Here is a 287,182-nt window from a genome sequence, read left to right as displayed (position 1 = left end):
ATGGCTGACAAAATGGTGGAAACCCCTAAATACCCACTCCAATCCTTGCAGACACGTTTCCTTCCATACATCCACAGATTCGCAGGGTTGGAAGGGACTTTGGGGTCACCTAGTCCAACTCTCTGAAATACAAGAAACCCAGTAGCTATCAACCCTATCATGCAAGTTTTCACCAAAAAGCCAGTAACACAATTTTGGTCAAATTAAATTTCTAATAAAGTCTCAGCGTTAATGGATCGTGTTCCCCGCATTAAACAGACCTATTTGCACCCCAGGCAAAGTAAATTGGGAGCTACATGCCTCCTTTATCTACAGGATATAGGGGTACAGATCTCTATTCCAAAATGTTTCACAAATGTGGGTTGTTATGATTTTGTGGGCCCCATCTGGTCATTAGTGGAACGTTCAGCCACCCTCTTATTTACGAGCGAAAATGGCCAGTCAGGATTCCTAAGCTTTCAATAACTTCTCAGTCAATTCAGCCTTATCTTGTGTGCCCCCACACACCCCTCTGGTCATTAGTGGAACGTTCAACCACCCTCTTATGTATGAGTGAAAATGGCCAGAGAGTTTCAAATATTTGCACCCCAGGCAAAGAAAATTGGGAGCTACATGCCTCCTTTATCTACAGAATATAGGGGTACCGATCTCTATTCCAAAATGTCTCACAAATGTGGGTTGTTATGATTTTGCGTGCCCCATCTGGTCATTAGTGGAACGTTCAGCCACCCTCTTATTTATGAGTGAAAATGGCCAGTCAGCATTCCTAAACTTTCAATAACTTCTCAGTCAATTCAGCCTTATCTTGTGAGCCCCCACACACCCCTCTGGTCATTAGTGGAACGTTCAGCCACCCTCTTATATATGAGTGAAAATGGCCAGAGAGTTTCAAATATTTGCACCCCAGGCAAAGAAAATTGGGAGCTACATGCCTCCTTTATCTACAGGATATAGGGCTACAGATCTCTATTCCAAAATGTTTCACAAATATGGGTTGTTATGATTTTGTGGGCCCCATCTGGTCATTAGTGGAACAATCAGCCACCCTCTTATTTACGAGTGAAAATGGCCAGTAAGGATTCCTAAGCTTTCAATAACTTCTCAGTCAATTCAGCCTTATCTTGTGTGCCCCCACACACCCCTCTGGTCATTAGTGGAACGTTCAGCCACCCTCTTATGTATGAGTGAAAATGGCCAGAGAGTTTCAAATATTTGCACCCCAGGCAAAGAAAATTGGGAGCTACATGCCTCCTTTATCTACAGAATATAGGGGTACCGATCTCTATTCCAAAATGTTTCACAAATGTGGGTTGCGTGCCCCATCTGGTCATTAGTGGAACGTTCAGCCACCCTCTTATTTATGAGTGAAAATGGCCAGTCAGCATTCCTAAGCTTTCAATAACTTCTCAGTCAATTCAGCCTTATCTTGTGTGCCCCCCCACACCCCTCTGGTCATTAGTGGAACGTTCAGCCACCCTCTTATGTATGAGTGAAAATGGCCAGAGAGTTTCAAATATTTCAGCCTTACCATTAGCAGACAAAGTTTTCTGCCCTTTATGTACAGGAAAAAATGGTCAAGGCTCATTCCTACTAATTATGAATTTGTAGGTGCTTAAACGTTTGCTGGACTTTACATGTTTGTAGTTTTGCTTACAAATGGCTGACAAAATGGTGGAAACCCCTAAATACCCACTCCAATCCTTGCAGACACGTTTCCTTCCATACATCCACAGATTCGCAGGGTTGGAAGGGACTTTGGGGTCACCTAGTCCAACTCTCCGAAATACAAGAAACCCAGTAGCTATCTACCCTATCATGCAAGTTTTCACCAAAAAGCCAGTAACACAATTTTGGTCAAATTAAATTTCTAATAAAGTCTGAGCGTTAATGGATCGTGTTCCCCGCATTAAACAGACCTATTTGCACCCCAGGCAAAGTAAATTGGGAGCTACATGCCTCCTTTATCTACAGGATATAGGGGTACAGATCTCTATTCCAAAATGTTTCACAAATGTGGGTTGTTATGATTTTGTGGGCCCCATCTGGTCATTAGTGGAACAATCAGCCACCCTCTTATTTACGAGTGAAAATGGCCAGTCAGGATTCCTAAGCTTTCAATAACTTCTCAGTCAATTCAGCCTTATCTTGTGAGCCCCCACACAACCCTCTGGTCATTAGTGGAACGTTCAGCCACCCTCTTATGTATGAGTGAAAATGGCCAGAGAGTTTCAAATATTTGCACCCCAGGCAAAGAAAATTGGGAGCCACATGCCTCCTTTATCTACAGAATATAGGGGTACCGATCTCTATTCCAAAATGTTTCACAAATGTGGGTTGTTATGATTTTGTGTGCCCCATCTGGTCATTAGTGGAACGTTCAGCCACCCTCTTATTTATGAGTGAAAATGGCCAGTCAGCATTCCTAAGCTTTCAATAACTTCTCAGTCAATTCAGCCTTATCTTGTGTGCCCCCCCACACCCCTCTGGTCATTAGTGGAACGTTCAGCCACCCTCTTATGTATGAGTGAAAATGGCCAGAGAGTTTCAAATATTTCAGCCTTACCATTAGCAGACAAAGTTTTCTGCCCTTTATGTACAGGAAAAAATGGTCAAGGCTCATTCCTACTAATTATGAATTTGTAGGTGCTTAAACGTTTGCTGGACTTTACATGTTTGTAGTTTTGCTTACAAATGGCTGACAAAATGGTGGAAACCCCTAAATACCCACTCCAATCCTTGCAGACACGTTTCCTTCCATACATCCACAGATTCGCAGGGTTGGAAGGGACTTTGGGGTCATCTAGGCCAACTCTCTGAAATACAAGAAACCCAGTAGCTATCTACCCTATCATGCAAGTTTTCACCAAAAAGCCAGTAACACAATTTTGGTCAAATTAAATTTCTAATAAAGTCTCAGCGTTAATGGATCGTGTTCCCCGCATTAAACAGACCTATTTGCACCCCAGACAAGGAAAATTGGGAGCTACATGCCTCCTTTATCTACAGGATATAGGGGTACAGATCTCTATTCCAAACTGTTTCACAAATGTGGGTTGTTATGATTTTGTGGGCCCCATCTGGTCATTAGTGGAACAATCAGCCACCCTCTTATTTATGAGTGAAAATGGCCAGTCAGGATTCCTAAGCTTTCAATAACTTCTCAGTCAATTCAGCCTTATCTTGTGAGCCCCACCACACCCCTCTGGTCATTAGTGGAACGTTCAGCCACCCTCTTATGTATGAGTGAAAATGGCCAGAGAGTTTCAAATATTTGCACCCCAGGCAAAGAAAATTGGGAGCTACATGCCTCCTTTATCTACAGGATATAGGGGTACCGATCTCTATTCCAAAATGTTTCACAAATGTGGGTTGTTATGATTTTGTGTGCCCCATCTGGTCATTAGTGGAACGTACAGCCACCCTCTTATTTATGAGTGAAAATGGCCAGTCAGGATTCCTAAGCTTTCAATAACTTCTCAGTCAATTCAGCCTTATCTTGTGAGCCCCACCATACCCCTCTGGTCATTAGTGGAACGTTCAGCCACCCTCTTATGTATGAGTGAAAATGGCCAGAGGGTTTCAAATATTTCCTCAATCATTTCAGCCTTACCATTAGCAGACAAAGTTTTCTGCCCTTTATGTACAGGAAAAAATGATCAAGGCTCATTCCTACTAATTATGAATTTGTAGGTGCTTAAACGTTTGCTGGACTTTACATGTTTGTAGTTTTGCTTACAAATGGCTGACAAAATGGTGGAAACCCCTAAATACCCACTCCAATCCTTGCAGACACGTTTCCTTCCATACATCCACAGATTCGCAGGGTTGGAAGGGACTTTGGGGTCACCTAGTCCAACTCTCCGAAATACAAGAAACCCAGTAGCTATCTACCGTATCATGCAAGTTTTCACCAAAAAGCCAGTAACACAATTTTGGTCAAATTAAATTTCTAATAAAGTCTCAGCGTTAATGGATCTTGTTCCCTGCATTAAACAGACCTATTTGCACCCCAGGCAAAGTAAATTGGGAGCTACATGCCTCCTTTATCTACAGGATATAGGGGTACAGATCTCTATTCCAAAATGTTTCACAAATGTGGGTTGTTATGATTTTGTGGGCCCCATCTGGTCATTAGTGGAACAATCAGCCACCCTCTTATTTACGAGTGAAAATGGCCAGTCAGGATTCCTAAGCTTTCAATAACTTCTCAGTCAATTCAGCCTTATCTTGTGTGCCCCCCCACACCCCTCTGGTCATTAGTGGAACGTTCAGCCACCCTCTTATGTATGAGTGAAAATGGCCAGAGAGTTTCAAATATTTGCACCCCAGGCAAAGAAAATTGGGAGCTACATGCCTCCTTTATCTACAGAGTATAGGGGTGCCGATCTCTATTCCAAAATGTTTCACAAATGTGGGTTGTTATGATTTTGCGTGCCCCATCTGGTCATTAGTCGAACGTACAGCCACCTTCTTATTTATGAGTGAAAATGGCCAGTCAGGATTCCTAAGCTTTCAATAACTTCTCAGTCAATTCAGCCTTATCTTGTGTGCCCCCACACACCCCTCTAGTCATTAGTGGAACGTTTAGCCACCCTCTTATGTATGAGTGAAAATGGCCAGAGAGTTTCAAATATTTCAGCCTTACCATTAGCAGACAAAGTTTTCTGCCCTTTATGTACAGGAAAAAATGGTCAAGGCTCATTCCTACTAATTATGAATTTGTATGTGCTTAAACGTTTGCTGGACTTTAGCATGTCTGAAGTTTTGCTTACAAATGGCTGACAAAATGGTGGAAACCCCTAAATACCCACTCCAATCCTTGCAGACACGTTTCCTTCCATACATCCACAGATTCGCAGGGTTGGAAGGGACTTTGGGGTCACCTAGTCCAACTCTCTGAAATACAAGAAACCCAGTAGCTATCTACCCTATCATGCAAGTTTTCACCAAAAAGCCAGTAACACAATTTTGGTCAAATTAAATTTCTAATAAAGTCTCAGCGTTAATGGATCGTGTTCCCCGCATTAAACAGACCTATTTGCACCCCAGACAAGGAAAATTGGGAGCTACATGCCTCCTTTATCTACAGGATATAGGGGTACAGATCTCTATTCCAAACTGTTTCACAAATGTGGGTTGTTATGATTTTGTGTGCCCCATCTGGTCATTAGTGGAACGTACAGCCACCCTCTTATTTATGAGTGAAAATGGCCAGTCAGGATTCCTAAGCTTTCAATAACTTCTCAGTCAATTCAGCCTTATCTTGTGAGCCCCCACACACCCCTCTGGTCATTAGTGGAACGTTCAACCACCCTCTTATGTATGAGTGAAAATGGCCAGAGAGTTTCAAATATTTGCACCCCAGGCAAAGAAAATTGGGAGCTACATGCCTCCTTTATCTACAGGATATAGGGGTACCGATCTCTATTCCAAAATGTTTCACAAATGTGGGTTGTTATGATTTTGCGTGCCCCATCTGGTCATTAGTGGAACGTACAGCCACCCTCTTATTTATGAGTGAAAATGGCCAGAGGGTTTCAAATATTTCCTCAATCATTTCAGCCTTACCATTAGCAGACAAAGTTTTCTGCCCTTTATGTACAGGAAAAAATGATCAAGGCTCATTCCTACTAATTATGAATTTGTAGGTGCTTAAACGTTTGCTGGACTTTACATGTTTGTAGTTTTGCTTACAAATGGCTGACAAAATGGTGGAAACCCCTAAATACCCACTCCAATCCTTGCAGACACGTTTCCTTCCATACATCCACAGATTCGCAGGGTTGGAAGGGACTTTGGGGTCACCTAGTCCAACTCTCTGAAATACAAGAAACCCAGTAGCTATCTACCCTATCATGCAAGTTTTCACCAAAAAGCCAGTAACACAATTTTGGTCAAATTAAATTTCTAATAAAGTCTCAGCGTTAATGGATCGTGTTCCCTGTATTAAACAGACCTATTTGCACCCCAGGCAAAGTAAATTGGGAGCTACATGCCTCCTTTATCTACAGGATATAGGGGTACCGATCTCTATTCCAAAATGTTTCACAAATGTGGGTTGTTATGATTTTGTGTGCCCCATCTGGTCATTAGTGGAACGTTCAGCCACCCTCTTATTTACGAGTGAAAATGGCCAGTCAGGATTCCTAAGCTTTCAATAACTTCTCAGTCAATTCAGCCTTATCTTGTGTGCCCCCCCACACCCCTCTGGTCATTAGTGGAACGTTCAGCCACCCTCTTATGTATGAGTGAAAATGGCCAGAGAGTTTCAAATATTTGCACCCCAGGCAAAGAAAATTGGGAGCTACATGCCTCCTTTATCTACAGGATATAGGGGTACCGATCTCTATTCCAAAATGTTTCACAAATGTGGGTTGTTATGATTTTGCGTGCCCCATCTGGTCATTAGTGGAACGTACAGCCACCCTCTTATTTATGAGTGAAAATGGCCAAAGGGTTTCAAATATTTCCTCAATCATTTCAGCCTTACCATTAGCAGACAAAGTTTTCTGCCCTTTATGTACAGGAAAAAATGATCAAGGCTCATTCCTACTAATTATGAATTTGTAGGTGCTTAAACGTTTGCTGGACTTTACATGTTTGTAGTTTTGCTTACAAATGGCTGACAAAATGGTGGAAACCCCTAAATACCCACTCCAATCCTTGCAGACACGTTTCCTTCCATACATCCACAGATTCGCAGGGTTGGAAGGGACTTTGGGGTCACCTAGTCCAACTCTCTGAAATACAAGAAACCCAGTAGCTATCTACCCTATCATGCAAGTTTTCACCAAAAAGCCAGTAACACAATTTTGGTCAAATTAAATTTCTAATAAAGTCTCAGCGTTAATGGATCTTGTTCCCCGCATTAAACAGACCTATTTGCACCCCAGGCAAAGTAAATTGGGAGCTACATGCCTCCTTTATCTACAGGATATAGGGGTACCGATCTCTATTCCAAAATGTTTCACAAATGTGGGTTGTTATGATTTTGTGGGCCCCATCTGGTCATTAGTGGAACGTTCAGCCACCCTCTTATTTATGAGTGAAAATGGCCAGTCAGGATTCCTAAGCTTTCAATAACTTCTCAGTCATTTCAGCCTTATCTTGTGAGCCCCACCACACCCCTCTGGTCATTAGTGGAACGTTCAGCCACCCTCTTATGTATGAGTGAAAATGGCCAGAGAGTTTCAAATATTTCAGCCTTACCATTAGCAGACAAAGTTTTCAGCCCTTTATGTACAGGGGAAAATGGTCAAGGCTCATTCCTACTAATTATGAATTTGTATGTGCTTAACCGTTTGCTGGACTTTAGCATGTTTGAAGTTTTGCTTACAAATGGCTGACAAAATGATGGAAACCCCTAAATACCCACTCCAATCCTTGCAGACACATTTCCTTCCATACATCCACAGATCCGCAGGGTTGGAAGAGACCCTGGGGTCACCTAGCAGGAAACCCAGCAGCTATCAACCCTATCATGCAAGTTTTCACCAAAAAGCCAGTAATACCATTTTGGTCAAATTAAATTTCTAATAAAGTCTCAGCATTAATGGATCGTGTTCCCCGCATTAAACAGACCTATTTGCACCCCAGACAAAGAAAATTGGGAGCTACATGCCTCCTTTATCTACAGGATAGAGGGGTACAGATCCCTATTCCAAAATGTTTCACAAATGTGGGTTGTTATGATTTTGTGTGCCCCATCTGGTCATTAGTGGAACGTTCAGCCACCCTCTTATTTACGAGTGAAAATGGCCAGTCAGGATTCCTAAGCTTTCAATAACTTCTCAGTCAATTCAGCCTTATCTTGTGTGCCCCCCCACACCCCTCTGGTCATTAGTGGAACGTTCAGCCACCCTCTTATGTATGAGTGAAAATGGCCAGAGAGTTTCAAATATTTGCACCCCAGGCAAAGTAAATTGGGAGCTACATGCCTCCTTTATCTACAGGATATAGGGGTACCGATCTCTATTCCAAAATGTTTCACAAATGTGGGTTGTTATGATTTTGCGTGCCCCATCTGGTCATTAGTGGAACGTACAGCCACCCTCTTATTTATGAGTGAAAATGGCCAGAGGGTTTCAAATATTTCCTCAATCATTTCAGCCTTACCATTAGCAGACAAAGTTTTCTGCCCTTTATGTACAGGAAAAAATGGTCAAGGCTCATTCCTACTAATTATGAATTTGTATGTGCTTAACCGTTTGCTGGACTTTAGCATGTCTGAAGTTTTGCTTACAAATGGCTGACAAAATGATGGAAACCCCTAAATACCCACTCCAATCCTTGCAGACACATTTCCTTCCATACATCCACAGATCCGCAGGGTTGGAAGAGACCCTGGGGTCACCTAGCAGGAAACCCAGCAGCTATCAACCCTATCATGCAAGTTTTCACCAAAAAGCCAGTAATACCATTTTGGTCAAATTAAATTTCTAATAAAGTCTCAGCATTAATGGATCGTGTTCCCCGCATTAAACAGACCTATTTGCACCCCAGACAAAGAAAATTGGGAGCTACATGCCTCCTTTATCTACAGGATAGAGGGGTACAGATCCCTATTCCAAAATGTTTCACAAATGTGGGTTGTTATGATTTTGTGTGCCCCATCTGGTCATTAGTGGAACGTTCAGCCACCCTCTTATTTACGAGTGAAAATGGCCAGTCAGGATTCCTAAGCTTTCAATAACTTCTCAGTCAATTCAGCCTTATCTTGTGTGCCCCCCCACACCCCTCTGGTCATTAGTGGAACGTTCAGCCACCCTCTTATGTATGAGTGAAAATGGCCAGAGAGTTTCAAATATTTGCACCCCAGGCAAAGAAAATTGGGAGCTACATGCCTCCTTTATCTACAGGATATAGGGGTACCGATCTCTATTCCAAAATGTTTCACAAATGTGGGTTGTTATGATTTTGCGTGCCCCATCTGGTCATTAGTGGAACGTACAGCCACCCTCTTATTTATGAGTGAAAATGGCCAGAGGGTTTCAAATATTTCCTCAATCATTTCAGCCTTATCTTGATTGAGGAAAATGATTTCCTCAATCATTTCAGCCTTATCAAGATACATAACAACCCACATTTGTGAAACATTTTGGAATAGAGATCTGTACCCCTATATCCTGTAGATAAAGGAGGCATGTAGCTCCCAATTTACTTTGCCTGGGGTGCAAATAGGTCTGTTTAATACAGGGAACACGATCCATTAACGCTGAGACTTTATTAGAAATTTAATTTGACCAAAATTGTGTTACTGGCCTTACCATTAGCAGACAAAGTTTTCTGCCCTTTATGTACAGGAAAAAATGATCAAGGCTCATTCCTACTAATTATGAATTTGTAGGTGCTTAAACGTTTGCTGGACTTTACATGTTTGTAGTTTTGCTTACAAATGGCTGACAAAATGGTGGAAACCCCTAAATACCCACTCCAATCCTTGCAGACACGTTTCCTTCCATACATCCACAGATTCGCAGGGTTGGAAGGGACTTTGGGGTCACCTAGTCCAACTCTCTGAAATACAAGAAACCCAGTAGCTATCTACCCTATGGTAGATAGGCCAAAGGGTTTCAAATATTTCCTCAATCATTTCAGCCTTACCATTAGCAGACAAAGTTTTCTGCCCTTTATGTACAGGAAAAAATGATCAAGGCTCATTCCTACTAATTATGAATTTGTAGGTGCTTAAACGTTTGCTGGACTTTACATGTTTGTAGTTTTGCTTACAAATGGCTGACAAAATGGTGGAAACCCCTAAATACCCACTCCAATCCTTGCAGACACATTTCCTTCCATACATCCACAGATCCGCAGGGTTGGAAGAGACCCTGGGGTCACCTAGCAGGAAACCCAGCAGCTATCAACCCTATCATGCAAGTTTTCACCAAAAAGCCAGTAATACCATTTTGGTCAAATTAAATTTCTAATAAAGTCTCAGCATTAATGGATCGTGTTCCCCGCATTAAACAGACCTATTTGCACCCCAGACAAAGAAAATTGGGAGCTACATGCCTCCTTTATCTACAGGATAGAGGGGTACAGATCCCTATTCCAAAATGTTTCACAAATGTGGGTTGTTATGATTTTGTGTGCCCCATCTGGTCATTAGTGGAACGTTCAGCCACCCTCCTATTTACGAGTGAAAATGGCCAGTCAGGATTCATAAGCTTTCAACTATTTTCGCAGTCAATTCAGCCTTATCTTGTGAGCCCCACCATACCCCTCTGGTCATTAGTGGAACGTTCAGCCACCCTCTTATGTATGAGTGAAAATGGCCAGAGAGTTTCAAATATTTCAGCCTTACCATTAGCAGACAAGGTTTTCTGCCCTTTATGTACAGGAAAATGTCGTCAAGGCTCATTCCTACTAATTATGAATTTGTATGTGCTTAAACGTTTGCTGGACTTTAGCATGTCTGAAGTTTTGCTTTCAAATGGCCGAAAATATGGTGAAAACCTCTAGAATCTAGATACTCACTCCAATGCCTCTACCAAGCCGCCTCTACCATTGCTATCAGTAGGTTCATCCTCCAAATTCCTTATTTGTTTTTTTCACACTGAAATCAGCAAGGCAACTGTTACAAGACAAAGGAAGCAGTCTGATGCATCAGATTTTAAAATGGCTATTCTAAATGTATTACCTTGGGAGGAGAAGTGCTTGTGAGGATCCAAACCATGTTTGGATCCTTCTGGATTTATACACATCTGAAGAAATAAAAACTCAACAATATTTTGGTGACCCTCTTCTGCAGTTCCCCGGTAACTACAATTAGGTATAATACTCTCACCCTTAGTTGGTTGCTTTTTGCTGCTGCTTCTTTTGGCTTTCTCAGTTAATTTCTCCTTTTTTTGCTTCCCCCAGAACCAATTCTTGATCCTAGTGGCTTCCAAATCGTTTCTTGTTCAATAGTTTTCGTGCCTTCATTCTGTTCTAACTTCACCAGTCTGAAGTGGCTCCTAGAATGCTTGTCAGTTGCCTTGATTCCCATCAGGGAAAAGGGTGGGGTATTAACAATAACAATAACAACAACAACAACAACAACAACAACAACAACAACAATAATAATAATAATAATAATAATGCCTCTTCCTAGCTTCATATGCCAAATGCCACCACTTTTAAGCCAGCTGCTCAAGAGGGTTTGTTATTCTATTCCTTGGAAGCCACATTATAAATAAAATGAAGTTCTGCCCATTAGCAAAGGAGCTTATCTATAGTCCCCAAGAAGGTATCACAAAATGGCTGCAAAGCATTTTTGTCAACAAGGCAACCTGAGATAACATAAAATTAAAAGGAACTATGTTGTCTTCTCCCCCTCTGCTTTGCTCTTTATCACATGCACAGCCTTCTTTCCCCCCTGGATACACCTACCCTTCTCATTTCTAAATCTTACCTGTTATGTACTGAAATTTGCGACTCTGAGTATATTTCATTACCTATGTTAAAATCTTCCCAATCTTGGTTTTTCTAACTTCTGGAGTGAAGTTCTGGAGCGAATGGTCGCAGACCAGATCCAAGTGTTCTTGGAAGAAGCTGATTTTCTGGATCCATTTCAATCAGGGTTTAGGTCTGGTTTTGGCACAGAAACTGTCTTGGTCACCCTGGGTGATGACCTGTCAAGAGAGAGACAAGGGAAACATGTCCCTGTTAATTCTTCTCGACCTCTCAGCGGCTTTCGATGCCATCGACCACAGTATCCTTCTGGAGCAACTCTCTGAACTAGGAGTAAGTGGCACCAATTTGCAGTGGTTCCAGTCCTACTTGGATGGTCGCTCCCGGAGGGTGTTACTTTTCAGCCCCGTGGAACCTCCAACAGGGGTTCCGCAGGGCTCAATTCTATCCCCAATGTTGTTTAACCCTGGGAGGTCGCCTGCTCTGGATGGGGTTACACCGCCCCTGAAGGAGTAGGTTTGTAGCTTGGGGGTACTTCTGGATCCTTTGCTGTTGCTTGAGGCTTAGATCACCTCAGTGGCCCAGAGTGCCTTCCATCAGCTTCGGCTGGTGGCCCAGCTACACCTCTATCTGGACAGGGATAGCCTAACTACTGTTGTCTATGCTCTGGTAACCTCAAGGTTAGATTACTGCAATGCGTTATGCATAGGGCTGCCTTTGAAGAAGGTTCAGAAACTTCAGCTGGTGCAGAATACAGTGGCCAGGTTGCTCACTGCAGCAAGACCGTTTGAGCATATTACATCAATCCTGGTCCAACTGCACTGGCTACCAGTTAGTTTCTGGGACCAATTCAAAGTGCTGGTGTTGACCTATAAAGCCTTAAACAGCTCAGGACCACAATACTTCAAGGAAAGCCTCCTCCCATATGAACCTACCCGGACCCTGAGATCATCTTCTGAGGCCCTTCTTTGTGTGTCTCACCCATGTGAGGTCCAGAGGGTGGCAACACAAGAAGGGGCCTTCTCTGCAGTGGCTCCCCACCTGTGGAATGCTCTCCCCAGTGAGGTTTGCCTGGCGCCTTCACTATATACTTTAGGCACCAGGCAAAAACGTCCCTTTTTAACAAGGCCTTTGCCTGACCTGATCTACATCCTATACCCTTTTTAAAATGCTGGCTCTTTTTTGGGAGTGGGGTTATTGGGTTGTTATTGTTTTGATTTTGTGTATTTGATATTTTATGTGAACAGCCCTGAGACCTTCGAGTATAGGGCGGTATAGAAAACAAACAAACAAACAACAACTTCGGCAACAGAAATCCCAGCCTTCTATTTTCTGTATTTATTCTTCAATCTGCTTGAAGCAGACTTCATATCCACCTACGGTCATTTCCTGTGCTCCTTTTCACATCCAAAGACTTGTTGGCTGAAAGGTAAATAAACTTGATTTCGCCCCTCACATTCTTTCATTTCTTAGTTTTCCCTTGTATCTCTTTTTAAAGTTGTAAATAATAATTTTTCTGTGCCTTACAATTCCTTTGTTTACTTAAAAAAAAATACTAGTTATAGTTTTGAAAAGAAATCTAACCTAAGCTGGTTTTAGTTTCCATTTTAAACCTATTCCCCCAGCCTCCCTCTCTGTTATGTACTAAGCTTGGATCCTAGAACAATAGGCAGGTAGGATCCTAGGATGCAACAACTGACTGGCCTGCAGTAGCAGCCCAATCAGGCTCCAGGAGGGAAACATAATCAACCAATCAGATGGGACTCATTGTGTAAATAATGTAAATAAGCCTGAGGTTTGAGGGGAAATTCATTTGCTGTTTTTCAAGCTGCAATAAAGAGCGTGAAATCACTACTTGACTCCGAGTATATTTCACCCTCCTAATCCCTTCACCTCCTTCACCTCTGACCAATGAGAGGCCTAAAACCAGTACTATAGCCAGGGACAGTCTCACTCACTAGAATCTGGCTCGCTCCTTCCACCACCTGTTGGTCATAAGGACACATAAAAAAGTCCTCAGCCCATTAATACAGTGGATACAAATGTGTATTAGTGCCCACCCCAGTCCCTAATAACAGGGGTGCTGGGGTACCAACTTGAATAAAATATTGGGGGGGGGCAGTAAGCACCACCCTCCATAATCAATCACATGACATGGCGCACCCCCCCATTTGAATGGCAATACCCATCAACTTTTTTTGGGGGGGGTCCCAGCCCCTTCAAATATTTTATTGGGGAGGGGGCTTAAGAGGAGTTAGCTCTTAAGTTGGGGTATATGTCGTTCCTGGATCAATGTCTTTGCTTGCTTTGCTATGCGTAGCACCTGCTGTGCCTTTGAATGGCATTTTGCCCATGTATCACACTGATCTGAGCATTAAAGATTTTGCTAGACACTGCAGCCTGAGTTCGAATTCTTCACTGAGTGGGAGACGGGAAACTCTCCTCCACTGTGTGCTTTTCTGGAGATTCTCCTGAGCCTCCCATTGCCAGTTTTTCTTTGGGGGGGCGGTGTCTATGCTCTTCCCTTTCCCAATAATAAGATGTTCTTATTCCTCCCATAATTTCTACCCAGTTGTAATTGAAAGTGGCACCATCAACAAGCATCTCTCAAGGGATCACAGGTAGAAAACTGTCTTTCTTGCTTTTATTTTTTAAAATCAAAATCAAAGACTTTTCAATTCCGAAATTAGAAATATTATTTAACACAATATAAAGAGGTGTTGATGTGCCAGGTATACGGAAACATTTTTTTGTATTGGATTAATAGCCAAACCCAGATAAAAGAAATTAATGGTTTCAATTCCTTTTGCCTTCTTAATCTCCTGAATCAAGATCAAAAAATGTTCACAGCAGTCCTGGTCAAAAGTTTGAGTTGTAGCGCTCCACCTATAGGAACATCGCCCGGCTGTGGGGCATGGAGGCCGCTCCCTGCAAGGCCCCTTCCACCTGGCCTAAGGGGCAGGGCCCACACTCACCAGCCCCACTGAAGAGGCTCCTCATGAGGCCGGAGGAACATCGCCCGGCTGTGGGGCATGAAGGCCGCTCCCTGCAAGGCCCCTTCCACCTGGCCTAGGGGGCAGGGCCCACACTCACCAGCCCCACTGAAGAGGCTCCTCATGAGGCCGGAGGAACATCGCCTGGCTGTGGGGCATGGAGGCCGCTCCCTGCAAGGCCCCTTCCACCTGGCCTAGGGGGCAGGGCCCACACTCACCAGCCCCACTGAAGAGGCTCCTCATGAGGCCAGAGGAACATCGCCCGGCTGTGGGGCATGGAGGCCACTCCCTGCAAGGCCCCTTCCGCCTGGCCTAAGGGGCAGGGCCCACACTCACCAGCCCCACTGAAGAGGCTCCTCATGAGGCCGGAGGAACATCGCCTGGCTGTGGGGCATGGAGGCCGCTCCCTGCAAGGCCCCTTCCACCTGGCCTAGGGGGCAGGGCCCACACTCACCAGCCCCACTGAAGAGGCTCCTCATGAGGCCGGAGGAACATCGCCTGGCTGTGGGGCATGGAGGCCGCTCCCTGCAAGGCCCTTTCCATCTGGCCTAGGGGATCAGGCCCAGACTCACCAGCCCTACTATGTTAAATATGTATTCTGTAGTTGACCTCTTTGTAATGTTCTATTCTGAAATCTTTAAGATAATATTTAAGTTTTATGTTATGTAGCTTTAACTATATCCTCTACATTTGACTTTCTTCAGACTGTCTTATTTATGTTTTATTGATTTAATATGCTGTAAACCACTTTGAGATTTTTCTTAAAAATATAAAGTCGTATAGAAATTTATAAAATAAACTTCTGCCCACTTCCAGTCTTGTGATTCTTGAAGAATTTCCGAAAAGTGTAACTAACCACTGACATAATATCTGCAAGTTCCTTCAGTACCCTAGGCCCTGAAGACTTGAATTAGTTTCAATGGGCTAAGGCTTCCTTTATCACCTCTTCACATATCTTGGGATGCAACTCTGTCCATTTATCACTTAATCTGTTTTTATGAGGTCAAGCACAGTTTCCATTGTGTGAGAAGACTGAAGCAATCCTGTCTGCTCCCTGTCACCTGCTAACACTTCTCTGTCCTTCACAGCGTGAACCTACCATTTCCTGAACACGGCAAAACACACACACAAAACACCCTCCTTTTGGTTATTTTGAACACTTCTAATAAGCCTTACACACATTTTGAGCTTTAGCCCTGATGATAATCTGTACAAGCTTTGGCTATTTATCTGAAATTGTCCTCAGTGATTTTCCCTTTCAGAACTCTTTGTTTCTGAAGCTCACGAGAATAAAATCATACCTCAGGTTACAGGTTGCGCATTTTCGGGTTGTGCACTGCAAGAAACCCGAAAGTACCAGAATGGGTTACTTCTGGGTTTCGGAGCATGCACAGAAGCGCCGAATCGTGACCCACACGTGTGCAGACGCGGCGCTGCGGGTTGCGAACGCTGCAGGTTGCGAACGTGCCTCCCGCACGGATCACATTTGCAACCCGAGCGTCCACTGTACAGTGGTACCTCAGGTTACATACGCTTCAGGTTACATACGCTTCAGGTTACAGACTCCGCTAACCCAGAAATAGTACCTCAGGTTAAGAACTTTGCTTCAGGATGAGAACAGAAATTGCACAGCAGCAGCACGGCAGCAGTGGGAGGCCCCATTAGCTAAAGTGGTACCTCAGGTTAAGAACAGCTTCAGGTGAAGAACGGACCTCCAGAATAAATTAAGTTCTTAACCTGAGGTATCACTGTAGTCATTTTGGGTCCAATGCCTAAAGCCAATACCGCACACGTTCTGTAACCAATGAAGTTGTGGCCTTTCTTAGACCATTAACCTAGAATGCTGGTATCCACGTGCCTTTATTCACCAAAGGAGGGGGTGGTGGGGCCTTGACATGCAATGAACATGATGAAATGTGCTTCCATGTCAAAAAGATTTACTCTGCACGAAGTAAAACTGGCCTGTCATGGAGAATATCCTAGCATCTTCCTTCCACTGGCATGCTAGATTTTAATTGCAATGATTTCTTTTTGCACCCAGGAGCATTTAATTATGCAAGCTTCCCTCCTGCCTTATGAATTGGTGCACCTGTTCAGTAAGATGTACCTTTCAACTCAAATGCCATACAGTGGTACCTCAGGTTACAGAAGCTTCAGGTTACAGAAGCTTCAGGTGATAGACTCCACTAACCCAGAAATAGTACCGCAGATTAAGAACTTTGCTTCAAGATGAGAACAGAAATTGCATGGCAGCAGCACGGCGGCAGTGGGAGGCCCCATTAGCTAAAGTGGTACCTCAGGTTAAGAACAGTTTCAGATTAAGAACGGACCTCTGGAACGAATTAAGTTCTTAACCCGAGGTACCACTGTAAATATGTTTGGGCTGAACATATTTGGGGTGTTTCTAGAGTGGTCTCCCTGCTCTAAAAATCTCCTAGAAAAATATAATTGTCCATCAATAGACAGTTCAGAATGAATCCCAGACTGTTTATATGGTTGTATCTACATAGATCCTCACTTTAGCCAAGACGCTTCTGTTCCACCCTAGAGATTAAACCTCTTGGGATCCTCCTCTGCTTCCTGATGTTAATCTGAAGGTTTAACAAATTTATTAAGACTCCTTCAAAGGGGAAATAGGGGCATATCAATTATTGCTCTGGAGTTGTGCTCTGGGGCAGGGAGAGGCAGTTCAGCAGGTTTGCAGCCCAAACTGGCTGTGGATGAGGGCACAGAGTCCCCATCCCACTGGCATGGCTGTGAGAAAGAAGTTGGAAGCTTTTGCTTCTGTTTCAGATTAAGCACAGCTTGCCATGTTGTTCAAACCAGACAAACTAGGCTATTTGAAACAGGCCAACATCAAGCCAGAGTTTACCAAGTTAGCTTGTTTCAACTAGCCATATAGGTAAAGGGACCCCTGGCCATTAGGTCCAGTCATAGCTGACTCTGGGGTTGCGGCGCTCATCTCGCTTTATTGGCCGAGGGAGCCAGCGTACAGCTTCTGGGTCATGTGGCCAGCATGACTAAGCCGCTTCTGGCAAACCAGAGCAGAGCACGGAAACGCCATTTACCTTCCCGCCGGAGCGGTACCTCTTTATCTACTTGCACTTTGACATGCTTTCGTAGTGCTAGGTTGGCAGGAGCAGGGACCGAGCAACGGGAGCTCACCCCGTCATTGCGGGGATTCGAACCGCTGACCTTCTAATCAGCGAGTCCTAGGCTCTGTGGTTTAACTCACACCGCCACCTGCGTCCCTCAACTAGCCATAGTTAGAGTTAATTATGCTGTGTTCACACGACAGGCGAAGCTGGAGGTAATCTGAAATGGGTGTTTATGATCTCTTATTTGTGGCTGCCTTGGAGAGGGGCATGGAAGAGGCCAGGGCTCAATGCTGCTCATTCTTGTTCTGTTAAGCCATCTGTAGCCCATGAAGGGAATGGAATGGCAGTGGCATCCTTTTGTTATTGGTGATGCACTCACTGGGATGAAGTGTGGCAAGGTGGCAGCAAGGCTCAGGGTGTGTGTGGCATGTATGCTTGCAGGACACCAAGACTATCAGGCTGCAGCTCTCCAATTTCTCTGTCTCTGTCCCAGTAAACTCAATGTTGCCACCAGGAGGGTGCCACTGCCGCCCCACCCTGTTCACATGCCACTGCTATGCTAAACCATGGTTTAGTGCTTTATCTGAACACACTCATTATGCCTATCTTTGCCCTATATCTAAAATGTACTAAGTGCTGAGGAACATATGTGCAGCAAATAAACATGAATTCATGTCTACTGCAGGAAGGTACTGTTTCTGTTGAAAGTCTCTCAACATATTTCTGTCCATGAACCAATACAGTTGGAGAGAAATAACAAGTCATTTTGGAGAGCTGAAAGCAGTTTGAAAGAGGATCACTGTTTATCGCAAACTTCCTCAACCTCGGCCCTCCAGATGTTTTGAGACTACAGTTCCCATCATCCCTGACCACTGGTCCTGCTAGCTAGGGATCATGGGAGTTGTAGGCCAAAAACATCTGGAGGGCCGAGGTTGAGGAAGCCTGGTTTATTGTGTACACTATCATAAGAATATACCCGCCAACATTTCTTCGATGAAAATAGGGACATCCTATTCAATAATAATAATTTTATTATTTATATGCACACACCATGTTACCTCTCAGCTGTTTAACTGTAATGGCAAATAGCTTATAATTGATCCATTCTCCATTGACTTAGGCCTGAAGTCTTCAAAGCCCTCCTGAGCTACCAGTTACCACCTCCTCTTGGGTCAGTGAATCAAATAATGCATTATGTGAAGTGTTACCAATGGAGGACTACAGGATCATATTAACAAAACTGCTTGTGGCTGGTTGTTAAAAGCAATGTAAACCATGGGTTGGCATTACATCTGAACCAGCTCCAAGAAAGCCAGGGGGAAGAGTGAAGGGATCTCCATCAACTGAGTTAAAAGATACTGGCAATATATGCAGAGAGATTAGATGGCATTTGTACCACACTTTCCAATGCATTATCCCAGTGCTTTTTTCTGGGTGTACGCAGGGGTATGCATACCCCTAAACATTTTGTGAATCTTTGTACTTTTGTCCATTTACTGTATTTATTTTCCCCAATTTGAACTATAAAATGGTGATTTTCTTGAGTCAAAATGAGACCACCCCTAAACATTTCTTAAGAAAAAAGGCACTGCATTCTCCCATCACTTCACTTATCGCCGAAAGTACAATCTTTTGGAGAAGGTTGTTACTCAAGACCTACCTTTCAACTACAATTGCACAGCCTGAATTTGCCAATACAGTGGTACCTTGGGATGTGAACAGGATCCGTTCCGGAGCCCCGTTCGCATCCCGAACAGAACGTAAGACGTGGCAGCGCGTCTGTGCGTGTGCTGGTTGCATTTCGCTGCTTCCGAGCATGCACATGCCAGTCCACTGTCCCTCAGACCTTGTGGGGGGGCCGGACTACAGTGGTACCTCTGGATGCGAACGGGATCCATTCCGGAGCCCCATTCGCATCCAGAAGCAAACGCAACCTGCATCCGCGGGTCGCAATTTGCCGCTTCCCCGCATGCGCATGACATCATTTTGACTGTCTGCGCATGCGTGAGCGGCGAAACCCGGAAGTAATGCACTCCGTTACTTCTGGGTCGGCGCATCGCGCAACCCGAAAATACTTATCCGGAAGCTACTTCAACCCGAGGTATATTTTTTTGGGGGGGATGAACGAATTCCTATGCCCCACAAATAAGCCAGAGATGCATTTTAAATAAAAGGACACATTCTACTCGTGTGAAAACACGCTGATTCCTGAGCTGGGCACGGGCCAGATTTAGAAGGCGATTGGACCGCATCTGGCCCCCAGGTCTTAGTTTGCCTACCTATGATCTGGACCATCACATCCAGTCCAGGAACAACCCCAGTGGAGCCCCCTCCGTGCAGCGTGGTCATTGAGCCTCCTGCCCACAGAGAGACTGTGGTCGAGGCATTCAGTGTCTCGCTGGCCCCAGGCACACGGCTGCCTCGGAGGCAGATCTGCAGTCGAGGTTCCGACTCAGGTTACTCATACCGCCAAAACTGCAGCGATTTGTCTTGGATACCCATGAACGCAAAGGTGTTGAAGAGCAGGTGGGACGCCTGGAGCCCCTCACCCCCCCCCTGCTTATGAAAACGCAACTGTGGAGGAGGTCTTTGAAAAAGAATTTCAGCCCCCCAGGCTATGAGAACAGTGCACCGTGGACACTTTTTCATCAGACTTCCTTCAGTGGTCATCTTGTTGCAATCCATATAAATTCAGTAAATAAATAAAATAAACAAACAGTGGATTTGTCCTGGGGAAAGCAGCAGGACAAATGGCAAAAGCCGCTCTCAAGACCCTCAATGAACTTTTGCGCTTTCACCTATAGGCTTACAGCAGAGCACTCTCTGTCTCATACAGACCTTTATCAAATTATATACAACAAAAAAAATTCAGATGGCCTTTCCTAATGTGGAAGCAATCTTGTGGCTATTTCTTAGCTTTATGGTCGCTAACTGCTTGGGAGAGAGGAGTTTTTCAAGACTCAAAAGAATTTAAAATGAATTAACAGCCACGATGTCTCAAGAGAGATCCGCACTGAGCATTCTGTACACTGAAAGTGACAAACTTAGACAAACAACTTTTGACGAAGTTTTGGATGATTTTGCTATGAGGAAGGCGAGAAAAAAATATTTATAGTCTTACTGTATTTGATGGTTGTAGTTTAAAATATGTATTTTAAAACTGACTGTTTAATGAGAACCTAAAGTAGAATCTAAAAGTGCCGCACTGTCAAGCAATCATGATCATATTATTTACACTTCTCAGGCAATATAATTTGTAAACTCAATGTTGTTTTTTTAAAATAATAACATTACAACTTCATTTTCCTAAAAAGTAATGCTGATTCCACAAAAGGTTTACAAAGGTCAGTTACTGCAGAAGTTTTTCAGTGTTAATTTTAACATTTATGCATTTATTTTTTTAAAATCACCATGGTATTTAACAATAACATCTTATGTCCTTTAGAGGAGAAAAAAGTAAATAGCAAAATTTTAAATACCTGTCATCATCCTTGGCTTCACTCAATTTTGTTTATAACACTCTTCCATTTTCTTCTAGTCGTGAGTGTGGGGGAGTGCAGTAGCCTAGGACCTCTCTCCATCTAGATCCAGCCCTGACTGAGGGAAGCGGAGTTGTGTATAAGCCACTCGGACAGCCTTTTCGGCTTAAGGGTGGGGTATAAATTCTGTAAACAAATAAGCTGCAAGTAAGGGGGGAAGAGCAGTACCTCTTCAGACTGCAGACCAGGTTGCAAGTCATATCTCCCCCGCCACAAACACACACACAGAGAGAAAATCAAGGTTGTCCTTGACATTTTGAGATGCAGGGGATTTAGCACAGGTAGGAACATTTGCTCATGTTATTCTTCACTTGGCATTGGGCGAGTGATTATCATGAGTGGATCTGTGTGCATTGCTGTTCTTAATTATGTTTAGAAATTGCCTCTTCTCTAAGGAGTTGAGAGTGCAGTATGTAGCTTCCTATCCATTTTATTCTCACAACGTGGGTGTGTGGCCAGCCCAAGAACACTCTGTAATCTTCATGGCTGAGTGGGGTCTTTTTTTCTTTTTAAAGGTTTTTATTAGGAATATCAACATAACATTTTATCAAAACACTTATCATCCTTAACTCCCCCCCCTATTTTTTCCCTCCTCCCTCTCCATAAAAAGAACCCACCCTCCCCTCCCCCCAGACTTCTCTCAGCTCCTCCCTCTGATTTTTTCAATACATATACTTCTCTGCATATTATAAAATTATAAAGATCCTTAATTTATCTATCTATGTGTTATTAAAAATAAATTTGTATATGTTTATTCAAAACCTGCCAAGGAGTCCAATTCATTTTGTTGTTTCTTTAAATACTTTGTAAAAGGTTCCCATTCTTCTTTAAAGTCACAGTTGTCCTTGTCACACAGTTTGTGTGTCAGTTTCGCCAGTTCCACATAATCCATCAGTTTCTCCTGACACAGTTCTTTAGTCAGGATTTCTTCATTCTTCCATCCTTGTGCTATTAAGATCTTGCCGCCATTGTTGCATACATGAAAATGTTCTTAAATTTCCTTGGCAGGTCTTTCCCTACAATCCCTAACAAAAATGCTTCAAGTTTTTAAACAAATGTTAATTGGAACATTTTCTTCAACTCATTATATATCATTTCCCAGAATTTTCTATTTTTTTTAATTTTAAAATGATATTTTATTGGATTTTAACAAAACAGAATTTTTTTTTTACAAAATCTTAAACAATAAATTCAACCCAAAAAACATAGAAAAAACATAGAGAAAAAAACAAAAAAGAAGAAAAAACAAGAAAATCAAAAATCTCTCTTTTCAATTTCTCACCATTTTTCCCTTTTTAACTTATTTTCCTGACTCCCTCCCACCTCCCTCTTTGTATTCCAATCAACGATATGTTCAGCAAATTCATACCTCTTATCTTACCCTTGATTATATATCCCCATATAATATCCTCATATTTTCATTTATAATCAAACCGTTCTTACCAATTCTTATTTCACCTTATTACTCAAACCACTTTTTTTTACAATAATTTCATTAATTTCATTAATTTTATCTTGTCCTCAAATCATTAAACTTTCAAAATTTTGACTAAATTTTGCTAAAGCCAATTACATCCTTTCCAACATCTTTTAATATTTCATTAGTATTGAACTAATTCCATAAATATAGGTTAATTACACAAGACATTTCTCATTCTAGGTTAGTCCGGTGCCCCTTTTCCTGGTTCACAGCAATGTCAGTCCATATATCATTATATCCTTATCAGTCAGGTGTCCTAATGTCCAAGGCTCTCAAATCATTTCCAAGCCCCTTCTGCGAATTTTCTTGTTCCTGTTTGTAGTTACATACATCCTTGGTCCCTGTTGAGTTCTTTCGCCTTTCCTTCTCTTTCTCCTTGGGGGTCCAATCACCGGGTGATTCCGTACAGTAACATTCTTCCTTTCCTTTTCTCCAATTGTCCAATTCCCCGGTGTTGCACTCCCCAGTGTTTAGTTTGTAATCCAAAAAGTAATTGTTCTGAAAAAATTCTTCCACTCGTTTCACAGTCCCACCAAAGATAAAAATTTTCTTAACTCCAAAGTTTGGCCAGTGTCTTCCAAATTCCATCCTCTGTGTCTTTTGAAATACATTCACAATCCCATCCATCTTTCTCTGACCTTGCAGTTGCCCTATTGAATCTGTCTCCTGCAAAGATTGTTGTACAGTTTCTGTAGCTGCATTTTCCATTGGCGCCTCTTTACTAACTTTAGCTGCTGTATTGTCCCTCTTTTGATTCATCAAAATCATTTTCTCTTCCAGCTGTCGCAGCCCATCATATATTTTGTTCAGAGCAGATAAGACTTCCTCTCTATTCATTTCTGTCAAGGTCAGGGAGCTGGTCCCACGGTCTAGTTTTCCCTGATACAATGTTCTCTTTATAACTGAAAAACAGACACACTGGCTGGTTTCCTCTAGGGGGTGTAGTTACTTTTTGGCATCCATCTTAAATTGTATCCAACAAGGAAAAATTCCTTTCGGTTTCCAGATACTTTATTTCCTTTCAATATAAAACAAACAGGCAGAAAGCGGCTTTGGAATTATTTTTCCCTTTTCCAGTTCTAAATATCAATTTTTCTATTTTCAAATTGTAAATATCACCGACCGTTTCTTTCCTGTCATTCCGTCCCCAGGTTAGGGACAGTGGAAACTTATTTTCTTAACTTTCTCTCTGCAGGCTTAAAAAGTCAAATTTTTCCCCCTTTCCTCCTGCTGTCAAGGGGGGTTTTGATGGTTAAAAGTGCAGGAACCTTCAGGCTATCTGTTTTCCCAGCTTTTAGCTTGTAAAATCTTTGCTTTGATCTTTATACAAAGGACGGGAGGTGGACTTCCTTTTTACACCTTCCCATTTCAGGTCAAATTCCAGGCTGTATTTTAATGCAAAATTTTCAATTGTCCTACTCACGGGTTGTTGTTTAGAATCTGAATTGTCATAGGAAGAAGGACAGCGCTCTCCGACAACAGCTGTGCAGCTTCGCTCCGCAGAGATAGCGATTGACTCTCAGCACCACACCAACCCCCGTCTCCCTCCGGAGCCCTTTATAGGGTTCCTTTGCCAAACGGGGGGGGGGGGCAAACGGTGCCCGCCGAGTCCCAGGTCCGCAGGCTTCTTCCGCCTGCGGTTTTTAAGGGGTCCCCGCTTCGCTGCAGCGGTAGGACCTGATTTCCGCGGAGCTGTCTCCCTCTGAGTTAGAGGGAATCCGCCATTGTCGGAGGCGCCGCCTCCAGGAAGTCTTTCCCAGAAATTTCTAATCTTACTGCAATCCCACCACATAGGATAAAAAGTCCCTTCTTTTTCCTTACATTTCCAAAACATGTTTGAACCAGTTTTGTACATTCTTTCTATCTGCACTGGTGTTATATACCATCTATACGTCATTTTCATATAGTTTTCTTTCAACAAAGAGCAATCTGTAAATTTTAAGTCGGTTTTCCACAAAGTTTCCCAGTCTTCAAACATTATATTATGACCTATATCTTGTGCCCATTTAATCATGACTCTTGATCTTTTGTTTCCCATTTTAGCAGAATACTATATGCACCTTTCAATAGCTTTACTTTCCCTTCTTCAACTTCCTTCTGAAATCTAGATGTGGTATAACTAAATCCTTTCTTTTGGTCTTCTTTATAGATCTCATGTAGTTGCCAATAGTGTAACCAACTGTGAAAATGGTCTTTTATTTCTTCATAATCTCTTAATTTCCATTTTCCTTCTTGATCCTTTAACAGGTCAACATATGTAAGCCTCTTTCCTTTCTTTCCAAGTGGTTTGAGCAGTAAAGATGGCTGAGCGGGATCTGATGAACCTGGATCTCCCCTCTTCTACTCAAATGCTCTGATCACTACACCCCACTGCTGTTACAGATTGCAGTGTCCCCATCATGCCAACTCTCTGAATAAATACCCCTGGGACTTGAAACAAAATGTTTCACTATGGAATGCTCTGTGTTCAGGATTCTGGGCTCACATACCACCCCCTGCCCACCCACTTGCTCTGGTCTCACTCCACCACCCACCTTATAATTTTCTTTTTCCTCCCTTAATGGTGTTATAGATTGAGAGAGGAGGAGACCCCCAAACCCTAAAAATTAATGAATGGTAGAATTTTGATTATTTGGGATGTGAAGGGAGCGATGCAAACTGCAGAGGAATTCCTGGGCTAGCCTATGCCAAATGACCTGACCAAGCTAAGGCCATTGAGAAACAGGTGAGAGTCACTGAGGGCTATTGGAAATGTAAGAGAACTGTGTTCCCCCCTTGCCCTTAGGTGTAAACAGAGATCGGGGAATGGAAGGTTGCCAGGGTGGGTAGACCTGAGGGGGCAGGAAAAGAGAGGTTTGGGCAAGGGTTCCTGGGAAGAAGAAGTGGGGGAGACTGGTATCCATCTTTGGGCAGGCTGGCTGAAGGCTGGCTGCACTGCTGTGGGGAACAAGCCCCTCTTGAAATGACTATGTGGTAAGGTCTGGACTCCCTCCAGGTGTAAATAGGTGAATAAACCACATTTCTCAAAAGTATGACAGTCCCTGACGTTTCTCGATCCTCCAAAGGAACACAGCCCCTGCGTGAGTGCCTGGAGCCCCATGGACTCTCGCCACCACTAAGCAGAGAGAGGGGGAGGCATCCAAATTTTGTAACGATATTTTTGGTACTTCTGCAAATCTTGGGATTTCCCCCAAGTCTGCTGATATCTCCCTCTTTTGTGCTGATGGTGCTGTTTCATCTGCAGATCCATCACCACTCCACAGCCTGAACCGCAGAAATAGTGGGAATGACAGCCTAACTTCCTGACTGGCTTCCATCAAGAGTGCCTGCTGCGGCTGCCTTCTTTTATTTTATCAGACATAAAACAAAACAAAACAAAAAAAAACCCCAAGCATTGCTAGGACATTAAAAGGGTTGGGGCATAGTGCCATGACACAAATGTGCACAACGGATGCCTGCGTAAATTCAGGAACCTTTTAGAAGGAAAGCCACACTGTGTCAGCAGAATAATAATAATAATAATAATAATAATAATAATCCTAGGGAAAAGGGAGGTAGAGATGGGAGATCTAGAGCCTGGTGCAGAAGACCCTGGAGCTGAGATTCCCTGGGCCCATGCCCTCACATCACTTCTGAGGTTTCCACATGGGATGACACTCCCAGCTTCCATTCACATTCCCACTGCCTGCAGCCTTGAACAAAACCAGCCAGTCATTCCAGCCCATCTTGACAGTGTATCAGCAGCAAAGGGAGATAAAGGGAAGCCGGAGGAGAAGGGAGCTGGATGTAGTTGTTTGCAAGGTGGGGTGGAGTCACTGCATCACCTCCTTATTAGGAGCAAGAATAATAGAACTGTAGAGTTAGAAGGGACTCAAAGGACCATCTAGTCCAACCCCTTGTAATGCAGGTTCCGTATAGGGATTGGACCTGCAACCTTGGCATTATCAGCACCACGCTCTAACCAACTGAGAAAGAGTGGGGAGGTTGGTGCAGTGCAGGTGCACTAGCAGAACTGGCTCTGCTGGTGTGTTTGCATTGCGTCAACCTCCCTGCTGCCTCGTCCTCCCGGTATGCAACAGGGATCTACCCTCCCAGGAAGCTGTGTCTCCAGTGGCTCCAACACTTCCTGCTGACCACTTCTAGAACTTCAATGTTGTTGGCAGAGTAGGTAAATTGCAGCTAGGAAGCCAAATCATATGCAATACTGACTCTTTAATTGAAATTAAAACAATATCCAAACACTTATTAAAATATTCAAAAGCCTATATACTTGCAGAAAAGCCTAAACTTGCAGAGGGGGAGTAGGTGGCACTGTGGTCTAAACCACTGAGCCTCTTGGACTTGCTGATCGAAAAGTTGGCGGTTTGAATCCAAGTGACAGGGTGAGCTCCCATTGCTCTGTCCCAGCTGCTGTCAACCTAGCAGTTCGAAAGCATGCCAGTACAAGTAGATAAATAGGTATCACTGTGATGGGAAAGTAAACAGTGTTTCTGTGCACTCTGGCTTCTGTCACGGCATTCCGTTCCGCCAGAAGCAGTTTAGTCATGCTGGCCACATGACACCAGCTCCCTTGGCTTGAAAGCAAGATGAGCGCCCCAACCCCATAGTCGCCTTTGACTGGACTGAACCGTCCAGGGGTCCTCTTACTTGCAGAACGTATAGCTAAAGAATAATATATGCAAAGTATTTACATTCACATGGGCTTAGCTTTTCTTAGTTGAAGATTATAGCTTCTTCCTTAAACATTCAAACAAACGGTGTCTTTCTCTCTTTCCAATACTTGCACTCAGCCTTCGGCACGTGACACAGCCAGGCCAGGCAGTTCCTTCTGAGAGGTTCCCACTTTCTCCTTCCAGCAGACTTCTCCTTACTGCTTCTTTGGGAGAACATCAACTTCTGTACTTATTTCTGTCACACACACTCACACAGAAACATCAGCACTCCTCTCCTCTATTGCGTTTAGAGGTAGTTATCCAACATTGTCTAGGGGGAATTTTACCTTTTAAAATATGGCAACCCTAACATTGTCTCTTCTTCAGTGTTCAAGGAGATGCAGCCATTACAGTCAAGTCACTCCCATGTGACCAAAATTAAACAATCACACTAGTTACTGGGGGACAATCCAGAATTAAACACACAGTAATACATTTAAGCATTCCCAATTTCAGTAAAGTAAATAACTATACTTTACAAATATGATACAGCTATTGTTACGCACCACCCCAACCTATAAGTGGTGGGAGAAACCAGGTTCCAGGTGCTCACTCAGGGTTCAGCTTCCTTGGAGTTAAGGGTGGTGTACTGTGTATTCAGGATAAGTGGCTTTATTTACACATATAGATATACTCTGAGCATAGGATGGAGGGGCTCACTGCATGAACACCCCAACAGATATTGCTCCTTCATTCATCACAATTTTGGATCCAGGCCAGAAGAGCACATCCTTCTGTCTCTAGCTCCTTGTCTGCCAGCCAAGTGTGGGAGAGAAAGCCCATGCATTTGTCCCATGGCACAAACCAACTTATTTGGTCATGCTGATGATGGCACTTGACTAGTCAGCCACAGTCAGTGCCTACAAGGGGCTGGTTCTTTCTTTCTTTCTTTCTTTCTTTCTTTCTTTCTTTCTTTCTTTCTTTCTTCTGCCTTTTTCCATGACAGGGACTGAAGATGGCTTACAGATAAAATAAAAACAGCTTTAAAAAGTTAAACATTAATAGAATTAAAACAATATATATTATCTATTAAAACATGCAGATCAGTACAATTAAAAAAAATCATAGCACCAGTCCTTTTATTGAAAGCCATCAGTTCCCAAAAGCCTGCTGGAACAAGTAGATCTTCACTTGCATGTGGAAGGATGGCAAGGAGGGAGCCAGTCTGGCTTCTCTAGGGAGGGAGTTCCAGAGTCTGGGAGCAGCCACCACTGAGAGGGTCCTCTCTCCCATCCCCACCAAGGGTCGCAGGACTGAGAGAAGGGCCTTGCCTAAAGATCTCAGACAGAATGTGGTCTTCCACTCCCACTGGAAGGGGCTCTGGGCATCATACAGACTGACACCAACCCACCCAAACTCACAACAGTATAATCTGCAGTGCAACTAAATATAAAACAAAGTAAAGTAACAATTTTTAAAAGAAGAGCCTGGCTGGCAGATTCAGACAGCCTTACTGCAGCCAGAACACTATGCCAGAATGACTATGTCACGCTGTGAGAATGATGTGAAACCCACAAGGCTGGCCACAAAACCACAGCAGAGAGTATGCTTGTGCTGAGCCCATCACCACTTCAAGCCTGCTTCCTCTTCACTCCGTGTCAGCAAGGCATGCTTGGATGGTCAGAGGGCATACAGCATGCGCTCAGGGCCATCTTTTAGTAGAGATCAGCAACTGAGGGTTGATATCTCTGTTTGATGCACATCTCTTTTTTTTTAAATAAATTTTTATTAGAGTTTTACAAAAGAGAAAAATAAAAATTCACAGAATAGAAAGCCATAGATAAAAATAAACATTACAAAAAAGAAAACACAAAAAATACACAAAGAAAAACAACAGCTAATTAAGTAAAACGAAGTTTGAAAAAAGAAATAAAACAAATCCATTTTTCCCAGTATCCTCAAATTCATGTGCTTATGTTCTTGACCTCCTCACACCTCCCCCCTTTTGTGTTCCCGTTTACATACTTAATTCAGCAAATTCTTGCCCTTTTTCAAATATTTTAACTTTATACCATAACATATTATACATCGATATTTTCAACCATTTATCAATACATTTTTTACATAATCTTATTAGCTTTTGTCGCTAATTACCACTTATTACCAATCCAAGCATAATTTTAACATTCATTAATTTTGTAGTATTTCTGAAGATAGTCTTTAAATTTCTTCCAGTCTTCTTCCACCAACTCTTCTCCCAGGTCTCGGATTCTGCCAGTCATTTCCGCCAATTCCATATAATCCATCAGCTTCATCTGCCACTCTTCCAGGGTGGGTAGCTCTTGTGTCTTCCAATACTTTGCGATGAGAATTCTTGCTGCTGTTGTTGCATACATAAAGAAAGTTCTGTCCTTCTTTGGCACCAATTGGCCGACCATGCCCAAGAGAAAGGCCTCTGGCTTCTTAAGGAATGTATATTTAAATATTTTTTTCATTTCGTTATAAATCATCTCCCAGAAAGCCTTAATCTTTGGGCACATCTCAAGGAGAATGCAAAGCAGAGAGAAAGAATTTTCAGTAGTGATGCCCCCTTTTGCTGATTGACAGTGGAATGGATCTCAGGAGGTTGTGGACTCTCCTTCCTTGGAAGTTTTTAAGCAGAGGTTGGATGGCCAACTAGTTGTTGTTGTTTAGTTGTGTCCAACTCTTTGTGACCCCATGGACCAGAGCACACCAGGCACTCCTGTCTTCCACTGCCCCCCACAGTTTGGTCAAACTTTGAGAACACTGTTCAACCATCTCGTCCTCTGTTGTCCCCTTCTCCCTGTGCCCTCAATCTTTCCCAACATCAGGGTCTTTTCCAGGAAGTCTTTTCTTCTCATGAGGTGGCCAAAGTATTGGAGCCTCAGCTTCAGGATCTGTCCTTCCAGTGAGCACTCAAAGCTGATTTCCTTAAGAATGGATAAGTCTGATCTTCTTGCAGTCCGTGGGACTCTCAAGAGTCTCCTCCAGCACCGTAATTCAGAAGCATCAATTATTTGGCAATCAGCCTTCTTTATGGTCCAGCTCTCACTTCCATACATCACTACTGGGAAAACTATAGCTTTAACTAGACGGACCTTTGTCAGCAAGGTGATGTCTCTACTTTTTAAGATGCTGTCTAGGTTTGTCATTGCTTTTCTCCCAAGAAGCAGGCGTCTTTTAATTTTGTGACTGCTGTCACCATCTGCAGTGATCATGGAGCCCAAGAAAGTAAAATCTCTCACTGCCTCCATTTCTTCCCCTTCTATGTGCCAGGAGGTGATGGGATGGGACCTGTGGCCATGATCTTAGTTTTTTTGATGTTGAGCTTCAGACCATATTTTGCGCTCTCCTCTTTCACCCTGAATTACAGGGGGTTGGACTAAGTGACCCTTGGGATCCCTTCTAGGTATAAGATTCTATGATTCTATGATGCAGCCTAGAATTAGAGACTGTGCCTGTGTGATGCTAATTTCTCCTCCGTCCTTTCAAGCCTCTTCTGGTTCTGGGGAACAAGGTGGGAGAGGAGCTTGTCACAGCAGGAAGGCGAGGCACTTGTGCCTCTTCAGCGGCCAGACTCATCTCTGCCTCTTGGCCTCTCTCCTCTCCTGCTTCAGCTTCTGCCTCTGATTCTGGACTGCTCTCTGCTACACACTCTCCCTTCTCACTAAACCCTGTTACCTCTTCTGCTTCCAACAACTCTTCCCATCTTTTCCTTCTGACCACTCATTGTCATTCCACCCCACTCCCATGGCTCTTCCCTGGGGGTTTCCACAGCTGGTTCCTCCCACCATTCCTCTGTTTCCATTCAGTCCCTGACAATGACAGGATTGACTCATGTTAAGCTTGTGTTCCACAAAGACCCCTAGATCCTTTTCACATGTCCTCCTAGCAAGCCGGGTGCCTCCCCATCTTAGATTTGTGCTGCTGGTTCTTCCTGCAGAATCTGGCATTTGTTTCTTTTGAAATTCATTTTGTTAAGTTTTTTATAATTGTTATTAAAGATTTCTTAGTTTACAAAAATAAGTGTGCTGTCTTTTCCCCCCAGCTTTTGTTTTCTACAGATCAGTTTCATTTGTTGTGAGACATTGATGCTGCATGCTGTATTACGTCGAGAAGAAAAGAGGGGGGAAGAGGGGGAGGGGTCAGGTTGTTATGCTTCTATTCTTCTACTGAGTGGGGGGGGGGGTTTGTGTCGGTGTCACGTGTGGGTTATTCATTTTGTTAGTTTCATCCAGGGAGGCTCACCTGGCGTCCCCTTTTACGAGAAAAACAGGAAGTTGCTTTCTGCGGAATCAGAGCAGCTGTGAGAAGAGAAGGGGTGGCAGTAGCAGAGCCCAAAGAGGCACCAGCTTTTGAGCTACATCTCAGAAAAAGGAACAGTGCTGATGAAGGCCATGGCCTTGGGAAGGATCTTGCTGGGCAGATAAAGAGGTTTGGAGGGGTGCTTTCGACTCAAGGCTCTCTATCCCTGTTAAAAGAAAAACAGTGATGCATATCAAGGACTTAGAATGCTCTGACGTGCTCCACAAAGGATCAGAATAAACAGTTTGTCTATTCAGTGCTCCAACACCAGACCGGCCCCCCAGACTGAAATATGGGTACCTCTGAAACCCTCAGTCTTTTTTTTGGGTGTGTGGAGGTTCATGGTGGCACAGTGCCACAGAGATGTTGGATAGCTGCTGGGGCATGACAGGAATTCCCGACTTCCTTTGGTCCAGGGCACAAACTGATCCATTGTTTTCGCATCAGAGCTGAAAGATCTGATGGAGTGGGGAGGAAATGTGAGCAGATTGGGCCCAGCCTGAAAGGAAGCCAGATGATTGGGCAACCAGCAGAGCAGAGCACTGGTCTGTCCAAGGGTCAAGAAGTCGGCAAGCAGCCTGAACCACCCCAGGGAAGGGCCAGCGATTCCAGGATTGGCCTTGTGTGTTGCTCTAGATGGAAATTCCCCCTTGCTCCACGAGGGAATATGTTTATTCAGGGGCAATGCCTTTCACCACTTAGCCTTCTGCCCTAGCTCCACAAAATTAATAGATGGGTGATTAAGAGCTCAACAACAACAAATCTTCATGAACTACCTGTTTTGACCAACAACTCCCCTCAACCCAATTCAAGCCTCCTTTGGTGTGATTTCTTTTTTTCTTTTTTTTTTTTTTATTAAATAGATTTTATTGGTTTTCATCAAATTATACATTTCATCTCGAATATAACAAATCATAACTGTTTTGGACTTCCTTCAGCGTCTCTGACAATCATCCATATTTTTACCTTTGATACACATTCCCTTTTCACGTATTGCCAATGTTCCTCCTTATTCCTAGTATTTCTAATAAACAATACTTATTTGTTTTTTACAGTGCCTCTTGGAAACCTGCTAGTGTTGTATTAATACCACATATATTTTTCAGATAATCCACAAATTTTTCCCAGTCCTCAATAAATTTTTGATCTTTACTATATCTAATTTTCCCAGTTAGTTTATCCAGTTCTGCATAGTCTGTCAGTTTTAGTCTCCATTCTTCTACTGTCGGTATCTCTTCTTGTTTCCACTTCTGGGCCAACACAATTCTGGCTGCCGTTACTGCGTATTGGAAAAGCTTGCAGTCCTTCCTTCTTATGTCCTTTCCTACTATCCCTAAAAGAAAAGCTTCAGGTTTCTTCACAAAAGTATATCTTAACATTTTTTTCAACTCATTATATATCAATTCCCAAAAGCTTCTCACTTTCTTACATTCCCACCATTGATGAAAGAACGTCCCTTCTTTTTCTTTGCATTTCCAACATTTGTTATCAACCTTATACATCTTTGCTAATTTTACAGGTGTCATATACCATCTATAAAACATTTTCATCACATTCTCTTTCAATAACGTACAAGCCGTAAATCTTATGTTCTCTTTCCACAATTTTTCCCATTCTTCGAATTGAATGTTGTGCCCTACATCCCTTGCCCACTGTATCATTACCGATTTAACCTCTTCATCTTTAGTATACCACTCCAACAATATCTTATACATTTTTGACAGAATTTTATACTCATTATTTATTATGTCTTTTTGGAAAATTGATTCTTTTTCAACATATCCTTTATCCTTCAAGTCTTTTTTAAATGTTTCATTTACTTGGAAATAGTGCAGCCAATCATTCATATACTCTTTAACTTGTTCATATGGCTTCAATTTCCATTTTCCTCCTTCACTTCCTTTGGTGTGATTTCAGCTTACGCTGCATCTGTATTGCAGTGGCTGTGCATAACAGCACTGCATAATTTTATGTTTTTCTCACTTTGGTTCTTTTAATATATTAATAATAATAATAATAATAATAATAATAATAATAATAATAATTGTACCCCGTTCATCTGGCTGGGTTTCCCCAGCCACTCTGGGCGGCTTTCAACAAAGATTAAAAATACATTAAAATGTCACACATTAAAAACTTCCCCGAACAAGGTTGTCTTCAGATGTTTTCTAAATGTCAGGTAGTTGTTTATCTCTTTCACACCTAATGGGAGGGCGTTCCACAAGGTGGGCACCACTACTAAGAAGGCCCTCTGCCTGGTTCCCTGTAGCTTTGCTTCTGGCAGTGAGGGAACCGCCAGAAGGCCCTCGGCGCTGGACCTCAGCTTCCGGGCAGAATGGTGGGGGTGGAGACGCTCCTTCAGGCATACTGGGCCGAGGCCATTGAGGGCTTTAAAGGTCAGCACCAACACTTTGAACTGTGCTCGGAAATGTACTGGGAGCCAATGTAGGTCTTTCAAGATTGGTGTTATGTGGTCTCAGCGGCCGCTCCCAGTCACCAGTCTAGCTGCTGCATTCTGGATTAGGTTTTTTTTGTTTTTTCCCCATTCTGGATTAATTGTAGTTTCCGGGTCACCTTCAAAGGTAGCCCCACATAGAGCGCATTGCAGTAGTCCAAGTGGGAGATAAGTAAAGCATGCACCACTCTGGCGAGACAGTCTACAGGGAGGTTGGGTCTCAGCCTGCGTACCAGATGGAGCTGATAAACAGCTGCCCTGGACACAGAATTGACCTGCGCCTCCATGGACAGCTTTGAGTTCAGAATGACTCCCAGGCTGTGCACCTGGTCCTTCAGGGGCACAATTACCCCATTCAGGACCCTCCACACCCGCTTGCTCCCTGTCCCCCAAGAACCATACTTCTGTCTTGTCAGGATTCAACCTCAATCCATTACTGCATCACTGTCCAGTACAACTGCTGCCTTCAGAGGCCAATGGCTCAGGGCTCTGGCTTTTGTGTGGCCAGCAGGGACAGCTAACATGTTGCCCTCCAGGTGTGATTGAACTGCAGTTCCCATCCGTGGTTGGCTACAGTAGGGGGATGACTCACACTCATTGCTCCTCCCACGTCTACCTCTGGCCACACCCACTTTTGCCTCTGGCCCTGCCCACCATGGATGACAGTTGCCCACAGAGAAATGCAGCGCTCAGGCTAAACAAATAACAAAAACAAAACAAAACAAAACACAACTCATTTTATTTAACCCATCAAAATGTCACAAATAGCTTTCGCCGTTCTCAGAAACTCTGGATCAAGGCTGGATGGTAAACAGGTTGGGAGATGGAAATAAGAGTTGCCTGATGGATTGATGAACCTGCCTTTTGAGGGTACAGCGCCTGTAAATTAAGCAAAGTGGGGGGGAAACCCGAGTTAAAATAGAAGCAGAAATTTACCAGGGTCAGCTCCCCCTATTCCGCCCCATCTCATCTGTTGAACCCCCACCTTTCCTGATAAAAGGCGGCTGTTTGGCTCCCTCTTGAGGCCTGCGCGCTGCACTGCAGGTTCCCCGGCGGGGCGGGGCTTTCCCTGGGACCCGCCCCGCCCCGCCCGCTCTCCCGCCTACAAAGCCCGGCGTGCCTCACGGCAGCGAGTCCCCGTATCCCGGAAGTGGCGTTGGTGGCGGCGGGACGAGTGGAACTGCAGAGAAATGGAGCGGCCGGGCGGAAGCGTTCCCGGAAACGTGCCGCTGCGCCCCTCGGACGGCGGCCGGCGGCAGCCAGAAGAGATCAGGGGCGCCGGCTCCGCCATGGCCAAGCAGTACGACGCGGTGGAGTGTCCCTACTGCGACGAGGTCTCCAAGTACGAGAAGCTGGCCAAGATCGGGCAAGGCACCTTCGGGTGAGGCTCTGCCAGGCGCCCGTCGCCCCCCTGCGGGGAGCCCCCCGCCCCGCCCTGCGCCCCCCACCTCCCCAGGGACCCCCCACCCCCAGCAGGGTCCCCCACGTCCGAAAAAGCTCCCCGATCCCTGCGCTACGGGCCCCACAGGCTCCCCCACTGCTCCAGCCCCATGGGCTCCTAGCACATGCTCCCAACAGACGTCCTTCAGGCAGGCTTCCCTGGGGGGCCGCCCCCTTTCCTCTCCCCTCGGCTCTCCCATTGCCTCGCGTTCATTCTGGCCTCCTGTATGGTTGGCTTCCTCTGTTCTTCCTGTTCTAGCCCCACCCCTCCTGATTAGTTGCCTCCCCAAGATGCCCTCCAGTCAAGCTCCCACCGCGGCGGCGCGAGGTGCCCCTTCCTTTCCCCCTTAAGCTCCTTGCTGCCCTCCCCAAAAGTCGTCTTCTTCGCTCGTGTCTCTTAAATAACCCCCTTGCTTCACACACTGAATTGCTTCCACTGCATCAGCTCCCTTCGCTGATTGCAGACAGCCTTTATTAATTACTGTTATGATATTATTTGTCCCTTGGAAAAGACCAAGGCATCATAGGTGGTTCAGATCCACCCCCGTTTTATCACCTTAATAACCCCAGGAAGTAAATTAGCTGGAGAGAAAGTCTTGCCTCTGGAAGCATTTTGCTATGCCTCCACTCTGATTAAGATCATAAAAAGAGGCAGAATGTGGCCTGAGGGGACCCAGGTTCAAATTGCATGAGAGAGGGACAACAACCATCTAATCCAGAGGTTTTCAACCTTTTTGAGTCCACAGCTCCCTTGACCAACTGCATTCTTTCTGCGGCACCCTTGTGGGGCTCAGGAGCCCAGTTATGTCCCCCCTTGCCTGCAGAGCGAGCAGCCCCTGAACCCTTTTCGAACACCCTCCCTTGTGGAGTGTTCCCTCAGCCTCCTCTCCTCTCCCCTCTCCTTGGGTGTCCTCTAGACAGCTGCTGCTGCTGCCCCATAGGGGTCTGGGAAGAGGATGCCCCCAGCCTTAGTGGCCCAACGGAGACTGGCCAAAGGTGAATGTGAGGCCAGCACCTTACCCTGGGAGGTAGCACCGGGCACTCGGCTCCCAGGCAGGCCTTGCATAAAGCAAGCACAAGAAAGGCCAGCCCAGCACCTACCTGCCTGCCTGGCCTCCCACTTGTCTGTCCATTTCCAAAAGCAAGGGCTAGTGGACTGGCAGGCTGGGCTCCTTCATCCACTTGCTTGCTTGCTTGCTTGCTTGCTTGCTTACTCCAAGGCCACCTCAGCTCCTGGCAACCAGCATCCCCTGGCAAGCCCCAGAGGCACCATTCCCCTGGGGAGCTTGTAGCCAGGGCTGCTACAACAGCTGCACAAGCCTTTGGGAGGCAGAGACATGAGAGGGCATAAGAGAAAGGAAGGAAGGAAAAAGGGATAGAGGACAGTGTTGCCCATGGCACCCCGACCATCATTAAAAGCACCCCAGGGTGCCATGGCACACTGGTTGAAAACCCCTGATCTAATCCATCTTTGAATCCATCTAAATTAGGTGCCACAGCATTTTCCTAGTGACAAGGAGTTCCAAAGCTGAGCTTTCCTCAGGCCAAATACATACATTTGTTCTGGGTGTGTTGCAGTTCACTCTCCCCATTTCAGGCAGAATTTGCTGAGCTTTTAAGTGCAGAAGGCCTTTTCTTTCATTGTTCTCTCTTCTCAGTTACCTGTCTCTTATAATTTTGTCTACCAGACTCCTTTCACACTCTGCATGCACCTTATTCCCACCCATACTCAGACTGCCAGTTTTTTAAATCTCCTTTCTCTACTTTTCCATTTCACTTGCTCCTAAAGCAGCTTGCCTCTGATATCCCCTTCCTTTCTGTTCCCCATTTGTTTATTAAATTAGATATTATTATTAAACTTTCATCTTGCTTTCTAAATTCTTTCAACACTAAATTCTTTACTTTGCATACAAGAAGTTGCTGATTTTCAGGCCTTTTTCCAAACGAAAAAGCTTCACCACAGCTAGTGGGTGGGACTGGTAAGTGAGGAGATAGGGGAGTGTCTGTACCACTGAGCCCCCCTAAAAGTTCAGCTGTGTGTCCTGGCCTGGCGTCTGAGAAACCCTGTGGAAAACTAGTTATATTTTAGACTAGAAGTGCCAGTCGAGGCAATGTTGGGACAGTACCTGCTTGATGGTGGTCTCCTATTCTTTTTTCCAGTTGCTCTCAAATAATATGTGCCAGCTTGCTTGGATTATTCATGTTGTTTTGTGTCCTTCTGCAAAACCTTCCATGTGCCTGACACAGGATACCATCTTAACACATCTGCCAGTTTCAAGTCTTTCCTTCCTTCCTTTTCTTATCAGCAGGATACTGTAGGATTCAACTTCCCTCCCACATGCACTTTTCTTACATCTAGCGCACATACTTTACAAAAAACAGAACAAAACTCGAGCACTTTTTGAATAGTGCCTGTTTGTTTCAAGGGTACCTCATCAAGTGGCAGCTCCACTCTGTGTACATGTCCCAAAAAAACCATTAATTGTGTGTATACCTTGGGTGAACAAGACCCAAGACTCTGCCACTTGTGTGGGCTTTTTTATTCTTAGGAGGGTAGCTGCACTTTCCCTGTTCGATTAGATGAGGACTGCACAGGAAGATAAAGAAGGTGCTGCTGGATTAGGCCTGAAGCTGAGCACGTGAAGATAGCACTGTTGTTCGTCTCCCAGCAACTGGTGTTCTGAGAGATGTTGCTCTGGAACCCAGGAGTTCCAGTCAGCATTTATCCAGCAAGAGTTAGTCAGGCGTCTCTGGGGAGTTTGCAGGTGGAAACACCTCCAGGTCCTTGGTGAATCTTAACACTTTCCATTTTCTCTACAGGGAGGTGTTCAAAGCAAAACATCGTCAAACAGGCAAAAAAGTTGCATTGAAGAAGGTGTTGATGGAGAATGAAAAAGAGGGGGTAAGTTTGTGCTGTATTGGGGGATGAGGGGGGCAGTGTGTAAGGGTGACTATGAGCATGGGAGGTAAAGTAGCTTTGAGGTGCATCTTTGGAACAGAATGTGGGTGCAAAATTGGGTGCAGCAACCTGGATCAGGGGGAGATGGGTCCATCTGTTGTAGTGTTGTGTTTCAAAGAGTGGTCAGGCAGATGCTTCCAGGAAGCCCTAATGCAACAAGTCAGTAGTCTTCCTTTATTATCCTTGTGTATGTTGCCTCTGAAAAGGAAAGTTTTGTTGTGGCTCTCAGGACTGATCCCACTTGAGAAACACACTCTGTATGAATTTGTGGCATCAATTTTTTTAAGGCCATCTAAGCCAATTGCTGTCTCACCATCTTGCAGCAGTGGATTTATTCTGCTGTACAGTGGTACCTCTGGATGCGAACGGGATCCATTCTGGAGCCCTGTTCGCATCCTGAGTAGAACGTAACACACGTGTGCGTGGGTTGCATTTTGCCACTTCCGCGCATGCACGTGACGACATTTTGAGCGTATGCGTGAGCGGTGAAACCCGGAAGTAACGTGTTCCATTACTTCCGGGTCACCGCGGAGCATAACTTGAAAACGCTCAACCTGAAGCATATTCAACCTGATGTATGACTGTGTCATAATTCCTTCTGTTTCTGGTGTTCATGCTGAGAGGAGTTGATGCTTGTGTTGCCCAAATGGCATGTGGAAGAGAGGGGTGAGTCTTGGCAGGAACCCTAAGGCTTGCAGAAGTAGAAACATTTTTTGACCAAAACCCCAAAGAGGAGGCCCCTCAATGGCTGGCAATTAGTTACTGGATAAAATTCAGAGTACTGGCATTGGGGTACAAAGTCCTATACAGCTTTGGACCAGGGTACCTAGAGGATCGCCTTATTCCTTGCATACCCAACTTAACATTGCAGATGCCATTCTGTAAGAAGGTCCATTCCACATAGTGTCAGAATGGAGTCTTTAGGTTGGTGGCACCTACCTGTTGAGACTTCCTCTTGTTTCATATCAGACAGGAACCTCCTCCGTAATCTTTTTGTAGCCTGCTAGAGACATTCATCTTTCAACAGGCCTTTTAAAATCTTTGTCCCAGTTGGCATCTGTCTTGAATATGAATTGATTTTATTTACATGGTGTTTTTTAAAACTTTTTAATATCATTAATTGTTTTAATATATGCAGTTGTTTTTCTATGTATGTGATTGTTTTATTACATTTTTGTACTATAAACTCCTTTGGAAGTCCTCAAGGGAAGAGATTCATAGATAAAAGTAAATAAAACGAGAAGAAACTTTGTCAACCATTGGGTTTTTATCTGAAAAGAAACAAGCCAGGTTTTCTAGTTTGCATGTCATGGTAAGTCAAAGCTTGTGGTCTGTTGCTCCTGGAAGGGCAGAGCAACATGTTACAAACTATAGGAATGTGAACCAGTGCACCTCTGGTATATAATAAGCTATGGTTTAGCATAGATCTCTAGCATTTATTAAAGTTTTCTAACTGACTGTCCGGGTTATTTTTTAGTTCCCCATCACAGCCCTACGGGAGATCAAAATCCTCCAACTACTCAAGCATGAAAATGTTGTGAATCTCATTGAGATCTGCAGGACCAAAGGTAAGAATTGTGGCTGCAAAAAAAGCAGTTTTTATGATTTGCAAGTTCTTATGAAAGCTGGAGATAATAATCGCAATCCAAGGCATTGAGAAATCACTATCCCACAACTCATATGATACGATTGATTGGTTAGATTTAGGCATATGCCATCCTTCCACACTAAAAAAAAAAAAAAAGTGTTCCAAGACTGCTTATATATATGAATGTAAAAACAGCAGCACTATAAAGATATGAATCAGGAGCAGGTCCTGGTGGTTTCTGCATGTGCTGTAGAGGGAAGTGAGGTGCAGATAGGGCTCATCAACCTGGCAATCCAGGAGAAGGAAAACTCTGATCTTAAGCCTGTGCTGCGTTGCAGGATATATTTGGGAGAAGAAAAGGCTCAGGAGCAAACCCTACACAAATTCAGAGTGGAATCCCTAAGGTGGTTGGATGGGGCCTATACGCCTCTTTCTGGCAGCTCCTGCAGCCAAGCTGGTGCCAAACGCATTGCTCTGCTTTCCTTTGGATCACATCAGAGGGGGTGGTGATGGTGGTATCTTGTCATCTGGGCAGCCCAGGACCTCCAAACACACTGCCCAGCATCTGGGCAGCAAAACGATAAATTAAAAGCATTTGCGGATGACTTAGTATTCACTTTAGAACAACTGAGCAAGAGCATACCAAAAGTGATAGACAGATTTGGAAAACTAGCTGCTTTCAAATTAAATAAAGGAAAAACCGAGATGATGGTTAAAAATACGGACAACCAAGCAAAAATGATCTAGGCAAACTCGGCCCTCCAGATGCTTTGGGACTACAACTCCCATGATCCCTAGCTAACAGGACCAGTGGGCAGGGATGATGGGAATTGTAGTCCCAGAACATCTGAAGGGCCCAGTTTGCCTATGCCTGATCTAGAAATCATAAGAATGGCAGAAAAATATATCAAGGTTTATCTGGCAGGGAAGGAAGCCCTGAATAAAACATAAAGTCATGATTGATATAAAAGAAAGAGGAGACTTCGCCCTACCAGATTTCCAAATCTACTTTGAGGCATCATATTTATGGTGGATAAAAGATTGGATATTGTTGGAAAATATCAGAGGTTGAAATTTGGAATGACATGATATACAATTTGGGTAGCATGCTTGCCTATGGTATGGAAAGACGTGTCTCCCCCCACCTCCCAATTTGTAGGCAGGGCGTACACTCTGAGCTGTTTAACCCTGTAAGCTCAGGTTCTCCTCACAGTATAAACTAGTAAATAACCTAGCAGGTCTTGAGTAAATCCAGCAGAATTGAAGCTAATAGAATTTAACAGAAGAAGAAATTCGAAGATTAAAAATACGCGATTTAATAGAAAAATAAAGAAACCAGGAAAAGGGTGGAAGGGAAGTCACCAAGTATTTAGTTGTATATCGAGATTGATATAAAAGTTGCTCAACTAGGAGGTGGAGGGTAGGGGATGTGGGATGTGTGTTTCTCCCCCCGCAAATAAATAATAAAATAACAAACTGCCCAGGCTTGCACCCTGGGGAGGTCACTTTGATGTTGCTAATGCAGCGGTTTGGCTTCACCCCTGGAGACACACTCCATTGTCTCTCAAGATGGATGCCAACACCAACAAGTCAATATGGTGCCTTCTAGAGGTTGCTGTGCTCAGTGTCCAAGGTAGCTCTGTGTGTAAATAAATCTGTATAAATTGCATGTGTTTTGGTCTTGAGTACTGGCATGCCCTAAGGGACATGGGTGGTGCTGTGGGTTAAACCACAGAGCCTAGGACTTGCCGATCAGAAGGTTGGCGGTTTGAATCCCACGACGGGGTGCGCTCCTGTTGCTCGGTCCCAGCTTCTGCCCACCTAGCAATTCGAAAGCACATCCAAGTGCAAGTAGATAAATAGGTACCGCTCCGGTGGGAAGGTAAACGGCGTTTCCGTGCGCTGCTCTGGTTCGCCAGAAGCGGCTTAGTCATGCTGGCCACATGACCCAGAAGCTGTACGCCAGCTCCCTCGGCCAATAAAGCGAGATGAGCGCCACAACCCCAGAGTCGTCCGCGACTGGACCTAATGGTCAGGGGTCCCTTTACCTTTTTTACTGGCATGCCCATCCCTCCCGATTGTTGGTGAGACTGGCAAGAGCTGATGTGCATTGTATTCCCAACAGCTTATGGGGCACCACATTGGCTACACCTGCCACCTGTGTGGGAGGTGGTTCTGTGAGAGAGGGCTGTGCAGAGTGGCAGCACGTGAGGGACAGAAGCAGTTCTCATTTGGGGAAGTGGGGAGGACAGACATTTTGCTTTGCATTTTTGGGTGGATCTGTGAGTACTAAATCTTTTCCTTCTATGTCAGATGGTTTTTGATGCTGTACCCTTGCTCCTTAACCAGCCTTGAGCCTTTGAAGGCAAGACTGTGATTGCAGCTGCTTCCTTTTAATTCCTACAGCCTCTCCGTACAACCGCTGCAAGGGCAGCATCTACCTGGTATTTGACTTCTGCGAGCATGACCTGGCTGGGCTCCTCAGCAATGCCCACGTCAAGTTTACACTTTCGGAGATCAAGAAAGTCATGCAAATGCTCCTGAACGGCCTGTACTACATCCATCGTAATAAGGTGAGGGGGGTTCTTCTCTGCTTGAGACTTTCCCCTACTCCTAAGCTTCTTGACCTGAAGGAAGTTGGGAACTGTAGCTTTGGAATTTTCTGCCTGCTTCTCAGAATGCACATTTTTATAAATCTTCTTTCTACACCTACCCAATTTTTTTTCCTTCTCCAGATCTTGCATCGGGACATGAAAGCAGCCAATGTGCTTATCACCCGCGATGGTGTTCTGAAGCTGGCCGACTTTGGCCTGGCTCGGGCCTTCAGCCTGGCAAAGAACAGCCAGCCCAATCGCTACACTAACAGGGTGGTGACTTTGTGGTATCGTCCTCCGGAGCTGCTTCTGGGTAGGCAATAATTTGGGATGGGGGGAGAATTGCCTGTTTGTGCTTTCCCCTTCAACCTCTTAAAGGAGCTTTTTTTTTTTTTTTGGTCCAAAAACCGCATTCCCTTGTGGGCAGCCTTCCAGGGGCTGCATTCTAGTGATGGGCAGGGACAGAGGTGGGTGCAGGTAGAGCAACAGATATGATTTTCAGTAGGATACATTCCAGTCACACAGCCACTGGAGGCATTTAAATATATATATGCACTCCCCATACATACTGGCAAGCAAGAGGCAATATCACATTTCAGTGGCACATTGTAGTTGGGCAAAAGCCCTTCAGGGGAGTCCATCACAGCAAGGCCTGTATGGGAATTGACCTGAAGAGAGGGAGCCTGCCCTGGGCAGAGTTCAAAGGGATGGAAAGAGAAAGGGCTGGAGGGTTTGATACCCCTGAGATCTTACGCATATAATAAAAAGGTACGGCTGTGGTCATGCAGCAGTTTGTTTGGCTGCCAGCGGGTAGCATTGCAGACTACAGCATGACTACGGACCTGCTGGGAGGGAGGAGGGAGCCGGGTTTAATAATAATAATAATAATAATAATAATAATAATAATTTTATTTATACCCCGCCAGAGCCAGGCTCAGGGCAGCTAACACCAGTAAAATCATAATGGGGGGGGGGAATACAGGTTAAAGTGCAATTTAAAATGCAGCCTCATTTTAAAAGTAGCCCATAGATCAAAACCATAAGGGGAGGAAAAACATAAGGGTCAGACTGAGTCCAAACCAAAGGCCAGGAGGAAGGGGTTTACAAGTTCCTTTCATAGGACATTACGTTTTTAAAAAGATAATCAACTTTACTCCTGCATTTAGCACTGTGTGCGTAAGGCCTGAAAAAAAAAAATAAAGATGAACATGCCTGTTTGCCGCCTTTCTCCTCAGCATGGAGGTCTTTACAACCACATGAAGCAGTAGTGCAGACAAGCACTTACTGTTTCTGGCAGAAGGGATCTAAATTGTGCTCGTTACTACTAGCCTCTTAATTGACTAGTGAAAGATTTGCCTTCTGCATAGGAAGCTGCCGTCTACTGAGAGACCAATGGCCCCACCTAGCCCAGAACTGGCAACCCTGACTGGCAGGCATCTCTCTAGGGCTTCAGGCAGGGCTCTGCTACTTGGAGATGCTGCCGGGGATAGAACCTGGGACCTTCTACATGCAAAGCAGGTGTCCTACCGCTGAGCTATAGCCTTTGTGCAAAGCAAGTCTGGGAAAGAGGATGCATCGCTCCATTCCTTCTCTGCTGGCCTTTTGCATTTCCATGCCTCTTCCCCCTCCTCTTGATCTTCTGCATGGAATTCCTCATCACAAAGCATGATTAGACAATCTGTAAAAAGAAAAGACTGTTATCTTGATTCTTTTAAAATTTGCATTGTAAATTGCTGAGATATTGTAAAGAGATAGCCTACTTGTGCTTTTTGTTTACCTGAGGAATCTGTGCCCCGCCTACTAACCAAAGTTCTTGGCACAGTTTAACAACCGTATTTAAAATGCAATACAATAGACAGTTTTCTAGGGCTTTAAAGATCCACACAATGGGTTGTTAATCCTACTTAGAGTAGACCCACTGGCTAACGTGGGCACCTTAATTGCAACCCTAGGATTTCCAGTTGAGACTGGAAGCAAATTGCTAATGTGTTTTTGAAGCCGTGTTGTCCAGCCCTGGTTTCTTTGAGATTAATTAATGAGTTTCCTTGTGTTTAGGGGAACGAGATTATGGACCACCCATCGATCTCTGGGGCGCAGGATGCATAATGGCAGAGATGTGGACCCGAAGCCCCATCATGCAGGGAAACACAGAACAGCACCAGCTCACTCTCATCAGCCAGCTTTGTGGATGCATCACCCCGGAGGTAGGTTCTCTAATCTTTCAGGTTAGAAAATGAGCCCCCACCCCAACCTGTGATGAAATCCTGCCCATCCATGATGGGATATTGCTTCCCACATGCTTGAGCAAGAGCTGGATTTAGTAGGTATGGCATTTGAATCTCTGGATCATATTTAAACTGCTGGCATGATCTTTGCTGTTTTTAGAAACATGGGAAGCGGCCTTATTTAGGGTCAGAGAATTGGTTCATCTACTTCACTGCACTGAGTCTCTCCAGCTGGTTATGCCCCTGTTGAGAAATGCTGGGGGGGTGGAGTGTGCATGGTGCCTTTTCCATGCAAAGCACAGCAGAGGCCCTCACATACTTCCCACGCTTTGATTATTTTAATTCTGAGATTAATACACTCTTTCCGTTTTTTAAAAAAGTTTTTCCTAGCCTAGGATAATTCATAGCATTTAGGGCTGCCTTCCTGGTCTCGCTTTTCTGCAAGAAGCTCCACAGAGGAAAGTGGAACTCACCTCTGAGAAAACCATGTTCACATTCTGCTACGGGATAAAACACTTTGCTGTACAGCACAGCAAAACAACATCCAAGCTAATTATGCTTTGTGTACAGTTTTTAAAATTAAATCCGAAGGAGGGTAAAATATAGAGGCCTAGGGAAGCGATACAGCATATCATGTGAACTTCTCTGGAGTGATCATGGTTAAGGTTTCATGACTGAGGGCCTCTTCTTGTGCTTTGCCATCTGCCTCCCCTTTGCTGCTGGGGCATTTGGAAGAGGGTCTGCAAAGAAGGTTTTAACTTCACAGGCAAGCTAATAATGGGGACGGGTCATCCTTGGGGACCAGGCATGTGACGTAGGCATCACGCCCTTGAATTGTGCTCAGAAGCTTGCCTTGTGACCAGTGTAGCTGTTCAAGCTAGGAGTGGGCAATGAGGTACCCTCCAGATGTGATGGACTTCCAGCTGTTATCAACCACAGCTGGTAATAAGGAATGGTGGTAATTATAGTCCTGGAGGGGGGGCAGCATCCTCAACACCCTGGGTTTTGGCACTAGCAAGGTGTGATTCCCATTTCCCTTTAGCAGTCCAGCAGCTTCTCTTGAAGACTGCAGTTTCTGAACAGTCTTCAAGGGAAGCCCCATGAATTGCTAGGACAGTAATCTTAAGTGATCACTTTCGGTGTTTCCGTCAGTTTCTTTACAACTAATAGGTTATACCCAATGTAGCACTAAGCTGAAGTCACTTTGTGGTACAAACTCACAGCTTGTGTTGGGGCCACATTGGGGGGGATTGTGTATAAAGCTGAAATCATGTATAGTCTGAACAACTGCTGTGCAACCATCCCTACTTTTTTGAAGACGGTGCACTTAGCAGGCCTTGTACCCCATGCAAGGTGGAGGGCTTAGTGGCTGTTTCTGCATCAGAAAAACCTGGCACAGAGAAAGCTCTCTGTCTGGCATCCAATTTGGTGGCCGTTGCTGCATCATGTGGGAACAAACCATAGTTTGGTTGTTCGAAGCAGTGCTTCCTTTTGCCTGGCCTGATGGGGCTTTTTGACACTTGGAAACTGAAATGGTTATCAGTCTCCTTCCTCTGGATTTAATGCTTGTCTGGTAACTCCTTAGGTGTGGCCAAATATGGATAAGTACGAACTGTATGAGAAGCTGGACCTGCCGAAAGGGCAGAAGCGCAAGGTGAAGGAGCGGCTCAAGGCGTACGTCAAAGACCCATATGCTCTGGATCTCATAGACAAGCTGCTGGTCCTGGATCCTGCCCAAAGGATAGATAGCGATGACGCCCTGAATCACGACTTCTTCTGGTCCGACCCTATGCCCTCTGATCTCAAGAACATGCTCTCCACCCATAACCAATCCATGTTTGAGTACCTGGCTCCTCCCAGGAGGAGGGGTGGACATATGCCACAGCAGCCTGCCAATCAGGGCAGGAATCCAGTGGCGACCAATCAGACAGAGTTCGACAGAGTGTTCTGATGGCTGTGGACCAAGGACAAGAATGGAGTACTGGTTTCCAATGGAATAACGAAAATGATTTGTTTCAGCTCTTTTTTTTTTTTTTTTTTTACTGTTGCAAAGCAAAACAAAACGAACAAAACAAAAACTGGTAGGAAGAGAACAAGACAGTTGCAGGTCTGTGTTTTAAGAGCTACAGGACTAGATTAAACACTGGAAAGGTGTGTAGAGTTCTGCCTAGCTGGGCTATCACAGACTGAACTGCAGCTTTTCTGTGCTTGTTGATTTCTAAAGTACTGAAACAATCTCGATGAACTTTTTTTTTTTTTTAAATTCATTGGTTCTATGAATTTGCACTGCTAGGAAAGTGTGTATCTGGTGTGCAGGAGGATGGAGCAGACTGGGTAGGGTCTTGTGTCCAAGAACGGCTGCTGACTTTGAATCATACCGTGGGGACTGTCCACTTCTGCCACACGTGTTGTGGCAGTGGGTTGGTTAGGGTGGCCAGGAAGGGAGCTGCAGATCTCCCAGGCTTTGGTAACAGAGGTAGCCTTCCCATGGTGGCAGAGAAGAACATGGACCCATCCTTGAGCCACTGTAGGATGGCCATCTAACCATTGTTGCTTAAATAGGGGTCCCCAGCTGTTGGACTACAAGTCCCATCATACCTAGCCACTGGTCCTGCTGTGGATGATGGGAGTCGTAGTCTAACAGGTGGTGAACCAAGTTTGAGAAACACTGGATTCTGATCTTTTTGCTGCACCGCTATGTAGCTCTGCCATGGATTTTGTAGGCTTCAAGCTTTTTTTTCATTATTATTTAAAAATCCCAACAGCAGGCAGTAAATGCTCACTTACTTGGACCTAACAAGGCAAGAGGTCTGATGACTTTCCACCCTGCGTATGGGTGGGATACTTATCTGTATTATACTTTTATCATGTTCTGGTCTTTTTCTAAATAGCTCAACTGTAATAAAAGGTATTTGCATATATATCTGGTACTGTGTAAGAGCTGCTTTATTTTTTAGATTGCAGAGTTAGCCAGCGGTGTGGTAGTTAAAAGTCTCAGATTAAGTGTGGAGAGAGTGGAGTACAAATTCTCCCTTTTGGACCTGTCTGTTTGTCTGTCTCTCTCTCATATGTCTGCACGCGCGCATACACACACACACATTCTCTTGGCCTACTTCACTTGCAGGGTGGATGTGAAGATAAAATGGAACAACTATGTATGTCATCTTGAACTCCTCTGAGGGAATGTGGGATAAAAGAAATCAATAATAAATAAATACCATTCTGATCAGGAGGTCTGGAATGAAGAGGGCTGATTGTCTTATCTTCTCCTCTTGGAAGTTACAACTGCGATCGTTCTGTCCAGCGGAACACCAAGGAGAGGGCATATTGGGGCAGGGAGGGGGCCTGCTGGGAAGGGATACACAACCTCCCCTCTGTATCACATCCACCCACCTGCCAGCCCTCAGATGATGGCTTTCAGACAGTCAGATCCTACTCCACACAGCTCTAAGGGAATTACAACTAGAATACTTTAAAAGGAGGACTTAACCCACTTTAACAGTATGGTTATATTGCTAGACTTTATTTGGTATTTTATTTCTGCCTTTGTTTCTACCTTTGGTTTTTGGGTGGAGATGAATACTGCCAGGTTACACTGCTGCACTAAAATATACTGGAAATCTGGTTTTATTCTGTGTGGCAACAAACGCCTCCTCACTAGTGAACCCAGCCAGATAGGAGGGGTATAAATAATAAAGTTGTTGTTGTTAATCTATATAAAAATGAACCACCATCGGCAGACAAATGCTTCTCATTTGCTTATTTTCTCTGTGGCTTGTACTTCTCCCTGAAACGTCAAATCATAAATTGGATGAGAACATGAAACTAGTTACCAGGGTATTTTCTTACACAGCTCTGACAGAATAGTGCCTCAACATTTTACTCAAAACCCTGCTGCTGTCATCTCCAGAGATGGAAAAAATGTGGCCACTAGATGGTCTAAATGGACTTTGGGTGGTAGGGTTAAAATGTGCAGAAACCATCCAAAGCCAATGGGAAATTTAAGGATTTCAAATAGGTTTGCGTTGCAAGGTTGAGCCAGGGTGGAGAGAAATGTGGGACAGTGCTCACCTTGTGCAGGGAAGGAAGACTGTCTTGGTATGTCAGAGGGTATCAGAACACAGCAGTAGAGAAGTGCAATGTAGTGTAGTGGTTAGAGCAGGCTTCCTCAACCTCGGCCCTCCAGATGTTTTTGGCCTACAACTCCCAGGATCCCTAGCTAGCAGGACCAGTGGTCAGGGATGATGGGAACTGGAGTCTCAAAACATCTGGAGGGCTGAGTTTGAGGAAGCCTGGGTTAGAGTGTTGGACAGGGATCAGGGTTCAAATCCCTGTTGACCAATCACTCACTCTCAGCCTGCTCCCCCTCAAAGGAACGAAAGCCTCGGAGAAAGGCAGCCTGGCCAATCACTCACTCTCAGCCTAAGCTTTCTCATAGGGTTGTTGTGAGGATAAAATGGGGAGCAGGAAAACTATGCTGCTTGAAAGAAAAGTGGTACACAAATGTAATTAATCAGTGCTTTTTCCTGGGGGGATGCAGGGGTATACATACCCCTAAATATTTTGTGAATCTAACGGCACAGTAAATTGTCAGTTCCGTTGCTACTCCCAATGGCAGCTTCGTTTCCTGTCACGGTGTTTCCTGAGTCTCAGATGGAAGCGAGCGTTTAATGTGTAAAGTAGGAGTTGGAATCCAGCATGGCGATTGGTTAGTTTCGTTGTTACCACATCCAATGGCAACTTCATTTCCTTTCTGGGTGATTTTTCTTGAGTCAAAGTTAGAGTACCCCTAAACATTTTTTAAAGAAAAAAAAAAGCACTGTAATTAATAAAATAAATAGATCAGGAACATGCCTGTTTACTGATGAGTACTGACTCAGTCATGCTCACCTCTTGGCCATTCAATGTGAGGGATTCAGATATGCCTTAAAAAATGTCAATAGCCCTATATGCTCTTATATTAAATGCTTGCTTGAAGCTTTCTATTTTTATTAGGTATTCTGTGGTTTTCCACATCTTGATTTTATTTTGTGAACCACCCTGAGACCCCTGAGTATAGGGTGGTATATAAATTCAATAAATAAATAAATAAATATAACAACAACAATTTTTTTGGAAATATATCTCAACCATTGAGTTCCAAAGGTTTTATGTCTGGGTCATATTGGTTAACAGTTTCCTGTAAGATGAAAAGGGGAAGTTGAACTAGACACTGAAACAGCCTGCGGTTTTTAACTACAGCGTTTTGAAGTCAGAAATAAAGGGTCATATCTCTCTCTCTCTCTCTCTCTCTCTCTCTCTCTCTCTCTCTCTCTCTCACACACACACACACACACACACACACACAATCTTAGTGGGTAATGTGAATTTCGCAGTAGATTCCTGCAGTTGTGATAGGAATTTTATGGTCTTAGATATATGATAATGTTCATAAGTGTACCAACCAAGCACATACAAAGATCAGCACAGGAAGGCCAACCTGGAACCATTTTGATTCCTAAACTGACCAAATGTTTTCTCTGCAAGGTCAAAGTGGGAAACCTCCCCATTGTCTCTTTCCTCACAAATCCTGTCTTAAGGGCACATTTAAGATATGAATAGGGTGTGAGCCTGCAACCTGGCCCAGGAACTAAGTATTTATCATTACAAAAGAATGGCCAGGCTCCCCAGGCAATCCAGTCAAGTAACCTGCCAGACAGGAGATAAACAACAATATTCTCTGTTTGGTCTCTGTTATTTTCTCCTACCAATAGGGAACCTATTGTAAGGACTCTATATGGATACCCCATAAGGGAAAAGGGCAATTTTTGTTTACAACACAGTGTTTGTGCTAGGGGGGAAACTTGGTTCCTGTGACCATGACTATCCAATCTAAGCATCACATTCATTCATCATTTATAAAATGCTTCATTTTTTTAAAATCTATTTAAGTGGTGTACAGCTAAAAACAACAACATCTATGGTTCTATGACTATGACAAAAAACAAAATCAAAACCAGTAAGATAGCAATACACACACACACACACACACACACACACATGAGGGAGATAAACTAAAAAATGAAAGCATATGAAAGTGATTAAAATAAAAGTTGAGCGGAGTCAAACCTGTAAAACAGGGTCCAAGCCTGAACAAAAAGGTTAAGTTTTCTCAAGAAATCTGAAGGGCATGATGGTTGCCGCTTCACATACAGCAGAAGGTAATCGCTTTCCGTAGCTCAGGGGAAACAGCAGAAAAATGCCTGTTTCCCAGGTCAATGCTCTATGATATTTTGCAGCACCACAAGTAAAATTCCCCAGGAGGATCAAAGTGAACTTACAGGTCTATACAGAGAGAGATGGTCTTTTTGGTAACCTGGACCCCAGTTGTTCAGGGTTTTGTACATAAACAACAGGACCTTGAAACACGGTCCTGTGCACAGTTCCCTCAGCACTGGTGTAATATGTACCTGTCCAGGTGATCCACTCAATAACCTGGCTGCAGTTTTTGGCTTTTGTGACCTTGTTAACGGAGAAATCTGAGGGCTCCCTTGGACAAAAAACAAGGACACCAGCCAGGAATACCAGAACAAAACAGCAGCCAGTAGGCTTGGTCTTTATTGAAGACTGTCGCAACAGGACTCCCACCTGCCACAAGGTGGAACAAGATGGAAGCCCCGAACAAAAGAGCCCCCAAACTTTTATTAGCTGCTAATCCCCATGTTACACCCTCCCAAACTACATCACTAATATATCATGGTTACATCATGAAAGGGGAAGTCTGGTGGTAGTAATCTGAGCATCCTGGACCCTGCCCCATGGTTCCCCTTGCCCTCCACCAAACACCCATCAAGTGTAACAAAAGAGATATTTACATTTCCCTGTTTCCCAGCCAAGTTAATCACACCCTTTTGTCTTCATCTGGGTTTGTTATTTCTGGAATGGCTACTTGTCTGGCACTCAGGTATCAGGATGCCAGGAATTATCACTCAGGCAGAGGGGCTGCTGAGTAGCTGAGCTCACATGTCTATATGAATTTCTGAAGTTTTCCCTGTGAGCCAGTACATAGATACATTTATCAGTGAATTCTTACATTTGGTATCGTGCAGCAAAGGCCTTTTGAATAGACAGGAAGAAACCGCGATGAAGTGTTTTGTGGGGACAAATCACAAAAGTCACAAAAGTGATTGTGCTGATTTTGGTAGTGAGCTGCATGTGCATGATATCTGCTGGAGGGGCAACCCCCCCAACCTACACATAAATTCCTGCAACAACCTGGACAGTCACAACAGTCCTGTAAGGTAGGTCAATGTTATTACTTAGTAGATGGGGGTGGGGCAGCTGAGAGAAGAGTGGCTTGCCTAGTGTGATAGGAATTTTGAGGTCTTAGATATATGGTAATGTTCATAAGCGTACCAACCAAGCATGTACATAGATCAGCACAGGAAGACCAACCTGGAACCATTTTGATTCCTAAACTGACCAAATGTTTTCTCTGCAAGGTCAAAGTGGGAAACCTCCCCATTGTCTCTTTCCTCACAAATCCTGTCTTAAGGGCACATTTAAGATATGAATAGGGTGTGAGCCTGTGACCTGGCCCAGGAACTAAGTATTTATCATTACAAAAGACTGGCCAGGCTCCCCAGGCAATCCAATCAAGTAAGCAGAGTATCCAATCAAGTAACCTGCCAGACAGGAGATAAACAACAATAGGAGAAAAAGAACATTCAAATTTCTGTTTTAAGACCGCCTTTTCTGTGATGTAGGTATGATATATCTGAGGGGTGGTCTTAGGTTACACGCCTTCTGTGATGTATGTATGATGTTTCTGGGGGTGGTCTTGATCTACAGGGTGGCAATTTCAAAAGTCTTTATAAGGCCTTGCAAGCCATTTTTCTGGGTTCCTCCTCTCTCCTGCAGGTGAGGGGAGCACCCTGTTGCAACGGATCAATAAAGGTCAAGCTTACTAGCCTCTTTGCTTCTCAATATTCTCTGGTTGGCCTCTCTTATTCTCTCCTACCAATAGGGAACCTATGTAAGGACTCTATATGGGCTCTTGGATACCCCATATGGGAAAAGGGCAATTTTTGTTTACCGTGTTACCGGAAAAATCTGAGGGCTCCCTTGGACAAAACAAAGACACCAACCGGGATAACTTGGAGCAAAACAGCAGCCTGTAGGCTTGGCCTTTATTGAACTGTTGCAACAGGGTGTTCCCCTCACTTGCAGAAGAGAGGAAAGACACAGAAAAATGGTGTGCAAGACCTTATAAAAACTTTTGAAATTCCCATCCTGTAGGTCAAGCCCACCCCCAGAAACATCATGCATACATTACAGAAAGGAGGGGTTGAGGGAGGAGTTGTGGTGGTAACCTGAGTGTCCTGTCACCTGGCTGGTTCCCTTCTCCTCCTCCCCATGAGTCATTTTCTGAAGACAAAAGGTAGTCGCAGTTTCCTGCCCCCTGAGGAAAGATCTGATCATTGTCCTTTGTTCCAGTCCATGCTGAATCCACTCCCATATGCAAGTTCTTTGTGATCTTGATTGTCTTCTGTCTAGGACCATCAGGGTTGGCATAGCAACTGGGCAGGGCTCCTGTGGATGTGCTGGGCTGGCCTGTATCAAACCTTCCCCATTTTGTAGTCCTTCCTTCATGGAGTAAAATAAAAGTGAAACAGTGCAAATCCGATGGTTGATTTTCTATGAATTTATAACAGACGTGTAGCGTATGTAGTGTGTGAGTGTGAGTGTGTGTGAAGTTTGTACAAACTGAATGATGGGGGGGGGGTTCCTGCTACAACCGCACTAGGTCTTCTCACAAGACTGTGGCTGAGGTGAGATGATCTGAATGGTGATTCTATGGCTTCTCTCAAAAGAGTCCTGGGAACTGCCGCTCACTAAGGGTGCTGGAAGTTGGAACTCTGGGAGGGGTATACAGCAGCTCTCAGAGTTCTTTAAATGCATGGTGCGGATGTGACTGACTGTCTTTGAAAAGCACATCTGAGTAGCATTGTAGTAGCACATGGCTCAAGCATATCTGAGTCATAGGCTAACCAAACAAACAAACCAACCCAGGGTGAGACTCTGTACCGAATGCAGCCTCCAGTGACCTCTGTTTAGTTGTAGTTTAACTAGTTTTGGGAACTGTTAGGCTGCCTGGCACGCGTTCTGCCACAGGGCAGAAGGAATGATCAGACCTTCCTTCTGGAGAGTCATAATGGAAAGAAGAAAGTTCAAAGAAACATACAAGGTAAATTTGCCTTCATCCTACCTAGGTGGAGGTCTGAACAATGTGAAATCTAATTTTAAGAAGCTTCACCAGTGTGAAATCTGCGCCTAGAGATTGTGGTCATAATAAATAGTTACTGGTGGGCTTTCTGACAAATGGCTCTTGCTCAGAAAGGTCTTCCTAATGCTTAGTCAGAATCTCCTTTCTTGCAATTTGAATCAGTTGGTTTGGGTCCTGCACTCTCGAGCAGCAAGAACGAGCTTGCCGTCTTCCATGTGACAGCTCTTCAGATATCTGGAGATGTTAGATATACAGTACTGTATCAGTGTAAACTGCAGAACCGGCTACCTCAGAATGTGGAGTGGACAGTTCTCCACCGGAGAGTGAGATTTTTGGGGGGTACAGTATTATTATTATTATTATTATTATTATTATTATTACATTTTATAATGTATATAAAACAGAGAGAACAATTATAACAACAGGCAAAAATTAAAAGATGAAAAACAATCAAATAGGCATGTAGATTGAGTTGTTGCACATGAGTTTAAAAAACAAAGCCCAAGAGAAGACTATCAACTTCTATCAGGTCATGAAGTCAAGTTTCAGATTTGCCAGGCTTTTGTGATGAAGCTTGTATTGAAAGTGGTGGTTCCAGTGTCTATGTCATAAAAGAATGCCAAATCGTCTAAAATGTGTCTGGAACTTCTAGTCCTTGTAAAAATTTCAAATTATGTCTGATTTTCTCCATTATAGCTACTTTCCAGAGCGAGCAGTACTAAGCATCCGGTGTAAGATTTTGGGCTGTTTTCCACTGAGTTGCAACCACTCATCATGCTGCCAAGATCATATATAAGACCAATTCTTTTGACAATATATCATCAAAAATATCTGGCAACATTAATTTTGGGCAGCGAACAATGCTTTAATTTCTGTCAAAATTAAATCCCAAAAATCTCACACCAACCGACATTCCTGTAAATGATAATATGCACCAATATTATCACCCTCCAAGAATTAGGTGATATAAAACATTTCTGACATTTGCAAAGGGGTATAATACCATTTGTGTAGTAATTTTAATGAGTTTTCTCTAAGGATTTTAAGGATCGCGATTCCCAAAATTTATTTCAGTCCCTGGGAATAATTTGTATGCCAATATCCAGCTCCCATATCTTTTTAAGGAGTTCCATAATTATACTGAGAAATGTGATGTACAATTTCAAAACCGATCTCTTCTTCCCCCAACCCCCATCATGCTTAAATAAATTTTCAAATTGTGTTACGGGTCTCAGTGGACCTTGTGTTTCTATATGTTCTTTTAGAACGAAACCGTGAATTTGATTGAAACAAATCCAGTTTGTGTTAAATGCTTAGCTGTCAACGTTTCCCTTTTTTTAAGGGAAATTCCCTTATTCCGAATAGGATTCCTCGCAAGAAAAGGGAACAGTTGACAGTCCCTTTCACGGAGAAACAGCCCTGCGCCCGTGCGCGCACCTCTCTGCAATTTCTTACCTCTACCTGTGACAGATAGGTAGCCGTGTTGGTCTGCCATAGTCAAAACAAAACAAAAATCTACCTGTGGTTTGATCTAAAGTGAGGGACGAGGGAGGGGGCGGGGCAAGAAAGGGAATCGCCCTTCCCAAAGATGGCCGCGTTGGTTCTACTGGTTGCTTCTGCGCAAAACGGCCTGGGGCCCCTCTACTACCACCCGCAAAGATGGCCGCTCCGGCTTCAGGCCCGCTTCCGCGCCTGCGCGCAGCCGGGACTGTTTCGCGGCGTGGTGCGGCCGCGGCTTACGATCGGCTTGGGGAAGTTGTGCTTGGGGGGGGGAGGCGCCTGCGATGGGCTCGCGCCGGGTCCGCGCTCTGCACCTGGCCTTCCTCCAGCAGCGGGTGCAGGCTCCCCGTCTGGGCGCCCGGAGGTGGCTCAGCGCCCGCCCGGCCCACGCGCCCAGGATGGAGTACCAGGTGAGGCAGCGCCGGGGCGCCGGAGACCCCCTCGCAAGCCCGGCGGGGGTTGCGTCAGCCGGAGGGCAGGCAGGGATCCTCTTCCCACTCTCGCACCTGCTGCAACTATTGGTCGGTGGGCTGGTTCCGTGAAGGGGGAGTGTAAGCGACCCCCCCAAAGGAACGGAAGCCTCGGAGAAAGGCAGTAAAACACACACATGCAATTCCCCCCCGACCCCGCTTTTGAAACGTGCGAAAGTTGAAGATATTAAACAAGCAAACAAAAAGAGCAGTTTTAAAATTCGCACCAGCATTTCTAAGCGTTCGGACAGCCACGAGTAAGCAGGAATGCACGCGCCAAAAAGATTGCGGCGTGGACGCCTGCTTGATCTGCTTCACTGTTTTGCATTGTTTTATATTTCGTTTCATTTCATTGGTGTGCGTGTGGTTAGTGATTTCTAACGTTGGCACCGAATTTTAATTCGATTTCTTTCCGTTGCGTTAGCTTTCTAGGCTGCAGTCCTGTTTTGTTTTGTTTTATTTTATTGGTGTGTTCATGGGGGGGGCGGGATTCTAGTGCTGGATATTAATTCGATTTCTTTACGTTAAGTTTTATAGGCTGTCGCCCTACCTTTTATTTTTCAAGTTCAGCCCTGGCGACTTGCAGACGCAAGGAATGAATTGCATTCCAAGCAGAATGTATTGCACATTGCGGGGGGGACGGGGACCCGACTTTATACTGTAGTTTCTTGTGTAGTAGATTCCGAGCCAGAAAGGGAAGGAACAAAACTATAGTGGCGAATCTACTACTATTACTACTACTACTACTACTACTACTACTACTACTACTACTGTTATTATTTTGAAATAGGTAGTTGTATTAGTTTTTCCACAGATAAAACTGTAACCGCAAACAAAAGAAAGCAAAATTGGAGTACACGTTTTTCAGTTAGAGGCAAATCACTTTTAAAACAAGGGAGGGAGATATAGCCAGGTGATCGGAAGACCTGGCTCTCTTGAGGCATGTGCTTCCACATGTTTTTGGACTCCAAATCCCATCATCCTTTGCTGCTGGCTTTTCTGGCAAGGCATGAAGGGAGTCCAGCAGCGCCTGGAGGGTTTGCACGTTCCCTGCTCTTAAGACCTCGGCAACAGATATCTGTGGTCCGGTTTTTTTAGGTGGCAATTCTAGGGACTGAACTTGGGGAGGGGGCTTTTGTATGCAAAGTGGTGTGCTCTTTTGTTGATCTGGCTGTCCCCACAACACAGCCTTCACTGACTGGTGCCCTCCAGATGTTTTGAACTGTTTCCATCAGCCCCTAGCAAGCACATTTTGGACTCAGGTGGCAGTAGTTGTGCTCTAAGGAAGCATTCCCTGTTCTCAGTGGTCGATTTTGTTGTGATTTTATGCTTCCCACACCACAATTGGCCCCACAGGGTTTTTTTTGTAGCCACTTAACTTGTTTCAGGTTAACATTCAATGCCTTTTTGTGTGTGTGTCCGCCCATCCATTTTAAACCCTGTATCCCAAAAGGCAGCCAGTCTGGTGTCCTCAATATGTTGTTAAACCACATCTTCCATCATTCCTGACCTTTTCCCAAGCTGACTGGGGCAGATGGGAGCCGGAGTCCATCAATATCTTGAGAGCCACTGATTAGCCACCCGTGTGTCAGTTGAATTTTTCAGGCATTGTCCACAGGGCTGGTCAATATTTGGCTTTCAACATCGCAATAAATCACTACCTAAACATTGCGATATTCCAATGTATCACAATGTCTGAAACAAGGATGGAAAGCAAACATGGTAATGTCTTGACAACTGCTACTACTGCTACTAAAGCAGATACATTTTTACTAACCTTTAATCATAGTGAATACAAATAATCTGGGAAAATATTCCCGGGGGGGGGGATTTAAATTTGATGCATAAATGAAAATAAACTCAATGATTTCATGCTTCAGCTAAACCATTAAATATTTCTGAAGAATATATTAATGTTCTATTCAGTTTTAAGGGCATTAAATTTAATAAACTAATGTTATTTACAAACATACAATTAAAAAATTATTTTCAACTAATTTAAGAGTTATTTAAGTACAGTGGTACCTCAGGTTACATACGCTTCAGGTTACAGACTCCGCTAACCCAGAAATACTGCTTCAGGTTAAGAACTTTGCTTCAGGATGAGAACAGAAATCGTGCCCCATTAGCTAAAGTGGTGCTTCAGGTTAAGAACAGTTTCAGGTTAAAAACGGACCTCCAGAATGAATTAAGTACTTAACCTGAGGTACCACTGTAATTTACATAGACCACAGCCCCACCCCCCACATCTCACATACCCCCTCCCCACCCCACCCCCACTTTTTCTTCCAAAACCACCACCTCACAAGCGGCTGCCTAAGCTTGGGTGGGTAGTTCTGGTGGGAGCAACTCTGCATCTTAGGCAAACATTCGCCATGCAACCTGGTTTGTTTGTTTTTTTTTAATATTTTATTAAGGGTTTTCTTGTTTTACAGTGTAAGTGTAATGCCTCGTATTTTTTTCTTCCATGTAACATTTATGCAACCTGGTTTGTGAAGCAGGAGCTGGCAGCAGATCTGTGGTTTTTTATTTGTTTTTAAGCCTAACCGGCTTCTCCACTCCCTTCACAAAGTTGTTGGAGGCAGGGTGGGAAGGTGGAATGAGGGTGAAAGGGATTTCCTAATCGATTTCATCAGAGCAGCTCAATGCAGACGATTCTTTACTGACGATTGCCAAGGGGAGAGGCGCGTTAATAGGGAGAGAAAGCCAGCTCTGACAAGGGGGCCACAGATGGGTGCATGCATTCTCACACACAGAGAGAGGAGGGAAGGGAAGAGGCTTAAACAACATAACCTACCAGCCTAGTGCCCCTAGCCTTGCTCTAAAACAAAAAATCACAGGGTCTGCTCTGAGGATACCATAGTTCCCAGTCATTCTGCCTTCATTTGTGAGCACCTGCTCTTGTGGTTTGCTGCCCCCTGCAGGAGAGAGCTAAGCCAGCAAAGCTATACAATTTGTGGGCAAAGTGACAATCAGCTTCACTGTTCCCCCCCACATGATTAGCAATATATCTCCAGGTCAAATGTTATGAAACAGCTATCATGATGTGGCCTTTTTTATTATTATTGGGTTTTATAAACAAGAATAATGTTATGCAAACAAGTATACCAAGTTTTCTCATGCCATTTGTATACAGCCATGCCTCATGTTACGTTTGCTTCATGATACGTTTTTTCAGGTTGCGTTCCGCGGTGACCCGGAAGTACCGGAAAGTGTTACTTCCGGGTTTCGCCACTCGTGCATGCACAGACGCGCAAAATGACGTCATGCGCAGAAGCGGCAAATCGCAACCTGCACGTGCACAGACGCACCACTGCAGGTTGCGTTCTATTCATGTTGCGAACGGGCCTCTGGAACAGATCCCATTCGCAACCAAAGGTACCACTGTATCACAAAAATAGCATGATAAATGTGGAAAAGTATCTACAACATATGTTTCATTATTAGTGGTCCGTGTGCAGGTTCTTGGTTCATGAATTGGCTTAAACCAGTGGTGGCCAACCTTGTCCCTCCAGCTGTTTTGGGACTACAATTCCCATCATCCCTGACCACTGGTCCTGTTAGCTAGAGACGATGGGAGTTGTAGTCCCAAAACAGCTGGAGGGGCAAATTTGGCCATCACTGGTTTAAACAATTAAGAAAGAAAGAAAGAAAGAAAGAAAGAAAGAAAGAGGAGAGGGGGGAATGGTGAGTGGGGTGGTGGGGTGGGGTCGGGTGGTTATGCTTCTATTCTTCTACTTAGTGGCGGGGTCAGCGTTACTTATATGGGCTCTCTTATTGTATTTCCTTGGTGGTGAGAGAGGGTGGACTTTAAATAATATATAGAAAAATTGTCCAGGCCTAATTGTCTTATCTCCCCACAGACAGAAACTACACACATCAGTAAGAGAGCATTGAGTAAAAATCTATACAGTGGTACCTCGGGTTACATACGCTTCAGGTTACATATGCTTCAGGTTACAGACTCCGCTAACCCTGAAATAGTACCTCGGGTTAAGAACTTTGCTTCAGGATGAGAACAGAAATCGTGCTCCGGCGGTGCAGCGGCAGCAGGAGGCCCCATTAGCTAAAGTGGTGCTTCAGGTTAAGAACAGTTTCAGGTTAAGAACGGACCTCCGGAACGAATTAAGTACTTAACCCGAGGTACCACTGTACTGATTTTTATTTTTATTTACTACATTTATATCCTACCTTTCCTGTCTGCTTCCGGGGAACTATTTTCTGCTTCTTTTTAACATTGAGTATTTTTCCAAATGTGCAGCCTTAAGCAGTATAGTCAGTGCATTGTCTCATGGCCCTGCATGTGAGTTGGGTGAGGTGGAGGAGAAGCGAGAAAGTGATGAATGTGGCCAGAACTAGAAGCAAAAGTGCTTTTAGCACATTGCCTGCTCCTGGCCTATTGCCACCCGAGGAATCTTTATCAACTTGCCTTTACAAGCATGTCACTCCCTGCTGGGATATTCATGGTAACTACTCAATAGAAGTTATATTGGCCCTACTCAATAGATATGTCGAACTAGGATACAGTGGTAGCTCGGGTTAAGTATTTAATTTGTTCGGGAGATCCGTTCTTAACCTGGAACTGTTCTTAACCTGAAGCACCACTTTAGCTAATGGGGCATCCCATAGCCTCCGTGCCACCGCTGCACGATTTCTGTTCTCATCCTGAAGCGGAGTCTGTAACCTGAAGCACTATTTCTGGGTTAGCAGAGTCTGTAACCTGAAGCGTATGTAACCTGAAGCGTATGTAACCCGAGGTACCAATATATAGGGACGCGGGTGGCGCTATGGTCTAAACCACTGAGCCTCTTGGGCTTGCTGATCTGAAGGTGGGCGGTTCAGATCCCTGCGACGGGGTGAGCTCCTGTTGCTCTGTCCCAGCTCCTGCCAACCTAGCAGTTTGAAAGTACACTAAAAAGTGCAAGTAGGTACTGCTCCGGCGGGAAGGTAAACAGTGTTTCCGTGCGCTCCTCTGGTTTTGGTGTTCTGTTGCGCCAGAAGCGGCTTAGTCATGCTGGCCACATGACCTGGAAAAACTGTCTGAAGACAAACGCCGGCTCCCTTGACCTGTAAAGCGAGATGAGTGTCGTTCGCGACTGGACTTAACTGTCAGGGGTCTGTTACCTATACCTTTTTAACTAGGGTATATCAATTTCAGTGTGTCTGCTGTCAAGAAAACTTAGTTGAGTGAAATCTAATGTTTTTAATTGTTTTTAGAAGTCTTAAAAAAGTCTTTAAAATTATTAATGCTCTGGTTGCCACCTGGGGCTCCTTCAGAAGGAGCAGGATAAAAATGGAATAAATAATAATAAATACATAATGTGTGCTTGGGGCCTGAGATCTTTGTGCCCATTTTACATAGCTGGCTGCGTTGCCTGATAAATTTCAAGTTTCACATAATTGGTTTTTGTTTTTGTTTTGTAAAGGACATGGGCGTGGAGGAACAGACTCTAAAAGAGCCATTATCAACCTGATACGATCTTGTGTACATTAAATGTCGTCATATAAGCTAAGTAAGAAAGAATAAGGTAGACAGGTTGTTTAGTTTGATGGTTCATTTTTAGTTGCATCCTCACCTGTGCATCAGTGCAAATGTAAATCAGTGTGTGTTATTCCGTGGGGCCTCTTAAACTTGACGCAGCAGCACCCTGGCCCTCAGCATGCCCTCATCTGAGGTGAAACTCAAAACCCAACGTCCGCTGTACTAAATCTAGCTGTTTCTTTATTAGGCCACGCCAGCTGATCATAACCTATAATTTGGAGGTGGGAGGAGAGATAAGAAGGAAAACAGGAGAACACTACACTAGTGACATGTTGTGAAGGAGCAGTTGGCTGCTGCTTGGTTGCGTAGGGCGTGCAGGGGGGGAGTAATAGCTTCCCCCAGAATTCAGGAAGTTTCCTTATCCTGAGTCGGACCACTGACAGTCTAGCCTAGTGGCTGGCAATGGCTCTCTGGAGTTTCAGGCAGGGACTGGCCGGGGCCTTACGCCTGGAAGCAGATGCTCCACCACTGAGCTATGGCCCTTCACTTAAAGAGAAAATAAAATTCCAGCCCTCTTGCTTCTGTATGGGTTGAAGCTGCCATATGCTGAGCCAGGGCATTTGTTCCATCTAGCTCAGCATAGTCTATACCAGCCTTTCTCAACCTGCGGGTCCCCAGATGTTGTTGAACTACAACTCCCATCACTCCTAGCTAGCAAGGCCAGAGCTCAGGGATGATGGGAGTTGTAGTCCAACAACATCTGGGGACCCACAGCTTGAGAAACGCTGGTCTACACCATGGGTAGGCAAACTAGGGTCCAGGGGCAGGATCCGGCCCAGTCGCCTTCTAAATCCGGCTCGCGGACAGTCCGGTAACCAGCGTGTTTTTACATGACTAGAATGTGTCCTTTTATTTAAAATGCATCTCTGGGTTATTTGTGGGGCATAGGAATTTGTTCATTTCCTCCCCAAAAATATAGTCTGGCCCCCCCACAAGGTCTGATGGACAGTGGACTGGCCCCCTGCTGAAAATGTTTGCTGAATCCTGGTCTACACTGACCAGCAGCTCTCCAGAGCTTAAGGCAAGGGATTTCCACAGCCCTACCTTGAGAGTCCAGTAATTGGACATGGGTCCTTTTGCCTGCAATGCCTTTCTACTGAGCGCACAGTCCGACCACTTTCAAGTGTAGCGCGGGAATAGCCTGATCTCCACCTCGCCTCGTGAGCTCAGCGTGCGTATAGTAATCCCACAGCCCTATGCCAGCAAGTACAGTATCTCACATACAAGGCAAATGAGGAAGTCGCTTATTATAGCAGTGGACAGCCTCGTTACCCACCAGCTTGTAGCAGAGATATGCAGCCTATTTTTGAGCATGCTACTATCCCTGTCCACTTAAATTGCTTTTCTGCAGAAAGTAGGCAAGAAACTTGTTTCCCTCCAAGGTAAAAGGTAAAGGACGGTTAAGTCCAGTCAAAGGCGACTATGGGGTTGTGGCGCTCATCTTCCTTTAAGGCTGAGGGAGCCGGCGTTTGTCCACAGACAGCTTTCCGGGTCATGTGGCCAGCAGGACTAAACCGCTACTGGCGCAACGGAACACCGAAACCAGAGCAGGGGCACAGTTACCCCATCAGGACCAGGGAGTCCTCCACACCAGCCCACCCTCTGTCCCCCCAAAACAGTACTTCTGTCTTGTCAGGATTCAACCTCAATCTGTTAGCTGCTATCAATCCGCCAACTGCCTCCAGACACACAGGACCTTCACCGCCTTCCCTGGTTCTGATTTAAAGGCGAGGTAGAGCTGGGTATCATCCACATACTGATGAACACCCAGCCCAAATCCCCTGATGATCTCTCCCAGCGTCTTCATGTAGATGTTAAAAAGCATGGGGGAGAGGACGAAACCTGAGGCACCCCACACAAGTGAGAGCCAAGGGGTCTGAACACTTATCCCCCAACACCATGTTCTGGACACAGCCCAGGAGGAAGGAGCGGAACCACTGCAAAACACTGCTCCCTGCCCCTGTAGATGGTCCAGAAGGATGTTATGGTTGATGGTATCAAAAGCTGCTGAGAGATCCAGCAGAACGAGGAAACAGCTTTCACCCTTGTCCCTAGCCCGCCGGAGATCATCGACCAGCGTGACCAAGGCAGTCTTATCTGGATCAAGCTTTGCTGGCTCTCTTCCAGTCCATTACCATTTAACTTTTAAGATGGCAAATTTAAGATGATCTTGGCATTCATGTGGGAGGAGGTAGTTCTCTGGGGAAACTGACCTCCCAGCTGTTGTCAGACTACAACTCCCAGCATCTTTAGCAATGCTGGCAGGGGCTGATGGGAGTTGGAGTTGGGGCTGATTTTCTACCCCTGGTGTACACCATTTTGACAGAAAAGGAAGCTGTACTATGAACATTTTAAGTCATTTTCAGGCGTATTAAAAGGACAGAATGAATAGCTAGCTGAGCTTTCCTTCTGGTCCACCTGGGGGCAGTTATTGAACACCACCTTCTTCATGGAGTTTGTTCACCATAATTTCTGAATCCCACTACAAATCTCAGCATCAGGCAAGCCATTCCCCCTCAGGATCTTGGCCCCAGGTGTAATAATAGTCCTGACCTACCTTACAGGGCTCTTTGTAAGAATTAATGTGGAAAAGCCTGTGAAGCACTTTTGAGGACTTTGGGAGGCAGCTGTGTAATACATAGCATATAATAACATGTAGCTACCTCCCAATGATAATCCTTACAAAAGCCCTGTAAGGTAATGTTTATTAAATGTTCAGCCATGTAAAGTGTCTCCAGGCAACTTACAAAACTTAAAAAAGCATAAAGCATAGCATAAAAGTATGTTTTTTTGGGGGGCCCATATATTACAATAAAAAGCATACAAAAATCTGCAAATCGTGCCCTGTAAAACAGAAGAAAAACTTGGGTAGCAAAACAGCTTGGATCCGTTTACTCATGAGATTTCCTTACCCCACCTGTGCCCACTTTGTACAGTGGAATTGGTATGGCTACAGGGGCCAAACAACACCCGTCTTTCAATCGCTTAGTGTGGCAGTGACAACACTGTGGAACTCCTGGCCTATTGAATTCAAGCAGGAGCGTTCACTGTACTCTTTTTTGTGCTTGCCAAGCCTACCTGGATGCTTAGAAAGTAGAAGTAATTTTAATCTGTTTTAGTATTTTAATTTCTGTATACTTTTTAAGGTTTGGTTGTGTTTTTTTCTTAATTTTACTTTTTTTTGTAAATGGCTTTGAGGGTTTGTTTGTTTTTTTGTACAATCAAGTGGTGTATAAATCTTATGAAATAAATACGTAATAAATTAAACACATCCTGCAAAAATCTTCACAACTCTTCCAAAGTGCCTTAGAGGGAAGATAAAAGTTTTGTCTTCGGTCAGGGTCTCCTCTCTGATGCTTCTCTTCATCATAGCTGTCAACGTTTCCCTTTTTTAAAGACAATGACAATAAATTTATCTTAATCTTAATCTTAAAGGGAAATTCCCTTATTCCGAATAGGATTCCTTGCAAGAAAAGGGAAAAGTTGACAGCTATGCTCTTGATTTCTTCTTCCTCCTCCCAGTCATAAGATTACTTAGCTGCCTTTTAAAATGTGTCTTCATTTTGTTCACATTAGCAGCTTTGCTAATAGCCACTGGGTTAGTATCTTTTTGCTGAGACCCCAGCTCCTTGCTCTTTGACTGCTCTGTGGCCTGAGTTCATTGATGGCTGTGTTGACAATGTGCCAGCTTCCCTCACTGCCCTTTCAGTTTGCTTGGTAGAGGCAGGAAGAGCCTGTACTTTTTTCTGTTTCTGGGGTGTTTTTTTTAATGTGCTTTCAGTTAACTAGTGCTTTACGCCCCTAGACATGTGATTGAGCTGTTGAGGAAGAGGCACATGTGTCATAAGCTACAGGAAGGTCATTATCTTGTTTGTTGGGGGGGGTAAACACTGACCACGTGCATGGAACTACTGGTGCGTTCAGAGGAGCAAGGAAGGCAGACTCCTCTCTCAAGAGGGATAGGGTGCGGATTCTCCAGCGGACCTGCCGCCTGTGGCAGAATTCAGACATGAAAAGGCAGAGGACCAGCCGGAAAGCAGGCGTTAAGAAAAGAGGTTCCTGTCCTCCTGTCCCCTGCTTTCTTGCAGCCACTGGAGTGCGCAGTGAGAATCTGGAACCGTGGACAGGGGCATCACAATTCGAGGTTTATTTTTGGAATGGGGCAGAGAGGAGATTGTTAGCATTGACCTGGAGTGGTTGATTTCTTGTTTTCCATAACAGAAGGCTGAAAAACAGGTCTTGCGTTCAGGCACTAGCCTGGTTGCAATAGCCAACAAGGAATTGTGTGCAGGCGAGTGAGTGGGTTGGTGGAGCAAAGGTGGGGTGCTCTGATACCCTTCTGGTGGGCTATAGCTCAGTGGGTAGGGCATGTGCTTTGCTTGTAGTAGGTTCAGTCCTTGGGATCATTAGGGAGGGCTGGGAACACCCTAGAGAGCATCTGCCAGGCAGCGTAGACAACTCTGAGGTAAATGAACCCTGTGGTCTCTGTACAAGTCAGTTCCCTCTGTTCCTGTGGAAGAAGGAGTAGTGCTTTTCCTTCCTCCTCAGCCAGACAGTCAACTGTCTTTGCAGGCTAGTAACTGCTGTGTGGTTATTTACAAGGCTGACCAAAAGGGGGGAAGCAATTAACCACTGCCTCATATGCCTTCTAGGATGCCATTCGGACTCTGAATACGCTCCAGACGAACGCCAGCTACCTGGAACAAGTGAAACGGGAGCGAGGAGACCCCCAGGCACAACTGGAAGCCATGAAAGGTTTTTTGGAACGAAGTGGATTGAAGGTGAGGAGGTTGGGAAGCTTGTGGGAGGCCCCTGGCCGTGATGCGATGCAGTCTTGATTTTTCTGGGGTTAGTGATGGGATGGGGGAGAGGGAGGGCTGTCTATTAGCAGCCATTCCTGCCTGCACTGATGAGGTGGGGCGGCGGGCGAGTACCAGAACAGCTAAACTGAAAGGTTCATTCACTTTTTCTCCGGCAGGTCGAAGACCTGGATCAACTGAACATCATTCACGTCACTGGGACGAAGGGCAAGGTGAAAGGGGTTGCAGGGGGGAAGCAATACCTGGAATAGCTCCAAAGGCCTTGACACATGGGGGAAATGTGGGGCAGTTTGCTGTGGGGAATTGAGAGTGCTCAGTTCCAGAGTGTTTGAATGACGTATGGCTTGGCGATGTATCAGTATTGTTCAAAACCAGTCTGAAGTCCACCTCGTGGTAATGGTTTCATAGTATTTGATGTGGTGATATATCGTGAATCACAATGCGTGCATGTGCTATGCAAAAATCACGATGTGGGAAAAACCGTGGGTTTGGTCATTGCTCCTCTCCTCATTCCTGCTGCCCCTCATCTCTCCTCTGCCTCCTGCAGCGAATCACAAGAGCAGGTGCTGAGGAAAGCAGCCTACCTGGGAACTTTCCTCATGAGCTTCTTGTTTTAAGTGCAGGCGCCAAGCTGGTAGGCGGTTGAGGGAGACACAGCTCCAAGCTTCTTGCTGGGAGTCCCTTTCCTTCCTCTGAGAGCCAGCATGGTGTAGTGGTTAAGAGCGGTAGTCTCGTAATCTGGTGAACCGGGTTCGCGTCTCCGCTCCTCCACCTGCAGCTGCTGGGTGACCTTGGGCCAGTCACACTTCTCTGAAGTCTCTCAGCCCCACTCACCTCACAGAGTGTTTGTTGTGGGGGAGGAAGGGAAAGGAGATGGTTAGCCGCTTTGAGACTCCTTCGGGTAGTGATAAAGTGGGATATCAAATCTAAATTATTCTTCCTCCTCCTCCTCTTCTTCTTCTTCTTCTTCTTCTTCTTCTTCTTCTTCTTCTTCTTCTTCCTTCTTTGGGCTGTCTCTGCCTGCCCCCAAGACCCTGACACCGGAGCCATACCGGGGTCCTCACAAGTGCAGCAAGCCCTTTCGGCCTCGCCTCCCCAGCCCCCCCCCCAGTTGTTGCCCAGCCCTGACATTTGAACTGCTGCAGCTGGGGCTCTCTTGGAAGCTGCTGCTAGTCCCGTGGAAAAATAAACTGGGTTATTTACTTCTGAGTTAAAGAAAATAAAAATAAACCTTGCCCTCTTTTTAAGCTTCTTTAACAACAACAACAACTGTTGTTGTTATTATTATTATAATAATATTTGTACCCCACTCATCTGAATGAGTTGCCCCAGCCCCTCTAGGTGGCTTCCAAGAAATATAAAAGCATAATCAAACATTAAAAAGCTTCCCTATACAGGACTGCCTTCAAATGTCTTGACATATGACAGGAGGGCGTTCCTAGGGAGGTCGCCATTACCGAGAAGGCCCTCTGCCTAGTTCCCTGTAACCTCACTTCTCACAGAGAAGGTTCTCAGAGCTATATCCAGTGTCCAGGCTAAGCAACAGGGATGGAAAAGCTCCTTCAAGTATACTGGGTTGAGGCCATTTAGGGCTTTACAGGTCAACACCAACACTTGTTGTGCTGAGATACGTACTGGGAGCCAGTGCAGATCCTCTGGAACCCGTGTTATATGGTCCCAGCGGCCGCTCCCAGTCACCAGTGTAGCTGCCACATTCTGGATTAGTTATAGTTTCCAAGTCATCTTCAAAGTTAGCTCCACATAGAGCATGTTGTGGTAGTCCAAGTCGGAGATAACCAGAACATGTACCACTCTGGCAAGACAGTGCACAGGAAGATAGGGTTGCAGCTGGTGTACCAAATGGAACTAGTAGACAACTGCCCTGGATACAAAATTGACCTGCATCTCCATGGACAGTTGTGCATCTAAAAAGACCCTCAGATTGTGCACCTGGTCCTTCAGAGGCATAGTTACCCCATTCATGACCAGGGCATTTCCCACACTGGCCCTCCTCCGTCCCCCAATACTTCTGTCTTGTCGGGATTCCACCTCATTATATTGACTGCCATCCATCGCCCAATTGTCTCCAGATACCCACACAGGATGTTCACTGCCTTCACTGGTTCTGATTTATATGAGAGGTAATAATAATAATAATAATAATAATAATAATAATAATAATAATTTTTATTTATACCCCGCCCTCCCCAGCCAAGGCCAGGCTCAGTGCGGCTAACAAGCAATAATAAAAACAAGCTGAATGAATACAACTTAAAAACAAGATTAAAATACAACAATTAAAATATTGAAACATTAAAATATTACAATGCAGCCTCATCACAGGAGGAGAAAGGAAAAAGAAAAAAGAAAGGGGGGGGAATCAAATTGGCTCCAAGCCAAAGGCCAGGCAAAACAACTCTGTCTTACAGGCCCTGCGGAAAGAAATCAGATCCTGCAGGGCCCTGGTCTCATGAGACAGAGCGTTCCACCAGGCCGGAGCCAGTGTTGAAAAGGCCCTGGCTCTGGTTGAAGCTAATCTAACTTCCTTAGGGCCCGGGACCACTAGGGTGTTGCTATTTATGGACCTTGAGGCTCTCTGTGGGGCATATCGGGAGAGGCGGTCCCGTAGGTACGAGGGTCCTAGGCCGTGAAGGGCTTTAAAGGTCAAAACCAGCACCTTAAATCTGACCCTGTACTCCACCGGGAGCCAGTGCAGCTGGAAAAGCACTGGGTGAATATGCTCCCATGGCAGAGACCCCGTGAAGAGCCTCGCTGCTACATTCTGCACCCGCTGGAGTTTCTGGGACAGCTTCAAGGGCAGCCCCGCGTAGAGCGAATTACAGTAGTCAAGCCTGGAGGTGACCGTTGCATGGATCACTGTGGCCAGGTCGGGGCGGGAAAGGTAAGGGACCAACTGCTTGATGCGGCGAAGGTGGAAAAATGTCGTCTTGGCTGTTGCTGTAACCTGCACCTCCATGGAAAGGGAGGCATCAAGGATTACACCCAAACTCTTAACAGAAGGCAATGGCACTAATTGGGCCCCTGCAAGAAAAGGGAGTTGGTCCCTCATCCCCATGCCATCCCAACCCAGCCATAGGACCTCTGTCTTCGAAGGATTTAGTTTCAATCGGCTGCCATGAAATAATAACAATAATAATAATAATTTATTATTTATACCCCGCCCATCTGGCTGGGCCTCCCCAGCCGCTCTGGGCGGCTTCCATAGAAACCAAAAATACAGTAAAATATCACACGTTAAAAACTTCCCTGAACAGGGCTGCCTTAAGATGTCTTCTGAATGTCAGGTAGTTGTTTATCGCTTTGACATCTGCTGGAAGGGCGTTCCACAGGGCGGGCGCCACTACCGAGAAGGCGCTCTGCCTGGTTCCCTGTAGCTTTGTTTCTCGCAATGAGGGAACCGCCAGAAGGCCCTCGGCGCTGGACCTCAGCGTCCGGGCAGAATGAAACCATCCAGCCACAGCTTCCAAGCATCTGGTCAGTGTGTCCGGGGCCGAGTCAGTGTGGCCATCCATCAGCAGATAGAGCTGAGTGTCATCAGCCTATTGGTGACAGCCCAGCCCCAACCCCCAGATTATCTCTGTCCACGGCTTCATATAAATACTAAGAAGCATGCAGGAGAGGACAGAGCCCTATGGCACCCCACAAGTGAATGCCCAGGAGTCCAAACATTGACCCCCAACACCACTTTATGGACACAACCCAAGAGGAAGGAGTGGAACTACTGCATAACAGTGCCCTCAGCTCCCAACCTGCCTAGATGGTCCAGAAGGATGCCATGGTCATTGGTATCAAAGCCGCTGAGAGATCCAGTGGAACGAGGAAACAGCTTTCACCCTTGTCCGTAGCCCGCCAGAGATCATCGACCAGCAGGACCAAGACGGTTTCCATTCTGTGATGGGGCCTGAATCCCGAATGGAAGGGATCCAAATGGTCCACATCCTCCAGACATACCTGGAGTTGTTCAGGGACCACACAATCATCTTGCCTAGGAATGAAAGATGGGATTGGGCAATAATTGGCTACAAATCACCTGAAAGAGTCTCCTAGTACTGTTTTCTGCAGATGCAGTAGAGGTGGTGAAGAAGGTCCTCTTCACCATCACTATCTCCACTTGGTAGGCTAGATATTGAGCTCTAACCTATGTTTGGTCCGATTTGGAATGTGTTTTTCTTCACTGGCCCTCTAGCCATCTCAATGATTGTTTCATTGCCTTCAGCTCCGGGGGAAACCACAGGGCCTTCCAGGCTCCATGCAATCAGAGGACACTTCAGAGCCAGACAGTTTGCATTCCAGTGTGCCACCAGGGAATCAACTAAAAGGCAATCAGCATGGGATAATACATCCCCTACCACTCTCTGGGAGCCATTTGGGTCCATTAAGTAACAGGGATGGACCATTTGAATTGGTCTCACCTCTCTGTGTAGGGGAAGGGTCGCGGAGAAGTCCAGTTGCACCAGGAAGTTCTCTGACCATGGCACTTCTTTTGTTCCACTGGAACTTAGTGTCAGATCACTCACGTCCACAGAGGTAAAAACACCTAATCTAAGGCATGTCCATGGCTATGAGTCAGGCCAAATTTATTCAGGAACATCCCCATGGAGGCTATGCTTTACACAAAGTCCTGAAAGGTTCCTTGTAAGGTTATGTCGGCATGGATGTTAAAATCCCCCAGGACAACCAAACTAGGTGTCTCCAGGAGAACATGTGTCATCACCCGAGGCAGCTCTGGCAGGGAATCCTTGGTGCAGCAGGGAGGTCGGTCCACAATAGGAATGCTGTTCTGCTCCTATTGCCTAAGTTCTAGAACATGCACTCAGAAAACTGGGTCTCTCTCCCTAATAGGACACCTGATAATAACTAATAACTTCCTAAAAATCACTGCCACCCCCCTTCCCACTCACATGCCCTGGGTTGCTGTGCATAAGAGAAACCTGGTAGACAAGCAGGAGCAAGAACATCTGCTTTGTCTAACCAAGTTTCTGTTATACATCCCAGGTCAACTCCTCCATCCATGTTCAAATTATGGATGGCAGTGGTCTTATGAATCTTTGACCTGGCATTGCACAGCAGTACCTTAAGGTCATGTGGGACACCCTTGTTGATACCTGCATCCTTCTGGTCAGGAGCAGACCTGGAGGCAATGACTAAACCTGCCTCCTTGGTAATGACATGGTCTGGCCCTTGAGCAACTTCTCCTCCTGCCCCGATCACTGAGATTGGGTATTCCAATGCATCTCCGCTGTGGAACCTTCCCCAGACATGTTGGCTAGGACCCACTCTTGGGACAGCCCTGTCCCTCTCCCCTTAAATAACTTTTATAATTTAACTAACATAAATGACTAAGTTAAAAATACAAATACAAACTAACATATGAGCATTTCACAATTACCCCCACCCCAAGAAATGCACCCCCCATTAAAACTATACATTAAAACAATTGAAACAATTAAAAACAGTTTAAAATATTTCACAGCCAATGGCTCCTTCCTCCCTTCTCCCCTTCTGTGTTTGTGTCTCCCTCGTGTCTATTAGGGAACATTTTTTCACCTTACCTTTGATATCTATGCTACTAATTACTTCTACAGCTTTAATTTTTTTGAAAATGTGCTAATTTACAAGTTACCTGTATTATAAAACAACAGCCGTAGCAATATGTTAAAGGGAAGTTAAATTTTGTAAGTTTTAGACCCCTAAGTAGTAGCAGTGCTAGGAGATTACCCAGTTTGTCTCTACAGAGCTCCATCCTTATTTCAGACATTGTTCTGTATTGGTATATCGCAATGTTTAGCTGTTGATATACCACGATCCTGAAACCAGACATCGCCCAGCCCTCATGCAGCCCTTTTCATTTCTGGCCTCTGTGTACGTCAGATGCTCATTTCAGTCTGTCGATCTCCACGCCGTTTCAAGTAGCAGAACCTTCTCTGTTATCTAGGAGAGTGCAATACAAGCCCTGCTTTTCCTGTAGATACTTAATGCTGTTTCCAGTCCACCATTCTCTTCTCATTTTTACATAGCGCTATGCTGTTTCAGCCACCTAAAAATCCTAACTGCACCTCTAGTGGTGGAGCCCCAGAATTGTACAAAAAGGTACAATGGAACTAGTGCGCTTTATTGTGGTTCTTCTAAAGATGGTTTCTGAGAAACGAAGGTGTCCTTCAGCTGTGGGCTTTTAGGGGCTTCTGTTTTCTTACCTCAGGAGAGCCATCCCTTATCTCACTTTAACCAACACCTGTCTCTCATGTGGAAGGGGTTTGTGAAGACGGAACAATCCTTACTCCCTGGACAGAAGCAGCGGGAGGGGAGCGGGGTGCATGCATTTCACTCTGCTATTTTGCTGCAAGTGTATTGCGTCTCCTAAGGACGGACGGAGGGCTCTGGGACCCTGCAGCTTCCTTCCCAAAGCCAGGCGCCTTGCTTAGCCGCAGTGCGGGATTTGGAGTAATCCACTTTCTCTGCATATGTTGCTGACGTAAGGTGGTGTGAAATTGAGACGCTCCAGTTGGGGGCGCCAAATACTGGCCTCCACAGGCGCCATTTTATGAAGATTACAAAGGCCCTTCCATTTTGTTTGGCCTTGGGAGGACCACACAAGGGCTCTGGGATGCTGTCAGAGCCCTGACACCACCTTCCCAAAGTCGGAAGTGGTGTTGAGGTGCTGCAAAATTGAGAAGATCCACTTGGGGGCGCCAAATATTGGCCTCCACAGGCGCCATTTTATGGAAGATTACAAAGGCCCTTCCATTTTGTTTGGACTTGGGAGGATGGCACAAGGGCTCTGGGATGCTGTCAGAGCCCTGACACCACCTTCCCAATGCCGGGGCACCAAATATTGGCCTCCACAGGACGCCATTTTATGGAAGATTACAAAGGCCCTACCATTTGGTTTGGCCTTGGGAGGACAGCGCAAGGGCTCTGGGATGCTGTCAGAGCCCTGGCACCACCTTCCCAAAGCCGGAGTGCCAAATATTGGCCTCCATAGGACGCCATTTTATGGAGGATTACAAAGGCCCTTCCATTTTGTTTGGCCTTGGGAGGACGACTCTAGGGCTCTGGGATGCTACCAGAGCCCTGGCACCGCCTCCCTCAAGCTGAAAGTGGTGCTGAGATGCCGCAAAATTGAGAAGATGCATAACTGTGAGGATCCACTTGGAGGCGCCAAATATTGGCCTCACAGGGTCAATTTTATGGAAAATTACAAAATCCCTTTTGTCTGGTTTTGGGAAGGCGTCACAAGGGCTCTTCACAGAGCCAGGCGGATTCGGCACTTTGGAACTTTTCCTATACAAGGGCTATACAGGAAAGCTTTTATGAAAGATTATTTTGTCTGTGTCTCCCTCATGTCTATGCCCCCCCCCCCTTGGTATGTTTCCCATTTTCTTCCCATTACGCTTGAACTCTCCTCAGTTCTCCCCTAGCCCTTCTGCTTTCTCACACATTTGTTCCTGAACCCTATGCTGCTTTATGGGCTTCCCCCGCTTCCCTTCTCTTCCCTCCCAACCACCCCCACTAGCGATTACACAGGGTTGGGGGGAGTGTTTTTTGTTTTTATTTTTCTTGTGTTTATGTTGTTGGTTTCCCCTGAATAGCTTCCCTTCATATTACAAAGCAAGCCTTTATTAAAAAGTAGGTTACCTCCTTGTTATAGAGTTCCATTCTTATTTCAGACATCGTGATACGTTGGTATATAACGATGTTTAGCTGGTTATATATCGCAATGTTGAAAACCAAACATCGCGCAGCCGTAGTCTGAAGAGCTGACTCAGCCTGGCTTTTCTGTGTGATTGGATGCAGACCTGGATTTATTCATTAGTGTGTATATACAAGGGGTAGCTAATGTGACACCACCGGATACTGCTAAAATACAACTCACCTCAGTCCCAACCAGCATGTCTAACCATCAACATCTGGAGGACACCATGTTGACTATCTCTGATATACATGGACACAAAACATGCTCTTTTAATCTAGACACGGTTTTTTAAGAAATGCCGTTCTTAAGCAAAACGTTCTAAACATTTTTAGTGCTTCTAGTTTTTCCAGTTGTGTTTATGGTTTATGGTTAGGGTGCCAAAAGGGCAGGATATAATATTGTTGCTATGTATTGTATTTCTTGCCAGCCCTTCACCAGAATCACATTATTATTATTATTATTATTATTATTATTATTATTATTATTATTTCCTGGGCTACCCATTGTTTGGTCCTGGGCAAAATCTTTATCTCTCTCAGTTCTCCAACTGTAAAATGGGAATAATATCCTTTTTCTTGTGAAGGAGGAACAAAAGGAAGAGTTCATGAATGGAAAAACACCAGATATGTCCTAGAAAGGTTGGGTGGTTAGAAAACATCTAGATGGTGCTTGATTTGCAGGCTTTAACCTGGCCAGATGGTTCACAGTTTTCTCACTCCCCCCTCCCCCCCCACAGTGTAAGTTAATGAGCAATTCTAAATGAACCCCCATTTGAATGAGTAGCTATGTACATGTATTACTTGGGCTCCTGTGTCAAATCACCTGAGTTGTCTTGGGCAGCAATTTTGTCCAGATTCCCCTTGCCAGACAGATGTGTCCCTGTCCCGATTTCTTTTTTAACCAGCCGCGTGTGGGTAGAACTTGAGCCTGCCTTCCTGCTAGAAGAAGGGACACCCTCCCTTCTTGCCTTTGTCCGCTTGGTAATTTCTTTCCCGCTTTTCTCCCACCTCAGGGTTCAGCATGTGCCTTCACAGAACGCATTCTTCGCAACTATGGCTTAAAGACTGGTTTCTACAGGTAGGTGCTGCTGAGTTGAGGGCTGGGCTGGCTAGGCGTCTCTTGGTTCACATTCCCACCATACATTAAAAGCACTATGATACCAGTTTTAAACAGCCATTGCTTCCACCCCACAAAAAAAGAATGCAGGGGACTGTAATTCGTCAAGGGTGATGAGAGTTGTAGAAATTAAGTGGTTTCCAGCTGTAATGCTTTAAGAATATGGAAAAAGGGTTATAAATAGGTAAAAACATAATTAAAATGATGTTGGATTGGAAATAAGTGATTAGCAACAAAGTTAATAAGAATATGCAAAAATGAATTGATAATGGATGAAAATACTGAGTTATAAAATGTTAAGTTACAGAGATAAGATAAATGAAAGAAGGTAAGGATTTGCTGATTTGATTATTTAAATGGGAATACAAGAAGGGGAGGTGAGAGGAAGTCAAAGAAACAAGCAAATGAGTTTTAAGTTATGAAAAATGGAATTGTTTTTAATTTTTCTTATTTTTTCTGTGTGTTTATTCCTATTTTTTTTGTTTCTTTTATTATGTGTTTTTGTATATTTGTTTTTGTAAAACCTTAATAAATATTTCTCAAAAAAAAAAAGAGAGAGTTGTTAGGAGGTCTCTATTCCCCCTCAAAGCTGCAATTCCAAGGATTCCCTGGGAAGAGGGGTTGATCATTAAACCACTCTGGGAATCATAGTTTTGTTAATTTTGTCAATTCTGTGACACAGGTCAATTCTGTGTCCAGGGCAGCTGTTTATCAGCTCCATCTGGTACGCAGGCTGAGACCCTACCTGCCCACTGTCTGTCTCACCAGAGTGGTGCATGCTCTGGTTATCTTTCGCTTGGACTACTGCAATGCGCTCTATGTGGGGCTACCTTTGAAGGTGACCCGGAAACTACAATTAGTCCAGAATGGGGCAGCTAGACTGGTGACTGGGAGCGGCTGCCAAGACCATATAACACCGGTCTTGAAAGACCTACACTGGCTCCCAGTATGTTTCCGAGCACAATTCAGAGTGTTGGTGCTGACCTTTAAAGCCCTAAACGGCCTCGGTCCAGTATACCTGAAGGAGCGTCTCCACCTCCATCGTTCTGCCCGGACACTGAGGTCCATCTCCAAGGGCCTTCTGGTGGTTCCCTCCATGCGAGAAGCAAAGCTACAGGGAACCAGGCAGAGGGCCTTCTCGGTAGTGGCACCCGCCCTGTGGAACGCCTTCCCACCAGATGTCAAAGAGAAAAAAACTACCAAACTTTTAGAAGAAATCTAAAGGCAGCCCTGTTTAGGGAAGCTTTTAATGTTTAATAGGTTATTGTATTTTAGTGTTTTGTTGGAAGCCGCCCAGAGTGGCTGGGGGGACCCAGCCAGATGAGCGGGGTATAAATAATATATTATTATTATTATTATTATCATAGTTTTGTTAAGGGAGCAGGTGTGACAGCATGTGCAGTGGCTGTGCTGAGACTGGGATGGGATAGGACAGTGCCAACCGGGGCGGAGGGGAGCTTTGGGGGTGGCAGCTGATATAGATGTGCATCCTTTCACACCCATTACCAACTTGTTGCTGCTTTGCATCCTGGCGTGTGACAGCACTGCTGCAGCCACAGGGGTGCCCCACCTCGGGCCTCAGCTGCCCTTCACCAATGTTTGTAGGAGAGACAATGCAGCAGGGCATGCAGTGATATCTAGGCTCTACTTGATGGGTTCACACAGAGTCTAGGGCTTAATCCTCTCTGTCTGTCTGTTTCTCTCCAAAGTTCTCCACATCTGGTTCAAGTACGCGAGAGGATCCGGATTAATGGGCAGCCCATCAGCAAGGAGCTGTTCAGCAAGTACTTCTGGCAGGTGTATAATCGGTTGGAGGAGAGCAAGGTGAGTGCAGCAGAATCTGTTCGCCACCAGTGTTGCAATGTGCGGGGCTCCTGTTCACTGTCCCTGATGGCCAGCAATGGCCTTTTCCAAGAATCTCCCATTCCATTACCAGACTGCCAAGTCGGTTATCATTCTCTGGCTGCTGATCATGCATAGTCTTTCTGGGCCTGTTTTGGGGTGGTTTCAAGAGAGTGTTGGGGGTTTCCTGTGGTACTGCTGCAAACCTTGGGGGTTCCCCAGGTCTGCTGATCCACTTTGTCTTGTGCATGGATGGTGGTGTTTAGGCTACATCATCAACGGCACTCACAGCATGAATGTTAGAAATAGAAGGAATGATAAGGCAAAATGATGGTTTTCCATTAGTAGATTTCTGCCTAGAGTTGTAATTTTGTGGGTTCAGAGCTGTCACTTTTGCCATTTTGTATATATTTTAAAAATTATCTTGGTTTATTTGTTTAAAACATTTCTCAGCCATTTCTCTTTTTAAAAAATCAAATAAAAGTATTCAAAAGTTAGCAAAATGTTGCTATAAAGTATTTCTGGAACTGTGTTGCATAAAGTTTGAGTGAGAAAATAATTCACATAATTCTGATGTGTGATTGTTTTTGCTGTAAAAGCAAAATAAAATAGAAAGCTTTAAATATTCTATTTAAATAAAATAGAAGCTTTTGTTGTATGCTTTGATAGATTTGTGGTTGGTGGTTTATATTGACATAGCTGTATGAAAATAAAAGACTACTGTCTGGGGAAAAAAATAATTCTAGCTTTGCTGTTGGACTAAGCACAGCAGTTTGAAAGTCACTTGCACTATGGAGCCCAGAGTGCACATCTCAAGGAAACCCAGTTTGGCTGATTAATGGTGAACAAAGAGAAGCTTTGTTTTGGGGTATAGATTGCTCATTGGTGAATTGCAGTCCTCCTAACCCACAGCTTGCTTTCTCCGAAGGTTTCTGAACACCCAGCCATGCCGGCCTACTTCCGGTTCCTCACCATCATGGCTTTCCATGTCTTCTTGCAGGAAAAGGTACTCCTTGCAGACTCATTCATTAATGTTGACCAGAGTGAGACTAGGCTTAGACTTTGGGTCTAAGCCACATTGACACCATACATTTAAAGTACCATGACTCTACTTTGAAGCAGCCATGGCTTCCCCCAAGGAATTATGGGAGCTGTAGTCCATTCAAGGTGAGAATTGTTAGGAGGCCTCTATTCCTCTCACAGAGCTGCAGTTGCCTGAGTAGTTTAAAAAATCAGTCCTTCTTCACAGGGAACTCTAGGAATTGTAGCTCCCATAATTCTTTGGAGGAAGCCATGTTTAAAGTAGTATCATAGTGCTTTAAATGCATGGTGTATAGATACATTCCAGTTATGTCATCTCGGCCTTTAAGGTGCTGGAGGAAGTGGTCGTGCTTTTGGTAGGCATGCAGAAGACCCCAGGTTAGTCTTCAGGTTGGGCTGAGAGAGAGCCCTGCCAGAAATCATGGAGAAGATTGCTGCCACTCAGTGTAGACAATACTGAAATAGGTGGGACCAATAGTCTGGCTTGGTATAAGGCAGCTTCCTATGTTCCTAAGGAGCTTGGTGGCATTGCTCGCATGTCCCTTTAAAGAAAAGGAGGTGATCAGACAGATTAGTGCAGGCTTCCTCAACCTTGGCCCCTCCAGATGTTTTTGGCCTACAACTCCCATGATCCCTAGCTAGTAGGACCAGTGGTCAGGGATGATGGGAGTTGTAGGCCAAAAACATCTGGAGGGCCGAGGTTGAGGAAGCCTGGATTAGTGGAAGATAGAAGCCTGTCAATGGTTCCTAGTCGTGGTAAATGGGATTTACAGCAAAATATTGCCATTCTTCCCTGTTCCTCTCAGAAGAGTACTTCTGCCTAGGGCTTGCACAGCCTGGAACAGGAGCCTTGTTTTTATGTTTTGTCACCACAAAAGAGGGCACAGATGCATACATATTAGCAGATGCAAATATATGAGTCAGTGCAATTTTAGAGATAATGGCTGTAATTTCAATGGAAAACTCACCTTAGTGTGGAAGACTGTGAATGTGTGATTGGTTGCTTACTCTGCTGTCCAGGTGCTAACTATAGATGAACAACTTCAAGGCCCCATCCTGTTCCACCTTTGTTATCAGATTTGACTGGACAACCTTCCAATAGATGACACTTTCAAACAGAGGACTGTCCTCTGTAGAGAAGGACATGTGGCCACCCTCCTTATAGTGTTGTTCAGGTCTATCCAGTTTTCAGAGCGAGAGAAGGATAAAGGATGCCCCTCCCCTTGAGATTCCATGCTGCACTTTATGGTGCAGGGGTAACCAATATGTCACCCTCCAGAAGTTGCTGGAGACCAACTCTCACTAGTCCCGGAAGGTGTCTTTAAGACCAACCTTCCCCCAGCTTGGAGGATTTCCATAACTCTTGAACCCCCATCAGCTCCAGCCAGCATGACCCAGTGGTCAGAGACAATGGAAGCTGTAGCCCAACTCCCCCTGGAGTGTGCCTGCTCTGTGTACATGCTCTGTGTACGTACTTTGCTGATACGCACCTTTCTTCTTCCCAGGTAGACCTAGCAGTCATGGAAGTTGGCATCGGTGGTGCATATGACTGCACCAATATTATCAGGTAGGGCATGTGTGCGCGGTTTGAAATGGCCGTCATCTTCTTGGTGGGAAGTGCTAGGAATGCCATCTCATAAAAAAAAGAACATTAAGCAGTTTCTTGCTTCCCTAATGAGTGGGCACAGTTCACCAAGCAGTTTCCCACTGCTGTGTGCGCTCCATTTCTTAATTTATATTATTATTATTATTATTATTATTATTATTATTATTATTATTATTATTTATTTCCTTTCGCACCTTTTCTCCAAGGGGCTAATGATGAATGCACATCGCCCTCCCACTCCACGTTATATCCTTATAACAACCTGGTGAGGTAGGTTAGGCAGAGAGACCATTCCTGGCTCAGGTCCACCCAACTGAGGTTCATGACTGAGTGGAGATACGGCCCCAGGTCTCTCAGTCTTTTGCCCACTGCATCACACTGGCTTTCAGCATATCAGCATGTAGTTGTCGTTATGTATAATTGCTTACAGTCTTAAGGGACGTGGTACAAAAGGCAAAACAAATGTGAAGGAAGAGAAAGACAGGCAAGTTCAGTCACCAGAGTGTGACAAGATTACATAACTTAAGATGGAGAATGACTGCTGATACTAGCAGTTTTGGGAAGGGAGGAACCAAATTGGACAGTTGGTCCCATGCTAGCTGGTACACCTTTCCTCTGGTGCAACTGGGAGAAAGGCAGGCAGTTCTAGAGCCGGGTCGCCTGCCCCACATAGCACAATAGCACCAACTTGCAGGAATTGTGGGCTAGCTTGCAGCAGTCCTATTCTCATTGTATGGGCCTATCATTGTGCAAGCTACCTCAGCAAGGCATGGCGAGTAAAGGGGAGGTGGAGCACCTCTGCGTTTGCTCAAAAGAGGTGTGTGTGTGTGCGCACTTGGACCCCATTGCCTTTCACTGAGACTTGTGGTTTGGATACAGTAGAGTCCCCAAGCCCAAGGAGAGGGGATGCCTTTCTCACACCTTCTCTTCCTTGTAGGAAGCCGGTTGTGTGTGGGGTTTCCTCTCTGGGTATCGACCACACCAGCATCTTGGGTGACACCATTGAGAAGATTGCCTGGCAGAAGGGAGGCATCTTCAAGGTAAGGCCTTAATGTCCTTAGGTGAGACGTCTTTATTACGCCAGGTGAAACATGGGCAGGAAATGGATGGGGAGGGGTCTGCTGCTGTTGGGTTGCTTTTATTTAGTGGGCCTATTTTTCCGTACAAGATTATTGGTTAGCTATTCCTTGTTTCAATGCTGTTGAAGTGTTCTATCGGAATGAGAATTGAGTGGATGGAGGGATGTAGTGATTGTAAGGAGAGTGATTGTATATGTGGGGTTGCGTGTTTATATTTATTTTGTGTAGTGTGAAAGGTTTTTTGTAATTTGGATTCATGCATATTTTGTAATTCAATTTTTAAAAAAATTATAAATTGTACTTATGCTGCATTGTTTGCACATATGTCCATTTCCCTTTTTCTTATTCTTTGAATCCTATGGAAATATTGTGTTTTTAATATTCGGTTGGGAGACACCCAGAGTGGCTGGGGAAACTCAGCCAGATGGGTGGGGTATAAATAGTAGTAGTAGTAGTAGTAGTAGTAGTAGTAGTATAAGTAGTAGTAGTAGTAATAATAATAATAATAATAATAATTGTGACTTATCTATCTATGTCTATCACCATGTCATCTCTCTCTCTCTCTCTCTCTCTCTCTCTCTCTCTCTGTCTGTCTCTCTCTATACACACACACACACACACACACACACACACACACAAACTGATGTTTCACATTTGAACTGTGCAATTGTTTCAGGCCACATTTACACCATTCACACCTCTTGAGTCTGAACCTTTGAATGCTTCCCCAGCCACTCACCCCCATTGGACTTGCTTTGCCCGCGGAGTGTTTTTTCCTGGCTGGAATATATCCCTAAACTCTCATAATTCCTTTTGCTTCTGTGGATAGATGGAGGATAGAGAGGGCTCTGCAAGTGTGTGCATAAGCTAGCTTGTTGTGCACCCCTGGTATGTGGCCCTCGGGAGGGCTGTCCAGAAGGAAAGGCGGCCCTTGAGCTGAAAAATGTTTCCTATCCCTGATGTAACAGAACCTGGCTTCCCATACACCCCAGCAGCCCACACAGAATGTATGTTGGCACCTCCTGCTCAGCTTTGGCGCACTGTGCAACTTGGTGGAATATGGTCAGGCTGCATTTGGGAGCAGAAACTGTGTGTGTCCCCTTTTCTAGTGATCTGAGGCTGCTGATTTATTCTTTCTCGGCTTGCTTTTCAGCCTGGAGTGCCGGCCTTCACTGTTCCTCAGCCAGAGCGGCCCTTAGATGTCCTGCGAGAGAGAGCTGAGAAGAGCTCAGTAAGAAATCCCACAAAACACACCCTTATGTCCTTAGAGCCTCCTTCTCACAACAAGAGTCCCTCCTGGGGTGTGAAACGTGTGTTGGGGCGGGGGGATATGGAAACCTAGTTCCATGAAGAAATGCCCAAGGGAGTGGACACCTTTAGCTCGGAGAAGAGAAAACTGAGGTAAACATGGAGGTGAGCCCTCTTCCTGCGCAGCTGCCTTCACCAGCCCTGGTTTCCTCCAGATGTTTTGGACCACAACACGCACCAGCCCAGCCAGCTTTAGCCCAAAACAACAAGGGAACCAGGTTAGTGAAGGCAGCTGTACATGAAGGACTGCCATGTTTGGAATAAGGAAAGATCTTGTCTCTGGTATCACCCAGGGGAGGATAGGTAGATTTCAGGTGAGCATCTAGAAGCTTAATGACAACACCACCAGTTCAGCAATGGGACAGTGCATGTTTGCAGCAGGGGCAACGCGAAGTTAGGGTTAAAAACCACTGGTTCATGTAGGGTGTTATCCACGTGGGCAGTCCAGTTTCCTACGTGACTGGTTGGGACGGCTGGCGTGGAGTGGATAACCGGAGGGTAGAAGCCTTTGTCTTCTGCAGCCCTGTTTAGGGAAGCTTTTCATGTTGAATAGACTATTGTATTTTAATATTCTGTTGGAAGCCGCCCAGAATGGCTGGGGAAACCCAGTCAGATGGGTGGGGTGTAAATAATAAATCATTATTATTATTATGCAGTGCCACCTGTACCTGTGCCCAGACCTGGATGCCTTCGAAGAGGATGGGAAGCCTCTTCCACTGGGATTGGCAGGTGACCACCAGCGCTCCAACGCTGCCTTGGCCCTCCAGCTCTCTCACATGTGGCTTGGACAGCAGGGGTATCTGGGTGAGTGGAAGGAGTCATTTTTCACTTTTTCGGGGCGGGGCGGAGCTGTGCCCCTCAGAACAACTTCCAATCCATAACTGGAACGCTCAGGTATAAGATGGAGTAGCCATGAGAATATGTCATGGTACAATGTTGGAAAAGTATACAACTCCACTGTCGTGTCTGAATTGACTCTGTACATAGCAGCAAAGCAAGGGTGGGGATCCACAGGCCTGGGAGCAGAATGTGGCCCTCCAGGCCTTCTGTCTGGCCCTCAGCACTCTTTCTGGGACACATCCCATCCCCAGCTACATGTCTTGCAAGCCCTACCTTGCAGCCTCTTTGAAAGATTACTCTTGCCATGCTGGAATGTGTTCTTGGACTCTGATAATGTCTCTCGCTTGCCTGCATGGAAGATAGAGAATTATTATTATTATTATTATTATTATTATTATTATTATTATTATTTATACCCCGCCCATCTGGCTGGGTTTCCCCAGCCACTTTGGGCAGCTTCCAACAACATATTAAAATACAATAACCTAATAAACATTAAAAGCTTCCCTAAAGAGGGCTGCCTTCAGATGTCTTCTAAAGGTCTGATAGTTGTTTTTCTCTTTGACATCTGGTGAGAGGGCACTCCACAGGGAAGGTGCCACTACTGAGAAGGCCCTCTGCCTGGTTCCCTGTAACTTGGCTTCTTGCAGCGAGGGAACCGCCAGAAGGCCCTCGACGCTGGACCTCAGTGTCCAGGCAGAATGATGGGGGTGGAGACGCTCCTTCAGGTATACTGGACCGAGGCCTGTGCTAAGTCTTTGTAGAAACCATCATGTTGTGTTGTTCTTGCTTGTAAAAGCAGTTGGTGGCTCTTGTTGCATTAGTCAATGGGCCAGAGAGTCCTTTATTTTGACTTGCTTGCTCCTACAGCTGTGAGGGTAGCTGATGGGTCTCAAGCCCTTAGTGAGTTAGGGACTTGTCTATCACCTGCATGCGAAGACAGGCCCTAGCAGATTGAGCGGATGGGTAGGTCCAACAGTCAAGAAGGCGGTTTCTGTACATGCTGTAGAGAGAAGTGAGATGGGGCTCATCAGCCTGGGAAGGTAGCCCATATAGGAAGAGGAAATCTCTGACCCTAAACTTCCACAGCCTTGCGGGACATCTTCAGGAGAAGAAAAGGCTAAGGAGTAAACCCTACACAAATTCAGAGTAGAGTCCATAAGATGGTTGGATGGCACCTTGTACACCTCCTTTTGGCAACACTCTGCAACCAAGTGGGGGCCATATGCTTCCCTTTCCTTTGGACCTTATCAGCGAGGCCGAGGGGGGTTATTGTCGTCTGGGCAGCCCAGGACCTCCATACGCACTGCCCAGGACTTGCTCCTACCGTCCCTGGGGCAATTGGAGCTGAGTGTTTTTTTCAGACAGGGAGGAAGCAAGTGAGCTTCTCCTTTTGGAGTGGTGGCCATTGGTTGGTCTTATTCTTCCTGGGAGCAAAGGGCACGTAGCCTCCCAGTGACCCCTGGTTACTAGAGATTGCAAGTGGAGAAAGCACTCTTGTGTTCTGGCTCATAGACTTCACATTGAAGCATCTGGTTGGCCACTGTGAGAACTGGGTGCTGGAGTAGATGGGTCTGTGGCCTGATCCAGCAACCAGGCTCCTCAGCTGTCCTTAGACACCAGAGTGTATGCTTCTCTTCTGGCCACTGGAGGCTGGGCAAGCAGGGCCACGCCCCACAACCTTAGTCTGCTCTCGGCCAGCACCTATCTGCTTGCCTCCCTACTCTCATTTTTGGCCAGGGGTTGGTGCTGACAGCAAGCCTCCTCCCCTTTAGTCTCAGTGTTGCACCTTGTAGAACGGAGCAGGAGGAGAATGGGGACAAACTAAGACTAGTTGGCTGTGGCGCCACCTGCTGTTTGTCTCCCTGCCTTCCACCCTACCAGCTCTAACAGACACCACCCATCACTGCTTCTGTTCTTCAGTGTCTGGGCATGCGGAAGATCACAGGCTCGATCCCTGTCATCTCCAGGTAAGGCTGGGAAATAATTCTCTGCTTGAAACCCTTGAGAGCCACTGTCAGTAAATGCTGACTACATACAGGGCAGGATGGGCAAGCGGTCTCACCCGAATAAGGCAGCCCCTTACACATAACTTACATAACTCAGTTACATAAGTCAGTTATGTGTAAGTTTGACTTATTATCTTGACATTGTTGTGTTTTAATTTTGAAATAAAAATAATTTTAAAAAATGCAGTTCACTTACAGCACAAAAAAATAGGCTGTATGAAATAATACTTTAGAATTCAGTCTTTTAAAAGCCATGTGGAGGGGGCTGGATCTGGGTCTTAAGCCCAGTTTGGTCCAGCAAGTAGAGACATCTGGCAATACATTAGCCTGCCTCCCCAGAGCACGTGGTCTTACATAAGTTGGTTATTGGGACTGGCACCATCTACGTGTGAGGATAGCTGGATGTGTAGGAAACTTAACTTTCCTTGGGGCTATAGTTGGGGCGAACTGATACCAGTCCACTTTGCAAGGTTGTTATAAAGGTAATGCCTTTAATTTTAAAGATTAAGGTCCTACCTTTTCTGTTTTAATCACAAACGCTTTAAAGTGGCTAAGTTTGATATGATGATGATGATAATAATAATAATAATAATAATAATAATAATAATAATAATAATAGTAATCATAACAATAATAATTTATTTATACCCCACCCATCTGGCTGGGTTTCCCCAGCCACTCTGGGTGGCTCCCAACAGAATATTAAAAGCATAATAAAATGTCAGACATTAAAAACTAGAGCATGCCCCACTCTAGTGAGACAGTCCACAGGCAGATAGGGTCTCAGCCTACGTACCAGATGGAGCTGGTAAACAGCTGCCCTGGACACAGAATTGACCTGCGCCTCCATGGACAGCTGTGAGTCCAGGATGACTCCCAGGCTGCGCACCTGGTCCTTCAGGGGCACAGATACCCCATTCAGGACCAGGGAGTCCTCCACACCAGCCCGCCTTCTGTCCCCCAAAACAGTACTTCTGTCTTGTCGGGATTCAACCTCAATCAGCTGCCATCCATCCGCCTCCGGACACTCACACAGGACCTTCACGGCCTTCCCTGGTTCTGATTTAAAAGAGAGGTAGAGTGCGAAAGTCTGGAGTTTTTGTAGAGTTCTGTGCCTCTCAAAGACCTCCTCCTCCTCCTTGCTGATTTTTAAAAATATCTTTTTAACAGTGGCTTAAATGGGGTTCAGGATATAAACTCTCCTTTATTAATTTAGTGGTAGCCTCATCTGCTGCCTTTGATTGCTGTTTTTGTCTTCCTCATTAGCGTGTTTGTGCTGAAGGCTTTGGGATAAAAAACGAATTTTTAAAAATTAGGATTGCAGCAAACACTTAAGTGTTCACTAACAGAGAAGAGGGTGGCTTTTTCTGTGTCTGGACAGATATTGGTGAGCTGAAGGCCCCCTGGTTGAGCTCAGAGCTGCCGGCAAAGAGATCTCCACCATTGGCCCCTGTCTTCAAGCCAGGAGAAGCCATGCTGCAAGGTGAGTTTCTCCTTCTCTCTTAGCTCCTGCAATGCTCTAAAAAAGGGGGGTCACAGGCCTTTCTCTTGGCTGTTTTCCCACACACTGCTGTTGCCTTTGACTTTAGGCAAGCGGTAGTTTGACCCAGTGTGAACATTTTGCTTTCGCATAAAGTAAACAACAGCGTAGACAAGTTAAGCCTCCTTGGCTTTCCTGTCAATTACCTCAAAGGAGGCAGCTCCCACGCAAATGGATCCGGAAGGCAAGGCATGATACGAAAAGAATGAATTCAAAAATATTTAATTGCTCAAGGCAAGGTCGCAGCAAGAATTATGGCTTACCTTTCCTCAGAACTTGAGGAAACCAACAATGCACGCTTTTGAGGTGGCGATTCCTATCTTGGTGTGCTCTGCTGCTGTTCAGTCAGTTCCCACATTAGACAAAGGAGGAAGAGTGCAGAGTACGTGCTTTCCCCAGTCTCCAGCATCCACAGTTAGCGCCACGGTGGCGAACTTGCAGCCCCTCCAGATGTTGTTGGATTCCCAACTCTCACCCAACCCAACCAGCATGTCCTGGTTGGGGCCTTGCTGTGTCTCCCAAGAAAAGGGCAGTTCCACCACTATGGACCAGCTTCTAAGAATACTTTCTGCATGCACTGGGTTGTCTTACTCAGAGTGGATCCATTGAAATGGATGAGCATTGCTACCTTGGTAACATTAATTTCAGTGGGTCTACTTTGAGAAGAATCTAGCTGCGTTACAGCTCAGTTGACTTTCCTTCTCTCTCCATGCCAATGAGTTAGCCTTGGAAGGGGGTCATCCGAAGGTCTTGCTGTTCCATTTTCAAAGCACTGTTCTTTAAGTAATCTTGTTTTATTTATAGTATTGAAATATGTGGGTTTTTTTGTATTTTGTATGTTTGTTTCTTTGTTGTAGGCTGCTGAGCATGATTTTTGTGTGTGGAAAAGTGGTATAGAAATAAAAGGAATGAACGAATAACTGTCTTGCGGAGCACTTTGAATGGGACTTTGTGGACACTGCAGATCATCTGCTTAGCGGTTCCTGCAAAACTCCTTTCAGCTGAACCAGGTTTTTTATGTGCCCCTTGACACTTGATGTCAACTATGCTGTTGGATGTAGGGGAACTGGGCATGGCTCAGCTGAAATGGACCAAACTGCTATTGCCCTTGACTTTTGGCAAGCGGTAGTTTGACCCAGTGTGAACATTTTGCTTTCCTATAAAGTAAACAAGAGTGTAGACACATTTAGCCTCCTTGACTTTCCTGTCAATTACCTCAAAGGAGGCAGCTCCCACGCAAATGGATCCGGAAGGCAAGGCATGATACGAAAAGAATGAATTCAAAAATATTTAATTGCTCAAGGCAAGGTCGCAGCAAGAATTATGGCTTACCTTTCCTCAGAACTTGAGGAAACCAACAATGCACGCTTTTGAGGTGGCGATTCCTATCTTGGTGTGCTCTGCTGCTGTTCAGTCAGTTCCCACATTAGACAAAGGAGGAAGAGTGCAGAGTACGTGCTTTTCCCAGTCTCCAGCATCCACAGTTAGCGCCACGGTGGCGAACTTGCAGCCCCTCCAGATGTTGTTGGATTCCCAACTCTCACCCAACCCAACCAGCATGTCCAATGCTCAGGGATGATGGCTGTTGTAGATCAACAACATCTGCAGGACCACAGGTTATCCACACACAGACACAGATGTTTGAAAGGATTTTGTATTTTGTGTGTGACTGGCTGGTTGACTTTTAAAGCTCATTTTCTGGTCCTAATGTTATGAAGGAAAACGTGTAAGAAACAACCACTACACTGCTTGATCCAGATTTTGCGCTCAAGGCATGGTGGCAGTAATATGCTAAAACAGGTCTGGCTTCAGGCATGAGGGTGTACAGGGCAAAATTCCCTCTAGTGAACCCTTTGCTACTTTAGTGGGTTTTGTCCAGCTGACCGAGGAGACAGTGCCCAAACGACTGGGTCCAGGAACCACTCTTTTAACTTTCCACAGCATTCCTCATGGAGCCTGGCTCCAAAGCTTTGTGGGAGATTAAGGCAACAGCTACTGGACCCACACACTGCCCCCTCCGAAGAAGATCGTCACTGGGCAGGCATCAGCATCGGGCTCACTTTCAGCACCTGGGGCCCTGGCAGCTGCCGCAGAGCGCTGTGTGCTGATGCCAGACCCGTGCTGAAATCAAAATCTGTGGCAGGGATTAAATCCACCATTCCACTTGCTGTATTCTGGGAACATCAGAAGCCAGTGAAACATTGTGCCTGCTTCCAGAAGTTGTCCTGGTTGGGGCCTTGCTGTGTCTCCCAAGAAAAGGGCAGTTCCACCACTATGGACCAGCTTCTAAGAATACTTTCTGCATGCATTGGGTTGTCCTACTCAGAGTGGACCCATTGAAACGGATGAGCATGACTAACATGGTAATGTTACAGTGGTACCTCGGGTTACATACGCTTCAGGTTAAAGACTCTGCTAACCCAGAAATAGTGCTTCAGGTTAAGAACTTTGCTTCAGGATAACAACAGAATTCGTGCTCTGGTGGCGCAGCAGCAGTAGGAGGCACCAATAGCTAAAGTGGTACTTCAGGTTAAGAACAGTTTCAGGTTAAGAACGGACCTCCGGAACGAATTAAGCACTTCACCCGAGGTACCACTGTAATTTCAGTAGGTCTACTCTGAGAATAACTTAGTTGGGTTACAGCCCAGTTGACTTTCCTTCTCTCTCCATGCCAAGGAGGTAGGCTTGGAAGGGGGTCATTTGCAGCACAGATCTGCTTTTGAAGACTCGCTAGCTCAGGCATAGGCAAATTCCGTCCCTCCAGATGTTTGGGACTACAATTCCCATCATCCCTGACCACTGGTCCTGTTAGCGAGGGATGATGGGAATTGTAGCCCCAAAACATCTGGAGGGACGGAATTTGCCTATGCCTGCACTAGCTGCTAGCTGCGCCTTCTCTTGGCTTGTCAAAAGGCTGGATTGTCATGAAATTAGGAGAGTGCAAGAAGAATGAATTGCTAATAGAAAAGGCCCTGTTAGCTGCGTAGGCTGCAGACTATGTTCACCTTATGATGCTATGGAAAAGAGCCTACATTGTGGTGGCCTTAGCCCAGGGAACTGGTAGCTGGGTTGTTATCTGCACCAGCCCTCATGGACCAAGTCTGGCAAGTGAGCAGAGCCCAAATCATTTGACCGCACAGTGACATCAGATGATCTCTCCCTCTTCCTCCGAAGGTCTTGTTGTTCCATTTTCAAAGCACTGTTCTTTAAGTAATCTTGTTTTATTTATAGTATTGAAATATGTGGGGGTTTTTGTGTTTTGTATGTTGCTTTGTTGTTACGATTTTTTTTTTTGTAGTGTTTGTTTCTTTGTTGTAGGCCGCTGAGCATGATTTTTGTGTGTGGAAAAGTGGTATAGAAATAAAAGGAATGAACGAATAACTGTCTTGTGGAGCACTTTGAATGGGTCTTTGTGGACACTGCAGATCATCTGCTTAGCGGTTCCTGCAAAACTTCTTTCAGCTGAACCAGGTTTTTTATGTGCCCCTTGACACTTGATGTCAACTATGCTGTTGGATGTAGGGGAACTGGGCATGGCTCAGCTGAAATGGACCAAACTGCTATTGCCCTTGACTTTTGGCAAGCGGTAGTTTGACCCAGTGTGAACATTTTGCTTTCCTATAAAGTAAACAACAGCGTAGACACGTTTAGCCTCCTTGGCTTTCCTGTCAATTACCTCAAAGGAGGCAGCTCCCACGCAAATGGATCCGGAAGGCAAGGCATGATACGAAAAGAATGAATTCAAAAATATTTAATTGCTCAAGGCAAGGACGCAGCAAGAATTATGGCTTACCTTTCCTCAGAACTTGAGGAAACCAACAATGCACGCTTTTGAGGTGGCGATTCCTATCTTGGTGTGCTCTGCTGCTGTTCAGTCAGTTCCCACATTAGACAAAGGAGGAAGAGTGCAGAGTACGTGCTTTTCCCAGTCTCCAGCATCCACAGTTAGCGCCACGGTGGCGAACTTGCAGCCCCTCCAGATGTTGTTGGATTCCCAACTCTCACCCGACCCAACCAGCATCTCCAATGCTCAGGGATGATGGCTGTTGTAGATCAACAACATCTGGAGGACCACAGGTTATCCACACACAGACACAGATGTTTGAAAGGATTTTGTATTTTGTGTGTGACTGGCTGGTTGACTTTTAAAGCTCATTTTCTGGTCCTAATGTTATGAAGGAAAACGTGTAAGAAACAACCACTACACTGCTTGATCCAGATTTTGCGCTCAAGGCATGGTGGCAGTAATATGCTAAAACAGGTCTGGCTTCAGGCATGAGGGTGTACAGGGCAAAATTCCCTCTAGTGAACCCTTTGCTACTTTAGTGGGTTTTGTCCAGCTGACCGAGGAGACAGTGCCCAAACGACTGGGTCCAGGAACCACTCTTTTAACTTTCCACAGCATTCCTCATGGAGCCTGGCTCCAAAGCTTTGTGGGAGATTAAGGCAACAGCTACTGGACCCATACACTGCCCCCTCCAAAGAAGATCGTCACTGGGCAGGCATCAGCATCGGGCTCACTTTCAGCACCTGGGGCCCTGTCAGCTGCCGCAGAGCGCTGTGTGCTGATGCCAGACCCGTGCTGAAATCAAAATTTGTGGCAGGGATTAAATCCACCATTCCACTTGCTGTATTCTGGGAACATCAGAAGCCAGTGAAACATTGTGCCTGCTTCCAGAAGTTGTCGTGGTTGGGGCCTTGCTGTGTCTCCCAAGAAAAGGGCAGTTCCACCACTATGGACCAGCTTCTAAGAATACTTTCTGCATGCATTGGGTTGTCCTACTCAGAGTGGATCCATTGAAATGGATGAGCATGGCTACCTTGGTAACGTTAATTTCAGTGGGTCTACTCTGAGAATAACTTAGTTGGGTTTCAGCCCAGTTGACTTCCCTTCTCTCTCCATGCCAAGGAGTTAGCCTTGGAAGGGGGTCATTTGCAGCACAGATCTGCTTTTGAAGACTTGCTAGCTCAGCCATAAGCAAACTCTGGCCCTCCAGATGTTTGGGATTACAATTCCCATCATCCCTGACCACTGGTCCTGTTAGCGAGGGATGATGGGAATTGTAGCCCCAAAACATCTGGAGGGACGGAATTTGCCTATGCCTGCACTAGCTGCTAGCTGCGCCTTCTCTTGGCTTGTCAAAAGGCTGGATTGTCATGAAATTAGGAGAGTGCAAGAAGAATGAATTGCTAATAGAAAAGGCCCTGTTAGCTGCGTAGTCTGCAGACTATGTTCACCTTATGATGCTATGGAAAAGAGCCTACATTGTGGTGGCCTTAGCCCAGGGAACTGGTAGCTGGGTTGTTATCTGCACCAGCCCTCGTGGACCAAGTCTGGCAAGTGAGCAGAGCCCAAATCATTTGACCGCACAGTGACATCAGATGATCTCTCCCTCTTCCTCCGAAGGTCTTGTTGTTCCATTTTCAAAGCACTGTTCTGTAAGCAATCTTGTTTTATTTATAGTATTGAAATATGTGGTTTTTTTGTATTTTGTATGTTGCTTTGTTGTTACGAATTTTTTTTTGTAGTGTTTGTTTCTTGGTTGTAGGCCGCTGAGCATAAATTTTGTGTGTGGAAAAGTGGTATAAAAAAAAGGAAATAAAAGGAATGAACGAATATCTGTCTTGCGGAGCACTTTGAATGGGACTTTGTGGACACTGCAGATCATCTGCTTAGCGGTTCCTGCAAAACTCCTTTCAGCTGCACCAGGTTTTTTATGTGCCCCTTGACACTTGATGTCAACTATGCTGTTGGGTGTAGGGGAACTGGGCATGGCTCAGCTGAAATGGACCAAACTGCTATTGCCCTTGACTTTGGCAAGCAGTAGTTTGACCCAGTGTGAACATTTTGCTTTCCTATAAAGTAAACAACAGTGTAGACGCATTTAGCCTCCTTGACTTTCCTGTCAATTACCTCAAAGGAGGCAGCTCCCACGCAAATGGATGTGGAAGGCAAGGCGTGATACGAAAAGAATGAATTCAAAAATATTTAATTGCTCAAGGCAAGGACGCAGCAAGAATTATGGCTTACCTTTCCTCAGAACTTGAGGAAACCAACAATGCATGCTTTTGAGGTGACGATTCCTATCTTGGTGTGCTCTGCTGCTGTTCAGTCAGTTCCCACATTAGACAAAGGAGGAAGAGTGCAGAGTACGTGCTTTTCCCAGTCTCCAGCATCCGCAGTTAGCGTCACGGTGGCGAACTTGCAGCCCCTCCAGATGTTGTTGGAATCCCAACTCTCACCCGACCCAACCAGCATGTCCAATGCTCAGGGATGATGGCTGTTGTAGATCAACAACATCTGAAGGACCACAGGTTATCCACACACAGACACAGATGTTTGAAAGGATTTTGTATTTTGTGTGTGACTGGCTGGTTGACTTTTAAAGCTCATTTTCTGGTCCTAATGTTATGAAGGAAAACGTGTAAGAAACAACCTCTACACTGCTTGGGCCAGAGGTTTGCACTCAAGGAATGGTGGCTGTAATATGCTAAAATAGGTCTACCTGTGAACCTTTGTTACTTTAGTGGTTTTTGTCCAGCTGACTGAGGATGCATAGTATTGAAATGTATTTTTTTGTATTTTGTATGTTGCTTTGTTGTTACGAAATTTTTTTTTGTAGTGTTTGTTTCTTTGTTGTAGGCCGCTGAGCATGATTTTTGTGTGTGGAAAAGTGGTATAGAAATAAAAGGAATGAACGAATAACTGTCTTGTGGAGCACTTTGAATGGGTCTTTGTGGACACTGCAGATCATCTGCTTAGCGGTTCCTGCAAAACTTCTTTCAGCTGAACCAGGTTTTTTATGTGCCCCTTGACACTTGATGTCAACTATGCTGTTGGATGTAGGGGAACTGGGCATGGCTCAGCTGAAATGGACCAAACTGCTATTGCCCTTGACTTTTGGCAAGCGGTAGTTTGACCCAGTGTGAACATTTTGCTTTCCTATAAAGTAAACAACAGCGTAGACGCGTTTAGCCTCCTTGGCTTTCCTGTCAATTACCTCAAAGGAGGCAGCTCCCACGCAAATGGATCCGGAAGGCAAGGCATGATACGAAAAGAATGAATTCAAAAATATTTAATTGCTCAAGGCAAGGACGCAGCAAGAATTATGGCTTACCTTTCCTCAGAACTTGAGGAAACCAACAATGCACGCTTTTGAGGTGGCGATTCCTATCTTGGTGTGCTCTGCTGCTGTTCAGTCAGTTCCCACATTAGACAAAGGAGGAAGAGTGCAGAGTACGTGCTTTTCCCAGTCTCCAGCATCCACAGTTAGCGCCACGGTGGCGAACTTGCAGCCCCTCCAGATGTTGTTGGATTCCCAACTCTCACCCGACCCAACCAGCATGTCCAATGCTCAGGGATGATGGCTGTTGTAGATCAACAACATCTGGAGGACCACAGGTTATCCACACACAGACACAGATGTTTGAAAGGATTTTGTATTTTGTGTGTGACTGGCTGGTTGACTTTTAAAGCTCATTTTCTGGTCCTAATGTTATGAAGGAAAACGTGTAAGAAACAACCACTACACTGCTTGATCCAGATTTTGCGCTCAAGGCATGGTGGCAGTAATATGCTAAAACAGGTCTGGCTTCAGGCATGAGGGTGTACAGGGCAAAATTCCCTCTAGTGAACCCTTTGCTACTTTAGTGGGTTTTGTCCAGCTGACCGAGGAGACAGTGCCCAAACGACTGGGTCCAGGAACCACTCTTTTAACTTTCCACAGCATTCCTCATGGAGCCTGGCTCCAAAGCTTTGTGGGAGATTAAGGCAACAGCTACTGGACCCATACACTGCCCCCTCCAAAGAAGATCGTCACTGGGCAGGCATCAGCATCGGGCTCACTTTCAGCACCTGGGGCCCTGTCAGCTGCCGCAGAGCGCTGTGTGCTGATGCCAGACCCGTGCTGAAATCAAAATTTGTGGCAGGGATTAAATCCACCATTCCACTTGCTGTATTCTGGGAACATCAGAAGCCAGTGAAACATTGTGCCTGCTTCCAGAAGTTGTCGTGGTTGGGGCCTTGCTGTGTCTCCCAAGAAAAGGGCAGTTCCACCACTATGGACCAGCTTCTAAGAATACTTTCTGCATGCATTGGGTTGTCCTACTCAGAGTGGATCCATTGAAATGGATGAGCATGGCTACCTTGGTAACGTTAATTTCAGTGGGTCTACTCTGAGAATAACTTAGTTGGGTTTCAGCCCAGTTGACTTCCCTTCTCTCTCCATGCCAAGGAGTTAGCCTTGGAAGGGGGTCATTTGCAGCACAGATCTGCTTTTGAAGACTTGCTAGCTCAGCCATAAGCAAACTCTGGCCCTCCAGATGTTTGGGATTACAATTCCCATCATCCCTGACCACTGGTCCTGTTAGCGAGGGATGATGGGAATTGTAGCCCCAAAACATCTGGAGGGACGGAATTTGCCTATGCCTGCACTAGCTGCTAGCTGCGCCTTCTCTTGGCTTGTCAAAAGGCTGGATTGTCATGAAATTAGGAGAGTGCAAGAAGAATGAATTGCTAATAGAAAAGGCCCTGTTAGCTGCGTAGTCTGCAGACTATGTTCACCTTATGATGCTATGGAAAAGAGCCTACATTGTGGTGGCCTTAGCCCAGGGAACTGGTAGCTGGGTTGTTATCTGCACCAGCCCTCGTGGACCAAGTCTGGCAAGTGAGCAGAGCCCAAATCATTTGACCGCACAGTGACATCAGATGATCTCTCCCTCTTCCTCCGAAGGTCTTGTTGTTCCATTTTCAAAGCACTGTTCTGTAAGCAATCTTGTTTTATTTATAGTATTGAAATATGTGGTTTTTTTGTATTTTGTATGTTGCTTTGTTGTTACGAATTTTTTTTTGTAGTGTTTGTTTCTTGGTTGTAGGCCGCTGAGCATAAATTTTGTGTGTGGAAAAGTGGTATAAAAAAAAGGAAATAAAAGGAATGAACGAATATCTGTCTTGCGGAGCACTTTGAATGGGACTTTGTGGACACTGCAGATCATCTGCTTAGCGGTTCCTGCAAAACTCCTTTCAGCTGCACCAGGTTTTTTATGTGCCCCTTGACACTTGATGTCAACTATGCTGTTGGGTGTAGGGGAACTGGGCATGGCTCAGCTGAAATGGACCAAACTGCTATTGCCCTTGACTTTGGCAAGCAGTAGTTTGACCCAGTGTGAACATTTTGCTTTCCTATAAAGTAAACAACAGTGTAGACGCATTTAGCCTCCTTGACTTTCCTGTCAATTACCTCAAAGGAGGCAGCTCCCACGCAAATGGATGTGGAAGGCAAGGCGTGATACGAAAAGAATGAATTCAAAAATATTTAATTGCTCAAGGCAAGGTCGCAGCCAGAATTATGGCTTGCCTTCCCTCAGAACTTGAGGAAACCAACAATGCATGCTTTTGAGGTGACGATTCCTATCTTGGTGTGCTCTGCTGCTGTTCAGTCAGTTCCCACATTAGACAAAGGAGGAAGAGTGCAGAGTACGTGCTTTTCCCAGTCTCCAGCATCCGCAGTTAGCGTCACGGTGGCGAACTTGCAGCCCCTCCAGATGTTGTTGGAATCCCAACTCTCACCCGACCCAACCAGCATGTCCAATGCTCAGGGATGATGGCTGTTGTAGATCAACAACATCTGAAGGACCACAGGTTATCCACACACAGACACAGATGTTTGAAAGGATTTTGTATTTTGTGTGTGACTGGCTGGTTGACTTTTAAAGCTCATTTTCTGGTCCTAATGTTATGAAGGAAAACGTGTAAGAAACAACCTCTACACTGCTTGGGCCAGAGGTTTGCACTCAAGGAATGGTGGCTGTAATATGCTAAAATAGGTCTACCTGTGAACCTTTGTTACTTTAGTGGTTTTTGTCCAGCTGACTGAGGATGCATAGTATTGAAATGTATTTTTTTGTATTTTGTATGTTGCTTTGTTGTTACGAAATTTTTTTTTGTAGTGTTTGTTTCTTTGTTGTAGGCCGCTGAGCATGATTTTTGTGTGTGGTATAGAGATAAAATGAATGAATGAATGACTGTCTTGCGCAGCACTTTGAATGGGACTTTGCAGGCACTGCCGGTCATCTGCTTAGCGGTTCCTGCAAAACTCCTTTCAGCTGGACCAGGTTTTTTATTTGCCCCACACTTAATGTCAAATATGCTGTTGGGTGTAGGGGAACTGGCCGTGGCTCAGCTGACATGGACCAGTCCAGGCTGAGGCGGCAAAGACTCCTCACCTTTGCTATGAAACAATTTCCTCTCAGGAGCTCATGCGCCACAAACTTTTTGGTGCTTCCAGCCTCTGTTGGAAACATCTATTCACTAGTACATTCCCAGACTATTAATGCCCTGATTTTTAGCACCCTGATTTCTGTGATTGTTAATAATTTACTAATGTTTTATGGGTGTGTGATATATACATTTTTTATTACTTAGTGTTTTGTTATTGCACTGGTAGCAAATGGCTTGGGGTCCTCTCTGGAGTGAAAGGCTGGGTTTTTTTACCGTATTTTTTGCTCTATAAGACTCACTTTTTGCCTCCTAAAACGTAAGGGGAAATGTTGTGTGCGTCTTATGGAGCAAATGCAGGCTACGCGGCTATCCCAAAAGCCAGAACAGCAAGAGGGATTGCTGCTTTCACTGCGCAGCGATCCCTCTTGCTGTTCTGGCTTCAGAATATTTTTTTCTTGTTTTCCTCCTCCAAAAACTAGGTGCGTCTTGTGGTCTGGTGCGTCTTATACATGTACTCCTTTCCTCGGGGGAAATGGGGAAGATGTGAACGTAGCAGCAGATAAAAATAAAGGCCTGTGTAGGTCTTGTTGTACAGGGCATTGTTCCTGCTTAGCCTCCACCTCTGTCTGTTTTGCTCTCCAGGGTTGCAGGAAGCCGTGTGGCTCGGTCGAAACCAGGTGCTGCACCACGGTCCCGTGACGTGGTACATCGATGGGGCCCACACCACCAGCAGTATACAGGCCTGTGTCCGCTGGTTTCGCAAAGCTGCCCTGAATGAGGAGAAGCCTGCAGAGTAAGCGAGGGTTTGGCTGGGGTCTCTTTCCATTCTGAGCCTCTACTGCTTAGAATAGCCTTATCCTGAATAAATTTGTCTGATCCTCTTTTAAACAAGTTGGTGGCCGTCCTTATAACTTGTGAGATCTTCTGGCCTTCTGAGTGTCTGTCTTCCACTGAGCTGGGGTGGTGGTGAATAGATAATGAGACCTGACTCTTTCCTTGCACTTGCAGCGGTTCTGAAGTCCGGGTGCTCCTCTTCAACGTGACAGGCGATCGTGATACTGCCGCTCTGCTTAAGCTGCTGCTGGTGAGTTTTCTTGTTTGCTTCCCTCCCCCTTAAAAAATAGGGGGGGGAAGTGCCTCACTCTGCTTTAACATGGCTTTCAGGACAACCATCAAACCATTACAAAAATAATAATAGTAATATTAAATGATTTGGAATAGAATTTAGAAACAAAGGTCAGCAGCCATTAAAGCAGCAGGGGAAAATGAAATTCATCAGCTTATGTGCAGAATAAATGTAAGAGCTCTGCTGACACTGTGAATGGTCTGGGAAATAATACGGCGCAGTATATGCTTCCCTGGTGGCAAAAGGACATAAAGTGTGCCCTCAGCCACGACTCCTTGAGGAAAACATTCCACAAATGGGGTTTCCTCAACCCGACCTACCCCTTTAGAGGCTCTGCTTTCTGGCCAATCAGTTAGATTTGAAAATGCCAATGCAGCCTTTGCCAAGCTGGTGCCCTTGAGATGTTTTGGGACTGATAGGAGTTGTAAATCAAGACTGGTGAAGGCTGCACCAGAGACGGGGCCATATAAGAGGTGTCCCCCTCATGTGTGGAACTTCCTCCTGAGGGTCATAGGGCTGGCCTCCATCATAACTGGCTTCCAAGTGTTTCAGCTGAAATGCTTCTATCATTATTTAAAGGTTAAGGACCCCTGACAGCTAAGTCCAGTCGCAGACGACTCTGGGGTTGCACGCTCATCTTGCTCTATAGGCTGAGGGAGCCAGCATTTGTCCGCAGACAGTTTTTCCAGGTCATGTGGCCAGCATGACTAATCTGCTTCTGGTGAAACCAGAGCAGCGCACAGAAACGCCATTTGCCTTCCCACCGGAGCGGTACCTAATTGATCTACTTCCACTTTGACGTGCTTTCGAACTGCTAGGTTGGCAGGAGCAGGGACCGAACAACGGGAGCTTACCCTGTCGTGGGGATTCGAACCGCCAACCTTCCAATTGGCAAGCCCAAAGCTCAGTGGTATACACCACAGCGCCACCCGCATCCCCCAATCATTATTTACACCCTTACATTTACAACCTTTCCTTCAGCTGGTGCAGGATTCAGCAGCCAGGTTGCTCACTTGGACAAGACGGTCTGAGCACATAGATCCTGGGCAAACTGCACTGGCTGTTGATTAGTTTCCAGGCCTAGTTCAAAAGTGCTGGTTTTTATCTATAAAGTTGTATGCGGCTCAGGACCCCAATACCTCAAGGACCACCTATCCTCATATGTGCCCCCTGTAGGCACATATGGAGGTCTTCTTGGAAGTTGGCAACATGAAAATGAGCCTTTTCAGTGGTGGCTCCCCATTTATGGAATGTTCTCCTATGGAGGCCTGCCTGGTGCCATTAGTACATATATTTAAGTGCCAGGCAAAAACATGCATCTTTCATCAGGCCTTTGGCGTTTACCGGTCTATGGCTTTTTTGCATGGGTGGGATCTTTTAAGGATTTTTTAAGATGCTGGTTTTAATGTATTTGGGTTTGGGTTTTTGCTTAAAATATGGTAAGTCACTTTGAGTTGCTGTGGCAAAAAAAAAAGAAAAAAGAAAGATAGTAAATAATAATAAATAAGTAGGAAAACCTTATTCCTGACATGCTGTGTTTCCATATGTAAAGGTTTGTTTGGGGTGGGGAACCTGTAGCCCTCCAGATGTTGTTGGAATGCAGCTTCACCATCTCTGACCATTGGCCATGCTAGCAGGAGCTGGTGGGGGTTTGCATTCAGCAACATCTGGAGGGCCACAGTTTCCCTATCCCTGCTTTGTATATACTGGGGTTCACTGAGACATAAGACATGCTGTGGTACAGTCCAAGCCAGACTCAACTTTTGCTTTCTCCCTCATAGGTGTGAATCAGTGCAGTGGCTGCTTTTATAATCTTTATTCCTCTTACATTTTCAGCCTTGCCAGTTTGACTATGCCGTTTTCTGCCCCAATTTCACCGAAGTGTCCACCGTGGGAAATGCAGGTCGGTCACAGGGCAGGGTTGGTAAATCGCTAATGAAATATGGCCACATGGAGTTGGGCTAGATCAGTTGTGGGGACCTTTGGCCCCTGCATTGCAGGGGGTTGGACTAGATGACCCTTGGCTCCCTTCCAACTCTATGATTCTAGATGTTGAGCTGCAGCTCCTATCACCCCTGGCCAGAAGCTGATGGGAGTTGTACTCCAGCGACATCTGGAGGGCCAAAGGTAGACCTTCTTTGTTCTGAATTCTGGCTATAATTATAATCTCTCTCCCACTCCTATTTAAATAACTGCAAATGCCCCTCATTGGTTTTCATTAGCTTAAGCGTGCAGGGTTTTAATGCTGTATTGATTTGGGAATCATACAATATGACTTTTGCTTTAATTTACTTATTTTTTAGTTGTTGCTTTGTTAACAGTGTTTTATAGATTGTAATTGTTTTGCCGATGGCTTGTTTATTATGGTATATGATTTACACTGTATTTGTGATGTTCTATTACATTCTAGCATGTTGTTATTATTTATTGTTTGTAAGCCACTTCGGGATTATAGAAATATAATCAGTCTGTCTAGGAAATCTAGGATGGGAAAAGTGACCTGTCTGAGAGAGAAATGGGTTACCTTGTTTTCTGCAGGGGTGTTGCTAAGCAGTGGGTCCTATCCTTACTGATCCGCAGGGCAGTCGTGGACCTTCGGCCTGTAGGCCAAATACTGCCCCTCAGCCCTCTGCATTTCGCCAGCCAGGCCACACCCACCTGCCTTAGACAGGCAGTGACATCCAGGTGTGGGGCAGGTAAAAGATGGGGCTGCGCTGAAAGGTTTCAGGTGCCACAGAACAACTTGTGGAGTGCTGTACCTTTGGCCGTGCAGAGTGTGCTATAGTGGCTAGAAATGCCAAAGGCTTTGAGACCAGGGTTCGAAACCCTACTCAGCCACGAAGCACATTAGGCCAGTTGCTATCTTTGAGCCTAACTTGCTGGCTGCTGAGAAGATAAAATTTAGGTGGGGGACCATTTGTGCTGCCCTAAACACACACACACACACACACACACACACACACACACACACACACGAGCCTTTAGAGCTGGCCATTTGTCTGTCTAGCCCATACTCTGTTTGGCAGCAGCTCTCCAGGGTCTTGGACAGAGACACCAGCTACTTGAACCTTCCATGCCAGGGTTGGCTGAACTTGAGACCTTGTGGCATGCAGTGCACATGCTGTGCCACTGAGCTATGGCCCTTGCCCATAAATAAGAGCTCACCTCAGTTTCTGTTGGGGGACGGGATCTCCAGGGCCAATGAAGCCCACCATGCCTCCTTGTTTGGCCTTTCCAAGGCTATTTCACCCAAGCTGTGCCCACCTGTCAAAGACCCTCACATCATATGGCGTCCAGTTCAGGAACAGGTGGAGGTGTAGCTTCCTACCGGAAGCAGGCGCAGCTGACCACTGGTGCTTGAAGAGCCCTGTGCAGGTGAAAGGTCACCAGGTCCCATTGCTAAGTCAGATGATTGACAGGCGAGTGGTTCCGCCCACCAGTCAGTGCTGGCCCATGTAGGGAAGGTGAGGTGAGGATTTATTTAGTTATTTATGCACCCCACCTTTTTCTCCAAGCAGCCCCAGGTGGCCTGCATGGTTACCCCCTTTCCATCTAAACAACAGCCCTGTGAGGTAGGTGAGGCTGAGAGGCAGTGACTGCCCCACAAGGTCGCACACAGTGAGCTTCACGGCCTAGTAGGGATGTGAACCCTAGTCTTTCACAGGTCCTAGTCCAGTACTCTAACCACTATACAGTGGTACCTTGGGTTAAGAACTTAATTCGTTCTGGAGGTCCGTTCTTAACCTGAAACTGTTCTTAACCTGAAGCACCACTTTAACTAAAGGGGCCTCCCGCTGCCGCCGCACTGTTCTCATCCTGAAGCAAAGTTCTTAACCTGAGGTACTATTTCTGGGTTAGCGGAGGCTGTAACTTGAAGCGTTTGTAACCTGAAGCGTCTAACCCAAGGTACTACTGTACTACTTTGGCCAACCATCCAAGGGAGGCTGCCCCGAAGCCGCGTTAGTGTGGGGCTGGGCGGGTGGGTGGCCCTGGCATCCATGTGACTCCACCTCCTCTTCTTCCTATTTTTTTCAAAATGGTTGTTGTGTTTGGCCTTACAGATCAGCAGAACTTCAATGTCACCTTGGAGAATGTCCTGACCCGTTGCCTGCAGAACCAGAGCCACTGGAACCGCCTGATGGAGGCGAAAGAGGGCACGGACCCCTGGCTGTCTGCCTCGCCAGAAGTGGAAGGGGTGGCTGGGTGGCTGAAGCAGGCCCCCCTGCACGGCCCCCAGCTCTTCTTCCCACCCTCAGCACGCCCACTCAACGCCAACTCCTTGGTCTTCCCTTGCATTTCCAAGGCCTTGCAGTGGATCACCCAAGGGAGGGACCCTCACTTCCAGCCTCCAGCATCCCGGGGGCTCCACCCTCACCCCGCAGCCAGCAGTGGGGCTGTCTTGCTCAAGGAAGCGGCCACCATCCAGGTCCTGGTGACGGGGAGCTTGCACCTGGTGGGTGGTGTCTTAAAGCTGCTCAACCCATCTCTTTCGGAGTAGAGGGTGCTGTTGGACACCCCTCTCTTGAGGCCTGGGTTTGCTGCCTACTTGAAATGTCATTGGGAACCTGGATCATGCCTTCACACTGATTTCACTGCAGCATGCAGATGGTGGGCTGCCTCCTGAGTCCATGGAACCTCTAATTCCTCCTTAAATTTTTTTTCCTGAGGGACATGGCTTGACACCTGAACAGTATGGAATCCTCCTGGTCAGACATGCTATGCAAAGAAGATGCCTCCTCCAGCAACATTCTGGATGCCAGAATTCTCTCCCACCCCACCCCAGCACTGAAGTTCTACAGGTGGGGGAAATGGCCACCAGCCCTCCACCCAGAGAAAGAGATTCCCCTGCCTTCTCCCCAATTTGGAAATCTTCCTCTCTTCCCTTACCCCCTGCTTGCTCCCTTGTGTGTGGCTGTTGCAGAAGAAGTCCCCACCCACTACGAAGCAGAGCTCACCCGCCTGCCCTCCAGCCACCACCCTGGACCAAGCACAGTGTGAGTTCTCACTGGTTTGCTGGCTCTTTGTTGTCATCTCTACTGGTCTGACCAAGTCAAATGCATGGCTGGTAGCCTTTGACTGATGACTCTTGCAATGTGCCTTTAGAAAAGAATCTTACTGCTAGCCTCTTTCCTTCACCACCTCATCATCTCTCCTTCTGGAGTACTGGGTATCAACTCAGCATTTTGGTACGGTTTTAAAACACTGTGTTGGTTTTTCCGGTTCTAAACAATTCCTCTTGAGCGAGGAACTCCTGACCTTGCCGTTGGCTTCTGAGAAAGCCATTCAGTGTCCCCTGGAGAGCAGGCTGTGAGGCCCAAGTGGTTGACTTGTGCGGAGTTAGGTGCATCTGCACATCACACCCCCAAATCCTGGTCCATACGGGAGGCTACCCTGACCCATGCAGTTGATGTTGGCAGTTAAGGGGCTGGGGATCATGAGATGGCCAGAAATGGCTTCCCAGAGGGTGTGCTGGATATACAAGTGCCTGTCTCTTTGGGTTGGAGTTGGAGGAGAGCAACCACTGTGCTCCTGTCTGTGTGCTGCCCAGTCACAAAGTGCAGAGCAATGACTGCCTGATGACTTGACGGAGCAACCTTTTTCTTCATCATCTTTTTAAAATAACGCCTCTTGGAGAGCAGGGCTAAGTGTTTGAAATGAGAGGTTTTATGCTGTGAACACTGCAAGCCATTTACTGTTGCTTGGTTTCAGAGGCACAGCTGCAGTCTTTGTACTTTCTCTGATTGCACTGGAAAGGGAGCAGGGTGGGGGCCTTTTGGCTCTCCTGGTGCTGGTTGGATTCCCAGCCTTCGTCAGCTCCACCCTGCATGCCCAGTAGGTCAGGGATGCTGGCATTTGTAGTCTTAGCAACATATGGAGGACCACTTTCCACCTGCCATCAAATTGCACACAGCGAACAAAAAAGGAAGGCCCCAGAATTTTTTTCTGGGGTGGGGTGGGGGTGGCACTGGAATCTATTGTGTGCAAAGCAGTTTCAGGGAGGGGGTCACTGCTTCATGCAGACTTTGACTTCAACAATAATAATATTTGATTTATATTTGAAAATCTTTGGGTTGTACCACCCTTGAATATTCAGTGATCTGCTTGTTGCCAAGTATCTCATTGTCAGAGAGAAGTTTGCCACCTTCTCCCTGGTGTCTTAGCTTTCCTTGCATGGGAATGCTTTCGATGGAGGCCTTTCAGTCAAGCCCCTCCTGCATTCCCAAGTCTTATGATCTGGCTGCAGGTCCCGTCCCTTGCTGGATGGATGGCTATGCACATCTGTTTGGAATCTGCTTGATTTTGACATCTGCCTGCAGGGTGAGAATAAATATGCCACTGGGGAACTCTTGGGGTGGTAGCAGAAGCAGAAGGGGGGAAACACAAAACAGACTCCTTAGGGTGGCAGTGGGGGCTCTTTCAAAATGGTTACTCTCTGCTTGTGATACGAAACAAACGAGTTATATTCAACATCAGTCCTACTTAAAGTAGACTTGTTGAAATGAATGGGCATAACTATCTGAGAAATTAGTAATTAGTAAACCACACCCCCTGGGAACTAGCAATAATCCTCCAGATTTTTGATGTTAACATTCATGCCTTGTCTCTGTGTCCCCACCCCTGCTCTTGTGGAGCCAAATATTCAGCAGAAAGCATCACCTGCTAGAGTTGCAGGAGCTGGGTATGAGATTTATTTATCCTGCTTTTTGTCCATGGTACTGCACCTCAGAGTTCTTAGAGCATTTTCCCCTGGTGGTTCTTGTTGTCCGGGATCCCCTCAGCCAATACAACGGGTCCAGTGCCATGAGCAGCAGGTTTGGGCATCTGTCCTGAGCAGCGTGATCTGCTCACTGCCCACATCCTTTGTTGCTTTACGACCAAGCAAGTCTCTTCCCTCCTTTTAGCTGTGTGCGTTCTAGAAAGACTCAAACTAGTTCTAACCGAAATTCAACCTTGTTCTGAATTCTTGCTGAAGGTGGTGGTCCAGTAATCTCTCGACCTTCATAGAGCACATTACAGATAGTGATCACCTGCTTTTTTAGTAATTGTACTGCTTCCCATACAAACACAGAGAGCTTTCCACCCCTCTTCCCCAACCCCACCTAAAGGAGAGGGAAACTTAAATGGATAGTTCTTAAGAAACACTTTTCTTTTAAAACTGGATTTTTTCCCCTGATTTCATTTTAAATCTTGTAACTGTTTTTCAAGATTCTTGACTTGTTTGTTCCTTTATAAAAACAAAAAAAAACCTGACTGTGTGTGTGTGTCTTGGAATAACAAAAGATGTTGTTTCTGCCAGACATATGTCGAGTCAGGAACAGGTGCTTTGAATAAAGAACTGACATACTAGAACTCTGCAGTTTGTGTCTATTTCTCTGCCCTTGGAGTACCGTGAGATCTGACAGGACAACGGAACTAAAGAGAGTGTCTCCACTCATCAGGTCACCAAAACCCAAGTCCAGAGCGTGCCCTGTACCATAAGCAGGGTCAGAAATTACTTGGGAAAGACCCATGATTGTCATGTCAGACATGAAGTCCTGAGCCACTCCTGACAGGGGAGCCTCATTGAATGTTAAAACCCACCCCCCAGCATAACAAGTCAGAGGGGCTCCAGCACTAACTTCCAGGCCACCCTGGCTAGCTCAGGAAAGGAAACTGTTGAGCAGTGGAGTGGGTGTTAGACCCAACAGGATTCTCTATTCTGTCCTGACCACCTGTCTTCAGATAAACTCTTGAACCCAGCAGGCTGTGGCAGAGGACACCTGGTCAGGGGGATGCAATCACGATAGACGATTGCAACTCCACCACTTTCCCCCCTCCAGATCTTGGCTACTGCTCTACAAAGAACCCTGTTGGGCAAAGCTGAGAGAGACATTAACGCCCCTGCTCTGTTTCATGCAGCCAGGTCTCTGTAATACAAGCCAGGTCAGCATGTTCCTCCAGGACCAAGTCCTGGGTAGCTGTTGTTCTGCCATTCGCTGACTTGGCCATGAACAGCCCAGGGAGATTCTTGCCAAGACTATCCAGGCTATTTGGATATGGGGACAGGCAGCCAGCACCCAGTTGTGGTGCCCCCTTAGATGATCATTCTCTCCCCCACCCCCATATATATTTCTGCCTTCTACAACTCTGGTGGCTCTGAAGGTTGTGTACATGTTAGGTAGGTTAAGGTGAGCATGTTTGTTTGGCCCCAAGCCATTCACCTGGATTTCCCAAGTTCAAGTCCACACAGCCTTCCTAGGGCTGTGCACTAGGTCTGGCCAAAGCCTGAATCCTGAACTGAATTGCACTGATTCCAGGGGAGGAGGTGGGATCCTGCCTTCACCTGAGTCCGGTGTAGAGAGCCCCATGTTGGCCTATGCAGAGCAATCCAGGGCTGTTGGGAGACAAGGTGTCGGGCGAGAAGAGCAATGGGCTGTTTGTTAGGGCTTTTGAACAGCCCTGCACTGAACTTTGGCTGCATGTGACTGTTCCCTTAAGGGACACATACACAGTCAAACTGAGCAGGATTGAACCCTCCTGTCACCAGCTGGTGAGCAGAAGATTCAATCTCTGGCTACAGGTGTCAGCTTCACTATTATGTTCTCCCTAGGATGCCCTGGGGAAGCAGCACTTAGCCAGCCTGAACCTACCCGCTCTCTGCTGTGCAGTTGGGGAAGGAGATGCAAGGAGACACCATTGCAAAGAGGTTTTGTGTTTAGAGTTTCACCCACTTTGCATGAGGAAAAGAAATAACACATGAACTTATAACCAACCCACAAGATATGCCACCATTATTAACTGTGCTGCTTCAGTTTATTAAAACTCGGCTGTGTTTCCTTCCACCACTTCCTGGACTGGAACAGCCAGCGGTTTTAAATGCACTTCAACTTGCAAAGCTTTGAATGGTCACTAGGTGTTGCTGTGATTCTTCTAGTGTGTATGAAAGCATGAGCATACACTTCAAACACCTGAAGGGCTGTCTGTGCAAAGACATGTTCTCAAATGACCACATCTGGATAATAACATCACCCCATTGGCTTCCAGAAAGGGGGCCTGTTTTACATCTGGAATTCCTGGTTGCAGGTGATTCTCTGCCTGAGACCCTGGAGATTGACTGCCAGTCAGAGGTAAAGATGTCTGAGAATAATTGAATCATAGAATTGGAGAGTTGGAAGGGATCTTGAGGGTCATCTAGCCCAACCCCCTGCAATGCAGGAATCTTTTTGCCCACTGTGGGCTTGAGCCCATAACCATGAGATCAAGACTCTCGGGCTCTACAGACTGAGCCATAGAAGTAGACGTTCCCAATGTTTACTTACTTGTCCCATATCCAGGATGGAAATCAAGCTTTTTTCTTTCTTTTAAAATATTTTTTATTAGTTTTTACAAGAACAAATTTAAAATAATGAGGAAAACACTTTTAACATACCCATATATGAGATTCTATGAATCTCGTGACTCCCCCCCCCCCCCCGTTCCCTGCATGAGTCTTTAAAATAATTTCCCTAAGACTACATATCATTACGTTCTCCACAGTTTTCATCTCTCTAAATTATGCATATATTTCGTTTCTTTACAAGTTATTTTTAAAGTCCAGCTACAATGGTTTTGTTTACAATGGTCTCCTAAGTTACGAATTTTCCGCATTCTCTTTTAAAATCTTTATCTTCTTGATTCCTGAGACATAAACGGAGACACGTCCCCCCCATTTGCATTATATTTCCTTTGCATTGAGACCAGTGGTGTGGAATAGTGGAATGAATTGTGTAAAATTCTGCCTCAGTGGACAGTTTTTGTTAGAAGTGTGGCAGAATGGAAACGGCGCTGCATGAATGGACATGGGCCAGAATGGAAGTCAGGGCCTTGTTGCATCCCTAGTCAGATAAATGTTATTTATATTACTTATGCATGTCCTACTTTTCCTCCAAGGAGTTCAGGGTATCACACAAGGTTCTCCTCCCCATTTAATCCTGTGAGGTACATTATTGTGATTAAGTGGAGAGAGTGTGTGTGAATGGTGGGGATCAAGGCCATCCAGTGAGCAATGAGATAGGAAACCTGGTCCAGGGGTGAAACTAGGCTTATTTCACCCAGGTGAAATGCCCAGTTTGGCACACACACAGAGGCTGGGAGTCTCAATGGCACCCCTCTGGAGGCTTCACCCGTAGCTATGGCTTTGCCTGGCCAGAGAATCCAGCTGTTTGATTACAATTTCCAGAACAGAATCCAGGCTCCTGGATCACCCTGGCTTAAGGGACACCCACTATGGAAGGCAGACAGAAATGTTCCTATTCTTTTTTGAACTTTTAATTAAACTAATAACATTAATTTGCTGAATATCCTCACTAGGAACCCAACTTCCGATCTGGCTGGCTAGACATTTTCAATCAATACATCCCCTCCACAGACACCTCTGCAGTGATGCTGGCATTAAAATATCCTGTTCCTCTTCAATAAAAGAGAAAAAGGGAGGCCAGATCGCGTCAAAGGTATCTTTTTGGAGATGCCCTTGATTACTCATCTATGGTATGTGAGGCGTTTTGATAGAGCAGCGCTCCAGATGTTAATAACCAAAACTTCTATTGGTATATTGGAGGTTTCCTTCTGTCGTTGGGCAACAACTAGTCTAGTTGCTGTGAACAGAAAGGAAATTAATTATTTAGCTTTAAGAGTAGAATTGGGGGTCAAGTCTAGTGATGATAAGGCAAGTGCCAAATTAGGAGGGATAGACTGTTTTGTGATTCTGGAGGTCAGATAAAAAACTTTTTTGCAAAATGCGTGGACCACGGTACACTCCACCAAACATGAAAATAGGAACCTCATTCTCCAGAGTCTTTCCAACATAATGGCGAGCTTAAAGAATTTATCTTTGCAAGGCATGTGGTGGTCCCATGTCACCAAAAGATAATTTTAAGGGAAATTTCCTAGAGGCGAGCTGTCTCACATGGAACGAGAAAACGCAGGCAACCCATTTTTAAAAGTATCATTGGTGGCATTGGTGGACTTGGAACACAGTATTGGCTCCATCACCACTGCTGCCTCTGCTAGATCAGCCTTTATTTAAACACGCAAATTTAACCAATTTGTAGATCTTGAAACAAATGTTTTCTATAGAATTAGAGGTCTGTTTGTAAAAGGTAAAGCAATTTTAATAGAGGACCTGGGACTCAGCTACATTAGTCAAAATACAGCATTATAAATCCGTTATGACACTGTGACACCAGATGGCGTTGTAGGGCTGAAATCGCAACTCAATTATATTTTCAATTGTAACTTTACAACTGTTTTTTGCAGAGCATTTTCAGAGAGTCTTTTATAGCTGTGTTGATCTAGCCATGGTGCCAAAGATGAAAGGCATAAAATAGTCCTGGTTCAAACTGGTTCCAACTATGCACTTTTGCAAAGTATCTGGAATGAAGGGCTTGAGACTATTGACACCTTTTGACTTGCTATGTAATAGACCTAGCCATGACACAAAAGGGGCAGTTTCAATGATATATGCTATGATATTAGACAGCTTTGTAGGAAACACAAAAGATATTTGGATGAGAAGGGAAACTGACATAGGAACTGAAAGCGAAGTGAAGTGAAAGAGCATGGAAATCTATACGGCGTAATCCATCTTTAGAAATGTTTCCATTTGAGGCTTACGCAAATTAATGGCACAGGTGCTCCGCAGATAAAGATGATCTGTGACAACTCAAATTCAACATGTAATATATATTTATACAATCACTGAGCTTACAAGTTTGTTCTACACAGAATTATTTACAGACCAAAACACAGATAGACCCCTTCATTGTTGGAATAACTGGCCTTGATGCTGCCTGGGTTGCTGAGGAAGGGGCTTCCTTTGACCACCCTGCAGAAGGTCTCACAATGTCTCTTGGGCTTGCCTTCTATGCTCTAAGCAGCTCTCCTCTGTGTATGTGGCCCAGGAGGCTTGCTAACAACAGAGCACATGACTGCAACAGAGCCCTTCCCTGCTGCCTGCAGGGCAAATCTGACCGTTCTGTTTTCTCTCTGTGCTCCCCCTCCCCTAACCCCACTCTGAAGCTCAGTTATCCACATTTCAACATGTCTGCATTTTTTAATATAAAAAAAGGCCACGAAAACCCCATCAGCATTTTAGTGTGAATTTCTTCAAATATACACATTTTTGCAAAACATTTTCCCCTAACTGAATATACTTCTGTAGGTTATTTTCCCTAGTACTGTATATGCTTTCTAGTGCACTTTCTACCCTAATGTATGCCTCTTTCTACAAATTACTGGGCTTGAGGACTGCATTTGGGGAAATGTGAATTTGGGGAGGGGGATATCGAGGTCAGGTTCCACTGGCTGATAAATTCCCACAGCTGAGTGGCAGAGCAACTGCTTTGCATGCAGAAAGACCCCGGCATCTCCAGGTAGGACTGGGGGAGATCCCTGCCTGAACCCCTGGAGAGCTGCTGCCTGTCATTTTAGACTGAGCTAGATTGTCCCTGGTCTGACCTGGTATACAGCAGCTTCCAATGTTCCTAGGACTGCAGCCTTGCAGCAACTGTTCATCCATAACTCTGCAGTTCAATTTGTGCAAAGTTCCTCCTACCCACAGCCTTCTTTCTGTGCTGGTGAAGCTAAACCTGTTTGATGTCCTCCCCACTCTGCACATCCCAATGAAGGTTGTGCCTGTTTGTCTAAATGTACTGGGCTGCTTTTCTTCCAATTTCTGACCTGTATTGGGTCAAGCACTCAGCTTAGCAAAATGTTACAGAAGTCTTTTCACAAATTGCCCCACATCTCAATATCATAAAACATATCCATAAGTGATTAGACACAGCATTATTTCCTTGTATACATGATTACAAAACATATTTTATGTATAATTATTTATATTTATATCTATATCTATATTTTGGAATAGAAAGGGTCCGGACTCCTTGCCCTTTGTTTTGGTAAAAGGCAGTGCTACCTCCCTCTCCCTTCTTGGTCCAAACTTCTTCTCTCCACCTACTTCCTCATCAGAAGATGGTGGGACAAATTTACTGGCTCTACTTGTCCCTCAGAAGGTTCTTATACTGAGTCTTGTGGATGTGTAAGACTCCCAGTTTTGCACTTGTATGCAATTTGAGATTATGGGCAGAGGTGGTAGTTTAAGCAACAATGGTAGCCCTCCCTGAAGCCTGTTCAGAAACTGGTTCCTGTCTTGCCTTTCCTTTTATTTTTGGAAGCTATTAAGAAGTGTCTCCACCCGGACCCCAAGTTGACGATGGGCCAACAGCTTCCTTGCCCAAATTTCTCAGCCCCTTAATCACAGGTATGGAACAAACAACCAGCTTCTAAAACCAAAGGCATGCTACATTCTGTTTATTGATCAACTTGCTCACACTGTATGGTTCTGGGTAGACACTGGTTCTCCTGGGATAGGCTTGCAACCTTGCAGCCAGAGGCTGGCTACTCTCGCGCCGCAGGAGGTACAGGCCAGATGTCTTTACTTGTGTGATTGCTCTGCTTCTCTTGGAGATCTTGATGGCTGTCCAAGGAGTTGGTTTAAAGTGCTGGCTGAAAATAGTCACCCCTGAGTATTAGGAGCTTTGGGATAGGGAGGGGGGAAACCATGAAACCTCTTTGCTTGTTTTCAGCTCTTTCCATAAAGGCTTTTCCTGTGCCTGACCCAGAGGAGTTCAACTTGTCCGCTGTTCTGACACTGCCCACAAGGAGGTGTCGAGAGTCAGTTGTGCCCAGTCCTTCGTTTGGGGGCCCGCTATGCCATGCTGCTGGTGGAACAGGGGGTGCTCTGAGTGCTGCCGATGCTGTGGTTGGTGCTGCTGCTCTCTGAGGCTGGGGGGTTTGCTGAGACCGGTTGCATCTTGGTCATCGGACCTGGAATTCAATCACCAAGTTGCGAAACATGTTAAGAGGGATGGGGTGTGAAAGGGATGCTCTACAGCTGGCCTGACTAGGGGTTGACAAGGGAACAGAAAACACATGGTGGCACTTCCTTATTTGGACCAGCCATCACCCTCGCAATGCAGAGATTAACCCCCCTTGTTGTCTAAGGCCTCCTTTTCCCAAGAAGGCGGGGAGATCTTGGCCCAGCTAATTGAAAAGGAAGACAAACATTTCATGATTTCTCTTGGCTCTTCTACAGAGATTAAGAAATCGTTCCGGGTTCCAACAAGATGTTACTGTACTTGGAGGAATGGTGGGAAAGGAGCTTAGGAATGTGAGAGAGCAAAGATAATAAAGACCAGCTGTTATTTGACATGGCTCATTGGTAGAGCATGTTTCGATTACAGAAGGCCCCAGGTACATAGCTGTCAACGTTTCCCTTTTAAAAAGGGAAATTCCCTTATAAAAAGGGAAATTCCCTTATTCCGAAAAGGATTCCTCGCAAGAAAAGAGAAAAGTTGACAGCTATGCCCAGGTATAATCCCTGGTATTTCAAGGAGGGCTGGAAATGCCCCGGGTCAGAAACCTAGGACAGCTGCTGTGTAGTGAATCAAACCAGTAGCTTAACTCTGCATAAGGCAGCTATATTTTTAATTAAACCAGACCTTTATTCTCAACAATGAGAACTGTAACCTTAATTTATTAAGGGAAGAGCTGTGGCTGAGTGGCTGAGAACCTGCTTTACAGGCAGAAAGTCTCAGACTCAGTCCCCTGGCATCTCCAGGTAAGGATGGGAATCTCCCCTGTCTAAAACCCTGGACAGCTGCTGCCTGTCAGTGCAGGCAACACTGATCTAGATGGATCTATGGCCTGACTGAGCATATGGCTCTCACCCCCTAATTTCAAATCATGCACGTACATACAAATTGTCTTTCTATGCTTTTGGCCACTTGCTTTTCACTTTAGGGAGCCTCCCACCTCAATCAAACCCCAAATACGGACCAGAAAGACTGGAGTGGCTTAGAGGTACCTGTACTTACGAGTGTGAGAGTAGATGTACCACAGCGTTGCAGTGAGCATGACTCCGATTAAAAAGGCACCGAAAGTTATTCCCAGCACAGTTCCGATCCCCAGGCCTTGATTTGTACAGGAGGAAAGCGACAATTAGGGCTTTGCCATTGCATGCATGCAGCAGCCTTATTTATTCATTTATTTCATGAAATTTATATCACCACTTGGTTGCAAAAAACCCCAAAGCGGTTCAGAAAAAGATAAAACCAGGAAATCAGGAAAAGTTTACGATACATTAAAACATAAAAAGAAGTTAAAATACTAAAACAGATTAAAACTCATGCCAGCATTTCTAAGCATCTGGGTAGCCTTGTCTAAAGAAAAATGTTTTTAGCAGGTGCCAAAAAGAGGACAATGAAAGCTCCTGCTTGATCTCAAGAGGCAGGGAGTTCCGTAGTATATGTGCTACCACGCTACACAATTGAGTTCTTACAAATGCTGAAAGGATATTGTGTGGCACTTGTAGTGGTGCCAATTCCACGGATCGAAACAGTCAGGTGGGCCAGAGTGGAGTTAAGGGTAGCCTTGCTCTTCCTCACCACTGTGTGTTAATTAAAAATGTTCTCCCTCCCAGCCATTATTATCTGCTGAGCTTGAAACAACAGAACATTAAGTATTGACCAGAATATTATTTTTTAAGGGGAAAAAATGTTTTAGTAATTCAACTATCCCACACAGGTGTGTTTTGCATTTCTTAATCTAGACTAATTCCACCCTGCCCTCCACTGATTCATTGTAGATTTTTATTGCCATTTCACCCATAATCATGTATTGTTCAATTTTGCTCACATTTGAGAACTTTGGCCCTAGGACATAACCAAATGCAAGGTGGCAAAAGATTTTAAAAAGTTACAGGTGAGACTATTTCTAGGCTGCTGCCATCTTGTGAGTGGGACTGAAACACAAACCAACAAATCCAGATTGTGCAATTAGTCCTGGACTTTTTGCCCAAGGAAAGCAATAGAAAAATGTGAGAAAACAATGGCTTGATAACTTCCCTGCAAACAGATGAGAATGTATGCTCAGCAAATTGTCGATGTCCTTTAACCTCCTGCAAACTTCATGTAATCAAATCAGGATGTACGTTCATTAAATATGTTGGAAGCAACCTGAATTGCAGATTTGCATAAAGAATGGCATAGCAGTGAAACAAATTTGCAGGGAAGGACAATTAGAAAGTTCCAGCAAGTTAAGAACCTAAGAAGAGTTTGGCTGCTGGATCAGGTCAAAGGGCCACCTAATCCAGCATTGTGTTTCCACAGTGGCCAACCAAATGCCTCTTGTGTTTCGCAGCACTTGGTATTCAAAGGAACACTGCCTCCGACTTTGGAAATGGAACATTTGCAACCATGGCAAATAGCCACTGAGTTTGCCAAGGCAAAATGTGAAATTCTCTCTTCTGAACAACTAGCCAAGAGGCAGTAGCCTTGCCCTCTTTTGCATATGGCCACCCTATGCTATGGTTTCCCCAGTAGTGATGTATGGAAGTGAGAGCTGGACCATAAAGAAGGCTGATCACCGAAGAATGGATGCTTTTGAATTCTGGTGCTGGAGGGGACTCTTGAGAGTCCCATGGACTGCAAGAAGATCCAACCTATCCATTCTTAGGGAAATCAGCCCTGAGCGCTCACTGAAGCTCCAATACTTTGGCCACCTCACGAGAAGAGAAGACTCCCTGGAAAAGACCCTGATGTTGGGAAAGATGGAGGGCACAAGGAGAAGGGGACGACAGAGGACGAGATGGCTGGACAGTGTTCTTGAAGCTACCAGCAGGAGTTTGACCAAACTGCAGGAGGTAATGGAAGACAGGAGTGCCTGGCATGCTCTGGTCCATGGGGTCACGTAGAGTCGGACACGACTAATCGACTAAACAACAACAATACCCTGTTTACTTTGCCATGAAATGGCCATCTCTGTAAATAACACTTCAGTAAAAGCAATATATTTCTATTTGCTCTGTGTGTGTGTGTGTGTGTGTGTGTGTGTGTGTGTGTAACTAGATGACTTGCTTCTTATAAATGGTTTTCAAAGGAGATGTATTTCGCCTTAAAAAATCTCATCTAAAGAGCTAGTCATCATTTGTTTTCAGGCTGCTTTGCCAGACCCCTTGGAAAGAGGTCTGGTAGGTGTTCAAGGTCCTGAAGAAATTATGACCTGGTTAAGCCAACGTTAAGCCATGGTTTATTTAGTGTGGTTTGATTTGAATCCATTCGAGTAGAGCAGACCAACCAAAGTTTGTTTCTTTGGAAACAAACCATGATGTGAAGCCATGGTATTATATGCATGGTATTATATCACTGCATAAATAGAATTACTGTTCTCTTCCTCTTCCCTACCCAATCTCCATCTACTTTAGTTGGATTTATCAGTGGCTTGCGAACCATGGCTAGGGTTGCCATATGTCTGGAATACCCGGAATACTGCAGTCAGAAGCAGTGTCTGGGTGGAAATCGGCAAAATGTGTGGGAAAATCTGGACATCTGGAAACCTATGCTGACAGTGGGTTTTTTTTGGCGATTTCCCTTAGAAATAGTTAGAAAAAGGTGAATTTCTTTGGTGATTTTGCCAAAAAAGTTCAACAACGTTGTGCCCCGATTTTCACTTTTTGAAATATGGCAATGCTAACCATGGCTTGCTGTTATGTCCAAACCAAAACCCTTGCTTAATCATGGTTGGACTACTTCATCCCAGATGCTTTCTAAGCTACAGATGCATGAGGCAAGAGTAGCTGGAAAACAAAGCAAGCTCATTTGTGAAACTATTGGTGCCTAGTCAAACAAACCATAGCTTAGAATTCATGTGTGAATGCTGCCTCCTCCACTGCCAGGCCAAGGCTCCTCTCCTGCCTCAAAAGCCAATCTGACACTCAAGGCTTCTAGATAAAGTTGTAAAAAAGCACATACACAAACAAAGCAAGAGACTCAGGGTCTAATGAAAGCATGGCAGACGTGTGTGATGTGCCGGGTGAGTCCCTACTGGGGCTGGGTTCGTGTCAAAAGCTTTTCCTTGCTTTGTTATTTTCCCGTCCTGAGGGAGACGTGCAAAACAGAGGCAGGAAGGAGAAGATTTAAGGTAGCAGGATGACCAGAATCCATCCATTTTTGGATGAGGCCAGTAATTCAATCAATTCTGCCTGACAAAGGACAGTAAGCAAGGAGGGACACACTTCACCCTGTCATGCAATCACTGGCAGAAATTACTTCCACAAGGCTTCAGTGGTGTCAGGGGCAGCAAGGCAGGAAAAGCAGGATGAGAGAGAGGCTGTCCTGAGAGAGTTTTGTGACAGAAACACTTGAGCATCTACATTCAAACTGAATACGCACAAGTTTTAACTGTCCAGTTACTTTGGAGAGCATAAATACATTGCCAGGGCTAGGGGGCCCCGGCAGCTTCAGACATGTTCCCTGAATGTTTAGCATATTTTCTTTCTTTGTTTTTCGGAAATCTGCAGCCTTTTCCCTTAGGGAGATATATGTAAAAACATACAGACAATATTCTGCTTGGTAACTTGGTAGAAATTAAACCTGTTTCGTGCCTTCTGCTGTTCTGGTCAAGGAATGCAAAAATTCTAGTTGATAGGGTTGCATCTACCTGGTTCCTTGAGATGACCTGTTTATCGATCATTCATCCTGATTTGCTTGAATAAAACTTATGGGGAGGGTAGTCTCTACATGGTTTTTTACTAAGCATTCATTTTGTTTGCATTGTATATATACATCTTCCTGTTAATCATTCATTCACCCTACGCTTATTAATTCATTTTCCCTTCACTTTTCTAACTGGAGAATATATGTGCTGTTGTTGTTTTTTAAAGTGCATTTGTTCTGCCAGGGTGACAGAGCACTTTAAACCACTTTAATTGGACAAACCTAAATTTCTATATGCAGTTGAAACCCCCTCCCCCCAAAAAACACTTGCAGTCTGAAAGTGACCATCAAAATGAACCTAAGATACGCCACTTTCACACCATGCATTTAAATAATTACGTCTTCCCTCAAAGAATTCTGGAAGCTGTTGTTTGTTAAAGATCCGCTCTCAGAGCTACAATTCCCAGAGAACTGTAACTCTGTGGTGGGAATAGGAGTCTCCTAACAAATATCATCATCCTTAACAAACTACACATCCCAGAATTATTTGGGTGAAGCTATGGGGCATGGGTGGCGCTGTGGTCTAAACCACAGAGCCTAGGGCTTGCTGATCAGAAGGTCAGCGGTTCGAATCCCTGTGATGGGGTGAGCTCCTGTTGCTCAGTCCCAGCTCCTGCCAACCTAGCAGTTCGAAAGCACGTCAAGTGCAAGTAGATAAATAGGTACCGCTCCGGCGGGAAGGTAAATGGTGATTCCGTGCGCTGCTCTGGTTCGCCAGAAGCGGCTTAGTCATGCTGGCCACATGACCCGGAAGCTTTACGCTGGCTCCCTCAGCCAATAAAGCAAGATGAGCACTGCAACCCCAGAGTCGGCCACGACTGGACCGAATGGTCAGGGGTCTCTCTACCTTTACCTATGACTTTTTAAAATGTTATGATGGTGTTATAAATGTGTGGTGTGAATGCTGCCTTAGACATGTCCATATAATGGATTATAGCCAAGCTTACTCCACTCTGATTCACTGAAGGCATTAGACCAAAGTTAGTCATGCCCTTTAATTCTTCAATGAATCTTCTCTTAGTATGCCTAATGTTGGATGCAAATCCTTACTCCCCTGCCCTTACGATGCAGTTTGCTATTGAAATATTACATGATACATACTAGTCTGTTTTAATCTAGATTTCCATCTCAACCTCAAGGTAGACTTAGGCTTCCCTACTACAACGTGGCATATAAATTAAGTTCCTAGGGCAGTACCAATTAGTCTGTGCTGCAAATACACTTGAAATGTTATGTGTGGATCATGTGCACCTCAGCATAGATATTGTAGAGCTAGTTTTGGGCCAGAAAGGGCAGCCCAAATGATCAAAGTGATGGAGACAACTCTCCTATGTGGTGAGGTTGTAACATTATTATTTTTGGGCGTGGGTGGTGGGTGGTTAGTTTAGAAAAAAGGTGAGTAAGGTGGGATGTGATAGAGGTATATAAAAATATGCATGGTGTACATAAGAAGCCTCCCACGAACCCACCCCATTCTATAACACCAGAACTGGGTAACATCCAATGAAGCCAAATTGCAGAAGATTCACAGCAGACAAAAGGAACTGAATTTGTTCCCACAAGAGGTAGTGACACCCACCCACGTGGACAGCTTTAAAGGAGACTAGACAAGCCCAGGGTGCCCCAAATGGCAAGCAGCGAGAGTGCTGTTGTGATCAGGTTCCATAGGCAGGCTTCCCAGAAGCACCTGGTGAGTCACTGGCTTGATCCAGTTGAGCTCTTGGTGTGTTAGTTGCTACTCTTGCTTGTGAAATCTTTCTTCTTCCCTCCTTGTCTCATGTGGGGGAAATGTCTGGACAATGAGAATGGAGGCAGCTCCCACTAATTTGGATCAGACGGCAGTGGGCTGGCCTCACTCTGTGCAAAGAGACTCCTTATCTCTTACATACCCTTATAGCTACATCCAGTTCCTTCACCCTCCTCTGCCTACCATGTGTCTTCTTTATCTGAAATTGCACAGACTTCTGGATCAAAAACTGTGTATTTTACATGTTGTGAGCAGGCAAGAGCCATCAAACTGTATCTTGAGGACAGGAAAGGGGGAGATAACATTCTTTGTCTTGTGCTGTCACTGGGATGCATCAAATAACTGATTCCCCAGTGCCATCAGCTGTGTGCATTCCTCTCCCTTATCATGTCCGTTTACGTTGGTTCCAACTCATATCCCAACTTCGCTTCCTCTTTCTGCGCCCCCTCTCCCTCTCCCCCCGCTGCCAGAATTTCACTTATACAAAGGTCATGGCACACACCTTCCGGAGCGTGCAGCCTAGTCGCCATCTGTGGCTCCTACCCAGCTGCTACCATGGAGACACAAGCACCACACGGCTGTAGCAGTGGCAGCAAGCCATAATTGTGCGGGGGGGGGGGGCAGAGTGACAGGAAATGCCTCCTAAAGTGCGGGGGGGCATAGGGAGTGAAGGGAAATGCTACGAATGAGGGAAGATAGGCGGCCAGCTTCTCAGAGGGAAATGGCAGGGACTTTGGCCAACTCTGCGCTCAAACTGACATGGCAAGCTAGGAATCTCTAGGAAAAAATCCAGGCTATGTGAGTTGCATTCAGCCAAGTCCTGCCCAGAGCAGACCCATGGAAATTAAGGAGCCCAAGTTATTCATTTCAGCGGGTCTGCTCTGAGCAGGAGCTTTCTTTCTGGTCACAGGATGTTTCGCAGCATAGTTTTGTTGAGAAACAAACTCCGCATGGTTCCCTTTGGTTTCTGAAAAAAATCAAGCATGCAGCACCTCAAAGCATTTATAGAGTAATTTCTATATAGGGGAAAATGTGTTCGTTGCTGGGAGGAGGCAGGAAATGGGCCTAGGGACTGTGCCTTTGAGAATGTGCAGAGTTAGGTTTCCCACCAACTTAAAGGTTGGCATTCTGGGATATGTATTCCCAGTGTTGTTTTTTTCTAAAAAATAAAATTGTTTAGGGGTACTCTCATTCCACCTGAGACTCAGGAAAAACCGTGACAGGAAATGAGGCTGCCATCGGGGGTAACAACGGAACTGACGATTCACCACGCTAGAGAAGAAACTATTAAAATTTTAGTTTCTTCTCCCGTTAGATTCACAAAATGTTTAGGGGTATGTGTACCCCTGCATCCCCCCCGAAAAAAACAAACCTGTGTATTCCATTCCATGCAGTTGCCACCAATGAATCAAGTACTGAGTAATGGTGTGATGATCACATGCAAGATCCCTTAACAGCAGGGATGGGGGATCTGTGCCCCACTCCCAGTGTTGTTGACTACACCTTCTGTCAGCACCAGCTAGCACAGCCAAAGGTCAAGGACAATGGGAGTTGTAGTCCAACAACATCTGATGGGCTACAGGTTCCACCTCCTTGTTGATGGACCCAAATGTTCTGTTAGACCAGGGGTAGCCAATGGGGTACCCTCCAGATGGTACTCCAGCTCCCATCAGCACCAGTCAGCATGGCTGATGGTCAGGGATGATGAGAATTGCAGTCCAAAATTTCTGAAGGTCACCACGTTGACTATCCTTATGTTAGATGGTTAACAGGTACTTTATAATGAGCTGTGAATCCTGCGTGTGAAGCATGGAGAAAGCACAAGGCACCATAAACAACGTAAACGTTGTACTCATAACATGCACAACTGTAGCCTGATGGTCCTGATCTGAGTCTATATAGCCTAGTTCCTTTTATATTAAATATAAGGGTCAATTAACTCACCGCGAGATAGAGAGGCAGGATTCTTGAGCATCACCTTTATGGAAGCATTATAGGAGCCATGCTAGAAGAGAAAAAGAATGGAAGTGAGGGAGAGCTTTAAAACGAGGCGAATATTTAGTTCATTTAACACACAGCTGTTCTGCTTTCCTTAGAGAACATTTCACGAGTAGGCCAAAGGGTTATCTCTAATTGCCTCTGTTAATCTAGCCAGTTCAATATACTCTAACAGTTTGTCTTGCCTTTCCCTTTTTGTTGGCACAATTCCTTTTTCCCAGTTTTTAGCAATTAGGATCCTTGCCGCTCCTGTGGCATAGAGGAATATTTTCTGATCTTTGTGGATATTTAAGTTATAATTAGAAAAATCTTAATAATTATTCATAAAGGAAACAGTTTATAAGAAGTAAATGAGGAGGCCAGATACAGGATAAAGGAAGTCTTTTATCTTGTTGTTTGTATTGTTGTATGTTATGCTTATTGTATGTTATGTTCGCATTTAATGAGGGCGGATTTCTGTTTTGGGGAGATGGGGGGTTTATGTTATGTTGCAAATAAAATTTAATAAATGAATAAATAAATAATAAGAATATTCACCTGGTTCTCCCGATCTGCTTGGCAAAAGAGTGTGGCCGACAAAGTTGAACGTTGTTGTTCTTCAGCCTTGTAGATGAAACTAAAGCGATTGGTCTTTGTGTTGGGGGAATTCAAGATCTCCACAGAATAACTTTTTGGCATGCCACTGCGGATCAGCATCTGTGGGGCTGCTTGGTCAGGGATTTGCAGGTAACAATCCTGGAGTCGAACTGAAGAGTTCCCATCAGCTGTCTGGAACGACACCTATTGAGAAGGCAGGTGGAGAAAAGGCAGAATGTGTTCAAACCTGGCCCTTGAATTGAGAATCTGGAACTGGGATTTACATGACTCAGCTGCTTTATTCTTCGTTCCCATACCTTCATTGCAGGAGTTGGGCCATATAGCTCAGGACTATGTAATTCCCCCTCCCCCACAAGGGTTTTTGATGACCCTATAAAGCAGCTCAGCTTTTGACTGCAAGTTTTTTTTACAGCTTTTTGAAACTTTATAAAGTGGACATTACTGGAATTCTGAGGCCAAGGGAGAAAGAATCTGCAGGAGCTGTAATTTAATGTCACAGTTATCTCAATCACATAGTCATCGTTACCACCTTCAATAATACTTGGAGAGATCAATCCTATCCATGTCTACTCAGAAGAAAGCCCAAAAGTGTTCAGGGTTGCCTTTAAATATTAAATTTATTCCCTATCCCAATGTACAGGATCAGCAGTACCTGGACGTAGGTGACTCTGTTAACTTCTACCACCGTGGTGGATGGTGAGCTGAAGTCAGGTGTCTGATAAAGATGGAGAACGAGCTTCTCTGGGAGATCACATTGAAATGGCACCTATGAGAGAAGATAAAGGGGCAACAGACAGGTCCCATATTAACACATCATTTTCTCTAATATCAAACTTGGATAGGGAAGCAAAATGGGGCCACCCCAAAACAAGGTTGTGCTTTCAACATACTTCAGGGGCTTTCTAAGTATGCAGAATATCACACACTGTAAATTTAAATTGTGAATGTTTGCATGCAATTCTATTTTTTAAGTGCATTAGGTTATGTATTTTGACATTTTATTGACAATGGGAAGGTTTTTATTGGCAATTGCAAGCAACTTTGATGGGAACAGACTTTGGTAATATGGTGCCCTAAGCAAGGACAAAATTTGCCCCCCATGCCTTATTTTCATGCCCTCCTCCCTCTCGCCTTCTGTTCTGCACATGCTCTCAAGTGCATTACATTATAGTGCTGGCAATTCAACCGCCCATCTAACCGGGGCCTGACTTTGAGTAAGTACCACTGTATAAATATATAGGGCCCACACTGTTCTAAATCTGGTGTTGACTTGTGGGGGGTGTTCCCCGTATGGTGGTGTATAAATTTTTAAGTAAACATTTTATGCTCCTCAAAATGGCCCATGAGCTTCCAGGACCTGCAAAATATTTGAGCCATAGAGATAAGAAACATGCCTATTTGTAAATAACCAAGAGATGTTTCCAATGCTTTTTCCTCACAGAGAAACAGACTCACAAGGAAAGGAAATATTTCAAAGGCTGTCTTTGGAGTATCCTTCTAGACTGGGAAAACGGCAGTACAAAACAACTGTTTACAACTAAGCCGGCCATGAATAAATTGCAAGCTTAGAATTTAAAAAACAATTATCATTTTTGTAAGAACAGTTCCACTGCCTGGTTAATTGGGAACCTGCTGTTAATCAATCAAAAGGTTTTGACTTAATCTAACCAATTAATTGACTAAAAGTTGCAGCCTTACTGAAATAGAAAACAATAACAGCACAATACAAAAGATGATGGTTTTCAGCAGGAATGTATTTCTTACCATAATTTTATCTGGATGCGAAGCCAGGGTCAGGACCAGCTGATGGGACAATGAAAAAGAAATTTTAAGTAAACTCTTAGTCCGTGGGTGCAGATGTTGTTGGGTAGCTTTGCTTTAGAGCTCATGGCAAGGAGGGAGGGGTGCTGCAGACTGACTGCAGAGACCTTGCTTGAGTTCATTACTCAGCAATGAAGTTCAGTTGGTGACACAGGAACACAGGATGCTGTAACGCAGTGGTAGAACATCTGCTTTGTATAACTTGGACAGCTGTTGGCCCATCTAGCTCAGTATTATCTACACTGAATAGCAGCAGCTGTCCAAGTTATAGCCCTTCAACATTTTGTGGGCCATGAAACTGGGGAAGGTTGGGAGTTCTTTGTAGGGGATGGGCATGCAAAGTTCATAGGTACCGTATTTTTTGCTCTATAAGGCACACAAGACCTTAAGACGCACCTAGTTTTTGGAGGAGGGAAACAAGAAAAAAAATATTCTGAATCTCAGAAGCCAGAACAACAAGAGGGATCACTGCGCAGCGAAAGCAGCGATCCCTCTTGCTGTTCTGGCTTTTGGGATAGCTGCATAGCCTGCATTCACTCCATAAGACGCACACACATTTCCCCTTACTTCTTAGGAGGGAAAAAGTGAGTCTTATAGAGCAAAAAATACGGTACTTATCCCAACTCCTTCCTACTGCCATTTGCTGAAATAGGGGAGGAAGAGAAAAATGGAGTGCCTTACAGCAGGCAGTGTTGTCAGACTCCAACTTATCAGCTCCAGCTGGCATGGCTGTAATCCAACATCAACACATTGACTACCCCTTGGTTAGAGTGCTGGTCTAGGGAGACCCCGGTTCAATTTTCCCCTTTATATATATTATTAGTCTCCATATAATCAAGAATCTTTACACCTGCCTTTCCTAACCTTGGGTCCCAAGATGTTGTTGGACAACAACTTTCATCAGCCCCAGCCAGTGTTGCCCAATGTTCAGGGCTGATGGGAATTGTACTCCAACAACAACTGGAGACCCAACGCTGAGAAAGGCTACTTTAGACAAAAGCATGATTAAGTTAAATAAATAAAATTTTAAAATGCAGCAGTGGTGCAAATCCACATGCTCACACAAGCATGTGTCTGAAAACCAACTATACACCTCGCTGGGGGAATCCCTCACTGTGTGACCTTGGGCTGGTCATTGTCTTTCAGCTTAATCTACCTCAAAGGGTAGTTGCTGGATAAAAGTGTATGTGTGCTGGCAGTGTACCCATGAAATATTTGGAGGAAGGGCAGGATCAAAAAATGTGGCAAGCAAACTGAACAGGAAGATGGTACCCAAAGACCATTAGAGAATCCTGCAAGCTTCTGTGCTGACCTGATTTTTGGCATGAATGCCCCCTTCTAAGTTGGTAGAGCAATCTTCTATGATGCTTTTTAGGACAAAATGAGTCATGTTGTCAGTTGCTCTGCAGGCAGGGTCCTCCAAAGTCATCTCAGTGATATCAAGCTGTGACTTCTGTGGGGTTAAAAAAACCCAGCAAATGTTATTTTGGCTAAGTGCACCTATGTACCTCCCTCATACACAAATTTGTCAGTTTCGTTTTCTCCTTGTTTCTCATTTTTCCAAGTCTTAAATTGAATTCTATCTCTTTTTCTTATGCTTTTATTAGACATAAACATAAATACAAACTAAACAAACATGAAAGTACATCAGTGACCCCGGGGAGGCAATACTAAATCTCATATGATATATTCAATTTTAATAAGATCGCAAAAACAAAACCATAAATGATGCATGAGAGGTGGGGAAAATAAAAAGTAAAAACAAAGTAACATTTGAAGTCAGAGCACAGATTTCCATAGATACTGCTGAAAATGAATTTGTTTGGACTAACGCATACTTTTTTGTGTATAATTTAGAAATAGCCAAAATAAATGTGATACCCAGTTTATAGATGTCTAAGGCTTTCAGAATGCATCCTCACTCAATGCAGTCAAAATCCTTATAAGTATCTAGGAAGAATATTACAAGTGGGCACCCTGCTTTCATAGCTGGAAAATAATATTAAAATGTCAGTATACAGGGTTGGAAATACTCCTTTTAGGAATAAATCCCATTTGATTGCAATGAATAATACTTGAAATCACCCCTCTCAACCAGGAGGCCAGGATATATGAAAAAAAATTATTCTGGTTAATTTAGGGTAATGGTCCATAGGATCTTACTTCTTTTAAAAATTAAAATTAAATTAAGTTCTCCTTATTTAAGCAGCAATCTGCAGTAAATCTACATGAAAACTCAGACTCAAATTTTTCCTAATAAAATTTCCACACAGTTTTTATTAATATAGCTGTTTTTGCAAGCATTATGTAAGAAACAACCTAATTCTTATACTAACATGTGAACCAAAACACAGCTATCCTTCAAAATTCACCAAAATTCTCCAAATTTTATGATGTAGTTCTCCAACCAACCAGGGTGTACGAATATGTATATATTAGAGGAAAGTGCCCATAAAAATGCATATATCAGTGAAAATAATCTACAAAAATGCATTATATTAAGGGAAATTGCTTATAAGTTTTGGAGGGGCACAACATGAGCAGAAAATCTCCTCACCTTCAAGAGCCACTTGGGCAATGCTACCTCAATGGCATTCTCTGTGCACTTCCATGGACGGCAAATTTGTATCATCCCTTCAACCACCTTCGACGGTTCTGAAATCTTGCTGTGTGGTGCTGTCGTCACCTCAGTTTTCTTTCCTTCTAAATTAACAACAACAATCTTTATTACGGTCTGGAGACCCAACAAATCGTTACAAAGCAATACACAATTCATACAGCCTACCTCCAGGTTAAACAAGCATTTTGTTCAGACTTAAAGATAGGGATCATTGGTTCTTGCAACCACCGATAAAAACTTTGCCACTGCTAACGTTCTAGCATTTGTCCGGTCTTCCAATAGGAACCAGACATAGTGAGCCTCTGATTTTCCCGGGAAAGGTACCAACAAGGGTAGTGTCAGTTCAGCCCTGGCTTGCTCATATTTTGCACAGTGCAACAAAATATGTTTTATGGAATAATGTCTTGAGCACACGAGCAATGTCTGTCCTGGTAGGGAACTCCTCTCAACCTGCCATCCAACACTGCAGAAGGAAAGACATTTAGTCTGGCTTTGGTGAAAAGTCTTCGATACTTTGGTACTTTCAGGTTTTTAATGTAAGATGTTAACTTAAAGACATGCCCATTCTAAATTAAGTGACAGTTATTTATTATATTTGGTCATCACTTTTTACAAAACACCTCAAAGCAAGTTATAAAATATTTAAACTTGCAAAACACTGCATCAATAATTTAAAACCCAGAATGCCACAGAGTGCTATGGATATTGAAAGTGCTCATCCATTAGCCACAAGCTAAAGGGTCCCCACACCTGAGCTAGGTGGATATATATATATATATATATATATATATATATATATATATATCCATCCATCACACCTTTCCTCCAAAAAATGTGGATTGGATTCCTCTGTTTCTGGGCCCTAATTCAAAGTGTTGGTTTTGAAGTACAAAGCCCTAAACAGCTTAGAACTGCAATACATCTCTAACCACCTCTCTCCATATGAACCAACCCAGACTCTGCAGTAATTATCTGAGGCCGTTCTTTGTGTGTCTACTCCACAAGAGGTCCAGAGGGTGGCAACATGAGAATGGGCCTTTTCTGCAGTGGCTCCCTGTTTTTGGGATGCTCTCCCCAGGGGGGCTCGACTAACACCTTCTCTACATATCTTTAGGAACCAGGCAAAAACATTCCTCTTCTCTCAGGCCACTGGCTAATTAAACAAACTGGGGGGGGGGAGGTATTGGTTTGTTTGATTTTTGTTCTTATTATGATACATATTTTATGTTTTCATTTTGTATTTTTATCCTGTAAACCACCCTGTGTCTTTGGATGAAGGCCAGCATATAATTGTAATCAATCAATCAATCATAATCTATAGTTCTATGTGAGGGGTGGCTTTTTTAAATGTGACCAAGGGAAATGTTGAGCGTGTCTAACTCAGGGACAGCCACCCTGTTGCCCTCCATGTGTGCTTGGACTGCAACTCCCATCATCCCAGACCATTGGCCATAGTGACTTGGGCTGATGGGAGTTGTAGTCCAGCAATATCTGGAACACACCACATTGACACCCCTGGTCTAACTCCTGCGATTCTAATCACATGAGGTAGTGAATGCCTGGATAGGGCTTTTGTTTCACAGGATGCTGATTGTTTTGCTACTTTGAGCTTTAAGGAAAGGAGGGGGGGAGGCCATAGTTCAGTGAGAGCATGCAGAGGTCCCAGGTTCAATATTCAAACAGGGCTGGGGGGAAACCCTGTCCCAAACCTAGAACTGCCACTGACAGTGAGTGTAAACAGTGACAGAGGTGGACCACTCTGTGTAAAGCAGCTTCCTATGTTCCTAAGGGACGCGGGTGGCGCTGTGGTCTAAACCACTGAGCCTTGGGCTTGCCAATCAGAAGGTTGGCGGTTCGAATCCCTACAATAGGGTGAGCTCCTGTTGCTCGGTCCCTGTTTCTGCCAACCTAGCAGTTCAAAAGCATGCCAAAAAGTGCAAGTAGAAAAATAGGTACCACTCCAGTGGGAAGGTAAACGGCGTTTCCATGCACTGCTCTGGTTTCACCAGAAGCAGCTTAGTCATGCTGGCCACATGACCCGGAAGAACTGTCTGTGGACAAATGCCGGCTCCCTCGGCCAATAAAGTGAGATGAGCGCTGTAACCCCAGAATCGTCTGAGACTGGACCCAATGGTCAGCGGTACTTTTACCTTTACCTTTATTTTCCTAAGGCGTGAGGATTTTTGAGGGAAGGCTTGTGAATCATAGAATCATAGAATTGTAGAGTTGGAAGGGGACCATGAGGGTCATCTAGTCCAACCCCCTGCAATGCAGGAATCTTTTGTCCATTGTGGGGCTTGAACCCACAACCGTGAGATTAAGAGTCTCATGTTCTCTATTAATGCTAGAGATGAATAGTATCCAGTAGTAGGACCTGGAACCCTCAGAAAATGATCCTGCAAGGTTTTTACTGCACTGGCTCTGTTCCAGCCAAGTGCCACCAACATGCTTAGGTCTGATGTAGCCAACTTGAAACTGGGCAAACTCACCACTACAATCCCTGACCAGCTCAAGCGTGATGCTTTTGGCCGCTGGGATTTCTGTGTAAGAAGCGATGAAGGCAAAGTCCTTGTCACGGGCTTCTTTGATCAAGCCTTCTTTGCTGTCTGGGAGGACAGTACCGTTAATTGGCTCCTTGGTTATTTTCTTAATGGAGTATTTTCCTGACACCTACAGGAGAAAAAGAAATGAAAGTTTAGCAAGGACCTTCTTCAGCATATGTTTCCATTCATGGTAGTACACATGGTTGCCCAACAGAAGAATTATCTCCAAGCGTGTTCAACTCAGAGTAAACTCACTGAAATGAACGGAGCTAAGTTAGCCATGCCCATTTTCTTCTTCTGGTTATTTATTCTTTAGCAAAATTTTGAAAACTTAACATAATCAAAATCAAATGTGTAGTCACATACAGAACTGCAGGGTGTTATCGGACTTCATGACATATTGTAAATCTCATTTTTAAAAAAATCTTCAAGGTAAGTTTAACAGATGGGAATATTGCAATACCAAGTTCTGACAAAATAGTCCTTTTGCAGTGATATAGCCCAAATCATTATGTATGCTTCCTGTACTTTCCCGTTGTTGCTTGGCTTGTAGTTCTTACAATAAAGTTGTACTAGTCCACAGTGAAAGTGTGTTTCTTTCAACTTAATATGCAAGCTTTTGAGTGAGTCTTTAATTTGAGAGCAACTAATCTAGGCCCTCTTAGATTAAAGAAGAGTACGTCTTCATTTTCCTCTGTGAATATATTCTGTGATGATAGCTGGGGAATTGTAACGGTTTTACCTATGATGTTGTTCCTCTCCTGAAAAACAGTGTCTAAGAATTTTGTTTCTTTACCACATGACTACCAATGTTGCTGGCGCTGTGGTCTAAACCACAGAGCCTAGGGCTTGCCGATCAGAAGGTCGCGGTTCAAATCCCTGTGACGGGGTGAGCTCCCATTGCTCGGTCCCTGCTCCTGCCAACCTAGCAGTTCGAAAGCACGTCAAAGTGCAAGTAGATAAATAGGTACCGCTCCAATGGGAAGGCAAACAGCGTTTCCGTGCACTGCTCTGGTTCACCAGAAGCAGCTTAGTCATGTTGACCACATGACCCAGAAGCTGTACGCCAGCTCCCTTGGCCAATAAAGTGAGATGAGCGCCGCAACCCCAGAGTCAGCCACAACTGGACCTTAATGTCAGGGGTCCCTTTACCTTTTTACCAATGCCCATTATTTTTAATGGATCTACTCTGAGTTGGACTAGCATGGGCTACAACCACAGCAAGGCCTGTCTGTCCATGAGGCGACCGCCTCAGGCAGCAGGGTCCACCAGGGCAGCATCTCTCAATGTTGACCTCCTTCCTTCCTTCCTTCCTTCCTTCCTTCCTTCCTTCCTTCCTTCCTTCCTTCCACCCTTGTTCCTGATATTGGTCTTCCTTGACCCCATTCTTCCCTGGTGGGGAGGGGAGATGCCATTTCGGGGTTTGCCTCAGGGGCTGAAAAGTGTTGGGCCAGCCCTAATCAGAGTTTGGTGTGCCTGGCAGATGTTTCACCCTTGCACCACTCTGTCTGCCTCTGAATACAAGTTCCTGCAGGGAGCAGGAGGCCTTCATGCCCTACTTGTGGACTCCCCATAGCCCTCTCATTGGCCACTGTGAGAAGCAGAATGGTCTTCTTATATGTAAGGCAGAGGTGAAAAATCTCAGGCCCAGCAGCTGAATGCCCCCCTTCATGCCCCTTTTGTCTGGCCTTCTGGATCAACACATCTAGCTTTGCGTTTATGAATAATAGTAAGCATGAAGTTCTAAGCCCATAATTTCAGCATCCAGAAGGCATTTCTCTCCCACTCTTACCATGAATTTCACATATTCAGGCATCTGATCAATGTTCCAAAACATCCTCTCATGGCTTTTAAGCACTAGTAGCGTGGTCAGCTCCTTAGCTGGTTTTCCATTACTGCATGTCACTTTGATGTTCAGATCCACAGCCTGTGTGCTGGAGAACAAACCCAAAGATAAATGATAAGGGCTCATTGTTGAGCAAGGTATTTCTTTTTAACAGCCCATGCAACACCTAGCAGATCCCACTTTGGTAGACCAGACTGGAATAGCATGTTAATCGCCAACATGACACCCGCCTTGCTAGTCAACCTGTGTTTGTCACCTGAATCGTGTAAGACATTAACATCAGAGGCAGGCTGGCTTTGGTCTTGTGTAGTCTGCTCTGTTGTCATTTTCAACAAGACTTCTCATGGTCCACTGGTGTGTTTTAAATTTACAAAGGCAAAGCAATACTCATGATCTCTAATGGTTCAACAGACATAGCTAATCTGTGTTCAGTGATCCTGAATACGCACCTTTTGCTTAAGACAGGACCATGATACGGCTTAGTCAAGGCCTCTTTACAAAAATTTCCACAACTGGTAGACACCAGAAATTGTCCATTAGTCTCCCAGTTGACCATGGATTAGAATATGAATAGACTTTTTTTCTTCCCTACCTTTACTAATGCTACCTCGCTATTAAGCTGATCTATCAAAACTGATTAAGGCCCACCTATAAGGCTGATTGCTCTTTCTTTCTTTTTCATTAAGGTTATCAACCTTACAGTATCTATTGAGGCAGATCTTCCTGTGTATCACTATGAATTCTGATCTAAAAGGTTAAGTTTCCTTCCCTTTATAATTGTTAAGGTTAATTTATCTGCTTCCTAATGTTGCAAAGATAGGGAACCTCAGGCTTGGGCTGGCTGGCCAACCTTTTGATCATTATCAAGACTTATGTACTTCTATTAAGGTGGGCGTGTCCTTATTTTTTCTACTGAGTTGAATATAATATTCCCCATATCTATCGGCTTATCTGTTCCCTCCAATTTTTCTTTTTTTTATATAAGATATTTATTAAGATTTTTTAAAGTATTACAATAAAAATGAAAAAAATAACAAAAATACAAAATAAAAATAGTTAAAAACACACAGATTTTCCATTGCTTATTTTCCTTTAGCTTGTTTCCCGGACCTCCTCATACCTCCCTTTTTTGTATTCCACTTCAAATTGTTGGTTCAGCAAATCCTTACCATTAGATTTTTACCTATTTATAACCCTTTTTTCATATTCTCTTAAAGCATTACAGCTGGAAACCACTTAATTTCTATCCAACATCATTCTAACATTCATTAATTTTACAATATTTCTGTAGATAGTCTTTGAATTTCTTCCAATCTTCTTCCACCCACTCTTCTCCCTGGTCTCGGATTCTGCCAGTCATTTCTGCCAATCCCATATAGTCCATCACCTTCGTCTGCCATTCTTCCAAAGTGGGTAGATCTTGTGTCTTCCAATACTTTGCAATGAGTATTCTTGCTGCTGTTGTAGCGTACATAAAAAAAGTTCTGTCCTTCTTTGGCACCAATTGGCCGACAATGCCGAGAAGAAAGGCCTCTGGTTTCTTCAGGAAGGTATATTTAAATACCTTTTTCATTTCATTATAGATCATTTCCCAGAAAGCCTTAATCCTTGGGCACGTCCACCAAAGGTGAATGTTCCCTCCAATTTTTCAAGTCTGTGCCTCCTTGCCAATATATATTAACACCAATCTTTCCTCTTTACAGTTTCTTTCTTTTTGGGGAGCGCCAGGAAGCACAAATGTTTATTGTGGTAAGTCTCTTAAATGGCTATACATTGTGGACCTGTACTATCAACTCAAGCCTTCTTTCTTACCCATTTTTGCAGCCTGATCATTGCCAAAAATGTCATAGGCCACACAAGAATATTGCAGGACAAAACTGGTGGAAATGTGAACATTATTATTTGCATAATTTACTCGCAAGTCAGAAGTTAGATCCATGCAACCAAATTACCCAGAGTCTGGAGGACTCTGCTGGAGCCACATGATGTGGGCTTCTCTTCCAGGGTGTACAGTGGAATCCAGACAGCTCTTGGTATTGTCAGAGTCAAACTCAGCCTCTAGGTACGGCTCAGCATCAAAATAGCTCTCAGGTACACATTCCTCAGAGGAGCTGGGCTCTGAAGGACACAAAAGAACAACTGTGGGAAACTTGCTCAGGCAGAAAGAGCAGGAGATGGCTGACGCTCAATAAGAGAAAAACACATCCAATGATTTGACTGTTTATGTATCATCAAAAAAGAGGAAATCATTCACTAAGAAAAAGAGGATACGGGTCTGCATAAAATTTGGATGTGCTGATTTAAATGCACTGATCGAATTTTAGAAAAATGACTATAAGAAGAAGCATAATACATCTCACTCTGGTGGAAAAGACTAATCAGGTGACTAGTGCGCCTACTCACTTTTCTGTTCAGGTGTTCACTCTGGAGAGGCAACTTCAGGACCACTCCTGTTTTCCCTTGGCCAGTGCTTCAAAGAGAAGAGCCCTTCAAATACAGGGCTGTCTTCTGATAGATTGTGATTTGCAAAGTGGACGTAAAGCCACCCATATATGGCCCATTTTTCATTCATTCAGTGTTTTTAGTCAAATCCAAATTCATGCAGATCTAATCAATTAATACATCAATTGAACTCAATTTAATTCATTAGTAAAAGGTAAAGGTAAAGGGACCCCTGACCATTAGGTCCAGTCGTGGACAACTCTGGGGTTGCGGCGCTCATCTCGCTCTATAGGCCGAGGGAGCCAGTGTTTGTCCGCAAACAGTTTTTCCGGGTCATGTGGCCAGCATGACTAAGCCGCTTCTGGCGAAACCAGAGCAGCGCACAGAAATGCCGTTTACCTTCCCGCCAGAGTGGTACCTATTTATCTACTTGCACTTTGACATGCTTTCGAACTGCTAGGTTGGCAAGAGCTGGGACAGAGAAATGGGAGCTCACCCCGTTGCGGGGATTCGAACTGCTGACCTTCTGATCGGCAAGTCCTAGGCTCTGTGGTTTAACCCACAGTGCCACCCGTCATTAATAACTGCATGCAAATGATTTGGATCAGGTGGGGTAAGGTCCCCTTAGCAAGGCATTGTGGCTCTACAGCATTCCTCACCAACCTGGTGTCTTCCAGATGTTTTGAACTATAACTCTCATTGGCCTCAGCCAGCAATTGATGGGAGTTGTAGTCCAACAACATGCGGAGGACCACAGGTTGGGGAAGGGTGCTCTATAGGGAGGACTCCTGCTACACTTTGACTTAAGAAACACCATCTTAACAGAACTGACCTCTGTTGACTTGAAAGTTAATCTTCTGAGGGTCTTCCAATTCTACAAAGGTGCTGACACCCCCATAATAAGTTTTGGCCCAATTTAGGATCTCTGCATTGGAGGAAGGCAAATCGGTTTTGTTGATTTCTTTGTTGAACCCCAAGACCCTGGGTTTATGCACATCCTGGAAAAGAAATGTACAGCAGAATAAAATCAGAGTGTTCCCCGTGCTATTTTTATAGAAAAGAGATGCTGGAGCTCACCATGAACACCTCCCTCATTTTCTTATAATAGCAATGGAGACCTGAGAGATGCTAGAACTGAGTTCCACGAAGTTCTGGCTGAAAAAGGGGCCCTAGTGTTTCCTCTTGGCAATGAGAGTTGCACTCTATAAATCCTCCATGTATTTCATGTCTGGATTCAAGCACAACATTGAGAGATAGTCCTTGGACAGCACTGGGTCTTGTAACTTTGGCCTCACTTTTCTATTATTAAAGGGGAGTTCCAGGTGGCCAGGAGACAGGGAGCTGGATCAGGTGATATATTGTCCAGTCACTCAGAGCAGTGGACAAATCAGTCATTTCTGGTTTCTTCTCAGTTTCTCCTTTTTTCCAGTCTTCATTTTTGCAAGCTATACCCCCTAATATAATGCATTTTAAATGTTATTTTCATGATTAAATGTATTTTTGTGCACACTTCCCATTAATAAATTCATGTTTGTACTCATTTTTTGGTTGGAAAGTTGCATCACAAAATTTGCAAAGGGGGAGTTTTGACGGGTAGGTACATGTTGGTTTGCACACTGTTTTGTGAACTATCAATTTGTTAGTTTGTATTAAAATGCAAACCAAACAAAATTCCTCCCCCATCCCTAACTGTTCCACTTACACAGGGAGGAACAGGAGTGAAAACCTATGGGTGCCTTCCTCCCAATCTCACCTGCAGCACCTACTTCGACATCATTGGATCTCCATGTGAGGACATCAAGCTCAAATAAGGGTAGCAAATTTAATAATTTAACCGCACACATTTTGCAAGTGATTGTGCACTCTGAACCCACGTGCATTGCACATGAGCCCTGTTTAAATATTCTTCACTTCCGGAAACACCAATTGTCTCTGTGTGGAGGTGTAATATTTAAATACAGCAGAGTAGGGCAACCGTTTTCAACCTGAGTGCTACATTCCCTTTTGGACAACCTCCTCGGACATGGGAGTGGTGGGGGGCACATAAGAGCACGAGAAGAGCCTGCTGGATCAGGCCAGTAGTCCATGTAGTCCAGCATTCTGTTCTTACTGTGGTCAACCAGATGCCTGTGGGAAACCCAAAAGCAGGGTCTAAACCAAATGGGATACAGAAGCATTGCTACCGCCAACTGTGGAGGCAGAGGATAGCCATTGTGGCTAGTAGCCACTGACAGCCTTTACGTGCATGAACTTGACTAATCCTCTTTTGAAGCCATCTGGTTTGGTGGCCATCAATGCTTCTGGTGGGAGGGAGTTCCATAGTCCTTTCTTTTATCTGTCCTGAATCTTCCAACATGCCTTCTTAGCTCAGGGACATCCCTGCTTTTTTATCAGTGAAAGACTGGAGGCTGTAATGCCATTACAGTGGGTGTTTGGTCACTGCTCCATGATGATGCCTGTAACATTTATTTTATTTATTTTTATTTATTAAATTTCTATACAGCCCTTCATCTGGGGATCACAGGGCAGTTTAAAATATGAAAACACAAAAATACATAAAATAATAACCCCAAAGTCCCACAGGCCTGTGAGAAGAGGAAATCTTTTGCCTAGCACCTAAAGATATGCAATGGATGCACCAGGCGAAGCTCCCTGGGAAGAGCATCCCACAATGGGGGGCCACCACAGAAAAGGCCTGTTCTCGTATTGCCACCCTCTGCATGCCTTGTGGGGGAGGCACACGAAGGAAGGCCTCAGGTGATAATCACTGGGTCTGGGTTGGCTCAAATCGGGAGAGGTGGTCTTTGAGGAATTGCGGTTCTAAGCTGTTTATGGGCATCCAAAAAGGAAACAGGAAACGATTTTTGGCACACCAATAACTGTGCAATTACTTCTGTCAGCTACAATTTTCAGAATTTATTTTTACACTTTCTATCCCCATGTAGGTTACGGAAAAGGAATGACACAAAGGCTCTCTGTGACCCCCCAGTCACCTTCTCAGCACAGAGAGGAAAGAACAAGTCAGAGAGGTCAGGCAGAAGCTGACAGCTAATCTCCCCCCACGATCAAAGGAATTTTATAACCTATTGTTGTCTGCCTTGAAAGCTGAAAAGAGTCAGGCGTCAAACAATCAATCCTGTGAGGTTGGCCAGGCTCAAAAGGAATTCTTTGAAGGGATAGCTGCACAACCAACATTAGAAAGAGCAACATATTTGGGAATTTCCATTTTATTTTACTTTTAAATCCCGTTTGTTAAGAATGATGAAAACATGGGATGGGGTTTGCATGGCTGACTTTGCCCTCCCTTGGTCGATATTAGTACAAATCATACTCAGAGGTGTAGCACGGGGGCGGGGGAGGCTGGGGGGCTGTCACCCTGAGCAGATTTTTTTGTGGGGTGCATTCCTCACAGTGCCCAGCCAGCCCCCAGGACTGCCAGGGTGTCATCAGCTGTTGCGTCCTTCTCACACCAGGACGCACTAAAACGCTGGTGCATTTTCACAGGGTCCCCCCCCCCCCAGTTGCCAATTACTGCCAATTACTGCAGAATGTGGGATGGGGATTACTGGATTTAAAATAGGAAAACTGAGAAACTGATCGAAACAATATAAAAAAATTCCTTCCAGTAGCACCTTAGAGACCAACTAAGTTTGTTATTGGTATCTGAAGAAGTGTGCATGCACACGAAAGCTCATACCAGTAACAAACTTAGTTGGTCTACAAGGTGCTACTGGAAGGAATTTTTTAATTTTGTTTTGACTACGGCAGACCAACACGGCTACCTACCTGTAACCAGATTGTCTACCCTTACTTACTAAGACTCCAAAAAGTGGGTTTCCCTTCTTTTCTTAAAAAGAAAAACCAACGCAACTCTTCTCAATCTTTCAGACTTTTCAAAAACCAGTATTTTGGAAGAGGTGGCTCAACAGGAAGCTAGTTTGGCATGTCCTTGGGATTTTCCAGGGGATGGTGGCTCATCCCCCCACCCAATTTGTCACAGACTAAAGATTCCCTTTTGCCAGCCAACAATGCAGGGGATGGAGAGAGAAAGGGTGACTAAGAGCTGCCGTGCACACCTCCATTCCCCTCCTGACCCCATACAGGGCACGGAATGGAACGTCCAAGAAGGCAGTCGGGGGGGGGGAGGGGGGCGGTCTGCCCTCCAGCTTGAACTAATGGTGCCGCACTGCATCTGATTGTGCCTCTCGCGCCACTGCCCTCCCCCATCCCGCCTCCATTGTCAGCCCTTTTTTATTATTAGACACAAATAGGAAAAGGGTTTTATTTTGCTAACAAAGCTCACAGGCTCGGCTGAGCTGGCTGGAGCCAAGCACCATCCCTGACCCTATGCCAAACAGCCAGAGGAAATGGGAGATTTTCCCCAGGTTATCTGCGTCACAGAGCCTCCCGGCAGAGAGTCCATGGGCAGAGGAAGTGGACCTGCGGGGGCCTTGCAAAGTCATGGGTTGCGACATGACAAAGGGGCACAAAATTTGGCATGGAGTGGAGAGGGAGAGGGAGGGGTTTCTCTCCCTCTCTCCTAAATACAGTACTGGAATCCTTCAAGGTCTTCCAATAATGCGAAAGTGTAGGATATCCAGGACATGTGCAAGGTAGTCCTTTTTCACACAGTGGCGGCGGACAGATAAGCTCTTGACATTTATTCACTCCCCCAAGGTGTCTTTATGGCCACCAACTTGGACGGCTCTAAAAATAGGATTAGACAAATCCATGGAGGATAAGGTAATCAAGGGTAACATTCACTCAGCCATGCCAGCATCTGGTACACAGTGTCTGATGCAGGAGCTAAGATGTAGCTGTTGTGCTTATGTCCTCCTTGGGACTTCCCACAGGGACGTGGCTGGCCACTATAGGAACGGAATACTCCACTAGATGGGCCTCTGGTCTGATCCAGCAGGGCTCTTCTTATGCTTCTGTGTGCTGAGACTGATCCTTGGTCTGTTCCAGTAATCTAACTGCCTGGTACCAGCATGAGGCCCATGCATCTAGGTGTTTGGTGCCTGTGGTAATGGGGTTAACGGCACATCCAGGATAGCGCTATGTAAACCTGCATGGGTTTTTTGAGATGCCTGCATGCACTACTCTGCATCCCAATGGCAGGAGCAGGCTGGCACATGCTGTGCAATGGGGAACACTTTTTGCAACCAGTGTTGAGCAGCCATCCTGATTCAGTGCCACTTACATTGCAGTCCCTTCCTGCTTCTATGCTTGCTTCCACACCCCTCTCCCAGAATACCTGAGCAGCCTGTGCAATTGTAAACCAATAATGACTCTTGCTTGCCTGGTATATGAGTGCGTATGTGTTTATATTTTATGGTACCTTGATAGGAGGTTCCTTCACCCACTCCTTTGGGTGAGCTAGGTTGAGGCTGTTGTGAATGGTGGGGTAGAAATACAATCAAGCAATCTGTCAGTCAATAGTCCTGTGACCCTATGGACTGATATACTCAGGAGCAAGCATCGTGCTCTAGCTCATCAATGGGGAACCAGTGGTCCGACAGATATTCTTGGATTCCCAACTCCCATAATCCCTGGCCAGCATATCCCATAAGCAGGGATAGTGGGAGTTGTGGTCAAAGTGCTTTTCTTTATTGCTCCTCTGGTTAAGAACAAATGGAGAGCCCTGCTGGATCAGAACAAAAACTTGTCTGGTTCAGCATCTTCTCCTCTCAGTTGGCTAACCTGATGCCGCAGTGAGAATCCCACGAGCAAGATATGAGCCATGATGACTATGCTTCCAGTTGTAGGCAGAAATGCTTCTGAATATCAATTGTTGGAGACCAGGGGGCATCTGGCTAGTTGCTGAGAGAACAGGAAGCTGGACTAGATGGGTCACTGACCTGATCCAGCACGTTAGCCTTACGTTCTTATGTTCATCATGACTAGTAGCCATTGGTGGCCTTAACCTCAGTGGATTCTTCTCACCAAGTTGGTGGCCATTGTCACATTGTGTAAGAGCAAATTCCATAGCCTGACTACGTGCCCCATGAAGACATGCCTCCTTTCATATGTCTCGAATTTCCCAATATCTAGCTTCACTGGATGACACCATTCAGTTCCCGTGTCCTGCTTCCCATTCCCCTTGAACTCTACTTTTGACAAGGATAATTTCTAAACTTGGAACTGGAATATGAAGTTTGCCACAGCTTTTGACTCCCCCAGTCCATTTGCTTCTCCTTCCTATTCCAGACTTTTCCAACCTGGTGGCTTCCAGATATTTTGGACTACAACCAACGGGATTGTAGTCTAAAACATCTGGAGGTGACTGAGTTGGAAAGGGCTGCCCTGGATGCTCATTTGTCTGTTGAGGAAACACTGCCCCCATCAAAAAGAGTAGTGTTGACATGACCACACATTATATTGCGATTCCGTTTGTACTGTGTTTTCCCCAGTACACACGTGTGCTCCTGCACATTGGCAAAGCTTCACTTGACAGAACCAGGTGCACAATCCCATTAATTTTGCTTTTTTCCAGCCTTTGCCACCCTGGTACCCTCGAGATGTTTTGGTCTATGGCTCCCACCACTCCCAGCTACCTGGAGAGTAAAGCAGGGCCAGGAGGGTCTATGTCTCCCTGGTGAGAGCAAAACTTGTGTAATATGCATTTTTGAAAAAGTACTTGTTACACCCACACTTAAAGGTTTCTGATGTACACTTAAAGCACCTGAAATGTAACTGCCCCCCCTGCAGCTGTGGAGAAGAAGACAGAAGGTCACAGACTCCTCTGGAGCCTCTCACAGCACATGAAGCCATGTACCCAGTTATTCCAGGTGGGTCAAGCTGCTGACTGCCAAGTCCCAGTCAAGAAGGAGGGAAAGATTGAAAGGGCAAAGCAATGGAAGAGCATCACCTCTCACTCTTTCCGTTCCAGCCTATCACCACACTTCTTGTACATTAGGCCCCAAAACACTTCAGGTCTCTCTGCCTGACCTCCAGGTCTCTCCCCAGGCCACCCCACTCACAGGCCTTGCTTCACCCCCTCCTTTCATGCTTGAAAATGGCTCCCCACCCTGATGTACATTATACAAGGTCTGCAGGATGTGGCTCAGCCCAGGTACTCACCGTGACGAAGGCAAGGCGGTGATCCCCTGAATTTACATTCAGAACGGCGTGCTTGTTGGAGTTCACCACAAAAACCACCTTCCGGCCTCCTTTTGCTGCTGACACATTGACGCTGAACTGAGTCAAGGGCATCTGGCAGAGAAATGGAAAGGGGGATCATCAGTCAAGTGTTTCAGGACAGGTGAAGAGATTCCTGCCCAAGCGGTAGTCTTTAGTGTTGCAGGCCCTGCCCTGTGGAACCAGCAAAGGCTCGGCAGGATCCCTCCCTTCTGCCAGACGTTTCTTGAAAACTTCTTTTATTAGACAAGCTTGTACAACATGATTTTCTTCTTCTTTTTATCCATCAATATTTTCTGATGTTTCAATTATGTTTTCAAGGATCATTGATTGATTTTATCCTTTTATATGTTGTTGTGCTCTGCCTCCCTGTATAGTTATGAAAGTGTGGGGTATAAATTTGTAAGATAAAATGTCAAGATGTGGGGTAGGTTTGGAGTGGCGAGAACCTCCAAGAGATATTGGACTGGGAGAAAGAGGCAGAGTGTGATGGCAGGGAGAGCCAATGTGGTGTAATGGCTAGAATGTTGGACTAGGACCTTTGGGAGACCAGGATTCAACTCCCCACTCAGTTTCTCATCTTAGCCTATCTCACAGTAAGGATGAACATACAAAAGGAGGAATGCAAATGAAATCAATAAATAGCTTTGAGAGGCATTGCTTCTCTATTTCTGGTCATTACTGTCCTAACTCCAGAAGAGACCCCCCTCTCTCTCCCAGCACATAGGGTTGCCAGGTCAGGAGCATCCTAGACTCTGCAATTTCAGGGCCCAGACCTGAGACATGGGGGCAGCCCCAGTTGATATGGTGGGGTGGGGCCCTAGAGGTGGAGGTTAATTGGGAGAGGGGAGTGAAGGAGGGCAGACACTCCAATCCTACAAGATTGCCTATGCTATAATACGTAGCCAGATCCTGCCAGTCGTCTTCGTCTCTTCCTCCTCCTCTTCACCATCACTCTCACACACCTGGAGATTCAGCCTTCCCCAAACCTGGACAGGTCCAGGCAAACCTGGAGACTTCAGGTCAGACCTGGAGGCCAGTGACCTCAGTGGCACATGTAGCCTTGAACTGATCTGCCTGGCCCACTGCTACCAAAGCAGTTCTCTCCGAAATTTGTAGGAGGCATGCAGTTGGCAGGAGCACAGCAAAAATCAAAACAAAAAACACGACCAGAGAGAGACCCAAGTGCTCTCTCTCTCTCAACACATTCAGCTCCATAGCAGTGGCATGAGCTAATGAATAAACACGGCTCTGTGGGGGCGGCCACAGGACCCCTTGAGTCTCCGCCGTCCTGCCTTGGCAGAGGCCCGCATCTATTTTTAGCCCCCTGCCCTTTTTCAGAAGCCATTGTTTTCTCTCCCCCCCAGAATGGCGGCAGGCTTTCTCCTGCCTGCTCGAGCACTGGGATCTGCTTATAGAAACCGGCTTCCAGTAATTCTTTTCGGGCTGGAGCCTGACCGCCCGCCCCGGCCTACCCTCCCCTGACGCTCGGTCGGGGCTGGGAGCCAGTTGTCTGGATGCCACAGTTGTGACATCAGGGGCCGGCTGCTACGCAACCACCCTCCCACCAACCCCTTTGTAAACACAGGAGGGGGATTTTTGCTCCCATCCTATTTACTGGCAGGATAGGGTGAATATCATTTCCTCCGCATCTAGGCCTCAGCCACTTCCGGGCCTGTCCGTCCATGTCGCCAGAGGCCGGTGGCCTGTTTAATGGCCGAGGGAAGAGAATGCAGGGAAATATGATATTGCATTCATTTATTGTTGCATTTGCGTCCCACGTTTTTTTCCTAGGAGCGTAAAATGAGCGGCACATGTGGTTCTTCTCCCCCTCCTCATTTAATGCCCACAATCAACCCTGTAGGGGTAGTTTAGGCTGAGAAAAACAATGGCTGGCCCAAGGTCACCCAGCGAACTTCGTGACCGAGGGGGGATTTGAACCTTGGTCTCTAGTCTGACACTCTTAACCACTACGCCACACTGGATGAAAATGGGTGCATGTATTTGCCTCAAGCCCCTTTCAGAAGTGACCTTCCATGCCTTCCTCCAGAATAGTAACACAAGCGGGGCCAGACACACCTCACGGGGAAAGGGTTCCACAAACAGGGAGCAGCCACCAAGAAGGCCCTATCACAGGTCAGTGCCAACATGGGTGCTGCCTCTTCAGCACTGTAAATGAATGCAGTGGAAATTTCCAGGAAATCCAAAGCAGCCCATGCAGTTCTCCCTCGTGCATGGACGGCACAGAGAAATTTTAACATGGGAGACTTTTCTGTCTCTTAAATGGCTGCAAGTTAAAAGAAAAGTGCTGCCATCCATGAAACAGCAAGCAAACCAGCACATGTGCTAAACTTTGTATGCACCTCATGCAACGTAGAGAAAGCATTTGCAGGAAAAGCACAGAGGACCTCGGGTTCTCACCAACCTGTTTCACTGCAGTTAATATAGGGGGTAAGCATCACACCCAGGCTTCAAACACAAAGTTTGAAGAGGAAACCAACAATCCTGTGTGCCCTTGCCTGTATCGAAGCAGATTTGTGTTTGTTTCTGTGTGAAATGCAGTGAGGGAGCTCAGAGGCCCAGCCCTTCACTTTCCACAAGTGGTACTGAAATCTCTGATGCCGACTACAAATATTGTAGCCGTCTTGTACAAAGTTTAGTTGCCACCCTAGCACTATAATAGCCCCTCAACCTCTTGTTCAGAGGCTTGGGGGTGTTAATGAATCACACTTAGCATCCCACAAGAGAGACGGTGTGCTGTAGTGGTTAGGGTGCTCGACTAAGACCCAGGAGACCAGGATTCAAATCATCTCTTGATCACAAAGCTCGCTGAGTGTCCTTCGGTCGGTCACTCATGTTCAGGCTATCCTACCTCACAAAGTTGTTGTGAGGATAAAATGGGGGGGGGGGCAGAATTATGTCTGCCACCTTGTGCTCCTTAGAGGAAAGGTAGAATATAAATGAATGAATGAATGAATGAATATTAAACTGAAACAAAAAGTCCTCATAAAAATGTGAGCACTTTAGTGTGGCTTTCTCCCGATATGCATGTTGTTATATATAACTCTTCCTGACATACCATTTTTGCAAGCAATTTCCTCTATTAACATCTATTTCCCTAGCAGTAATTGATGTCCAACCATCTTTTAAAGTCATCCAAATTGGAGGCCACCTCTATTTCTTGTGGGAGTGAATCCCCAAATTTCACTATGCACAGTGAGAATTTTTCTTCTTTGTTTTCTGTGCTGAATCTTCCAACATTCAGCTTCATTCAAGTTCTAGTATTCTGAGCGGGGGGGGGGAGGGGGAATGTTTCTCTATTCACTTTCTCCACATCATGCACAATATTTTGAGGGAGGAGGGAAAGACCCCTCCTGAGAGGATTTTAACTACCATCAGGACTCAAGACTCATTCACACCATGCATTTAAGGTGCTATGACAACACTTTAAACAGCCGTGGTTCCCACCTCCTAAGAATTCTGAGAGCTGTAATTTAAGGGATTTGAGGTGTTTTTGGAGGACACCCCCCCATCCTCATCACACCGCGACATTTCCAGAGTAAATTAACAACTGATGCCTCTTCACAAGGAGCTTTGGGAACTGCAGTCCTGTGAGAGGAATAGGGGGTCCTACTAACCACTCTCAGCACCTTAATGAACTACAGCTCCCAGAGTTCTTTGGGGGAAGCCAGCACAGTTTAAAGCAGGGGTCAGCAAAGTTTTTGTGACTTGGGTCAGTTCACGGTCCCGTGGTGGGCTGGAGTGCATGTGTGCATGCATGCGCAAATGCTATTTCCAGCGCGGAGGAGGCGTGCGCAGCTTACCATTGGCTGCAGGAGAGCTGACTGAGCAGGCAGCAGAGGTCCCTGAGTGGGCGGCGGGGGTCCATGGGCCGGTTAAACAACCCACAAGGGCCTCTTGTGGTTCCCGCCCCCTGGTTTAAAGTGGCATCCCAGTGCTTTAAATGTACGGTGTGAGGCAGGAGCTGATCTTGTCTCCTGGCCTGAGCAATTGTCATCAGCTCTGCTCCTAAATTTGTTGGGGGGGTTGGGGGGGGGAGAAAGCTGCTATTTATCAAGGGCAAGAGAGCCAGAACCACCACTGACATAGGCTGCAACTCTAAGAACTGTAACCTAAATAACTTGTGCTCAAGCTTGCATTTCACTCTTCCCAACCATTCTCTTTTTTCCTTATTTGCCATGCCTTTTTTGCAGTTTCATTAGAACCAGATTTTGTCAGCTGCTGCAGGATGGGGTATAAATACTGTAAACAAGTGAGTCAGTAAATGTTCAGAGAGGCACTTGTCCATCTTTGTGCCCCTCCCCCCCCCCCCCCGCGCCTAGTGTGTTCTGCCACCACACAGGTTGCTTTTCAGTTGACGGTTTTGAAGTCAAACGGAATCCTGCCTGTTTCTGGATCTGTTCATTCCAGATTTAAAAGGGGAACTGCCAGGGTTGGCTTGGGAAATCCGTGACTGCATCTGTTGTGTTTTCTGAAGCAGCTGTGGCCTGTTGGTGTGAAGGGCTCACACACACTCACAATACTTCCCTTTCCTCCCCAGAAGCTGCCTGTCTGGCAATTGCTAAAGGCCTGAGCAGCTGCAAAGAGAAATTTACAAGATTCCGGCTCTCTGAAAAATCTGTAAATTTCATTTTAACCACCAGCGCAGACCATTAACTGGAGATGGAGTAGGAGATCAGAAGGAACCCAGGAGGCAGAGGGTAATCTTGGGCAAGTCACTTTTTTTCAACCTAACCTCCCTAAACCGGGTCATTGTGAGGATCAACGGGCAAGTGGAATAACCACACATGCCACCTTGGAAGTAGGGTGCAATATACATGTAAACAGCGAATAAATATATCCAGTGTAAAGTTTAAGAACCTTGAAATTCCCCACCCACAATGAGCTCTTTTTTTTTTTTTAGCAAACAGAGCAGGTCAACCCAGACTTCCCTACCAGAGTGAGATGCATTTATTTCTATAAATGATATAAATGCTTTCTAAATGTGCATCCATGCATATATACAACATAGGCACATTTTATGCAAAACTGCATACTCTTTTGTCCTTTTTTGGGGGGGGGAAGGGACTGGGGCTGAAGTGGCTGTTCTGGGGGAGCTTGATTACAGAAAACAGTTCAATCTTATACATGTCTACATGAAGTAAATCCCGCTGAGCTTATTCCCACGTAAACTGGGATAGGGTTTCAATCAAACTGTATGACTTTTTAGTCAATTAATTACACCAGCAATAAATCTAGAGGTTGGATAGACAGATAGACAGAATACAATTGCTTTTATACATTAAAATGTTTAAATTGTTTTGTATACAAAATTGTTGTTACCGGTAATTGTTTTTAACACTTATGCTTTTGTTCTTAAATTGCTTCAAGATATTTTGTAGGAAGAATGTAAATAGAATGAAACAAAGAAAAATAAAGAATTCTGATGCTGTGACCGGTTTCAAGCATGGCTTGCCACAGAAAAGTAGCACGCAAACAAACAATTTTGATTGTGGTAATCCGTAACTCACAGGGTTGTGGTGACAGTAACATTGAAGATGGGGAAAAGAGCACGTCCCCCTCCCTCACCTGACCTCACTGCTATAATCAGTTTTCAAGAGGTTGAGAGATTTGGATGTAGACTAATAAAACTAACAGTGGTTGGGGAAACCCAGCCAGATGGACGGAGTATAAATAAAATTATAATTATAATTATTATTAATTCATTTGAAGCTTACTGAGGCAGCTTACATAAAAATTGCCACCGTAGTGGATTTCTGCACTGTGCTCTATGTGGCTTCCCTCACACTCGATCTGGAAGCTGCAGTTAGTGCAGAATGTTGCAGCACAGTTGCTGACGGGCGTGACGCCTTGTCAGCATATAACAGCTGTGCTCAAAGGTCTGCACTGATTGCCAATTTGCTACCAGGTCAAGTTCAAAGTGCTACTATTAGTACATATTAGTGCTACATTAGTACATTGGAACCAGCTTATCTGAGAGATCGCCTTACCCCACATGTGCCCACTTGACCACTTTAATAAGCAGAATTGGCACTACTACAGGTGCCACATAATTCCACATCTCTAGAAGCAGGAACTCTCCCAAGAAAGAAGGGGGCATTTGTATGCTGTATGAGCTGCTCACCTGTGAGATGCTGTACTTCAGGTTAAGAATGTGGACTTCCATGTTGGTGTCTCTGGGCCCACGGCCCACGCAACCGCTCGTAACCCTGCTAGTTGTGTAGAGCATTTTGACCTGTTGGTCATTCCTGACTGGTTGAAGGGTGCAGCCTGGGTCATCCACTGGGCCTAGGAAGGGAAGAAAAAAGAACCAGGGTCAATGTAATAAAGGGATCAGAAAGAAAACTGATTCAGCTAGCATTTTAATGAGAAATCACCTATTTCATTTTACATGAACCATTACATGAATGTAAAGTGCTCCCTCTCAAAATTCACTTCTGCAAATTTTGCAGTTCTCCAACCCTGTACAACATATGTATATTAGGGGAAAGAGGATATAATAATGCATATATGTGTGAAGATGACATAAAGAAATTGCCTTATAAAAAGGGAAATAGCTTGCTAAGATGTGTTTATCAAGAGAAATTAACACAAGAATGCTGACATATTTATGAGGATTTATTTTGTTGGTGTAGAAATGCAGAGACCTGAATCTAAACCAGAGAAAATAAGAAACTGAAACCTCATTAGTGTAATGTCAGGATAATCCAGTCCATGTTCGTTGTGTTCCAGTTTGCCATGGTCTAGAGAACTTCCAGTCCATGTTTTACAGCCAGCTGGAGAACACAAGAGACTAGACCTGGGGGAAGTTTGAAGAATTTCTAATGGGCTTCATATGTGTGTTACACTTTGCTCTCAATGAAGTGGTTTAGTCACCATCCTTCAAATGAAGACTACATCTTACAGTCAGTCGCTTGTATTTCCATCAGTGGAAGGAATGTTGATAATCATGCTCACCCTAGGCATTTAAGGTCCAAATATAGCACTGGAATAGCACAGGGAAGCAATAAAGGGAACATTTCTTCCGAGCATGTGCAAAGTAAGGAGTTGTAACAACTAAGTGCATTTTCATCCATACAAAATGAGTTTGTCATGTGAAAGTCAAAAATTCCCCTTCCACAACCAGAATGCTCTTCTGGGGGAAGGATTGTGTCCCAGTGATAGCGCATCTACCTTGCATGCAGAAGGCTCCAGGTTCAGCCCTAAGTATCTATCTCCAGGTAGGGTTGGGAGAGACCCCAGCCTGCAACCATGGAGAGCTGCTGCCAGTTAGTTTTCTCCAAATGGCCAATAGTGAGTGACAATGGGTGGTAGAGTCTGACAACATTTGCAGAGAAGCACATTAGCTACCCCTGTTGTAAATACTGAGCTCACCTGAAGACCAATGCTTTATAATGCTCTTAAACAATTGTTAGGGACGCAGGTGGCGCTGTGGGTGAAACCACAGAGCCTAGGACTTGCTGATCAGCAGGTTGGCAGTTCGAATCCCCACGACAGGGTGAGCTCCCGTTGCTCGGTCCCAGCTCCTGCCAACCTAGCAGTTCAAAAGCACATCAAAGTGCAAGTAGATAAATAGGTACCGCTCCAATGGGAAGGCAAACAGCGTTTCCGTGCACTGCTCTGGTTCACCAGAAGCAGCTTAGTCATGTTGACCACATGACCCAGAAGCTGTATGCCGTCTCCCTTGGCCAAAAAAGCGAGATGAGCGCCGCAACCCCAGAGTCGGCCACGACTGGACCTAATGGTCAGGGGTCCCTTTACCTAAAAAATTGTTGGTGGATTTGCTGCTTGATGAAGGAGTATTTATTTATTTCCCAAATGCTCTCCTTATATATTGGGTAATAAAGTAAATATTACAAAGTCACCATAAGTTCATGCTGTTCTGTCAGCTAAACATTGCAGCATGCCCCTAGGACTTTTCATTCCTGGGGGAAGCAAGGAATGTGGGGAAATTAGCAACATCTGCCTTTCTATCTGTTATTTCTATCCAAATAATAGCAGAGAGAAATTCACCTCAGCATCTCTCTGCTCGTCTCATAGAACACTGATTTGTAGTGGGCTGTATCTTTCTGCTTAAGTTTCTTTTTTTTAAATAAAAAATAGAAACTTCCCCTCAATTGTCACATGAGCTGAATGAAACCTAGCATGGGAGACTTCCTGCCCCAACTCACCCCTGCCTGAAATCACATGATGCCCCAGACAAACCATTGAAACAAGTGAGGAAGTTAACTTTCTCAAGGGAGGGCCCCATTCCACTAATTCTCAGACTGGGAAGGACTGGGGGAGGACTGTGGTGGGCTGAGAGGAGGAAATTGGAAAGCTCCTAAATTGCTTATTTGAGTTATTCCTCAGAAAACAGTTCTCTGGGAGTTTATCGAGATAATGGCAACAGAAGGTCATGGCTTCTGTTCAGTAGCCAAATGTGCTGCTGGAAAAAGAACCTTTACATTTCAGTGCTTAACTAGCAACTTGAATAGCTGGATGACATAGCTCAGTCGGTAGAGCATCAGACTCTTAATCTCAGGCTCCTGGGTTCCAGTCTCACATTGGACAAAAGATTCCTGAATTGGAGGGGGTTGGACTAGATGACTCTTATGGCCCCTTCCATCTCTACCATTCTATGATTCTATGCAGGGTTGCCATATTTCAATTGACTTGGACAAAGCACCAACTTTATAAAAATTTCCCCAGACGTCAATTCCACCTTTGAAATCCTGGTTATGTCTGGGAAAATCCAGACATATGGCAACCCTAACACAGATGGCTTTAAAAGAGGATTTAGACAAATTCATGGAGGAGAGGGCTACTGATGGCTACTAGCCACGTATGCTTTCCCCCCATTGTGAGAATAGGATGCTGGACTAGATGGGTCATTGGCTCAATTCAACAGGCTCTTCTGATTTTCCCATAGAGAACAGTGTGGTGGTTAGCATGTTGCACTAGGAACTGGGAGACCAGGTTTTCAATCCTCACTCAGCCATGAAGCTCACCAGGTGACCTAGGGCCAGTCACCAAACTGTCAGCCTACGCTACATCACAGGGTCACTGTGAGGATGAAATGAAGAAGGGACGGGCCATGTGTTCTACCTTGAGCTCCTTAGAGGCAATGTGGGATGTTGGCACTCCTCTATCTCAAGGAACAATGGAGTGCACCTTCAGGCGTGAAGTCAAACCACTGCGTTAGCAGCACCAAAGTGACCTCTCTGGGGCACAAGCCTGGGTAGTGCGTATGGAGGTCCTAGGTAAAGGTAAAGGTACCCCTGCCCGTTCGGGCCAGTCTTGACAGACTCTAGGGTTGTGCGCTCATCTCACTCTATAGGCCGGGAGCCAGCGCTGTCCGCAGACACTTCCGGGTCACATGGCCAGCGTGACAAGCTGCATCTGGCGAGCCAGCGCAGCACACGGAAACGCCGTTTACCTTCCCGCTGGTAAGCGGTCCCTATTTATCTACTTGCACCCGGGGGTGCTTTCAAACTGCTAGGTTGGCAGGCGCTGGGACCGAGCAACGGGAGCGCACCCCGCTGCGGGGATTCGAACCGCCGACCATGTGATCGGCAAGTCCTAGGCGCTGAGGTTTTACCCACAGCGCCACCCGCGTCCCTATGGAGGTCCTGGGCATGCATAAATAATAAAGCTCCCAGTGTGGTCCTCTGAAATTTACGTCAAGATGCCACCTCCCTCTCTTCTTTCAAATCCTTTCCTCAAACCCACTTTCTGCAGAAGAGCCTGGCTGTTTGATCAGACCAAAGGCATCTCTAGTTCAGCATCATTTTCTCAAAGTGATCTATGAGATGCCTCTGGAAAGCCTGCCAGCAGGGCACCAGCACAATGGCACTCTCACATTTGTGATGCCCATCTGCTGGGACTCAGAGGCACACCACCTTTGATATTGGTGACTAGCAGCCATTGATAGCCTTAACATCCACAAATGTGTCTTAATTCCCAAGTTGATTTGGCACAACCCTTCAGAACTCATCTCCTGCTAACAGGGGAGGGAAACAGTGGTCCTCCAGATGTCTGCTGGACTCCCATAATCATTGGTCATGCTAGTAAGGGCTGATGGGAGTTGGAGTCCAGCAATGTCTGGTCAGCCACAGGTTCCCCATCCCTGGTCTATGCTGACAGGTTGTGGCTCTCCACGCTTTCAGACCAGAGTCTCTGCTATCTATACCTGAAGATGCGAGGGACTGAACCTTCTGCATGCAAAGCAGATTCTCTACCACTGGGCTACAGCCTTTCCCCTGAATAAATACCATGCTTTAATAAATTTATGCTGGCAGGGGTTGATGAGCGCCAACAACATCTGAAGGGCCACAGGTTACCCACCCCACCCATACTAATCTTAATTACAAGTAACTGATCACATTGGAAGGGCATGAAGACTCTCTCGATTATAGCTTGGAATCTGGCAATTAGCAGAATGGCACGTTAATCCAAGAATGCATGCGGGCTAGAGAGAAGCATGAAGAGAGAGGTTTTCAAGAGAGGTTTGGTTGTGCAAATAATCTCTCTCTCTTTTTTATTCTAACCTCCATCCCACTCCCTTGTGTTCAGTTCTGGGTTGTCCCACCCTTGAAATGGGGGCCTGCCATCTTGTTATTATTCCCCAGTGCAATGTTTCACCACAAGGAAAATAAAATAGTTTTCCAAAGGCCGCTATCACACAGGTCACAAGCGCTTCCAGTTAGACTACTCCAGGGTCTGGGAACCTTTTCCTCAACCTGAGGGCCACATTCCAATCTGGGAAACCTTCTGAGGGCCATGTGCCAGTGTTGGGTGGGTCAAGAGGCAAAAGCAGGTGGAGGAACGAATGCTTATTTTATCTTCGTCACAAAAGTTCCTGCACACACTCACACACCCCTCTCTGTCCTCCATCCAGGCAAGCAAGCAAGCAAGCAAGCAAGCGGCATTACCAGATTTCGAGGGCAAAATTGCAAGATGGCAAAAATGCTCAGCCGTGAATGTATGCAGTTTTGTGCTTTTATATTCTAAACTGCCCTGGTATAGAAATGTAATTAATAGGTCAGTCATACCTCGGGCTGAAGTAGCTTTGGGATAAGTATTTTCGGGTTGCATTCTGTGGTGACCCAGAAGTAACGGAGCACGTTACTTCCGGGTTTTGCCACTCGTGCATGCGCAGATGGTCAAAATGACGTCACGCGCATGCGCAGAAGTGGCAAATCATGACCCGTGCACGTGCAGACGCGGGTTGCGTTCGCTTCTGGATGCAAATGGGGCTCAGGAACAGATCCCGTTCGCATCCAGAGGTACCACTGTATCAGTAATTAATAATAATAATAACAATAATAACAATAGTCCCCATTTCTGGACAATTGTGGCCTTCCCTAATATGGGGACGGATCTGCCTCTGGAAAACATGTGGGAATCTTAGCTGGCGCAATGGAGGTTCATCTAGCCATGCCATAGGAGCCAACTCCCTAGGGGCCGAGGTCACCTCGGGCCCCCCAATAAAATATTTGAGGTGTTTCCCCCAACGTTGATGGGCATTGCCATTCAAATGGTGTGTGCAAGCTGTATCTTGTGATCGATTATGCATATTTTATTCAAGTTGACACCTGTGAGCCCAGCTCAGAGCTCAGTGCAGACCTTGCAGCGCACGATTCTACAGCACCCTCCCTGGCAGCTGGCTGCCCAGCCTCTGCAAAGACATTTCACCGATAAAGCCTATTTAACAAGGTGTAAATGAACAATTGGGACGCGGGTAGCCCTGTGGGTTAAACCACAGAGCCTAGGACTTGCCGATCAGAAGGTCGGCGGTTCGAATCCCCGTGACGGGGTGAGCTCCCGTTGCTCGGTCCCTGCTCCTGCCAACCTAGCAGTTTGAAAGCACATCAAAAGTGCAAGTAGATAAATAGGTACCACTCCGGCAGGAAGGTAAACGGCATTTCCGGGCACTGCTCTGGTTCGCCAGAAGCGGCTTAGTAATGCTGGCCACATGACCCAGAAGCTGTACACCAGCTCCCTCGGCCAGTAAAGCGAGATGAGCGCTGCAACCCCAGAGTCGGCCACGACTGGACCTAACGGTCAGGGGTCGCTTTACCTTTAAATGAACAATGGAGTAAACAGATCTTTTCCATTCTGCACGGTTTAGATGCAGGCGCACCACTCACAATTCAATGTGTTCTCACAGAGTGTCAAATCCCAGTTTCCTGACCCCTCTTGATGGAGATGCATAATGCATACAAAATGCAGTGGGTGGGGTGGGGGGCAAATGACAACAAATGACACCTGACTCCTGAGAAGACAAATGCACACAGCGGGATGAAGGAGAAGCCAAGCCGGCACGGGACAGATTCCTGCGAGTCCCTTACTCTAAGGTCACGGCCCAGGCTGCTTCCATGACGCTGTGTCCTCTACCCCACCTATTGTCCCATATTTCCTCAGTGTACCAACCTAGGCCAACCCCACTGCCGGCAGCATCCAGAGGAAGACAAACAGTCGCTTATCTGGGCTCTACAGGCTGCGTCACCCTTCCCTTTTCTGGGTCCTGCACCGCACTGCCTGTCTAGGAAAATGCTGCCGGGACAAGGCCGCGAAGCCTCAAGGCTGAGCAGTGCGCCACGCAGACAAAAGCTTTATCTGTTTATGTTAATTCAGGGCCCGAGATCTCTGCTGGACCCACACACACAAAAGCAAAGAGATTAGATCAGCTCGGTGGCGGCAAACAGGAGAGCGGCACCAACCACTCACGTCTGAAGATTAACCAAAGCGGTCTGCCTTTGGCGTAAAAAAAGTTCCCACACAGGAGATGTGGCCTATTCATGCCAGTTTGGGAGGTACTAATGACTTGCGTGGCTCAGCAAAACAGGCAATCCGCGTGGGCCTTCATCAGAGAAGGCTTTCTGGCAGTGGGTTCATAGAATCATAGAATTGTAGCGTTGGAAGGGACCCCAAGGGTCATCCAGTCCAACCCCCTACAATGCAGGAATCTCAGCTTAAGCATCCATGACAGGCAGCCATCCAACCTCTGCTTAAAAACCTCCAAGGAAGGAGAGCCCACAACCCCCCAAAGGAGACCATTCCACTGTGGAACAACTCTTATTGTCAGAAAGTTTTTTCTGATGTTTAGTCGGAATCTCCTTTCTTATAATTTGAAGCCATTGGATCCAGTCCTATCCTCTAGAGCAAGGGTTGTCAACCTGGTCCCTATGGCCCACTAGTTGGAGTTTCAGGATTCTAGGTGGGCGGTAGGGGGTTCTACGGCACAAGCTGAATCCTCCTTCCATCAAGCACTGGTGGGCAGTAAGGAAATTTTACCATCAAGAAAGATGCATTAGTGGGTGGTAGGTATAAAAAGGTTGACTACCCCTGCTCTAAAGCAAGATAAAAACAAGCTTGCTCCATCTTCCTTGTGACCACGTGATATTTGAAGATGAAAGATCTCCTCTCAGTCTCCTCTTTTACAGGTTAAACATGCCCAGCTCCTTCACACGCTCCTCATATGGCTTGGTTTCCAGGCCCTTGATCATCTTGGTTGCCCTCCTCTGCACATGTTCCACCTTGTCAACATCCTTCTTAAATTGTGGTGCCCAGAACTGGACACAGTATTCAAGGTGTGGTCTGACCAAGGCAGAATAGAGTAGTACAGTGGTACCTCGGGTTACATATGCTTCAGGTTACATATGCTTCAGGTTACATACTCCGCTAACTCAGAAATAGTACCTCAGGTTAAGAGCTTTGCTTCAGGATGAGAACAGAAATGGTGCTCCAGCGGTGCAGCGGCAGCGGGAGGCCCCATTAGCTAAAGTGGTGCTTCAGGTTAAGGTTAAGCACGGACCTCGGGGACGAATTAAGTACTTAACCCGAGGTACCACTGTAGTACTATTACTTCTCTTGATCTGGACACTATACTTCTATTGACGCACAGCGTCAGCTTTTTTTTGCTGCTGCATCACACTGTTGACTCATGTTAAGCTTGTAGTCCACCAAGACCCCCAGATCCTTTTCACAGGTACTGCGAAAGTAAGCCAGGTGCCCCCCCCATCTTATTTTGTGCATCTGGTTCTTCCTGCCTAAGTGCAGAACCTTAAATTAATCCCCACTGAAATTCATTTTGTTGGTTCGGGCCCGGTTCTACAATCTGTTAAGGACATTTTGAATTCTGATTCTGTCTTTGGCAGCATTGGCTACCCCTCATCTGCAAATTTGATGAGCGTCCCCTCAATACCTGCTGCTTAACCCTCTGCTTTTATCCTGAGTGTGGTTTCTCTCTCCCCCCCCCCCCGTTTTAAAATTTATTTCCCAGGAGATCCACAAAAATACCGTATTTTTCGCACCATAGGACGCACCGGACAATAGGACGCACCTTGTTTTAGAGGGGGGAGAACAAGGGAAAAAAATTATTCCGCTCTCTGCCCAGTGCCCCTTCAGCGAAGTGGCAGGAGGCGCTGCGCAGAGAGTGGGAGAATTTTCCCCCTCTTGTTTTCCCGCTCTAAAACAAGGTGCCGTTTAAGGTGCGTTCAGGCGGCTACCTTGGAAGGTTCCTTTCGACCTGCGCTTTGGGGCTGGCGGGGGGAAGCCCACCACCAGCCCCAAAGAGCAGGTCAGGGAGCAGCGGAAAGGCGCAGCGGAGAGGCTGCTGCCATAGTCACGCGTCACTTCTCCAGCTGGGAGAGGGTCGCGGGGCTATGGCTTCTTTAGCCCCGCGCGCGCTCTCCCGGGTGGAGAGGTGACGCGCGCCTATGGAGGCTCCTGCCATGGGCGCGCGTCACCTCTCCAGCCGGGAGAGGGTCGCGGGGGGCTGCTTTAGCCCCGCGCGCGCTCTCCCGGGTGGAGAGGTGACGCGCGCCTATGGAGGTTCCTGCCATGGGCGCGCGTCACCTCTCCAGCCGGGAGAGGGTCGCGGGGGGCTGCTTTAGCCCCGCGCGCGCTCTCCCGGGTGGAGAGGTGACGCGCGCCTATGGAGGTTCCTGCCATGGGCGCGCGTCACCTCTCCAGCCGGGAGAGGGTCGCGGGGGGCTGCTTTAGCCCCGCGCGCGCTCTCCCGGGTGGAGAGGTGACGCGCGCCTATGGAGGCTCCTGCCATAGGCGCGCGTCACCTCTCCAGCCGGGAGAGGGTCGCGGGGGGCTGCTTTAGCCCCGCGCGCGCTCTCCCGGGTGGAGAGGTGACGCGCGCCTATGGAGGCTCCTGCCATAGGCGCGCGTCACCTCTCCAGCCGGGAGAGGATCGCAGGGCTATGGCGTCTTCGCTCCATAGGACGCACACACATTTCCCCTTCATTTTTGAAGGGGAAAAAGTGCGTCCTATAGAGCGAAAAATACGGTACTTTATGGAACCCTGCATTCCCATGTACACACCACAACATACAACATTATGCATCTATAAAACACATTCTTGTGAGCCCGAAGTTAGTATAAATTTTTGGAACTAGTCTTGGGTTTTCTGAGTGCGGTTTCTGAAGCATTGTTATTAAATGGTTAAATAAACACCTCCCAATTACATGCAGTTAAAAGCTCTGTCAAGTGCAAACTCATTTGCTGTTGACCAAGTTTGGTTTACTGTCCTAATGGTAAGGTAAAGGCAAAGGGACCCCTGACTGTTAGGTCCATTTGCGACGACTCTGGGGTTGCGGCACTCATCTCATTTTATTGGCCAAGGGAGCCGGCGTACAGCTTCCGGGTCATGTGGCCAGCATGACTAAGCCGCTTTTGGAGAACCAGAGCAGCTCACAGAAACGCCGTTTACCTTCCTGCCGGAGCGGTACATATTTATCTACTTGCACTTTGATGTGCTTTCAAACTGCTAGGTTGGCAGGAGCAGGGACTGAGCAACAGGAGCTCACCCCGTCGCGGGGATTCAAACCGCCGACCTTCTGATCGGCAAGTCCTAGGCTCTGTGGTTTAACCCACAGTGCCACCCGCATCCCTAATGGTAAGGTAGTTCAGATCTAAGGTCTCACAAGAGGACTCTGCAGCACAAGATCTGAGCATAACCAACTTTAGCATTGTGCTCAGCGAAAGCTGAAGGAGCCGTTGCCCAAATATGAATGTTTCTGTCCACGGTTTTGAGCTGATGAGAGTTGTACTCCAAAACTTCTGGAAGACACCAGGTTGGGGAAGGCTACATTAAAGAGTTTGATGTGAAGCAGGACCTGAGTGCATGAGCACTCTCTGTGTAATTCCCAGAATCTGGCAGTCAGAAAGAGGGCAGAGAGGGAAATGTGAGTGTGTGTAGGAACCAGTCTACTTCACAAAGGTAAAGTTCATGTTAGTTGCTTCACGCACTTTTATTTGTTTAAATTGTCTGCACTATGTGTTAAATGTAAGCCCCTGCCAATCACAGACATGTGGCCCCTGGAAAGCAGCCCACGAGGAATGCACCCCCTGGCTGAAAATTCCCTCACCCCTGCAGTTGATGCAAACAACATCTCGTCGGGAAGTTTCATTCCCAGTCTCCTTTTTAATGGTTTGGGATTCAGTTCCCACCCGCCCCTTGCCATTTTCTGTGGTTGCTTAACCCAATTCTGTAGATGTGTGTGTGTTGGGGTCTTTTTTATTATTCATAGGGAATAGAAATGGATGGGAACAAGCTGTGCCTCTCACTTTTCACAGTCCAGATCCCCTCCCAGTTTATCTTTGCTCTTGCACTACTTGGCTGATTTTTTCACCGCCTCAGCTTTCTAAACACTTCAAGAAGGAATCCCTGTGGTTTCCCCTTTGCTCCACTTCCTCCATTCTTCCCCCTCCTCCTTCAGAAAGTGAAGGAAAATCTGCAACTTTGCAATTTCTCTTCTCTCTCTCTTTTGCACCCCGGGTGCTTTCCCAGCCCCAAAACTTTAAACTACAGTATTTCCTGTGAGCAGAACCTCTTCTTCCCTTCCTCACCAGACAGCATGTGTGCTGGTGAAACCACAGCTTGGTTTCCAAAGAGTGAAAGGTCAGATAGCTGAGGGCAGGAGCAGGGAGTTTAAATCACTTTCTGGGGAGGATCACTATTCACTGGACAAGGCCTCATATGTGGGTTGGGAAAGAGTCCCAATTTTAATCTCTCCAGTTCAGCCACCCACGTGGGGGTGATCACTGGCTTATCTTAATGAGCTGTTTTAGGATTACTTGATTTGCATTCACTCCAGTTGTCCCCGTGTACCAGAGTGGGAAACCTTTCTTAGCCCGAGGGCCACACACCTTCCTGGGGGGCCACATACAAATACAGTGGCCTCTGGTTACGTACTTAATTCGTTCTGGAGGTCTGTTCTTAACCTGAAACTGTTCTTAACCTGAAGCACCACTTTAGCTAATGGGGCCTCCCGCTGCCGCCACTCCACCGCTGCATGATTTCTGTTCTCAGCCTGAAGCAAAGTTCTTAACCTGAGGTAATATTTCTGGGTTAGCGGAGTCTGTAACCTGAAGCGTATGTAACCTGAAGCGTCTGTAACCTGAGGTACCACTGTAGTGAGTGAGGCCTTGTTCAGTGAATAGTGATCATCCCCAGTAAGTAATTTAAACGCCCTGCTCCTGCCCTCAACTATCTGACCTTTCACTCTTTGGAAACCAAGCTGTGGTTTCACCAGCACACATGCTGCGTATTGTTTTGGGAAGTGTGAATTTACTAGACTTGGCTTTAAAAGTGAACTGGATTGACCTCCCAGAGGTGTAGCATGATGGGGGCCGGGGAAGCTGTCACCCAGGTACAGTTTTTTTTTGGGGGGGTGCAGGGTGTCATGAGCTGTTGTGTCCTTCACAGCTGCCCTCCAGGTGGAGGATGCCTGAGATGGACACAACAGCTCATGGCGCCCTGTGAGTGCCGCTCAAAGCGACTCTGGGCTCACAGGGCACCGTGACTATGCCCCTCAAAGCCAGCTGGCCAGTGACTATGCCCCTCAAAGGTTACTCCAGCAGCATGCCCCACCCCCACGGTGTGCCCCATGTGCCCTGGCACACACACACTCGCCCTGGGCACTGGCGGGGAACACTCTGTCACTGCCTTCTCCCCCATCCCAACTTGAGATTGAGTAGGGGTCCCCAAACCTTTTTCAAAGAGGGCCAGATTTGATGAAGTGAACATGTGTGAGGGCCAACCAAAGTTGCTGAGCTTTTTTTTTAGGATTTTACCCCAGGAGATATACTGCCACAGGGGCTGAATTCAATTGGCCGGTGGCCCAGATTAGGCCCCCGAAATGGACTTTGGGCATGTCTGGAGTATGGGGAAATTGACAGCTCCCGTTGTCCCCTGGAAGGCAGAAAGTGAGGGCTGGCTCGGCACAGACTGAAGTTGGCAAGCCAGCAACTCATTTGCCCAAAGTGTTCAGCCTCCATGGGATGGTTTTTAACTAGAGCTGATGGGAACATGCAAAATAGTTTTATATTAAGCCAGACTATTTGTCTTCCTTGCTCAGTATTACAAAAGAATTTCAGAAATAGACTGGAAAGACAAGTTGCTGAATTGCAATTTATTACCAAACTTAAAACCATGGAGAGATCTGGTCTGAATAGAGACATTGGATTCTTATACATGATAAAGCTGTTTTTAGCCATCTCACCCCTTGCTTTTTCCTGTAAGACCAATTGCAGTCGTTAACAGTCATCAACAGGTTTACCACACCTATCAGCCAATCACCCATTCCCACCCCCTTCTGAGTAATACCCCTCCCCACCCTTTCACTATATATAGTGGTACCTCGGGTTAAAAACTTAATTAGATCTGGAGGTCCGTTCTTAACTTGAAACTGCTCTTAACCTGAGGTACCACTTTAGCTAATGGGGCCTCCTGCTGCTGCCGCGCGATTTCTGTTCTCATCCTGAAGCAAAGTTCTTAACCTGAGGTACTATTTGTGGGTTAGCAAAGTCTGTAACCTGAAGCATCTGTAACCCGAGGTACCACTGTATAAGGGTCTGGTGATTTCTGTTTCAATGTATCTGAAGAAGGGTGCATGCACACGAACGCTCATACCAATAACTAACTTTGTTGGTCTCTAAGGTGCTACTGGAAGGAATTATTTAATTTTGTTTCGACTATGGCAGACCAACACGGCTACCTACCTGTAACTTGCTCAGTCTTGTTGACTGTAACTGGAAGCTGTCTCCAATGGCTCTGGCAATCTTTTAAATGAGAGATGCACGGGATTGAGCCTGCGGTGGTCTGCATACCCAGAACATGGTCTTCCATAATGACACTTCCCTATACATTTGAGCCCAGTGCCCCTCTTCCCTAGATTTCCTTGAGCAGCCAACCCTTGCTCTTTTCCAACAAGGGCTCTGATGCTTTCAAGTACTGTGTGATAAGCCAAAATTCAGGAAGTAAAGGTTTCTGCAGCATGCATCAATAAGGGCAGCTGACATGCAACCACTGGCGCCAGGTTGCCCCCAAGGTTGAAGGGGCCCGGTGTGTACATGTGATGTCACACACATGTCCAAACATTGCGCAGGCCGGTGCACCCTTCTGCTAGGCTTTGCCAGTCCCTGCAACACCAGGAGATGCTGTGCAGGCTGGTACAATCTCACTCTGGTGAGAGCCTGGCAGGCCATGGAATATTGAGGGAGGGAGCACTCTCCTTGAAAATTGGGGGGGGGACTCAGCCCCCTCCTTCCCAGAGGGTGCCCCTGCATGCAACATTTCTGCCTGTTGCAGAGGAGCCCCAGCAGGAGGGGGGAAATGAACTGAACTGAAGACCTTATGATGCACTAGATGCATAATTCTAATAATCTATGGACTCTGACTTTCATCATCTCTCACCATTTAATGGGATCTGACACCTGAAGCGCCACATGTTCCCCATTCTTCTGGCAGAAAGTATTGATTAATTCCTATGTCCATGTGGATACAATAATAGTATGCAGCTCATAAGTATAGTTCTAATCAAGCCAGTGGCCCATCTAATTTAACATCTTTTTCTCACAGTGGCCAGCAAGGTGCCCCACTGTAAGCAGGATCTGAGAGCAACAGCAGTTTTCCCCACAGCAAATAGTAATCATCATAGCTAGTAGCCATTGACAGCTGTACGCTCCAGGAAATGGTCTAATTTCTCATTTAGGCTGCTCTCATTTTAAAGTTTTAGGGTGCTTTCCAAGTGTGGCTATTTCTGTGCAGGAATCAATCAAATTTCAGCAAATTCAGTTTGTGAAATTATAGTTGTTTTGGGGGCCTTGCACAACAAGTTTACTGCCCCCGAAAAGGTTAGACCAATGTGATGGGGAAATGCACCTGAAAATATGTGGGTCGGGATGCATGGATCTGTCAGGTTTGATTCTGTCAGTGTTTCATCTTTAAATTCAGTTCGCCACATTTCTCCAGCAATTTGCAATTTTTATAAAGGCCTCATGAAAATTGGTCAGTATTTTAGTGCAGATTTCTTCTAATAAACATGTTAGTGTGCAGTTTTGACTGATGTACAATTTTTTTGCAATTTCCCCTAATAAAATACATTTTTGTATGCTTTTAAAAAAACAAAAACCTTTTTATGCGCACTTTCCCCTAATTTATACATTTTTGTAAACATTGTTTGGTTGGAGCGCCGCATTGTAAAATTAAGATAATTGAGAATTTCCATTCTCATCTTCTTTCAGAAACTGCAAATTGGGTGGATTCACTTTTAAATGTGAACTGAATCAAATTTATCCCCACTCCTTAGTGTGGGGTAACACACTGCTACCTAAACTCCCCACAAACAAATCCGGATGAGTGTTCAATAAAAGGATGCTTGGGAGCAGCACCTATGTGGTTGTCAGAATCCACAAAAGATTAACCAAGGTTTGGTTCCCTTAGCGGTATTGAAATTTCTTGAGTTGGTATATTATGTATTAGCTTATTGAAGTTTCTCTTTGCCGAATGATGCAGATAGCTCAGTCAGTAGAACATGAGACATTTAATCACAGGTCATGGGCTCAAGCCCCAAATGGGGCAAAAGGAGTCCTGCATTGCCGGGGTTGGACTAGATGACCAACGAAGAAGAGTCCACTCAGTGAAATTCATGACTGAGTGGGGATTTGAACTCTGGTCTCCCAAGCCCTAGTTCAACACTCCTGCCACTGTATCATACGGGAGATAGTGGGCTTTGAACCCAGGACTTCATGCATGAAAAGCAGGGGCTTATGCACCGAGCTGTGAGCCACAGAGTTTCCCATTTTGGTCTTATCAGTCCAAGCATCCAGCAATGCAATTCTTTGCAAGGACTGAAATAAGCACCCACTCTCCATGTGATTGACTTCCAAGCCATCACCTTTTAGGAGAGGGTTGCAAGTAACTGAGAAGGGTGGGAAACATCCCAAAACATCTTTTTTATGGGGTCTGAGAATTTATAGAGGCAGCTGTCCCCTTCTCCATAGCCCTGTTTCTTAACTACCAATATCCTACCTGGCTCAGTTCAGAATTTTGGCATATAAAGCTCTAAACAACTTGGAACCAAGTCACCCTGTATATCCCTGCCTGGCAACTGTTTTCCTCTGATGGACCACTTCTGAGAGCATCACATGGCGCACCAGAGACGCACACTTAGCATGCACACTTGGCATGCACTAGAGCCTGGGTTTTTAGTGTTGCAGCTCCAGCCCTCTAAATTACGTTACCAACTGAAATTTGGCAAGCACCATGTGTCTTAGAATTTAGGCCACTACTGAAAACATTTTTATTTTAAAAGGATCTCTGTAAAATATGATCCTGTTTTTAAATGGAATATAAATTGTACAATTGCAGAGACAGTCTTTTATTTGACAGTTTTATTGCTTTTAGTTGACTGGGCCTGTAACCTTTTGGTTTTTACTTATTGTATCCTGTTTTGATGACCTTTGGCTGTGAAGCAGATTATGAATTTGTAAACAATAAACAGAATAAACCATGCACCATGTACTGTCATGGAGACTTCTGAATGGGGCCAATTTCTAATGGCTCTCTGTATATCTACTAGGACTGAGAGGGATAAATTCAAATTTGTTTGCATTTTCATGAGAAACTACCTAATATGCACTTCTCCATCCAACATGCAAACCGAAACACAGTTATCTTTAGAACTTCACACTTCACACTTCACACTTCTCTGAATTCTGTGATGCAACCAAACACCATGTGCCAAAAAGAATATATTAAGGAAAGTGTGCATGCATGAAAAGTGTAGAAAAAACATACAAAACATGCCTTTTAACAGGAGAAACTGCTAGCATTAAAGTATGTCAAAACGGTATACAAGAGAGAGTTTATTGGGAGAAATTCACGTTAGAATTCTGGTGACCTTTTTAATTAAAACACAAAAACAAAACCAGAAATTACTACAGAAATATGGAGAACTAGATTTAAGATGGGAAGAATGCAAAACTAACAGACACCAAAACGGGCAGATTTGTCCGTTTCTGACCGGCACCCTCTTGCCCTTTGAGAGAAAAGGCTGCAAGTTCTGGGCACGCGCCCCCTTCTCCTAAGCTCCTCCTGGAAAGATTCCCTTCTTCTTTATTTTTCTAACTTTAAGCCAGACTTGGACCAAGCAGTCCTTCAGGCAGAGGGCTGCCCTCTGTGGAATAGGTCATATGGCCATTCTACCCCCCATCCCACCCTGCTTTACAGTTACCCGGCTGATAACTAAGGGAAAGGGATGTAGTTCAATGGCACACAGGAGTGGAACTGCTCATGTCTCCGGCCTGAAACAAAACACTGAGCTAAGTCAACCTATGTTTCAACTCGGTATGAAGAAGCTCCTTATTTTCCCTTTGGAGTCGTCCCCCCAAATCTCTCCCTAAATAATTATTTTCCCAGTTTTACGCAAACCAGCAAAGTTAAGGCAGCAGCCCAAGAACCAGTTGGTTTATGAAGTTGCGGCAGCAGATCTTCCCACCTGTCTCCCCCTCAGCACCGCCAAAGAGAGCCACTTACTCGCTCCTGCTGTCACAACGCTCCAGGTCAGAAGGAGGACCGCCAGACACCGCCCCGTCTCCATAGCGCCTGGACTCCTTGCTTCTTCTTCTCCTCTTCTCTCACACTCCTCTTACCCCGTGTCTAGGAGCAGGGGTGATGGAGGGGAGCTCTCCGCAGGGCTGTGGTACTTGGTGACGGGACACGGGAGAAGCAGGCGGCTCAGCTCTGCCCTTCTCCAATCCAGCCTTGGTCCTGGTTTCCAGGGGGTTCGGCAGAGGCAGCAGGGAAACGGGTTGGAATCGAGATGCCTTTGTCACAGAGACTCTCGCTGCGCCTCCTCGGAGCTCCCACTGCTTGAATGTTTGGAACTGGCTCGGCTCAGCCTTGATGACCAAGCGAGGCAGGAAATCGACTCCCTTTGGAGGGAGGCTTGCCAAGAACTCGTCTCTGCCAAAACAGCAAATAGGAAATGCTGCTGGCTCTCTCTCCCACCCACTCCCCCGCCTCCCTCTCTTTCTCTCTTTGAAGTTCTTCAAACGATGCGGGGGGTGGGGGGCGAAACACAGCAGCTGATCGCTCACTGACAGAGGGAGACCCTCGGATGTGGTCTCTCTCTCTCCCCCCTTCCCGCAGAGAAGCAGCGCAGAGTCTTCACCTTTTGGACTGCCTGGGGATCAAGACTTGACCTGGTTGTCGGGTGGCCACATTCACACCAGACATTCACAGCTCTTGGTCATTGCTTGCCCTAAGGAGCAGTGGGAGCTGCAGTTTGTTAAGGGTGCTGAGAATTGTGAGGAGATACCCCTCGCTGTTGTTGTTTAGTCGTGTCCGACTCTTCGTGACCCCCTGGACCAGAGCACGCCAGGCACTCCTGTCTTCCACTGTTTGGTCAAACTCATGCTGGTAGCTTCGAGAACGCTGTCCTACCATCTCCTCCTCTGTCGTCCCCTTCTCCTTGTGCCCTCCATCTTTCCCAGCATCAGGGTCTTTTCCAGGGACTCTTCTCATGAAGTGGCCGAAGTCTTGGAGCCTCAGCTTCAGGATCTGTCCTTCCAGTGAGCACTCAGGGCTGAGTTCCTTCAGAATGGAGAGGTTTGATCTTCTTGCAGTCCATGGAACAAATCCCAGAGTTCTCTGGAAAGAGAAATTGAGTGTTTAAAGCACTCCCAGAAGCCCTTGGGGGAGGCTGTGACTGTTAACGTGGTATCACAGCCCTTTAAATGTGTGGTGTGAATATGGCCTAAGCTTTGTTTGCAAGGTATCTGGAGCAAGGAATTAAATTAGGGCGAGAAGTCAGAAACAAGGAGACAGAAGCAGGCACATTGTTTTTCTGACCAGTAGGGTCTGACCCATTTGTGCAAACAGGGCACTGCCCTACCAACCTCATCCTACCCTCAGTCTGCCCCCACCTGCATGACCTCCTACTTAAAACCAGTGCATGGGGTGGCATTGCTGGTCGGCTCCCTCCTCCTTAGACTCAGGGTTGACCCTTGTACAATTCAGCAGGGAGAAGGGTTAAGCAGACATCTCAAGCGTCCCGAATTATCTGGGACATCCCAAATTGGCAGAAGATGCCCCTGCTTCTTCTCCCAATACCAAATGTCCCAATTTTGCTTCCCCCCGCCCCCCGCTGGTTGCACCAGAGTGAGGGAGCAAGATACAGGCATTTTTTCATTCTGCTGTGGCACAAGTACACAAAGAGGACCAAAAAACGGAAGCAAAACTTACTCTGACCTCGTCTTCCAGAAGTTCATCTGCGGTGGTGAGGAGGAGGCAGAAGCAGATCCAGTCTGTGCCACATCAGGAGACACAGCACAGGCCAGTGCAACCTTCCCCAGGCCACTTGGGTCTGAGCTGTGTCAGGAGTTTCAGTGTAGGCTGGGCCGGACTTCTGGCAAGCCGCACTGGGCCATGCTGCTTCTCCCAATAGGGCGCAGGCCCAGCACAACCTGCTGGAAGGTCAGCGCAACCTGCTCCGCTTCTCCCAAGGTCTTGGTGAAGGAGGACTACTGGAGAAAGGTAGGTGGGGTGGGGGAGGGTTGGTGACACGGAGGGGGCAGGGGATGGTCTCAGCTGGGGTGCCCCAAATTACCCTCCCAAAATGTTGGGGGGTATGGATTAGGGAGAAAGTCATTTAAAGCTGAACCTATCAAATCCACACATTCTGAAACAAAACTGAACTGCAAGGCAGCTATCATTCAAAATCTGCACTTCCTCAAATTTTGCAATCCAGTTCTCCAGTCAGGCGATGTGTACAAGATTGCATACACTAGGGGGGAAGTGCACGTAAAAATGCACAGGTTCTTGAAGGAAAGCGCTTTGCAAAAATGTGCATATTAGACAAAATTGCATGCAGAAATTCAGGCTAACATGCTGACAACTTTTCATGAGGATCTTTTCCCCCCAAAAGAAACATATAGAAAATTGCTAGAGAAATGTGGAGAAACAAATTCGAGGCTGATAAATATGAGAAAAGGAGGGAACTTATATTGGCAGGTCCACTCATCCCTAACAGGGAGGAGGATAGGGACAAAATTGGAATTAGTTGGCTCCTCCTGTCATTGGCCCTGGCTCTGGAACTGGATCCACTGGCCTCCCTGACTTCCCCACGGACTCCTCTCGTTCTTCTTCTCTTTCTTAGGAAAAAGGACAGCGAGGTGGACACCAAGGTAGACATAAAGTATTCGGAAACTTGTGGGAATGAGGGTGATTTTTTTTCACTGGAGATATGCTAGAAAGTCGGACTTTACCACTGGCAGCAGGGCTGATGGGTAAAGGTAAAGGTAAAGGGACCCCATACCATTAGGTCCAGTCGTGGCCGACTCTGGGGTTGCAGCGCTCATCTCGCTTTATTGGCCGAGGGAGCCGGCGTACAGCTTCCAGGTCATGTGGCCAGCATGACTAAGCCGCTTCTGGTGAACCAGAGCAGCGCACAGAAAGCCGTTTACCTTCCCGCTGGAGCAGTACCTATTTATCTACTTGCACTTTGACATGCTTTTGAACAGCTAGGTTGGCAGGAGCAGGGACTGAGCAGCGGGAGCTCACTCCGTCGCGGGGTTCAAACCGCCGATGGGCTGATGGGAGTAGGGATCAAATAACACATGGAGGGACAATGCTTCTCCATCCCTGTTGTAGGGTGAACAGATGCAAAGCAGAACAGCCTCCCCCGCCCCCATTCTTATAGGAGAGTGAATTTCAGGACGTGCAGTTTTGCAAATTCCATTTTCTGTGCAACTTTTAAAGTTATTAACCAACCGGGTGTACAACAACCAGAGCCTCTTTTGTATTGAGGCCTCTCTGTATGTTGTTTTGTTTGAATTCCTGAACCCCTCTAGTTTATTATTTGTGTCTAAGTGCTTGATGCTTCTTGACTCCTTTCCTGTCTCTGGGGCTCCACAAATATTTCAGGAGCATCTGACAGGCCTGTAAACCTGTGTATTACTCACAATGGCCTTTTGCCTTTGATCACGGGCCAGCCATTGATCTCAAGGGCCTCCGGCTTCTGCTGATGGCCGGGGTGCTAGTAGGTACTTGGAAAACTCAGGGCAGAACCCAGGATACTTATTTACCTCTGGGCAAATTAAGCTGGGTGCGATGGTTGGGGTCTCACCACCACTGAGCTTTCTAGCACTCACAGCCACCTTGGACACAGTTCATGCATGTGAGGTAGGGGTTTCTTCTTCTGATGCTGATGTTATCCTCATCAAAATGCCATCCTATTCTGTTCCACCCCCACATGGGATGGGGAAGAAATTTGATTTGGTTTACAATTAAAGGTGAGTCTACCTAATTCACACTTTCTGAAACAATACATTAACCAGAACACAGCCCCCACCCCCTTGAGATTCGCACTGGTCTGAATTTCGCAGTGCAGTTCTCCAGCCAAGTAACATGTAAAAAAATTGCATGGTCATGTAGGTCCCACTTCACAAGTGTTCGCTGTGCAAAAAATGCACTCATCCAAACATGAGAAATTAGTATTCAAACTGTATCTCACCCTATTCAGGCTTCAAGACGCCCCTGACATAGAGCTTGTGGTGGAAAGAGATGTCCATTAAATTTTCAATCTCTCACTGTTTTTCATTCCTCCAGGACCTGTGATTTTTTTTCTAAAGACCGCATATATATATATATATATATATATATATATATATATATATATGAGACATTTATTTAATCATTTGCAATTGTAATTCAATATGCATTTTTGTGCACATTCCCCTTTCCTGAGTCTCTAAAATACCTAGCAATGTCCCTGATGTCCCTGCCCATCAATGGAAACTAGGGGCCCGTGGGATCAAAACTTGGCCCAGGATTATAGAATCATAGAATTGTAGAGAGTGACGGGACCACGAGCGTCATCTAGTCCAGGGGTAGGTAACCTAAGGCCCATGGGCCACAAGCCGCTCATGGGGGTCGTTTAACTGAGAAAACCCGCTCAGCGAGTCCCCACGCGCTGCTCTAAACCTGCATGGCACGGGGACTCGCTTCTACAGTGCTGGAAATCATGTCTGTGCACTCTCAGATCCCGGAAATCACGTCTGCCCAGACACAGACGGTGGAAGTTGTGTCTGCGCAGACGCTGGAAATTGCGGGCGCATGCACAATCCAGCCCATGGAGGGATCTCCGCTGGAGGGAACCGGCCCAGGTGAAGCAAACCTTGCCGACCCCTGATTTAGTCCAACCCCCTGCAAAGCAGGAGTCTTTTCTGCACAGAGATTTGCAAGCAAATCCCTTCCCCTTCCACCCCACCCCCCGCCACTACAGTATCTGGCCAGAGTGATGCATGCCTTAGTTACATCTGGGTTACACTACTGCAATGCTCTCCATGTAGGGCTGCCTTTGAAAACTGTTTGGAAACTGCAGCTGGTACATAACGTTGCAGCCAGACTGCTGGCTGGGGCAGCTTACAAGGAGGATGTGATTCACCTGCTAAAACAACTTCACTGGCTACCAGTCCGTTTCCAGGCACAATTCAAAGTGCTGGGCTTGGACTACAGTGGTACCTCGGGTTAAGAACTCGTTCTGGAGGTCCTTTCTTAACCTGAAACTGTTCTTAACCTGAGGTACCACTTTAGGTAATGGGGCCTCCTGCTGCCGCCGCGCCGCCACTGCACAATTTCTGTTCTCAGCCTGGGGCAAAGTTCTGAACCTGAGGTACTATTTCTGGGTTAGCGGAATCTGTAACCTGAAGTATCTGTAACCTGAAGCGTCTGTAACCCAAGGCACCACTGTATATAGGCTCTTCAGATGAGCACCTTCTCTCAGGCCCATCCCATCAGCATAAGAGGCATGGTTGGTGGTTGGTGGCCAATGGCCAGGGATTATGGGAGTTGGAGTCCAGCAACATCTGGAGTGCCATAGGTTCCTAACACCCTCTCTTATGGCATAAGCTCATCAGATGCATGGTTCCAAACCAAACCACATTTACTGGAAACAGCAAACAGCATTCAGAGGTCTCTGTTGCTTCTGACACAACCATTGTGGCTAGAAAATCCTAGCAGGGGAGGGGAAATATTTTGGAGGCGAGTAAAAACAGCCACTTAAAATGCACTTGCCAGAACCAGCTCTTCACTTCTTTCCCCATCTCCCGTTGAGCTTGCTAAGATCGTGCTAAGAATTTCCTGGATACCCTGTTTTTGTTTTTCTTGGAGAGGTAAAAAACAGCCTCTCTAGGTGCTTGGAAGTTCCTGGACTCCCTTGATGGCAATCATGTTTTCAGGCACTGGCTCCTTTGAGCACCTTCTCTTTCCTCCTTGGCTCAGCCAGCTGGCAAGAGAGGGGGAAGGATATGCTGAAGAGGTCACTGAAGGGTGCAATCTGGCTGGAGGTGTTGGTGAGAGGAGCAAACCATTCCGTTTAAGCCAGTGGTTACCAATCTTTGTTTGGCCATGCCCCACCTAAGCATCTCTAAAATCCTGGTGCACACCCCACCCCGGAGCGCTACTCTCCCTGAATGCACCCAGTGAATTTTCTGTTTAGATAAACTCTCTATTGCCACCAGCTGACCGCCGTGTACATTCTGATTTTAATTTTTAAAATGTGTATGTCACAATATATATTTATATACTGTATATGAGGCCCCTAGAACCATAAGAAATGCAAATTCACTGTTAATAACTCATTCTCGAATTGCCCCTTGTGGGAACCACAAGTTTAAGCCCTGGTGTCAGTCGTGAAATTACATTACCCCACTTCCTCCCGAACCTCAGGGCATGGCCTGCAACCACCATCTCGCTTTCCTCCCTCTCCTCAGGTCAGAACACTGGGGGAAACTGCTATATTTATTAATCTGTTCACCGCTTAGCAGTTTTACTTACAACTAAATCGCACAATTTTTCTTTTGTTAAACATATTGGCTGGGAGCCCCAGAAGACCTGCTCCCCGCCCTCCTTGTTGGCCTTTCCCACCTGGCCTGGGAGGGTGGGACCCTGATTGACTCCAGCTGCAAAAGCTGAGGCTGATGAGCAGACTCTAAGACTGGGGTATTTTTAGGGGGGTTTATTGCTGCTGTTGATATTATTATTGTATCTTTGTTTTAAGATCTAATGATTTATGTGGAAATCAATCAATTTGGTTGTATTTTTTTAATGTGCTTTTTATTATTTTGTTACATTGCAGTTCTTTCATATTTTTTAATTAAAAGTTGATTGGCATAAACACAAACAGAATACAATGGGTATGGTAAATAAAAATAAATGTGAAGGTAGAAAAATAAAACACAGACACAGAGGAGGGATCAAAAACCAAGAAACTACTGAAAATACAGCGCCACATTCAGTTGTCGCATTTGAGAAGAAAAAGGGGGGTCGATTCAGTTCTCTTTTTTCATACTGTAAACTACCTTGAGCACAGTTTTAACCATGGAAAGATAGCTTGCAAATAAAATGATGATGATGATGATGAAATAAATTAAATGCACCAAGAATTTATAACCTTCCCTTCCAAAGCAAATGCCAATTGCATGGAGCTGGACTAGATCCCTTTCGGCTCTACAGTTCTATTACAGTGGTACCTCGGGTTACAGAAGCTTCAGGTTACAGACTCCGCTAACGCAGAAATAGTACCTTGGGTTCAGAACTTTGCTTCAGGATGAGAACAGAAATTGCACAATGGCGGTGTGGCGGCAGCAGGAGGCCCCATTAGCTAAAGTGGTACCTCAGGTTAAGAATGGTTTCAGGTTAAGAATGGACCTCCAGAATGAATTAAGTTCTTAACCTGAGGTACCACTGAATTCTGGGCTTAGACTCAGAAGAGGCTCGGGTAGAGTCACTACTCCAGCTTCCTGGCAGGTGGGTCGCTCTTGCTTCCCAGAAAGGAGAAGGGCAAGGAGGTCAGCATGGTGCAAACACATCAGTGGAGCCAATCCAGTGTACATACTGGTGCATTTGTTCCAGGTGCCCTCCTCGCCACCATACTACATGTTTTATCCCTTCCAGGAATCAGCAGTGATCCACCTGCTGGGAAGCTGACATCGCACGTCTACTGTGTGGTGGGGCCTCTTTTGCTCCCAACCATTTTATCATTTTTACTATGAAAAAATAAATATAACCCAAAGCACTCTATTATCAGCTGGTTTTTAAAAGCCTTATTCATAGGCATGTCAGCAAAACTGACCCACCAACTGCAGGTTGTCAGTGGGGAAGCAGACTTTGTGGATGTCTGGTGGGGTTTTTTGTAGCTTAGTTTAACAACACAGTCACAAGAATGGCAAATTCCATCTAAATATGATTTCATCCAGCACTGTTTTTGATCATGTGAGTTTTTGATCCATTGTTTATGTCTTGCCTTGGAATGCTACAGTACCACCTTTTTTGAACAATTCTCCCTATAATCACCTTACCTTATATGTGACCATGCTAAATTGTTTTCCTTCCTTTCTTTGAAATGTTGGGGTGCTTCATTAGTCTTGTTTATTATACACTTAATAAAAAGCAGCCACTATGGAGGAAGTACATTAATGCTTTCATTTGAGGCACAGCAGAATCCCTGCTCATGTTCTCGGCCACTGCACACATCAGTGGAAAGTGTGCTAGTCTGTAATGTCCCGTTCCGCCCCGCACTCTTCCGCCCCACCCCCTTTCAGCACCAAAAATGGTTTGTGTGTCAGTGGCCACATGTGTGCTGATCGTGTGCAAATGGGGAATTGTCTGTATATCCTGTGGATGTGAGCTTAACCTGTCACATAAAAGATTTTCCAAAATTGTTGACGTCATGTGGAAGCCTGCATACAAGACTTAGCATGTGTACATGTATTTGTCTTAGAAGACAACACTTTGGGTTTGGTAATTGTTTTCAATAAATAAACTTGCAATAAATAAACATAAAATAAAAGAAGAAGTGGGTAATGTGGGGGCTCAATGCACCACTCCAGTGGAGTTCGTTTTGTAATCAGGGGGCCACAACTGAAAAGGCTCTGCCTCTTGTCCCTGCCAACTGAACTCCCCCAGGGCAGCTCACATTGCAGCACTTGCGGCTTCAGAAGTTCAGGAACAAAGTAGTACATTTGGGGGCTTCTTTTCTTCCTGATTTTGCAGGCACACTAAAACATACCTGGCTGGATTGGTGGGGGGGAGGAGTCCAACGTATGTGCTGTGCTTGTTGTAGGGGCCTTCTGTCGTTCATCTGCACCAGGTAGCAAAGAGATGGGGAAAGACTGGCAACTGTAGGTGCAATGGCATTCTTGAGGCCTTCCCTGGGTACCCACAAACCCTCTGAGCCCCTCACTCGTTTGCTCCTTGGTCATTAGGGTGTTTTATCTTTCTCACTTCCTCTTTCAGCCCCATGTGCTTCTCAAGTCCGTTTAATTCATTTGGGTTTGACTTTCAGCCGGATCCTTTGGGAAAGTGAAGTGTGCCTATTTATCTGTTTCTCTCTCTCCATCAGGGTGGAGTAGGGGTGCTAATCTAGGGGAGAGGCTATATAAGTCACCAGAGGGACTGGCGCTTGCTACTATCACTCCCCAAAATCAAAATGTGCCCGCTGGCCTAATAAGAGTGACGGCGATCCCTGTGCGAGGAAACACCACCAACCACCACCTTCTTCCAAGCTTGCCCCTTTGGCTCTTCTCTGATGGCTGCTGCCCCAAGGAGATGCGTTTCCTGTGCCTGTTGAAATGTGGGGTGAGGAATGTGTGTGTGGAGGGAGAGGGCTGTCATATCCTTCCCCCTCCCAACATTCCAGGCACGCGCCATCTCCCACTGAGGCTTCACCGGCTGGAGGGGGGAGGCTCTCTTTCCTCGCTACAGACGCACAGCCTGTTCCTGTTTATCACCTCAGGCTCCTCGACCTCATTTGATGACTTCGACATCTGAGCATGTTTTTACAGTCAGCTTCCTTCCCCGTCCGGCGTCTCTCTAACTCCAACTACAATACAGTGTGCAATCTTCATTACACAACCACCGACCTCCATGGTAACTCCAGTTTCTCCTCAAAGCCCAACAGCTCCCAACCACACATTGCCATCCTTTTCTTCAGCAGCCTGCATTTGATGAGGAGGTCTGTTCTTCTCCCACTCGGGACCTGCTTTGAGCAACCTTCCTGGGAGGTTCAGAAAAGTATCCTCTGGCGGTTCCAGTTGGCTAATGGCCACAATGAGGCTGGCCCAGCCCAGCAAATTTGGTGCCTGAGGCAAAGGGCAAGATGGCCGCCCACTCCATATTCCACTTACAGAATCTGACAAGACTCATAGCTGAATCTCATCTCAACTCTCGCAATGGGACAACATCCTGCACCATCCTGAGGCACCAGAGTAGCAGAGCATGCTAGCTTAGGGGGGTTCAGGGGGAATGGCTGAGGGAGTGCTGCCACCACACCCATCTGCCGCCTAAGGCAACTGCTTCACTCAGTGCAAGTTTTAGAAGATTCATTGACTGTTTCAGGGCATAACCCTATACCTGAAATGAGAAGGTGAGAAGAAGAAGAGTTTGGATTTGATATCCCGCTTTATCACTACCCTAAGGAGTCTCAAAGCGGCTAACATTCTCCTCTCCCTTCCTCCCCCACAACAAACACTCTGTGAGGTGAGTGAGGCTGAGAGACTTCAGAGAAGTGTGACTGGCCCAAGGTCACCCAGCAGTTGCATGTGGAGGAGCAGGGAAGCGAACCCGGTTCACCAGATTACGAGTCCCCCGCTCTTAACTACTATACCACACTGGTGAGGAGGCATAAGAACAGCCCTGCTGGATCAGGCAAAGGGCGCATCTAGCCCAGCATCCCGTTCTCACTGTAGCCAAACTGATGCTGGAATGGGAAGCCTGAAAGTTGGACCCGAGTGCAATCGTACTCTCACCCCCTTTGACTCCCAGCAAGTGGGATTCAGAGACATATTGCAGTGGAGATAGGAGATAGTCACCATGGCTAGTAACCACTCATAGCCTTATCCTCCATGAATTTGTCTAATCCTCCTTTAAAGCCATCCAAGTTGGTGGCCATCACCATAAATTCCATACTTTTATGCACTGTGTGAAGAAGTGCTTCATTTTGTGTCCTGAATCTCCCAAGATTACAGCTTCACTGGAGGTCCTGGAGGCCCAGTATTAGGAGTGGAGGAGGAAAATGTTTTTCTGCCCATTTTCTTCAACACCATGTATCGCTTTAGATGCTTCTATGATGTCTCCTCGGATAACCATTAAGGGACGCCCACAAGCAGGGCCTGTGCCAAACAGGACACTCTCCACCTATGATTCCCAACAGCAGGTGTTCAGAGGCAGACTGCATCTGACGGTGGGGGGAGAACAGAGCCTTTGTGGCCAGTAGTTCCAACCAAGAGAGGAAATGCCAGAAAGGTTGGTGATGACATAATGCGCACACACACGTTACATGGTTGCCATGTTTTTTACTCTTTAATAATGATATGATAAATACATTCGGACATTAGGCCTGCGGACAGAGGGCCTTTAAGACTCTGGGTGGGATGCAGGGGGGCTTCCCCCCTCTCCCCACTTATATAAATATTAGAAATCATTGTACAAAAGAACTGGATACCGTTATAACGCATCAGGGTGCATGCGAAATGCTATCTGTGAGTTTGGAGTGCTCCAGTAATCAGAGAGAAAGAAAATGAGGCACAGTGTTCACATTACAAAATCCCACCCGAGTTCAGGTACACCATCTCGGGCTTCGGTTGTGTACCACCCCTCCCCACTCCCAAATCTCTCTCTCCCTAAAGCATAGGGAGTGGGGATGGGAGGCCTTCAACCCTCCAGATGGAATCAAACACTCGATCAGCCCAGGGCAGGGATATCTGAAGTTGTAGTTCAGTAATATAAAGACAGCCAGATGCTCCACCTGTGATGTAGAGCCATGTTCTTCAACCTTAGGTCCCCAAATGTTGTTGAACTACAACTCCCATAATCCCTGACCATGGGTGAAAGCTGTCTGGGGCAGATGGGAGCTGCAATCCAGCATTATTGGGGCCCCAAGGCTGAAGAACTCTTGATTCAAAGTCTCCCTACAGCTCACACAGGAAACCTGTGGCTCTCTAGATACTGCTAGACTACAAGTCCCATCATCCTTGCTGCCTGGGGCTGATGAGAGCTGGGCTCCAGCAAGTCCCCCATTCCTACTCCACAGAGACAGAGAAATAAGGGAGACTGGCAGAGATGAGCTCCTACTCAAATATTTTCACCAGCAGACCAAAGAAAAAGGCACATAGAAGCTGTCAATCTGTAGTTTATGGCTGCTAAGGGAATGAAGTGGTAAGGGATGAAATGGGGGCAAGGGGTCATCTGGCCTCCAGCCACCTCCTTTCATAGCCCACTCTAGAATGAAAGTTTACATGCCTGTTTGTCTCCTTCTTTCAAAGGAAGAAATCTCACTGCAAATTAGTTTTCTGTTGGGATGGGTAACACAAGAGCCCCTTAATTTTTCTGTGATTATGTTTTCAGAAGCCCAGCAGTCTTCAACTGGAGATATACCACTTCAGAGTCTAGGTGGGGGCTTGCTTGACCTCCAACCCCCATTGTACACAGAACAAAGTTTTCCCTCGTGATGTGCTGCTTTTCTAGGTATACAGTTTGGAGAGTGGGGAACGAAAGGGCATTTGGTCACAAGGATCTCACTTGCAGCCCACAAAGCCGTTAAAAGCCTCCCATTGTGCTAGAGGAAAAAGACCACCTTTCTTCCACTGAAAAACTGGGTCTCTTATTTGTGGTTGTGTTTCTGGGCAGGGGCATTGTAAGGAGATGGCCCAGGGGTCCCTAAACCCCCAGGCAGTGGGTCCCCTGACCCCATCTTTAAAACTTTTTTTTAAAAAAAGCTTTGCTCATAGAGTAGCAGGTTACCAAGCTAACCAACTTAATTTCCCAGAAGTGTCTATCCGTATACATGTGTGTATGGGGAAATTTGTGCCAATTTCCATCATGGGCCTGTGCAAAAGTCCTTTAAGTATCTGACCACACCCCCTTCCTCTATGCCACCATGCCATGCTATAGCACAAGCAGTGCTATTTTTCTAGAAAAAGAGGTGCCGGAACTCAACATGTTCTCTTAGAATGGCAATGGTGCCCACCTGAGAGGTGCTGGAACTGAGTTCTGGTAAGTTCTGGCTGGGGGGAAAAAGTCCTGATATCAAGTAACCACAGAAAAATCACAGGGGTTTCTTGCCCTGGGGTGAAGCAGCTTTCCTTGCAGAAGCAGAAATATGGCATTCAGAGGATGCATCTGCAAACTAAATAGGGATGGGAAAATCTGCCACTTTTGGTTCTCTTGGGTTCTCATTCCCTGCCTCTACCACACTGCAAATTCATTTTCACATCATATCAGTTTGCAAGTTTTAAAATTAAAGCCCCCATCAAAAATTCATCAGCATTTTAGTGCAAATTTATCCCAATACACACATTTTGTATACAGTTTCCCCTAATTACGTATTTTTACAAAGTGATTTATTGGGTTACATTTCAAAGGATGGAGAGAGATTCCCAGTTATCAGCAGCACCTCTCCTGTCATTGATGAGTAACATCAGCCAATCGTTTCAGAGCATTATAAAGTGTTGGTCTGCACTAAAGATGGTTATCTCAAACAATAGGTAGAAAGCATGTTATAACCATCCACTGCCACATGTTGCAAGCCAAGCACTTTAAGTTCTTATGTTCAATCTTCCATGTGACAAGTTATTTTGACTAATATTTGTGTTTATATTTGCAACAGACAGGTGCTGTTATCCTGCATTATAGGGTGAAACTCTAGCTGCATTTTCAAAGCAGGCTCTGGGTTTTTAAAAGATCATGACCCAGCCTTAGCTTTTCTCTGACATTCCACTGAATTACTAGGATCAGAGAATGTCCCCTTTGCAGCCTCATTTTACATGCCACTCATCCAGAGAAAATAAGATCTCCTTCTCTGGATACTCTGCAGTGGGATAAACATGCAGTTTCCTGCCCTTAATCAACCTCTGAACATAACATGAGAGCTTTTCCTGTTAAAGAAGAAGAAGGGGGGAAGGGGGTAAAAGATTAAAAAAAAAAAAAAATCTCAGCTCAGCTCATGAAAGTGAACTTTACTTTGGAGAGAAGGTTAGGGAGCCAAACATAATGTCCTTGAAATTTCCTCCAACGAGGCTCCGTCCACGAAAACAGGATAACACCACTTCCGCTGTCACAACCCCTGAGATGAAATCGGAGATGAAGCAGGCGAGAGGAGGGGGACCAGAGAGGCTCACGTGGGGAGGCAAAGAGGGGGCTCCTCTGCATGGATCTGAGGCAAGATTGAGTGGGAAGGGGGAGAGGCATCAGGAACGGGAGATTCACTGGTGGTGGGGAAGTGGGGAAGAGAGTGAGAGAGGAGGGAGCTGTGGGGAAGGGGGAGGGTGGGGGTGGAGACCAACAGGTGCTCTTGCCTGCGCTTTTACTTCAGGGTATCCAGGTGAGTGCAGACCTGTTGGAACACTTCGTCCACTGAGCCTTCGGCATTAAGCTGAGGAGAGAAGGGAGATGCATTTAGCAATTTGGGGCAGCCAAAGCCTTGCTGCTAGTACAAAACACTATCATCACACTTTGAGCAAAACCTTAACATTCCCCGCCCCCCACCGCACAGCTGACAGCATCGCCAGCAATTCTAAGCCATTCTACTATGCACCCACCTTAATTTTGTGATGGTAAAAATTGTTTTAAACTGTTTTCAGTATTGCTTTTTAATGTTGCAACCTGCCTTGGGACCTTAGGGTGGAGGGCAGGTAAATAATAAAGCAGAGCCCACCAACCCACTTTGATTTTAATTTTTTTTTGCATCCTAGTCATGGCAAGAACCCCATAAAAATAAAACCACTTGATGCATTTGTATAGACTACAAGGAGAAAACACCTGTGCCCCCTCCAGATGTTGCTGGACGCTGACTCCCAGCAACCCCCACTGCCATGGCCAATGGGCAGAGATGATAGGAACTGGAGTCCAACAATATCTGGAGGTGCTCCATCCCTGGCCCAGAGAATTGTAGGAGGGGGTGTTTTGCCAGTGCACAGGACAGCATGTGTGCATCACTAAGTCTCCAATACAGATTCATGTGCAACGTCTGTGTGTGTGCCCAAAAAGCAAAGGAAGCCAGTAACCAGGTGGGTCCATAAGAAAAGATCCAAAACCCACCGTCCAACAATACCTCTATCAGGGCCATCATTAAAAAGTCCCAAAACAGCAAGCAAGTGTTCATGTCCTCCAGAACAATTCATAAGGCTAGATGTTACACAGCGAAAGGCGGGGAGGTGACAGACAAAGAAGAAAACTATTAAAAAATTAAATAAGGGAAATTGTCAGGGTGTCACAAGCAGGGCTTGTCCTCCCCTCCCCATCAAGGAGACAGGTGGTCAGTTTCACTTGTCTAAGCAGCCTCTCCACGTCCTCAGAGGTAACAGGTTGAAGTTGATCCCATACAACCTAACTAGACAGAGCTCTGGCACTTTCCCACCCTGACCCTGCTACCTCTGATGCAGACTACCTCTTTCCAAATCTGAGCGATTTTATCTGCAAAAAACTTCGCAAAATCATTGCAAGAGATCTTGGGGTCCTCACCAGGCCCCGATGGTGGAGGTGGTTCTGTTAGATTGCAAACCACCTGAAAAAAATCTCCTGCTGCTGTTTCCTGCAGATGCAACAGAGGCAGCAAAGAAGGTCCTCTTTGTGTCACTATCACCACTTGGTAGGCTCAACGTTGAGCTCTAACCAGTGTCTAGTCCAATTGAGAATGAGTTTTCTGCCACAGGCGCTCTAGCTGTCTCAGCAATTGTTTCATTGTCCTCAGCTTCAGGGGAAACCACGGGGCTGTTCGGGCTCCATGCAATCGCTGGTTAACTCCGCATTCCAGCAGACCACCAGGGAATCAGCTAAAAAACCATCAACATGGGATAATACATCCCATATTGCTCTCTGGAAGCCATTTGGATCCATTAAGTAGTGGGGGAGGACCATTTGAATCGGTCCCACCTCCCTGCAGAAGGGGTTACAGAGAAGGCTAGTTGTACCAGGTAGTGCTCCTGGTGTATCCAGGAGAACATTTGTCACAGCGCAAAGCAACTCAGGAAGGGAATCCGTGGTGCAGCCAGTGGTGGAGCTTCATGCTCCAGCACCGGGGGGCAGAGAGCAGGCAGGGGAGGGGCTGACATGTATCCCGGGGGCGTGGCGTGCCGCCTGCAGGGGCGTGGCACATGTCCTGGGGGTGTAGTGCGCCACCTTCAGGGGCGTGGCACCCAGCGCAGGCGGGGAGGCAGCCATGATGGCACCTCACCAGGATTGCGCTGCCGGTGGTGGTGTGCTCCCCCCGCACTCCTCTTCCTCTGCCAGTGGGTGCAGCAGGGAGCTAGGTCCACCAATAGGAATGCTGTACTGCACCTATTGCCCAATTTCTAGACATGCACTCAGAAAACTGGGTCTCCCTAATAGGACACCTGATGGTAACTAATGACTTCCTAAAAATCACTGCAACCCCACCCCACCCCTGTTCACATGCCCTGGGCTGCTGTGCATAAGAAAAATCTGGTAGACAAGAAGGAGCAAGAGCACCTGCCAGGTCAACTCCTCCATCTATGATCAAATTATGGATGGCAGTGGTCTTATGAATCTTTGACCTGGCATTGCACAGCAGCACCTTAAGGTCATGCGGGACACCCTTGTTGATACCTGTATCCTTCTAGTCAGGACCAGACCTGGAGGCTGGGATACTCTTCAGATAATGACTAAACTTGGGCACTGGGGCTGCGCTTCCTCTGAACAGTATGGTACTAGTTGAAGAAGCCCAGATTTTGTCCTTGCTTTTTAAAATTTAAAGTTTCTAGTCCTTAATCACGCAAAAGTAAGCTTCAACACTTGCAATGGTTTATGGGTGTCTCAGAAGCCAGAGGAGGCTCTGAGCAGAATTTCCAGTGGCCAAAGGTTGACTGCCATGCTCTTTGCTTTTGTCCATGAAAACCAGAAGCAGAATTAAATAAATGGATCCATGTTATCTTGATTTGCATGATTTGTAAAGGTTGCAGCTTTGGAGGTAGGGAGGTGCATATGTGTAGAATTTCCATTTTAATAATAATAATAATAGTTCTTTTTAGTAGAGAGCAAGCATAAGCCCCGGTTTCATGCTGCCCATGTGTCCTGGGAGTGTAGTCAAAAAATGATATGCTGCTCAAGAGATCTGGATGCTGGATCAGCCCACAGGCCCCTCTGGTCTATCATCCTGTTCTGACAGTGGCCAACAAAATCCCAACAAGAAGTCAGGGCCAGAGTGCAACACTGCTCTTCCCTCCTCCGACTCCCATCAACTCGTGTTCAGAGACATACTGCCTCTGTAGCCGTTAATAGCCTTATTCCCCATGAATTTGTCTAAACCTCTTGTAAAGCCATCTTTCCAAAACTCTTTTTAAAGCTAAGTTTCTCACTACTTTCTCTCTCTCTCTCTCTCTCTCTCTCTCTCTCTCTCTCACACACACACACACACACACTTTTTAAAGTAGCATCGGAGGACTCTAATTTTCATCAGAGTAGCAGCTTGAAAGGATATCTAGCCCCTTTAGGAATTTTTTTTTTTTTTTTTTTTTTTGGAGATTTTACCAGGACTTGTATACGGCTGGAAAAGAAGACTGAGAAAAAAATTGAGGAATATCTAAGGCAGAATAAACTACCAAAGATTCCAAAAGAAAAGAAGGATCAGTTGAACACACCAATTGCAATGATGGAGGTTCAATCAGCAATAGGACATTCCAAATTAGGCAAATCGCCCAGATGAACTTACAGTGAAATATTATAAAAAACTAAAAGTTCAGCTCGCATTACCATTGAAGGATGTTGATGATCTATCATAATAAGATAATATATATAATATAATGAATAAAGGAAAACTACCAAATTCATAGAAAGATGCCTACATTTCATTAATTCCAAAACAAGACACCGAACAATGATTATAAACTTTTTGCCAATCTAATCTATTAGCAAATAGATTAAAAGATGTACTAAAAGACATTATTCATAATGATCAAGCGGGTTTTCTTCCTGGTCAACAAATGAAAGATAATATGAAGAATACAATAGACATAAGAGAATATTTGGATACCAGGAATGATGTTTATTGATGCAGAAAAGGCCTTTGACAACATTTTCTGGAATTTTATGGGGGGAAACTTAGAGATGATGGATGTAGGGCAATCCTTCCTACATCTAGGAGCTATATACTCTGAACAGAAAGCCATGCTGATAGTTAATTATGTTATAACTGAAAAATGTGAAATTACAAAGGGAACGAGCCAGGGATGTTCTCTGTCACCTTTATTATTTATTACTGTTTTAGAAGTTCTGGTGAGAGCTATTAGATCAGATGAAGGTGTAAAAGGAATCAGGGTGGGGCAGAAAGAATATAAATTGAAAGCTTTTATAGACGATTTAGTAAGAACAGTAGAATATCCTTTATCCAGTGTACCAAAAGCACTGGAAATAATTCAGGAATTTGGACACGTAGCTGGTTTCAGACTTAATAAAGTAAAAACGAAAATGTTGATCAAAAAATATGACTGTACAATTGAAAGAAGGGCTTCAACAGATCGCATAAATAAATCCCATAGACCAAATATTTAGGGGTATGGTTAACTGCCAAATTATATATTTAAGGACAATTACATACCTGTGTGGAAAGAAATAAAGAGGGATTTGGAGGTGTGGGGAAGGATGAAATTATCATTTTGGGGAAGGATTTCTGCTGTGAAAATAAATGTGCTACCGAAAATGTTGTTTTTATTTCAATCAATCCCTGTGGTGAGCAGGGTGGGACACTTCAGGGAATGGCAAAAAGCAGTATCTAGATTTATCTGGAAAGGGAAGAAGCCAAGAATAAAATGTAAGTTTTATATATATATAACTTAAATATAAGAGGTGGCTTCTCCCTGCCAGATCTTATATTATGAGGTTTTCTGTCTTTGCTTGCTACGGGATTGGATATTGTTGAAAAATACGAATTTACTAGATCTGGAAAGTTATGACAACAGATTTGGGTGGCATGCATATTTATGGTATGAGAAAGTAAAAGTACGCAAAGGATTCCTGAACCACATAATAAGAAAGGTATGGAATAGATATAAAAATTTACTGGAACGGAAAACACCTTGGTGGCTCTCACCCTTGTGATTTCAGTTAAAAAGGTTAAATATGAAAAGAAAGTTAAAAAGGTTAAATATGAAAAGAAATTGGGCCACCTATAGGGATTTGTTAATGGAGGCAGAAGACCAGTTAAAACTGGGGGAAAATTGAAGGCGTAAAAGAATTTATGACGTATTGGTTACAATACCACCAGGTAAATGATATCTTTAAGACAGATAAAAGAAATGGGTTTGATACAATAAGATCAAAGGTTTGAAATAGACCTGTTGCACAAGAATGTGAAAGTATTATCGAAAATGTACAAATTATTGTTGGAATGGCATACAAAGGATGAGGGAGTTAAAGCTGTAATGATACATTGGGCTAGGGATTTTGGGTATAATATTGAAAAGAAATCTTGGGAGAAGCAATGGAGAGAAGAAATCAACTTCCCTGCATGCTGTTCGTTGAAAGAAAATTATATGAAAATGATGTATCGTTGGTACCTTACACCAAGTAAAATTGCAAAGATATATAAAGTGAGTTTAAAATTATGTTGGATATGTAAGGAGAAGGAAGGTACTTTTTACCATGTGTGGTGGGCTTGTAATAAGGTAAAGACGTTCCGGGAGATGATTTACAATGAATTAAAGTAAATGTTTAAAAAGACATTTGTTAAAAAATGAGAGGCCTTTTTGTCAGGTATAGTAGGTGAAGAGATACCTAGAGAAAATAAATGACTATTTATGTATACAACAACACCAGCGAGAGTATTGCTAGCCCACAATTGGAAAAAAGAAGAGGTACCATCGAAAGAAGAATGGCAGACGAAACTGATGAACTATGCGGAGATGGTGAAATTGACAGGAAAGATCTGAAACCAGGAAGATCAAGTATTTGAAGAAGACTGGAATAAATTTTTACACTATCTAAAGGACCACTGTAAACATTTAAAGCCACTGGCAGGAATGTAAAGATGCTCATAATGTGAAATTTACTATATGCTCTTTCTTAATGGAACAATTAGTAGTTGGATAATTTAAAAGGATGAAGATAATTTTGTATTATAAGAACTCATGGAGGGAGGGAGGGAGGGAGGGAAGTCTGATGGTTCAAAGGAACCTTTTATTTATTTTTATTTTTGGATATGTGAAATGGTTAATGTAAAGATATATAGAAATGTGAAAACTAATAAAAAATTAATTAAAAAAAAGAAAAAGAAAGGATATTTAAGCCCTCGCCTTGCATTGCTTTCCTCAAGCCTTCTAAATATTCAAAGTAGTAACATAAAGGTAAAGGTAAAGGTACCCCTGCCCGTACGGGCCAGTCTTGACAGACTCTAGGGTTGTGTGCTCATCTCACTCTAGTGGCCTGGAGCCAGTGCTGTCTGCAGACACTTCCGGGTCACGTGGCCAGCGTGACGAAGCTGCTCTGGCGAGCCAGCACCAGCGCAGCACACGGAAACGCTGTTTACCTTCCCGCTATAAAGCGGTACCTATTTATCTACTTACACGTTTACAAAAAAAACCAGAAGCCTTCCTATTAGGTATAGTAGGTACAGAAATATATAAGTAGGATAAAACACTGTTCTTATATGCAACAACTGCAGTGAGTATGTTATTAGCCCAAAGATGGAAAGAGGAAGCTTTACCAATGAAAGAAGAGTGGCAGATGAAATTACTGGACTACGCCAAATTGGCGAAACTGACGGGAAAATTTTGGAACCATAAGGATCAGACTTTTTTGAAAGACTGGAATAAATTTATGTTATATTTGAGAGACAACTGTAAAGAACTAACATTGCTAGTAGGGTTACTGGAAGTTTTGCAAGGTTCAAATGATTATGATTTAAGAAATATAGGAAAATGCAGTATATAGAGAACAGGTTTGAAAGCCATCGGTCAGGGAGGAGGGAAGTCACGGGCTTATGAAGCAAAATGTTTTATTTATCTATCTTTGTTTATATGGTGTCATGCATGAAAATATTTCTAAAACCAATGAAAAATATTTAAAAAAAAATATTCAAGGTGTTCTTATGTCACTTTCAACAGTCATGGCTTCCTCCAAGGAATTCTGGGAAGTGTAGTTTATTAACAGTGCAGGGGATTTCCAGCTCTGTGAGGGGGCCTCCTATCAACCCTCAGCCCCCAAAACAAACGACACTCCCCTTGATTCTTTGGCATAAGCCATGTTTTGAACCTGACTTCTTGCTAAACTTGCCCGTTTGCATTTTACTTCATTCTCGTTGCTTTCTGTATAAAGCAACTAACAAATGTAATAAATAACACTAGCAAGAAGTCTGACATCTCCTTGAGCTGCTCTTCTCAGGGAGGATTCCAGCACAAGGCACCAAACGCAACCACAGCTCTCTGTGCCAAAGTGCTATGAATCTTGGGAGTTACCTTCCTCCCCGCCCAAGCACAGCTTCCTCTTTTCTATGTCCACTTCTGCCCCTAAATCCTCACACTGTCTCCATCAGCCTGGCGCCCCCTCTTCCGTCCTGTGGGGCCTGTGGATTACTCACTGCCTTGCTATGCCAAGCATCTGGAGGCCTGGTAGACACTTCCTTTGGAGTTATGGATGAAGCCAGGACATCTTCAAGAGACACAGTGAGGCATCCCATGTTGTGACTGAACTCCCCCCTCGCCCTCACTTTAAAATGAACCAGAACCTCACCGCCCCCTGCTGAAAGGAAGGGCTCCTCCAGAAAACCCGTTTATCCAGCATCCATCCTGATTGGCTTGCACAAAGCTTGCTCTATAGTTAGACAGAAAAAAACCCTTTCCATTGTTCATTCAGGATTATTTGTGCTCATGATGGCATCTGGCTTTCAATGCTGTTTGTACCCGCAGACATTTTGGGGTGCACATGCTGCTTTGTTTCCATACTGTAAACATCCTGCAACTTCCTGCTGAAATCCTGTAACTTTTCATAGCACAAATGGTCCAGTTCATTATTATTTTTTGTCCCACTTTTGTCGTGCTGTAGGGCAAGGGAGCCAGGTTCAAATCATGCAGCCACCTTGGGGAAAGCGTTGCAGGACCACTGACAAAGCAAAATGATGTGAGGACTGCCTAATATAAACCCGCTTGAATTCCCCCTCACAAAATACTGACAGTCTAGAGCAGGGATAGGCAAACTCCAGCCCTCCAGATGTTTGGGACTACAATTCCCATCATCCCTGACCACTGGTCCTGTTAGCTAGGGATGGTGGGAATTGTAGTCCCAAACATCTGGAGGGCGAGAGTTTGCCTATGCCTGCTCTAGAGGTTTACTAAGCCTAAGTAAGCGCAAACTGGGGCCCAGTTCAGGGGTTCCATATACCCATACCACCCCCATTCCCTCTAAAAGCTGCAACCTGCAAAAATGATGCAAATCAAGCCAGCCTGCATCCATTTTATTTAATTCTAGCTTCTGTCTTTCATGGGAAAGGGGAGTATTGTGGAACATGGAAGCTCCCACCCTCCCTACCCCTGGCTACTGGAAATCCTGTTCCAGGGAAAGCAAATTGGTGGCCAAGTTGCCCAAAGAGAGACAGAGAGAAACAGAGAGAAGCCCTGCTGTTTCTGAGCTAAAAAAAAAAAAAGAAAATAAAAGAGAAAAAGACGCCATTGCAGCTCATGGTGCCTCCTCAAGCTGGAACTGTTGAACAAACAAATCATCCCACCCCCAGAAAAATTATTTGGACAAACCAAGTTCGTCACCCACAAGTAGAGTGGCCAACTTGGAGAAGTGGTGGCCATTTTGCAACACTTGCTCTCCTGCATCCTATGTCCTTGGGAGCGGAGGGAGACAGATGGGACATACCTTACGGACAATGCCCCTTTTCTCGTAGAAGGCAATGACAGGTTCAGTGGCCTTGTAGTACGTCTCCAGCCGCTTCTTGATTGTCTCCTCGTTGTCGTCGACTCGTCCGCTCGTCTCCCCGCGCTTCAGCAGGCGCTTCACCATTGTTTCCTTGCCAGCGTCCACGTAGAGCAGCAATGTTGGGGGTGCGATCTGAGCAAGGAGGCAATATGGAGGGGTCAGGGAGTTTGGGGATGGGGGAGAGGAAGAGAAGAAGGAAATGATAACTGCGCCGGCCTAAATTCTCCAGTCCCAGCAGCACAGCAGCTAAGCAACATCTGGAAGGCCACAGGCTCCACAAGGCCTGGTCTAACTCAAAGTTCAGTACATGGTTCTCTACCCTCATTTAATCCTCACAACAACTTTGTAAGGTAGGTTGGGATGAGAGGCAATGACTGGCCCAAGTTCACCCCATGAGTTTCATGGCTGAGTGGGAATTTGAACCCTGGTCTTTCAGGTCACAGTCCACAACACTGGAAATGGCTGGAGATTCAATCTGGGAGCTCCACCTGGGGAGAGTGGGCTTGGACACCAAGCTACTAATCACCTTGTCCAGGTTTTTTCAATCTGTGCTCAAGTCTTATCTGCCCAGGCTTCTAGGAATGTAGAATAAACCAGCTGTTATTTGCCAAGCTTAGACCAGGCTAGGGGAACAATGCTGCCATCTTGTGCTGTCTCAGGGAATCCCAGGCAGGAAACGCTCAAAATAATACTGCTTCCAAACCATCACCACTGATGCACAAGCGGGAAGCTCACTTTCCCCGAATACACACACCACTGTACACACTCTTGGGCTGGAAAACTGCATTGCAACGCCTGGAAAAGTTCAAAAGTTGAAGGATAGCTGCATTTCAGTTTGCATGTCATTTCAGAAAGTGCAAACCAGGTAGGTTCAAATCAAAATCCGTAGCAAATATCTCCCCACACCATTCCTCTTCGTAATCCTGAATGTTTAGGGTTCCAACCAGAATAAAGGTTCTCTCTTTCCATCCACCCCACTCTGGTTGGGTCAATCATCCTCCGGTTCAGCCCTTCCCAAACTCATCCCACCCACTCCACTCTTACCTTCTTCTCGAACTCCTCGCCCTGCTTCACTTCCCGGGGGTAGCCGTCAATCAGGTAACCCTTGGAGGTGTCTGCCTTGGCCACCATGGCGTCCCTCAGCATGTCCAGGACAGTGTCCTGTGAGCAGAGAAGGGAAATGCCATGAAGTTAACACCACAGGAGCACTCTGCAAACTGTGGGGGCCTGCGATCAGGAGACCTAGAGGTGCCCCAGCAGTGGCTGGAACTCATTATGACTGGCAAAGCAGGAGGGCAACAGTAGGTGACGCCAGAGTCAATGGCCTCTGCGGTCCCTTCCAACTTTATGATTCTGTGATTCATTTCAGATGCCTACAGACTTCCTTTCAATAAGAGGAGAGGACAAATGGGTTGGAGGGATCTCAAGTAAAAAAAAAGGTGGATTTATGCAAGTATTCTTTGAGGCAGCTCCCGTCATAAGGCATGGAGTCATTTGCAAGGGACCTTCTACTTCAACAGGTGGTGGAGCTGATATAAACACTGATATAGAGACCAAGGAATTATTGACTGTTCTTTAAATGGTTGCTCAGCTACCTATAGCTCAAACCTGGAAGGCCTTACACCTGATGGTGTAAAAATGTTTTGCAATCAACGACCATTGAGAAAATAACTCATAACTTAAAAGTGATAAATGGAACAGTAAAACTGGGCAAATTTTATGCAATATGGTGGCCATTTATCACAAGCGCTCGAATTGGAGAACAGCCTTTACCAAAGGTGTCATGGACTTTGAAGACACCCAAACTCAGGACGAAAGGGGGAAATGTGCTAAGAGGAGGGCACATTTGGCAAACCCTCACCTTGATCAACTCCCGCCTGGAAACCTATGTCTCCACTGAGGAAGGAGGTGTGGATCCAGAATTAGCCTCCACAGTCACTTTAAGACCATGTTCAGGGAAGACAATCTTACTCAACTACAAGTGATTGCCAAAGAAGAAGAATACTGTAATGCACGTGCACTACCTTTGAAGGTGACTTGGAAACTATAACTAATCCAGAGTATGGCAGCTAGACTGGTGACTGGGAGTGGCTACTGGAACCATATAATACCTGTCCTAAAGGATCTACACTGGCTCCCAGTAGATTTCTGAGCACAATTCCAAGTGTTGGTGCTGATCTTTAAAGCCCTAAAAGTCTTCAACCCTATATACCTGAAGGAATGTATAGCATTGTTCAGCCCGGACCCTGAGATCTAGCTCCAAGGGCTTTCTGGCAGTTCCCTCACTGCGTTCTTGGTAGTGGCACCCACCCTGTGGAACGCCCACCCATCAGATGTCAAGGAAATAAAGAACTACACAACTTTTAGAAGACACCTGAAAGCATCCCTGTATCAAGAAGTGTTTAAAGTTTGATGTTATATCATGTTTTTATATGTGTTGGAAGCTGCCCAGAGTGGCTGGGTAGGGCAAGGACGTTTGGATAATTTGTATGGATGAATAAGAATCAATTATGTTACTGTATAACCTGATATCTGCTTTGGAGGTGGTGGTGGAGGCGAATGTTATGTTATGGGGAATGTTATGTTATGGGTTTGTTATTACATATGTATATATAACACAATAAAAACAGTTTAATTGGAAAAGAAAGGTGGCAGACTGGTAGAGGGAAGATCTTAACTAGGTAGAAAAAAGAGGGAAATTGGGTATGTTTAGCCTGGTAAAGAGGAGACTGAGAAGATATGATAGCCATCTTCAAATATCTAACGCGCTGTCACATGGAAGATGAAGGAAGCTTGCTTTCTCCTGCTCTGGAGGGTAGGACCCAAACCAAGGGCTTCAAGTTTCAAGAAAGGAGATTGTGGACTCTCCTTCTTTGGAGGTTTTTAAGCAGAGGGATGCTTTAGTGGAGATAACTGCAGAGAGTTGGAAGAGAACATTGGTGTCCCTTCCAACTCTACAATTCTAAGAAGAGCATTGAAGGCAGGGCCCTGTCAGAACAAACCCCATTTATTCCCACCATTAACTCACCAGTGGGACTAACTCTCCCTTCTCCATGATGGCCGACAGTTTCTTCCCCCTGTCTGAGCCAGAGCTGACCTCTGCTCTCAGGAGGTCGCCAGTGGATAGGTGGGTGTAACCATACTTCTGAACAATCCTCTCGCACTGTGTCCCCTTTCCTGAGCCAGGCCCGCCTGCAACACAACACAAGACATTTCTGCCACAGAGTCTAGGAAGAGAAATGGCTGAGGGAGGGAGTGGTAGATCATGAAACCTTCTCAGGCAGTGGCGCCTGGTACCCACTGGGACGGATGAGGTGGAGGGAATGGCAGGTGCAGCCAGAGCCAACGACAGGCAGAACCAACGAATTATATACCCCCCATCCTCCTCCCTGCTTCTCTTTTTCCAATCTTTTGCCACATGGCTACATCAGTTTGCAAAAAAAAACCAAAAAAACCCTCATGAAAATTCATCAGCATTGTGTGAATTTCTCCTCATAAACATATTTTTGTATGCAAATTTTCAAAACAAACGCAATTTTGCAAAGCAATGCCCCCTAGCATAATGCAAATATATATGTTACTTTTACTAATATACACAATTTAATGGACGCTCCCCCCCCCCCACCCAGAGTGTATGTGCATTTTTGTAACACATTACTTGGCAGGAGAACTGCATTGCAAAACTTGAATAAGAATGAGTTTTAAAGCTCTGCTGTGTTTTGTTTCGTGCTACTGTTTCTGAAAGTGTGGGTTAGGCAGGTTCACCTTTAAATGCAAACTCCCCTACTCCTACTCCAACTGTGACTGCCTACTGGGGAGAGGTAGGCTGAGGATCCCTGGAAAGATTGATGCCTGAACAGCTGGGGGGGCACCAGGAATCCTATGCTTGTTATTGCTTTTACTCTTCCTTGGGATTTTAACATGCCCCAGATCAGGGGTCAGCAGACTTTTACAGCAGGGGGCTGGTCCACTGTTCCTCAGACCTCATGGGGGGCCAGACTATATTTGGGGTAGAGAATGAACAAATTCCTATGCCCCACAAATACCGTATTTTTCGCCCTATAGGACGCACTTTTTCCCCTCCAAAAATGAAGGGGAAATGTGTGTGCGTCCTATGGGGCGAATGTAGGCTTTCGCTGAAGCCTGGAGAGTGAGAGGCGTCGGTGCGCACCGACACCTCTCGCTCTCCAGGCTCCAGGAAGCTATCCGCAAGCCTTGCACGCCCAGGGGGAGTTCCCCGGGGCACGCAAGCCTTGCAGGCGGCAGCCTACAGCGCGGAGCACGGGGCGCCCTCCGGAGGACGCCCCGTGCTTCGCGCATGTGTCGGCAAGCCTTGAGCACCCGGGGGATCTCCCCCCCGGGAGCGCACGGCTTGCGGGCGGCAGCCTGCAGCGCGGAGCACGGGGCGCCCTCCGGAGGACGCCCCGTGCTTCGCAAAGGTGTCTGCAAGCTTTGCGCACAGGGGAAACTGCCCCGGGGCGCGCAAGGCTTGCGGGCGGCAGCCTGCAGCGCGGAGCACGGGGCGCCCTCCGGAGGACGCCCCGTGCTTCGCGCAGGTGTCCGCAGCCTGCCGCCCGGCGCGTGGGGCACCCTGAAGCAGAGCGCCCCTTGCGCCGGGCAGACATTGGCCAGCCCCACAAGCTCGGGGGACAACGGGGAGGTGCAGCGCCACCATCCCACTGTTCCCCGACCTGGTTTTGGGGGGAAATAAAGGAAAAAAAAATTTCCTTTATTTCCCCCCCAAAAAAGTAGGTGCGTCCTATGGGACGGAGCATCCTATGGGACGAAAAATACGGTAACCCAGAGATGCATTTTAAATAAAAGCACACATTCTACTCATGTAAAAACACCAGGCAGGCCCCACAAATAACCCAGAGATGCATTTTAAATAAAAGAACACTTTCTACTCATGTAAAAACACGCTGGACCGTCCGCAGGCGGGATTTAGAAGGCGATTGGGCCGGATCTGGCCCCCGGGCCTTAATTTGCCTATCCATGCCCCAGATCCTTCCTTAACATACCCCAGCCAACCCTTCAGTGGTAAGTTCCTCACTTTTATTAATGTTCCTGTTCCTGTTTGTTTGGAAATCTATGAGCTGGATGAGAGAGATCTATTTCTGCATCAGGCTGACCAGCAACTTCTCCTATACTTACCAACTACAAAGATGATCTTGTGGTTTTTCAACTTTTCTGGGAGGGGGAAAAGAAGGAACAAGACAACGTTAAGCTCTGGGAGGGAAGCACTTGTGGACATTTACCAGATGCCCGCCCAGGGAGAGATATTCAGCAGAAAGCAAGTGCTGATTCACACACACACACACACACACACACACACACACACACACACACGTGCTATTGCTGCTGCTCTCCACCACAGCCCCTTGCAAAATGGAAGGCATTCAGCCTTTGCTTTTGGGCAAAGTGAACACAAGCCAGCTTTCAAAGGATTTCAGACAAGCCCTAAGGCCGTCAGATGCAAAGATTGCTGCCTTCCCTCCCAGGATTACCTTTTCCAGCTTTAACTATGGGATCTTCCACACAGGAGCACTGGGCACCCATCTTCCCTGCAAAACTGGTAGCTCCTTTTTGCTGCTTTGATTCCCGTCCTGTCCTTCCTCCTTGTTCCCGCCCCCCAGAAAGCCTCTCTTTTCCTGCTTAGTACATTTTTTGTCCATGAGCCTCTGGGCACCCTGCCCTCCACAGCTGGGGCTGGGCTGGGCTTTTTAGGGAGGCCTGGTGGCTCAGAGTCCAACACAGGTTGCCATGGAGACCGTTGCTAAGGGCCAGTAGATGCCAGAGCTCAATTGTTTCATGCAGCATCTGCAGGGGACCAAGAATCCAATACGGGTGGAGGACTCCAGATGTGCTCCTTTTTTGCAAACAGAGCCTGGATCCAGCCCAGGAGGACCCAGAGTCATAGAATCATAGAGTCATAGGATCATAGAGTTTGAAGGGACCCCGTGCACTGCAGGAAAACTGGAACGCTCCATGTTAGCATAAGATGATCAGTTGCTTTGAGCGCCTCTCCTCAGCATAATTCAAATTTGACTCTGAGAGAAGCTGGAGGAATCTGGAACTCATTTGATAAATTTATCAGGTGTATTCCAATTACAGGAAGAGGAAGCAACTAAGCATCTTGAGGTGAGGCAAAATAAAATCCAGAAATATGGGGAGAGCGGATTCTTTATAGTCTAAACCCCCAGCAGCACTAGCTGTGGGAAGCTTGATTTGTTTTGGGTAGTAGGAAACAGAACTTCTACAACAGGAACCAACACAAGAAGGACCCGTTACATTCACAGCTCGCTAAAGTGCCAGTTACAGGGGACAGTCTTAAAATCTGAATATAATTTAAATCTAAAAAAAAAATCTAAATGGAGGAGGCCGTTTCACTATGAATCTTTTTCAACTCCAGTCTGCACTCAGAATCCAAGAGAGGCTCTTGCTAAAATTAGTAATAATGTAAGATGGTATGAGACTGAGCAAAGAGAGCTGGAGAAACTCCCCCTCAAGGACAGGTTTCAATGGTTAGGGGCTTGCGTGCTTGTTTGTTTTGTTGTATTTATATCCCTCCTTTCCTCCAAGGAGCTCCAGGTGGCATACAAAGTTCTAATTTCACCTCACAACAATCTGGCAAGGTAGGATAGGTTGAGAGCAAGTGACTGGCCCAAGGCGACCCAGTGAGCGGGGATTTGAACCCAGGTCTCCCAGGCCTAGTCATACCTGCTATACCACACTAGTAAGGGTGAGGCATGATAGAGCCATACAGAATTGCTCATGGTGCAGAGAGCTTCTTCTCCCTCTCTCATAATGCCAGAACCCTGTGAAGTCAACTCAGTGAAGCTGAAAGGTGGGTGATACAGGCCTCCTTCCATCATTACAGAATTATAGAATCGTAGGGGTGGAAGGGAACACCAAGGGTCATCTAGTCCAACCCTCTGCAATGCAGGAATCGCACCTAGAGGCAGCATGCTTCTGAAAACCAGCTTGTTGGGGAACCAGAGCAAGAATAGGGCTTCCCAGATGCATCAGGTTGTCCACCATGGAAAACAAGATGCTATTCTGATGTTCTAATTTTCATGCTGTCTTTTCTCCAAAGAACTCAGGGCAGCGCACACGGTTTTTCCTCTGTCCTCCTAGTGTATCCTCACAACAGCCCTCTGAGGTAGGTCCAGACTTAGAGAGAATGACTAGCCTCTGTGAGTTTTTTTTGGCTCAGTGGGGATTTGAACTTGCGTCTCTGTAGCCCTAAAGCCTAGAATATCCATGATGTCACGCTGGATGTAGCCAATACTATTTTTCCTAGAAAAAGAGGTGCCAGAACTCACCATGAACACCTCCCTTGTTCTCTTAGAATGGCAATGGTGCTGAGAGGTGCCGGAACTGAGTTCCCCTGAGGAGTTGCTGCTGGAAAAAAGCCCCTTTAAAAGGGAAATCTTGCCCACAGACTGACCCCAACTCCTTACTTAAAATGCGTTGGTGCAGAGGGTATTTTTTGCTCACATACACCCTTTTTAGGGCTGGAGCAGGAGGAGTGAGAACTCCTGAGCCCAGTCCTTTCGTAAGCCCCAGGTCTCAGATGTGAAGTAAGAATGAAAAAGAGTGCTTCTGGGCATGTAAAGTAAGAATTTCCTCTCACAACTGAAGGACAATTGTCATGACTGCACTTACCCAGCCATGGGCATAATCAAGTAAATAAATAAAAATACTTAACTAATAAGTAGAAATTGTAGAAAGATTTTGACTAATTTTTCTGAGCACTTGGGGTCAAATGAAAGTAATTTAAAACAATTGATGTTGAGACATTTCATTCCAAATCTGCTAGACTGAGCCAGACAGAAGATGATGACAGGGGGGTGTCCAGCCCCAACCCCAATAAATCCTGGTTATGCCCATGTACCCAGCCGTTAATTTCCACGTTATCAAAATGTGGAGTCATCAAGGTTCAGGAATCTGTTCTTTTTATCATCATCTGTTCATGTTTTCTGTGCTTTTTTTAATAATAAAAAATGCATGTGGAATTGTGAGAATGGTATTATTCCTAGTCTGCAGCTCTTGCTGGCATCAACAGTGTCCAACCTGCTGCCTGACCTGGATGTACAAATCTGCCTCCATGCACAGAATTAGTCTGGATTTGTGTTTTAGAAGCACAACGCCGCAACGTCTCAGAGTGTTGACATTTGGGGCACCAGGCCACAAATCCACAGGAGGATGGGATTTTGCATGTCCCTTGCTGGGCTCGCGTCAAATTTCAAACTACTGAAAGTTCAATCTGAATTTAATTTAATTTAATTTAATTTAATTTAATTTAATTTAATTTATTCATTCCTTTATATGGCATCCTTCCTCCTGAAGGAACCTATGACAGCAATAACAATATAATGAAGAACTTTCTAGAAACACTTAAGAAACAACCACATTCCCTCAAGCCAATGATCTCAGAGTAGAGGAATTGTTTTATATTCCTCCTGAAAGTCAGTAATGGTTTTTGTGAGGGTGCAGGCAGTTTCACCCCCATCTCTTGCATTTTAGGGCAGTGGTGGAGAACCTCAGGCTCAGGGCGAATTGTGGCCCTTCGGGCTTCCTTATCTGGCCCTCAGAACTTCCCAGGCCACATCCTTCACTGGCCCTACTTTTGCCTGCCTGGGATGTGTCCCAAATCTCCATTCCTTGCCTGGACAGAAGTTAGAGAAGGGGGTGGGGTGGGGGAGTCTAGAAACTAGACTCTGGCCCTGCCCACTGTTTGCACGTAGCCCTTGGAAGGTTGCACTGGATGGGTGAAAACCTAACAACAGTGAAGGCAGCAGAGCTAAAAATAAAGAGGGTTGGTTTTGGAGCAGTCCACAGCTCAGGGCATCATCAGCAAGCAGCAGGGTGAGGTCTCCTTTAATTACAGCTTTCTAGAATTACAACTGCCTACTTGGGGACATGTGCGGCTTGGGGAAATCTTTTGATGTGCCTGAACGAGAGATGTTTATGTTCTGGTTTCCGTACTGCAGACCGACCTAAAATGCAGAAGGGGTGTTCCAAGGAAAGCCATGTTTGCAGCTAAGAAAGGACAAAGTTGTCTGATTATCATGGTCTGTTGTAGATTATGGGCATGCTGATCCCCATGGGCCAGTCATTCCCAGTGCAGGATAGTGCCCCTTGCGACTGGTGGAGCAGAAGGCAGGGAAACCAACAGTAGGTGGTGCCAGAGCCAATGACAGGCAGACCCCACTAGTTCTAATTTTGCTCCCATCCTCCTCCCTGTTGAGATATACAAAGGAAACACTAAGGGGGGAGAGGTCAGTGAGCGCCACCCCCTGGACTGGTTGCAAAAAGGAAGATGAGCAGCTGAGGACCAGCCGAGTTCAATGGGGCAGGGGCCTTCTTGTCCCAACGGACCACCCCCCGCTGACCTTACTCCTCCTCTAGCACAAGAGGGAGAAATAAACAAGGCAATTTACCAGCCATGCTTTGCTTGCCCCTAATGAGCTACGAGCCAGTGGCAAACCATAGTTTTAAGACAAAAAATTTTTTTTTTCTTCCAGTAGCACCTTAAAGACCAACTAAGTTAGTTCTTGGTATGAGCTTTCGTGTGCATGCACACTTCTTCAGATACACACGAAAGCTCATACCAAGAACTAACTTAGTTGGTCTTTAAGGTGCTACTGGAAGAAATTTTTTTTGTTTTGTTTTGACTATGGCAGACCAACACGGCTACCTATCTGTACATAGTTTTAAGGCTTGCTAGCAGCACTGGCTTGTCAGGTAGGAGCAAACCTTGACGCTGCGTTTGGACATTGTGGGAAGCCAAACTTAACTGTGGCTTCCTGGGTTGCTTCTCTGACATGTAGCAGAGGAGAAGCACACTAGGTGTGGTTGGGCAGCCGAGACCAGCACACCAGCAACCAGCAGCCCTTGCTCATCATGACATGTGGATATGGCTGGCAGTGGCTGCAGCTCAGAACAGAGCAGCTGCTTTTCCTATGGAGGGTCCTCAGTACAATCTCTGTTTAAGAGGATCTCAGATGCAAAGGCCGGGAGAGAGCCGCTGCCCAAGAACTGATATCTATAGAGAAACTTTCAGACCTGTGAGCCTCCTCCTGAAGTGGCAAAGCCCAGACACAGGCTGACCACCTCAGGAAAACCAGTCAGACCCACACTTTCTGGGCACAGGACAAGTGGAAGTGTGGGTGAGACATTGCTTTCCTCTTGCCCCGTGTGGTTTAGCCTTTGTCCTTCTGCTTTCCCCCAGGATACCTGCTCCTTATTGCTAAATAAAAGCAAATGTCAATCTGGAGAAAACCCAATAGACATTTGCACCAATTCTGTAGTAAAGATTTGAGTTTCTCTAAGGGAAAGCGGTGGGGAAAGCAGAACTGTGGATGAGCCCTAAGTTTGTGCAGTGAACTCACTTTTGTCAGCAAACCAGGTTCCCATTCATTCATTCATTCATTAAAAAACAGGCGGGCTAATACAGCCAATTGTATTTGAAGACATGACAAAAGCATGCAAAAACAATGCTACTCTCAGCCCACATGGTGCAGATCAGATGGCTGAGCTTGCAGAGACTAAGGCAGCAGTGGAGCAATCTGGCAGGCACAGACACCCCCTGGTTGTAAGAAAGAAGGCAGGCAGGCAGGTGGAGGCTGGCCGAGGGCAAGCTGAGATGAGTAGGGTGATGCCCCTTTCGCCTTGATGCACCAGCCTCCACTGACACTCACGTAATGCAGCTAGAGTAACGCTGCAAGGCATGCACCTACTGGCAAGATGGAATACAGTGTATTTGGACTGTCAAAATGTGTCCTATCACTATTCAAATGACATGTAAGGCCAATCAGAAGGCATGAGAGTCGACTCCAGGTTTGAGGGGACCCTTCTGTGGGGGGGGGGGCACCAGGGCTGGCTGGCGTATGGGAGGCAGAGTGTGGTAGCAGTGCAGCCCAAATGTGTCCACCACCAAATCCAATCCACCATTGGATTCCTGACAGTGCCTCTGATGTAACATCACAATGGGATGTTGTGCAAAATTTACATCGCAGCTCTTGGTCACCTGGTGCTGTTTGCGGGTACCATGAAAGATGGGGTGGGGTGGGCATAACAGGTGTTGATGGGCTCCATTGGAGACCTGAAGCTGAGTCAGGCCAAAGGGGTCTCATGTAGTCCTACATCCTGTTCTCACAGGGGCCATCCAGATCCCCCTTCTGGGAAGCACTCAAGCAGCAACTCAAGTGCAATAGCATCCTCTCCACTTGTGACTCCCAGCAATTGGTGTTCAGAAGCTTACTGCCTCCAACAGTGGAGGGAAAACACAGGTACCATGGATAGATGTCATTACTAGCCTTATCCTCCATGAATTGCTCTAACCCCATCCAAGTTTTGCAGCCTTTGCTACATCATTGTTCATGCGCTGCTTCCTTCTGTTTGTCCTGAAGAGCCCAACATTCAACTTGGCCCTGAGTCCTAGCATTGTAAGAAAGCGAGAGAGAAACTCCCTCTCCCTCTCCACACTATGCGGAATCCTATGCACCTCTATCACGCCCCTCTTGCTCGCCTCAATCAAGCTGCAGTCCTCGTTCCTCAGTTGTTCCTCTTACTCTCCTCTCAACCCCTTTCTAAAACCAAGTTGGTGGACATAACGTCTTGTAGCTGGACAGAGAGGGAGGTTGGATAAGAAGACCTGAAGGATAATAATAAGAGCCCACTGGATCAGGTCAGTGGCCCACCTAGTGCAGCACCCTACTATCAGAGTGGCCAACAATGGGAAGCCCCCCAAAAAGGACCTGAACACAAGAGCACTCTCCTCCGCAGTTGCAATTGCCAGCAACTGGTATTCAGAGACCTAAACTCAGAGACCTACTCCTCAAATCCAGTTTGTGTGGGCTGGTCTGTGAACTGGGCCGAAAGAGCAATAAGGCAGACCAAGTCAGGCAAAGAGTAAGAGGATTCACTTACCAGCTGCCATCCTGAAAAATTCTGGGACAAAGAGTTCTTCTGCCTGGAATTAAAAAATTAAAATTAAAAAAGACAACAACAAAGGGCTCAGTTAGGCTGAAGGCTGCAGAGCTTGGCAAAGGCCACCCCAAAAGCACTTGGTTGAGATCCTTGGGGAAGCTTCAGTCTCCTCTTTCGCAACTGAGGGGAGCAAAATTTCAGTCAGCTCCCAGCTTGGCCTAGTCTGCAAAACATCAAGATGCTGCTGCTTTGCTTCTTAACCTTTTCCCTTACTGAGCAACCTCCTTCACTCTTTCTCTGTTCTCCTGTGAGATAAATGGAGGGGAGGGAGGGAGAGAAGAAAGTACCACATCAACAGCACAGGTGGTTGGGCAGGGGAACCTTTTTCATCCCAAGGGCCACACTTCTTTCTAGGCAACCTTCCAGGGGCCACGTGCCAGTGGTTGGCAAGGCCAGAGGCAAAATGAGCAGAGCAACTGATATCAATTTTACTTTTGGACATAGGTTGGTTTCTGCACCCATCCATGCCTCCCTCCCTATCGTCCATCCAGAGGCACGACTGGAGTACAAAGACACCCTCCAGCCAGGCATGGCTGTTCCCAACGCTAAGCAGGGCCAGTGAGAGGTGTGGCTGGCAGAGCCAGGGCATGCGATCCGGAAGAGCTACGAGGACCAGAAGTGAAGGACCACATTCATCCTTTGGGCCTGAGGTTCCTCACCCCTGTGGTGGGGGAAGAAGCTGTCCTATTACAGATTGCCTACACAAACACACTCATGGGACTTGGTGCGTCAACCCAAATAACCATTTGCTGGCTCTGCATCAGATGAGAGGCCAGAGCTGGAGAAGACAGTTGATGCCCCAGAGGTTCTTCTTGGGTCTCCAGCTGTTGTTGGACTACAACCCCCACCACCCTTACTTAGCAGGACCAGGACCGCTGGAGACCCAAGTTTGAGAAACACTGCTCTGACACATGCCGTCTTCCACCCCACCAACGATCCAGGACTAGAGATCCTAGCCTGGGACATGTGCAGACTTCCTGCCTCAGAGGAGCAAACCCAAAGCAGCATGTCTCCAACAACGGTGGCCAGCTTTGAAAGGCAAACAGGCAAGACACCCACCGGTCTGGTTGCAGCTTCTGAGAGAACACAACAGCCCTACACAAACATATCTAGGAGAAGCAGGGAAGGGGAAACGGTTGCACCACAATGGGGATTGCAGATGCCTTAGGATGGAGTTCCCGTGGCAACAATTACCTGGCGGTGGTGCTGCCACCGTCAGTCGCTAGGAGACGGAGAGCAAAGCAGAGCCAGCCAAACAGAGAAGATAAAGGCAGACATTCAGTTCCACAGGTGGAAAGCAGAAAGAGACAGAAAGCAAGGCGACATAAGAGAGGAGCAGGGAACATTTTGTTCCGCAGTTGGTGAGAGCTGGAGCACAGCAACATCTGGAGAGTCACGGGTTAGCTGCCCCTGGAGTAGAACATGCTGGGCTGGGTGGACAAATAGTTTGACCTGCTGTGAAGCAGTTTCCCAGGTAACTGGTATCAAGTTCAAACCCTTAGCATCTTTATTTAATAGGCTCTGAGGTTGAGGGAGTGGGAAAGACCAATGCCTAAGAAAGGTGTGGGGAACGTGTGGCTCTCCAGCCGTTGTTGGGCTCGAACTCCCATCTGTCCTGGGCAACGTGGCAGGGATGATGGGGGCTATAGTCAGACACCAGAAGGAGCACAGGGTCCTCACTCCTGGTAATACCATGGAGAGTGGCTGCCAATCAGAGTCCTAACCTCTAAAACAGCATGTGCATAAACAGGGATGTGGGACTTGTGGCTGGACCACAGCGCCCACCATCTCTGACCATTGGCCATGTTGGATAGGGTTGATTAACTTTGTAGTCCAAAAAAATCTTTGAAGAGCATGGGGGTTTGAGTGTGTTTGTGTGTGTGTGTTGGACTTAAGACCTGGACAGACTCAGTTCCAAATCCCCATGGAGCCCACTGGAAGACTCAATTGCCACCCCCCAGCCTAGGCTAGCCTACAAGGCTACTGTAATGACAAAGTAAAAATAAAAACGTGTGCGGTGGGGGCTGCTCTGAGCTCTTTGGAGAAAAAGCTGGGATACGTTACTGTGGTGTCTCTTAACCTGAAGCCTTGCTGTGGTTGCCTTGGAGAGCAGCTGCAATTGCTTCATATTTAATGGAGGGAGGACAGCTTGGATTACACCACAAGCTCAAGTCCCCAGGACCATGAATGCCTCCCCTCCAACAGATGAAAATAGAGGCACATACCACAAAGCACTGCCAAAAACCTCCCCTGCTCCCACACCAGCAGTGTTGCATCCTTTTTTGGCGCATGGCAGAGGCAGGATGCTCAGGGCCAACAGAATCCCCTCCACTAGACCAACCCTCGCCTGCTTCTGGGCATGGGTGCATGGGGGCCAGAGGGCGCACGGAGCTCATGTACCAGCTCAGCCCTGGCCACCCATGCAGGGAGGAGTACGCCCAGTCAATGTGGCCCTGGGCAGGCAAATCCCCACCCCAACACTGGCCAGGTGGCCATTCAGCAAGGGGGCCAGGGACGCGAAGGCCAGGCCAGCCAGGCCAGGCTCTGGGGCTCACAGGACGGGACAGGGATCCTTGTGTGGGGGTACCTGGCTCATGCCCCCTAAAAATCATGCGCCCAGAGCTATGACCCCTTCCCCCCCCCCATGCTACGTCCCTGCTCTGTTCTTTTTTAATTAAGAAACTTTCTGGTGTAAAAGTATAAACAGAAAACAGCTCAGCAGCAAAACAGCATTGCATTTCCCCCTCTTTTGTTACAAAGGGCAGATCCACACCGTAAGGGTGCTGGGAACTATAACTCTGTGAGGGGAAAACTACCGTCCCCATGATTCTTTGGGGCAGTCATGGGCTTTAAATGTGCTCTGCATGTGGTTAAAATATGTGGTTTGCATCTGCCCTTTTGAAGACAGCAAGAGAATACCCTTTCCCAATTCTTTTCTGCTGACATCAACAACTGCAAATTATAATGCTGGCTCCACAAGTCCGAACCTAGACATTAACCCCAACAATTTCTATTTGTGGTCTTTGCCCACTCGTCACTATTTTGAGGAGGGCGGAGCTCATTGTATTCTATTCGCTCTCCCCCGCATTGAATAATAAATAAAGATACAGCCTAATACATTTCTGGTTTGGTTAGCCCCTTTGATCACACATTTTTGATAGGGAAGCTTTTCTGCTGCAATCCAAAGCTTACTGCACCAACAATCTATGGAAAATGGCACACAGCACTTGCAATTTGGTGCAGTAACAAGTCTAGCTGCAACCTGCAAGCTCTTTTGACCCCACGTGTGTGTTGTCTTCCCAAAACATGAAGGAGTGTCTCCACCCCCATTGTTCTGCCCGGACACTGATGTCCAGCACTGAGGGCCTTCTGGCAGTTCCCTCGCTGCGAGAAGACAAGTTACAGGGAACCAGGCAGAGGGCCTTCTCAGTAGTGGCGCCCGCCCTGTGGAACGCCCTCCCACCAGATGTCAAAGAGACAAACAACAACAACTTTTAGAAGACATCTGAAGGCAGCCCTGTTTAGGGAAGCTTTTAATGTTTAATAGACTATTGTATTTTAATATTCTGTTGGAAGCCGCCCAGAGTGGCTGGGGAAACTCAGCCAGATTGGCGGGGTATAAATAATAAAATATTATTATTATTATTATTATTATTATTATTATTATTATTATTATTAAAAGCAAATATTTGTTTTGCACTTCTCACCATCATTTGCCTATTTGCAAGGGTTACTTCATTTGGCCCATGAGGCCATTTCCCCCAAGCCATTCTCACCTGCCCTATAACTGGCATCATACATGACATCAGGGGTAGTAGGTAGGGCAGGTAAATATGCAGCTTGAAAGTAATTACCTGGGGACTTAGGCCTCACCCAACTTCCTTTTGTGCTGTGTTTCTAAGCACACGTCTGTGCTGTAAAGAACTGCGTCAGAGTGCTCCCCCCCCCATGGCGCTTTCCCCATGGAAACCCATTCTTTACCGTTGAACTGGAACAAGCAGCAATCCACAGAAAATCCAAATTGTCATTTGTTCTGATTCACTGTTAAAGAGCAGGTTTTCATGGAGGAAATGCAAGGGAAAAGAAGAAGAAGAGCTCATGGACACAGTGCTTTACAGTGTGGACTGTGCCCAGAAAGGGGGAAAGCTAAGTGTAGACAAGCCTTTAACAGCATTTCTGATTGTTCCTTAGCATGCTGTATTTGTCACTTTTTAAAATTTGATGCTGGGATTGGTTCCATTCAGGAGCTCCTGAATGGAGTTTCCAAGTGGAGTTCATCCCTGCCTAAAATGCAGTTCACAGTTGGTAGCAATGAGCCGATCGCCACTGACGGCACACTCCTTTTCTGCATCCACCCCACACAATTCACTGTTTTAATGTCTATATTCAGAGCACAAGAAAAACCTTCTGAATCAAGTCCAGGGCCTGCTAGTCAGACACCCTGTTCCCAAAGTGGCCAACCAGATGCTACAAGGTGAACCCCAATAGCAGGACCTGAACACAACAGCATACCCATCAACTGCCCCAGAAAAACCGGGACTTCCCATCTTTTCCCAGGTGAGCAAGGCAGCCATTTTGGGTGCCCTGCTTTCGCATGATTTCTGGCCAAGATCTCACCCCCCCAAAAAGTAGGAATTTGGGGGTCTCGTTCACTGCCCCAAAATGTGTGTTTTTGGGTGCCATGACTTTTTTCACATCTGTGATTTTGTGCAGGTCTCGTGCATCACGCAGGATTTCAGACCTGGAAGATGATGTCCCAGATTTGGGCAGCATTGGAGGTTATGCAACAGCGCTCTCCAACAGTGGAGGCAGAACACAGCCATTATGGCTGGTAGCAATTGATACCCCTATGAGAATTCCTCTGTTGATTTCCCCTATGAGAATTCCTCTGTTGTTGTTTAGTCATTTAGTCGTGTCCAACTCTTTGTGACCCCATGGACCAGAGCACGCCAGGCCCTCCTGTCTTCCACTGCCTCCCACAGCTTGGTCAAACTCATGCTGGTATCTTCGAGAACACTGTCCAACCATCTCGTCCTCTGTCGTCCCCTTCTCCTTGTGCCCTCCATCTTTCCCAGCATCAGGGTCTTTTCCAGGGAGTCTTAGAATAATCTGCTTCTAATACTATTCTAGTTGGTGGTCATAGTGCATCTTGTGGGAGTGAATTTCATAGTTAAACTAGGCACCCTATGAAGAATTTCTCTTCTTTTTCTCTGTCCTGAATCTTCCACCAACATTATAGCTTCATTATTTGTTCCCAGGTTCTAGTATTATGAGGGAGGGAGAAAAATGTACCCCTATCTACTTTCTCCAAACCACACATAATTTTATGCACATCTGTCGCATGCTCCCATTGTTGGGGGCAAGGGACAAAGCCCTGAGGAACAGCAAAAGCTAGCAACTCATGCCAAGCTTTCCCCCACCCTTTTAATAAGGCATCCTAGTGATTAACAAGATTAAAGTTTGGCAACTCTAGCAATAGATAGGAGCCAAAAGGGTAAGTATGTTTCCGAGCACAATTCAAAGTGTTGGTGCTGACCTTTAAAGCACTAAACGGCCTCAGTTCAGTTTACCTGAAGGAACGTCTCCACCCCCATCATTCAGCCTGGACACTGAGATCCAGCGCCGAGGGCCTTCTGGTGGTTCCCTAACTGCGAGAAGCCAAGTTACAGGAAACCAGGCAGAGGGCCTTCTCGGTAGTGGCACCGGCCCTGTGGAACGCCCTCCCATCAGATGTCAAAGAGAAGAACAACTACCAGACTTTTAGAAGACATCTGAAGGCAGCCCTGTTTAGGGAAGCTTTTAATGTTTAATAGGTTATTGTATTTTAATATTCTGTTGGAAGCCACCCAGAGTGGCTGGGGAAACCCAGCCAGATGGGCCGGGTATAAATAATAAATTATTATTATTATTATTATTATTATTATTATTATTACTATTAGGGGCCATCATTCACAGTCCCTTCTCCCTCTCTGTCTTCCTGTATTCCAGGGATACACTTTATGATTTGGAGAACAAATACCTCATGCAGCAACAAAAATTCAAACTCCTGTCTCTAAAAAGCACGGTGTCTGACAATGCCTTCCTGCTAAGGCGCTGCTCTCTTATTAGCTTGTCTCTGTTTTGTTTGCATTCAGGGTAAGACACAGGATTTGAAAACTGGAATTAAATAGCAGCTTCAGGCATTGATTACCACTGGGGAAATGGTACGATGGGGGCGATGATTCAAATGTCTCTCCCCCCAGGGGTTAAAATACATACTCTCGTTCATACAAACACAAACAGTGTTTATGAAGCATAAGCCAGAGCGCTCCAGGAGCCCTGTTGCACCCAGCCTCCCAAAAAAACCCTTCTGTCTAGGAAGTCTGACTTCAGTCCCTAGCTCTGCAAGTCACTAATATTTCTGGCCTCAGTCCTCTATCAGTAAAATGGGAATGCCCTCAGGGGGAACACTATACAATAGATAGTTTTGCTGGCAAACACGTGGCCACACCTCATTCCTGCACCAAAGTAACAGCCTTCCTTTTGGGAAGAGTCCCAAAGGAGCAGGCACTGAAAATAGACCTGTGGTTCTTTGCAAAGATCACTGCGACCCACCTCACTGGTCTGACTGAAGAGGGATGGAGTGGGGTCCAGTTACACTCCGCAACAGACATACCTAATAAGGCCAGATGACCTTGAGGTTTTGCTGGCTTTGGAGTTCTAAGTATGGGGCACCCATAATAAATCTCAGAGGGGTCACATCCTTGCAATGGAGAAGACACACTGGTATTGTACAGCAAAGTGGAGGTTTTTCTAAAGTTAAAAATGACCTGTGCATATGGATGGATGGATGGATCTATCTATATATGGCCCATGTCAATTCTGCATGTGCTCATTCACAATGTGTTCAGTCTCATTTCCACATTAAAAAAAAAAATGAATGGAAAAGCATATCTAAATATGTTAGTTAATTAAGTAACCTGCTCTTCATTGATACAAATAGCAGGGCAGGAAAAAGAACACCACAAATTATAAACAACACACCATATGCGAGGTGTGTGTGTGTGTGTGTATCAATCACACACAGAGTGAGACACAGGCAGTGTCAAATAAACGAAGAAACTATAAGCAACAAAGTGACAGGCAATAATCAGACAATAAACAACGCAAAACATATATATAAATACCGTACATGGGGCAGCACCCTTGTTCACTTCACTCACCATTTTCTCTCCACATTCTCTCTAGGGAATTTCTCTCCCTAGAGCACCCCTTCCCACCCCATGGGGTTGATATTGAATGATATACTGGTTCTGGACATGGAAGCTTCATAAAGCCATCGTGATTAAATGGCCACAGATAAATTGAGCATCTTCCATGAATTTGCCTCATTCGCCTTCAAAGCCATGTTTAACCGCATTTAAACACACACCTGCAGAGTCATTTGGAACATCCTCCTCCTCTATTATCCGGGGTTGCCAATGTAGTGCCCTCCATAAGTTGTTGGGACTACAACTCCCATCTTTCCACATTGGCTACCCCTGCTGTGCACACTACTAGCAAACTTATTGTCCAAGTGTCAACCCACCTGCTTGTTCATCTACCCAATAGTGGGGTAGAGTGGCATCAGGTGATCAGAACCACAAGCACAGAACCTTCCCATCGGCTGGTTCTTCTTAACTGGGAAGGAACCTGAGGCCCTTTGCCTACACAGCTCTGTAACTGAGTTATGGGCCAACCGCATCTTGCTAAACCTTACAAGGTAGCTCTGAATCATTATTCCCATAATTGCTTGGAGACCATCTCCATGGTGAGGAACGGGAACTCTGCCTATCCTCAGAAGTGTGCTTGACTTTGTTATAAGCACCCACCGCTAACCCAATGGTAGGTTCAGAATATTATATAATATAACATATGCTTGGTAATATCCACAAATTGGCTCGCAGGGGGTTGGATTTGTCAGATGCAATTGCCTTGCACAAGCTGATGTTCTTCAGATATGTTGGCCTACAACACCTTTACATAGAATTATAGTTGGAACCAGTGGCGTAGCGTGGGTTGTCAGCACCCGGGGCAAGGCAAGTAATTTGCACCCCCTAACCCGTGTATTTGCGCCCCCTAACCCCCAGATGTTGCGCCCGGTGCGGCCGGCCCCCCCTGCACCCCCCACGCTACGCCACTGGTTGGAACAGACCATGAGGTTCCCTGCATTGCGTGAATCTTTTGCCCAAAGTGGGTCTTTGAACCCACAACCTTGGAAATGTTGGTAGAGCATGAGACTCTACCAACTGAGCTATCCCCAGCATCATACAACCATGCTGGCTGGAGTTGACAGTCAGACTCCAAAATGTATGTCACCTCAAAATTTCCATAAAAACTGAGACCTCTAAATGGCCCTTCCTAACACCCCCCCAAAAAAACATAGGGGGCTTGCAAGTGCCTTAGAGTACTTTGCAGTGCCTTGATTCACATGCCTTACAAATCCCTACAACGGCTACCTTCAGGTGAGCTGGAAAGCTGTTATTTGGTACACATGCTCCAAGACACCTTGATGACTAGAGGAGTCTAACAACTGACACCTAATATTCAAAGCTTACATCAGGGGTGAGGAGCCTCAAGCATGGGGGGGTGGGGAGGAAAGCAAATTAACCTTCCAGGCCGCTGTATTTGGCCCTTAGGACTCCAGCCAAGCCATGCCCCCACCCCAGCGGCTACATTCCTCACAGGTCCTGCTCTGCACCTTCCCTGAGTGTTTTTGATTAGTTGCAATATGTCCTTGAACGCTGACAGTGCCTCTTGCCTGTCGGGGTGGTGATGCCCATCTTTGAATGTGCGTACAAACACCTGACTTTGGAGTGGGTGGAGCACAGCCTACAGTACAAAGTTTAAGAGTCATATTGGTTGCTCCACCCACTTTGGCTTTGGTCCCACCCACAAGGGGATGATGCCCTTAGGCTTCAAAAGAGCCAGATCATCTTAGACTGGCTCAGAGGTGCCAATATTGAACAAAATATTGGGGGGGGGGTTAAGCCCTGATCTGTATAATCTATCACATGATGTGTTGTACGCATGCCATTTGAATGGCAATACCCATCGACTTTGGGGGGCCCCGGCCCCCTCAAATATTTTAGGTGGGGACAAAGCCCTCTCGGCCCCTGGGAGTTGACTCCTATGGACTGGCTATAATGGGCCAGCCCACCACTGAACAAAATGCTGTGGCAAGGAAGTTCTTCCTTGATTCATGCACTTAAATCAGCCTTGGGTGGATTTTGTGCAGCAGTCAGGAATTTTACACACACACACACACACACACACACACCTCTTCTCAGAAATGAGTTTCACCACTAGCTTCTTGCTTTCCCCCAAAAGGTTTCGGTTTGGTTGCAACAGCCTGTCATGCCAAGCCTTTGGCACCTTAATTTGAAATGGCTGGATCCAAAGTTGGTTATCTTTGGAGGAGACCCACTGAAATTGATGGACATGACTACTTAGTGGAATTTAGTTGTATGAAAGGCATATATATGTATGTGTTTGTACACACACTCACACTATTTTTAAAACAACAACCACTCTACGGGTGGCAATAATAATAATATAATAATAATAATTTATTATTTATACCCCGCCCATCTGGCTGGGTTTCCCCAGCCACTCTGGGCGGCTTCCAACAGAATATTAAAATACCATAGTCTATTAAACATTAAAAGCTTCCCTTTTTCCACACACCCAGGAGGAAAGCATATTTCTAACATGATGCTACGACACATGAGCGCACCATCAGAAAACAATTCAGCACTTTTCTTCTTTCAAGCTATTATTTATCTCAGATGCAGCTTTAACCATAGCCAGCTGCCATATCCAAGGTCAAACTCTTTGTTCACCTAATCCTGGAAGCAGCGTTGACTATGGACTCTGACTTGCAGCAGGTCTCCAAGGTCTGGAGTGGGCAGGGTTTTCCACCTGTTGCTCCTGGGTCCTTCCAGCTGCACATGATGGGAACTGCAAAGCAGGTGCTCTACTACTCAGCTACATTATGGACACAGAGAGCTGCCCTACACCAGCTCAGGCTGTTTGTCTGCCCACCCCAGCACCCTCTATCCTGGGGACTGACAAGATAACACCAGCTCCCACCATGGTCGATGGTCCGGGATGATGAGTGATGTAGCCCAGAAGCATCTGGTTGCCACTAGTGTGCACTGGGGCCGGTAGGGCAGAAGACAAGGCCAACAGTAAGTGGTACCACATCCAATAGCTGGAGGGGCCAACTAATTTTGGTTTTGTTCCCATTCTCCCTGCTACAAGGAGAAACTCTAAGAAGGAAGAAGCTGGCAGGCAGAGCTACCCCCTCGGCTGAATAATGATGAGGATGTAAGTAAGAAAGCAGGTGGCTGACAACAGACTGAGGTTGATGGAGCAGTACCTTGTTCAGCCTAATGGACCACCCTCTGGCATCTTGGTATCCTCCAAGAGGCAGCTGTTTTGCAAGGACCTGGACCAGGGAGCCTTCTGCTGTCCTTTCACCCAGAGACGACAGGAGCTTCTGCATGCAAAGCAGTCTGGCTGCAAAGCATGCAGAACTCTGGAGCTTCTGTATGCAAAGCAACTGCTCTCCTGTTGGGTTATTGCAACCAGTCAAGCTTTCTTGTACAAACGCACACCTCAAGTGCATTTGCACATCCTGAGCAGCAAAACTCCACATACCTGTTTTAGGTACGTAAACAGAAATTTCAGCCCGTGTTCACCTGCAGGTTCCCAGCTTGCAAAGCACCCCACTTTCTTTCCTCCCACTCTTGCTGGCTCTTTTCAGTCTAGCATTCAATAAGCTGCAAACATAAGCAGCTCTCCCCCGCCCCCCCCGCCCGCCCGAAGTTTCTTAGCAACTAGCAAAGCGATTCAACATTTCCAGCCAGACTCCGGTAAAAAAAAACAGAACGTGCCTTTCACAGGGATCTCCCTGTGGCTGGAGGTGTGAGGCTGGCCATGGGGGGGGGGGGGGAGCGCATACACACACTGCGATTTCTCTTAATGGCATGACTTGTGGGGGGTGGGGTGGATAACCCAGCGACGCAAGATGGAAGGAACACTGACCTTGAGCGAATTAACAGGGGAGATTCCTAATGATCCCAGACGCACAACCCAGGCAAGACATGGGTGTGTGTATTACACACACCAGCGCCACCACAACAGCAACACGCACGACTGACAAGCCAGCCAGAGGGATGAAATTCTGAAAAGCGCACAGCACTGCATTGTTCCATTGTTACTTGTCTGCAAGCACACTGAGCTGCAAAGGGGACTTAGCAGCCAAGCCAGGGTTGCACCTTTCTACTGAATCCCTTACTACGACGACGACAGAGACCATGAGCAACATAATGAAAATATCTGTCCTGCTTCCTCGTTCTGCCGGCTGGTACCCAATGAATGAAAATAATAAAAACAAGAATTGCAGCGTGCTTTCCCTGGCTGCATTAAGCGGATGCGTGCGTGTGTGTGTGTGTGTGGCGGTGTGTCCTTTCCCCTAGAAGCCCTGCCCCAACAAAAGATCCATACGTACCTCTCAGCGCTGGGGTGCAGGGGGACAAGAAAGGGGGTCGAGGAAGACGAGGGCTCTTTCTCGCCAGAAGCCTGCCCCTGCATGGGATATCCAGCTATTTTTACCACTCTATATACACGGCTGCCAGGCGCGTGGCATGCTGGGAGCGGGGGGGGGGACACTCTCGCTGCCTGACACGGTTGGCGACGGAGGACACCCGATGCCCGGAGACCTGAGCTGCATAGAAATGCTATGGGGATCATGGGTGGGGGGGGGGGCATAGCTGTCAATCTTCCCCTTTTTTGCGGGAAATTTCCTTATTCCAGCGCCACTTCCCGCTGCTATCCCGGATTGTTAGATATCCCGTAGACTGTCCCCAGAACAGGTGAGGCTGCTGATCCCTTATTTTCGAGGCTGCTGATCCCTTATTTTCAAATCTGGAAGTTGACAGCTATGGGGGGGGCACACAAAAAGAGTGGCAAGGAAACCGCAAGAAGGTGCAGGATAGCGAAAGGGAAAAGCAGATAAGGAAGCGAAGCTCTCCCTGAGTTTTCTATGTCATCACAATGACAAGAAAGGTATGGGGTGGGGGAGCCTTTATCAAATTAATGTGTTATTATATCTGTCTGGGCTTTGGGGTGTTGTCTTTTTTAAAAAAGAATGCTGTCTGAGATCCTCTTCACTAGAGATCCTGGATCTTTATTTACACTTCGATTTGTTTGGTTTTATTGACAATCTTTATAACTATTTTATGTTACGGGTAAGGGAGCCTTTTTTGCTACCTGCCCCGACCTCCTTGCGCTAACTTTGACAGGTGAGTGGAACATCCCACCTGTCAGTTGCCTGATGCCATTATGATGTCAGGTAACTGACAGGTGGCTTTCCAACTGCCAAGTCATGTGCATAAAACTTCATATAACTGTCGAAATGGGTTTATCTTAGTGAAAAGTAGCTTGCAAAAAAAAAAAAAGCATTATATGAGGAATAGGCACATGAAAAATGTATGGTCTGCAAAACTGTGATCAAAAATCTTTATCTTAGGAGAAATTAGCACCAAAATGCTAATGAGGAAAGGTCTTTTTCAAACAAACAAACAAACAACAACAGAAACTTAATGTGGAGAACAGGAATTAAGATTGGGAAAAATGAGAAACCAGAGTTCACAGGTTCTCCCATCCAACCCAGAAACCAAAATGGACAGATTTGCCCTTCCAAACTACATTATGCAGATGCGGGGGGGGGGGGGGCTAAGAGGAGCGAGGGATAATGGAAAGTAAAGGAATGTAAATGAAGGAGTGAAGGGCATGTGGCCTGGCTGCTTCTGGGAAGACACTGCTGGTGGTGGAGGAAAAAGAGCCATATCTCAGTAGCAGGACACCTGCTTTGTATACAGAAGGGCCCAGGTTCAATCCCCAACACCTCCTGTTTGGAGTGGGGGCTGGAAATCTTACACACCAGAGCCAGCAAAGAGAGCCACTGTTGATCAGCACACAGTGTCCTGGGCTAGACATTTCATGGGTCAGAGGTGGAGCCCCAGCGTTGCATGCAGTATTTGTTGTTTTTCCCACTTGTGAGCCCAGAGTAGCAAAGGTAGGAGGGGACGGAGGAAGATGGGACCCTGGGAAGATGTCAGTCTGGTAAAGGCTGTCTGAACAAATGAACTCCTCAAAGGCAGCTTCTTATAGTACTAGTGCAGGGATGGCGAACCTATGGCCTTCCAGATATTGTTGGACTCCACCTCCTACTGGTCCCAGCCAGCATGACCAATGGTCAGGGACGATGGGACCTGCAGTCCAGGGGGCCACAAGTCTCTCAAAGCTGCCCCACACAGTTTGTAAACTAGGATCCTCCAAATGAGGTTGAAATCAGTTTCCATCAGCCCCATACACCTTTGTCAGGGGTCAGATGATGAAAGATGGAAACCATTATGAGGGGAAGGGCTGTAGCTCAGTGGTAGGAGTTTACTCTTTGCATGGCGAAGGTCAGGGGTTCAATTACTGACATTTCCAGGTGAGGCTGGGGGTAAACCTCAGAAAGCTGCTGCCATCAGAGCAGGTAGTATGAGGCTAAATGGACCAATGGGTGCAATGTAGGCAGCCATAGGAGCTGGGTCTTATGGAAGAGGAGAGCATAGTAAATCAGGTCCCCACACAAAAAGGATCAGGGAAATGTTTCAAGAAGCAATGGGGCAAAGGCACCAATCACCAGGCAACACTTCACCAAGGTCCTCAATCCTTGGCACCTCCAGGTGGGACTGGGAACACCCCCCATCTGAAACCCTGGAAAACTGTGAACTAGATGGGCTAATGGGTTAACCATTGCTCAAAATGGATGGATGGCTAACAGGCAAATTAAATGGGTCTACTCTGAGTAGGACTAACACTGGATACAACTCCCCTCCCTGCTCCACAGGGGTATTTGAAGGACCATCTTGCCCTGAGGGGAGAAGCAGCAGTAATAGCTTTTTCTAAACAAGCATGTTGTCTTTCCCATTCTTTTGAAACTCATCCCCCACCTCCCAAAAATAAGAGTAATCTTATGTAAACCACTTTGTCAAGGTCCACCTGAAAAGTGGTATATAAATCCTGCAAGTGGCAGACGAAGGTGATTGACTATATGGGACTGGCTGAGATGACTGGCAGAATCCGTGACCAAGGGAAAGAGACGGTGGAAGAAGATTGGAAGAAATTTAAAGTTTATCTTAAGAACTGTTGTAAAATTAATGAGTGCTAAAATGTCATGGGTAATGTAAAACAGAATTGCAGTGATAAATAATTGGGTAAGAGGAAAAAGATTAGAAACTGAATTACAAGTATTGAAATTAGGGGTTGCTGGAAAAGTTTAAAACAGGGATGCAGAAAAGGGAGGTATGGGGAAGTCGTTGAAACAAGGTTCAAGAAAGAGAGGTTAAGAAATTATATGTGTTTATATGTTTGTTTGTTTATGTGTCGTTAATTGTTAGTTGTATTGTGTTTTAATATATGTTGTAAAATCAATAAAAATTTATTAAAAATAAATAAATATATAAATCCTGCAAGCAAGCAAACCGAGCAAAATAAAATAAAAGCAGCCTCCTGTTGCATCCAGTACTTTACTTTCTGCTTAATGGACAGGGGTTAACTGTCAGCCAGTAGTTGACCATTGCCAGTTTTTGACCTCCTGGGCCACTGACTCTCCTGTTTTCCAGTTGTGAAGTCCCGCTTCCCATCCCTTCCCGTTCCTGTTTTTGACCCAGAAAAGAGGAAGTGGGGCTCCAATCCAGCCTCAGTTCTGGAAGCAAGTTGGGAGGCTTTCTGCCAAGAGCCCAGGCCTATGACATGCCACTGCTGCAACCTTACCTGCCCCCAGTTCTGTTCTTCCTTCGGAGAGTCTTGGCTGGGGCTAAACAGATTGTCCAACGACGCCAGCAGCGGAGACTCTGAATCAAGAGACAGAAAACAGGAAACAAAAGATGCCCGGAAGGTTCCATGTGGTGGTGGGTGGCAGGGGGAGTAACACAACACACCAGGGTGCTGACAGAATCCTCCCAAGTGGTAAAAGCAAGTCTCAGTCTCAGCTGCCATCGTTTTGGGATACTGGAAAGCAAAAAGCTACATGGGGCTTTGTAGAGCTAGTCTTTGAAAGATGTCCACCATTGTCCCCAGGCAACCTGAAGCTTCACATGAGAAGAGCCCTGTTGGATCAGGCCAACGGTTCTGTTGGTTCATCATCCTGTTTCCAAATGGCCGACCAAATTCCTCTGGGGAAGACCGCAAGCAGGGCACAGAAGCACAGCAGCGCCACCCCGTTGCCATTCCCAGCAACGGGCATCCAGAGTGGACACTGTGTTTAGAGCTAGGAAAATATCTAAACTCTGCAGCTGGAGTAAAATTAGGCAAACATTTATAGTAGACTCCCTACTCACTGCAAATCAACTCATTCTCAGCCTACGTGTGCATGGGCAGTAGCCAAGGGGATGGGTGGTTGCCCCCCCCCAAATCAATACAAATCAGTACAAATCTGAGGTTCTGCCCCCCCAAAAAAATACTGGCTACGCCCATGTACAAGGGAGGTACCTGGGAGGTAAAAGGTAAAGGGACCCCTGACCATTAGGTCTAGTCGTGGACGACTCTGGCGTTGCGGCGCTCATCTCGCTCTATAGGCCAAGGGAGCTGGCATACAGCTTCTGGGTCATGTGGCCAGCATGACTAAGCCGCTTCTGGCGAACCAGAGCAGCGCACGGAAACGCCATTTACCTTCCCTCCGGAGCGGTACCTATTTATCTACTTGCACTTTGACGTGATTTCGAACTGCTAGGTTGGCAGGAGCTGGGACGGAGCAGCAGGAGCTCACCCTGTTGCAGGGATTCAAACTGCCAACCTTCTGATCGGCAAGTCCTAGGTTCTGTGGTTTAACCCACAGCGCCACCCGCATCCCAGGACCTGGGAGACCAGGGTTCAAATCCCTCACGTGGTCATGAAGCTCATTGGATGAACTTGGGCCAGTCACTGCCTCTCAGCCTAATCTACCTCACCAGGTTATTGTGGGGATGAGATTATAAATTAGGGTCAATCTCCTCTCATCTCCCACCCTCCTGCAGGTTCTCTGATGATGTTGTCTCCCCCACCCACACCAGAACTCAGGGACAAACTAGAGGTGATGAGAGGCATCTCTCTGTTAATTTCATGGGCATGACTGCCCTGCCTAGGTGCATGGAGGGGAGGCTGTTAAAGGCTACAGCTGAAGGCCACAGCTCTGCCTCTGCCCCTTCACGGCCTAGGACCCTCGTACCTACGGGACCGCCTCTCCCGGTATGCCCCACGGAGAGCCTCAAGGTCCATAAATAGCAACACCCTAGTGGTCCCAGGCCCTAAGGAAGTTAGATTGGCTTCAACCAGAGCCAGGGCCTTTTCAACACTGGCTCCGGCCTGGTGGAACGCTCTGCCTCATGAGACCAGGGCCGTGCGGGATCTGATTTCTTTCCGCAGGGCCTGTAAGACAGAGTTGTTCTGCCTGGCCTTTGGCTTAGAATCAGTTTGATTCCCTCCCCCTCTTTCTTTTTCCTTTTTCCTTTCTCCTCCTGTGATGAGGCTGCATTTTAATATTTTAATGTTTCAATATTTTAATGTTGTATTTTAATCTTGTTTTTAAGTTATATTCATTCAACTTGTTTTTATTATTGCTTGTTAGCTGCCCTGAGCCCGGCCTTGGCTGGGGAGGGCGGGGTATAAATAAAAATTATTATTATTATTATTATTATTATTATTATTATTATTATTATTACAGGTGGAGGCACCAATGTTCCCAAACACCAACTGCTGGAAGCAGCAAGAGGGGAGACTTGCTCTTGTGGCCAGATCCTGTTTGCAGGCTTCCCATTGAGGCATCTGCTTGGCCACTGTGAGAAGAGGATGTTGGGTTACTGGCCTCATCCAGCGGGCTCTTAAGGTGTAACTCTTTCTCCTATCACTTTTCTCTATTGCCCCTGGCACTTTTCACCTACCTTCCCTGTTTTATTCCTTTGCGCTCAGTTTCGTTCTGATACTGGAAGGGAGGTTTTTTCACCCTTTACTCTTCCGATATAAAAAATTAGGCCCGTCTCTTCCTGCCTCCCCGTCACTCCCTATGCCTTCATTAATGAATGGAGCAGACACATGAGCAGCAAAGGGGCATTTTGGCTAATGGTCCCCTTTCACTTCAGTTTTGTAATTTCCTCTCCCGGCAATTGGGTTTGTGCACTTACTCTCCCATTGAAAATTCAGCTTTCCAAATATTAGCCGCAGGTTTACGATTGTTGCCCTCCTTGCCAGCAGAACGTTTTGTAGAATCGTGGGCTCCTGCTGCCAGGACGGAGGCATAGACAGGTGACGTCCAGGGCCAGATCCAAGCTGAGCAACCACCAGAGTCACCAAGTCCCAAACTGGGAGTCTTTTCAATCCTCCCAGTCCTGGGCAACTAATGACCAGCCAGGGTGAGTGTGATGACTCCAGACCCTGAGTTATACTTCACTGTCTGGGATGAGGCTCCAAGCCACCATAATAATTGCTCACCAGACACGACAGGTACGCAGAGAGCCAAGGATTGCCGGTTCTAGTCCTGGCTCCTCTTGAAAGCACCTCTCCCACCTGGGAGTATCCAGGGGGGGGGCAAGCCCTGGATAGAAGGAAGCTCTGCCCCCTAAGGCAACCATGCAATCACAGGCTTGACTTGAGCTTTTTTTTTTGCAGAGTGCTGTTCTCCTTACCTTTCAGACCCCCACCCTGATGCAAACAGGTGCCCCCCCTGCTCTCACCTGGAAACTCCATCCTTTCCAGGTGCAGCCGCTGCTGAACATAGGAGCCAATGTCTGCAAAAATCTCCTCCTCCTCTCTGTCCGCAGCAAACTGGAAAGGGAAAGCAGGGGGAGGGAGGTGCTGTTAAATCTTTCTCAGGCTGGTTATAAAGGAGGAGCGCAGGGCCTACTGTGTTCACTTTGAGAGGCCCCCATCATGATGAAGCGAGGTGTGCCTTAACGGATCAGGCCAAAGATACCATATTTTTCCATGTATAAGGCTAGGTTTTTTCCCTTAAAAATAATGTCAAAAATTAGGGGGTGTCTTATGCACAGATACATCCCCCCCTTTTCTTAAACCTGAGTCCCCAAAAATAGGGGCCGCCTTATACATGGGGGTGTCTTATAGACGGAAAAATACGGTATGTCTAGGCCAGCTGCTTCTGACAGGGCATAGATGTGTGATGCCACCTTTGATCACAGCGGCTGCCCTCCAGTGGAGCTGGACTACATCTCCCATCATCCCTGTCTATTGGCCATGGTGGCACGGGTGGATGGGAGTCTAATAACATCTAGTCTAGAGGGCTGCAGATTTGCCTATCCATGATCTAAGAAGATACTTTCCCTGCTGTCTCGAGGAAATGCCTCTTCCCAGCACAGACATTCATCCATTTCTTGCACACAGTAGGAATTGCTGCTTCTTAGATCTGTAGCCTGTTTCTGCTTCTCTCCTCACTCTGCCCCCCATCCTACTCTCTCCCTCTTTCTCTGTGGGTGTTCACAGGTTCCACAATAGAGTTTAATATTCTATATCCCTATGTAAACAATAGCTAAACTGTACAAATCATAACATGTGAAAAAGCCTCCTCTCAGTTTCTCATTTTTCCAACCTTAAGTTCAGTTCTCCATGTTTCCTCATCAGTTTGCAATGGTTTTGAAAAACAAGGCCCCATGAAAATTTATCAGCTTTTTAGTGCAGCCTTTTAGACATCAGCCTTTGCGTTGCATTGGTAATGGACTGGATTAGAGTCAACAGACTGACACACAATTCAGATAAGACTTGAGGCACTGTTGGTGTGTGGTTCCCTAGACCGGATGGCTGGGAGATCGCCTGCTCTTGATGGGGTTACACTCTCTCTGAAGAAATAGGTACTCCTAGATCCTTCACTGTCAGGTGGCCTCAGGGTGCAGAGTGCCTCCATTCATCTTTGGCTGGTGGCCCAGCTATGCCCCCATCTGGACAGGTTTAACCCAACTACTGTCATCTTTGCTCTGGTAACCTCTAGGCTAGATGACTGCAATGTGTTGTATGTAGGGCTGCATATGAAGATGGTTCAGAAACTTCAGCAGCCAAGTTGTCCACCAGGACAAGATGTTTTGGGCGTATAATGCCAATCCTGGCCCAACTGCACTCACTGCCACTTAGTTCCCAGGCCCAATTCAAAGTGCTGGTTTTGACCTATAAAGCATTAAATGGCTCAGTGTCAATTACCTCTCTCCATATGAACCTACCCAGACCCTGAGATCATCTTCTGAGGCCCTTCTTCATGTGCCTCTTCCGAGAGGTTCAGAGGGTGGCAAGATGAGAAGGGGCCTTTTCTACAGTCTGTGGAATGCTCTGCTCCGCAAAGTTTGGCTTGCACCTTCTTTACATATCTTTATGTGCCAGGCAAGAATGTTTCTCTATAACCAGGCATTCGGCCAATTCCATGGCCTCCAAAATGTGTTTTGGGGAGAATGAATGTTTTGGGCTTGTTTTTGTTTTATTATGTATTTTGTGTTCTTGTTTTGTATTTTTATGTTGTGAATCACCTGTGAGCTTTGGATGAAGGATGGTATACAAATGTAATGAATATTTTTTTTGGTATGCTATTTTCTCTAATAAAACATTTCTGCAAAGAAATCTTCCCTTGTATAGTGGATTTTGTACATTATTTCCATCAATATATGCATTTTATGCATGCTTTATACTAGTATATGTATTTTTGTATGCATTACTTGGCTGGAGGAAGTGCATTGAAAAATTCAGAAAAGTGCAAATTTTGAAGGATGTCTGTGCTGCAGTTTGCGTATTGCTTCAGAAAGTGTGAGTTAGTTCAGCTCGCCTTCAAATGCCAACTGAAATTAATTTCTGCTCTGTCTCCAGTCCTGATGAAAGCAAATTCTCTTTCCCAACGCCTTAGAGCATCCCAACCAACTCAGTTCAGGAAGGTCCTTACCCGGACAATGGTTCCCTTTTCCTGGTAATACTTCACTATCAGTGGCACATTCTGCTTGAATGTCTCCAGCCTGCGCCCAATGGCATGGGGGTTGTCGTCCAGGCGGCCTTGCTCCTGGGCACGCTTCTCTAGCCTCTGCCGGAGCTTCTGGCTGGGGCAGGCCAGGAAGATGACAAGATCTGGGGAGCCGATCTGCCAGAGAAGGGAGACAAGTGTCAGGCTTTAAACATGGCGGCCATCCTCTCACCCTCTTCGCTGCCCATGGTATGTCTGGAGCACTACAAATTGACACTGGTTTCATCCTTGTTCCCAGTTTTTCCCTTCTCTTTGTTTTCCTCCACTTTGGTCCATAGTATCATTTGCAATGACTGGCTATGGCTTTCCAGAGTTTCTTTCACTCTGCCTGGTTTGTCTCCTACCTGCTCCTCAAATGTTAACACCTGGCCAATGTCTCGGGGGAAGCCATCCACCACAAAGCCTTTCGCATCTGGCTGCTTTATAAATTGTTGCTTCAGCTCCTCGATTGTTGTTTCCTGAAAGGCAAAGAGAGGCATCACTGGGAAGGCTGAGGCTCTCAGCTCCTTGCTTGTGGGTAAGCAAGATGAACAGGAAAATAACAAAAAGTGAGCACCTTTTTAAAACGGCGAAGTTGCCAAGTTTCTGTAAGCCCTGGCTGGGAAACAGATGAATCTCGGTGACTCCCAGTGTTCCAGTCAATTACACACTGAGCATCACAGACTAAAGTTTTTAATCTGAGCCAGAAAAGAATGCAAATCTGCCTTCTCACCTCCAAAGCCCTTCCTTCTCCCTCATCCACTCATTTCCTTTCCTGCTGCTGCTCCAGCAATTGCAATGGGAGGGAGATAAATTCTACCCCCAAAAAATCCTCTTTCTCACAAGAGGTGGTAAAGGGAAAAGACACCATCTTCCCTTCCACCCTTCCAAGCAAGTTTAATTATTATCTTTAGAGAAAGTCAAGCCTACTGGTGCCAGCTTGTGACTGCAGGTGCCTGGGGCCATGCATTACCACTGGGGACGTGCTCTACATCATCACATCCCCAGTGTGCCAACTTCACTCATGCACGTAGCGGGGTATGGCGAAGTAGCGCACACATGCCGGGGGCGTGATGATGTACTGTGCCCAAGCCCCGCAGCATGCACACGTGGCCATGCCACACTTTATGGAAGCCATGGCACCCAGGGCCCTGGGACTTGGTGCCTATGGCCAAACCTATGCCAAAAATGGACTTAGTCAGGTCAAAATGACAGTTTGGTCCACCATCTTGATTCAAAATGGTGGCTGGCATCTAAACATCGAGGAAGACTGCTGCCCCCCAGCTCAGGAACCCCTGTGCCAAGTTGGTGATTGATATCTCAAGAACAGATGGACAACCAGATGGACAAAGCACTTTCCAAAACTTATAGAAGATTCATCCTAATTTGCTTATAGAAAGCTTACACTTATGTCTGGTCTTGACTTCAGTGTTAGTTCTGATTTGTGATTTGTGGGGCAATTATACAGTGATGAGCATTCACCCTGAATTCATCCTGATCTGTATGTCTTCCTGTTAGTCAGCTGCTTATCCTATACATTTCAGTGACTTGAATCCACCTCTGAAAGTCTTGAAACAACCTTGGTTGCTAAAATTCTGAAAGCCAATCATTCTTACCGGTGGGGCCAGCTCCCCATTGGCGATGATCTTGGCGATCAGCTCCCACTTCCTGTCGCTGTTGGCATGATGAATCATCTGCTTGCGCAGGATCTCACCAACGGAGATGCAGGTGAATCCAAAATGGGAGGCAATCCTATTGCTCTGAGTCCCCTTCCCACTCCCAGGGCCCCCTGCAATCCAAAAAGACAGCTGAGCAATGAATGCAGAGCAAGGAGTAGAGAACCTTTTCAGGTGCTGTAACCATAAACAATAACAACCAAAACACATCACAAAGTACACAACCAAATGGAACCATATCCACATGAGATCTAAAAATAAATATACAGAAAGTAAAATCAGTAACAGCAGCAAAAAACAAAACAAAAACATATCCCCCTAAGCAATAACCCAGACCATGAGCCTGTTCAGCAACCGCAGCTTTTGCAGCTGGAGTCAGTCAGGGCCAAAATGACCCCCCCCCCAGGCCAGGTGGAAAAAGGCCTACAAGGCAGGTCTTCCAGGGCAGCCAAGAAATTGATCAAGTGCACCAAAATAACCACAAATGGGTCTAAGCTTTAGAACAGACTTCCCCAACTCTGGGTCCTTATATGTTGTTGGACTATAACTTCCAACACTCCTAATCTCTAGCAATGCTGGCTGAGGAGGGTGAGGTACGTGGTGCAACAACATTTGGAGATCCAACATTGGAGAAGGCTCCTCTGGAGAAATAATAATAATAATAATAATAATAATAATAATAATAATAATAATAATTTATACCCCACCCATCTGACTGGGTTTCCCAAGCCACTCTGGGCGGCTCCCAATCAAATCTTAAAGACACAATACAGCATTAAACATTAAACATTAAAAACTTCCCTAAACAGGGCTGCCTTCAGATGTCTTTTTAAAGTAGGATAGTTGCTTATTTCCTTGACATCTGATGGGAGGGAGTTCCACAGGGCAGACGCCATTACTGAGAAGGCCCTCTGCCTGGTTCCCTGTAACCTCATGTCTCGCAGTGAGGGAACTGCCAAAAGGCCCTCGGAGATGGAGCTGTTTGGGATGAAAGATGGGGGTGGAGACACTCCTTCAGGTATACAGCACTGAGGCCATTTAGGGCTTTAAAGGTCAGCACCAACACTTTGAATTGTGCTCGGAAACTTACTGGGAGCCAATGCAGGTCTCTCAGACCGGTGTTATATGGTCCCGGCGGCCACTCCCAGTCACCAGTCTAGCTACCGCATTCTGGATTATTTGCAGTTTCCAAGTCACCTTCAAAGGTAGCCCCACTTAGAGCGCATGGCAGTAGTCCAAGTGGGAGATAACCAGAGCATGCACCACTCTGGCAAGACAGTCCACAGGCAGGTAGGGTCTCAGCCTGTGTACCAAATGGAGCTGGTAGACAGCTGCCCTGGACACAGAATTGACCTGCACCTCCATGGACAGTTGTGAGTCCAAAATGACTCTCAGGCTGCACACCTGGTCCTTCAGAGGCACAGTTACATTCAGGACCAGGGAGTCCTCCACACCAGCCCACCCCCTGTCCCCCAAGAACAGTACTTGTGTCTTGTCAGGATTCAACTTCAATCTGTTAGCCACCATCCATCCTCCAACCGCCTCCAAACACTCACACAGGACCTTCACTGCCCTCACTGGTTCCGATTTAAAAGAGAGGTAGAGCTGGGTATCATCTGCATATTAATGACTGTTCCCACCATATACGCACACACATATATACACACTCCTCTCCTTGTACCCTGTGGCGGTACAGTCCATTAGGGACACGGGTCGCACTGTGGTCTAAACCACTGAGCCTCTTGGGCTTGCCGATCAGAAGGTCGTCGGTTCAAATCTGCTTGACAGTGGTGAACTCCCATTGCTCTGTCTGAGTTTCTGCCAATGTAGCAGTTCAAAAGCACACCAGTGCAAGTAGATAAAAGAATTTACCCAAGTCTCCAAGCAAGCATTTGCCCCTCTTCCCACCGAAGAACCATTCTTCCTCATCCCAGTTAACTTCTCACCTATTACAAATATGATCTTAGGACGAGGTTGACCAGGGACAAATACATCATATTCTTGGATCAGGCCTGTGAATTCTGTCATATCCGAGTCACTCTCAATGGAGAACTGGCTTTCAATGGGTGGTAGGTGCTGGTACTGGTTGTATGGTGCCAAGCCTAGTCCTGCAAGGATAAAAATAAATCAGAATGTCATTGCAAATTACAGGGGTTGCCAACATGGAATCCATGGGTTCACTGGTGTCCTTGAGGTGCCTTCCCCAGGTGCCCATGGAGCCTCTGAATTCTACCCCCAGCCACTGTTGAAGTTGGATGAAGTTGCAAGAGATGCTCTTTTCCACTTCCTCCAGCTTTATACGAAAAGGGCCACAACTCAGTGGTAGAACACACGCTTTGCATACAAAGTCCCAGGTTCAGTCCCCACTGGCATTTCCAGGTACGGTTGAGAAAGATCTCCTCTGAGGTCCTGGAGATCCACTGCCCATCAGTGCAGATTAAATGGACCATTGGTCCAACTCTGCATAAGGCAGCTTCCTGTGTTCCTGTTTAAGGCTCAGATAAATCCTACTGGATCAGACTTTTAGCTAGATGCTTTAGAGAAGCAAAGAGAGATTGAGAGAGAGAAAGCACACTTGCACCTTCTTCCTTCCCCTTCAGTAGGAGGATCCAGGGAAAGGGGAGAGAAACACCAATTCAGGGTGGCACCCACAGCACGCATCAAAAATTCAAATGTGCCCACAAAGGTTGGTGACTTCTGACCTAAGCTCTTAAACATGCCGTTCAATGAGGGGGCATCCAAACCTGTGCAGAAGAAGGTTTTCTTGCCTTGCCCACTGCTGCCATTGCTGTGCATGGCCCGTCGTTCCTGAGTGATGAATGTATCCCATTGCACCATCTTGGGTCCACCCAGCTCCCGGACTTTCTGCAAGCAGTGCTCCAGATAACTAACCGGGTCTTCTGGTCGGTAGTACATGAGGCCCGTTAACATGCTCTGTGGAGAAGCAGAAGTGGGGGAGGAAAGCACAGGTTAAAATTATCTGTATTTCAGAAGGGGTGGGGGAGTACATGGCCAAGTCTCAATGCTCTTCCCAGATCTATATTTTGACCTCACCAGCTCCAAGTCATAGCAGAAAGTTATGGCATAGGGGCTAGTAGCACTAGCTGCCCAGTCACTCCCACATCACATTCACCTGGCTCAAGCAGGTGAAGCAAACGAGAAAGTCACAATTACAACTCACTCCATTTAGAACTCACAAAACCCCTGGTCTAAAACAGCAGCACTGATTGCCAATTCATTTCCAGGCCCAGTTCAAGTGCTCACGTAAGTGTTTAAAGCCCTAAATGACTTAGTCCCCACAACCTAAACTTCCTCCCAGGAAGTCGACTTACCCACCCATTTGTCCTTAGGGTCTAGGCAGGTCACAATATAAAACGACAATATTCCTCTTATCCTAGGTAAAGTGGTGTGTCTTAAGTATTATTATTATTATTATTATTATTATTATTATTATTATTATTATTATTGTTTACCCTGCCCATCTCTGACTGGGTTGCCACTCTGGATGGCTTCCAGCATACATAAAGACATGGTAAAATGTTAAACCTTAAAAAGCATCTGATGAAAGATAACAATGAAGATACCAGGTGCACCTCTCTGGGGAGGGGATTCCACAGGGGTCAGCAAACTTTTTCAGCAGGGGGCTGGTCCACTGTTCCTCAGACATTGTGGGGGCCCAGACTATATATCGGGGGGGGAAATAAACGAATTCCTATGCCCCACAAATAACCCAGAGATGCATTTTAAATAAAAGCACACATTCTACTCATGTAAAAACATGCTGATTCCTGGACCATTCGCAGGCCGGATTTAGAAAGCTATTAGGCTGGATCTGGCCACGGCCTTAGTTTGCCTACCCATGATATAAAAACATAATAAAATAAAAACATAATAAAACTACCTGATACAGGGCTGCCTTCAGATGTCTTCTAAAAGTTGTATAGTTCTTTATCTCCTTGACATCTGATGGGAGGGTGTTCTACAGGGCGGGTGCCACTACCGAGAAGGCCCTCTGTCTGGTTCCCTGTAACTTTGCTTCTCACAATGAAGGAACCACCAGAGGATTCTCTGAGGAGGACCACCATGTCCAGGCTGAGCGATGGGGGTGGAGACGCTCCTTCAGGTATATTGGGCCGAGGCCATTTAGGGCTTTAAAGCTCAGCACCAACACTGTGGTGCCAAATGGAATCTTGTTACATTGATCAGTGTCTGGTTTGGCTACCCTTTATATAGCAGTCAGAAATCAAACATTAACAGTAATAACACTCAGAAGCTGCGTATGTGGGTGAAGAAGCGAGAGCATTACATTCTCCATGGATGTTTTGCAACAGATTTGAAAACCAAGGGAGTTCCAAAGGAGAAGTCCCACTGTAAAACTGCTGATATTGGGTTGGGAATCATTTGCAAATGTGACACCAACAGATTTTGGCTCAGTAGGAACAGGAAACCCCGGGGGCGGGGACAGGAGAATAGATTATTTTCAGGTCTGTTATCTCTAGGAGCAACCGTCAGCTTGTTTGGATATTCATGAGCACCAGGGACAGAGACTTCTCTGAGCCCAGATGTGGCCCTCCAGAGGACTCTGCGTGGCTCTCAGAACTCTCCCCAGACCACCCTTCTCATTGGCACTCTCCTCAAGTGCTTTTGTCCGGCTGGAAATTGTCCTTGAATTGTGGTAATGCCTCTAGGCTTTTCTGGGTGGAGAGAGGTGTGTGCAGAAACCTCTGAGCTGGGGTAGCTCAGTTGGCAGAGCCTGAGACGCACAATCTCAGGAGTTTGGGTTTGAGCCCCATGTTGGGCAAAAGATTCCTGCATTGCAGGGGGTTGGACTAGATGACCCTCGTGGTCTCTTCCAGCTCTACAGTTCTATGATTCTGACTTTAGCGTAGCTGGAATGGAGGCTCTGCCATAAGGGTCACCTCCATTGCTCCTCCCACTTGTGCCTCTGGCCCCACCGTGAGCTCAGAATGGTGTACATCAGGGCCTCCAACCTGGTGCCCTCCAGATGCTGCAGGCTTCCAGCTCCCACCATTCCTGACCTCTGGCCATAGCAGCTGGGGCTGATGGGAGATGGAGTCCAACCACACTCAGAGAGCACCATGCTGATGTTCCCTTCCATGCAACCTTCCAAAGGCGACATGCCAGTAGAGGGCAAAAGTGGGCAGGTCAATGTTTTCCAATGCTCTTTAATTAGATGTCTTCTGCATTGCACTGCAACAACAGATAAATCCCTAAACAGCCTCGGTCCGGTATATCTGAAGGAGCGTCTCCACCCCCATCATTCTACCCGGACACTGAGGTCCAGCGCCGAGGGCCTTCTGGCGGTTCCCTCGCTGCGAGAAGCCAAGTTACAGAGAACCAGGCAGAGGGCCTTCTTGGTAGTGGCACCCACCCTGTGGAACACCCTCCCATCAGATGTCAAAGAGAACAACAACTACCAGACTTTTAGATGACATCTGAAGGCAGCCCTGTTTAGAGAAGCTTTTAATGTTTGATGCATTACTGTATTTTAATATTTTGTTGAAAGTCGCCCAGAGTGGCTGGGGAAGCCCAGCCAGATGGGAGGGGAATAAATAATATATTATTATTATTATTATTATTATTATTATTATTATTATTTGTGGAGGTTGTGATTCTTTGAAATGAACTGAAGTGAGTTGCAACTGGTCATTCAAAAAAAAAATCTTAAAAAATCAAAATCAAGGCTGTAGATTTATGATTCCAAAATATGTGTGCAGGTAGGAATAGTGGACAATTGCATATACTTTTGTAAACAAACTGACCCAATGTGCATGTTCCAAATGAACAGGGCAATCCAACACACCCGTAGTGTTCCCCCTCCCAGCTGTGCCAGCTAAGCAGGCCTCCCACCAGCTGCTACTGATGGGGTGAGGCCACAGTGAGTGCAGAGTTCCCCATCTGCATACCAAACAGGCAGGATTCTCCCCAGCAGTGGCCAGTGGAAGCGCCCAAAGAGATCCATCGGATCCTGAGTTGGCCCCACCATTGCTGTGTGACGGCGCTGGGCCTGATCAAGACCCGATCCCTGTGTTTCCCCACTTCTGCCACAGCCACCATGTGTCTGCGGATGTGGCAGCAGCCCGGCCACTCCATAAAGTCATACAAATCTGTGGATGGAGTTTGGGTTGCAGCCTAATTCACAGATTGAAGATTGGAGTATACTTATCCTTTGGCTTTCCCACTTCTCCAGATTTTGCAATGCTGATTTCAGCGCCAAATAAAAAAGGGGGGGGGAGAGGTACCAATATACCTTTCTTTCTTTTTTAAGGATAAATTACATTTATAAATGCATGTACTGGAATATAAATAAATAAATAACTGGCACAGTCTAGGTCCACACATACTGTGTTTTTTCTCTGCTGGGGCTGTCTTGCTAACCCTATGTCAGCGCTGGAGGTGCTGGGTGGTTCTCTTGCACAGGGTGTGAAGCTGAGGGGGCACAAAATGATGCTGATACTACTATTAATAATAATAATACCACCTCTATTTATATGGGTACCTACCAAGGATGTCCATTAAAAAAGTAACAGTACCAAAATAAATTATTGTGGGGAGAAAGGAAATATTTTTTTTGGGGGGGTGCCAATTTTTGTCCTTGCTCAGGGCGCTGTATTACCAAAGCCTCTACTGTATCTGATGTTTATCATCTTGAACCAACTTGAAATTAAAACTACGTCTTATGATAAAATATTTTTAGTTATTATTATTTTATTGCATTTATGTCCCATGTTTTCTCCTAGGAGCTCAAGGTGGCACACATGGTGCTCTCCCTCCTCATTTAAACCCTACAACAACCCTGTGAGGTAGGTTAGGTTGAAAGGCAGTGACTTGCCCATGATTGTACTCAGTGAGCTTCATGGCCAAGTGGGGGTTCAAACTCTGGTCTCTCCCGGGTCCTAGTGTGACACTCTTAACCACTGTCCCACATTAAATGTATTTAACATGCATTTAAATACAGTTTGCAACCCATAATTAATGACGGAAGTTGCATTTAAGTACATGTTCCAAGCCATATTGAAATATGAATGTATGTAGCTTATTTAAATGACACAGACTAATTAATGTGGAAAAAAGAACAGAGCCAAAAACTTATGGTTCCTTTTGCTGTTTTACCCCTGCAGGGGTGGATGGGAATGTAGTTCTCTACAGAAAAAAGGTTCCTCACCCTTGCCTCAGAATAAAATGGTCCCGTCCCTCACTTTGTATGCTCTGGTAAGAGGTGTGTCTGGGAAAGAGGAATCCAGGGCTTAGCCATGGAGACAGTTACTGTGTTGGGATGCTACAATGGTGTAAACACACCTTGAACTACTACAGAGCAGTGGAAAGGGGGATACATAATCATATCATCCATTATAACAGGGGCATTGGAGGAGGGAACCTGAGATCCAGGGGCCAAAGTCTTTTTGTTTGGCCCTTGAGATATCCCCCATGCTACAGACTCTCCCCAGCTATACTCAAGACTGCTCCCTCTTAGGAGTTGTTGAATGCTTGCCTGGATGTATGGCAGAGCAGGGTGCTGTGATCAGGGGTTTAGCTAGCTGCTCCGTAACCCAGGGTGGTGAGGGCGGGGCGATCTGCCCATGGGGGTGGGGTGGCGATCCGCCCACAGAGTCCGCCTGGCGGATGCAAGCCCCACGCTGCCATTTTGGGCAGCACGGGGGCCCAAGTCACCGTGTCACTCGCAGGAGAGACTCGTGGCTCGGGCGCACTGCAGGTCTGGCCCGGCAGTAAGTGCCCCTCCCCGTGGTGTGCCATTTTGTCACCCCCTTAGGCATGACACCCGGGGCGGACCACACACCCAGCACACCCCTTCCTACGCCCCTGGTTGTGAGATTGTGTGAAAAGAAGCCTAACGTAATATTTACATTCCTTGCTCTGCCAACTCTTGTCTCTGGCCCTTCCACCACTGGCCTGTGCCCTCTACCCATCAGAAGAAGACAACAAGGCCCTCAGATTGAAAAAAAGTTCCCCATTGTTGTTGTTGCTGTTGTTGTCGTCATCCGTCTGTCGTGAGAGACAATGGAGTGTGCCTCCAAGTGAAGTCAAGCCACTGTGTTGGCAGCACTAAAGTGGCCTCCCTGGGCAGTGTGTGTGGACTTAGGCAAGACCCAGATGGCAAGACCTTCCTCTTGGCTTCACTGAGGTGGTCCAAAGGAAAGCAGAGCAATATGCTGGCACCAATCCTGCATTGTAAAATCTGTTGCCCCAGGATGTGAATTGGCTTGCGGCTTCACAAGGGGATTTGATACATTTGCAGAATGGGATTTGTCAGTGGCTGCTAGCCGCAATAAGCAAGGCTGCAGTCCTATACCTGAGAGTAAGCCCCTTTGAAATCAAAAGGACTTTAGACAAAGGTTTTCCCCTGCCCTACCTGGAGATGCCAGGGGTTAAACTTTGGACCTCCTGCATGCAAAGCTAATGTCTTTCCCTATTAAATGCTATGGGAATTTTTTTAATGGGGCACCAGCACTTGTGCAAGTCAACACATATGGTGGTACCTCGGGTTAAGTACTTAATTCGTTCTGGAGGTCCGTTCTTAACCTGAAACTGTTCTTAACCTGAAGCACCACTTTAGCTAATGGGGCCTCCCGCTGCCACCACGCCGCACAATTTCTGTTCTCATCCTGAAGCAAAGTTCTTATTTCTGGGTTAGTGGAGTCTGTACCCTGAAGTGTATATACAGGTACCACTGTATAAGAAAAGCATTCTGTAAGTTCCTCAGCTGTGCTTACACCCCTGGGAATTGTGTTTTGGATTGGAGCCTCACATTTCCGCTTTAATTACTGGCTCTGCGGGGACCTGATTGACTGTGACAAGGAGCCAAATGCAAAACCAGCCATATGGAGAAAGTTCCCCACAACAAAGATACTTCCCTCTGGACGTTGATTTGTGTCTTGTTTATTAAAAACAGCTCCCTGGGTCTCACAATAATGGCAGCTTAACAGCTTGATCACATAGGCTCCCTTTCAAGAGGGCAATAATTGAGTCAATTCATTTAGCAATCAATACAGGTTAATGCCAGCTAGGTTGCTAAGCTGTCGAGGCATCAAGCAGGCACATTTCTTCTCCATGCAAAGGTGGTCAAGAAACAAACACCTGAGGGCATGGGGGTGGGGCATTATCCCTCACTCTCCTCTGCCAAAGGGAATTTTCCATGCTGCTCAATGATTTCTCAGAAGTGACTCACGCTAGGTTCTCTTGACCCAGAAGCCGCCGTGTTGTAACCTCAAATGCATGGTGGAGCGTTAGCACTTGGCACATGCTAAGATACTTGCTTGTTCTTCATATTAATACATGGGACACATCACTCCTGGGCCTTTTTATTTATTACATTTATATCCCCCACCCCCTCCCAGGACCTCAGGGTGGTTTACGTGGTTACCAACCTCCCCATTTTATTGTCACAACAACCTCCCTGTGGGGCATAGCTGTCAACGTTTCCCTTTCTCTGAGGGAAATTCCCTTATTCCGAATAGGATTCCTCGCAAGAAAAGGGGAAAGTTGACAGCTATGCTGTGGGTAGAATAGGCTGAGAGGCTGCGACTGGCAAAAGCTCACTCTGGAAGTTTCATGGCTGGCCAAGAAAAGATTTGAACTCTGCTTTCCCAGATCTTAGCCCATTACAAAACAGGGATGACGGCTAACATGAGGAATGAGTTGCTCTGGACATGCTTATGGGGCACAATCTTCCCTCCCAATTTTTAACTCGCCAGCGGGGACTTAATTTGGGGGCTATCATTTGTCAGGGTGCGGAAACAAGCCTTCCTGAACACTGCCCTCAGTTGAGCCCCCGACAGGTCTACCTTTTGTGGCCAGATTCCAGGGGACCCAGCCCTGGCGTTCAAATCAGCGGAGAACCGGGCGAGCTGCCCGCCCGCCTCCCTCCTGTCCCGACCACGAGGCAAAGGGGTGTTTTGTGCATGCTCAGAGGAGGAGGTGGTGGACGCGCTCTTCTTCAGCTGCGACCGCGCACATGGCAAACAGGTGGCAAGGCTACCCCGGGAACGCCACCCCGAAAGGAGACCAGCAGAGAAGGAGCGCACAGGCGATCCAAGTGGCTGGCTCACCTCAAAAAGCTGCGGGATCTCCCGGCGGGAGACGTAGTCGCGGGCGTCGGCTGTTTCGCTCATGGCGATGGCAGTCTCTCTGAGCTGGGCAGGCGCCGGCGACAAGCAACAGCCACCCTGTTCGTGGGTCCGTCCGTCCGTCCAGCCAGCCGCTGCCTCTTTTCCCTCCCTCCCGCCTTCTTCCTCCTCCAACCGGGTCTACTTGCTGCGGCGATGAGCGGCAACTCCTCCGCCCGGGGACTGGAGGCAGGAGGCTGCGCAGCGCGCGCGCCGTCGAGCAGATGGCGCTGGAACAGCGCCTGGTCCTTGGTGGAATCCCCCGAGGGTGGGAGGGCAGACAGAGTGGGACGCGCCGGGGCGGGGGGCAAACTATTGCAGCGTCTAGGGAAGCCAAAGGCTAGGTGGGTGTGCTGCTGCTGCTAAGAGAAGGCAAGGATGCGTTTGGTTTCACCTGGATAGGCTGTGAGGTGGCCTGCTCTCGATGGCGTTACACTCCGTCTGAAGGAGCAGGTATGTCGCTTAGCGGTGGTACTCATGGACGTAGCCATAGCAAACTGAGGTTCTGCCCTCCCCCCAACAACAAAAGGCCTGCCCCCTCCAAAAAAATCCTGGCTATGCCCATGGTACTCCTGGATCTCAGGTGGCCTCCGCAACGTGGCCTGCTTTCCATCAGCTTCTGCTGGTGGCCCAGGTGCACCCTTACCTTGACAGGGACAGTCTACTTTCATCTATGCTCTGGTAACTCCTATTTTTTTTTATTAAAGATATTTATTGAAGTTTTACAAAAACATAAATTTAAAAAATCATATAAAAAGAAAGAAATACAATAAAAGAAACATAGAAAAATACATAAAATAAGAAAAAGAAGAGTAAACAAATCCATTTTTGTAACCCTAACTCATTATCTTATTTCCTTGGCCTCCTCACACCTCCCCTTTTTGTATCCCCATTTAAATAATCAAATCAGCAAATCCTTACCCTCTTTCGTTTGTCTTAACTCTATATCTTAACATATTATAACTCTATATTTTCATCCATTATCAGTTCAATTTTGCATACTCTTGTTAACTTTGTTGCTAATGCCACTTATTTTCAATCCAACATCATTTTAACATTCATTAATTTTACAGTGTTTCTGCAGATAGTCTTTAAATTTCTTCCAGTCTTCTTCCACCAACTCTTCTCCCAGGTCTCGGATTCTGCCAGTCATTTCCGCCAATTCCATATAGTCCATCACCTTCATCTGCCACTCTTCCAGGGTGGGTAAATCTTGTGTCTTCCAATACTTTGCAATCAGTATTCTTGCTGCTGTTGTTGCGTACATAAAGAAAGTTCTGTCCTTCTTTGGCACCAATTGGCCAACTATGCCCAGGAGAAAGGCCTCTGGTTTCTTCAAGAAGGTATATTTAAATACCTTTTTCATTTCATTATAGATCATCTCCCAGAAAGCCTTAATCTTTGGGCACGTCCACCAAAGGTGAAAGAATGTACCTTCATTTTCTTTACATTTCCAACATTTATTATCGGGCAGATGATATATTTTTGCAAGCTTGACTGGTGTCATGTACCACCTGTATATCATTTTCATAATATTCTCTCTTAAGGCATTACATGCCGTAAATTTCATACCGGTGGTCCACAACTGTTCCCAGTCCGCAAACATAATGTTATGACCAACATCTTGTGCCCATTTAATCATAGCAGATTTAACCGTTTCATCCTGCGTATTCCATTTTAACAGCAAGTTATACATTCTTGTATGCTCTGGTAACTCCTAAATTAGATTACTGCAATGCTTTATGTAAGACTGCCTCTGAAGATGGTTCGGAAACTTCAGCTGGTGCAGAACTCACCAGCGCAGAATGGCTTGAGCATATAACCCTGATGCTGGCCCAATTGTACTGACTGCTAATTGGTTCCCAGGCCCAACTCAAAGTGCTGGTATTGACCTACAAAGCCTTAAATGGCTCAGGACCACAATACCTCCAGGACTGCCTCTTTCCATATGAGCCAACCTGGTGGTTGTTAGGCTTGTTCTGCTGATGACAGCAAAAGGGAAGAAAGGTGCTCAGAGTACCTCTCCAGTGCTTGAAAGGTTGAGTGTCAAAGGAGGATGTTTGTGTGTGTGTGTTCAGGCCGTCTTTAGCAGATGCGGTGCCAGGGTGCAAATATCTGCCCAGCACCCCCAAATTATCATGGGTAGTGTTGGGGTGGCCGTAGCTGTTCACTGCCAGCCATGGGGGGGCACAACTCTCCCCCATGCTGCTGCAGGAGAGCGATCCCCGCAGAGGCTTGGGAGTGAAAATGTGCCCCTCCCAAGCCTCCACGGGAGGAGAGCACAGCTTCCCTCCCAAGCCTCCTCGGAAGGAGAGTGATCCCCGCAGAGGCTTGGGAGGGAAGCTGCACGCCCACCAGCCTTGTGGTTGGTGGGGCGCAGCTGGTGGGTGTGCAGGGAAAGGGAAGGCCACCAGCAAAGCCGCGCTGCTGCTCCACTTGCTGAGGCGCCCCTGAGAGGCTGGCACCCTGGTGCGACACACCACTAAGCCCTATGGGAAAGACAGCTCTGCTCTGAAGCCCCTCTTCGTGTGGCTCCTCAATGAGAGAATGGGCATTTTCTTCAATGGCTCCCTGTTTGTAAAATGCTTGCTCCCCTGCCGCCAATTTACAGGATTATAACTCTTCTAGTCGGCCAGCTGTTAAGCAACTGCCAGAGAGTCTCTTGCTACCTTTAAGCTTAGATTTGGAAGATATTTTCCTAACCTCTCTTTGCTCTTTGAACAAGAAATATAATGCACAGGGCCTGAAATTGTTGGAATTTGTGAAGGAATATATCCTTCATGGGAGAAGAAGAAGAAGAAGAGTTTGGATTTGATATCCCGCTTTATCACTCTCCTTCAGGAGTCTCAAAGCGGCTCACAATCTCCTTTCCCTTCCTCCCCCACAACAAACACTCTGTGAGGTGAGTGAGGCCGAGAGACTTCAGAGAAGTGTGACTGGCCCAAGGTCACCCAGCAGCTGCATGTAGAGGAGCGGGGAAGCGAACCTGGTTCACCAGATTACGAGTCTATCACTCTTAACCACTAGGCATTGCTAAGGGTCCGTATTCTTATTTGAACAAATACAGTGGAAGTGCTATTAACTGCATTATAATTTCTCATTCATTATTCACTTTTGTGAACACTTTTTTAAATAATAGATTTATTGGAATTTAGAAAAAGCTATACATAAATTATTGTTAATTATATTTTTGTCAAAGGTAAAAAGTTAACCTAGGTATAAGCACAAACTGCAACAACAAAAAAGTAATAAAAGGAAAATAGAGAAATGAGGAGAAAGAGAGAAAGAAGAGATGATTGGAAAAAGAAGAAAGGGAAATCAATAACTTCTGATTCCTCATCTATCCACTATTTGTAAACATTATTCAGTTCACCACTCCACTATTACACCTAACAAAACCATTTTCTATAACCCAACATTATCTTCAGTCTTCAAACCCAACCACCATTTCCTTTTTCATGCAAGAAGTCTATAAGAAGTTTCCAACCTTTAGTAAACAGCAACTGTGTCTTTGGTTAAACATGTCAATTTTGCCATCTCAGCTATATCCAACAATTATTAACAACCATTCTTCCATTGTTGGTAAAAATGAATCTTTCCATCTTTGTGTGTATAAAAGTCTCACTGCCATAGTCATGTATTGGAATAAAATTCCATGGTCACTTTTGTGAACACTTTTGAAGGGTTACAATGACCAGAAAGTGACCACATTCCAATATCAATGACCCTGTGTGCTCTAATAAAATGCATACATACAACCGAATCTGTGACGTGAGTAGAGGGTGTAAAAAGACTGAAATGGTCTCACAGTGAATCCATCAAATGTAGGTTGGAATAGAAGAGTCTGCTGAAAAACAATTAAGCTGAAAATACAAAAACCGAGTGGCAGGAATTGGAACTAGCAGTAATGGAGCAGAGAGAAAACAAATTCTGGGAACTGGTGTCCTGGGATTTCAGTGAAATGAGATCATCACATCTAGTTATGCAGAACTAGATAAATTAACAGGAAGGATTTGAAACCTGCAGGATCAGAGATTCTTAGAACACTGGAGTAAATATATGAATTATCTGAAAGACGAACAAAATATATGAATTATCTGAAAGACAAACAAAAAATAGGAAAAAAGAGAAAAAATAAAAAAGATACATACAACGCATTACCACTTAATTAATTAAAATTAAGTACCATCCATCTTCATAAACATGGTATTTGACTTCCTCGAATTTCTTCCATCCGAATTTCTTAGTAATTATATGTAGCAGTTTCCAATATCAGAGTTTCAAAAGACCATATCACAGTCCTGATCATATTACATAGCTTTCCTTATCGTACATTTTCTTATTTATAAATTTAATTCCATTTTAATCCTAGGCCTAATTGTTTCTTTCAGGTGGTTACATATCTTTAATATTACAATATTTATTCAAATAATCTTTATATTTCTTCCAGTCTTCTTGATGTTCCTCTTCTTTCTGATCGCGGATTCTCCCGGTGAGATAAGCCAGCTCCATAAACTCCATCATTTTCATCTGCCATTCTTCTACCGTTGGTAGTTCTTGTGTTTTCCATTTTTTGGCTAATAAAATCCGTGTAGCAGTTGTGACATACAAAAATACTTTTACATCTTTTTTGGGCAGTTCAGAACCTATTATTCCAAGGAGAAAGGCTTCTGGTTTCTTCATAAATGTATATTTCATCATTTTTTAAAATTCATTATAATTTTTTTCCCAGAGGTCTTTTACCTTGGAGCAAGTCCACCACATATGATAGAAAGTACCTTCCTTTTCTTTACATTTCCAGCATAAATTATCACAATTGTGGTAGATCTTCGCCAGTTTAACAGGGGTTAAGTACCACCTATGCATCATTTTCATAATATTTTCCTTTAACATTGTACATGCAGTAAACTTAACCCCTTTCTTCCAAAGTCTCTCCCAGTCCTCCATCATTATATTATGTCCCACATCTTGTGCCCAATCAATCATAACCAATTTTACTTGCTCATCTTTTGTATGCTACTCCAATAACAAACTATACATTTTAGACAGATTTTTAACATTAGTATCTAACAACTCCATTTCCAGTTTAGTTTTTTCAATTGCAAAACCTTTTTTCTTATCAATCTTAAATAATTCATTAATTTGGTAATATTGAAGCCAATTTATCTTTGATTTGTTCAAATGATTTTAACATAAATCCCTCCCCGTCTTCAACCAATAAATCTGGGTATCTCAACCACTTATTTTCCATATTAAGCTTTTTTTGTGTCTGCGCTTCAGTTGGTGAAATCCATTTCGGTGTTTTTCTTATCAAAAGATCCTGATATCTAGACCAAACATTAAAAAGTGCTTTCCTAATTAAACCTGAAACTGTTCTTAACCTGAAGCACCACTTTAGCTAATGGGGCCTCCTGCTGCCGCCGTGCCGCCGGAGCACGATTTCTGTTCTCATCCTGAAGCAAAGTCCTTACCTGAAGCGCTATTTCTGGGTTAGCGGAGTCTGTAACCTGAAGCATATGTAACCTGAAGCGCATGTAACCCGAGGTACCGCTGTATTAGTTAAGGACAATTAAATGTAATAGGAAATTAAGAAATTCAGAAGAAGTGATAAAGAACAAAAAATCATTAGAGGTGTTGACAGAAGTAAAAAATACTGTATAAGATGTGAAGATATGTTGTATGACAGTTGGAACTGATACGTTAAAAAATCAATAAAAATGTATATAAAAAAAGAAAAGAAATGAGATCATCACAGGAAACCTCAATTCCTGCCTCTGATTCGGTTAAATATTTATCCAATATATTTGGTGCTCAATTTGGGCAACTGCTTGTATCAACAGTATATTGATCAACTTACCTGAACGGCAACCAGTCTTATTTACTATAAAATAAGGCTTCCTCTGGGGATGTGGGTGGCGCTGTGGGTTAAACCAGAGCCTAGGACTTGCCAATCAGAAGGTCAGTGGTTCAAATCCCCGCAATGACGGGGTGAGCTCCCGTTGCTTGGTCCCTGCTCCTGCCCACCTAGCAGTTCAAAAGCACATCAAAGTGCAAGTAGATAAATAGGTACCACTCCGGCAGGAATGTAAATGGCATTTCCGTGCGCTGCTCTGGTTCGCCAGAAGCGCCTTAGTCATGCTGGCCACATGACCCGGAAGCTGTATGCCGGCTCCCTTGGCCAATAAAGCGAGATGAGCAATGCAGCCCCAGAGTCATCCGCGACTGGACCTAATGGTCAGGGCTCCCTTTACCTTTGCCTTTATCCACTCCCGAGAGCAGAGCATTTTTCGGCTAGTTATCTGATCAAACTCACCAGCTTCCTTAAGAAATGCCTTTACTGAGCTGCATTTCAAAGGGATGGCCACCACGGACTTGGACAGCTACTGCAACAAGGTCCCGCAAGGTGGTGTTTGTGGTCAACCTCAGGTGGAAGACATTACTCATTATCTGTTAGCCTGCTCCTCAAATAGAGATCCAAGAGATCACTTTCTGAAAACATTATTCACAAAAGCAAGCAGGTGAAACCCAGCATAAATTGTTTGGCTTCTTTTGAGTGACAATAGCTTTCTAATACAGAGTGCAGCACTGGCTGCAGAAAACAAAACAAAAAAAATCAAGGAAAGAGTTAGATAAAACCACTATGAATTATTGTGGTGCTTCACAGGTTTAGTTTTAAATCACCTTCTCTCTTACATCATAGATGTTGGCTTATATGATGGGTGTATATATGATCTGTGTTGTTTATTAGTACTGTTGCTGCAGGTTTGTCATGGCCTTTGGCTACAACAATAAACTTATATTGAATTGAATTGGTTAGAAAAATTAAGAGATGGGCCCCCAAATGCATGTCTGAGTGAGTCCCCCGTATGAGAATGCTGGAGACTGCTGGAATTGACTGTCTCATTTCAGGGATGAAGAAATCAGCTCAAGAATCAGCCACTGGGTGTACCTTCCAATTAAGTGTGCATGGGTTGCAGCCCCAGTGTGATCCTTCATATAGTATGCTTTTTCACAAGCCAGCCCCATGGTGCTCAGTGGGGCTTAGTCTCAGTGGGGCTTGTGAATGCATTTAAGATTGCAGCCTAAGATGGATTAATTTTAGTCTTAAAACTGGTAACAGAGAAAAGGGAAAAAGACAAAGATGTAGCAGTATTTATTTCCATACAAATCATTACAAAACTTCCACCCTTGCTGGTTTGATGTGCAGTTCTTTACTTGGCAGTCAGCACATGCGAGTCAAGATGCTTTTACAAACATTTAACCGGACCTGGCACAATAAATTTTGACCAAACTTAGCCAAAGGAAGAATGACTGAAAGAGTGCTGGCCAGTGTCAGATATCTCAGCCCACAGAGGTCCAACGTGGAACTTCAAATCCAAACAAATGCCATCTTCAGTGTGCAATGCATTTTAAAGGTCTATGTCCTTTATCACGTCCTGCCTATGGGCTCCCCATAGGCACCTGATAGATCACTGTGCAAAACAGATGCTTGACCCATCTTGGACTCATCCAGCAGGGCTCTTCTTCAGTCTTTTTGTAGGAAGTCTTGTGGAGCCAATTGGCCATAAACTAATAGTGCTGTTCAAGCTTGAGGAAGAAAGACTTGGCCAAATGATTGTCCTGATTGTCCATGCTGATCGTGCTTCTTGTCTGCAAATGTAGTCAAAGCAGCAGGACTCTAAAATTATCCCAGTGTATGATTGTCAAGTGAGAAGCCATTAGACACAACAGTCACTTATTTGGTCCTAGGGGAAGCTGCAAGTGTTTGCATTTTGCAGTTATTTCTTTGCTGCAGGCTTTTGCATTGTATGCAACTCGTCATCAAGCCAAGTGATATCTCCTAATGCAAAGCTTTGTGGGAATAGAAAGCTTGAATACTACTTTATCAACCCAAACAGGTGACCAATAGAAAAAGAGAGAGACGCACACCTGACTACCTGGGCAATCTAAATGAACCCCAAGACAAAAAGTAGCTACTCTTTAGGGGAACTTGGGCCCCTAATTCTATGATGGTTCTGTAAGGCTAGGAAACAGTTGTGTACACAACACAGAAGAGGCAGCAGCTTTTTGATAAACCATGGTGATTTATATGTGCCTTAGATTTTAGAAATATGTGAATACATGGGACAATGGGATTAGCTACCAATCTTCTTGTTCTGTAACACTAAGCAGTGGGGAACCACCAGCCAATGGGCCTAACATGGCACACCAGGCCTTCCCATTAAGCCCACAACGCCGTTTTGGTGAAGCCACGCTCACCTGCCCTACAGCAGGCAGGGCCAGCCCACCTATGAGGCAAAGTGAGGTAACCACCTCAGGCGGCAGGATCCACAGGGGCAGATCTGGCCTCCCAGGAATGCATTGCCCGCTGCCACTGTGATGGCTGCAGCACATTCCTTGGCACTGCGCCTCTTTGGCAGCCTCCTTCTCCCTCAAATGCCACCTGCACAACAGCCTCTTGGCCAGTAGGTGCTGCTGGCTTCCTCACCATGAGGAAGGGAATGGTAGTTGCCCTCTGGGATCTCCTCCCACCAAGTGATTCAAAGTGCCCTCACCCCCCACCCCACCCAGTAATGGCTTTTGATTCCCACTTCAGCTTTCAGGAAAGGTATTTGATTCCCCCCCCCCTTGTTCCAGATGTAGATCTTCACTCACCCCTTCTTCCCTGGTGAGCAGGACACCCATTTTGTGGTTCGCCTCAGGTGCCAAAATGTCTTGGGCCGGCCCTGACAGCAAGTGTTATACATGAAATCAAGCGGGGAATATGTAAATACGTGGCTGTGCCAAAAGGGAGGGGGTTCAACAACGGGACAGGCAAATCTGCCAATTCTGGTTTCTCAAATTTCCCCATTTTTTTTTATATTCTCATTCCTCAGTTCAGCTCTGCACATTTCCACATCAGATTGCAATTCTCACCCCCTAAATCCTCACAGAAAAATCACCTGCATTTTAGCATGACTTCCTTGCAATCTACAAGTTTTTGTACGCAGCTTCCCCTAACACAAACATTGTTGGTAAGCAATTTCCCCTAACAGAATGCATTTTTGTATGTTATACTCACTAATATGCACTGGCGGAGGGGAGCGCACCACCCCTGACACCACGATTCCGGTGGGGTGCCATTGTGACTGCTCCCCCCCCCCGCGCTGGGTGGCACGCCCCTGCAGGTGGCACGCCACACACCCAGGACGCGTGCCACACCCTACAGGCAGTGTGCCACACCCCCCAGGACGTGCGCCAGCCACATCCCTGCCTGCTCTCCGCTGCTGTTGCTGGAGAATGAAGCTCCGCTACTGCTAATATGTGCATTTCATTATAGATGTTTCCCCAATATGCACATTTTACAAACATGATTTGCTTTGAGAACTGCATTTCAAAATTCAGGGAAGGGTGACTCAAAGGATGGGTGGCCTAGGAATGGAAGATCATCATTTCGATCTTATCTATCCTTCCAGAATTTGAGATCCAAGGACCTGTGCATCAATGTGACATACAAACACACAAATCAGTGTCGTTTAATTACCCTGTGCAACCTCTCTTGATAGCTACTGCCACTTCCCAGCATTTGTAAATTGGCTTCGAAATGGGCAAAAGACAAAAACAAAGACCAGCGATAGCTTGCCTTCCTTCCCAGTACCCTTCAGCTATCAAGTAGCTTATAGTACTGGTACAATCTACAGCTGGGTAAAGATAGGTGCTAAATCACATGAGAGCATTATTGCTTAAGGCAGGTTACAGGGTATGATAGTACCCTAAGCACAAACTGGTGAACAAGCCTATCTAGGATTTGCATTCAGCAGTACAGTCGTACCTCGGAAGTCGAATGCCTTGCAACTCAAACGTTTTGGCTCCTGAACGCCGCAAACCTGGAAGTGAGTGTTTCGGTTTGCAAACATTCTTTGGGTTCCGTGGGTTCCATTTGGCTGCAGGAGCTTCCTGCAGCCAATCGGAAGTTGCGCCTTGGTTCGCTAATGTTAAAAATCTCTCCAAAATGTATAATTTGTTGTTAAAATGGCATACAAAGGACGAACAAGTTAAATCTGTGATGATTGATTGGGCAAGAGATGTTGGACACAATATAATGTTGGAAGATTGGGAAAGGCTGTGGAAGAAAGGGGTTAAGTTTACTTCATGTACTGTATTAAAAGAAAATATTATGAAAATGATGTATAAATGGTACTTAATCCCGGTGAAATTAGAAAAGAGGTATCATACAAATGATAATTTATGTTGGAAATGTAAAGAAAAAGAAGGTACTTTCTATCATATGTGGTGGACATGTCCTAAAGTGAAAGACTTCTGGGAAAAGATATATAATGAGTTGAAAAAAATGTTGAAAAATACATTTATTAAAAAACCAGAAGCCTTTCTACTTGGAATAATAGGACTGGAATTGCCCAAAAAAGATGTTAGACTGTTTTTGTATGCCACTACAGCAGCAAGACTTTTATTAGCCAAAAATTGGAAATCGCAAGAGATACCAACAATAGAAGAATGGCAGATGAAGATGATGGACTTTTTGGAGCTGGCTGACCTGACTGGAAGAATCCGCGACCAGAAAGAAGAGGAGACACAAGAGGATTGGAAGAACTTTAAAGAATATTTGGTTATATTGTAATATAAGATAAGGAGAAATTTATCGGAAGTAATAATTAGGCTTAGGGGTAGAATATGAATATGCTATTAATAAATATTAAGGATTAGAATATCAATAAAGGAGTAGAAGTTAGTAAATGAAAGAAGTTAATATTATTAGAAATATGAATTTGGAGAACTGCTAAATAGGTGATATAATGAAATTCAATTAGAGGGGATTCAAGGAAGTCAGTTATCAATGTAATGAAATTAAGATTTGGAAGTTAAAATTCATTTTTATGTGTTTTTCTTTTTGTTTTTTGTGTATTGTAACGTTTTTCTTTTTTCCCCTTTTTTATAAGTGTGAAAATCAATTAAAAAAAAACTGGGGGGGGGGAGGAAGTTGCGCCTTGATTTCCGAACATTTTGGAAGTTGAACGGACTTCCGGAATGGATTCTGTTTGACTTCCGAGGTACGAATGCATCTTCCTTTGCTCTCTCTGATCTGCTGCGTCATGTGGAAGAGCAGTATGTTGAAGGACAAGGGCTTCATCCCAAGCATCTCTATTTAGGTCTGATAGGGACTCCTGTCTGAAACCCTGGAGAGCCATTGCCACTGTGTGTGGACAATACTGAGCTGGACAGAGCAACAGCTGTTTTCCTATTGGTAAGATGACTTTGCTACCCTTCCTCAATTTGTAAAAATATGAGATTGCCACATTGCCCTCGCTGGGTGGACACGCTGCACGGACACCATGCATGTACAAATAAAAAGATATTGCTGTGTGATAAGGAGGTCATCAAGGTTATTGTTGGCTTTCTGATCAAAAGGTGCCAGCAGGGAGAAGCTGCCCCAGTCCAAACTCTGAGGAAACAAGCTCTCTGCATGCCAAATACAAAAGAGACCAGCTGAGTGGGAAAAGTTGATGCCACAGGACCTGCTTCTACACATAGGTGACTCAGAAGCACCAAATTGTTGCTGTCCAGCTTTAAACTAGAATTGGAATCACAACTGTGCTCCTAGGCTTCAGAAACCTAAACCACATCTTGTAGTCAATTGGGCAGTTCCCTTTCCCCCCCAGTTCCAATTGTTGTGGGGATTTAAATTGGGAGCATTATGGGGAAGTGAAACGATTACCGTAAATACCTTCAGTCCTCACTGCATCTTAGATTATAACCTTTCTTACCCCAGAGAAATGGGACGAAAGAAATTGTTATAAAGGCATTGATATTTGGAAAGGGAAAGGTTAACATGATAGAGTTGATTCCTTGAGAGGAGAGGCATACCATTCAGAAGGGAATGGCTTGTGCAAATTGTATCCAGGCCATAACCAGCCAGGAATGCTACAAGGTACAGTGGTACCTTGGGTTAAGTACTTAATTCGTTCTGGAGGTCCGTACTTAACCTGAAACTGTTCTTAACCTGAAACACCACTTTAGCTAATGGGGCCTCCTGCTGCAGCTGTGCCGCCGGAGCACGATTTCTGTTCTCATCCTGAAGCAAAGTTCTTAACCTGAACCACTATTTCTGGGTTAGCGGAGTCTGTAACCTGAATCATATGTAACCTGAAGCGTATGTAACCCGAGGTACCACTGTAGTTGTGCAATGAATTATCTATACCTGGTGAAATTGCACACCTGTTCCAGTGTGTTTTTTCAGGGGGTACTCAGGGGTAAGCAGCAACAGCACCACTTTTTGTTGTTGTTAAAATGTGTGGCATTCATTGTAACAACTTCATGGTGAGTACTGGCACCTATTTTTCTAGCTCATGGGCATAGCCAGGATTTTTTATTGGGGGGGGGGCAAGCTTTCATTGGGGGGGGAGAACCTCAATTTGTATTGATTTTAATGATTGGGGGGGAGCTGCCCCCCTGCGCCCCCTTGGCTACGTCCATGACTGAACTGATCCACTGTGTTTTAAAAAGTCAGATTTGGGCGAAGCATGCTTTGATGGCACTGTGCAGATGCCCCATAAAAAGTGAGCAAACGAAGGGTAGCTATTCCACAATAAATGTCCTGTTGTGGAAGCAGCCCATATGTCCCCGTTGATTTCTGACACTTCTGATTTCCTGGTCCCTGGTCCTATTTTAGTTTTTGGATAAATGCTGTGGTGTGTGGAGGGGTAAAGATAAAGGTAAAGGGACCCCTGACCATTAGGTCCAGTCGTGGCCGACTCAGGGGTTGCGACGCTCATCTCGCTTTATTGGCCGAGGGAGCTGGCGTACAGCTTCCGGGTCATGTGGCCAGCATGACTAAGCCGCTACTGGCGAACCAGCGCAGCACACGGAAACGCCGTTTACCTTCCCGCTGGAGCGGTACCTATTTATCTACTTGCACTTTGATGTGCTTTTGAACTGCTAGGTTGGCAGGAGCAGGACCGAGCAACGGGAGTTCACCCCGTTGCGGGGATTTGAACCGCCGACCTTCTGATCAGCAAGTCCTAGGCTCTGTGGTTTAACCCACAGCGCCACCCACGTCCTATATGTGGAGGGGTACTATTTAAAAACTACAGTTGTGGACAACGGCTGGGCTACCACATGAGAGCTGTACCACCAGATGAAAAAATGAGTGTGGGGAGGAGTGTACGGTTTCTGGGACGGGGTGGTTGCAGAGTAAGGAAATGAATGGGAAGGGATGAGATCAGTGGAGGCTGGTCCATCAGGGTGAAAGGGGCACTGCCCCATCAACCTCATGCCTGTCCTCAGCCAGACCCCATCTCCTTTCCTTCTTATCTACAGCTACCCAGAGGGTGGCTGCTCCACTCAGCTTCTTTCTCTCTAGGCTCTGTGTTGCCCTTGCAGAACTAGAATGAGCTGGCTCTGCCTGTCATTAGCTCTGGTTCCCCTTTCTGTTGGGCTACCTGCCTTTTGCCCACCTGGGCGCCAGGTACCACTGGACTGAGCTGAGGCTACCTTTGCTCCCTCCATTTTACTTTCCTCCCTCTGAAAGGGCTGGGCTCAGGGGTGCCAACTTGAATAAAACAGGGGAGGCAGGTAAGCTCTGCCCTGCATAATTGATCACAAGATGTAGTGCACACAGACCATTTGAATGGCAATGCCAGCACCATCAAATGTTTTACCGGGAAGGCCGAAGAGTCCTCGGCCCCTAGGAGTTGGCTCCTATGGCTGGGCTCATTTTGACCAGCTGATGGAAGCTTAATAAAATCTAAACAAAACACAAACATGCTTCTTAAGTAAACAGCAGACTAATGGCACATGGCTTGCCTCCCTGGAATAAAAACAAAATCTTCGATCTGTTCCACCCCATGCCACTCTTCTTTCCATCCCCTCTTGGGTCTATTTGCAAGATGTTCTGTTAGTAATGCAAATAGTTGGCAAAGGAAGGTGAGCTAGCAGGTTTGTGGGGGTGGGGGGAAAAGGAGCCATAGCAGGTACTTGTGGGTTTGCTAGGGTTGATTTTGGTTTCTCTCAGTTTCTCATTATTTCCAATCTCCAGTTCTCCACATTTCAACATTTGCCTTGCAATTATTATTTTTTTGGTAAAAGTGAAAAGTCCCTATTAAAAAGTTAGCAGCATTTTAGTTCCCCTCCCAACCACCGCAACCACTTCTCCCTCCCACAAGGGAGTGCTGTCCTTGACCCTCTCAAAAAGGTTGCCCATCTCTGTTACAAAGGGCTGGGTAAAATTCATGGTCTGCCCGCAGCTCTTAACCCTGACAGCTGAAAACCGAACCTCCATGTACAAAGGAAGTCTACCTCTGTATACCCGCTCCAAGCAGGAGGCAAAACACAGCGGAGGGCTGCCACCTTCACACCCTTCCTTGTAGGCTTCTCGGAAGTACCTGGTTGGCAGATACAAGGTGCTGAGATCTCATCCTGATCCGACAGGGGTCGTTTTGTGTGCTAATACGAGCCCTCTGGTGGGCTTTCAAACCATGGGCTTCTCTGGCAGCAGCAGACTGCGACCTGTCATTAAGGGGGGAGGGGGAGCAGAGTCATCCAATGCATAATGCCCAAGGGCATTGTGGGAAATTTAAAACAGCAGCTGAGCAGGCCTGGCGGCCTGGCACACGGAAGGCCTGGGGCTAGGAGCAACGTTGGCCCTTGAGCTATCTTCACACCAAGGGCACCTCTTCCCCTCCTCCTGTTGTGGAGAGGGCCGTGTGCCCCAGAAGCTCCTCCCCACTGCCCCGCAAGTCCATGGGTTTGGCACTTGTGTGGTTTCTCCTCCGCCCCACCCCACGGGGGGCTTCAGTCCCAGTTCGGGTGGGAGAAGGTGATGTTGTAGAGACTCGCCCACTTGGCAAAGACCCGCTTCTCAGTGATGAACCGGTGGTGGTGGCCCTTCCGGCTTTGCTCGTTGTGGATGTAGGTGGCACATTCATCCGGACCCTTCGGCTCATAGTAGTGGTAGGGCAACTTGTGGGGCGGAGGCTTCCTGCTGTTGGGAAGAGAACCGGGGGTGGGGGGTGGGTTGGGGTTCGGTGAGCAGGGAGTGGTGCAGAGAAGCAGAGGCAGAGATTGAGGCAGCCCTGGGGCAACCTCCCCACCCCCCCCTCGAAACTGACAAGGAGTGCAGGAACTTACATGCAGTAGTTGGGAGGGACCATCCCATAGACGTGGATCCTGTCACACAGCTCAACGCCAATCACCATGGTGAACCAGCCGGTGCTCAGCCATGACCGTGACGTCACTCTGCAAAAGCAGGGAGAAACAAAAGGAGGGGGGTTTTCAAAGGAAAGGGAATCCAAACACAACCTGTGAGTGATTGATATAGATTAGATGCCGACCTGCAACAAAATGTTGCAGTGTGGAATTCTCCACATTGAGGATTCCAATCACTCTATTCTGTTTCACATCAATTTTTCATTCCACACACCTCATACTCCACAGCCAATCAGCATTCTTTTATCACTCAGCACACACTCAATCCTAATTTGGCTGGTTTTTTGTTTTTTTGTGGGAGGTGCCTGCCCCTCTCTCTGCCGATCCAATGGGGTCCCAGGCACCCACACATGATCCGTGTCCCTTTCGGAGACAGACACAGCAGAGACTGTCATGGCTTTAAGACATGTGGTTTATTCACCTATTTACACCTTCAGTCTGCATGGAGGGAGTCCAGATCTTATAGCATAGTTCTTTCAAGAGGCAGCAGGGTAGGCAACCTGCCCAAGATGGATCTCAGCTCTTCTTCCTCCTTCTCCTTCCTGGCAACCCTTGCTCAATAACTTCATTTTCGTGTCCCCTCAAACACACATCTCTCTCCCTTTTGCCCCTTTTGCCATGTTAACAGATTGGTTCTTCTCTAGGCCAGCCAGGCTGGTTTGCATAAGCCAGCCCAGGGATTCCTTGTCTGGCACAGTTCTGCAGCCCATACTTTAATAAAGGTAAAAGGCAAAGGGACCCCTGACCATTAGGCCCAGGCATGCCCGACTCTGGGGTTGTGACACTCATCTGGCTTTATTGGCTGAGGGAGCCGGCGTACAGCTGCTGGGTCATGTGGCCAGCATGACTAAGCCGCTTCTGGCAAAAGCAGAGCAGCGCACGGAAACGCTGTTTACCTTTCCACTGGTGCGGTACCTATTTATCTACTTGCACTTTGATGTCCTTTCACACTGCTAGGTTGGCAGGAGCTGGAACCAAATAACGGGAGCTCACCCCGTCATGGGGATTCGAACTGCCGACCTTCTCATCGGCAAGCCCTAGGTTCTGTGGTTTAACCCACAGCACCACCTGCGTCCCACCCCATACAGTGGTGCCTCGCAAGACGAAATTAATTCGTTCCGTGAATTTTTTCGTCTAGCGAATTTTTCGTCTTGCGAAGCACGAAATCCCATAGGAATGCATTGAAAATCAATTAATGCGTTCCTATGGTCAAAAAAACTCCAAACAAAGCCAAATTTGGTACAACAAGAGTTTATTAAGTGCTCTTTAAAGTCACACATACTGTAAAGAGCATTTCAAAATTCAAACCCAGAATTTTTTTAAAAAACAGCAGAGTGGCCCAATGGTCACAGAAAATCATAAAAATGCAGGGAAAAAAACACAAGCTTCCAGATTCTTGCAAACCCCTCCCCAACTGTTCCCCCAGCCACCCAGCACACAGAAATTCAAATCCAGAATTTTTTTAAAAAAACAGCAGAGTGCCCCAATGGTCACAAAAAATCATAAAAATGCAGAAAAAAAACATACAAGCTTCCAGATTCTTGCAAACCCCTCCCCAACACCAAGTCCTTGAATTCCAAACACCCCAACCCAAAATCCAAAACCCCCCAAAAAAGTTTTAAAAGCTTAACTTACCAAATGGCTGCAAAAGAAGTTTTGGAAAAGCTTCAAAAATCACCAAAGTCTTTAAAAACCTCAAAAAACGCTACTATGTACACTGCGTTCTATGAGTTGCTCCTCGAAGTCAAGTCGCAACTGTATTAACGGTGTTAAGAAAAAGGAAACAAACTTGCAAGACGTTTTCGTCTTGCGAAGCAAGCCCATAGGGAAATTCGTCTTGCGAAGCAGCTCAAAAAACGGAAAACCCTTTCGTCTAGCGAGTTTTCTGTCTTGCGAGGCATTCGTCTTGCGGGGCACCACTGTACTTTAATCCATATCCCAATTAATCAATATCCTAGCATTTCTTCATTTCTAGGATTTAGCCCCCCCCCCCCCCCGCCTATTAAGCTATTAACACCATTTTTCTTCTACTTCTGCAAATCTTGGGATTCCCCAGAACCTGCAGACACCTCCCTCTTGTAAATTAAAAGGAAAAGATACAATCAATCTATCTTTCCTCCCTCCCCACAGCAGGGCTTGCCTGGAAGAGGAGATGCAGAAACTACGCTGGAGGGACAACTGCATGTGAATTTACCTGTCCTTCCCTGTCTCCTTTTTGAACAAGTCGTCAAACTGTTTCATGCGCCTGGGGGAAGCTACGAAGGCCGTCATGTTGGGGAATGACATGCTGACGCGCTGGATAACCTTCAGCAAGCTCTTCTGCATCCTAACCGGTGGCCCCCAAAAGATTAAGATGGTGTCCGGAGTCTTGTTGACAAACTCCTGTGGTCTCTTCAGGACCCGGAAGATACTTGAATGGGCCACCACCCTGAAGGTCGTCTTGTTACCAACATCTGCTTCGTAGGCTGTCGTGGGAGCATCGTTCATGCGAATTGTGCACTCCGACTGGTCGATTGCTGCCCCCAGCTTGCTCCCCAGCAGGTGACTGGAACTGGTGACGATCACGCATTGGCTGCAGTGATGATCCAAAGTCTGGGGGTGGGGGGATAAGAGTATTATTATTATTATTAAATTTTATTTATACCCCGCCCTCCCCAGCCAAGACCGGGCTCAGGGCGGCTAACACCGGTATAAAAACAATTGATTGAAATGCAACTTAAAAACAAGATTAAAATACAACATTAAAATGTTGCCTCATTACAATAGGAACTCAAATCAAAAACTTTTTTGGGGATGAAAACGTCAAATCTTCACCAAGGCCAACTATCCAGACTGGTCCTACGTGGCCAGAAAAAGGCGAGGAAGTCCCCAAATAGGAGTTCCATCACAGAAGGAGAAAGGAAAAAGGAAAGAGGGGGAGGGAATCAAGTTGATTCCAAGCCAGAGGCCAGGCAGAACAACTCTGTCTTACAGGCCCTGCGGGAAGAGATCAGATCCTGCAGGGCCCTGGTCTCATGAGACAGAGCGTTCCACCAGGCCGGAGCCAGTGTTGAAAAGGCCCTGGCTTTGGTTGAAGCTAATCTGACTTCCTTAGGGCCCGGGACCACTAGGGTGTTGCTATTTATGGACCTTGAGGCTCTCCGTGGGGCATACCGGGAGAGGCAGTCCCGTAGGTACAAGGGTCCTAGGCTGTGAAGGGCTTTAAAGGTCAAAACCAGCACCTTAAATCTGACCCTGTACTCCACCGGGAGCCAGTGCAGCTGGAAAAGCACTGGGTGAATATGCTCCCATGGCAGAGACCCTGTGAGGAGCCTCGCTGCAGCATTCTGCACCCGCTGGAGTTTGTGGGACAGCTTCAAGGGCAGCCCCATGTAGAGTGAATTACAGTAGTTAAGCCTGGAGGTGACCGTCGCATGAATCACTGTGGCCAGGTCGGGGCGGGAAATGTATGGAGAAAGTGGATAGAGAAAGGTTTTTCTCCCTCTCTCATAACACCAGAACTCAAGGATCTCCAATGAAGTTGAATGTTGGAAGATTCAGGACAGATAAAAGGAAGTCTTTATTCAAGCAGCGCATAATTAAACTATGGAACTCCCTCCCACCAGAAGCATTGATGGCCAACAAATTAGATGGCTATCAAAGAGGATTAGATAAATCCATGGAGGAGAAGGCTTTCAATGGTGACAAGCCATGATGGCGCTGCTCTACTTCCACAGTTCGAGGCAGCAGTGCTTTTGAATCCCAGTGGCTTCAAACCACATGAGGGGGGAGAGAGGGCACCTGTGCTTCAGTCCTGCTTCCTGCTTTCCCACAGGCGTCTATCTATTCAGCTACTGTGAGAACAGGATGCTACACTTACGCTATTACGTCTGATGTATGGAAGTGAGAGCTGGACCATAAAGAAGGATGATCACCGAAGAATTGATGCTTTTGAATTATAGTGCTGGAGGAGACTCTGGAGAGTCCCATGGACTGCAAGAAGATCAAACCTATCCATTCTTAAGGAAATCAGCCCTGAGTGCGCACTGGAACTGTAAGAGAACGATTTTGAAGAAAGGGAATTTTCTCTGGGGGCAGGATGTGTGTGTTAGCCTTGGAAAATGGTGAGTAAAATGGGTTCTCATATTAGAAGTATATGCAATTATGAATGGCATGGAACACACTGATAGAATCTTTTCTTCCTCTTTCTATTGGCAACCTCCAGGATCAGACAAGTTCTGAGAACCATATACACATAACAACTGAGGATCATACTCCATTGTAGGAAATGGCCCTAGTCCATGAAAGCTTATGCAATAATACAATTTGTCAAGTCTGCCAAGGTTCCACAAGCCTTCTTGTTTTTTCAGTTCTGCGGTGGCAAGTTTTGAACCATTCTGCATAGCATTCGTGCTCTCCACAGTTTTTTTGACTTTTTGTGTTGTCATTTTTTAAATTTTCTTACATTTCTTCATTTAATGTCTTCATTTAAAAACATTGCTTCATTTAAAAAACATCTTCTTAAAGACTGCTAACAACATCTAAAGCCAATAAAATAATACCATGTTGGTATTATCAAAGATGAAAATGGCAGATAAAACGTCTAAAACAGCTAACCTCTAAAACTCTATTTAAAAGAAAAAATCATGGAGAACAAATCAGCAGAAGTTGAGAATCAATTTCCCATACAGCTGCTTCAGAATCACTCCTCTACCATTCTGCGGCTGCTTGTTACCAACAGCTGCCAAGATAATTCTTAAAGGCAAGATTTCTGAAATATACTCAGAGTCGAGAGTAGATTTCATGCTCTTTATTCAGCTCATAGTGGTGAGGAGGAATGAAAGTTTCCCCCAAGTATCTGCTTTATATACATTAATGTAAAGTTATCATTTTGGGGAAGAATTTCAACGATAAAGATGAGCGTGTTACCCAAGATGCTATTTTTATTTCAGACAATCCCGGTTGTGGATTCACTTCCACCTGGAGCTGGATTGGGTGGCTCCTGCAGACCAATCATACTGCTGCATTGTTCTAGGACCAATCAGACTGCTGCATTCTGAATCCTATTGTTCTAGGACCAATCAGACTGCTGCATTTTGGATCCTATTGTTCTAGGACCAATCAGACTGCTGCATTTTGGATCCTATTGTTCTAGGACCAATGAGACTGCTGCATTTTGGATCCTATTCAACTCAGTACATAACAATTTCCTTACCCATCATTCCATCCTTCTGGTTTATAGAACCAGGGTACAGTGGCTGGTGATGTGCCAGAAATAATTTCTCAAGATCCCTCCCCACCCACTCCCCTCTCCAGGACCACCAATGATTAATTTACAGCCACAAAGCCCACTGGGAGACCCTGGGCCAGTAACTCAGCCTAACCAACCCCACAGGGTTGTTATGGGGATAAAAAGGGGTTAGGAAGTGTCTATAGCACGCCTTGAGGTGTTTTGGAGAATGTAATTTTTTGTGATGTAAATGTAATAATAAACAGAGGTAGGGAACCTTTTTCAGTCTGAGGGCTGCACTCTCTTCTGGGCAGCCACTCAGCGGACACATGTCAATGGTCGGCAGGACCAGAAGCAAAAGTGGGAGGGGCGATGAATGTAATTTTTTTCCGAGTTGCTTACACAGTCCTTTTTCTCCCAAGAGTTCAAGGATACTTTCTGGTTAGGCAGGAAACACCTGAGTGTGCAGCAGAGCCAGTGATGGCGTGAGATCTGGGGAGACCTGAGATTACCTCTCTATGACCTGCAAAACAACGGCAGCTGAAAGTTCACGTGCTTCCCATACCTTGTTTCCAGAGACTGGCAGGTACCCGTTCTTCACCCCCCATTTTTTGAGGCTGGAAGGCAACGGGGGCTTCACTTTCACCGCAGTGTAGTGGAAGACTTCGCTCCTGCCATTGTAGATGATCAGCAGCATGACCAGGCCAAACAGAACCACAAAGACAACTGCGCGCTGGCCCTGCAGACACAAAGAGCGGACGAGGGGGCAAATGGTCAGAAGAACCAGGTTGCTCTCCAGGGCATCTGTTCACACGGGGCACCTTTCTAGCTTGGCAGTAGCCTGTGTAAAATGGGATTCGGGGAGAGTACTTGTTCGCAAGCAGAGCAGGAGCCAAGAGCCTGACATGGCAGAAAAATATACAGGTTCCAAGTCATGGGAAGCGGGAGATCTGCTTGATCCTGGGTGCAGAGGGTCCAGGATACATCCACTCAGGGGCGACCTGTCCCACTTCACCACCTGAGGTAAAACAGGAAAGTGCTTCCTCCCCACAAAGCTGCTGCCGAAGCCTTGTGAATTAGGGTTGAGCAGCAGCAGCAGCTGGGATGCAGGTGGTGCCGTGGGTTAAACCACAGAGCCTAGGGCTCACCGATCAGAAGGTCGGCGGTTTGAATCCCCACGACGAGGTGAGCTCCCGTTGCTCGGTCCCTGCTCCTGCCAACCTAGCAGTTCGAAAGCATGTCAAAGTGCAAGTAGATAAATAGGTACCGCTCCAGTGGGAAGGTAAACGGCGTTTCCGTGCACTGCTCTGGTTCCCCAGAAGCGGCTTAATCATGCTGGCCACATGACCCGGAAGCTGTACGCCGGCTCCCTCGGCCAATAAAGCAAGATGAGCGCCGCAACCCCAGAGTTGGCCACGACTGAACCGTACCGTCAGGTGTCCCTTTACCCTTTACCTTTAGCAGCAGCAGCAGCAGCAAGGGTGGGACTCTGTCTGAGGTGGCTGCTTCAGTCTGCCTCATGGATGGGCCACTCCTGAATTCACTGTCAATGCATAATTATTGTGTCTGTGAAGAGCCCTGCTGGATCAGGCCATAGGGCCCATCTACTCCAGCATCCTGCTCTTACAGTGGCCAATCAGCAGCCCTGCAGGACCTGAGCACAAGGCCATCCTCCCATCTGTGATTCCCATCAATTGGTATTCAGTGGAGGGAGAATGTAGCTATCACAGCTAGTGACCAGTGATAGCCTTATCCTCCATAAAATGATTGCAGAATTCACCCCCCCCCCAAAAAAAAGACAACCTGCACATCAGTCTGGAGGGGGCCAGACATTTCCCCCTCCCCTCTCCCATCCTGCTAGAGCAACTTTCATCAACCGGTTTTGGACCACAGCTCTCAGCAAGCACAAATTTATGCAAAGCTTGCTTTTGGAAAACAAACAAACTTAAGTGCCTCATGATTGCCTTTTGTGAGTAAATTATTTAGTGTTGTGATCCTGGGGAAATCTGAATAAGGAACTAATGGAACTGCTGGGCAGGGAGAGGGGGGGGGGTGAACAGTGGGTGTGGTGGTGAACAGCCACAAGAGAATAAACAGATTGAACTGTGCAGCAAACCCAGAGAACCAGAAGTGCTTTATGTGGCTCTTAACATTTAACGTTCATTTACCGTCGCAATGAGAAGCAGCAGCTTTTGCATAGCTGTCTATGCAGGCTGCCCCTAGGAGAGCACTATGAATTCCTGGCTTGGTGCAGGATCCATGCCTCTCCCAAAGCAATTCCCAAAGTTTGTGCAGAAGCTAACTGTGCCCATCCAGGCCTCTCTATCTGGTCCTTGAACCTCTCCCTAGGCCACACACTTTCCCAAGCCACGCCCGTCACTGGCCCTGCTACATAGCCCAGGTGCTTTTGCCTGTATGAAATGTGTTCCCTTAACACTAATAAAGCTTTTGCTTATCTGGAGGGAGGGAGACGAGGGACATGTGAATGTGTATATCATGGGTAGGCAAACTAAGGCCCAGGGGCCAGATCTGGCCCAATCGCCTTCTAAATCCAGCCTGTGGACGGTCCGGGAATCAGTGTGTTTTTACATGAGTAGAATGTGTCCTTTTATTTAAAATACATCTCTGCGTTATTTGTGGGAATTCGTTCACCACCACCCCCCAATATAGTCCTGCCCCCCACAAGGTCTGAGGGACAGTGCACTGGCCCCCTGCTGAAAAAGTTTGCTGACCCCTGGTGTATATGAAAACTTACAGTAGAAAGGTGCTCTTTATGTTCTTTCCTTCACTCATTTTTGCCTCTGGTACAGTCCTGGAAACCACGCCTCATGAACGGTTGAGGGAGCTGGGTATGTTGAACTTGGAAAAGAGGAGACTGAGAGGAAATGATGGTATCCATCTTCCCATATCTCAAGGGCTGTCACACAGAGGATAGAGCAAGCTTGTTGTCTCCTGCTCTGGAGGGTAGGACTCAAACCAGTGGATTCCAGTTACAAGAAGGGAGATTCCAACTAAACATCAGGAAGTACTTTCTGATGATAAGAGCTGTTTGACAGTGGAACAAACTCCCACAAGAGGTGGTGGACTCTCCTTCCTTGGAGGTTTTGAAGCAGAGGTTTGATGGCCACCTGTCATGTATGATCTGCGTGAGATTCCATCATTGCAGGAGGTTGGACTAGTTGACCCTCCCAGCTCTACAGTTCTATGATTCTATGTGGCACTTGGAAACTCTTTGTGCAGAAGGGAATGAGGCCATACAGGCTGAAAAAGATTCCCTGCCGCTGGTGCAGTACAGCAATGCAACATTCATATTCATAGATCAATAGTATGAGGAAGAAACAGATTTCTCCTGAGACTGCAGGGGGCAGGAGTGGGGTAGGGGGCTCACCTTGTCGTTTTTCATGTCGCCGCCCTGGCCTTAGGTTGGAGCCTCGATCAGCGTAACTTGGATGCCTGCAATAAAGTCAAAAGGACAGGGTGACATTTGTGGTTTCTGGATGAATAAGAAGGGGCTTTTACTAGCATGCAAGGTGTTCCACCACCCTGGGGTAGGGGTCACTTCAATGCGAAGGAGAGTGGGACATGGTCTATTTTGCGCCTGGGCTAAGCACTGGAAAGTTGCAATGTACTAATAAGGAAGCTGGGATGCGGGTGGCACTGTGGTCTAAACCACTGAGCCTAGGGCTTGCTGATCAGAAGGTCAGCGGTTCGAATCCCCGCAATGGGGTGAGCTCCCATTGTTCGGTCCCTGCTCCTGCCAACCAAGCAGTTCAAAAGCACGTCAAAGTGCAAGTAGATAAATAGGTGCCGCTCCAGCGGGAAGGTAAACGGCGTTTCCGTGCACTACTCTGGTTCTCCAGAAGCGGCTTAGTCATGCTGGCCACATGACCCAGAAAAACTGTCTGCGGACAAACGCCGGCTCCCTCGGCCTAAAGAGCAAGATGAGAGCCACAACCCCAGAGTTGTCTGCGACTGGACCTAATGGTCAGGGGTACCTTTACCTTTAATAAGGAAGCAGCGTGTGAGCATGTGCCAAGTGAACTGTTACAAAAGCCCAGTGCCTGCCCCTCTCTCTGCCAAGCAGAGGCCAGAGCGCGTGGGGCCACAGGCACACACAGGGTCTGTGTCCCTTTGGAGAATAGAAGACATGGCAGAAGGACCTGTGTCTGGTCCTCTCCTTCTGGCACCTCTGCAACCCCTGGTTTCTCTGGCAGGCTCTCAGGAATCTCTGTTTTCTCCTCCTCCACAGTAGGCTCCCAGGGGTCAATCAGAAGCACCCCAAGAGTAGCTCCTCCTCAGCTCCAGCCAGCTTGGTACCTTTTTCTTCCATCACTGGCTCCTGGCATGGAGTCACACTTTTTGTTCTTTCAGCTGCTGCAAATGGTGCTTTTGCATCTGTTCCCATTGTCAACTTTGGTGCTTGCCCTTCAGCTTCCACTGCTGGTTTAGATGTTCCTGCATCAGCATTAACTGCTTGAGGAGTACTGCCATTCCTCCCTCTATTTTTTTATTTCTGGTTTATGTTGATCCTTATATATATTGAGAGGGTGGGGAGGGGTATTACTCAGAAGGGTGGTGGAAATGGGTGATTGGCTGATAGGTGTGGGAAACCTGTTGACGACTGTTAATGACTGCAATTGGTCTTACAGGAAAAAGCAAGGGGTGAGATGACTAAAAACAGCTTTATCATGTATAATGAGACAAGAATCCAATGTCTCTATTCAGACCAGGTCTCTCCGTGGTTTTAAGTTTGGTAATAAGTTGCAATTCAGCAACTTCTCTTTCCAGTCTATTTCTGAAATTCTTTTGTAATAAATAAGACAGCTACTTTGAGATCTTGTATAGAATGTCCTGGGAGATTGAAGTGTTCTCCTACTGGTTTCTCTGATATCCAGATTTATGTCCATTTATCCTTTGGTGTAGGGTTTGTCCTGTTTGTCCAATTGGCCTGTTTGTCTCATTGGGGCTGGCCTGAAGGCAATTGGAGAAATTTGGCCAAATTGGGCCCCCTAAGCCCCCCCACACACACACACCAGGGCAATGTAGATGGATTTTATTTATATCTCTAAGATTCTGCAGACTTTGGCTGTGAACTGGGGCCCCCACAAAAAAAATTCAAGTTGGGCCCCAGAGCTTCAAATTGGGCCCCACTGGCTGGCCCTGTCTCATAGTTGCTGGGCCTGAGTTGCCCTGCCCTTGCATGAAGTCTTGGGTTTGCAATTTTGGGAGAGGGGAGATTGCCTACTGGGGGGCAGGTGGGCTGGCGAGGCCCCCCTAGATTTAGAGGCCCAAGTTGCTCTGCTCTTGCATGAAGTCTTGGGTTTGCAATTTTGGGAGAGGGGAGACTGTGGCACTGGGGAGCGGGTTACCCTACTTCTAACTATAGGGTTAGTAGTAGAAGATAGTGTATTTTAAAATAGTATTATTTGTAAGTGATAAAATGTGAAGATTTTTATGGTAAAAGTAAGTGTGATTAAAAAAATGGTTAAAAATTATGATATATGAAACTGCTAAAGATGAGGTAAAATGAAAATCAGATGGGGTGGGCTTGGGGAAGCTCACCTAACAATGCTTAGAAAAAATAAGGATAAGACAAGAATTTGTTTGTATTGTTTGTATTTCTGTTTGTATTGTTTATTTGTGTTATAAAATGAATTAAAAAATTGGGGGGGGGGGAATGAAATGTGTCTCTTGCAAACCTGGAGGAGGGCTGAGAGAGGTATGCAAGTGTGTGCAGAAGCTAACTAGCTGCACCAAGGTAGAACAGTTGTGTTTCAATTCATTTTAATTATTTTTTTGGAAAGTACTTAAGATCAGCCCACCCCCTAGATAAACTTTCTCTCTTTCTTACTTCCCAAGAACAATGTGGCAGCTGGCATCTCTTCTTAACTGTCACGTGTCCTGGATATTTAAATGCTTTTTTTAAAGCCCTACTTTTCCCCTGCACTGCACTCAGAGTGATCAGGAAAATGCTCTAATTGACAAGGGAGGGAGGACCGGGGAGGGGGAGGGGGGAGAGGCAGGAAACCAGCAGGGTCTATAAACAACACGCAGGAAAAGCAGCACTGAATGGAAAATCTAGGCCTGACCTTAACGCACTGGACTGGGTCCTCCAAACAGGCCCAAGGACAGGATTGCTACGCTTGATTAACTTGGGTAAACTGATTTCCTCGTGGGTTAGATGTCAGGAAAAAGGCAGGAGAATCAGGCACGTCCGGAATGGAACATAGGAAACTGCCTTTATACTGAATATTATGAATTTTCAACTAAGGGAAGGGCCATAGTTCAGTGATAAGAGCACCTGCTTGGCATGCAGAAGGTTAGGGCTGGGAGAAAAATCCTGCCTGAAACTCTGGAAGGTCACTGCCAGGTCACGTTGCTAAGCAGGGATGACTGACAAATGCTAGTCTAGGTTCAAGCAAAAACTTATCACAGCTGTGGTTTTAAGGTTTTTGGGCATGGTACCAAACCCTCTTCATTTCACTACCATGTAGATCACAACAGATCACTTGGACCATTTCTATTTATTTGTTAATTCTAAGTACTTTTACCTTCTTAGTCCTAAAGGTAAAGGGACCCCTGACCATTAGGTCCAGTCGTGGACAACTCTGGGGTTGTGGCACTCATCTCGCTTTACTGGCCGAGGGAGCCAGCGTACAGCTTCTGGGTCATGTGGCCAGCATGACTAAGCCACTTCTGGCGAACCAGAGCAGCGCACGGAAACGCCATTTACCTTCCCGCCGGAGCGGTACCTATTTATCTACTTGCACTTTGATGTGCTTTTGAACTGCTAGGTTGGCAGAAGCAGGGACCGAGCAACGGGAGCTCACCCCATTGCGGGGATTTGAACTGCCAACCTTCTGATTGGCAAGACCTAGGCTCTGTGGTTTAACCCACAGCACCACCTGCGTCCCTAAGGGGCCCCAAAACAGATAACATTTTTTTTTAAAGGCTGTAACATTAAAGAGAGATGGCTAAAACTCTCCCTATAGAAGAACATACAGCCTTATCCCTTACCTTGGCACTGCTGCTCACCCCGCCCAAGTACCAGCTATCTCCCTCTGCCTAATGGTAGGGCCGTTCTTTGGGGAAGGATTATGGCTCAGAGCATTTGCCTTACATGCAAAAGGTCCCAAGCACAATCTCTGGTGTTTCCAGGTAGGGCTGTGGGAAAACCCTTCCTGAAAACCCCATTTCACCATTTTTGAAACAGTATATGAACCAAAGCACAGCCACCCTTCAAAATTCAACATACAAACCCTCCCACTAAAATGCATTATATTAGAGGAAATTTGCTTTGCAAAAATTTGCATGTTCTATAAAACTGCATGCATGCATGCATACATGCATGTGTGTATTAGGAGGAATTCTCCTTTGCATAAAGAAAAATCTGCAAATGTGGATAACTGATGTTAAGACCAGAAAAATGAGAATCTGAAGAATCTGCCCACCCCTAGTTTGTAGAAGGGTTTTTTTTCCCCTTTAGGAGCACGCCATTTTAAGCACAATAAAAGGCTTGTTTTCAGTGTTCTTTAGCAATCTGGTTAGAAGAATTTTAACGATGTGTGGGTGTTAAAATGAAATCCCAGCATCCTGTGCTTGGGATGGAACATTCTGGCCTACACAGCAGTGCTTTAACGCCAACATTTTACACAGAGACTGTCATCCATTGCTCTCCTAAGTGGGAATAAACCCCAGTGATCTCGGTGGGGCTCTGTAAAACATGCATGTAATTGATTCTTAGAGCAGAGCTTCCAAGTGGAGCACAGCTCCCTTCTCTCAAATGTCCTACTGGGGACTTTCTCCACCTCTTCCTGACCTACCCATCCCTCTGCCATCAACCAGAATGAGGTTTGAATGAGCAAGGATGATTAGGTTTATGCCTGGGCTGCTTTGAAAATAAAATAAAACCTTAAGTATCCATACTTGCCTTTTGTGAGTTAATTATTTAGTGTATGGATCCTAGGGAAATCTGACTCAGGAACTCATGGAATGGGGGGAGTAGGAGTAGGAGTAGGAGAAGTATATTATTAAGTTGGGTGGGAGTGCAACTGAAGAGCCCAGGACGTGTGTCAAACCGGAGAACGCTTTGAACATGTGCTTAAATCTCCCGCAATGAGCAGCGGCAACTTTTGCCTAGCTAGGTAGCACTCCCATGTGGGGGCACAGTAGCCAAAACAGCATCCATGAAGAGGGCAGGGGGGCGGGTGTCAGCAGACTTACATATACTGCTTAATAATTTGGAAAATCAATAAAAATAATTGGCAAAAATATATACACTGCTTAATCACTAGCATTTCTAAGCTGTGTACATAAAAATAAACAATACAGAGAATAATACAAAGGGGAGGGCTTATTGGTTTGCTTTGTTTTTATTATGTATTTTGTGTTTTTATCTTGTATTTTCACGTTGTGAACAAATTAAATAAATGAATTTTTAAACCCTAGAAAATAAAACAGTTAAAAACTCATCATAAAACTGAATATAAACGCAAAACTATCTTAAAATGCTTGCTGGAATAAGAAAGCCATGCACCTGAAGTTCAGGAAAAGGGTGGGTGGGTGCCTGTGTAATCTCAATTGGGAGGGAGTTTCACTGCGGCGGGAAGGTAAATGCCGTTTCCATGCGCTCTGGTTTCCATCATGGTGTTCTGTTGCGCCAGAAGCAGATTAGTCCTGCTGGCCACATGACCCAGAAAGCTGTCTGTGGACAAACGCCGGCTCCCTTGGCCTGAAGTTAGTTGAGCGCCTCAACCCCAGTCAAATTAGGCTGGACTTAACCATCCAGGGAACCTTAACCTTTTACTTTTACCTACCATTGGCTACACTGGTTGGGGCTGATAGGAGTTGGAGTACAACAACACCTACAGCACTCAGTGGTTTAGACCACAGTGGGGAGGGGGATTACATTTTGTGGTTTGCCTCAGGTGCCAGAATGTCTTGGGCAGGCCCTGATCATAGGCAACCAAACAGATTATTGATTACCTGAAGAGGCCAGAGACCATCTTGGCTGGGAGCCCCGGAAGACCTGCTCCCCACCCCCACCCCCCACCTGCTGGCCTTTCCCATCTGGGAGGGTGGGACCCTGACTGACTCCAGCTGCAAAAGCTGAGGCTGATGAACAGACATTTAGAATGGAGGGTATTATTTGGGGGGGGGTATTGTTGCTGTTGATACTAGTTTTTTCTATCTGTGTTTTAAGATCTAATTATTTATGTGGAAATCAATCAGTTTGGTTGTGTATTTTTGATGTGTTTTATTTCTTGTTTGTAACTACTTTTGGTTTTGTTTGGAATTCTGTAATTTGTTATGTCATAAGCTTCCTTGAGCATGGTTTGAACTCTGGAAAGGTAGTATACATATAAATTGGTGTCTGTAGTATGTATGTGCAGTGGCGTAGCGTGGGGGGTGCAGGGGGGGCCGGCCGCAACATCTGGGGTTAGGGCAAATCCACGGGTTAGGGGGCGCAAATCCACGGATTGGGGGCGCAAATTACTTGCCTTGCCCCGGGTGCTGACAACCCACGCTACGCCACTGTGTATGTGCAAGGCCAATGACAGCCAAAGCCAATTCATTCTTTATCTCCATGTTCCTTCTCCCTGCTGAGTTCTAGAAGGGGCAGCACTGAGACTAAGGAGGAGGAAGGTGGCAGGGGGTCCCCTGGACTGGATTTAAGTAAGGTAGGGGGCAGGGTCTGGCTGGTGGCAGGCTGAGGTTGGTGGGGCTGTGCCCCATTAGCCCTAATGGTCTAGCTTCCACTGGTATTTGATAGAACACTGGAGAATTTGGTGCAGGTGGCAGAGAGATTTATTCTACATCTTTGCCCCACTCCAATATTGATTATGCCATTGTCTATTTTAGCAGACATTAAATATATTCCATGCCGCCTTCAGAACTTCAGCTGGGTACAAATGTTTTAAAACAAGCAGATAAATAAGTGCTGCTTGGGCATTTGGGCCTGTGCCTGATTTTAGCTCTAACAGAACATATAAAAAATCCAGGTCAGTGTCTCCCTCCTTACCAAGGCAGGATGTCTCACATGAACAAAGTCAGGAGCATGGTTGGGGGGGTCTTCTCCTTCGTGGGGAGCCATGAGGTGCTGCCAGCCCCAGTTGCCAGACCACCCTTCCATGATGCAGCCTATGCGCTTGCTCCTTTTATTCAAGCATCACAACAAGACGGTAGGCACACAGGCCAGCAGCCCTGCTCTCAGAGGCCTGCAAAAGAAAATGGTGTTTAAAAATAAAATAAAATAAAGCAGATGGGCTGGCATGTTTGCTGGTGAGGAATCAAATCGAAAGCACCCTCGGACCCTCATGGGCCAATCTGCTGGTTGGAGTCGAAGGCTTCCTCTCTAGCTAAACTTGAGCAAAGCACATGATGCCAGGTGGCGGAAGGCCAAATTTGGAATCATTCCCTGCCCCAAGGCAACAGTTTTTTCCAAACAGCTGTTTTCATTAGGGCAGGCTCCACCAACCTTAGTTGGCAAAGGCTGCATTAGGGATAAAATAAAATAAAGCTGAGTTATGTCAGATCCCACAGCACAAACACACAAAATGCAAAAGTGACTCAAAGTGAGGATCCAGTGCTGGCTCAGCACATCTTGACCAACCACATAGGAGGGCCGCCTTCACACCATGCATTTAATGCACAGTTCCCCCCACTCCCCATGAATCCTTGGGACTGTGGTTTGCTGCTGTGAGAGCTACAATTCCCAGCACCCTTAACAAACCACAGTTTTCATTATTATTTGGGGAGTGGGGGAATGTGCTTTACATGTATGGCGTATATGTAGTTAATGCAACATCTACCAACCAGAGAGATATTTTGGATTGTGCAATACAATCACAATCTCACATCTTGTTCCCTGTATATTTTATAAATTGCACTGCCTTGCAAAATTTTGTGTGAAAGTGCAGTGCACAATGATGTAAATAAGTAAAAAATATATTCTTAGGAGTGGCTGGGGTGGGTGTGCGCAAGGATGTTAATCAAAGAAAGCTGAGTAGTTATGCTTCACTGACCCAAGTAAATCCTTCCATCCCATACCGGAGAGTGTACAGACAAGAAACTTTACAAGTAAGACATCCCCCCGCCCCCTAAAAAGACACTCCACTCTGCCTTCTGTGCTCCTTTACTTGTATGCCAGGAAGGGCCTTAGTGGAAGAGCATCTGCCTGGCATGCAGATGGTCCCAGATTCAAACTGCAGGATCTCCAGGCAGGGTTCAGTGAGACCCCCGTACAAATTCCTGGAGAGCCACTATTAGTTGTACTGTAAACAATGATGAGTGCACTGACTCAGTTTTTACAGCTTCCTCTTTTCATTTACCCCTTCCTTCTGCATTGCTATACTCCATATATATATATATATATATATATATATATATATATATATGGAGTCTTCTTATCTAGAAATATCACCACTCTGTTATATGAATGCACTTCTCTCATACACACACACACACACACACACACATATATATGAGAGAAGTGCAATTCATATAACGTATATACACACACACACACACACACACACACACACACACTATATATATATATATATATATATATATATATATATATATATATATGATACACACAACCACCCTGCCCCCCAAAACCCACCGTCCTTCTCTTTAAACCTACCCTTATCCTTTGGAGATTTGTCAAATAAATCGTTAGCATGAACATACATAAAAAGCTTAGCCAAGTGTAACGGATGGTACGGACAGCCTGCTGTCAGGCAACCAAACCTACGAAGCACATCTAGGGGCAACCGGAGAGAAACCAGCGCTATATCTTAAGGTTTCTAGACACTGGCAGCTTCTCCACTCCCCCCCCCCCGCCTCTACTTCACAAAACAACGCCCCCCCCCTAAAAAAAGCCATGCATGCCACCTTCTTGATCTTCCGGTGCGCCCTCGATCCAATTCTAGATTTCACCAGGAAAGGATCTCTCCTCTGGGCTGGTACCCAGCTTCACTTGCACACATCCCACCACCAGAAGAAGCTGCTAAACCTCTGGGATCCAGACGAAAAGATGACGAAAAGATTTTGCAAGCCTCTGGGTCCTAGCACGTCTCGCTTTCTCCCGTCTGCATTCATGCTCCGAGCAGCAAATCAGGGGCACCCTTTCCCTCCTCCTCCTCCTTTCTCTCCTGATCCGATTTCAGCTCGCTCTCTGGCTCTGCCTCTCGCTGTGCGCGCGCGCAGTTAGTGAGGTGTTTGGGAAGAGAGATCTGACACCAAGAAGGGGCCCGAGGAGCAAATCCAAGCGATCTATTTTTAATTTTTTGTGAGATTTACACTATTGCCTAGCGATCAAATACGTAGTTCCCCAAAGTGATCATATAAGCAACAGGTTGCAATGATACAAAAAACGAAAAACTCTCTGTATCTCTCTTTGCACCAGCAATCATTAGTCCTGATGGATAGGGCCAGAGGGGTACCCACAAACTGGTTTTGTTTTGGGCAGGTGTATTCTGTACTCACGAAATTAAAAGACGCCTGCTTCTTGGGAGGAAAGCAATGACAAACCTAGACAGCATCTTAAAAAGCAGAGACATCACCTTGCCGACAATGGTCTGTATAGTAAAAGCTATGGTTTTCCCAGTAGTGATGTATGGAAGCGAGAGCTGGACCATAAAGAAGGCTGATCGCGGAAGAATGGATGCTGTTGAATTATGGTGCTGGAGGAGACTCTTGAGAGTCCCATGGACTGCAAGAAGATCAAACCTCTCCATTCTGAAGGAAATCAGCCCTGAGTGCTCACTGGAAGGACAGATCCTGAAGCTGAGGCTCCAAGACTTTGACCACCTCATGAGAAGAGAAGACTCCCTGGAAAAGACCCTGATGTTGGGAAAGATGGAGGGCACAAGGAGAAGGGGACAGCAGAGGACGAGATGGTTGGACTGTGTTCTCAAAGCTACCAGCATGAGTTTGACCAAACTGCGGGAGGCAGTGGAAGACAGGAGTGCCTGGCGTGCTCTGGTCCAGGGGGTCACAAAGAGTCGGACACGACTAAACGACTAAACAACAACATTCTATATTAACTCAGACCATTGGTCCATCTATACAGCAGGCAGCAGCACTCCGGGGCTTCAGTCAAGAGTCTCTCCCAGCCCTACCTGGGAGATGTTGGGGGGGGGGGTAGAACTGGAACCTTCTGCATGCAAAGCAGGTGCTCTATTACTGAAATATGGCCCTTCCCCATAGTTGCTGCCATAATTGTGCATGGAGTGGATTTATACCAGGCCGTCTGCATGCCATTCTGCTTTATTAGCAGAGCAGGCAGAATATAAATACAGGTAGGTAGCTTACAAAAGTCTAAATGCTATTTACTTGCATTGTTTCTTAATGAGCTACTGGGAAGAAATATGTCTGTACAGTTGCTGTTATTTCACCACAAGTAAGAGAGACGAGAGACTTGCTTTTTAAAATGATGCCCAAAATTTCTAGGGGAGGGGAGTGGTCCTTGAATATCCCTGATGGGGGTTGGGTAGAGGTAGCTTCAGCCCACTCTGAAAGGGAAGATAGTAGATTTTAAGTGTTTAAAGAGCATCCCCACACAGGTGAAACAGGGAGAGTGATGCACACGCAATAAGGCACCAAAAGCACATTAACAGTTTGGAACAAATGCAACGAGAGCCTGTTGTTCTTTAAAATTGATTTCCTCCTTGGTGCATGGTAAAATATTTATTTATGTATTCACAGTCTGCCTTCTTGCAGAGTTACAAGACAGTTAACCATCAGATAAAAAAAGAAGTATAACAATAAAAACAGAAGCAGAATCAATGACACAAACCGGAGGTCAATTTTAAAAAAATTAAAAATGGGGAGGGGGAGCAAATATACTAAAAGACAGATCAGATTAGAGCCAGAGTAGTGTAGTAGTTGGAGTGTCAGGTTAGGACCTGGAAGACCCGAGTTCAAATCCTGACTCAGCCATGAATCTCACTGGGTGACCTCAGACCAATGACTGTCTCTCAGCCTGGCCTACCATGCAGGGTTGTTATAAGGGAGAAAATGGAGAAGGGTACACCATCATCATCTCAAGCTATTTGGAGGAAAGTAGGATTGTGAATGGGATAACAATTAAAATTAAACTTAAAAGTCCAAAAGATTAGGGCAGGCTTTGCAAGACATAATTAAGAGGCAGTAACAAAAGGCACCAGCTGCACAAGTTTATGCTGGGAATTCCATTATTTAGCTGCTGCCACTGAAGGCCTTGACCCCAGAAGGCAGGTTTGCTGAGGAAATCTTAGACAAATTCCTGGAGGGCAAGGCTGTCAGTAACAACTAGCCATGATGGCTATGCTCTGCCTGTAGTTGGAGGCAGTCTACTTCCAAGTATCAAACGTGGGGAGAGTTCCTGTTGCACTTGGGTTCTGCTTTTTGAATTGTTTGTTTGTGTTTCTTAAATAAAGTTATGTAATTACAATTTGCAGCCAAAACCAATTATGCATCAAACACCCTATGCTTCTCACACTGGGGGAAAAAAATGAAATAAAAAGGAGGAAAGACAAGAATAGAAAATGGAATGGAGGGAAGGGGAGGCGGAAGGGACAATGTAACAAAAACTCTACAGTACCACGAATAAATCAAAAGTGAAGAATATTGTTGTTTACGTTGTTGTTCCAGAAATGCAAAAACAAGGCCGGCTTCTCAATAAATTTATTTTCATTCTTATTATGCATTGCGTTCCTCTCACATGCAAGTTTTATGACAGAGGACGCCACATTTTCCTTCACCCAGTCCCATTTTTGTGCAGTGTGCAACACACACAGGCCCGAGACACACGGTTCAGGAATTATTCTTTGCAAAAAGGAATGCAAGGTTGCAAGGTTAGACAGACTACAGTCTGAGGACTTCCTTTGCAAGTGTTTAAGGAAAAAGAACCAGATTTAAAAAAAAGAAGGTTCCAAGTTTAATTATCTAAAAATATTTACACAGCAAGGTGTTACGTCCCCAACAGCTCTTGCCATCAGAAAACTCTTCCTGTTTAGCTGAAATCTCCTTTCTTGTAATTTGAAGCCACTGGTTCAAATCCTGCCCTCTGGTGCAGCAGCAAGTCTCCGCTGAATTGTAATTCTTCTAACTGTAATCTATTTCCCAGTTGGTCTTCTAAGTTCCACTTGGGTCTTCTCTACCACTGGCTTCTCTGCCCCATATTGTCTTTTCTAAATTGGAATTGAGAGGGAACTGTTTTCATAGTCGCATCAAGGGCCGGCCCACCCATAAGGCAAAGTGAGGCAACTGCCTTGGGCAGCAGAATCCACAGGGACAGCAGATTCTGATATAGATTTTCACTCGCCCCTTCTTCCCGGGTGGGGTGGGAGACACCATTTTGTGGTTCACCTCAGGTGCCAAAATGCCTTGGACTGGCCCTGGTTGCATCTCCCAGCCAAAAAAAAAGTTCTTTCCTATAGAATCCATAATGGCAATTGGCTTATGAAAACAGCATTCTTCTCTGCCAAGATCCTAGTTTGAATTACCTTAATACAGTGGTACCTCAGGTTAAGAACTTAATTCGTTCTGGAGGTCCGTTCTTAACCTGAAACTGTTCTTAACCTGAGGCACCACTTCAGCTAATGGGGCCTCCCGCTGCTGCCGCACAATTTCTGTTGTCATCCTGAAGCAAAGTTCTTAACCTGAGGTACTATTTCTGGGTTAGCGGAGTCTGTAACCTGAAGCGTCTGTAATCCGAGGTACCACTGTATTGTTCTCTCATGCATTCACGGGAACTTTTATTAAGCATCAAAGAGTCCAGATTGCTGACACTTCAGATATTGCCAGCTTGCTCATCTGCTAGATTAAATGTGCTTCTTTGCCCTACTGTAAGCAAAATCCATTCTCTCTCTCTCTCTCTCTCTCTCTCTCTCTCTCTCTCACACACACACACACACACACACACACACACAAATGCAACTGTTCTGTTCCGGTTGCTCTGCAGTCACTAAGGCTTGAGTTATTTCTCATCAAAGCTGATACATCCTGCCCTGCAAAGCTCGCAGCTCAATATTTCAGTCCAGCTGGGTTAAAACACAGCTTACTTAACTTTCAAAGGGATAGAATAAAGAGGTCTGATACACTTTTAAAAATATATATACAGGTATATGTAAATATACATTAAGCATAAACGTATCTGATAACATTAAGGTACTCGGTAGCCAACTACACAAGTGCTTCTGTTTATTAGGGTTGCCAACTTACTAAAATCATGCCTAAAGGCACAAGATGCATTTTAATCATGGCCAGGACTTGCATCACAAAGCAGCAAACTGGTCCTTAAGATGTGTGCATGACCCTTTCTAGAATGCTTCCCTGGCCTGAAACTGTGTTTATTTGAAATGCCTTGAAAGCAGCTTTGGGTGATATTTGTTAAAGCAGGATATAGTGTACAGTCGGGACATGCACTAGACATTAGGGCAATTCCTCAGCAGTAGTTGCTGGTGGCCGGGTGCGTCAGACGGTTGTTCCCCATGGTTACCATGCTCTCGAAGTACAGTCGTCATAGCAGCTCTGTCTCACAGATTTAGGTTTCTCAACATTTCCGGAGGAGGCTCTTTGCATGGCGGCAAGGAAAGCCCCCTCCGTTTTGAACGCTGCTCAGCCAACATTTAATGCATCTTTGCTTTTAATGCAAAGAAGCATTTGGTTTTTATATGTGGGCGTGGTGGTCCTAGCTTTAATTTTCTTTGTGTGGGGTGGGTGGGTATTTTAAACCCTTTAGTATCTGGATGATTTGAGGGGGTGCTTATCAAATTTGCAGATGATGTGAGGCATAGCTAATGCCACAGAATACAGAATCAAAATTCAGAATGACCTTAACAGATTGGAGAACTGGGGGCAAGCTAACAAAATGAATTTCAGTAGGGGCATATGTAAAGTTCTGCACTTAGGCAGGAAGAACCAGATGCACCAATATAGGATGGGGGACACCTGGCTTACTAGCAGTACATGTGAAAAGGACCTGGGGTCTTGGTGGCACACAAGCTTAACATGAGTCAACTGTATGATGCAGGGTCATCTGGTCCAACCTCTGCAATGCAGGAATCTCAGCTAAAGCATCCATGACAGATGACCATCCAACCTCTGCTTCCAAACCTTAAAGGAAGGAGAGTCTACAACCCCCCGAGGGAGACTGTTCCACTGCTGAACAGCTCTTACTGTCAGAAAGTTCTTCCTGATGTTTAGTCAGAATCTCCTTTCTTGTAACTTGAAGCCATTGGATCGAGGCCTACCCTCCAGAGCAGGAGAATACAAGCTTGCTCCATTTTCAGTGTGACATCCCTTGAAATATTTGAAGATGGCTATCATCTCTCCTCTCAGTCTCCTCTTTTCCAGGCTAAACATACCCAGCTCCTTCAAGCGCTCCTCATAAGGCTTGGTTTTCAGACCCTTGATCATCTTCGTTGCCCTCCTCTGCACGTTCCAGTTTGTCAATATCTTTCTTAAATTGTGGTGCCCAGAATTGGACACAGTATTCCAGGTGTAATCTGATCAAGGCAGAATATAGTGGGACTATTATACTTCCCTTGATCTGGATGATGGACTTCTGTTGATGCAGCCTAGAATAGCATTAGGGGTTTTTTTTTGTTTTTTTTTTGTTTTGTTTTGTTTTTTTTTGCTGCTGCATCACAATGTGGATTTGTGGTCTGCTCAGACCCCTAGATCTTTTTCGCATCATCCTGCATTTTTCAATGGATTTTCCTATCACTTTCCAAACTGCAAAAAGCCCCGAGGCTTTTAAAAAGTTGATTTGTTGCACTAGGGCAGCAGAGCTCCTTAATATTCACTTTAAGTGTGCAAACCTCAATAAGGAATATGGGGAGCTGTCTCATACGGAGTCAGACCACTAGTTCATCTAACTCAGTATTGCACACTGATTGGCAGGAGCTCTCCAGGGTTTCAGGCAGGGGATATTCCAGCACAACCAGGAGATGCTTGGGATTGAATCTGGGACCTTCTGAATGCAAAGCAGATGACCTACCACTGAGTTATGGGCATTTGGATCCCTTCCACAAAATACTGGCTGTCTGGAGGCTCCCTGGCTCAGGTCAATGGAGGAGCCTAGTCCCCAATAAATCCAAACTTTCAGTCAGTTATTTGTTCTTCCCCTCTCCTCTCAGAACAAAGAGGGCATTGTTCCTGTCATACTGTCATGGGGGGGGGGGAGTGCTGAGTGCAGCAGACACCATGGAGACTCAACATTCTTTTTGTCAGAACTACATGTGGGACATGTGGGCACTATGGAGAGATGGGCGTCCATAGATTTGTTCATGCTTTGGCGACTTAAACCAAGGATATGAACTTGGTAAGGAAAACGGACAATGTGACAAGAACACCAGGACACCAATAATGATTAATGTTCATCTAGTTTATTGTTGCCGCAGAAGATAATTTTAAAAGTACTTTTCAAAACTGAGAGAAGATAATTATGCATGGGGGAGGGCAGAAGAGAGCTGAACTTCGATAGTTTCTGCTTCGCAGCCTTTCTCTGCCACTGCCCTCGGAGGATGAGCCTGCAAAGCAGGAACAGAGAGCCTGTGGTTCTCAGGATCTTGGGATCATGCAACACTGCCATTTAACGTGAATAGCAAGCTTCCTGTACCTCCATTTATTTCCCGTTATCTATATGACATCCTCTAAATCACTGCCTTTCTGCACTTCCTCAATCTGGATTTCCTCATACCTTCTCCTTTTCAGAGCATCCCTGGCATGAGAAAACTCATAAAGAGGAAGGGAAAAGTGTGGGACGGCAGTGATTTGAAGGATGTCATGTGAACAGTGGAGGAAGATTGGAGGTAAGGACGCTTACTACCAACGTCAAACAACAATATGGATGAGCCTATTATCAGACTATGACTTGGCCCTAGTGGGAACTGTAGTCCACAACATCAGGATAGACGCGCTCCCCACCTGCTGCATCCAAAGACACATTTCTCCACCTCTTGCATGCAATTGGGAATGCCTTTTCTTGAGAGCTGGTATGGGGAAACCATGACTCTCCGTGGTTCCCAGAGTATTGGTCATGCTGGCTGGGGCTGGTGGGAGTTGGAATCCAATAAGATCTGGAAGGAATCAGGTTTTCCACACCTGCTTCTCTTTGTGTATGAGTCTCCCACCAGCTCTTTTCATAACTCCCTCCATTTGGCAGAGCAAATTGTTGGAGAGTGGGAATGCTAGGACAGAGCAGGACCTTTTCAGCTGTGGCCTCAATGATACAGCTATTCTTCTCTAAAGAAGCTGGCCTCAATTGCAAACACCCTGTTTCCCATCATGATTAGCCGTTGCCTTCATGAATTCCTTCAGCCCTCTTTTAAAGCTATCCAAGATAGTCACCATCAAATCTTGTGGGAGTGAATTCCATAGTTCAACTTTGTACTGTGTGAAAAAGTACTTTGTCTGCAGCTTCAGTGGATTGCCATGAGAGGAGAAATACTTTTAGCCACTTGCTTCACTCCATGCGTAATTTTATGTGCCTCTATCATGTTCCCTGCCTCCTCAGTTTATTGACCTTCCTTTCTGAAATAAAAAGCCCCAATCATGGCAACCTTTCCTCAAAGGGGAGTGGCTCCAGCCCCTCAATTGTTTTAGTTCCGCTTTTCTGGAAGTTTCCCCATTTTACAATATCGTTTTCAGGTGTGGTGACCAGAACTGATCACCATATTCTGAGAGTTAGTGCCATAAAGACATTGTGATAATGGCTGTCTTATTTTCTAGTCTTCTCAGAAAGAAGAGCTGTAATATTTTCATTTGAGGGGGGGGGGGAGGAATAGGATTGAAATAATTTGCAGTTCAGGATTTTTGTTTCTGACACCAACATTATTTTTATCCTTAATGTACTGCTTGGCAGCAGTGAGATACATGGCTGTGAGAAATGCATTTAACAAAATAAACAATAATCTTACCAAATGTTAAAAGGCTGATCTATTCCCCATTCCAGTTCCTCATTTACCATGGCATGATGGGTGTGCTGAATTTTTCAACTTTCAAATTCCCAAAAATGAGGGATGCTAAAAATTTGTTACATGACTTGGCAATTCAAAAGATATTTTGGTTAAATTAATATAATTTAGTTTTGCTTCGTAAATAAAATGTGTGTAAAATTGCATTGGAATAGTTAAAAATGATTGCCAAGTACTTTAACTGCATGTTAAATATTAATATTATTATGTATTTATTCATATTACTGTTGTTTAGCATTACCTGACATTTTCAGAAGATAAAATTAAAATTATTTGGTTTTCTGAAAACAGTTTATGTGCTTCATCACACGTAAACTTACCCAGCCAAATGTTGTCAAGTAACAAAAATAATAGCAGATTTGAAGTCCTCACACCCAAAAAATATCTTTAAGACCCCCTCACCGAAGACAGAATGACACGCCCTACTATAACAACCTATTATTATTATTATTAATATTATTATTATTATTATTATTATTATTATTATTAACCCCATCCTTCCTCCCGAAGGAGCCCAGGGCTATAGCTTGGTTGAGGCCCTCTTTGGGGCTCCAATTGTCATTATCATAATTGCACATGGCACTTTTACAAAGCCAGAGAGGCTTGTAACTTAAATGGTTATGCAGAAACACATAGGGGTTTGGCTGGACATCAGGAAACAAGAGGGTCGGGATTTACAGCTGCTCAGAAAGCGTACAGAAATTGAACAGTAAGCACCCTAGGTAAGTGGTGTGACCCTGCAACCTCAGCAGTCACTCTCCTCTTTCTCATCTCAGTGTTGCCTTTTTAGAACTCAGCAGGGGGTGCGGGGGGCAAAGCTAGAATGAATTGCCTCTGCCTGCCATTGGCTCTGGCCCCATCTGGTCTCCCAGCCCTACCACTCCCAACAGGAACCAGTTCCCACTGAGGAGGACTTCCTCCAAGGTGTGTTCCACATAAAAAACCCAGCGCTGGTCCACAGTTCCCTCCTCCTCCCTCCATGCCGAGTGGCTGAACACCACTACCAGCAAACCGTTTCAACCCACCAGTTCCCTGATCTCCACCTGTAACTGTGCCGCTGATCCCTTCATTGTTGCTAAAAAAATGGTCAGATTCGTTGAAAGCCTGAATCTTGAAGAATGCCCTCCTCCCCGCACTTTAAGAAGAGGAGGAGGAGTTTGGATTTGATATCCCGCTTTGTCACTACCCGAAGGAGTCACAAAGCGGCTAACATTCTCCTTTCCCTTCCTCCCCCACAACAAACACTCTGTGAGTGGGGCTGAGAGACGTCAGAGAAGTGTGACGTCCAAGTGTGGCCCAAGGTCACCCAGCAGCTGCATATGGAGGAGCGGGGAAGCAAACCCGGTTCACCAGATTACGAGTCCACCGCTCTGAGCCACTACACCACACTGGCTCACACTGGTAAGCCTTTCTCCAAGGGAAAAGGACCATTTGGAGGGCAGGGTGTGTATTTTTAATTGGGACTGCAGTAGGTGGGGGTCAGGAGAAGGGTTGATTCCCTTTCTCACAATTCCAGCTGCCCCTGCTATTTCTTCAGGAACAGGAGTGGGCACCTTTTCCCTCTCCCTGTTGGGGGCCCCGTCTGCCTGTGAGTGGGGGGCAGCATCCATGGTGAGGCACCCCACTCTCTGCTTCCATACTTAGGCTTTCTCTCTCTTGCTGCCACCCACTTCCCCCCTCCTCGTCACCTGCGTAAAATAAAGCTGAGGGCCACATGAATTTAGTCTGGGGGCCATCTGCGGTTGACAAGGTACACATCCCACCCCTGTTTTCCAACAGCCAAGACGCGTGAAGCACAGCAGTGTATTTCTCAAGTAGCTGCCTCTCACGCTCAGAAAGGCCATGCACTGTCAGCCCTTTCCATGCTCAGGTTTCTAAAATGTTTGATAATCTCTCGGAAACAGCTGAAGGGAAACAGAAGCACGGAAGGCGGTGGAGATAAGAGGAAGCAGCTGAAGGGGTGGGGAAGGAGGGCGACATGGTGGAGAGGCCCACAGAGCCACGTGACCCACAAACACAGCAAACAGCCACATGGCAGCCAAGGCTGTTTTTGCTACTGAGCCCTGGCTGAGAGTCTCAGGCAGAAAGGAGTCGTTTATTTTATTTCATTTTTTATTTCATTTTATTGCTAAACCACGTGATGTTCAGCAATCTCTCAGCAGTGCACAAAACATAGGAACAGTTATTGTGGAAACAGATTGCTGTCGTCCCCCTCATCTGCTTCCCAAGATCCCATTAACTCAGGGGGTGGGCAGTCTTTTATCAGGTAAACTACCTGGGATCTCCAGCATTAGAAAACGTTGCTGCCTAATCCAGGTGTACTTCTCATCACACAATGTGTCAAGCACAGAAAACATAATTGGTGAAGTAGGCCGCAACAATCCAACACTAGTGAGGATTGCTTAAATATATATATATATACTACAATATTTGAAATGTTTCCATCCCTCCACTTAAAAAAAATAATAATTCCAAAGTGTTTCCCACCTACCAACGACAAGGACTTTCCACTCAGTGTTCAGGAAGAGGAGAACAACTCCTTGCCTCTTGACCGGAAGTTTAGCAATACATGGCCAAGGGAAATGGAAGAGGCCCTGTACCGGCTGCTCTGCATCCTGATGCCTCATTTCCCTTTGAAAACCACGTGTGCAGGAGCCAGCACTTTGTGCAGAACCAAACAGTGGCAAATATGGCTTCCGTCACAAATGTTTGAAGACTGAATTCATAGAAAATACCAGAACAACAATAGCACCATGGGTGGCCTGCCGCTGGCCTCAGCTACCCATCTGGCCACGAAGGGTGAGTGAAGACAATGTTCCTTTTCTTTGCCCAGCGAGAAAAGACGGCCTTCTCTGTGATGAAACGATGCCCACCATGGGGGGCTCTTTCATGGGTCAGGTACATCTTGCATTCATCTAGTTTGCCCTTTTCAAAGTAGTGGTAAGGCACAGTGGGCTGGATTCTGTCTCTGCCAATCAAAGGACAACAAAAACACAGAAAATGAAAACCAGGTTGCTGCATGCTTAAAGCGGCCTGGACCACACCGTCTGACAGGTTAGGAGCTTGGCGACCATGTGGCTCCTCCTACTTTAAACCCATGTATCCTCCCATCTGCATTACTGCAATGCACTGTAAGTGGGGCTGCGCTTGAAGGAAAAGGCTGCAGCTATTGCAGAATGTGGCAGCTGCTGGGTTGCCCCTGGTCCTGAAAGATGGTTGCCAGAGAGCTACTGGTCTAAACTCAAAGCTTGGGACTCAAGTACTTAAAAGAGCGCCTTCCCCCATACCAAGTATCTTGGACCCTGTGACTGGCAACTCTACAATTCCATGAATCTAAGATTCTTTGGGGACCTTCTAACTCTGCAGGAATCTCATACATGGCAGATGGCCATTCAACCAATGCTAAAAAACCTTCAAGGAAGGAGAGTCCACACCCTCTGGAGCAGAGACATAGCGTGTTGGGGGTGGGGTGGGCAGAGGGGTTGTGGCCCCAGGCGCACATTTTTGAGGAGGTGCAATCAGGCACCCCATGACAGACATAGAGCTCTGGCAACTAAGACGCAGCAGAAGGTGGGCTGGTCTAGTGGGCAGGTGGATGGAGACGGTGGGTGAGGAGCCTATTGGAGGTGGGCTCCATTCATCCTCTCTGAATGCACACCCCTGGTGTGTGCCCCCACCTCAGCTGCTTAATCCACCAGAGGGGCTCAACACTTGCCCTGTCCTGGATGCCGGCATCCTATGCTAAGCCACTGCTCCGGAGGGAGTCCATTTCCCTTCTGAACAGCTGTCCCCCAGTCCCTCAAAAGCCCCGGGTTCAAGCCCTAGCATCTCCAGATAGGGGTGGGAATGTCCCCCATCTGAACAACTCACTGCCAATCAGTGTCAACAATGCTGAGTTGACAGCCACCAGACAAGAGGACTGTGTTTTACCTCAACTGTGAGAGGCTGCATGCCTCTGAATACCAGTTTGCTGGGAACTGCAAGAAGGGAGAACTGCCGTTGCACTCAGTTCTTGCTTGTGGGGCTTCCCAAAAGCAACTGTGAGAACAGGGTGCATCTTTTTTTTTGCTGCTGAGCTGTTGGGCGAATCAGATGTTTTGCAGGGTAGTGCGGTAGCGAAAGACGCGTCTTTTGCTGCTGCGCTACCCCACAGACCACCTGATTAATCTGGCAGCATTTATTTTATTTTATTGCTGTGGGGCTGCCTGGTCTGCTAGAGGGGTAGAAAAAAAATGGCACCTAGACATTTTGTTTTGGCACCCACGACTTAGGTCCCAGGAACCACTTGGCCCCTAACATTCCTATTCCAGTTTCTAACACTGCCGGTAGGCTTGGGATAGAGGTGAAAGCTGTTTCCTGGTCCTGCTGGATCTCTCAGTGTCTTTTGATACTACTGACCATGGTATCCTTCTGGACCATCTAGGCAGGCTGGGAGCTGAGGGCACTGTAATAATAATAATAATAATAATAATAATAATAATAATAATAATAAATTTTATTTATATCCCGCCCTCCCCAGCCGAAGGGAGGGAGTCAGGCTGTGCCCTGGCCAAAGGCCTGGTGGAACAGCTCTGTCTTGCAGGCCCTGCGGAAAGATGTCAAGTTCCGCAGGGCCCTAGTCCCTTGTGACAGAGTGTTCCACCAGATTGGAGCCACAGCCGAAAAAGCCCTGGCTCTAGTTGAGGCCAGCCTAACCTTTCTGTGGCCTGGGACCTTCAAGATGTTTTTATTTGAAGACCGTAAGTTTCTCTGTGGGACATACCAGGAGAGGCGGTCCCGTAGGTACGAGGGTCCTAGGCCGTATAGGGCTTTAAAGGTTAAAACCAGCACCTTAAACCTGATCCTGTACTCCACTGGGAGCCAGTGCAGCTGGTATAGCACCGGGTGAATGTGATCTCGCAGTGAAGACCCCGTAAGGAGTCTTGCTGCAGCATTCTGCACCCGCTGGAGTTTCTGGGTCAGTCTCAAGGGCAGCCCCGCGTAGAGCGAGTTACAATAATCCAGTCTGGAGGTGACTGTCGCGTGGATCACAGTGGCTAGGTCAGGGCGAGAGAGGTAAGGCACCAACTGCTTAGCTTGGCGGAGATGGAAAAATGCCGCCTTTGTTATAGCTGCAATCTGCGCCTCCATGGAAAGGGAGGTGTCGAAGATTACACCCAAACTCTTAAAGGACGGTGCTGGCACTAATTGCGCCCCCGCAAGAGATGGGAGTTGCCCCCATCTGAACAACTCACTGCCAATCAGTGTCAACAATGCTGAGTTGACAGCCACCAGCCAAGAGGACTGTGTTTTACCTCAACTGTGAGAGGCTGCATGCCTCTGAATACCAGTTTGCTGGGAACTGCAAGAAGGGAGAACTGCCGTTGCACTCAGTTCTTGCTTGTGGGGCTTCCCATATCGTCCCATCCCAGCCACAGGACCTCTGTCTTCGAAGGATTTAGCTTCAACTGGCTCCCACATAACCATCCAGCCTTTCATGCAGAAAGTGTCCAGAAAGTGGTTTGGGGATGAGTGTTCAGACCCTTTGGCGCTCACTTCTGTGATGCCTCAGGGTTCCATCTTCTCCCCCATGCATTTTAACATCTATATGAAACTGCCAGGAGAGATCATCAGGGGGTTCACCAATATGCAGATGATACTCAGCTCTGCCTCTTATTTAAATTGGAACCAGTGTAGGGGTGAACGTCCTGTGTGGGTGTCTGTAGGCTGTTGTGGGGTGGATTGCAGTCAAAAGATTGAGACTGAATCCTGACAAGACAGAAGTATTGTTTCTGGGGGATGGGGGGGATGGCAGGTGTGGGGGATTTGCTGGTCCTGAATAGGGTGACTGCTCCTAAAGGACCAGGTGCGCAGCCTGGGAATCAATATGGACTCTCCATGGAGACGCAAGTAAATTCTATGTCCAGGGCAGCTGTCAACCACCTCCTGCTTGCAGACTGTCTTGCCAGAGTGGTGCATGATCTGGTTATCTCCTGCTTGGACTACTGAAATGCACTACCTTTGAAGGTGAATCAGAAACTACTGTAATCCAGAATGCGGCAGCTAGACTGGTGACTGGGAACAGTGTCCAGGACCATGAAACAAGGATCCTAAACCATCTTCATTGGCTCCCACTAAATTTCTGAGCGCAATGCAAAGTGCCGGTGCTGACCTTTAAAGCCCTAAATGGCCTCTGCCCTGTATACCTGAAGGGGTGTCTCCAGGCCAGACACTGAGGTCCACCTCCAAGGGCCTTCTGGTGGTTCCCTCACTACAAGAAGTGAAGTTACAGGGAACTAGGCAGAGGGGCTTCTTGGTGGTGGTGCCCACCCTGTGGAATGCACCTACCATTAGATGCCAAGGAGCTAGAAGACACCTGAAAGCAGCTCTGTATAGGGAAATTTTTAATGCTTAATGTTTTGTTGTTTTTGTATATGCTGGAAGCTGTCCAGAGTGGCTGTGGCAACCCAGTCAGATGGGCAGGGTACAATTATTATGCTTATTATTATTCTTAAATAATGTGTGTGTATCTCTGCTTACATACTGTTTCATACCCCACCTCCCTGTGCCATACCTGCAATAGTTCTCGCTGACCATGCCAAAGACAAAGATCTGCTCACACAACTCCATCGCCAAAACCATTGTGAACCAGCCTGTGCTCAGGAAGGAGCCAGATTTCATCCTGTGGATTTGGGAGAGACAAGGCAAACACTAACATAGACACAGGCAAATCTGTCAATTGCAGCTTCTCTCTGTTTCTCACTTTTCCGACTTTTTTAAAAAGTCACCATGAGAATTCATAGGACTTTCAGTGTTGATTTCTCCAAATGTGCATATTTCCATGTGCAATTCCACCTGAAATACACATTTTTTGCAAAGCATTCCCCCCACCCAAAATGCAGCACGTTTTGTATATCATTTTGGCTAGTATTTGTTCTGCGCAGAATCGTAAAGGGCTGGAGGATGACTCCTAGGCCACCAAAGCTCAAACTTAGGACTTCCTGCATGCAGGTCAGATTAGACCAATTCATGGAGGACACGGCCACCAACAGCTACTAGCCACAATGGCTAGGCTCTGTCCACACTGTCAGAGGCAGTGTGCCCTGAACACCAATTGTTGGAATTACAGGCAGGGAGAGCTGGTGTTGTGTTTATGTCCTGCTTGTGGCCTTCCCATTGGGACATTGGGTTGACCAGTGACTCAGGATGCTGGGCTAGTGACTGTAGCTAGCCAGCAGTAAACTACACTGAGCACATTGGAGTTAACTCTTTATTAGCAAAACCAGGATCTGTCAGGCCTCATGAGCACAGCTACTCATATCCAGCAGGTCTTGCCCCCATGGAAATCAGTTGCCAAGACTGAAGGTCCCTGCCTCCCCACAGCTGCCTAAGTCCCCTCTTCTCCACGGATTTTCCTAAGCAATTTGAGGCTGCATCTGTGAGAAGCCTGCTTCTCCTCTGCCCTCTTCATGCCTCTCCTGGTTCTGGGAGACCAGGGTGGAGGAGAGCTTGTCGCAACTGGAGGGGGAGACACTTGTGCCTCTTCACCGGCCAGACTCATCTCTGCCTCTGGGCCTCTCTCCTCTCCTGCTTCAGCTTCTGCCTCTGATTCTGCACTGCTCTCTGCTGCACACTCTCCCTTCTCACTAAACCCTGTTACCTCTTCTGCTTCTGGCACCTCCTCCAGTCTTTCTCTGACCACTCATTGTCTTCCCACCACCAGTCCCTGGGCAAAGAATCTGAGTCTTCTTCCCTTGGTGGTTCCCCAGCTAGTTCCTCCCACCATTCCTCTGAGTCCAACCAGTCCATGACAGCTGGACATGCCCCCTTGGCTGGATCCAACGGGCTCTTCTTATATCCTTGGCAGATGTGCTTCACCATTATGGTCCCTGCCTGGTGATAACCCACTCTAGCCACCTCTCACCTGTTCTTCCCTGTCTCCAGCAGGAAGAGCTCATCACAGTGCACCATCATCTGGTCAGTCAGTGTGTAGAGGTGCAGGCTCGGGTACATCTCCTTCACCTTTAGGAGGGTGCGGTAGACCAAGCCCACCTTCTCCCGGCTCATCAGCCTGGTGGGGCCCCAGATAACATAGATTGTGTCCCGGGACTGCTTGAAGAAATAGCTCTGGTTCCGCAAGAGCAAGGGGATGCTGGTATGAGAAACAACCCGGATGGTGCTCCTGCCACCCACATCCTCCTCGTAGCCCTGGGTGGGGGCCTGGTTCATGCGCAGGACACACTCCTTCTCGTCAATCTCCTTCCCAGAACGCGAACCCAGCATCTGCCCAGAACTCGATACCACAGCACACTGGCGACATGGCACTCGGGCCAATGGCTAAAGGTAGAAGAGAATTGAGCCTGGAGGGAGCTTAGAGAAGACCAGAGGCAGTAGCTAAGGCTACCCTTGCTGCACTGCTTCCTTTCCCCCATTAAATCTAGGAACCAAGCCAAAGGAGAAGACAGACGTTTTAAACAAAATTGGGTTTTGCCTCTACAAAGAGCACCCTCTTTTGGAAATTCAACATGCATCTGAAAACTGGACCAAGGAAAGGGAGGGGATTCACCCATCCAGAGGGAGGGTAACACTTCCTGATCTCACTCTGAACTGGCTTTGTGACACTGACACACAGCCAGATCTAACTGGCTGTCTGGTAATGTGGTGTCATCATGTTCAGTGGGTAATACCCAATTGACTGGTGGCGCATTATGAGGCCAGCTTAAAAGAAAAGGCAAGAGAAAAAGGAGTCTTGCCAATTAGGCAACTAATAGCCCACAGGAAAGGTGAACTGTGAGGAGGAGTAAACAGAGCAATTTTGTATGCTATTGAAGCATGATTTTCTTTTTGGTGAAAATTAAATTAATGCATCTTTACTCTGGCATTTGACATCTGAGAGAGATATATTTCAGGACCCACCTCTCACGTCTCAGCCTATCCATGCCCTTTGGTTTTTATTCATCTAAGGTTTATACTGACATCCCGGTGAGAACTACGAAAACCCTTCGGGCAAGCAAAGGATTGTTTTGTTTTTAAATTTCTATACCGCTTTATATTTTTAATAAAAAACTCAAAGCGGTTTACAGCATATTAAATCAATAAAAGAATAGCTGGGCGATGTTCCTCCGGCCTCATGAGGAGCCTCTTCAGTGGGGCTGGTGAGTGTGGGCCCAGCCCCCTAGGCCAGGTGGAAGGAGCCTTGCAGGGAGCGGCCCGGCTGTGGGGCATGGAGGCCGCTCCCTGCAAGGTCCTTTCCACCTGGCCTAGGGGGCAGGGCCCACACTCACCAGCCCCACTGAAGAGGCTCCTCATGAGGCCGGAGGAACATCACCCAGCTGTGAGTGTGAAGGCTGCTCCCTGCAAGGCCCCTTCCACCTGGCCTAGGTGTTTGTATTATTTCCCCTATTTCTGATGTTCAGAATTAAATGTCATTGCTTATGCAGCTAAAACAGCACCATCCAGGCCCAAAGAGGAAGTATCAGCAAACCTTTGGGGGTGGAGAGAACCATAACTACAAAGAACACAAAAAGACGCAAGGTGGCATGAAACCTACCAAACAGGTCTGAGCCCCGAAAAGGACTGACTGCTGGCTGTGGGGCAAGTAGGAATGGAGTGTCTGAAAGAAGGGCATGGCTGGCTGGAACCCTGAACAAGAGTGCTTCATAATGCAGATCCAAATGACCTTTTCAGAAGTTTTCTGCATCCCTTTCTAAACCCTGAACATACTTGTCTGGGTCTCCACACAGAGCACAACGAGGAGGCGCAACAGTCTGCACTACTCCAGGTGTGTGGGGAGGAGGAAGTCACATTTCTGAATGCTCCCCACCCCATATGTTTTGCTTTTTTAAAAAAACACCCTGCAAGTAGAAAACAAGCACATCAGGGAGGAGATAAAACCCTCCCCCCTGCTTTTTGCTTATGGGGAGGGTTTCTTTTCTCTCTTCATGGAGGATGAAAAGGACACCCCAAAATGCAACCTGAATTGGTGCCTCTCAACTGACCAATGCCATGGTTTGACAATGGTCGCTTTCATAACCAGGAGGCTTGACTCACCTTCCCATCAGGGACGCTGATGTAACCCTCAAACTGGGCAGCTCCAGGACCAGCTGGCAGGACTCCTTGCTTTTCCGGGTGATGGCAGCCAAGCCAACACAACGACAGACAGAAGTAAGGGCAAATCAAGATGTACAGGATGGAGCAGGCACACAGGATGACCAGAGTTAAAAACAGCCGAGACTGAAGAAAAAGAGAGAGGAGAGTCTGAGCTTCCTCTTGGCAGGCAGAAAGGCAGATGCACATCATAGTCCGAGGGCCGCATTCTCTTCTGGGCAACTTTCCAAGGGCCACATGCCAGTAGCAGGTGAGCCCAGAGGTAAAAGCGGGTGCAGCAACAACAACAATAATAATTTCATTATTTGTACCCTGTCCATCTGACTGGGTTGCCCCAGCCACTCTGGGCAAATGTTAAATTTTATGTTTGTACTATAGGCTAGTTTCTACACACTCCCCTCTCTAGTCTCTTTCCACAAAAGCAGGAGACGCTGCCGGAGTTGAAGGACATAAACACTCAAGCACAGTGCAAACAGCCTGGGGAGACAGGGCCTGGCTGAGGAGTGTGGCCCAGGGTCAGTCCCAAGGGCCAGAGAGAGGGGGGCATTTAGCCCCCAGGTGCAAGGGTCCCCATCATTGCATTAGGCAGGGAGCGGTCTTTCAACTGAACCTCCTAACAGGGACTGAACCTGGGACTCTGCACATGCAAAGGTCGCACTCTGCTGCACAGCTGGGGTCCTGCTCTGTAGAAACCTTGGCACTCTAAGGACCCTGGGAAAGCAGCGCCACATTAATTGTCCTACAGGATGCTAAAAGACACTTGCCCGAGTGCATCTTGTGGAAATGACAGCAAACAGCTTGATGGCAAACAACTTTGCTGCAGGCAACCCTGAAGAAGTCAATTTGAACAAAGTCCACCTCACACCACTTTTCAGAAGAGGAGCAAGTTTGAGGTCTGGCAACTCGCCAAGAAGAAGAGCATTCCAAGGGCAGATCAAGTGAGGAAACAAATATATCAGAGTTGCCCCACATATCTGCCTCTCAGGTTACTGGCAAGCCTGCAAGGGGACTGGAGAATTTCACTTCCACTTTTAGAATCAGAGAATCATAGAACTGGAGAGTTGGAAGGGATCACGAGGAACACCTAGTCCTACCCCTGCAACGCAGGGATCTTTTGCCCAAGTGGGCTAACCAGAGTTCCCTGTTGTGTCCAGACTCAGAGGGATGGGGGGAACTCTTCGTTATAAACCAATGCTGGGGAAGCTGTGGCCTCCAGATGTTGCCAGACTACAACTCCCATAAGCCCTAGCAAGCACAGTCAATTGACAGGGATGATGGAAGTCAAACATGGTTTTAGTGCTGCAACAATGTTGTAAAATGGAGCACAAGGGCGGGGGCGAGTCCGAATTTTACTGTCACACAGGGCACTTCTGAAATTTGAAAGCCCAAAGTCTGCCACTGTGGAAGTCGTAGTTTCCCACAGAAAAACATGGTTCTCCATTTCCAGAGATATGTAGGATTTATATTTCTTTCTAGGGAACCTTTCAGAGGCAAGCATGCCAGTGATTGGGGGGGGGGCAGAGGCAAAAAGTGAGCAGAGCAATGAATGCAAACGTTTACTTTTGTATGGTAGGTGAGATTCTCCACATTCCCCTCTACTGTCCATGTGGACAAGTATAAGAGGCAGTGTTTGCGGACACCTCGTATCCAAGCAAAAGCAAAAGGAGGGCATGACACTGGGGCAGTGAGGTGTGTGGCCTGGGGAGAATCCAGGAGGCCAGGTAGAGAGGTTTGGAAGGCCCTATCGTGCCTTGGCCTATGATTCCCCACACCTGGTTCAAACTATGGTTACTTCAAACAAGCCAGGATCAAACTGTGGCTTAAGAACCACTAAGCAACATTCTGAGTTTTGACTTAATGCGGAGATGGGCTCAGTATAAAAGCAGTTGACTAGTCACTGGGTAGAGCCTGAGACTCTTAATCTCAGGGCCACGGGTTCGAGCTGCACCTTGGGCAAAAGAGTCCTGTGTTGCAGAGGGTTGGAGTAGATGACCCTTGTGGTTCCTCCCAGCTCTGAAATTCTATGTGTCTATGAGATATTATTTTAATTAATTAATTGGTCAACCTCTTTATCTTGTCCAAGGCAACTTACAGCCAAATATTTCCAAACGTTTTACTTGCAGTCACACTAAAGAACAAGGGGCAAGTGCCACAGGCTAAGGTTTGCACACACCATGCTACAGCACAGTAATCGTCTCTGGACTCCAATTCCCATTAGCCCCAGCATGGCCCAACGGTCAATGAACCTGGGAGCTGGGGTCTAACACCACCTTCCAAAGGGCCACAGGTTAGCTACCCATGCTTTAGGGCTGTATCTGAACAGGGCATTCAGCTCAGCCTTACATCAGCTGCTCTGCACCAAACCTCTGTCCCATTCAGATTTCACAGGTCTGCCGATAGTCCCACCTGCCCTTCGTTCCATGAGCTAAGTGGATGGCGATCACTGTGCTCTTAAGAGGCTTGTTTTAGATGCCGTAATTGGCTTAGGCCTGCATGGCGCGAGATCTAACTGCAAAGAAGCTTAAAAGAAACAGAGCTTTGGTTTAACTGGTTGCAGGTTAAATTCCTCCCCACCCCATGCAGGTGAGCAGCCAAGTGGCCACACATGGAACAGAATTAGGTATGTGCCCACAACAGGTTTTGGGGAGCAAGGAGGTTGATCTTAAGGTTACACTGGGTCTAAAAGAAACCATCATGGATGGGGCAGGTGTTGTAGCTCAGCAACAGAGGATCAGGTTTGCATGCAGAAGTTCTCAGGTTCAATTGCTGGCATTTCCCAGTATGCCTCAAGCAATCCTCAAGCAAAGGACTGGTTTAAGGCAGCTTCCTATATTCCTCAAGGCCAAATGTTGCTGGACTAAAATTCCCATCTTCAGGGGAACAGCCATAGTTTGTGTCAAAGAATCAGCTTGGCATGCAGATGCCCCAAGTTCAGCCCTTTGCTGAGAACCACAAGGACTAGAATCTTACTTCATCTTTAGATGAAGAACAACAGCTCAGTAGCAGAGTGTATGTTTTGCAAGCAGATGGTCCCCAGTCCAATCCCTGGCATCTCTCAGAAAGTGCTGGGAAACAACTCCTGTCTGAAATCCTGGAGAGCCCTTGCCTGCCAGCCTGTAGACAAACTATCTGACTTGACTTAAGGCAGATTCCTCTGTTACTAAAGCAGCTGCATCTGCTGGGCGAAAGGAACCCAACAGGCAGCGTTTTGAAAGCAAGCAACCCCCTGGGAAGGTGTGCTACGCCAGTCAAATGAGCAGAAGGCAAGGAGGCACGTGAGGAATGTTAAATGGAAGGAATATTCCCATGGTGAAAGGAGCGTATGAGTGCAGACTCAGATCCCATACACACCTTCTCCCCAATTGCATACTTACAAACAACTGCATCCTTTTAAGGTCTTAACAGCCATGTATCTGCTTTGGGCCTTGAGGACAATGCCCTGAAAAAAATAAAACCGATTGTTTAAGAGACTGCTTCTTAGGACATCTCCACCACATTAAGACATTTGAAAAAGAAAGAGGAAAAGTGGAAGTAGTGCTGCAGACCATTTTTCATACTTGGATATTATCCTTTGTGCTGGGCATGGTCAGTTCTATGGAAGTGAAGTCCAGTACACTTTATGGCACTGTTTGTGTGTGTATGTGTGTTCAGTGGGTGTGGTGGGAAGACTGTTTTATCAAACCCGTGAGCTTATGGCCCTCCATATTTTGTTGGACCACAATTCCTCATCATCCCTGACCATTGGCCAGGCAGGCTAGTACCCCATCCCTCCTGTGCAGGTAGAAAATGCTGCAAGACCTTCCAGGTGGGAAGGGGGAGAACAAATATCCAGGAGGACCTATGAAACTAGATTCAGGAGAAGGGGAAATGCCGCTGAGATTTGTAGGGTGGAAGGGATCCAAATACAGTCATACCTTGGGATAAATACGCTTCAGGTTGAGCGCTTTTGGGTTGTGCTCTGCGGCAACCCGGAAGTAACGGAGCGCGTTAATTCCGGGTTTTGCCGCTCGCACATGTGCAGACGGTCAAAATGAGATAACACACATGCGTGGAAGCAGTGAAATGCGACCCGCACGGACGTGCTGTCGCGTCTTACGTTCTGTTCAGGATGCGAATGAGGCTCTGGAACGGATCCCATTCGCATCCCGGGGTACCACTGTAATATGTGCAGACAGGGTCAACTAATTCTACTTTTGTCCCCATCCACCTCCCTGCTGAGACTAAGGAGGGAGGCAGTGTGGCCACCCATCCCCAAAATAGCAATATAGTTTGTGTCTCTGCTTTGCCCCAATTTAAAACTAAGTCAGAACTTTCAGAACTTGTCATGTTGGTGACACACTTTTTAGACATGCCTCATTTCATGAGACAGTAATTTAGTTTTACTACCAAACTGGAGGTTAAACTAACCCCAGGAGGAGCACAGGCTTTGCTTGCAGACGATTCTAGAGAGGTGTAGTATATGTGCATATGTATGTATGTATACACCTACGCACAGGAAGCTGGTTTGTTAGGGCACACAGGGTTCTGCCTCACCACCTCAGCCTGTGCTCAGCCAGCTTTTTTGATTACAACCAGCCCCAGAGATGGCACAGACTGTCAGCTGCCTCCTCCTTAGTTTTTTATTTAACTGCGGGTAAAATTGAAGCTAATCTGTTGGCTAACATTCCTGCAAATTATTTACTGTTAGATATATAGGCTAGGCATCAAGTGGCACCTTAAATCTAGCTTTGCAGAATGTCTATTTGCCAGGGGGTTGGACTAGATGATCCTCAGAGTCCCTTCCAGCACTTTTACGATTCTATGATTCTATTATCTCAGCTACATTGCTTGACTGTAGCTTGCTCTTAGAACAGTTCACTTGTCCTAGGATGCAAGAAGGAAAAGCTCTCACAGTGGAAATGGTACTACTTTCTATTTTGTTCTCTTCCTGTCACTTGATCACAGCAGCTGCCTTTTTAACACCTCTCTTCAGCATCACTGATACCGTTTTATTTCAGGCTCTGTGAAGTTTTGGCAATTTGGCCAGTTTCAGCTTCTGTAGTGTTATTGGATCAGTCACAGGAGTTTTTCCTTGTCTGTGGTGGACTTTACAACTAGATTCTTGCTGCTTTGTGATGGGTTGGACTTTTTGATTTCATTATTTTACTGAGTGCTTCAGGTCTGCTCTTCTTACCATACATGTTGGACTTGAGAATACTGCATTTCTATCAGGCAACTCAAAAACTGAGTTAAATAAACAAGTAAAATTTTATAAGTAATAATGAGAATAACTGACAACAATACTGTAATTAAAATAAAAAATTAAAATACTGTGGGTCCCTTCCAACTGTTAAGTCACACTCCAGAGAAGACTCACTGAAATTAAATGGCATGACTAGCTTAGATCCATTAGGACTATTTTGAATAGGGTTTAGTTGGATACATCACAATCACACACGCATACGACCATTTTTGGACAAACCACATGCCCAAATATGTAATCTTAGCCGGATACCGAGGGGGGGCACAGTTGATCAAAGAGGAGGAGGGCGTTCTGCACATGCTCAACAGCACATTCATCATACCTGCTCTGTACCTGAACTCAAGGAGGGGGCGAAAGCGATGGGTGGTCTTCCTTCCACACGTAAAAGCAAGACTGGGCTGAGAGCCCTTTTGCTGCTCCGGCTTCCCCGGCTCAAATTCAGACCGCTGACTTCACGAAGCTGGACGAGAGCGGAGGCGCAAGAGGAATTGGGGCCCCCGCTGCTATCTCGGTGACTCGGTCTGGGAAGAGGAGACGTGCGCGACTCCCACAGCGCTGCAGAGGGCCGGGAGGAGAGGCGCGCATGGCCCCCGAGGGCGGCCGCTTGGCGAGGAGGTATCCTTCCCAAGGCGCGCTCTGCAACTAGACTTTGATGTGCCAAAAGGCGCGGCGGGAGGCGGAGGCGGCGACTGGGACTTCCCAGCCTAGCTGTTTGCTCGCGGGTTCCGAGGAACGGGCCTCGCCCGGCGTTTCGCAGCCTCAGCCGAGGTCTGCGCGCAACGCGGCCGCACGCTCTCCAAAAGCGCAACGCTGCGCGCAACCGCTCGGCCAGCTGGTGCTCTGCTTCCTTCCTTAGCTGATTACGACTCCGCCCTTTCCCCTCCCAGCGCCCGATGTTTCGCGCGACCGCAGCTGTTCCCTTTGGCAGCGCGCGGGAAACGATTCCAGGCCGGTTGCCTTGTGCCGAAAAGCACCGCCTCTCCTTCTAGCTCAGGCCCGGGCCGCCGGCTCCCTGAATGATGGATAGGTTCCCTCGGCTAGGGTTTCAGGAAAAGAGGGTTCTTCCTATCCCTAGCTAAAGATGTTCCACCTCGGTCCTTTGGGGTGGGGGGAACAAAATGAAAGAAAAATTGGAAGGGGGAAAGCTTGTGCTTCTGCGCCCCTTCCTAGGGGCTGCGATCCAAAAGCAACTTGCAATTGGGAATCTGCCCTCGGAAATCCCTGCCCCCGAGGAAGCGCATTGCAGAGCCCTGACCCAAGAGCAAGCCTCGTCTGTGCGGGTCTTTTGGCGCTGTGGCATACTAGCTCAGATCCATTGGGGGCTGATCCATTAGAGCCAGTGGCTTCCTGCCAATCCTCCTACTTAGAACCACCACTGGGGTGGTTCTGGCTTTCAGCTTCCTCTGCCTTAGCCTCAGTGTTGCTGGGAGGGTGGGCACAAAACTTGAATTACACAGACCCTGCTTGTCGTTGGCTCTGGCGCCAGCCACTGTTGGTCCCCCTGCCTTCTGCTCTACCATCCCCAACAGGCAGCAGCCACCAAGGCCTACAAAGCCCAAAGTGGGCAGATGTTCCTACGGTTGGAGCTACTACTCAAACTATTGACCAGGACTGCTGTGAACATTTTTTTTATCTTGATTCAGAAGATTAAGAAGGCAAAAGGAATTGAAATCATTAATTTCTTTTATCTGGGTTTGGGAATTAATCCAATACAAAAAAATGTTTCCGTATACCTGGCACATCAACACCTCTTTATATTGTGTTAAATAATATTTCCAATTTCGGAATTGAAAAGTCTTCGATTTTGATTTTTATTTAAAAAAATAAAAGCAAGAAAGACAGTTTTCTACCTGTGATCCCTTGAGGGATGTTTGTTGATGGTGCCACTTTCAATTACAACTGGGTAGAAATTATGGGAGGAATAAGAACATCTTATTATTGGGAAAGGGAAGAGCATAGACACCGCCCCCCCCAAAGAAAAACTGGCTATGGGAGGCTCAGGAGAATCTCCAGAAAAGCACACAGTGGAGGAGAGTTTCCCGTCTCCCACTCAGTGAAGAATTCGAACTCAGGCTGCAGAGTGTACCAAAATCTTTAATGCTCAGATCAGTGTGATACATGGGCAAAATGCCATTCAAAGGCACAGCAGGTGCTACGCATAGCAAAGCAAGCAAAGACATTGATCCAGGAACGACATATACCCCAACTTAAGAGCTAACTCCTCTTAAGCCCCCTCCCCAATAAAATATTTGAAGGGGCTGGGACCCCCCCCAAAAAAGTTGATGGGTATTGCCATTCAAATAGGGGGGGGGTGCCATGTCATGTGATTGATTATGGAGGGTGGTGCTTACTGCCCCCCCAATATTTTATTCAAGTTGGCACCCCAGCAACCCTTTTATTAGGGATTGGGGTGGACACTAATTTCTCATGCGCAATGACCCCATGTTGAAAACAAACCATTTACATCCACTGTATTAATGGGCGGAGGGACTTTTTATGTGCCCTTATGACCAACAATGGTGGAAGGAGCGAGCCAGATTCTAGTGAGTGAGACTGTCCCTGGCTATAGTACTGGTTTTAGCCCTCTCACTGGTCAGAGCTGAAGGAGCTAATGGGCAGAGGGAATAGGAGAGGGAGGCTGGGGGAACAGGTTTAAAATGGAAACAAAAACCAGTTTCGGTTAGATTTCTTTTCAAAACTATTGTTAATATTTTTTTTAAGTAAGCAAAGGAATTGTAAGGCACAGAAAAATTATTATTTACCACTTTAAAAAGAGATACAAGGGAAAACGAATACAAATGAAAGAATGTGAGGGGCGAAATCAAGTTTATTTACCTTGCAACCAACAAGTCATTGGGTGTGAAAAGGAGCACAGGAAATGGTAGGTGGATATGAAGTCTGCTTCAAGCAGAGTGAAGAATAAATACAGAAAATAGAAGGCTTTTCTTTTAAAAGGCAACTGGAGAAGCCATTTCATAAAAAGAAGAATGGGGTTTCTGTTGTCAAAGTTGTTATTTGTTTGTTTGTTTTCTATACCGCCCTATACCCAAAGGTCTCAGGCCTGTTCACATAAAATATCAATACACAAAATCAAAACAATAACAGCCCAATACCCCCCCCCCCAAGAGAGCCAGCATTTTAAAAAGGGCATAGGATGTAGATCAGGTCAGGCAAAGGCCTTGTTAAAAAGGGACGTTTTTGCCTGGTGCCTAAAGTATATAGTGAAGGCGCCAGGCAAACTTCACTGGGGAGAGCATTACACCCTCTGGACACCCTCTGGACA

At 46.0% G+C, this 287,182-nt stretch overlaps 6 protein-coding genes and 3 long non-coding RNA genes across 21 annotated transcripts; 2 read left to right on the top strand and 7 right to left on the bottom strand.

Annotated features, from left to right (window-relative positions):
• Nucleotides 1–11,051: 11,051 nt before the first annotated feature.
• On the bottom strand, nucleotides 11,052–13,404 carry LOC310754948. The gene is made up of 3 exons (XR_014544097.1): nucleotides 12,330–13,404; nucleotides 11,439–11,615; nucleotides 11,052–11,395 (listed from the first exon to the last, which is right to left on the bottom strand). It is a non-coding gene; the product is annotated as an uncharacterized lncRNA (long non-coding RNA).
• A 21,256-nt stretch (nucleotides 13,405–34,660) lies between these two features.
• On the bottom strand, nucleotides 34,661–38,190 carry LOC310754926. The gene is made up of 2 exons (XR_014544067.1): nucleotides 37,504–38,190; nucleotides 34,661–34,816 (listed from the first exon to the last, which is right to left on the bottom strand). It is a non-coding gene; the product is annotated as an uncharacterized lncRNA (long non-coding RNA).
• Nucleotides 35,074–47,662, top strand: CDK9 (cyclin dependent kinase 9). Its single transcript, XM_083597374.1, has 7 exons — nucleotides 35,074–35,318; nucleotides 38,198–38,279; nucleotides 39,814–39,904; nucleotides 42,331–42,497; nucleotides 42,660–42,831; nucleotides 44,574–44,722; nucleotides 46,329–47,662. Exons 1-7 carry the CDS (start codon nucleotides 35,128–35,130, stop codon nucleotides 46,692–46,694), a joined length of 1,218 nt encoding a protein of 405 aa, XP_083453500.1. The 5' UTR covers nucleotides 35,074–35,127; the 3' UTR covers nucleotides 46,695–47,662.
• On the bottom strand, nucleotides 43,055–43,392 carry LOC310754965. Its single transcript, XR_014544115.1, has 2 exons — nucleotides 43,354–43,392; nucleotides 43,055–43,266 (listed from the first exon to the last, which is right to left on the bottom strand). It is a non-coding gene; the product is annotated as an uncharacterized lncRNA (long non-coding RNA).
• A 7,994-nt stretch (nucleotides 47,663–55,656) lies between the features above and the next one.
• Nucleotides 55,657–105,130, top strand: FPGS (folylpolyglutamate synthase). Its single transcript, XM_083597320.1, is given in 16 exon segments — nucleotides 55,657–55,772; nucleotides 55,775–55,918; nucleotides 66,173–66,301; nucleotides 66,499–66,552; nucleotides 75,067–75,131; nucleotides 76,880–76,994; nucleotides 77,941–78,018; nucleotides 79,559–79,620; nucleotides 80,597–80,699; nucleotides 81,892–81,969; nucleotides 82,703–82,850; nucleotides 86,277–86,378; nucleotides 97,297–97,447; nucleotides 97,663–97,738; nucleotides 99,617–99,683; nucleotides 101,842–105,130. Coding segments are annotated over 16 exon segments (1,914 nt in total). The 5' UTR covers nucleotides 55,657–55,667; the 3' UTR covers nucleotides 102,279–105,130.
• A 4,335-nt stretch (nucleotides 105,131–109,465) lies between these two features.
• Nucleotides 109,466–162,414, bottom strand: ENG (endoglin). 2 transcript variants are annotated; one of them, XM_083597309.1, is made up of 15 exons: nucleotides 161,944–162,414; nucleotides 145,252–145,415; nucleotides 139,050–139,181; nucleotides 132,799–132,964; nucleotides 131,477–131,642; nucleotides 129,471–129,612; nucleotides 127,625–127,805; nucleotides 125,073–125,218; nucleotides 123,828–123,968; nucleotides 122,459–122,497; nucleotides 121,347–121,460; nucleotides 120,635–120,877; nucleotides 120,044–120,104; nucleotides 112,675–112,770; nucleotides 109,466–111,625 (listed from the first exon to the last, which is right to left on the bottom strand). In XM_083597309.1, the coding sequence occupies exons 1-15, from the start codon at nucleotides 162,005–162,007 to the stop codon at nucleotides 111,507–111,509; spliced, it is 1,974 nt and encodes a 657-aa protein (XP_083453435.1). In that variant the 5' UTR covers nucleotides 162,008–162,414; the 3' UTR covers nucleotides 109,466–111,506. The 2 variants fall into 2 exon arrangements, with proteins under 2 accessions (XP_083453435.1, XP_083453436.1); XM_083597310.1 differs by having other exon boundaries at nucleotides 125,073–125,215; nucleotides 161,944–162,337.
• A 1,535-nt stretch (nucleotides 162,415–163,949) lies between these two features.
• Nucleotides 163,950–228,577, bottom strand: AK1 (adenylate kinase 1). Of its 8 annotated transcripts, none has more exons than XM_083597337.1 (15): nucleotides 228,135–228,329; nucleotides 220,791–220,980; nucleotides 219,993–220,154; nucleotides 217,987–218,159; nucleotides 216,736–216,849; nucleotides 216,317–216,508; nucleotides 214,119–214,209; nucleotides 211,186–211,265; nucleotides 196,276–196,318; nucleotides 189,493–189,528; nucleotides 187,367–187,530; nucleotides 185,383–185,499; nucleotides 184,279–184,470; nucleotides 175,737–175,840; nucleotides 163,950–163,964 (listed from the first exon to the last, which is right to left on the bottom strand). In XM_083597337.1, exons 1-14 carry the CDS (start codon nucleotides 228,195–228,197, stop codon nucleotides 175,772–175,774), a joined length of 1,686 nt encoding a protein of 561 aa, XP_083453463.1. In that variant the 5' UTR covers nucleotides 228,198–228,329; the 3' UTR covers nucleotides 163,950–163,964; nucleotides 175,737–175,771. The 8 variants fall into 8 exon arrangements, with proteins under 8 accessions (XP_083453463.1, XP_083453464.1, XP_083453465.1 ...); XM_083597338.1 differs by lacking the exon at nucleotides 163,950–163,964 and adding an exon at nucleotides 172,749–175,621 and having other exon boundaries at nucleotides 175,764–175,840; nucleotides 228,135–228,371; XM_083597339.1 differs by lacking the exon at nucleotides 163,950–163,964 and adding an exon at nucleotides 172,749–175,621 and having other exon boundaries at nucleotides 175,764–175,840; nucleotides 220,815–220,980; nucleotides 228,135–228,291.
• A 6,751-nt stretch (nucleotides 228,578–235,328) lies between these two features.
• On the bottom strand, nucleotides 235,329–260,749 carry ST6GALNAC6 (ST6 N-acetylgalactosaminide alpha-2,6-sialyltransferase 6). 4 transcript variants are annotated; one of them, XM_083597446.1, is made up of 7 exons: nucleotides 260,500–260,749; nucleotides 258,623–258,818; nucleotides 251,990–252,054; nucleotides 249,167–249,340; nucleotides 245,587–245,984; nucleotides 243,315–243,422; nucleotides 235,329–243,165 (listed from the first exon to the last, which is right to left on the bottom strand). In XM_083597446.1, the coding sequence occupies exons 3-7, from the start codon at nucleotides 252,002–252,004 to the stop codon at nucleotides 242,979–242,981; spliced, it is 882 nt and encodes a 293-aa protein (XP_083453572.1). In that variant the 5' UTR covers nucleotides 252,005–252,054; nucleotides 258,623–258,818; nucleotides 260,500–260,749; the 3' UTR covers nucleotides 235,329–242,978. The 4 variants fall into 4 exon arrangements, with proteins under 4 accessions (XP_083453572.1, XP_083453573.1, XP_083453571.1 ...); XM_083597447.1 differs by having other exon boundaries at nucleotides 235,329–243,168; nucleotides 249,167–249,442; nucleotides 260,500–260,747; XM_083597445.1 differs by having other exon boundaries at nucleotides 235,329–243,168; nucleotides 260,500–260,747.
• Nucleotides 260,750–266,962: 6,213 nt separating this feature from the next.
• ST6GALNAC4 (ST6 N-acetylgalactosaminide alpha-2,6-sialyltransferase 4) lies at nucleotides 266,963–285,509 on the bottom strand. Of its 2 annotated transcripts, none has more exons than XM_083597444.1 (6): nucleotides 284,233–285,509; nucleotides 282,032–282,096; nucleotides 278,601–278,783; nucleotides 276,475–276,887; nucleotides 275,125–275,232; nucleotides 266,963–271,539 (listed from the first exon to the last, which is right to left on the bottom strand). In XM_083597444.1, exons 2-6 carry the CDS (start codon nucleotides 282,041–282,043, stop codon nucleotides 271,350–271,352), a joined length of 906 nt encoding a protein of 301 aa, XP_083453570.1. In that variant the 5' UTR covers nucleotides 282,044–282,096; nucleotides 284,233–285,509; the 3' UTR covers nucleotides 266,963–271,349. The 2 variants fall into 2 exon arrangements, with proteins under 2 accessions (XP_083453570.1, XP_083453569.1); XM_083597443.1 differs by having other exon boundaries at nucleotides 284,222–285,508.
• Between the last annotated feature and the right edge of the window lie 1,673 nt (nucleotides 285,510–287,182).

Source organism: Podarcis filfolensis (assembly GCF_964270895.1).
Source record: "Podarcis filfolensis genome assembly, chromosome: Z".
In the NCBI taxonomy this organism is placed as follows: domain Eukaryota; kingdom Metazoa; phylum Chordata; class Lepidosauria; order Squamata; family Lacertidae; genus Podarcis; species Podarcis filfolensis.
The sequence above is the reverse complement of the archived record's forward strand: the minus strand, read 5'-3'. Positions and strand labels throughout refer to the sequence as shown.

Excerpts from the sequence above, each read along its gene's own strand:
- ST6GALNAC4 (XM_083597444.1), bottom strand. Across the intron at positions 276,888-278,600 it reads TCAGCGTCCCTGATGGGAAG|CCATTGGCCCGAGTGCCATG; the intron begins GTGAGTCAAGCC and ends TTCTACCTTTAG. Across the intron at positions 271,540-275,124 it reads GTCAGCGAGAACTATTGCAG|AGACAGAATCCAGCCCACTG; the intron begins GTATGGCACAGG and ends TTTGATTGGCAG.
- AK1 (XM_083597336.1), bottom strand. The coding sequence starts at position 228,197 with ATGAGCGAAACAGCCGACGCCCGCGACTACGTCTCCCGCCGGGAGATC. Across the intron at positions 220,155-220,790 it reads GAAAACCTTCTTCTGCACAG|GACTAGGCTTGGCACCATAC; the intron begins GTTTGGATGCCC and ends TTATCCTTGCAG. Across the intron at positions 187,531-189,492 it reads CAAGATCATCTTTGTAGTTG|GCGGGCCTGGCTCAGGAAAG; the intron begins GTAAGTATAGGA and ends GTTGTGTTGCAG.
- ST6GALNAC6 (XM_083597445.1), bottom strand. Across the intron at positions 243,423-245,586 it reads AAGGAGACAGGGAAGGACAG|AGTGACGTCACGGTCATGGC; the intron begins GTAAATTCACAT and ends CTGCTTTTGCAG. Across the intron at positions 243,169-243,314 it reads GTCCCTCCCAACTACTGCAT|CAGGAAGCCTCCGCCCCACA; the intron begins GTAAGTTCCTGC and ends TCTTCCCAACAG.
- ENG (XM_083597309.1), bottom strand. The coding sequence starts at position 162,007 with ATGGAGACGGGGCGGTGTCTGGCGGTCCTCCTTCTGACCTGGAGCGTT. Across the intron at positions 122,498-123,827 it reads GCATTCATGCCAAAAATCAG|CTGGTCCTGACCCTGGCTTC; the intron begins GTCAGCACAGAA and ends TTGTCCCATCAG. Across the intron at positions 111,626-112,674 it reads GTACATCTACTCTCACACTC|GTCCGATGACCAAGATGCAA; the intron begins GTAAGTACAGGT and ends ATTGAATTCCAG.
- CDK9 (XM_083597374.1), top strand. The coding sequence starts at position 35,128 with ATGGAGCGGCCGGGCGGAAGCGTTCCCGGAAACGTGCCGCTGCGCCCC. Across the intron at positions 42,498-42,659 it reads ACTACATCCATCGTAATAAG|ATCTTGCATCGGGACATGAA; the intron begins GTGAGGGGGGTT and ends TTCCTTCTCCAG. Across the intron at positions 44,723-46,328 it reads GTGGATGCATCACCCCGGAG|GTGTGGCCAAATATGGATAA; the intron begins GTAGGTTCTCTA and ends GTAACTCCTTAG.